This window comes from Podarcis raffonei, chromosome 2 (genome assembly GCF_027172205.1).
Source record: "Podarcis raffonei isolate rPodRaf1 chromosome 2, rPodRaf1.pri, whole genome shotgun sequence".
Classification (NCBI taxonomy): Eukaryota; Metazoa; Chordata; class Lepidosauria; order Squamata; family Lacertidae; genus Podarcis; species Podarcis raffonei.
In genome coordinates, this window is record NC_070603.1 from 14,887,993 (window position 1) to 15,174,636 (window position 286,644).

A 286,644-nucleotide genomic window follows, 5' to 3' on the forward strand; every position below is an offset into this window, starting at 1 on the left:
GTTTTCCGACTCCGGTTCCCCTTCCCACGCGACCAAATACTCCACCTGATTACCCTTCCACCTGGAGTCGATGATTTCCGCCACATGGTTGCTGCTTTCCCTTTCTTCTATGGCTGGCCCCCGTGTGGATACCCCTTCACCTTCCCCCCTATATGGTGACAGTAATGACCTGTGGAATACTGGGTGCAGTTTCATGTGGTTCGGTAACCGGAGTCTGAAAGCCACCGGGTTGACCTGTTGGATGACCTCAAATGGTCCCAATCTTTTGGGTCTCAATTTCTTGCAACCCCCCTTGAACGGCAACCCTTGGGTTGATAGCCAGACCTGACTCCCCACCCTAATGGTTTCACCTTCCCTTCTGCTCTTGTCTGCCTGCCTCTTATATTCTTCTTTGGCCCTTTCTAAGTTGAGTTGGAGTTGACGATGGATCGCTTCCATTTCTTCTACAAAATGTTCAGCGGCCGGGACACTCCATCTCTCCCCTCCTTCCCCTGGAAACGCCCTGGGGTGGCACCCATAATTAGCCAAAAAGGGGCTCATCCCGGTGGACACATTCTCTGCATTATTGTAAGCAAATTCCGCTAGCGCCAACTTTTCGACCCAATCGTTCTCTCTGTCATTGACATAACACCTCAGGTATTGTTGGAGGATACCGTTTGCCCTCTCCGCCTGCCCATTGGTCTCAGGGTGCCTGGCAGTCGAAAAGTTGACCTCTACGTGCAACAAGCTCATAAGTTTCCTCCAGAATCGGGACGTGAACTGTTTCCCTCTGTCGGAGACCACCCTCAAGGGGGCGCCATGCAGCCTAAAAATATGTTCTACAAACAATTTCGCTGTCTCTTCTGCCGTGACTGCATGTGAGCAAGCTACAAAGTGACCCATCTTAGTTAACAGGTCTACTACGACTAGTATGGCGGTTTCCCCCTGGGATTTAGGCAGATCAGTCATAAAATCTATCGATACCGCCTCTCACGGTCGTTCTGGTGTGGGTAACGGTTCTAATAACCCCGCTGGTGCCCGCCTTTCTCCTTTGGCTCTCTGGCATTGGTCACACCTTCTCACATACTCCCGTACATCCTCCCTCACCTTGGGCCACCAAAACTCCCTGGTCACCAACCACATGGTCTTGTGTTGCCCAAAATGCCCCGCTGTGGGATTGTCGTGCAGCTGTTTGAGTACTCTCCCCCTCAATTCCCCTTCGGGTATATATAGTGCCCCTTTGTAATACAATGCCCCGTTTCTTTCTTCAAAACCTCCGGGGTCTTCTCCCTCTCTCCTTAAACCTCTGAGCTTATCCTGGGCGTATTCATCATTTACCGTTCCCTCTACCAGTTCTCTTTGCCCCACCCAGGCCGCCCCACACACCCAGTGGTCCTCTGGGATAATATGTCTCTCTTCAGGCGCTCCCTCCCCCTCCAAATATTCAGGTTTGCGAGAGAGAGCGTCTGCTCTGATGTTTTCTGGACCTGGCACATAGCAGATTTCAAAATGGAATTTGGAGAACTCCTGGGCCCATCTCACTTGTCGTTGGTTGAGCACTCGTGCCGTTCTCCAATACTCCAAATTCTTGTGGTCCGTACACACTTGCACCTTATGCTGTGCGCCGATTAGTAAGTGTCTCCATCTCCGGAACGCTTCGTGAATGGCGAGTAGTTCTCGGTCATATACGGTGTAGTTCCTCTCGGATTTGTTCAGCTTACGCGAAAAGAAGGCACACGGTCTCCATTCCGACTTATTGCTCCCTGGCTGAAGCAGCACCGCCCCCACCGCCCGGTCTGAGGCATCAGTTTCCACTCTCATGGGTTTTTGTAAATCCACATGCAGGAGCTGTTCTTCCGAAGCGAATGCCCTTTTCAATTCCTCAAATGCTTGCTCCGCCTCCGCCGTCCAAACGAATTTCTTCTTGCTGCTTAGACAGTCCGTGATGGGAGCCGTTAAGTGGGCAAAGTTCTTGATGAATTTACGGTAAAAGTTCCCAAACCCTAAGAACCTTTGCACATCCTTTTTCGTTTTCGGTGTCTTCCATTCCAGCACCGCCTGGACCTTGCCTGGATCCATGGCTAATCCCTTGTCTGATAAGCGGTACCCCAGGAATTCCACCTCCTTGGTGTGAAACTGACACTTCTCCAATTTCACCCACAGCTGGTTTGCTTGCAGCTGGCTCAGCACTTCCCTGACATCCTTTACATGCTGCTCCTCATTCTCTGAATATATCAGCACGTCATCGAGGAAGGCCACGCAATTCTTGTAGAGCAAAGGTCCCAGGACATGGTTCATGAGCGATTGAAAACAGGCGGAGCCTGATTGCAATCCGAATGGCATAACGAGATATTCAAAAGCCCCCAAAGGGGTGAACATGGTGGTTTTCCATTCATCCCCTTTCTTTATTCGTATCAGGTTGTATGCCCCTCTCAGGTCCAGTTTCGTGAATATCTTTCCCTTCCTCACCCTGGTCAAAATGTCATCAATCCTGGGCATGGGGAAAGTCACTGGTTCTGACACGGCATTTAGCCGCCGGTAGTCCACTACAAGCCTGGGTTTATCCGTGTTTTTTTTGTCCACAAAAAACACTGGGCTCCCCCCCCCACCACTCTGGACTCTCTGATGAAGCCCCTCTTCAGGTTTTTATCAATAAACTCAGTCCAGTACTCACGAACCGATCGGCTCCCCTGTTTGCAAGCCATCAATTGTCTGCGCACCAGTCCCTGTTCAATCTCGCTGGAAAACATCAAATCCATGGCGCGAAAAAACTTCCTCGTGTCCTTCAGCATTTCACTATTCCCTGCCATCAGGGGTCTAACCCAGTCTCTCGCCCCCCCTTCGAGATGGCCAATCACAAACGCCACTCGCGATGCCTCGTCGGGAAAGTCGTTAAACTGCAGTTCGAGAGCATACTGCATCTCTGTCCTAAAGGCTTGGTAGTTCCTGGGGTCCCCCCCAAACTTCTGCACCAATCCTGGCATCTTTCTTGCTAGTGTAGCGCCTTTTGCCTTTTCTGCATCCTGCGCCCTCCTTTCTTCTAGCCTCGCCGTTTGCAGTGCTAGCTGGACTTCCAACACCCTGTACCTTTCTTCCAGGCTTGGACCCTCTCCAGCTCCTCCTGCTCCCCCGGCTCCGGCTGGGTTGCTCATGATGCCTCTCTGCACAAGCTGCTTTCAGGGACTGTCCGATTGCTGTGATGGGATGGTGAGCTGCTTGTGCGTAAAATCCTAGTCCCTCAGAGTTTGGCTAAGTCCACAAACCTCTGTCTGTGACGGAGCTCCTTAAGCATGGCTCCATCAGTCGCTCGTTGAATCGGACAGTGGGCGTTTACGGAACTTCTTCCAGCATAAAAGCTCCTTAACGGAAACGCGTCTTCTGGACTCTCGGCGTGACAGTTTCCGGCGAGGAGTGGGTGTCCCTACAGGAGGTCCTGAAACCTCCCCACTGTTCTCGCTTGAAGTGTCTCTGAGCCCTCCCTCCGACTCACTTTCCCTTGGAACTCCACTTCTCCCCCTGCTGGTCCCCTCCTCAGCTGAATGGTCTCTCTCACCCTCCGTGAGCCCTTTCACCTCCTGCGTCTCAGATGGCAGTTCCCTGACAGGATGGTTTTATTGTATATTTTAATTATAGATGTTTATATTTTAAAATTTTTGTTGACTGGTTTTTATATTTTGTAAACTGCTTAGAAGCCTATTTTGACATTAAGCGGTATATAAATACCAAGAGGTTCATGTAGCAGTGGCATCACCACCATCCATATCTCACATACCTGTTTTTCAAGGTGGTGATGCTTATGTTTTCAAAAAGGCCTCAGGTTGTACAGCGAAGGAGACACATCTGCAAATGACCACTGAGACAACCACTATATATAAAGCAACATGCAAATCTGATGTCCAGCATGACTGACTTCCTGTACAAATTATAATTACTGTAGTGCAATGCATCCCACAATCCTTTGCAATGACACAGAGGATTCTAGGTGGCAACAACAACAAAACACCATCCCTTGAGCCATCCTTGCTTTGGGGATAAGAAATACACTAGGCAAATTGGGACTGGAAAGGCTGTAGAAGGGATTTGCAATCAGAGCCCACTGACGTGGGCTTAATTGTTCTTAAACATGCAATAAATGATTGGATGTTAAACTAGCTCAGGGAGCTGATATGTGCCCAAACTCAACACATTTTAATGGAGATGCACAATTTTAATGGAAGTTGATGCAACAGAAAACTATGTGCAATTCCATATCCCCTTGCCCGGAATAATGATGTATGGACAACACTGCTATTGTAAAGGATTTTCTACTCAAATTATTTCTGCCCATGATAGCAGGACTAAATTGTTCTCCATTCCTGCTCTATGCACTTCATTTTCCCATACAACCCAGGGAAACGGCAATAAACTGCTGAATCTTTTAGCAATACGGTAACTTAATACCAGTGGTGAACTACTCACTGCTAGAACCACCACCATAAGCCCATCAAAAACTCTCAGTGCTATTGTACATTTGTCACTGAAATCCAAGGAGGAAGAAAAAAACCTGTGGGTTTTTTGGTTTTTTTTGGTATCATTTTATTATGTCCTATGCGGCTGAATTTCCACTGGTGCCAAACGACTGTCTTAATTCACCTGCAAACATAGTGATTCTGTCAGGTTAAACATAAGCAGTTTGCAAAAGTGACATGGAATTTGTAGTGTGTTTTTTCAAACCTTTTAAAACTTTTGCAGTTAACTGAACCAACCTACACACACTATTAAGTTTATAAAAGGGATGCGGGTGGTGCTGTGGTCTAAACCACTGAGCCTCTTGGGCTTGCCGATCAGAAGGTCAGTGGTTCGAAACCTCCAATGGGGTGAGCTCCCGTTGTTCAGTCCCAGCTCCTGCCAACCTAGCAGTTCGAAAGCACACCAGTGCAAGTAGATAAATAGGTACCGCTGCGGTGGGAAGGTAAATGGTGTTTCCATGCGTTCTGGCTTCCGTCACGGTGTCCCGTTGCGCCAAAAGCGGTTTAGCCATGCTAAAGCTCTGGCTCAAAACATTAAACATAAAACAAACCAGGCTTCTTTACACAACTACAAGTAGTTTTAATCGGTTCATATTCCTTTTTAGATGTGTTGCCACAGGCCTGAAATAGTCATGCAGAATTCTCCGCCCAGATTTACAAATTCATGTGACAAATTTGTGTGACAAATTCCAGAGGGACCACCCTGTTAGGCTGCAATAGATTGTAATGGATTGCTTTGGAGTCACTTCAGCACCAGAGAGGATGGGAATTGTATTTTGCCAGAACAAAAGCTGCAACTATACTCCTATAGCGAAGTTTAAGAGCAAAAAGAAATCACAATACATAAAGTTCTTCCCAGATGCACTTGTTAGCAAAGGTTAACTAGGCTTCCCAAACGTCAAGAAAAATCCTGACACGTCCTGAGTTTTGGGTGTAAAAATGGCGTCAGGGGAAATTTTGCCAAACCGTCAAAATGTCAGGGAAAACCCAGATGTGTGGCAGCAGTAACAGCTCCAAAAGCTTAAAATCTGATGGAATATGTGCAGCTTGTGGACTTAACATATAGAATAAGAGAACAAGAATATATGTTGAGAGAAGATTGGAAAATGTTTATCAAACATATGAGGGGAAATTGTGTACGCTTGAAAAAGTTGGCAGCATTAAGATAAATTTAACAGTGTAAATCAGTTTTGATGGATGTAGCAATGGAATACTGAATGCTTTATTTTATGTAAAATATGCAGGAATTTATGATATGTAAAATGAACCATGGAAAGAGAACAAGGGAGGTCATGGATATTTTAACGACGTTTAAAATGAGTACTGTATTCTAAATTGTGAAACAGAAAATTTAATAAAAATTGTATATATATAAAAACAAAAGCTTAAAACCACTATTTTCTGGGGCGGGGGGGGAGATTTCTCCCCCCCCCCAAAAAAACAACCCTCAGCAATTTGGGTTCCTTCCCAAAAGAATCTCAACAATTTATTTTCTCTAGCCCACAACCACGCACTACCCCTCTAATAGGAACAAAATGACGGCCTCGCCGGCCTTCCCTCCGCTTCAAGATGGCGCCGGCGGCGTCAGAAAGCGCCGCGCCCTATGAGAAGATGGCGACCCTGAAGCTCGGCTCTCCCGGACCAATAGCGACAGCCTGGCTTTAAGATGGCGGGAGAGATCCGCAGGCGGGGGCGACTGTTGCCCTCCTCCAAGATGGCGGCCGCAGCCGCCTTAAGGAGCAGTCGCGCAGGCGCCGTCCACGCGTGGTTGAGCAGTGCCCTTTCAAAAATGGCGGCGCCCATGCTGAGGGGTGTGAAGCAGCGAGGCTGGAGCCTGTGTGTTGCGGGGCGCCGTTTAGGGGGAGAAGCGCCCCGGAGAGGTACTTGCAGTTATACCCAATGGCGGCTCTGCGCTGCTTACGAATGTTTCTTTCCTCGGGCACCATGAAACCGTGTTTAGGGTTGCTCGTCTTCCTTCCCTTGGGCTATGAGGTCGAAATATAGCAGTACCATTATTTGCTAATGAGTAGCAAAGCCCTTCATAAAGAGGCGGGATACTTCGAGAGCCTCAGAACATCTGATTTTTCGGCCAGCAAAATGAGTTTAACATGGCGTATGTGTGCTGTTGCGACTTTTATAGAATATTGTATGTAACCTGCATAGAAATTATTATTATTATTATTATTAGTAGTAGTAGTAGTAGTAGTAGTATAAGTGCTATAAATAAATCAGCTTAGCTTAGACACGAAGCTGAATATAATATGTACTATAGCAGTCATGGAGGTGCAGGAGGGTAGCTGCCCCCCTAAATCAAGTAAATAAATAAAAATACTTTGTAATTTTCAGTTATATACATTTCAGTAGTTCTACAGTCATTTAAACATTTCAGATTCAGCTTCCTCCTCCTGCAGTTCCTTAATTTTTTTTATCTTTTCCTGCATATTCTAAATTAACTTATTCTTTTATTCATCTACTTTAATTATATACTCTTACAAAACTGCTGATTATTACAATAATCCTGCCAATGTCCTTATCTATTTACAATTTATAATAATATAATAATAATTTATTATTTACACCCCGCCCATCTGGCTGGGTTTCCCCAGCCACTCTGGGCGGCTTCCAACAAAGTATTAAAATACAGTAGTCTGTTAAACATTAAAAGCTCCCCTAAAGAGGGCTGCCTTCAGATGTCTTCTAAAAGTCTGGTAGTTATTTGCAAATATTTGATAAACCATTCCCATTCTTTTGTTAAAAGTTAGCTATCTTGATTTCTTATTCCTGCCCCCGCCCCCCAGTACATTTTGCCATTTCTGTATAGTCCATAAGTTTTTGTGTCCATTCTTCTTTCATCAGATTGTCTTCTTTCCATTTTTGGGCAAATTACATTCTTGCTGCTGTAGTTGCATACATGAATAAATTTCTCCACCCATTTCCCCTATAGTAAAAGTGTGTTGTTATTTCTAGTAACATCTATCTGTGCAAAAGGAAACATAATAGCTCCCTTAGTTCAACAAATGTAACTGTAAGGCAGGGTCAGAGGTTGGGAATTTGTGGCCCTCCAGATGTTTCTGGATTACAACTCTGGCTGAGGATGGTGTGAGTTGGAGTCCAGCAACATCTCTTCGCCTCTTGTAAGGGCAAAATCCTTGGCGATCACAGAGTAAAATGGTTCTGCTAACCTTGCTTCCTTTCTGAGAGAAGCAGCAAAACGTATGCACTCTCATGCAATTTTCTTTCTTACTGCAGAGATCAATTTCAAGCTGGATGAGAGAACGGCCCACAGCAGCTTGGATCTGTTCAAAAAGAACACTGGTGTCATTTACCGTATGCTGGGGATCGACCCCACCAGCGTTCCCCGGAATCCCGAACGCTTCAGAGACTGGGCTGTGGTACTGGGTGACACGGCTGTCTCCAGTGGGCGTCACTACTGGGAAGTGACTGTCAAAGAATCGCAGCAATTCCGCATAGGGGTAGCAGACGTGGACATCTCCCGGGACGGTTGCGTTGGAGTAGATGACCGCTCCTGGGTCTTTTCCTATGCGAACCGGCACTGGAATGCCATGTTCTCTAATGAGACCACTCCACTCAAGAACATCGGCCATCCAGAGAGAGTGGGTCTCTTCTTGGACTACGACAGCAAGAAACTCAGCCTGGTGGATGTCAGCAAACATGTGTCCGTCCACAGCATCTTTGCTGAGTTCCAAGGCCCCGTAGTGCCTGCCTTTGCCCTCTGGGATGGTGAACTGATCACGCATTCAGGCCTCGATGTACCTGAAAATCTCGACAGGAACTGAAAACCTCTCAAGCTTAGCGAAGATTGGAGAGACGGACAATCTGCTTGGAATATGAGGCTTCAGAGTGGTACATAAAAGAAGGAATCCCTCTCCTGCAATACCCTTTTCATAGGAGCCAAAGTTTCATATCCATGTATACCATTCAGCCCGTTGACTGTTTTCTCTTAGGAAAAGATGAGGTCTTTGGATTCCGGGTTGAAACGCATATCATTTGGAATGTAGTAAGATGTTATTCAGAGCACTGAAGGCCACATATTCTGATTTTCTGTCTTTGCTCCTTTATTCTCGTAAAAGGAGGTTGGTTGGCTGTCTACAAACATGGGATACACTTGGCTTAAATTAGGGTTTGTCCATATGGAAATATGTATGTGGTTGCTCCACGGTCAAATTTGTTTCTTTGCAGCTATTGTGTGTGATCAGCCACACCTTTTGGTGCTCTTATCCCATGTCCTTAATAATGTATAGAGTCCCCTTGCTCAGCCTAAGTATCTGCCTAGGCTTTCAGATGTCTGGAGGCAGGGAAACTCCACTTGGATGTCTCTGTGTACAATGCATAGCCACTATTGCCCTCTGCTGGGCCAGTGGGAGGACAAACTAAGCCTGCATCTAAGATGCTGACATACCCATTGGAGCTCTAATCCTCCTGTACTGATAAACTTTGTGGCACATAATCAGTTATACAGGAATTACTTTCTTTTAATACACAGCCCAATAATCCCACCTCATTCCATTATACCCTGGCTTAGCAGGAGTTTCCTTGTACAGGGTTTTGTCTGTGTTTAATGGAGCAGCAATATATGGGTGTCAAATCAAGCCGGAAATGTTCTGATAACAGCTATCTGTGGTCACTCTTTTCACAGTACTCTCAGATCTAGCACACTGACACATTCTCCAGAGGTGTGTTTTATTTTATGGAACACAACTTGAAGACAACAAGGAGCTATTTTTTTGAATCAAGGAAGAGCAGCATTCTGTTAACTGTACGTGTGTTGGCAGTTGTGTAGTTATCACAATCAATAAAAATAAATTTATCTGAAACACTGTATTTTCTGTTGGTGCTCTCCTAAGCTGCTTTGGACTGACCAGTGCTTTTTCCTGAAAATATCCCATGGTTTAAGAAAAGCTTTAAAACAAACAAACAAAACACCCTTCAGTCTAGAATTGCTGCTGAAAGGAGATAGGCTCTGTGAAGAAAACACTACCATTTGCTCTGAACTTCTCTCTTTATTCCAGAATGCAATTCTGAATGCACTTGTTCGACTCATGCAAATTCAGTTGGGACTTAACACTTAAATATTGAACAAATATGCTTAGCGTTGTAACTCTGTCTACCCGTATTACCACATCACTCCATGCTCTTGATCTTACCACTTTTATCCTGGGACTTGTCTAGAAAGTTAGGGCAATGTTTAGTTTGTCTAGAAAACTAAGGCCCAGAGAGATTGTCTTATCTCCAGCATTGCAGGCACTGCTTGAGGTGGGTGTGTGCTTTGCCCCTTTCTGGTCTTCAAAGCTGGTGTTTTAAAGTACTTTTGTTTTGCAAACCACCCTAACAAATTGTATATCAAACGGCAATGTTAAAAAAGATAAAACTCTGCAGTCATAGCCTGAAAGCTTCCCCCATCCCAGTTATACAAATACTAGGACTGCATGCTGAGGTTCATAATTATTTGAAAGAAGGGAGCAAGAGAAAGTCATAGTACTTAGTGGGATAACAGTGTAGGGCAAAGGGGCAGGCCTACTTTAGCCTTTAAATGCCTTTTGCCTATGTAAGCAGTGTCTGCTTTGATCTACAGGCAGTGTGAAGTGTTAGCGCTTAAGAGACAAGGTCCCACTTTGGTGTCTCTCGCCAATAGCTGCTAGCTCAGTTTTTGTGGACTCTTATCAAGTCTACTGCTGTGTCACCAAGTATCTTGTGCACGGAACTAACTGGTGTAGGTGTTTCCTATAACCCAAGAATTGGGAGACTGACCGCATGAAACTTCAGGAAGAGCCTTGAGGATGGACCCACCCAACCAACCATATCTCAGCTCAAATCCTAAGCAGAAGTACGTCCGCTGGTGTGTCTGCCTCCTTTCAGAAATGAGAGCAAGTGACCTAGTTAAATTTGTGTTGAAATGCAGCTATCAGAATAGTTCACAATTTTCACACCATGCTTTCTAAGTTCTCCTTGGAAAGGTCCTCGGCTGCTTCCCGAGCCTGGCTGGCTCCCAATACGTAGGTGTCCTGGTAATCTTTGAGTAGCTTCACCACTTCCAAGTGATTAAACTGCGTAGCATCGTCCAAGGCAATGTTCCCCCACCTGCAGAGAAGGAAAGAGATGAAGGCATGTGCAGCTACTATTTAGAAACTGGATCCAATCAGTAGGCCAGATCTAGAACTCTACACAGATCACTTTGATGGGTGGCTGGGACTGCCTATCTGTCAGTCACCAGAAGAGGTATGGTGCTAGGTGATTCAAAGGAAGAAGGAGGAGTGCATCTTTGTTGATGCAGTTTGAATTCAAACCATGGTTGCAGCTGGAAAGGATGAATTGGGAGCATACCCTTAAGCACCGTATTTTTCGCTCTATAAGACGCACCAGACCGCAAGACGCACCTAGTTTTTGGAGGAGGAAAACAAGAAAAAAAATACTTTGAATCTCAGAAGCCAGAACAGCAAGAGGGATTGCTGCGCAGTGAAAGCAGCAACCCCTCTTGCGGTTCTGGCTTCTGGGATAGCTGCGCAGCCTGCATTTTCTCCATAAGGCGCACACACATTTCCCCTTACTTTTTTTTAGGAGGGAAAAAGTGAGTCTTATAGAGCAAAAAATACAGTATGTTGTTGATTCTTCATATCAAGCTAGAATTTGGTGCTTTAAAAAATAAAAATGGGTGCTTTTCTCGGCCACCATAGATGGGTACCTCGTTCAAAAAGGGCCTTATGTTACTGGAAAGGAAGAAGCAAGGTTAAAGTTTGTGCCCAATTAATCCTGCTCAGTTTGGCTCCATGCGTTTACTTGTCATGCACCCAATTTTGTATGTCATCAGGTGATGGACAGACTTACAGGTAGGGGTGGTTTGGGCCAAAATACACCAGTGGGCCAAATGGGCTCTCTGACATCTTGTCTTTGGCTGTGGCAATCCCTGATGTCCCAGCTAAGAATGGACCCTCCCCTCTCCCCCAGTCCTTCATAACCCTACTATTCCTCACCTGTCTTTGACAAAAGGATTTACTCTGCAGGCTTCCACCAGAAACTTCACAACCTCCAGGTGACCTGGGCAGCGGGGAGGAATCACAGAATTTTAAGTTTCAACCTCTTGGCCCACCCCAACAAGTCACAAAGTTATTTAAGCAGAGAGTTGGTGGATTGCAGGAAGGTTATTACGGAGCAAGTAGTTCACTCATAACAATAGATGGACACAGCGAAACTGTAAACCTAAGCTGCCTTGAAAGAGGTTTAATTCTTCCTAAATGCCCCCTGGTCTGCCCCCAAACTCCTATAGCTTGCAGAGAGCACAGTGATAGTTTAATCGGAGGTCCCTTTCTTGCTAACAAAACCAGAGTTCCTTGTGTGACAGTCTGCTAACCTCTCATTAAGACAAGAGCCTTAAAAATACCCGTTAACCTACATTAAAGTCTGGGACTTTTTCCAGTCCCAGTGTAAAAGAAGCATTACTTTGTACAGCCCTGCTTAGTCAAAATACAGTATTTGAAATTAACTTTTGTCTTAAAACACAGAAAATTGATTAGCTGGGAAAGTAAGGGGGGGCGCGCGAGAGAGATGCCTGCATCTTTTATCCCTAAGGATGCATAGATTTTGTTGAAACGTGTAAAAGTTTAGAGCAGGGGAGAGAAACCTACATATGCTGCTGGACTCGAACTCCCACCATCCTGGGGCTGATGCGAGTTGGAGTCTAATAAGATATTGGAATGGTGGGTACAGGTTATCCACCTCTGGTTTGGGACCTTATATTTCCATCTCTAATGGAAACCTCTTCAGCATCAATACATAGCTTTATTTTGTTCTCATGTCAGGTGCCTCCAGTTCCCAGCCGATGCCTTCTATCTTTCACCTGCCATTTTCGCTATCCTTACACCTAAATCCTCTTCCCCGGTTATGTCCCTGGTTCAGTATCTTTGATAGCCTTTGATTCTTATTATGTTCCTCTATGGTTTTCCCAGTACTGATGTATGGAAGTGAGAGCTGGACCATAAAGAAGGCTGATCGCCGAAGAATCGATGCTTTTGAATTATGGTGCTGGAGGAGACTCTTGAGAGTCCCATGGACTGCAAGAAGATCAAACCTCTCCATTCTGAAGGAAATCAGCCCTGAGTGCTCACTGGAAGGACAGATCCTGAAGCTGAGACTCCAATAGTTTGGCCACCTCATGAGAAGAAAAGACTCCCTGGAAAAGACCCTGATCTTGGGAAAGATGGAGGGCACAAGGAGAAGGGGACGACAGAGGACGAGATGGTTGGATAGTGTTCTTGAAGCTACCAGCATAAGTTTGACCAAGCTGTGGGAGGCAGTGAAAGACAGGAGTGCCTGGCGTGCTCTGGTCCATAGGGTCACGAAGAGTCGGACACGACTAAAGGACTAAACAACAACAAATCTCAAAGAACATGGTGAGTGCACTTAACAGAAATGGTGTGTTGCATTGTATTGAAGCAATGCACCATTGACCCCATAGCGCTACCACCACACTAGGCTCCACTTTTAGGGCAGAAGCAGCGTTAGAAACTCAGATATATAAGCTGGGTGCAAAATGGCTCCTTAAACCAAGGTTGCAGTCGCCAAAATGGAATGATTAGTTGCTATTTTTGCGTAATATAGCTCTAAAGTCTTGTTTTTCAAATGATGGACTGACTGTGATTACCAGTTAAACATCTGGCTATTTCAGATGACAACCTTGAGCTAGGTTAAGAGCTTTGAGAACTTAAAAGAAGAAGAGTCACTTGATCCAGGGATATATATTGGCCTATTCCGACCTCTTTTTCTTAATTGTGACTGCTCCTGCTCAGGCTGCACGGAAAAAAGCATTTTGGTTCCAGAAATTAATTCTGCTTGTGCAGATTAAATATAACTGATAGAATTCGACAGGGTTGGGTACTGATGTATGGCAGGTATGGCCAAACTTGGCCCTCCAGATGTTTTGGGACTACAATTCCCATCATCCCTGACCACTGGTCCTGTTAGCTAGGGATGATGGGAATTGTAGTCCCAAAACATCTGGAGGGCCAAGTTTGGCCATGTCTGGTTTATGGGAACAGTCCATATCCAATGATCCTCAGATGGTGGTCAGGTACCATCCTGGCACCCAGGCATCTTCACTTGATCATTAAGTGGTCCATAAAAGGTAAGGGGACCCCTGACCATTAGGTCCAGTCGTGACCGACTCTGGGGTTGTGGCGCTTTGTTGTTGTTGTTTAGTCGTTTAGTCGTGTCCGACTCTTCGTGACCCCATGGACCAGAGCACGCCAGGCACCTCTGTCCTCCACTACCTCCCGCAGTTTGGTCAGACTCATGCTGGTAACCTCAAAAACACTATCCAACCATCTCGTCCTCTGTCGCCCCCTTCTCCTTGTGCCCTCCATCTTTCCCAGCATCAGTGACTTCTCCAGGGAGTCTTCTCTTCTCATGAGGTGGCCAAAGTACTGGAGCCTCAGCTTCATGATCTGTCCTTCCAGTGAGCACTCAGGGCTGATTTCCTTAAGAATGGATGCGTTTGATCTTCTTGCAGTCCATGGGACTCTCAAGAGTCTCCTCCAGCACCAAAATTCAAAAGCATCAATTCTTCGGCGATCAGCCTTCTTTATGGTCCAGCTCTCACTTCCATACATCACTACTGGGAAAACCATGGCTTTAACTATACGGACCTTTATTGGCAAGGTGACGTCTCTACTTCTCAAGATGCTGTCTAGGCCTGTCATTGCCCTTCTCCCAAGAAGCAGGCGTCTTTTAATTTCGTGACTGCTGTCACCATCTGCAGTGATCATGGAGCCCAAGAAAGTAAAATCTCTCACTGCCTCCATTTCTTCCCATTCTATTTGCCAGGAGGTGGTGGGACCAGTGGCCATGATCTTCGGTTTTTTGATGTTGAGCTTCAGACCATATTTTGCGCTCTCCTCTTTCACCCTCACTAAAAGGTTCTTTAATTCCTCCTCACTTTCTGCCATCCAGGTTGTGTCATCTGCATATCTGAGGTTGTTGATATTTCTTATGCCTGTTGTCTGGTTGCGGCGCTCATCTCGCTTTATTGGCCGAAGGAGCCGGCGTACACCTTCCGGGTCATGTGGCCAGCATGACTAAGCCGCTTCTGGCGAACCAGAGCAGTGCACGGAAACACCGTTTACCTTCCCGCTAGAGCAGTACCTATTTATCTACTTGCACTTTGTCGTGCTTCCGAACTGCTAGGTTGGCAGGAGCAGGGACCGAGCAATGGGAGCTCACCCCGTTGCGGGGATTCGAACCGCCGACCTTCTGAACGGCAAGTCCTAGGCTCTGTGGTTTAACCCACAGCGCCACCTGTGTCCCTAAGTGGTCCATAGCCAGGTGCAAAAACACTGGGCAGAAGGACACCAGAGAAGTGCATGACCGAATCCCCTGAGGTGCATTGGGGCTGTGCAAGCCTGCAAGGTACAAACATGGCCCTAGACTCATGAAACAATTGTGGCCCCAGCATGCTACCTTCAGCTGCAGCTACGTGAAGGGCTGTGCGGGAGTCGTAGTCTTTCTGTTCCATGTCCATGGCTGACAGGGCAAATCTAGAGGGAAGCCAAGAAGGGAGTCAGTGTTCTTTCCAATGCTAGTTCTGCTCACAGACCCATTGAAATTAACAGGCTGTTAGTCATGTATCTTAATTTCAATGGGCCTACTCTGAGGAGGACTGCCACACAGAGCAACTTAAACTATAGTCAGATAAACTAGATCCGTGTTTCCCAAACTTGAGTCTCCAGCTGTTTTTTGGACTACAACTCCCATCATCTCTAGCTATCAAGACCAGTGGTCAGGGATGATGGGAATTGTAGTCCAAAAATAGCTGGAGACCCAAGTTTGGGAAACCCTGAACTTGGTCAAGGATGGGGCACCTATGGCCCTCCACATGTTGTTGGACTACAATTCCCATCATCCTCGAGGCCACTGGCCATTCTGGCTGGAGCTGATGGGTATTGTAGTCCAGCTACATCTGGAGGGCTACAAGTTCCCCATCCCCGAGTTCCAGGGTTGTAAAGACTACAGAGAGAATAATTGGGTGCACTCTTCCCACCTTTGATCAAATCTATGCTGCCAGGTGCCATAAGAAAGCTGCAGATATAGCGCAGGATAGTGCGCACCCCAGAAATTATCTCTTTCAGCTTCTGCCTTCTGGAAGAAGGTACAGGGTCATAAAGACTAGGACTAGCCACCTGAGAAACAGTTTCTACCCAAATGCAATTCTGACTTTAAACGCAGTACAGTGGTACCTCGCAAGACGAATGCCTCGCAAGACGGAAAACTCACAAGAAGAGTTTTCCATTTTTTGAGGTGCTTCGCCAGACGAATTTCCCTATGGGCTTGCTTCGCAAGACGAAGCTTGCCCCGCAAGCTCCGGGGATAGCGGGGAGGCGCAGCGCGCCTTCCCCTCTGTCCCCGGACCTGTTCTGAAGGCTGGCAGCGGGGAGAAGAGCCCTTCTCCGCGCCGCCAGCCCCGCAAGCTCCGGGGACAGCGGGGAAGTGCAGCGCACCTTCCCCTCTGTCCCTGGACCTGTTCTGAAGGCTAGCGGCGGGGATAAGATCGCTTCTCCCCGTTGCCAGCCCCGCAAGCTCCGGGGACAGCGGGGAAGCGCAGCGCACTTTCCCCTCTGTCCCTGGACCTGTTCTGAAGGCTAGCGGCGGGGAGAAGAGCCCTTCTCCGCGCCGCCAGCCCCGCAAGCTCCGGGGACAGCGGGGAAGCACAGCGCCTTCCCCTCTGTCCCCGGACCTGGTCTGAAGGCGGTCTCCATAGGAACGCATTAATTGATTTTCAATGCATTCCTATGAGAAACCGTGCTTCGCAAGACGAAAAACTCGCAAGAAGAAAAAACTTGCCGAACGAATTAATTTCATCTTGCGAGGTACCACTGTATAAGGAGTCTCTATAGGTGGTGCTGTGGGTAAAAGCCTCAGCGCCTAGGGCTTGCCGATCGAAAGGTCAGCGGTTCGAATCCCCGCGGCGGGGTGCGCTCCCGTTGTTCGGTCCCAGCGCCTGCCAACCTAGCAGTTCGAAAGCACCCCCGGGTGCAAGTAGATAAATAGGGACCACTTACTAGCGGGAAGGTAAACGGCGTTTCCGTGTGCGGCTCTGGCTCGCCAGAGCAGCGATGTCACGCTGGCCACGTGACCCGGAAGTGTCTCCGGACAGCGCTGGCCCTCGGCCTCTTAAGTGAGATGGGCGCACAACCCCAGAGTCTGTCAAGACTGGCCCGTACAGGCAGGGGTACCTTTACCTTTTTATAGGAGTATAATGGTAGAGGTAAAGGGACCCCTGACCATTAGGTCCTGTCGTGGCAGACTCTGGGGTTGCGGCACTCATCTCGCTTTATTGGCCGAGGGAGCCAGCGTACACCTTCCGTGTCATGTGACCAGCATGACTAAGCTGCTTCTGACGAACCAGAGCAGTGCACAGAAACACCGTTTACCTTCCCGCCGGAGTGGTACCTATTTAACTACTTGCACTTTGACGTGCTTTCAAACTGCTAGGTGGGCAGGAGCTGGGACCAAACAATGGGAGCTTACCCCGTCGCGGGGATTTGAACTGCCGACCTTCTGATCGGCAAGTCCTAGGCTCTGTGGTTTAACCCAAAGCGCCACCTGCGTCCCTCTATAGGAGTATACTGTATTTTTAAATTGGGTTTCAGAGTTTTTAGGGGTTTTTGAATGTCTTATGTAGATTTCTCAATTTCATTGTTCTGTATGGGACAATGACAATAAAGACATCATATCATATATCGAAAGGCAGTTCAAGAAATCTCTCCCCAGCGCTGTCTTTCCCCTAGTCTGGCTGGCCCATACCTCCGAAGAGCAGAGATGTCGCCACTGTATGCAGCAAACAGCAGGTTCACCACTGTCTTGTTCTGAAAGAGATGGAGCGAGGTGTTAAGAATGTAAGAAAAGTCTTACTGGATCAAGCCAAAGGCTCGTTCTCACTTTGGTCATTGAGATGCCTATGGGAACTCTGCAACCCAGGAACAACAGCACTCTCCTCAACTGCGATTCCCAGTAACTGAAGGCGATGCATAGCCCGTGTGGCTAGCAGCCACCAATAGACTTATCCTCCATGAATTTGCCTAATCCTAGTTTAAAGCGTTCTGAACGTTATGGAATGTGCTACAGCTGGGAATATTCGTATTCTGTGACTTCACCCACACAGCTGGGACTATTCGTATTCTGTGACTTCACCCACACAGCTTTCGTGTGCATGCTCATACCAATAACAAACTTAGTTGGTCTCTAACGTGCTACTGGAAGGAATTTTTTTATTTTGTTTCGACTACGGCAGACCAACACGGCTACCTACCTATAACTATAGCAAAAAATGTTAGTATTTGTAATGTAATTTAATTGGGAATATATTTCAAATAATTGAGAATATATTTCAAATAATTGATGGTATTGGGGAAAGGAGTTGGTGGTTGGGAGCTGCTTGGATATTTCTGCGAGTTATTTCTTGACTGAGAAGGTGAGAGGTGTGGGGACTTATCACAGAAGCTATCTGGAGGAGTTTGTAAATAATACTTGTCCAGTCATTGCCAGCCTGACAAGTTTTTATCCACAAAGCACCCAAAAGCGTAGAATCCAGAGCTTATTATAATAATATGCTGACGGGTCACTGGTGCTAGATGATAGATAGATAGATAGATAGATAGATAGATAGATGATAGATAGATAGATAGTTATATAGATATATAATCCCATCCCAAGCTTCACTTCTGCCCTCTTCCACTAAAATCTGTCATTATCTTTCAGACAACCGTTTCCGTCATTACTCTAACTTCGATTCCTTCACGGCGTGGGTCCATCTTGCGGGTGCAGTGCAGCAAGTTGTCGTAATTGTGGAAGTTGAAGAGTGAGACCAGTTCCTGCAGAAAGAAGAGACAAAAGGTAGCAAGAAGCATGCAAAGCACAAGGGAAAGTGGTCAGAAGTGGGAACAGAAGTGTGAAGTCACAAGCAGAACATTTCACCACGAAACCTTCAAAGGGTTAAACCAGTGTTTACCAAACTTGGGTCTCCTGCTGTTTTTGGACTACAATTCCCATCATCCCTAGCTAGCAGGACCAGTGGTCAGGGATAATGGGAACTGTAGTCCAAAAACAGTGGGAGATCCAAGTTTGGGAAACCCAAACTTGGAAGGTTTTACATAAAACTGAAGACTGCAATGCCCTTCAACTGGTATTCAGAAGCATACCGACTTCAACATTCAGTGCGGATGGAGTTTTTCTGTTATTTTCATTTTACTCCTAAAACAGCTTTTCATCCATCTGGTGCCCCAACATGTAACTGCTACTCCCATCAGCCTGAGCCAGCTTAGGTTGAAGGGAATCGTAGCCCAAAACATCTGGAAGGCACTAAGTCAGCAAATGCTGTCCTTCAGAATGGAGCAGTGGTGTGTGGTCATTGGACTAGGCAGGGGTCAGCAAACTTTTTCAGCAGGGGGCCGGTCCACTGCCCCTCAGACCTTGTGGGGGGCCGGACTATATTTTGGAAAAAAATAATGAACGAATTCCTATGCCCCACAAATAACCCAGAGATGTATTTTAAATAAAAGGACACATTCTACTCATGTAAAAACACCAGGCAGGCCCCACAAATAACCCAGAGATGCATTTTAAATAAAAGCACACATTCTGCTCATGTAAAAACACTAGGCAGGCCCCACAAATAACCCAGAGATGCATTTTAAATAAAAGCACACATTCTGCTCATGTAAAAACACCAGGCAGGCCCCACAAATAACCCAGAGATGCATTTTAAATAAAAGCACACATTCTGCTCATGTAAAAACACCAGGCAGGCCCCACAAATAACCCAGAGATGCATTTTAAATAAAAGCACACATTCTGCTCATGTAAAAACACCAGGCAGGCCCCACAAACAACCCAGAGATGCATTTTAAATAAAAGCACACATTCTGCTCATGTAAAAACACCAGGCAGGCCCCACAAATAACCCAGAGATGCATTTTAAATAAAAGCATACATTCCAAACCCAGCTTTGGAAAGGAGGCAGGAGGGCTCCAGCATTCTGTCATAGTCAAGAGATCTGGCGCCTCCTTCCCAAAGTCTGGGAAGCTTCTGCCTGGCTTAGGGAGGGAGGTGTGGTGCTCTCACGCACAACATCCCCACCCCAATCACCCTTGCAAGCTGGTGCCTCTGGCCCTAACTGTTCCCCTGCAAAAAAATTCACCACACGCCACTGGAATGGAAGTTGGAAGACGGACTGCATCGAGCCATCCCTCCCAATTCAACCAGGTGGTTCTCACTGACTGCTTTAGCAGAGCTCATTCTACCGGTTATGTACGTGGGGAAACTCACCTGGCAAAACCCAATCCCCCTCGTGCTGTTGCCACCTTTATCCAGAGGGGGCGACAGACACATCACACCCATGACGTTGGGCACCACCAGCAAGATGGCCCCAGAGACGGCGGATTTGGCGGGTAGACCAACCTGAAGATGAGGAAGCAAAAGCGGGACGGAAATTAGATGAATGGCGAGGAACGAGCTTGCTTTTGAGTGGCACAGAATTCTTCCTCATGTTTTGTAAGAGCATATTCTTATGGATCAGGTCAGTGGCCCTTCTAGGCCAACATCCTTTTCCCACAGTGGCCAATCAGATGCCTATTAGAAGTGAACACAAGGAAGACCTGAACACAATAATAATAATAATAATTTATTATTTATACCCCGCCCATCTGGCTGAGTTTCCCAGCCACTCTGGGCGGCTCCCAATCAAGTGTTAAAAACAGTACAGCGTTAAATATTAAAAACTTCCCTGAACAGGGCTGCTTTCAGATGTCTTTTAAAGATAGGATAGCTGCTTATTTCCTTCACATCTGATGGGAAGGTGTTCCACAGGCCGGGTGCCACTACCGACAAGGCCCTCTGCCTGGTTCCCTGTAGCTTTGCTTCTCGCAATGAGGGAACCGCCAGAAGGCCCTCGGCGCTGGATCTCAGTGTCCGGGCTGAACGATGGGGGTGGAGACGCTCCTTCATGTATACAGGACTGAGGCCGTTTAAGGTTTTAAAGGTCAGCACCTTTGAATTGTGCTCGGAAACATACTGGGAGCCAATGCAGATCTCTCAGAACCAGTGTTATGTGGTCCTGGCAGCCACTCTCAGTCACCAGTCTGGCTGCCGCATTCTGGATTAATTGCAGTTTCTGGTTCACCTTCAAAGGTAGCCCCACGTAGAGCGCATTGCAGTAGTCCAAGCAGGAGATAACTAGAGCATGCACCACTCTGGTGAGACAGTCTGCGGGCAGGTAGGGTCTTAGCCTGCGTACCAGGTGTAGCTGGTAGACAGCTGCCCTGGACACAGAATTCACCTGCGCCTCCATGGACAGCTGTGAGTCCAAAATGACTCCCAGGCTGCACACCTGGTCCTTCAGGGGCACAGCTACCCCATTCAGGACCAGGGAATCCCCCACCCCCTGTCCCCCCAAAACAGTACTTCTGTCTTGTCAGGATTCAACCTTGATCTGTTAGCTGCCATCCATCCTCCAACCGCCTCCAGGCACTCACACAGGACCTTCACCGCCTTCACTGGTTCTGATTTAAAGGAGGGGTAGAGCTGGGTGACACAACCCTCTTGCAGTTTCCAGCAACTGGAATTCAGAATCCTGCCCCCTCCACCCCCCCTTTGTACGCCCCTGCCTGAGACCCCCGGGTATTGAGCGGTCTATAAATTCAATAAATCATCATTATCATCATCACATCCACACACACCCTCCAATACTGAAGCACACATAGTTGTCTCCCATTTGCAGCCCACCAAGAGATGCTGCAGACACTTACATGGAAGGCGAACTCTCCAGAGAAGTCATACATGCCACATGAGTGCATGAGGCTGAGGGTGTTGCGGACAGCTTCATCGCTCAACACACATTCGCCCGTGATGGGGCAGATGCCACCGTTGGCCAGTGTGGCCGCCATGACACTGCCGGACTCACACGTTACTTCCACAGAGCACAGCTTTGCAGGGTGGAGGGGGTTAAAGGGTTAAAGGGTTGGGGAGGGGGAAATGGGAGGAAAAGTCGTTATTGTATCATTAAGAAGAAGAAGAAGAAGAAGAAGAAGAAGAAGAAGAAGAAGAGAAGAAGAGTTTGGATTTGATATCCCGCTTTATCACTACCCGAAGGAGTCTCAAAGCGGCTAACATTCTCCTTTCCCTTCCTCCCCCACAACAAACACTCTGTGAGGTGAGTGGGGCTGAGAGACTTCAGAGAAGTGTGACTGGCCCAAGGTCACCCAGCAGCTGCACGTGGAGGAGCAGGGATGCGAACCTGGTTCACCAGATTACGAGTCTACTGCTCTTAACCACTACACCACACTGGCTCTATTCAGAAGCAATATTCATAGTTATGAGAATCATAATAGGTTCCAGTCTTGAGAGCAGGGGCCAGTAAACTTTTTCAGCAGGGGGCCGGTCCACTGTCCCTCAGACCTTGTGGGGGGCCGGACTATATTAAAAGAAAAAAATAACTACAGTCATACCTCGGATTAAATGTGCTTCAGGTTGAGCGCTTTCGGGTTGCACTCCGCGGTCAAAATGACATCATGCACATGCGTGGAAGCGGCGAATCGCGACCCGCAGGTTGCGTTTGCTTCTGGATGCGAACGGGGCTCCGGAACGGATCCCGTTCGTATCCAGAGGTACCACTGTAATTCCTATGCCCCACAAATAACCCAGAGATGCATTTTAAATAAAAGGACACATTCTACGCATGTAAAAACACGCTGATTCCCAGACTGTCTGCGGGATGGATTTAGAAGGCGACTGGGCCAGATCCAGTCCCTGGGCCTTAGTTTGCCTACTCATGGTTTAGAGCAGGCAAGTCCAAAGTCCGTTTCGGGGGCCTAATCTGGCCCGTTTGTTGGTTTAATCCAGCCCCTGTGGCAGTTTATTTCCTGGGGTAAAATCCTTTAAAAAAACTTTGGTCAGCCATTTGGTTGGCCCTCACGGCCCTTCACTTCATCAAATCTGGCCCTCTTTGAAAAAAGTTTTGACACCACTGGTCTGGAGCTATAAATAAGTCCCAGAAATGGACCCTGGACTCTGCTGAGACATGACATTGAAGGGCACAACTCTCTGTTTAACACACAGAGAAAAATATGCCGTCTTTCCAGTTAAAAGACTACAGGTGGGAGATTTTACATTTGAATACTCCTCACGTCAAAATCTCCCTTCATGTGGGAAAGTAGCATATGTGAGAGAAATCCCTTTTCACTGACATTCTAGGTACAACAGGTTTTTTTACATGGATTGCAATTCAAAATGGAAAGTCTCTCTCCTCAGCTGCACTTTGAAGCAGTCTAGTCCAAGATGGGCTTGGCTATCTATTCCCTCACCCCACCCTTATGTTTGCATAAGTTCTAAAATAACCTTAGCACTGATCCCCAAATCAACTAGAATCTGCCTGATTTTGAGCAGTGTACAGATTGCTTCTAGGAAAAGAAGCAAAACTGGACTGAACTTTTGGTTCCGTCCTGAATCACCAGCCTAGAAGAAAACCTAGAATTGAATTTCTAAGAATGCCCTCTTTGGAACAGAGTTGGACACTAAGGATTCAAATCAATATAATTCTATGGAAATTTCAAACCAGGTTCCTCAGCCCGCTTGAGGAGCAGACTAACCGTGGCGTGGGAATCTGTGTGCGTGTGTTGCAGAATCTGCACCTGAATTTGTCCGTGCTTTTCTAGAACCAGTTGTTCAGGTGTTTGGGGAAAATCTGTATTATTGAGGTTGGCTTTTCATGACTGAAGTTATTGGGGGGGTAGGCAGGTTATTGTGATTTTTGAAAAACATGTTTTATCTGTAAAGACTGGAGTGCCCTTTCAGATTTCAGCTGGAGAGACAAAATTCACATTGATGTTCAAGGCCTACTCCTGGAAATGTGTGTGTGTGTGTGTGTGTGTGTTGTGGTACCTTGGGTTACATACGCTTCAGGTTACATACGCTTAAGGTTACAGACTCCGCAAACCCAGAAATAGTGCTTCAGGTTAAGAACTTTGCCTCAGGATGAGAACAGAAATTGTGCTCTGGCGGTGCGGCAGCAGCAGGAGGAGGCCCCATTAGCTAAAGTGGTGTTTCAGGTTAAGAACAGTTTCAGGTTAAGTACGGACCTCCGGAACGAGTTAAGTACTTAAGCCGAGGTACCACTGTGTGTGTGTGTATAAATGTGTTTCTTGAACTTTCATTAAAATGCAGTAGGCAATCGTTAGTTATAACAAGCAAACAACAACTAACATAGGGCAGGGGAACTAGATACAGTACAGGGATACAAGATAATTTCGCACATAAGAAAATGAGCAGACTACGAGATAAATGAATAGCAGATTGTGACTGTCAGTGGTAAGAGTTTTGTTCCAGAAAGAATGAGCATGTATAACCCAGATGTGGCCTTATTAATGTGTGCAATAAATGGATACTGTGCTACAATGAATAAATCTTGCTTTGTTAGATCAGTTTCTCTGCCAAAGCTATGTGCCAGACACACTGGAAAGAACTTTAGCCTGTATAACCTGTGGAAGTCTTCAAGTGTCTCACTATTTCCACTCTAGTGAAGGCCTAATCCTGGATATATTCAAGATTAAATGGCAAAAAAACCGTGCATTTTAACCTGTGTTATAAAGCACTGCATTGGGAACAGCCCCCACCCCGCCCTCTCAAAACGGTGACCCTGCTATCTCTGTTAGCTATTAAGAATTGCTAAATAATCTATTCTTAGTATGTTTTTAAACAGATGGTTATTTTCCATTGAGATGCAGGTTACATACTGAATTTAACAGATCCAGGCATCTACAAAAAAACTGCAGTACTGGGTTCAGCTGCAGTACTGCCACACCCAGCGGAAAGATCCCGCTTACTCTCTTAACTTGGAAAATAACTCAGGAGAAACCCAAATTTCCAGCTGAGATGGGGGTCCAGAAAGCCAACTCACCTGGAAGTACAAGTCGAGAGCTTCCGTCATGTCCGCTCCCTGTGGAAAGCACTGCGGCACAGGGAAGAAAATATGACAACATCAGACCCTGGCAAGGAAGGACCAAGGCACGCTCTCTCAACATCATCCAGCAACCCAAGATGGGTCCCTCGTCTGCTGGAACAATGTTTCCCTGCCTTTACCCCATTTTCTAGGAGACGTGGGTGGCGCTGTGGGTTAAACCACAGAGCCCAGGACTTGCCGATCAGAAGGTCGGCAGTTCGAATCCCCGCGACGGGGTGAGCTCCCGTTGCTCGGTCCCTGCTCCTGCCAACCTAGCAGTTCGAAAGCACATCAAAGTGCAAGTAGATAAATAGATACCGCTCCGGCGGGAAGGTAAACAGCGTTTCCGTGTGCTGCTCTGGTTCTCCAGAAGCGGCTTAGTCATGCTGGCCACATGACCCGGAAGCTGTACGCCGGCTCCCTCAGCCAATAAAGTGAGATGAGTGCCGCAACCCCAGAGTTGGCCACAACTGGACCTTTACCTTTTACCCCATTTTCTGGTTCTAAGTCTTGTATGAAATTTTAACGAAATACAAGCAACCACTCAAAAAATAAACAGAACTCCTTCCTCCTCTTCCTCTCCTTCTTACCTTTTTGTCTTTAAGATAATACCCAATGGCATAGTTCCGGTCTCCCGTTTCTTTCTCTGATTGAAACCTATTAAGAGACACGCACACACACACTCCTTGATTTCTCTCTCCAGATTCTGGGTTGCCCACCCTTCAAGAATTATCATTTACATTAAAAATGAGAGTTCCCTGCCCTATGTGCCGATTTTAATCACATCCACACTTTCTAAATTAAAAAAACCCAAAAACCTGGTACAGTGGTACCTCGGGTTACATACGCTTCAGGTTACAGACTGAGGGCCAGACAGAGAAAACTGGAGGGCCACATATGGTCCCAGATCCCAAGGTTCCCCATCCCTGCCTTACCCTACGGGCGTCCACAGGCACATTTGACGACAGAAGACACCATCTTTCTCTGCCTCCTTAATACAGTGGTACCTCGGGTTACAGACGCTTCGGGTTACAGACTCTGCTAACCCAGAAATAGTGCTTCAGGTTAAGAACTTTGATTCAGGATGAGAACAGAAATTGTGCTCCGGCGGCGCGGTGGCAGCGGGAGGCCCCATTAGCTAAAGTGGTGTTTCAGGTTAAGAACAGTTTCAGGTTAAGAATGGACCTCCGGAACGAATTAAGTATGTAACCAGAGGTATCACTGTACTAGCAAAACAAGTGTTATTAGCCTCTCTTGCGAAAGCAATGCAGGATGCCATTGCCCCTCCTGCTGGCCTTACGTGGTATTGCTGAATCCCACATACTCGTTTCCGGCCATCTTCTTCAAATAATCCAACACCTACAATCAAAGCAAGAAGGTCTTTCAGATATGTTTCTGATCCAGACCACCGCCCCCATCTCTCTTTGGCTTCCTTCCTTTTCCTGCTTATTGAAATTGTCAGTCAGTGAACAGTTCTTTTCCTTCAGTGTCCATTTTATGTTACACAATATACAAGTACAGTGGTACCTCGGGTTACATACGCTTCAGGTTACATACGCTTCAGGTTACAGACTCTGTTAACCCAGAAATAGTGCTTCAGGTTAAGAACTTTGCTTCAGGATGAGAACAGAAATCGTGCTCTGGCGGCACGGCAGCAGCAGGAGGCCCCATTAGCTAAAGTGGTGCTTCAGGTTAAGAACAGTTTCAGGTTAAGTACGGACCTCCGGGATGAATTAAGTACTTAACCCGAGGTACCACTGTATTACATAATATTCTAATAGGCACCCATTAGTAGTAGTATTATTTATTCAATTTATTTATTAATCGAATAGAAGTATTCAATTAATTGAGTAGCAGCAGCAGTAATAATAGGCGACGGTGATGATAGTCTACATGTATTAGCTTGTAGATAGGGAACTTTCCTATGGCAGAAGATGGACAGAGGGTTGCCATTGATAATAATAATAATAAGAAGAAATTATTTATACCCCGCCCATCCGGCTGGGTTTCCCTAGCCACTCTGGGCAGCTCCCAATAGAATACAGTCATACATCGAGATGAATACGCTTCAGGTTAAGCATTTTCGGGTTGTGCTCTGCGGCTACCCGGAAGTAACGGGATGTGTTACTTTCGGGTTTCGCCGCTTGCGCATGCGCAGACACTCAAAATGACATCACGCGCATACACGGAAGCGATGAAATGCGACCCGCGCAGTCGCATGTTACGTTCGCTTCAGGATGCGAATGGGGCTCCGGAACGGATCCCGTTCGCATCCAGAGGTACCACTGTATAAAAAACATGATAAATACATCAAATATTAAAAACTTCCCTAAACAGGGCTGCCTTCAGATGTTTTCTAAAAGTCAGATAGTTGTTTATTTCCTTGACATCTGATGGGAGGGCATGCCACAGGAAGAGCGCCACTACCGAGAAGGCCCTCTGCCTGGTTCCCTGTAACCTCACTTCTCGCAGTGAGGGAACTGGCAGAAGGCCTTCAGAGCTGGACCGATGGGGGTGGAGACGCTCCTTCAGGTATACTGGGCCGAGGTCGTTTAGAGTTGCCTCAAATCAAACTCCAACTGGACCTTTCAGAAATATTGCTGTCGTTCTGCAATTTAGCTGAGGACAAACAACATTTGAAAGTACATCTCTGTGGGCCCTGCAAGTTCCTCCCACTCCAGCACTAGCTTCCAAGGGATTCTGGAATCCCAGACTGAATTAGAACTCAGGATTGTTTTGCAAAAGAAATGACTTTGACTGTCCAATGAATAGGTTTCCACCATCCTGGGAAACCTGGGCCTTGAGAAACTGTAAAATGGAGATTTGAAATAAGTGGCACTCACGTAGTCAAACTTCTCAGCTTTCTTGCAGCCCATCTAAAAGAAAACAAGAAAAGGAGTCAGTTGAGCTCTGAAAAACTTTTGAGTTGCATCCAGCGAAGTCCTGCCCAGAGTAAGGTAAAGGGACCCCTGACCATTAGGTCCAGTTGTGACCGACTCTGGGGTTGCGGCGCTCATCTCACTTTATTGGCCGAGGGAGCCGGCGTACAGCTTCTGGGTCATGTGGCCAGCATGACTAAGCCACTTCTGGTGAACCAGAGTAGCACATGGAAACGCCGTTTACCTTCCCGCCGGAGCGGTACCTATTTATCTACTTGCACTTTGACGTGCTTTCGAACTGCTAGGTTGGCAGGAGCAGGGACCAAGCAATGGGAGCTCACCCCATCGCAGGGATTCGAACCACGACCTTCTGATCGGCAAGCCCTAGGCTCAGTGGTTTAGACCACAGCGCCACCCGCATCCCTTCCTGCCCAGAGTAGACTCAGTGAAATTAATAGACCTAAGTTAGTCATGTCCATTAATTTCAAAGGATGTACTCTGAGTAGTACTAAAATTCAGCAGCGGAGAGTACAGTGGTGCCCCGCAAGACAAAATTAATTCGTTCTACGAGTTTCTTCATCTTGCAGGTTTTTTCGTCTTGCGAAGCACCGCTCTTAGCGGATTAGCGGATAAGCGGCAATTAGCAGATAAGCGGCTTAGCGGCTATTAACGGCTTAGCGGATAAGCGGCAATTAGCAGATAAGCGGCTTAGCAGCTTTAAGAAAAAGGAAAAAACTTGCAAGAACTCAAAAAAATTTTGTCTTGCGAAACAAGCCCATAGGAAAATTCGTCTTGCGAAGCGGCTAAAAAATCGGAAAACCCTTTCGTCTTGCGCGTTTTTCGTTTAGCGAGGCATTCGTCTTGCGGGGTACCACTGTATGTCACAGCACCCCCCACGCTACACCTCTGCTAACATTGGCTATGATTTTGTGTATCTTAGACATCCAGGTCAACCACAGAGACCCCAGATCATGCATTCAAATTAGGGGCAAGAATCTGGATTCAGATCTTGATGCCATGGGCCAGTCACCTAACCTGGGAGTCCTTCCACAACTGCTGTAGTCCAGACCCCAGGTGAGGTTTACACTTTACTTTACTGAGGAAGAAAGGCCACACTTGGTTCTCAGCGCCATTCTAAGTTATAGCGCATTGTTAACAACAACCGCTAACTTGACTGAGGTACACCAGCATAATCTATAGTTTGAAAAAATGCTTGTCAGTTCACTCTGCATTTGAACACCTCTTAAAATATTGTAATTTTGCACAATCGTTCCTGAGACCAAGCAGCAGGTTTTGGTCTTATGTTTGGATATAATCTGGGTGCCATTTTGAAACAAGATGTCCGACTGAACCTTTCAATAACTGCACTGATTTAAACCATCGATTTCAAAACTGCACCGAATTTTTGGCTTCTTAGAAGATCCAAGCGACACCAGGTACAAAGCTGCTAGTTCGCTAGAATCCTGAGCTGTGAACTTCATTATTCTATGGCTCTGCGATTCTGCTTGCTGTTGGGTGGCAACAAAGGTGATCCTCATGCTGTTATTCCTGTTAGGTTTTGTCCATGACTTGAGAACTTCCAAGGAAAAAAGTGGTTCTCAAGGTATGGACCACTTTCCTTTCCAGTTCATATTCTTCTTCAGGACAGGGTTCGGTTGTTCCACAGGTGTGCTCACTCTACGCCCTTAATGTGATGTGCCCTCTTCTTTTTGTATGCCCCACAGAGGAACTTACGGTCTTCAAATAAAAACATCTTGAAGGTCCCAGGCCACAGAGAAGTTAGGCTGGCCTCAACTAGAGCCAGGGCTTTTTCGGCTGTGGCTCCGATCCAGTGGAACACTCTGTCACAAGAGATTAGGGCCCTGCGGGACTTGACATCTTTCTGCAGGGCCTGCAAGACAGAGCTGTTCCGCCAGGCCTTTGGCCAGGGCACAGCCTGACTCCCTCCCTCGGCAATCTTTGCGGAGCTCTGGCCCAATGGTTGCCAGTGGCTTGATTTGAATTAATTTTATAATGAACAATTTTAGAGTGTTGTTTGTGCTGTACTTTTGTACTGTTTTATTGTTGTTAGCCGCCCTGAGCATAGCTTTGGCTGGGGAGGGCGGGATATAAATAAAATTTATTATTATTATTATTATTACTATCGAGTGCAGGGCAACCCAAGCCCACCTCTGGAACTGTGGCTACAGATGCCTTACCCGGATGAGAGAGCTGATGACAATGGCCCCTGCATTCACCATAGGGTTGTGGGGGATTCCTGGACGCAAAAAGAAAAATGCAGGGTTATTCAAACTTCACCTTGCTTAAGTCCATCAAGACAAAACCTACAGCCGGCCCAAGAACATAATATTGTTTGCCTATCCAGTTATGTACCAAGGGTGTAGCATGAAGATGGTACAACATCTTACTGAAGCTAAGCCGCCCAGAGTGTAGTGATCAGATGGTCTCATGGTATTCCCATCTGATCACTACACAGAGTAGCTGGGGAAACCCAGCCAGCTGGGCGGGGTATAAATAATAATTTATTATTATTATTCAGCAGATCTGAGACTGGTCAGTGCCTGGATGGAGAACCACCAGGGAGTTACATGTACAGGCTGGATGTCAGTGCAAGAAAATTAAATACAATCAAACCACAGTTGTCAAACGTAATCCACTCCGAAAGCCTGTTCAGCTTCCAAAATATTCGACAACTGAGCTGCAGCTTCTGATTGGCTGCAGGAGCTTCCTGCACTCAAGCAGAAGCTGTGTCAGATGTTCAGCTTCTGGAAAACATTCAAAAACTGGAACACTTACTTCTGGGTTTTCGATGTTCGGGAGCCGAAATGTTCCAAAATGGAGGCATTTGGAAACCAAGGTCTTACTGTATATACCGTATTTTTTGCTCTATAAGAGTCACTTTTTCCCTCCTAAAAAGTAAGGGGAAATGTGTGTGCGTCTTATGGAGCGAATGCAGGCTGCGCAGCTATCCCAGAAGCCAGAACAGCAAGAGGGATTGCTGCTTTCACTGTGCAGCGATCCCTCTTCCTGTTCTGGCTTCTGAGATTCAGAATATTTTTTTTCTTGTTTTCCTGCTCCAAAAACTAGGTGCGTCTTGTGGTCTGGTGCGTCTTATAGAGCGAAAAATACGGTAAATATATACAGCCGGCATCAATGATCATGGTGGAACATGACCATGGAACATTGCCCCTTTTTATGCCTCAGCTTGTCCCCAAATTATGGGGGGTTTGTCTGACACAGGGACACACACACAGAGTGTTCTGGAATGACTGATGGTAACAATCTTGCATGTTCATGTTCCCATGCTATAGTGCTGGGAGCGAGCTAGCAGCAGATCACACGAAGCAAGTGGTGTTAACTCTTTATTAGAAAACAACAACAACAGTTAACTTTTTATTAGCAAAAACAAAATCTGCACAGACCTGGCTCTTTCCTGGTGGTCTCGCTCCATGAAAACCATTGCAGAGACTCAAAGTCTCCGCAGGGAAAACAGTCCCTGTTTTCATCAGAGAAATGTTGAAGAATATGGGAAGAGGGAAGAAAACACGCAACTCCAAAGCTTTGCTTGGGTTCACTTCAGCTCATTTGTATATAGCCAAACCATGGTTTAGTGTTACGCGTGAGCATGGCTAGTGACTTGCCCAAGAGGACTTTGTAAGCTTTGTGGCTGGATCAGTGAGGATCCAAACCTTGGTATTTCACACAGAGACACACTGGCTGCTCTCCATCACTCCTCCATTCTTCGTCATTTGGAATCCTGCCCACCTTACCTTCCTCGTTGAGAGAAAGCTTGTCGTAACGCAGCCCGCTGGGCTCTTTGCCGACATACTGGTGCACTCGGTCAGTGCCCAGTTCACTGACGGCGACGGCGTATTTAAGGGGCTTGACACATGATTGCAGGCAGAATTGGGTCTTGGTGTGGCCCATGGAATACCTGGGAGGGACAGAGAGGGCGACTGAGGACAGAAGAGGCCACCTTACCCCTGCCACCTTCAGCTAGCCAATGATAAAATGGCAAGGGGACCAAATTATTATTTTTAATAATTAAGGGTGCTAGAAGCCAGAGTTACATAGGAATCTTCCTTCTACCAACTACTGGGTTCACCTAGTTCAGCGTTCTAGAAGAATTGATCAAAGAATTGATGCTTTTGAATTCTGGTGCTGGAGGAGACTCTTGAGAGTCCCATGGACTGCAAGAAGATCAAAATTCTGAAGGAAATCAGCCCTGAGTGCTCACTGGAAGGACAGATCGTGAAGCTGAGGCTCCAATACTTTGGCCACCTCATGAGAAGAGAAGACTCCCTGGAAAAGACCCTGATGTTGGGAAAGATGGAGGGCACAAGGAGAAGGGGATGACAGAGGACGAGATGGTTGGGCAGTGTTCTCGAAGCTACAAACATGAGTCTGACCAAACTGCAGGAGGCAGTGGAAGACAGGAGTGCCTGGCGGGCTCTGGTCCATGGGGTCACGAAGAGTCGGACACGACTAAATGACTAAACAACAACAAGTTCAGCGTTATCTGTACTGACCGGAAGTGGCTTTCCAGGGATCCGGATGGGATTACTGTAACCCCTTACTCCAGCGGTGGGGGTCCTTTCTCAAACCAAGGGCCACATTCCCTTCTCAGCAAACTTCTGGGGCCCGCACACCAGTGATGTATGGGGCCAGAGGAAAAAGTTGGAGGAGTAATGAACGCAAATGTTACCTTTGTGCAGTAGGCCAACTTCTACCCTGTTCTCTACCCAGGTAAGCAGGACTTGTTATCAGAGTTCAAGGACAAATTTTAGCCAAGCAAAAACACTTAGGGAGGGTGCGGAGCAGGGTTGGTAGAAATGTGATTTTGGGAGGGGTTCAGGTGCCGAGTTCAGAGGCTGGGGCTCTTAAAAACCAGAACACAAACTTCAACTGTGTTAGGTGAAGAGATTTATTTTAGAGCACTTTGCTTGCTCATAGTTACGTATAGACTGGTAGCTCTTCCTTCCAGAATTCCCTGCCAGTCCTGGGGCAGACGAGTCTATGCTTAGCCCAGAACATTCCGGCATCCTAGTCTGCATCCAGGAATAGATCTGCCATGGGAATTACAGTGAGGACCAGACACAGAAAACTGGAGGGCCACAAATGGTCCCAGATCCCAAGGTTCCCCATCTCTGCCTTACCCTACGGGGGTCCACAGGCAAATCTGACGACAGAAGGCACCACCTTTCCCTGCCTCCTTAATACAGTGGTACCTTGGGTTACAGATGCTTCAGGTTACAGACTCCGCTAACCCAGAAATAGTACCTCGGGTTAAGAACTTTGCTTCAGGATGAGAACAGAAATCGTGCTCCGGCGGTGCGGCAGCAGCAGGAGGCCCATTAGCTAAAGTGGTGCTTCAGGTTAAGAACAGTTTCAGGTTAAGAACGGACCTCCAGAATGAATTAAGTACTTAACCAGAGGTACCACTGTATGCACCTGTGCTGAGGAGGAATGGTGGGAGCCTCCCCACCCCTTCTCAGGTTCCTGAATCTTCCCCGGAGCAGTGGGACAGTAGATTTGGAACAGTGGTTTGCAGATGGACATAGTTCAGGAGGCAGAAGTTGGGAAGAACTGGGTGGTGAACAGCTAGGAGAAGAAGAACTGGGGGAGAGAGAGTTAGAGTTAACAGACTCGCTTTTGCTGGAAAGTGTCCATCCACTCAGCCCAAGGTCAAGGAGAGCAGATAAGGTGGCTGCTCAGAAAGTACAATGGTTGCGAGATCAGATTGCAAGATGCAGAAATGACGGTAGTGAAGTGGGTGACTAGGGGGGAAGTGGGTGGAACCCTTAATTGGGAGCACCTTCATTCCTAGAAATGGATTATTTGTTCTCTCGATGTGATCACTAAAATCTCTAACTGGTAAGAGACTCCTTTCTCTTTGTTCTGCTTATCTACTGTCAAAAGGGGGGGGGGGAGGAAGACAAGTCCCTGAAACCTGACAGCACCAAGCAATGTTCAGCAGGAGAGCTGTTTCCTATCTCTTTGTGTTCAATCCCACATTTAAGGTTCGGGTCCCTTTCACTCACCGTTGACCATCCACGGTGCAAAGAGACACGCCCCAGAGCTCTGGATTGCACTTTGCTAGCTGTGGGATGTAGTTGGCCACCTAGAAAAGGGAATGAGAAATCAGCCCCAAATTAAGCAATAGGGATGGGTGTGTGTGAAGGATAGTTATCCTCATCTCAGCTATCTGCCCACCTAATGGAGGACAGCACAGGCAGGTTCCAGTGCTGTCACTCCACTGATGGAAATCAGTAGACTGAAGAGGAAGGCTAGGTAAAGGGACTCCTGGCCATTAGGTCCAGTCGTGACCGACTCTGGGGTTGCGGCATTCATCTCACTTTATTGGCCGAGGGAGCCGGCGTACAGCTTCCGGGTCATGTGGTCAGCATGACTAAGCCGCTTCTGGCGAACCAGAGCAGCGCACAGAAACGTTGTTTACCTTCCCGCTGGAGCGGTACCTATTTATCTACTTGCACTTTTTGGTGTGCTTTTGAACTGCTAGGTTGGCAGGAGAAGGACCAAGCAACAGGAGCTCACTCCATCGCGGGGATCCGAACCGCCGATCTTCCGATCGGCAAGCCACCTGCAGCCCCCCGTGCTACTTCCCACACTGTAGGGGGTGATGGGTGCACCAGACAGGAAGGTGAATATGCCAAAATTGCCTTCTTTCCCCCTGTTTCACTAGGTGGAAGACTTTGCTGAGTCAAAAGAGCCTTTGGTCAACAGAGGGAAACACTGTCTGATAAAAACCCTGCATATGCCCAGAAGCGGTCGTGTTATTCTTCGGTCCCCATTTCCCTGAGCACTAGGAAATTCCAAGGAGAAGCTTTAAAGGGTGAATTTTCTTGTGAAGATGGCAAATGGGAAACTTATGACGTATTCAGTAACATACATTGTCAACCTTGGGTTCTGGTCTTTTTAAAGCAGTCACAGTGCCCATTAAACACACACACACACACACACACACACACAAAAACCAGCTTCCAACAGTTCCTTCTCTGACAGCTGCACACTTTTAATCCTCTCATTTGGTGGCTACGTTCAAAACTTACAGAACTGTTTCTTGCAGCCACTGAAAAATTTCTGGTAGCTATTAACTTAAAGGTAAAGGGACCCCTGACCATTAGGTCCAGTCATGACCGACTCTGGGGTTGCGGCGCTCATCTCGCTTTATTGGCAGAGGGAGCCGGCGTACAGCTTCCGGGTCATGTGGCCAGCATGACTAAGCCGCTTCGGGCGAACCAGAGCAGTGCACAAAAACGCCATTTACCTTCCCACCGGATCGATACCTATTTATCTACTTGCACTTTGACGTGCTTTCGAACTGCTAGGTTGGCAGGAGCAGGGACCAAGCAACGGGAGCTCACCCCGTTGCAGGGATTCGAACCGCCGACCTTCTGATCGGCAAGTCCTAGGCTCTGTGGTTTAACCCACAGCGCCACCTGCGTCCAGCTATTAACTTACCAGTCAGCAAAACCCATTATCTTCAGAACCCGAACTATCTATTGGTGGAAAGGGATGCTTTCTGATGGATGTCAATATAAACTTCAGGGAGGTGATTATTGTTGGGGAGGGGTAAACTCTCCCTGTTCAGCATAGATAATTTATTGCATCCTAGCATTCCAGAGTTGGAAGGGACCTCAAAAGTCAGCCCTGATTGACGCCCAACAGAATGACAGGTGGAAGATGATAGAGAAATTGAGGTTGCAATCTTATATTCCAGAGAGGGGGAATCTGTGGCACTCCAGATATTGTCGGACTGCGGATCCCTTCAGCCCCAGACAGAATAGCCAACAATTGGGGACAGTGGCTCCCCATGCCGGCTATGCATGCTTACCAGGGAACTCAAAGTGACTCACTTCTAAGGAGGTACAGTCATACCTCGGGTTACAGACACTTCAGGTTGCATTTTTTTGGGGTTATGGACCAGCCGAAACCCAGAAGAAGAGGAGTTTGGATTTTATATCCCACTTTATCACTCCCCCAAGGAGTCTCAAAGCGGCTCACAATCTCCTTTCCCTTCCTCCCCCACAACGAACACTCCGTGAGGTGAGTGAGGCTGAGAGACTTCAGAGAAGTGGGACTAGCCCAAGGTCACCCAGCAGCTGCATGTGGAGGAGCGAGGAAGCGAACCCGGTTCACCAGATTACGAGTCCACTGCTCTTAACCACTACACCACCGGAATGGGTTACTTCCAGGTTTCAGCGGACACGCATGCACAGAAGCGCTAAATCACACTTTGCGCATGCGCAGAAGCAACAAATCGCAACCTGGGCGTGCACAGACATGCCGCTGCGGGTTGCGAACACTGCGGGTTGTGGACGTGCATCCCACACAGATCACGTTTGCAACCCGAGTGTCCACTATATATATAGGTTTGCACTGTGATTTGCTTGTATTTAGCCTCTGCCCTCATGCACTACTTGATTTTTCTACCTTGCCCTCCTGGAGTCCTTTGGCGCTTTCAAAAATTTGCTCCACATGAGACGTGAACTCCTGGAAGTCGGGGATGACAAACTTCTTCCGGAAGGCCTGGGTCAGGAGTACAATGTTGCTGCTCACACACCTGAGGACACGAAAGACAGGTGGGGAGTTGAATTGGGAGCAGCTGAGTAATGTGCCATAAGACCTAAGAGGACTAGGGAATTGGGATGTTTGCTTGTAATTGAATCAACACTGCCCACCTTAACTGTCTTCTTGCCTGGATGGCAGCGGAACTAACTAGGTCAGCCTAGCAAAGGTATTCCTAGCTTCCCTGTCTGCACCTAAGGATTTCCTACCTTCGGAAAAGCTCCCGGTTCAGCAACCCGCCAGCGCTGGGTTCCTGCGCTGCCTTTTGCAGACGATTCATGCAGTCTCGAAGGCGTGGATCCGAGGTCCAAAGGCCAGTGCCTTGCAAGGCCTGAATTGAGAAGAGCACATGAAGGCGCCATCTTGACTGGCAGGTGAAGATGACAGAACACTTGGAACTTGAGAAAATGACTGGGAGAATAAGAGGAAACTCAAACCAGAAAGTGTGTAAGGAATGGATAACATGTAAAGAATATCTAAAACAATATTGTGAAAATGCAAATCTCCTGACAGGTCTAGATTGAATCTTGAATATTAAGGAAAACTATAAATGTATAAAAATTTTCTGGATATGTAACAGATATAACAGGGAATGCGTAAAAGGTTAAAAATACGTAGAAAGCACAATGAGGTGAATCGGAAGTCAAAAGTGTGTGTGATGTTAAAACGATGTGTTGTTAGTTAACGCTTAGTTGTAATTGAGGTATTGTCTTTGTGTTGTTATAAGTACCATATTTTTTGCTCTATAAGACTCACTTTTCCCCTCTTAAACAGTAAGGGGAAATGTGTGTGCGCCTTATGGAGCGAATGCAGGCTGCGCAGCTATCCCAGAAGCTTTCACTGTGCAGCGATCCCTCTTGCTGTTCTGGCTTCTGGGATTCAGAATATTTTTTTTCTTGTTTTCCTCCTCCAAAAACAAGGTGCGTCTTATGGTCTGGTGCGTCTTATAGAGCGAAAAATACGGTAAATTGTTTTGCAATAAAGGTGTTTTTTTTTAAAAAAAATGAAGGCGCCCTCTTCCATTGCCGCCTGAGACCAAGACGGATGCCACCAACACAGATGAACACATGGCAAGAAGAGGGGATGAGAACGGGATAGAGTATTTTTATTCATTTGTTTATTTGATTCCATTTTCGAATTGCTTCCTATAAAGTATCTTGAAGTGATTGCACAGTAAAAAAACAATAATAATTCAGCAATGGAAACAACGGAAAACAATACCATATATAAAAACAACAGTATATATACAAACAATTAAAAACCATTTCATGCGCAAACAAAATTTCAAATGCAATAGGGACCGGAATAAACATCTCACATCTCCTGCTGTGCATACCACCAATATCTATAATATCTGCTCTTGCAGAGGGATAAAACCCCTCTTCTTATCCATTCCCATTTATTTTATTTTCTCAGTTGAGCTATTGGAAAAATGTACAAAGAAACCATTGTCACGATCCACCATAACTAGCCTTTTAAAATCATGTGCTTTGTATTATATCCACCTGCGATTATATCCTTCGTTAAGTTTGGTTTAGGTATAAAAATGACAAAATGTTTTAAAACTTTGTTACAGAAAACTAATAAAAATCCGGTGAAAATTAAAGGAGGGGGGGAAGGTATCTGCTCTTGCAGTAAAGAAAATGAGACCAGCCTCCTGCTTCTATGGATTTTTTAACGGGTGCAGATGTGTAAAGCTCTGCTCACTATTTTGACAGAGGTTCTAGATGCCAGATTCCTCATGTGGTTGTAGAAAGTGGTAGAGCATCTGTTTGCAGTGTACAAGGTCCCAGATTCATTCCTCAGCATTTCCAGGCAGGCCTGGGAATATGCCCCCCCAAGTCCCACCTTTCCCACCCACCCTTTAGGACAGCTGGAAGCATCTTACACTGGTGAATTTATGAACGGAGATACATTCCTGGCCTTCAGCTACTGTGTAGAACAGGAGGTCACTAAGCCGAGGCAGCATTCCATTCTCTGACACATCCCTGCGGAAAGACAAGAGACCACAACAGAGAACAGGTCGTGTTTCACCCCTATATAACATTCATTCATTTATTTAAAGCAGTGTTTCCTAAACTTGGGTCTCCAGCTGTTTTGGGACTACAACTCCCATCATCCCTAGCTAGCAGGACCATTGGTCAGGGATGGTGGGAATTGTAGTCCAAAAACAGCTGGAGACCAAAGTTTGGGAAACACCGATGTAAAGCATTCATGCTGCACATTTCAGGTACTGTATAGGCAACCTCTCAGGTAAGGTAAAGGTAAAGGGACCCCTGACCATTAGGTCCAGTCGTGACCGACTCTGGGGTTGCGGCGCTCATCTCGCTTTATTGGCCGAGGGAGCCGGCGTACAGCTTCCGGGTAATGTGGCCAGCATGACTAAGCCGCTTCTGGCGAACCAGAGCAGTGCACGGAAACGCCGTTTACCTTCCCGCCAGAGTGGTACCTATTTATCTACTTGCACTTGGACATGCTTTCGAACTGCTAGGTTGGCAAGAGCAGGGACCGAGCAACAGGAGCTCACCCCGTCGCGGGGATTCGAACCGCTGACCTTCTGATCGGCAAGTCCTAGGCTCTGTGATTTAACCCACAGCGCCACCTGTGTCCCTGTACAGTTAAAAAACAAGAAGCAGCAGCCTAAGAATGGAACTCACAGAGCGGCAAAGGAATAGAGCAAAGGAACATATTTCTCTTGGCAAGGGTTGGTTATAGATTTCAAAAAATAAATAGCAGTGTTTTGAGAGCAAGCCAGGACTTTTTAAAGCAGTGGTGAGCAACCTCCAGTTGTCATTGAACTCTAAATCTCATCACCAACACTGACAATCCAGAATGCAGCAGCTAGACTGGTGACTGGGAGCGGCCGCCGGGACCATATAACAGCGGTCCTAAAAGATCTACATCAGCTCTCAGTACTTTTCCAAGCACAATTCAAAGTGCTGGTGCTGACCTTTAAAGCCCTAAATGGTCTTGACCCTGTATACCTGAAGGAGATTCTCCACCCCCATTGTCCAGCCCTGACTTCGGGGTCCAGTTCCAAGGGCCTTCTGGCGGTTCCCTCTCTGTTGAGGAGTGAAATTATAGGGAACCAGACAGAAGGCCTTATTGGTAGTTGTACCCACCCTGTGGAATGCCCTCCCGGCAGATGTCAAAGAAATAAACAACTATACGACTTTCTGAAAACATCTGAAGGCAGCCCAGTATTGGAAAATTTTCAATGTTACGTTTTGTTGGAAGCTGCACATTTCCTCCACCTGAACTAAAAATGTGGCTGGGGACAGGTTAACCCAGTTTTTGCTATTCTGGTGCTCTCCAGATATTTTGAACTACAATCCCATCTTAGCTCTAGTGGGCTCCTTTAAAAGACTGTAGGAGTTCCTCCACTAGAGTGATACAGGGAAAAGTGCTCAGATTCTGGACAAATAATTTAAACCCCCCAAAACAAATCACTTGTAGAGGTTTTCATAATCACATAGACACTGGCAGTGGGGACTATGCCACTACCACAACCCCCCTGCCTCCTATTTCCTGTGTTTTCTTCCATGTTGAATGCAATTCTACTCTTTTATGAGTATGCTTCAAACGGCAGCCAGCATTTCTGCAGGGAGCAAATACTTTTAGCACTTTAGGTGTTTCATGCTGGGCGGAAATAATTGGCATCAAAAATAAGAGAGCACGGAAATGACAAAAGCCGTATGTCTGGAAGTCTGACAACCTGGCTTCTTTTCTCTGCCTCTGGACGGGCAGACGTGTCCCTTCAGTGTGCAAGGCTTGGCAGCGCATGAAGCCCTAAGTGCGTCACAATTCCAGAATCGCATCGATCGTGACACCCCGGGTTTTCTATTTTCCCCACACCACCTTAAGTTTAACAGCTCTCCTAAGAATGGCAGCATTTGTCAGCTGGTCATTCTGCAAAGAAACATACAAGCAAAGTGGGGCTGGATAATTTCTGCTAGGATATCAGCTGGGCTAGGTACCAGAGTGCGGAAAGTTCGCTGGCGCCAAACAAAAGGTTGCATTGTAGAGGAGTCAATTCATTAATGAGGGGTGGTGAACTTGCACGACCTCCAGATGTTGTTGAACTACAACTCCCAACATCTCTGGCCATGCCGGTTGGGGCTGATGAGACGTGGAAGTCATAGAATCATAGAGCTGAAGAGTTGGAAGGGACCCTGGCGGTCATCTAGTCCAACCTGCTACAATGCAGGAATCTCAACACATGGTTTCCCCATCCAATTTGGAACCATACCAGACCCTTCTTAGCTTTGCAAATGTGCTAGCCGTTTTATTGCTGCACCATTACTCTCCATGCCCAGTCCATCAACATCTGGAGGACACCAGAGTCCCCTAATTCAATCCTGCACCCAGTTCCTGCTTAACAAAATCTACACAGTTCCTGGATGGGCAAAACAAAATACCCCCCACACACAGACTTTGACATCACCTATGCACACACCCCTCCACCACAGCGATACGACACATGGCGCATGCATCCCTTACTGGTCGGTCAGCTGCTGGTGTTGCTGGTGACGCCCGTTCACCATCGCTGCCTCTCTGCCTTGAGCCGAGGCCGAGGAGCCGGCTCTGCCAATGCCCAAGGGAGGGCAGCGTCCCGTCCCTCTCTTCCATCGGATCACAGGCGGCTGCAGCACTCCTGGAAAGATCCTGATGGAGCGCATGGCGGCAGCAAGAAGTCGCAGGGGCTTGATAGCGTCTGAAGCTACGAGGAAGCGGTAGCAAGAGGATCCAGGATTGGTGCTGGGGGCGGGGGCAAGGGGGAGTGACAAGGAGCTCGCCTTCTGGCCCTTTAAAAGGGAAAGCATCAAGCAGGGGGCGGGGGAAGGAGAGGGATGGGCAGCGGCTCCAGCCTATCAGCGACAAATAAATAAACGCAACGCGCCAATGAGGGAGGGAAGATCTTTGTGCGCTTTCCCAGACTCCAGGTGAGTCGTAGCGCGATGCTCACAGGTTGTTAGAGATACAGCTCCGACCCCGCAGCCTTTAGGCACCTAGTGAATAGGAAGCAAGCAGCACCGCCGACCCTGGACTGTGAAAGTGACTGACATCGGCTGGCATCATCACCAACTCAGAAGCATCATGGGTTTTCGTTTTAGTTTAATAATCGAGGCTTGGATCACGGTTTGCTCACGCCGCTTGGGTGTGCAAGGCGCATATAATCATAATATCATGTACCATATCAGGCACGTCCATCTCCCAAGAGACTGCGATCTGCCTGCAGTGTAAAAATACTGGCTGTGTGGAAGAAATTTAAAGACTATCTGAATAAATACTGTAATATTAAAGATATGTAATCACTTGGAAGAATTAATTAGGCCTAGGATTACATTGGGATTAAACATATAAATAAGAAAATGTACGATAAGGAAAGTTAGGAAATATGATTATGACTGTGATATGGTTTTATGAAATAATGATATTGGAAACTGCTATATATAATTATGTATGGAAAATAATAAATATTATTGTGAAAAAAAATAATACTGGTCTACCCACTGTCATTGTCAGGAGTCGCTGAGCTTTTTTTAGAGGAGGGTTGGCAAAATTTGACAAGTTTTTTTTTGGGGGGGGCAGGGTTGGCAAAAGGAACACTAAGGCGATCCCGATCGACCTGGGACACATTCACGATCGACCAGTAGATCGTGATCAACCTGTTGGACATGCCTGATATGTATCATAAATATAATATATCCTATATCATATAATATAGAACAACTTTCTTTGTGGGATGTTATGTACTGAGTTGAATAGGATCCAAACTGCGGCAGTCTGATTGGTCCTAGAACAATAGGATTCAGAATGCAGCAGTCTGATTGGTCCTAGAACAATGCAGCAGTATGATTGGTTGTCAGGAACCACCCAATCATGCTCCAGATAGAAGTGAATCCACAACCTGATTGGCTTACAGTAGAATTCCGGAATTAGCCAACCATGTGCAGCCCATTGTGTAAATAATGTATATAAAGCAGATACTTTGAGGGGACATTCATTCATTCCTCCTCATCACTATGAGCTGAATAAACAGCATGAAATCACTTTGTGACTCTGAGTATATTCCATGGGATTTCTGGCTTCCACAGTCACAATTTAGCATGTGCTAAATTCTTCTAAGGAGAGATAATTTCATCCAGGTATGGAATTTAGGTTCTCCGGTTTAGGGAACGTTGGAGAAGCATGCGCTCTCAGTTGTTGTACTGGGCTAAGGCCCGGTATTTCTCTGCCACTTTCCAGCAAAGTATGTGTTAACGATTTCCTAGAAACTAAAACCATTTCTCTCTTTATTTTGGAAGAGAAAGGAGGCCAGCACAAAGGGGAAGGAAATAATTGTTTCCAATTTCCTATCATTTAGCAGAGGAGCCAGACTGGGCTTGCACCGTGGCTGGCTTTCTTTCTTAGGTCTGTGTTATAAGCACACTGGATTTTTAGCACGTACACTCGAAAACCATGGTCTGCAAGCCAGACAAACCTGCATTTTTGAAAAATGCATATATGGGTAGAAAAGTCATGTATATCCACAAGTATGTGTTTGTGTGCAGGCAAGAAACATTGGGGTGCAGTTCCTCCTTTAAAAACACATCTTTTAAAAAAGCACATGACTGTTGGTTCTAGTGGAAATCTCTTTACTGTGCTTGAACTGAAAAGGATTTGTGGATTTAAGATTGTGGATCCCAACTTAAATTGGTTTAGAGGGCCTGTTTAGAGAACGTGCTTCAGCTGATTTACCTGGCCGACAATGAAGCCCAAAGAGAATTGGTGTTTGGGGAGGCTCTCTAAAGACTACTGTGTAAGGAAACAATCACGCTTTGTAACTGCCATTCAGAAATTCAGGCTACTTACCTGAGTGTAATCCCTGCTGAACTCAATGGGGCTTGTTTTAGGTTAGCCCTGTCACCATGTTCCTGTTGGCATTCAGAAGGAACCAATGCATTTCAATAGTAAAAAGGTACGGTAAAAAGGACCCCTGGACGGTTAAGTCCAGTCAAAGGCGGCTATGGGGTTGCGGCGTTCATCTCGCTTTCAGGCTGAGGGAGCCGGCGTTTGTCCACAGACAGCTTTCTGGGTCACGTGGCCAGCAGGACTAAACCACTTCTGGCGCAACGGAATACTGTGATGGAAACCAGAATGCACTGAAACACCATTTACTTTCCTGCCACAGCAGTACCTATTGATCTACTTGCACTGGTGTGCTTTCAAACTGCTAGGTTGGTAGGAGCTGGGACAGAGCAACGGGAGCTCACCCCGTCACGGGGATTCGAACCACCAACCTTCCGATCGGCAAGCCCAAGAGGCTCGGTGGCTTAGACCACAGTGCCACCCGTGTCCCTATATTTCAATAGTAGTAATCTTTCAGTATATACAGATATGCTCCCAAAGGTTGAAGAGGCCTATATATATAAATAAAGTTGCTAACAAGCACAATATGAGAGGATTACCCACATAGATTTGCCACCCCTAATTTGGGTAACAATTTCCAACTCAGTGTTGTGCAATTTAGTTGACATGAAAGAGACGAGGCATCTAGGACCAAACTCCCTTAGCATACAGCAAAGAAAAGGAAAATTCAAAAACACCATCCTGAATGCTGTTCCCACTTTACAGATTAGGAAGTGGGGGGCAGCAGGGACAGAATATTTACTTACTGTCATTGCCATTGGGGTTATTATGCAGGGGTTTATATGTGCTGGAACTGGAGTCCAGTCTCCAAGCTTATGCTTATCTACTCAAATGGGAGATTTCTCGAAGACTGGCTTTATCCTAACTTTTCCTAACTTCCTTCCATCCCACGAAGACTGCAGTTCTATCTACACACACAGTCCAGTCCTGTGCAGGGTTTAATGCCATTTAAATCAATGGGTTTAGGAGCAGCTAACTTTGCATAGGATTGGGCTGTTCATTCAAATTCAGCCCTGTTTAGCTTATTAGGGGTTGCTTCTGAATAAACATCCATAGGCTGCAAGAGAGAGTTCTGATCTAGGTGCTGGAAACACCTCTTTCATCCCTTCTTCTTGACTAGTTCAAAGCTGTTGTATTATATATATTTTGCGCAGCACAAAAGTACAGGTAATTTGGTCCTTGAGCTATGCTTAGACAACCCTCTAGGTGGCAGTAGTTTTCCTGCTTACCGATAGTGTCAACATTTTTGCAGGCCTTTGATAAAGAGAATTCTCTGGTGAATAATCATTTTGGACAATAGTCCATGCAGGAGTTCATAATTCTAAAGACAGAATGGAATTTAATAATGTTTTGTAGACACTTGCAATATTTTGCAGACATTCCCTTATGTCTTAAGAGTCTCATGAGAACTAGAAACTGAATCAATCAATCAATGGTCCTTGGTTTCAATAAATTTTGAACTTGATTTGATTGTTGTATTTATATCTCACCTTTTCCTCAGAGGATCTCATAGCTGTCCCCGCTCCTCATTTAATCCTCACAACAACCCAACCCTGTGAGGTAAGTTAGGCCAAGAGACAGTGATTGTCCCAAGGTCTCCCAGCCAGTGAGCTTCATTCAAACTCTGAAATAATGTGCTTCCAAAATACTGGATCTGTGGTGACAGTTCTGTGCATGGTTACCCCTAAGGAAGACCTATTGAATACAGTGGTACTCAGGATCAGGCCTGGCTATGTTTCAGAGCCACTCTGGGATCAGTTACCTGACCTTTGCCCATGGATCCCTCCCAGATAGGTGCTTTAAAAAAATTTAAGAGTTGGAAACTCTGCTTCTAGGATCTAAGTCATGCAAAAGCACTCAAGCATTTGGGCTGGCATTAATTAAAATTTTTTGAACACGTCTTACATTTAATTTTAAAAATAATTTAAATGTTTAAACGCATTAGGCTACCAGAACATCTGAGGCCATTGCACGCAGAAAGTCCCATGCTTAGTCTCCTGTTGTTGTTTAGTCGTTTAGTGGTGTCCGACTCTTTGTGACCCCATGGACCAGAGCACGCCGGGCACTCCTGTCTTCCACTGCCTCCCGCAGTTTGGTCAGACTCATGTTTGTAGCTTCGAGAACACTGTCCAAACATCTCGTCCTCTGTCGTCCCCTTCTCCTTGTGCCCTCCATCTTTCCCAACATCAGGGTCTTTTCCAGGGAGTCTTCTCTTCTCATGAAGTGGCCAAAGTATTGGAGCCTCAGCTTCACGATCTGTCCTTCCAGTGAGCACTCAGGGCTGATTTCCTTCGGAATGGATAGGTTTGATCTGCTTGCAGTCCATGGGACTCTCAAGAGTCTCCTCCAGCTCCATAATTTAAAAGCATCAATTTTTCGGCGATCAGCCTTCTTTCTGGTCCAGCTCTCACTTCCATACATCACTACTGGGAAAACCATAGCTTTTACTATACGGACCTTTGTTGGCAAGGTGATGTCTCTGCTTTTTAAGATGCTGTCTAGGTTTGTCATTGCTTTTCTCCCAAGAAGCAGGCGTCTTTTAATTTCGTGGCTGCTGTCACCATCTGCAGTGATCTTGGAGTCCAAGAAAGTAAAATCTCTCACTGCCTCCATTTCTTCCCCTTCTACTTGCCAGGAGGTGATGGGACCAGTGGTCTCCTGAACCTCCTGTTAAAAAGGTGATCAGGTAAGACATGATGTGAAACACCTGTGCCTGACTCGCTGAAGAGTTTCTGCCAGTCCGAGCATGCACTATTGGGCTGGATGGATGGACTTTTAGACTTGGCATCCTGTGAGTTATGACGCCATGTGTCCTTAAATCCCTGCACCAGGAAATAACCTAGCTAAAAGGCCTCCACCCTTGAGGCCCTGAGAAAAGTTCCCTCTCCAGATCGCAGGCCACCAAGGGTCTTTGTGTTATATATATAGAGAGAGAGAGAGAGAGAGAGAGCAAGGAATTTTCTCAGTGCCTCTCACAATGGAAGCATCCTTGCCCAGGGTCCTGTTGCGTTCGCTCTAAGCCAGGCTCCGTCCCTGGAGGAAATGAGAAACTGCTCTTCTTCCATCTGGCTTGACTGCCTCTCCCATTTGCAGAGCTACAGAAGGGAGAGGCCAAGGCTCTCCCCGAGGCACTTTAATGTGAATACTCAGCACAGCGTGTTTCCTAACCTCAGCAAGTCAGTTTCGCCGGCGCACACCCTAGTGGTTCCTTTGCCTGACATGGTGCATGTGGAAGGCACGTTGTGCACAGCCTTCAACATTTCTCCAGTGCAAATAGGGACACCCTATAACACCCCCTCCAACATTTATCCGATGAAAATAGGGACGTCCCAGTGCTATTTTTCTAGAAAAAGAGGTGCCGGAGATCACCAGGAACACCTCCCTCGTTCTCTTAGAATGGCAATGGCGCCCACCGGAGAGTTCCGGAGAGTTCCGGCTGAAAAAAGCCCTGGGGAACGTCTTATTCCATACCCTCCAACATTTCTCCGATGAAAATAGGGGCATCCTGTCATACCCTTCAACATTTTTCTGAGGGAAATAGGGGCACCCTTCCATACCCTCCAACATTTCTCCAATACAAATAGGGGCACCCCTCCATACCCTCCAACATTTTTCTGAGGGAAATAGGGATGTTCTAAGGAAAAGCGGGACATTCTGGGATCAGATCAGGAACCGGGATGGCTTCTTTAAATCTGGGACTGTCCCTGGAGAATAGGGAGACTTGGGAAGGTTTGCATATGTGGGAAAGAATAGTCCTGAAAGGATTTTATTATTACGGTATTATTATTAATTGTTTAAGCACTAGTGGTTGTTGGGGGCGGCGGCAGAGGGTGGGATGGGTGGAAAGACCATTGCCAAAGACTGGAGCAATGGCCAGGTGCTGTTTATTGAAATCTGTCCCTCTCCCTAAACCAAACATGGCCTCCAGGCCCTAGGAAAACAAGGGAGGAATCCCTCTCTGGCAATAGATTGCAAACCCTGATGTGTGTGTTTGTGTGTGTGTTATGCAAAAATCACAATGTGGGGGAAACCGTGAAGCCGGCTAGTGCCTCTGCATAGCTCCATCCACATTTCATACTGTCAGGGGCTCAGGAGCAGAAGCACAGGGGAGAGAGGAAATGGAGAGCGAAGGGGAGGAATCCGAGGGGAGCGTAGAAGAGTATGACAGTGACCCGAGAGATTCCATGAGCTTCTCCAGCGAATCAGAAGATTCCCAGAAGGGGGCGCCGATGGTGAGGGCAAGGGGGGTCCCAGGGGGGGACGCACCAGAAGCAAGGGGCCAGCGGGGACTCCCAAGGCAGCAGCGGGGGATCAGGACCAGCTCCCCCACCAGAGCGCAGTGGGGGGGAAGAGTCACATGTGTCAGGACCAGCCTCTCCTCCAGCGGGGAGAGAAGATGAGTCAGGGCTGACCACGCCCCCATCGGAAAGTGGGGAAACGGAGGGGAGGTCAGTTCCAGCTAGCCTCCCCAAAGGAGGGAGCAGTGACAGTAGTGTAACGGTCAGAAGGAAGGTGGCAGGCTGGGCGCGCGCGCCAAGTTCAAATGTACAGGCGCGCGGGACAGCAGGAAACCCGGATTGGGAGCCAGGTCCTAAAGCCCGACGGAGGGAGGGGGAAGAGTCAGGGGACTCAGCGTCAGAAGAGTCTAGGAAGGGCGAGACCCCGACGGGCAGGCGGACCCATAGGAGGAAAGAACAAAGGAAGAGGTGGAGCAGGGCTAGAGTCTTAAACTGGTGTCAGGGGGGAGGAGATTCAGATGGAGCTTCGGCGGTCTAGAGTTTGAGACGTAGTGCTGCACGCTGCGGCTGTGGAAGTGAAACTGAACTTCAATAAAGACTTTTATACTAAACAACGAAGCAGCGTTGGTCCTTTGTGAGCTGGGACCTCGGGCAGCTCTGACACATACATTATAATATATCAGTATATTGCAGTGTTTAGCTGGTGATATATCACAATGTTGAAAACCAGATATCGGTCAGCCCTCTCCAGGCCTAATTATGTGCATTGAAAAGACTCATATATTTAAAGCACACCGGTTCCCCCTCTCCCATAATCTTGGGAACTGTAGTTCTGTGAGGGGGTTGTATTTCTGAGAATTATTATTTTAAAACACATTTTATTGATTTTTAAGCAAATACAAATGAGATAACCATTAAACACAAATGGCATTTGTTTTATCCGTTGTCTCTAGACATACGCATTCAACATATTTCTGAGAATTATAGCTCTACAACCTACAGCTCCCAGGATTCTTTGGGGTAAACAACGTGCTTTAAATGTACAGTTTTGTAAAGATTAGTTTTTTGTTATACCTTATAAATTTCTGATAATATTTTACTTTTATATTTTGAAGAATTGTATTATTTTTGAAGAAATTAATATATTAGAAATGTTTTTTTTTAAATGAATATATGAAACAGATAGACAAGTTTTGATAGATGCTACTGAGATGGCAAAGGAGTTAGAAATACTACCAAACTTTGAGACGGAACAAGTTAGAAAAAAAGAAAAAGTAATGGCAGTTTGAGGCCTAAGAAAAGGCAATGCATGTCCAAAGTACCTGTAGGTTTCTACTGTGCTGTTTAGACATGGCCATATAATCTGTTGAAGAGAGATTCCAACAGCTACAATAATATAATTCCCCATTTGGCTTTCTGTATGATATATATCAATAAAAAAACTACTGAAGATGTCCTTAAGGTCTGCAAGAATTTGGAAAAATCATGGATGCACAATGGAAACAAAGATACTGTACTGATGCTGAACATCTGGGCTGTGAACTTATAGCAGTAACTCCAAGACTTCCAAAGTTTATGCTGCTGTAAGGAGTACAACTCTTCATACTACCACAAAAATTTCTGGATAATGTGCCTAATGTTTCTGCTGCTCTAAGGATCCTTCTCACACTTCCAGTGTCAGCGACAAGTGGTGAAAGCTCAGATTTAAATATGCTCAACAATACCGCAAAAGAGACTAGCTGGCTTGCCAACTATATTAGTTGAATCTGCCGAAGCGTCGACATCTGAGCTGAAGGAATGGGTTGCAAAATTTGCAAAGGAAAAGGCAAGCAAAGTGAGATCTTTATGTCCCTGAAACTGAAACTTTTAAGAAACTTAAATTTTAGCACCACAGTTTGACTCGTGTGCTAAAACATTTCCTTTTGCATTAGAGAAAGATAATCCAAGACGGTTACATTACTTATCCTTGCAGTTTAAAATAACTCTAGAAGTTTAGAGTTTTGTGCATTTCTTTTTTTTCCCCTGCGAGATACCCGTTTTTGAAGATTGAAGTTAGCATTTGCAAATAGTTAGCCTTGCCAAGGATGCAAAATAGCCTGGCACCAGCACTGTGTCCACCCCCAAAAACCTCATTCTGTGTGCAGAAGACAACCAAACTAGCAGCAGGCGTTTACTTCAACACTGGTGATGGAACAGGCTCTTCTCCGAGGCCTGAAGGCAGCAGACTAGTTAAGAGGATGCTGTGCAACTCTATCCTCTAGCACCTTGCTGTTATAGCATCTGCTACCCGTGGTGGCTCCCTCTCTCTGCCTTAAGGTAGGGCTGGACCTACTCCCTCCCATGGAGGATGGATAGTCAAGCAGGTTTTGCTCCACTGCAATGCTATCTCCTAGTGCTGTGTTGTCATAGAACAGGCATGGGCAAACTCGGCCCTCCAAATGTTTTGGGACTACAACTCCCATCATCCCTGTCCACTGGTCCTGTTTAGCTAGGGATGATGGGAGTTGTAGTCCCAAAACATCTGGAGGGCCAAGTTTGCCTATGCCTGTCATAGAATGAATGTGTAAAGTGCATCCCTATCCTTTCATACTAATCGGTGAATGACAGCCAGTGATTTATATGAGAAATACGTACAGAGATGCACTCAGGAATACCACGGAGGTAGGGGCTAAACTTGCTCCCTTCTTCTTGTGACCCCAGCTGCTGGCAATCATAGAACCATAGAATTGCAGAGTTGGAAGGGACCCTAAGGGACCTATAGTCCAATCCCCTGCAATCCAGGAATCCTTTGTCCAATGTGGAATTTGAATCCACAACCCTGAGATTGGGAGTCCCATGCTCCACCAACATCAAGCTTGCTTCTAGCTGTCAAGTCCCATTCTAGGATCTGTGTCTTGGCCCCCTTGCATGTAATTTTATCTGGCATGAGTTGTTTTGTTTTAACTCCATATTATTTATACCTTTTACCTTTTTAAAAACCTATTTATACCATTGTCATGTCACTTTTAGGGACATGGGTGGCACTGTGGGTTAAACCACTGAGCCTAGGGCTTGCCGATCAGAAGGTCGGCGGTTCGAATCCCCGCGACGGGGTGAGCTCCCGTTGCTCGGTCCCTGCTCCTGCCAACCTAGCAGTTCAAAAGCACATCAAAGTGCAGGTAGCTAAATAGGTACCACTCCGGCGTGAAGGTAAACAGCGTTTCCGTGTGCTGCTCTGGTTCGCCAGAAGCGGCTTAGTCCTGCTGGCTACGTGACCCGGAAGCTGTACGCCGGCTCCCTTGGCCAATAAAACGAGATGAGCGCCGCAACCCCAGAGTCATTCGTGAGTGGACCTAACGGTCAGGGGTCCCTTTACCTTTACCTTTACCATGTCACTTTTAACATTATTGTTTTAACCCACCTTGTGTTATATTTTATTTATTTTAAGCCACCTAGTTTTATAATAAGAGTTACGGGTCAGGCTAGGATATGACAAAAGATAATTGGTATTTCCATTTTTTTGTTTTTGTTTCAGAAGATGTATTCTGCAACACGTCAATCATAATGGTGGATTTACGTATACTGGATTGTCCACACACCATTCTGCTTTTTGTTGTTCTGTGGTGCTTCCCTAGTGTTACTGCATAGTTGACATCTGGGGCAGGGGCCACCATTTTAGTGCAACAAAAGCGGGGGGCGGGGGATAAACAGAATCACTTGTGGTATAAAAAGTAGGGACTTACAGGGCACGCACTGATTGGAAACTCAGCTATGTGTCTGCCCAAAAAAATTCTGCAGGTGCAATGAGGATTGGAAGCAGGATCACATAAAACTGTGCTGATATCGTCATGAACACAAATCATAATGAATGCACAATAAAAAGGACATCTGGAGGGGGGCCCTAACGATCGTCTTCTTTGTTTCTGGGCACAGTTCAAAGTGCTGTTTTTGACCGAAATGGTTTGGGATCAAGGTATTTGGGGTTGGGGTAGGAAACCACCTTCTCCCATATAAACCTGCACGCTCTCGTAAGAACTGCTGCTTTTAACCCCCTGCATCAGATGCCCACCCCCCTATTCAAAGACGAGGCTTGCTGATTCTCTGCTATTTTTAATTATAAAAGTTTTTTTTATTGGGCTTGGAGGTCGTATAACTCCATACCCTCTAACATTTCTCTGAAGAAAATAGGGACGTGCTAAGAAAAAGCGGAACATTCGGCTCAAATCTAGGGTTGCCATACGTCCGGATTTCCCCAGGATTCGGCCGTTGGGAACTGTGTCCGGGCAGGAATCCCTTTAAGGCTCAGGAAAATCTGGGCGTATGGCAACCATATCGGAAGTGGCGATTTTGGCGATTTCTGTGCAAAAAAAGTTCACTTTCTGTAATTTGGCATCTTTAATCAAATCAGAAACCAGGCGGCTTCTGTAAATCCAGGACTGTCCCTGGAAAATAGGGACTGTTTGAGACAGTTTGCATCACATCAGTCTTTCCTGTCTGGCTCTAAGTGTAAGTACATTTAGACAAGCAATGGCACACTTTAAGAGAGCAACAGGTAACTCCTGGACTGGATTCTATAATCAGAGTAAACTCAGGTTTGGAGCTGTGCAGAATGATTAAAGAACACCATATAGTGATGGTGTTGTTTTGCACGCTTCCTTTAAACATGCACTAGAAGGCAGGCTCTGCTTCTCAAATGCCCCAAAGACTACAATCCCTGAAATTAGCCATTTGGGGTCGCTGCAAAGCAAGGCCCTCTCCTACCCTTCCCCCAGCCTGGGACAGAAACTGTCATTCAGCCAAAACAAGCTGGCCACATATTTCCCAACCATTTTGCCCCCTCCCTCGCGGATAGTTGGGCTGGCATCCAGCACATCTGCAGTTACGGTCGGGTCTTGCCAGCTGGAAAACCCAGAGGCTGTGACGCCAGCAAAGGCCTCTCCAGCCTGGCTGTTTCCCCAGTGCTGGATCCCACCCTTTTCCACTCGGATGAGGCAGTTTTTTTTACTTCCATGGAGAAGGGAGGGGGGGCTCCTTATGACCTCCTCCGGTTAGCAAAGACGACACTGCCTCAAAGCAAGGGCTTGCCAGGATTGCAGTCAACCCTGGGACTTTGTTGTCTGTGCCGGAGCTCAGCTCTGGGTCATGTGAAATAATCAGTTAACACTAGAGAAAAGAAACTATATCAGCTTGCCCAGAGAGCGCTTCCATCAACGCCCAGCAGTTGCAAGCAGACCTTAAAATACAGGGGTGAGAGAGCACAGACTCCTCAGGATGGAGCGCATGGCTCTATTTAGGCTTCCACCCTAACATTCTCTTTAAAAATAATAAGATTCCTTCCTTTTGCTCTGTTTGTCTTTTCTGAAAGTAAAGAGCAATAGCTCAGTGATCGAGCATCCATACCCTCCAACATTTCTCTGATGAAAGTAGGGACCTCCTCAATAAAAATAATCAGTGCTTTTTTTCTTTAAAAATGTTTATGGGTATGCGTACCCCTGCGTACCCCCAGAAAAAGCACTAATAATAATAATAATTTAATTTAATTTAACTATTTATACTCTGCCCATCTGACTGGGTTGTCCCAGCCACTCTGGGCAGCTTCCAAAATCTATAAAAACATAATAAAACATTAGACATTTAAAAAGTACCCTACACAGTACAAGGCTGCGTTGAGTTAAGCCTGTCCCTCTTTGAATGAGTGCTATTAGGCACATATTTTTTTTGTCTTGTCTAACCCAAAGCTGATCAAAGAAATGGGCTGGATAAGAAATGGGAAGGATCCAATCATTTTTACTCACGATGCCGTATTTGTGGCGCCCTGTTTATGGATTGACCTCCCGAGGGAGGCCTGCCTGGCGCCAACATTGTAATTTTTTGTGTGCTAGGCAAATAGTCTGTTCAAAACATTCTCCTGGGCTTTCAAATATATTTTTACCTTTTAACATGCTCGTTTCCAATTTTGTGCAGTATTTTATCTTGTATTTTTGTAAAGCTCTGCAGAAAGGCAGACCCTCCAAGTGTCCCTATTTTCCAGGGACGTCCCTGATTTAGAGAAGCCGTCCCGGTTTCTGATTTGATTCTGGCAAGTCCTGCTTTTTCCTTCAGATGTCCCTATTTTCATTGGAGAAATGTTGGAGGTTATGGAGTTATCCAACCCCCGAGCCGTTTGAAGGCAATCCTGTATAGGGAAGTTTAATGTTTTATTATGTTTTTATATATATTGGAAGCTGCCCAGAGTGGCTGGGGCAACCAGATAAGATGTGTGGGGTATAAATAGTAAAATTATCATTATGGAATGGGACATCTGTATTTTCATCAGCGAAATGTTGGAGGGTATGGAAAGGTGGTACATAAAACTTTGGGATTACTATATACATTGAAAGAAATATCGTTTGAGCTTCTACTGAATTCACCAAGATGGCTGCCTTTCCAAATTCAAGCCAGGTTTTCCATCTCACTCAGAAGGGGGATCCTCTTGTGGAGAGAACTAGGCCTTCCTGCAATTTATGGGATCTGGTAGTTGTAAAGTTAAGAGCAGTTACAGTCACTAGTAGGTGCTAGTGAAAATAGAGTTAGGTAAGGTGTACTAAATGGAGCAAATTGTTACTCAGCAATCACAGAATCTGCATCTGCACCTTCCTGCAGGGCACCCGCAAAATATTGTCACAGGTTCTGTTTGCTGTAAATGTATGGGCTTTGGGATGAGATTTGAGGATATAACTTCATGCACAGCAAAGCATCTTTATCTGGCCTACTGGTGAGTTGATAGGTGAGTATCCTATAATAGTTTCTTCTGCAACCCTATGATTTATGCTCTCTGCTCACGAGTTCTCTGCATTGTGGCTTGTGCCTCTCTTTCTGGATTAGGATACCTCTGTTTTCACTTACCCCATAAAAACCGGGCCGCTGCCACCATTATTATTATTATTATTATTAGTAGTAGTAGTAGTAGTAGTAGTAGTAGTATACTGCCCTTTACCCACAACATAATATCACAATATAAAAACACAGCATACATAATAAAAACAAAAACACCCCAATAATGCCCCATTTAAGATTTACCTGGCTTGAAATAAAAAAATTAGCATATCTGAAGAGACCCAGAGCCATTGCAATCTATTTATCAAGGTGCAACACTTGGGGGGGGGCAGAAATATAAGAGGCTGTTTGTGAGAGGACAGGTGTTCCTCGTGCTTCCATGGCAACTGGCCCTCAAAGAAAGATGTGTTTTTTTAAGCCATTCCCTCTAACCAGCCAGGGACCCAAACCAGAGAACATGTGGTCCTCTGGATGTTATTGGGCTTCCAGCCTCCGTCGGTTTCAGCCGGCATGGCCAGTGGGCAGCGATGATGACCGATGCAGAGCCACAGGTTCCCCAACTTTGAACTAAGCCAAAAACAGCAGGCTGCTGTTGTTTTTAAAATTATTTTTTTACTTGACAGTGCTACCATCACAAAGAGAGGTGAAAGGACGAGCTCTCTCGCAAGGGTGGATGAGGCGAGGAACCATTTCTGGCCTGAGGCCTAGTGTCAATACTGGGCAGGGCCAGGGGAAACCGGATAGAGCAACTAATGTCAATTTTACTTTTTTGTTAAATTCCCTCCCCGCAGACTACATCATTCAGGCCCGCTAGTCAACCAGAGGGAGCTACCTGGAGCAACAACAACAACAACAACAACAACAACAACAACAACAACAATAATAATATTTATACCCCGCCCATCTGGCTGGGTTTCCCCAGCCACTCGGGGCGGCTCCCAACAGAAGACTAAAGCAGAACAAAACATCAAACATTAAAAACATCCCTAAACAGGGCTGCCTTCAGATGTCTTCTAAAAATCAGACAGTTGTTTATTTCCTTGACATCTGATGGGAGGGCGTTCCACAGGACAGGTGCCACCACCAAGAAGGCCCTCTGCCTGGTTCCCTGTAACCTCACTTCTCGCAGGGAGGGAACTGCCAGAAGGCCCTCGGAGCTGGATCTCAGTGTCTGGGCTGAACGATGGGGGTGGAGACGCTCCCTCAGGTATACTGGGCCGAGGCCATTTAGGGCTTTCAAGGTCAACACCAACACTTTGAATTGTGCTCAGAAACGTACCTTCCCCAACCTTCAGATCTTTTGGCCTGCAATGCTCAAGCCAGCATGGCCATATGATGCAGGGGCTGATGGGATTTGTAGTCCAAAACACCTGCAGATTGCGGGGAGGCTAACCTAGGGCAATGACTAGGTTGCATTGTCAAACTCCTGAGGGATCCGGTATCTGTAAGAGTTGTGCAGAAGGCAGCGTCTTGCCTGGTGTGACTTCTCTGCCTCTGGAAATTCTCCCGCTACTATTGCATGTGAATGAGAAAAGCAGTGTATGCTGAAAATTTCCCATTTGTGTGCAGCTCTTTAAAAAACGACTGGAGCCTTTTCAAGGTCTGGGCCTGACAGCTGTAAGGGGAGCATTTTGCTGCTGCAGCGATAGACAGGAGTGCTTCTATTCTGCTTGGGAACAGCAAAGGGCAAAGAAAGCGTAGAGGGCGTGATATTGTTGGAAGGCAAGGCAGGGCAAAGCAACGAGCAGGGGATCCTTCTGGTGGGATGCTTTCTGGAGGAGGCTAAGGTTCTCCCTATGTGACTTCACAATAGGAAAAACTGCATCTGTTGAATTTCTGCCTGGCACCTGGCTTCTGTTAAGGGGGAATGATCAAAACCTTCATGCAGGTAGGTGAGGAGTCCAGTAGGCCTGAAGTGGGTAAGGATCCTCTGATATCCTTTCAATGCAGACTAATTGCCAATTACAGTGGTTACCTCAGGTTAAGTACAGTGGTACCTCTGGTTACGTACTTAATTTGTTCCAGAGGTCTGTTCTTACCCTGAAACGGTTCTTAACCTGAAGCACCACTTTAGTTAATGGGGCCTCCCGCTGCTGCCGCGCCACCAGAGCACGATTTCTGTTCTCATCCTGAAGCAAAGTTCTTAACCCGAGGTACTATTTCTGGGTTAGCAGAGTCTGTAACCTGAAGCGTATGTAACCTGAAGCATATGTAACCCGAGGTACCACTGTACTTAATTCGTTCCGGAGGTCCGTCCTTAAGCTGAAACTGTTCTTAACCTGAAGCACCACTTTTGCTAATGGGTCCTCCTGCTGCTGCCACGCCGCCGGAGCACGATTTCTGTTCTCATCCTGAAGCAAAGTTCTTAACCCGAGGTACTATTTCTGGGTTAGCAGAGTCCTTAACCTGAAGCGTATGTAACCCGAGGTACCACTGTACTTGCAATTCTAGCAATTAAATAATGATGGAAGGGTGCCTTTCCCCTATATTTTTAGGATATAATTTTAGTGAGGGAGCTAGTGTTGTTGACTGTTGAGAAGCAGAAGAAAAATAGCCTGGCCTGCTCCTGTGTTTTAAAAGAGCACGAATCAGTAGATGAAGCTTTTTACTAACATGATCACCTGCGAATGTGTGTACTGTCAAGCCGCTCTGAAAAAAACGTGGCTGGTTCCAAAGTTGGCAACCCTATTTCTGACACTGGCAATGATGTTGTGGGTCTATGCCTGTGCATTATTTTAGGGGAGCTTTGGTTGTGTCCCTCTTACCTTTCACTTGTACGAACAGTGTAAGACACTGTCCCAGATCTTGATCAGATGACAGTCTAATATGAGATAGTTAATTCTTAATCCCCTTGCTTAGCTCTGTAAAGCTAAGCGGGGCATGGGTGGACGGCCATTGGGAGCCCCATGCAGACTAATCTCTAAAATCAGTGTTTCCCAAACTTGGGTCTCCAGCTGTTGTTGGACTACAACACCCATCATCCCTAGCTAGCAAGACCAGTGGTCAAGGATGATGGGAATTGTAGTCCAAAAGCAGCCGGAGACCCAAGTTTGGGAATCACTGCTCCAAAGGAAGTGCTGGATGTGCTTCAAACCGGGTGCTTAATATGGAACTGGCGCTCTGTGTGCATAAAAGTTTTTCACAGCATCCACACAATGCCGTCGGCATCCAAATTTAATCCTGTCACATCCTCCCATTTAATCCAGATTCACCCATTTCTGTGGAAAATCTGATAATTATTTTTCTTAAATTAAAAAAAAACTTGTTTCTATCGACCTGCTTGTAATATCTGAACAACCTGTTTGTGATAGGAAGCCCCCAATCTGGAAGTACCCTAGTAAATAAACAAACTCAGAATTCCTTTAGAAGAAGTTGTGCTCATAAAAACCAAGGAAAGCTTTCAAGGGGTCGCTCAGAGTCACGCACAAGCAAGGGTGCATGGACTTTGCGACATAATGAAAGAAGGATAAATCTTTTTTAGAGTGTCCTGCTCACGTAATGGAAATGGGAGTAAATTGAACTGACCTCCTTCTTAACCAAACCTTTTGCCTGCATTCCAGCCGTACAAACGTCAGAGAGTTACGGATGCACACTCCCCATGCCTCTCCATTGAGCCAATCAAAAGGCATTTACAGTGATACCTCGGGTTACATACGCTTCAGGTTACACACTCCGCTAACCCAGAAATAGTGCTTCAGATTAAGAACTTTGCTTCAGGATAAGAACAGAAATCGGGCTCCGGCAGCGTGGCGGCAGCAGGAGGTCTCATTAGCTAAAGTGGTGCTTCAGGGTAAGAACAGTTTCAGGTTAAGAACAGACCTCCGGAACGAATTAAGTACTTAACCTGAGGTACCACTGTACCAGCCAGGTTAAGACACTCAAGGAAGGTGCTGATAGCTGGGGCTGGTTAGGGCCTGGTCTGGAAAGGAACACACAGTCCCAAGATTTGGATAGCGAAGCCTAAGGAGTAGGCCATTGTCATTCCTATTTCGCAGAGGGAGACCGAGGCAGAGCTCTTCCGGTTCCAGATTCCACCGGGCCACACTTCTGTTGATATGCGCCTCTCCATCAGGATGGTACCAAAACTAGAAATCCCCTCTTCTGTGCAGCTCCTTGAGAAGCACGTGATGCCAGCTGTCTCCAGTAATACAGTATGACACAAAGGAGAGTTGTGCTGCAGGGGATAAGTTATGGGGTGATATTCTACCCCATCTCTGCTTTTTCTCATCGCTTTCCACATTTTCCACGTGGCCCACACCATCTCTCCTTTAGGGTGGTGCTAAGCTGAGGAATGCTCTGTTGTTGCTTTGTAGATAGCAGTGGTTCTCATTGATATTATATTACCTTCCTGCCCGGCTTATATGGGCTTTCCAGAGGAAACTGATTGGCCATTATGAGAAGCAGAATGCGGGAATAGATGGACTTTTGGTTTGAACCAGCCAGGCAGCTCCTACTTTCTTCAGAAGTTGGAAACATTAAGGCCCTTTGGGGAGAAGGGAGCTTCACCCCGCTTATTCTTTCATTGAGATTCCCTCTACCACCACCAGCACTCCCTGCAGTTTTGTATCCTGAACTGCAGAGCCTTCAAGTGTCCCTATTTTCCAGGGACGGTCCTGGATTTACAGAAGCCGTCTTGGTTTCTGATTTGATCCCAGAATGTTCCACTTTTCCTTAGGTAAAGGTAAAGGGACCCCTGACCATTAGGTCCAGTTGTGACCGACTCTGGGTTGCGGCGCTCATCTCGCTTTATTGGCCGAGGGAGCCGGTGTACAGCTTCTGGGTCATGTGGCCAGCATGACTAAGCCACTTCTGGCGAACCAGAACAGCGCACGGAAACACCGTTTACCTTCCCGCTGGAGCGGTACCTATTTATCTACTTGCATTTTGATGTGCTTCAAACTGCTAGGTTGGCAGGAGCAGGGACCGAGCAACAGGAGCTCACCCCGTTGCGGGGATTCGAACCGCCAACCTTCTGATCGGCAAGTCCTAGGCTCTGTGGTTTAACCCACAGCGCCACCCGCACCCCCCACTTTTCCTTAGGATGTCCCTATTTTCATAAGAGAAATGCTGGAGGGTATGGAGTTATGCGACTCCTGAGCCAAGGAGATAAGCAACTATACAACCTTTAGACGACATCTGAAGGCAGCTCTGTATAGGGAAGTTTTTAATTTTTAATGTTTTATTGTGTTTTTGTATATGCTGGAAGCTCAGAGTGGCTGGGGCAACCCAGTCAGATGGGTGGGGTATAAAAAATAATAAAGTAAAGTAAAAAAATTAAAGAATAAAAATAATAATTCAATCGGACGTCCCTATTTTCATCAGAGGAATGTTGGAGGGTATGGAATTGCCTGTCCTATTGGCATCATTACATGACATTCTATGTATTACTGAGAAGCTCCTGTTATGTACTGAAGTTCTCACCCTGGGCCAGCAGGGGGATATTGTAGATAGTTTTCACTCAGGTCTAAATATGCAAATAAGGGATTGAAAATGACGTTCTGTGATTGGATAGTTACAGAAAGTGGTTACTGTTGCATTGTAGTGGAGCTCTATATAAGCAGGCTGGCTGAACCCTTCAGTTCAGTTGTGTTCTGGCCTGTGAATAAACAAGAGCTGTTTGAAGAAGCGCTGTGTCGTCTGATATGTTCACCCACAACTTAACAGCTCCTAGATCCATCACTTTGCCTTTTGACAACTGTTTCTGATTCTCCAACTATGACTGTTTCTGCATCGGGACAGAAACCTAGGAAGAGGCCATATGCTATTCAGACCATTAGTCCATCCACCACAGTATCATCTATACTGATTAGCAGTAGCTTGCTAGGGTTTCAGACTAGGGACATGCCAAACCTTACCTGGAGATGCTGAGGAATGAACCTAGGACCTTCTGCATCTAAGCCAGGTGCTCTAGCACTGAGCTATGGCCCTTCCTCAAAGCCTGGCTGCAGGAGCATGCCAGTCAGCAATCACACTGTTCAAAGTTCGAGTTAACTCTTTATTAGCAAAAACACGATCTGCAGAGAGCTGGCTGAGTGTCAGGCCTAAGGAGCACAGCAGCTCATTCCCGGTGGTCTCACTCCTTGAAAATTCATTGCAGAGACTGAGAGTCCCCATCTCCTCACAGCCATCTACGTTCCCTCTTTTTTCCAGGGCTTTCCCCAAGCAATCTGAGACTGCGCCTGCATGCAGCCAACCTCTGCTCCGCCCTTTTTACATCTCTTCTGGTTCTGAGAGACAAGCGGTGCAGGGGAGCTTGTCGCAGTGAGGGGTGGGGAGATAATTGTGACTCTTCAGCAGCTTGACTCATCTCTGCCTCTTGGCCTCCCTCCTCTCCTGCTTCAGCTTCTACCTTTGATTCTGGACTTCTCTCTGCCACTGACTCTCCCCGCTCCCTAAGCCCTGTTATCTCTTCAGCTTCCAACACCTCCTCTTCCTGGTCTTCTCCCTTTGACCACTCATAATTGTCCCACCACCACTTCCTGGGCTTTGAGCCTTCTTCCAGTGGTTGTTCTCCAGTTGGTTCCTCCTGCCAGCCCATGACACTGCAGTACTGAATAATAATAATAATAATAATAATAATAATAATAATAATAATAATATTTATCAATTATACCCCACCCATCTGGCTGGGTTTCCCCAGTCACTCTGGGCAGCTTCCAACAAGACATTAAAAATACATTAAAACACCAGTCATTAAAAACTTCCCTAAATAGGGCTGCCTTCAAATATCTTCTAAAGGTCAGATAGTTGTTTATTTCCTTGACATCTGATGGGAGGACGTCCCACAGGGTGGGCACCACAGCTGAGAAGGCCCTCTACCTGGTTTCCTGTAACTTTGCTTCTCACAGTGAGGGAACCGTCAGAAGACCCTCAGAGCTGGACCTCAGTGTCCGGGCAGATCAATGTGGATGGAGACACTCCTTCAGGTATAGAATCCTCACATCTTGATTACTGGTAATATGCTCTATATGGTTTTTTTTTTGGATGGTCCAGAAACTGCAGCTAGTGCAGAATGCTGCCGCTAGATCACACTATGCAAAGATGACAGGACAAGGCCTTCTTTGTAGTAGCACCCCAGCTGAGGAAGTCTCTGCCCTTGGATGTCTACCAAGTTATTAAAATTTTTGTCTTAAAACATACCTGTTCTCTCAAGCCTTTGGAGAGATTTATGGTTTAACTGGTGCCTGGTGCCTTTGTTTGTCTGATATACTGCTAGTAATTATTTTTATATTGAATTTTAGTTTATTAGCATTTTGTGGTTTGATTTTATTTGTATTGTATATTTAAATATTATACTGGAAACTAACTTGTGGTTTACTTTGTACCGAAAGGCGGCTTATATATCGATAATAATAATAATAAATTAATCAAAGCCCCTTTTTGTTACAGTTGAAGGTTCAAGGTCTGGATCCAGCAAAGGATTCCTGCTTTTGAAAGGGGCCACATGCATAACAAGGAATTCAAAGATGGCAAGGGCCCATTCATCTCAATTTGTCAAGAAAACAAGGGGAAGTTGGAGGAATGAAGCGAATGAAAGATGATCCTTCTGTTGCCCTACTTTTCACACAGTTCTACCTGAATGGTGAGTTGGTGGACTCCTCCACATGACTGCAAGAGCTTTGAAGATGGATCACCTGGCTAAAGGGAGTGGGACTTGGGGACAGCGTATGCCATAAGGAAAAGAGGTGTGAATGAATGGATGGATAAGGTTTCTATATATAATCCCATTAGCATGTCCTAGACTGCATGTTTCAGGACTACTGATTGTATACAGATGCTCTTCATAGATGGGAAGAGGATGCTGATGTTTGTGTCTGTAAGGTACGGCAGTGGAAACTCCTTATGCTGGACTGATAAGGAGACAAACTCTGCGGAAAGAAAACTCACTTTCTAAGTTCAAAAAATACTTGAAATACTGAAAATAAATATTTTGGCCATAGGATATTTGCGTTATAGTGGGATTGGGATTTAACCATGGATGCTATCAGACTGTCACTGTTTTCAGGTTGTGCAGTTACAACGAACCCGTTTCCTCAGGAGATCTGACACACTCTCTCTCTCTCTATATATAATTTTATTTATAATTTTTCAACAGATAAACAATTCAACAACATTTCATCTATGACTTTCCCTCTCTTCCTCCCTCCCTCCCTCTATGGTTCCCTCAAAATTTCAGTTTATTATAGTTATTCTATGCCTTCGCCTTATCTTACAATAAAAACAAAAAGTTCACCCCCACTGCTGTTCTTCCTCAAATCCTATTTGCTTTCTAACATTTTTACACTTGAGTTTTAAAGTATTCTGCAAACATTTCCCAATCTTCTTTAAAATCAGACTCTTTCTGATCTCTAATTTTACACGCCAAACTTGCCAATTCTACATATTTTATTAATTTCAGCTGCCATTTTTCTTTGGTAGGTACCACCTCATCATGCCATTTTTGTGCATATAATATTCGTGCTGTCATAGTTGCGTAAAAAAATAGATTTATCTGTTTTTTGGGGGTATCTGCTCCAGTTATCTCTAGTAAAAAAAGCTTCCGGTCTTTTGGGGAAAGTTACATTAAATACATTTTCCAACTCATTATAAATCATCTCCCCAAAGTCCTCAGCTACTTTGCACGTCCACCACATGTGGTAAAACGAACCTTCTACTTCTTTACATCTGACTTTTTGTCAGATGTGAACCAATAGCAAAAGGGTCTGGGAAGTGTGAGATAACGCAGTGTTGTCTAACTTCCCAGCAAACAAATCAGGATGAATGCTCAATAAAGAGACTGTCTGGAAGCGTCCTTTGTGCTGGGACACACTAGAGCATCATGAGAAGTAGATCAAATACCTAAAGATTCCTGTGAGCCTGGAGGAGGCTGCCTGCTGTGTCTCTGCATGATTTCCTGCTCTGGGCTTTGGCTCCTTCCAGTCTGCCTTGTGAGCAAGGGTGGCTCCTTCTCCGTTCTCTCTGCATCTGGTGAAGTTGAAGCAATTAATCATTCCCTATGCAGAGGCAGCAGAATTACCTGCCCTCAGAGGAGTCTTTTCATTGCTTCTCTGCATGATTGACTGCTCTTGGTTTGCCTTCGAAACAGGAGTTGTGCCCAGATCAGTGACCCAGGCAGAATCACACGGAATAGGCTCCTCTGCGACTGGGTAACTCTAGACCTAGTGCGATATAAAAAGGGTACCTCTAGTTTTAAGTCAGGAAAAAAGGAAAGCTTGCTTCTGCTTGCGGATGCTAGCAAGCCAAGTGCTCCAGAGAATCTAAAAACCAGATGAGGACTTAGCGATTAAACAACTGTGAGATTCTATTTGTTCTCCGCTATAAAAATGTGCAGGAATCAGTTTGTATCCAGGGAAACACCAAACCACAAGGGGGCTCTCAGCTAACTGCCCAGGCATTCAGTTTTGCAAAAAGAAAAAGGAACAGAAAATGCCTCCTGACATTTTAACACTGACTGCCCTGGGTGGTTTGGGAATCGCAACAGATCCTCCCTTCAGGTGTCAGAAGAACATGGTGTGGGGTTTCTTTGGCATGCATGCCAACCCTGCAGTGTATTGCAGGCAGTTCTCATGGTGGGGTTTTTTTGCATCACGTGTGGCAAAATTGCCCGCATGAAAAGGGGATGATGCCACGCCAGGGACGCTGGGTGCCCTGTCAACTTCACGTCTCAGCATAAAAAGGTAAAGGGACCCCTGACCGTTAGGTCCAGTCGTGGCCGACTCTGGAGTTGCGGCGCTCATCTCGCTTTATTGGCCGAGGGAGCCGGCATACAGCTTCCGGGTCATATGGCCAGCATGACTAAGCCGCTTCTGGCGAACCAGAGCAGCGCATGGAAATGCCGTTTACTTTCCCGCCGGAGCGGTACCTATTTATCTACTTGCGCTTTGACTGCTAGGTTGGCAGGAGCAGGGACCGAGCAATGGGAGCTCACCCTGTCGCAGGGATTCGAACCGCCGACCTTCTGATCAGCAAGTCCTAGGCTCTGTGGTTTAACCAACAGCGCCACCCGCGTCCCCTACGGCTCAGCATAGCTGTCAACTTTTCCCTTTCCTTGCAAGGAATCCTATTCGGAATAAGGGAATTTCCCTTAAAAAACGGGAAAAGTTGACAGCTATGCGGCTCAGTCCCTCCTGAGTGTTCTTCTCTCGAGGGCGGACTTTTGTGTCAGGAGATTTGTGTGTTGTCAGTCGTGTGGCTTTGATTTCTCCCATTTATTTATTTTGTTTTCCAGCTGCATGGGGAAGGGAGCCTTGCCCATTTTCTCCAGCGGCAGGCGTTAGGACCTTGCGGAAAGCAGACACTCTGGCCCTGGATTCCAAGCTGGCTTGCCTTGGTGACGTAAGCCAGAAGCCCTGTCTCTCTCTCTCTCTCTCTCTCTTTTCTGTGTGTGAGTGTGTGTGTGAGTGTGTGTGTGTGTGTCTCTCTCTCTCTCTTCCCCCTCTTCCCCCTCCCTTCCCAAGCTCTCTAACATTAAAGCGAAAATGCTCCTTTCTGTGCCTCCTCGTGCAGGGATCGCCACTTTTGGCTACAGCAAGAGCAACAAGAAGGTAAGGAAGAAGCCAGTCCTGGCTCCCCACCGCCTCACCTCCCCTTTTTGCTTCCTATTTCCAAGATCTTGGAAACGTCCTTGGCTTAGAGAAGGGAGGAGAAGTTAAAAAAAGGGGGGGGGTTTGAGGAAAACCAGGGTTGCCTTCCCCACCACCCCGCTGTTGTGGTGGTGTCGGTGTCTGAAGGGGAGACAGATCTTGCCAATTATTTGGGGAGGTTAGGAAGCTAGGAGGTTGGCCTCCCAACAGGGAAGCCCACCTCCTGGGTTGGCTGATCTTGGCCTCTGTTCCGGGGTGACCCCCATCCGCCCCTCGCACCGCCAGACCCCGCTTGCCAAGGCCGGAGTCTTCCCAAGGGCGACTTTGAGTCCGGAGCGATGGGGACGAAAAAATAGAATAAAAAAAAAATAAGCTGGGTAGACCAGAACAACAGGCAGCAAAATCACAGCACTTAGTGAATCTCCCTGGGACATTAATATTCTGTGGGTTCCTCCCTGCACCCCTGATTATGGGGTGTTTCGTTTCTCGCCTGGGTTTTTTTTTTTTTTTGGCTACGGGGAACAGAGGACCTGCATCCAGGAGGGGCTGGGTACTGGAAGCAGGCAGTTCAAATTCTAGGCATGGGGTGTTCACACCAGGATCAGACTGAGGCCTTGTTTTTTAACCCTCTCCTGGCTCTTTCCAGGGGGATGGAGACTTCTGAAGCCACCCCCAGTGGGGTCTTCTTGAGGGTGGGGTTCCAGGATGTGGTTTCTATGGCATCCACGTGTTCTGAGGAAGAGTGTGCCATAAAGGAGGCTTCCCCCCTCCTCTCCCTCCGCCCTTTCTGCTCCCCACATCTGGGGTGAGGCGAGAATACTCTGCATGCCAGGGAAGATGGGACATGTAGCTTGCAGGAGGATGCGAGGGAGCTGTAAGAAATGGGGCTTGAACCCAGCACCACCCCCTCCTCGTCAGGACTGTCATTCGGAACCTGAATAGCCTTGTCAGGTTTGGGAAATGCATCTTGACTAGCCTGCGTATTTATTTGAACGCTCGGGTGTGGATTATTTTCCCCTCTGGCAAGAAGTGCTGTCTAGTGGTGCTTTAGGGTTTCAGGGAACCCCAGGTTATATCTCTAGCCGGGGCAGGGAAGAAGGATAGAAGGGGGAGACCCCCGGGAAGTTGGAAATAGGAGCCCAGACTTCTGGCATTTTAAATATCCACCTTATCTCTATTGTTGATTCACTGTGTGACCTTGTATGCATATGGTGTTGGGTTAAAGGAGTGGTGGTGGCAGGGGAAAATAAGCTTGTTACCTATTCTGTGCCTCAGTTTCCTCTCTGTCTGTCCCTGGGGACTGTGGAAGATCTACAGCAAATGTGCAAATTGCAGGCACTATAGTAATGCGTTTGGACAGAAACCTGGGGTAGAGGGAAGGCCCAATTTGGGGCATTAATTGTGTTTATCCATATTAGGGATGAATATGGCACTCGAAGGAACTGTGGCTGTCTTAGCCATCTCGTTGCGCCTCCCTGCCAACCTCTTTTTGAAACTGGGTGACATTTTCCTCTTCTGACCATTGACTGATGTGGAATTTGTAGAAATAGGCAGATATGGGGCGGGAAGACCTCTGCAGTGATGGAGGGGCTGTCTATGCCAATAAGGAGCAGGGCAGCATTTTGTGATGGGTGAGCTGTGGACACATATTAGTGGCTTGTCCTGTTAAAACGACAACAACAAGGACAAATAGCCAACAGCGCTGGCACGGTTATTATAATTGGTGATTCAAGGTAAGACTGAAACCATATCACCAGTCGTGTGCGCACACACACTCATGTGCACATATTCCACCTATGCCGCCGTATGCATAACTTGACATGTGTGTGTTTTATTTCTTTTGACACTTTATATACTGCTTTATTACAGTCCTCTAAGCAGTGCATTTTATGGGTGGGTTATCTGTGCGTGTTTCAAAATGTTCTTGTTATGAGTGCGTCTTGGAGTACTTTCAAGTGACTTTCCCGGGGCTAGCGTGTTGTTTCATGGATTTGGTGCTGCTGGTGCCACTCCAGTGCTCAGGAACTTGCCCTCGTGTCTGTGTGCACATTTATTTGTGTGCGTGCATAGGTGAGCAGGTGCAACTGTGGTCGCGTGTATACAGTCTCATCCTTGATTTGATTGACAGCTAACATGGGTGCTTAAGGCTGAATTTGGATAATCGTGATTGGGGGTCAGGTCGTTTGCAGTGTGTAGTATTTGCGTAGCCATGTGTGAGACTTTTCTAAGTTAGACAGATGATCAGTGATCTCAAAACTGTGTGTATGTAGGACTACAATACATGCAGATCACCTGAGTTGGAATACTTCACCCTCTGCTTCGGCTAGCAGCACCCTTGACCTAAATGCAGGAAATGGAAATGAAACTCATTTATTTTAATGAATATTAATTCTAGGCACTGTATTTAAGAGTGGGGTGTCAGCCGGTGGGTCTAAGGCAGCCTAGGCACATGGAGTTTGTGCATCAAGTTCTGTGTATCTCTGAGCTGGGAATCATATTATATTGGTGGTCTTTATTCAGGTGCCCATATCCTTGCCCATATTTGCTTGGGTAATATACCACAGAAGCTGATCGCTCACAAAATGAATAGTATAGATTATGACAAGACAGTGTAGGTACTGACCTTTAAAGCCCTAATGGCTTTGGCCCAGTATATATATCTGAAGGAGCGACTCCACCCCCATTGTTTAGCCCGGACACTGAGGTCCAGCTCTGAGGGCCTTCTGGTGGTTCCCCCATTGCAAGAAGTGAGACTACAGGGAACTAGGCAGAGGGCCTTCTCGATAGTCGCGGCCGCCCTATGGAACGCCCTCCCGTCAGATGTCAGGGAATTAAACGACTCTCTGACTTTTAGAAGACATCTGAAGGCAGCCCTGTTTAGGGAATTTTTAATGTTTGATGTCTTACTGTGTTTTAATTGGTTGGAAGCTGCCCAGAGTGACTGGGGCAATCCAGTCAGATGGGTGGCATATAAACAATAAATTATTACTATTATTATTGGCTCACATGTTGCATTGTTCACATGAAGGCAGGTAACTCAGAAAAATACCATGATCAAAATAACGAGACAATAACAATGACAACGAGAAGGCACTTAAGCTACTGGTCCGCATGTTTATTTGTTTATTTATAGAAGTATTTCTATACCATCCTCTCTCACCAAATATTGAGGCGGTGCACAGAGCTATAAAACTGTTAAAAAGCCATTAAAAGCAGTACGGAACCATCGTTGAAATGACTGGCTGCTCCAGAAAATGTTAAACAGTTGCATAGACCTGTTGGTGTAAAAACGTCTTGCAAGAGTCAAAAGCGAGAGTGCCTGCTGAATCTCTACTGCAAGAGTATTTCATGGTATGAGACTGGCGACATTAAACGGTCGACTTCTGGTTAAGGTGAGTTGGGCCTCTGTAACACGGAAAACAACTAACAGTGCTCCTTGGGGTGATTTCAGTGATGAGGATACAAGGGCTCAGGCAGTCCTTAAGCACTCCTGGACACGAGTTGTTCAGGGATTTGTATATCAGCACATGAGCCTTGAACCTGGGCCAGTAACGTAGGGGCAGCCAGTGTAGATGTTTGAGCAGAGGGGTCAAATAATTGTAGAGTTGGAAGGGACCCTGAGGATCATGTACTCCAGAGGTCAGCAAACTTTTTCAGCAGGGGGCCGGTCCACATTCCCTCAGACCTTGTGGGGGGCCGGACTATATTTTGAAGAGAGAAAAAAGAACAAATTCCTATGCCCCACAAATAACCCAGAGATGCATTTTAAATAAAAGGACACATTCTACTCATGTAAAAACACCAGGCAGGCCCCACAAATAACCCAGAGGTGCATTTTAAATAAAAGGACACATTCTACTCATGTAAAAACACGCTGATTCCTGGACCGTCCGCGGGCCGGATTTGGAAGACATTTGGGCTGGATCCGGCCCCTGGTCCATAGTTTGCCTACCCATGATCTAGTCCAACCCCCTGCAAGGCAAGAATATGCAGCTGTCCCATTCAAGGATCAAACCTGCAACCTCGAGGTGTTATCAGCAACACACTCTAACCAACTGGTTGTCACGTGCTGTTGGCCATCTGCCCCCATCAGCAATCTAGCCGCTGCGTTCTGTACAGTGTTAGAAACTCGGATATATAAGCTAGATGCCAAATGGCTCCTTAAACCAGGGTCACAGTCTCGAAACAAAATGCCTAGTTGCCCTTTGGGGGCCAGACGACTCGAACGTCGTATTTTTCAATACGACTTTTTGGTTCCTGAAATTCCTTCTGATTGCGCAGATAAAATATAGCAGGTAGAATTCTACCGGAAGCGTTGCTATTGTGTGAAAACAGTCAAGATCCAAGGGTCCCCAGGCATGAACCTCCAGATGGTGGAGATGCCAGACACCATCCTTGCGCCCGGGCATCTTAACTTGTTTGCAAGTGGCCGATAGCCAGGTGCAAAGTGCACCTGGCAAATTTCAAACGCTGGTCCTGTACTAGCTACGGTTTCCAGACCAGTCCCACAATAGAATGTATTGCAGTAATCTAGTCTTGCTGTTACCCATGCAGGGACTACAGTGGCTAGGTTATCCACATCCAGACATGGCTGTAGCTGGTGGATAAGACAAAGCTGGTAAAAGCTGTTGCATTGCTCATGGGAATGCAGCTAACCAGAATGATGCCTGCATGTGTGAAGGAGTGTCTGTTTGTGGGATGGGATAAATGTGCACATTATAAACATATTTCCTGGGTCTTTTGACACACGGGTTTGTGTCTCTGGTTGTGCAAGTTGCATTTCCCAACTTCTATCTCTGTATGGACTGTTTTGCTGATCCCAGCATTGACCTGTGTTCTCTTAAGACTGTATAAAATTAATATCTTACTGAAATGGATTGGATAGGCAAGATAAGACTGTCTTCTGGAAGCAAAGAGAATTCTGTGCATTACAGTTTGCTGAGACTCTGCAGTTTTTCTGTTTTTGTTTTTTTGCTAATAAGTGGAAATACTCTCAGTTGGAAACGTAGCTATTTATACCTCCTTGCATTTCTTGGTCACTTTGGGCTTCAAAAAAAAACTTTTAAAAACTTTATTAAGTTATGGGGTCATGGTTGAAGTTTTAAAAACGAAATAAAATTGGGAGATCTTAATTGGATCCAAATGAGCCTTTAAAAAAAAATTATCTGAATTTTCCCCTGTCCTCTCTCCAAGGAGTTCTGGACAGTTTGTAGGTTTTTTCTTCCCTGTTGCATCTGCCACTATTTATTTATTTTTTAAATTTGTAGCTTGCCTTTCCTGCGAGGAGCTTAAGGAGGCATATATGGGTCTTCCTCTCTCACATTTCAGCCTTGCAGCAACCTCACGACAACCGTAGGATTGTAGAGTTGTAAGGGGCACGGAAGGACATCTAAGCCAAACCTCCAAATTTGCAGGAGACACAACTGAGTATCTCTACCAAGAGGCCATCCAGACTCTGCTTAAATTTATCTCCACCTAAGGAGAGTGCAAAAGGGATGCAGGTGCCACTGTGGGTTAAACCACAGAGCCTAGGACTTGCTGATCAGAAGGTCGCCGGTTCGAATCCCTGCGACAGGGTGAGCTCCCATTGCTCGGTCCCTGCTCCTGCCAACCTGGCAGTTCTAAAGCACGTCAAAGTGCAAGTAAATAAATAGGTACCACTCCCACGGGAAGGTAAACGGCGTTTCCGTGCGCTGCTTTGGTTCGCCAGAAGCGGCTTAGTCATGCTGGCCACATGACCCGGCCATTTATCTTCCCGCTGGAGCAGTACCTATTTATCTACTTGCACTTTGTACATCGGCTCCCTCGGCCAATAAAGCGAGATGACCCAGAGTCGGTCACGACTGGACCTAATGGTCAGGGGTCCCCTTTACCTTTACCTTTAAGGAGAGCTTACCTCCTTCCAAAGCGAACTATCCTTCCAAAGCGAACTATCCGAAAGAGCTCCTAATGTTTACCCCACAATCTGTTCCCTTGCAATGACCATCCGCTGGTTCTGGTCCTGCCTTCTGCCGCAATGGCAAACAGGTCTGCTCCATTTTCCGGGTAGCATCATTTCAGATACTTGAAGACAACTATCATGTCAGTCTTCTGTTCCCCAGGCTGAGCACACCCAGCTCTTTCTGTTGTTTCTCCCAGGACTCGTTTTCCAAAACTGTTCACCATCCTCTTGGTGAATATTCTGCTTAAAAAAGAATTGGGCAGAGTAGTCTTGAAGTGGTCCAGCCAGTGCATTTCATTTCATTTTTTATTTCACTTTTAATTTTCATATCGCCTTTCTATATTACTATACGCAGGGCGGTTTACAAGCCGAAGAAGCAACAAAGACCGCGCACACCTTATAGCAATCTGATCCAATACCAAAATGTCAAAATAAAAACTTTAAACAGCTTATATCAAATAATGTAATATTCACTACTCCATTATAATATAACAGAACACGATAAAATTAAATACCAACAAATAATAATTAAACAGAAATTCACTCTTAACAATTACAATAATTTCTAAACTATAACCAATAAAAATAACAGCAAGTCACAATGTCTAAAATAATACAAATGGAGAAACAAAGACACACAACTTATAAAATTATTTTTGTACTCCTCCTCTCTTCCCAGCTGCTTCTGCGGTTCCTAAAGGCATGGTCTGGGAAAGGTTCCTAGGGCTGCAAGGTGGGGCAAGGCAGGTGGAAAAAGCCATTATGCAGAATAGATTGGAACTGTTAGTCCAGTGATCTGGACTTGGAGCTCCTGTAAATGCAGCCTGAGATTGCTTAACTTTTTTAAATAGGTACCTCTCCAGCGGGAAGGTAAACGGCATTTCTGTGCACTGCTCTGGTTCGCCAGAAGCGGCTTAGTCCTGCTGGCCACATGACCCGGAAGCTGTACGCCGGCTCCCTCGGCCAGTAAAGCGAGATGAGCGCTGCAACCCCAGAGTTGGCCACGACCGGACCTAATGGTCAGGGGTCCCTTTACCTAAGGAATCTTCAGGTGGAACAGGGGCTCCTGGTCGCTGCTGCTTGCCCAGCGGGAGATCTTTGCGAGCTGCGATTGGTGGTTCCGGAGAAGCCAGCGGCTCTGTGGTGCCGTGCCATGTGGTTCCCCAGCTGATATGCTCCTCCTGGAACAGCAGCACCTGCCCAGCCTCTACAGGAAGAGGCAGAAGCTGTGCATGGTGACGCTAATCGTCTGGGTGGCTGGCAACTGCCTTCTTCCTCCCCACCTCCTTTCTGACATTGTAATATGCCGCCATATTGCAAAGCTTAGCTGACGGTGTCTTACAATGTTGGAAAGCAGATATTGGCCAGCCTTAGCCTCCACCCCCTGAATGATAGTATCCAGCAACAACAGAAAGCATGTGAGTGGCCAAATCACAAAGAAGTGGCTTCATTTCAGCGCCTTTGCACTTGGGCACATTAAAAGTGGGAGTAAAAGGAAGAAAGAGCCAGGACATATGTAGAATAAAACGTTACAAGATTTTAGCAGGAAATGCTGTTTGCAGCCGAAGCAGTATAACCCGAATCTTTTACAGGTGCAAATCATATTGAAAGCAGGACAGCTCCAGTAGCATCATGCATCTAAATCATGATGAACACTCAATTGGAAGGATCTCTTCTGTGGTGTTCAGCTGCCCCTCCCAGCTTGATAAGCAAATAAATTCATTTATAAAAATATTGAACAGCACAGGGCCTAGATCAAAGCCACGTGGCTCTCTACTTAAGGCCTCTCTCCAGGTTGATACAGAGACATTAATAAGCACTTGTTGAATATGGTAGCTCACTCAGCTACCTAACATCAACTAACAACTGTATTATCCAGCCCACATTTTACCATTTTGTCAGCAAGGATATTATGGGACACCTTATCAGATGCTTTGCTGAAATCAAGATGTATTATGTCTATGGTGTTCCTATGATCTACAGGTCTAGTAGCTCCATCAAAAGTGGCAAAACTTATTCTTCATACACCATGTTGGCTCCTAGCAGTCAATGCACTATTTCTTTTATTCTACCCTGCGAGGTTCAACTGAGCTTCATCTCTGAGTGGGAATTAAAACTCAGTTCTCCCCAGTCTTAGTCCAGTACTCTAAATGCTACATCATGCTGGCTCTCATTGAGGAATCAGCTGTTGGTGGGTGGCACTGTGTACAACAACATTTATATAGTGACTTCAACTGTCATTAGCCTCTGCCAGCATGACTAGTGGTCCGGGTTGATGGGATCTGTAATCCAGTAATATCTGGAGGGCTACAGATTTCCCCAACTCTGCTTTCGGTTGTTCAAAATGCTCCACATACATTATCTTAGCAATTCTGACAACAACTTGTAAGGTAGGCCAGTAAAATAATCAACCTTGCAGGTGAGTTCACAGAGGTTACTAGCCGAAAAATCTACCTGGCCAGCCTGTAGTCTTCTGTACTTATCTAGTGGTACCTCAGGTTACATACGCTTCAGGTTACAGACTCCGCTAACCCAGAAATAGTACCTCAGGTTAAGAACTTTGCTTTAGGATGAGAACAGAAATTGTGTTCTGGCGGTGCGGCGGCAGCAGGAGGCCCCATTAGCTAAAGTGGTACTTCAGGTTAAGAACAGTTTCAGGTTAAGAATGGACCTCCGGAACGAATTAAGTACTTAACTCGAGGTCCCACTGTATAGGCCTAAGTAATTTGCGGCGCACTATTTCATTCCAACCCCCCTCTCTAAAAAACACTTACCTGGAGACCACTGTTAGGAGGCGAGTGGCTGTTTACAAGCCTGTTATCTAGGGCAGCAGCACTTGGTTAATCAGATAAATCACTTGATCTGAAATGCTGTCATTGATTAATCGGGCAGAGATTTCTTTAAAAAATATATATTTATAATGCAAACCCTTATAAGCACTGGAGATGGGCAAGCACTTTATTAGAGGAGGCCTACCTTTCTGTTAGGGACGCGGATGGCGCTGTGGGTTAAACCACAGAGCCTAGGACTTGCCAATCAGAAGGTCGGCAGTTCGAATCCCTACGACAGGGTGAGCTCCCGTTGCTCGGTCCCTGCTCCTACCAACCTAGCAGTTCGAAAACACGTCAAAGTGCAAGTAGATAAACAGGTACCTCTCAGGCGGGAAGGTAAACGGCGTTTCCGTGCTTCTCTGGTTCGCCCGAAGCGGCTTAGTCATGCTGGCCACATGACCTGGAAGCTGAACGCCTGCTCCCTCGGCCAATAAAGCGAGATGAGTGCCGCAACCCCAGAGTCGGCCACGACTGGACCTAATGGTCAGGGGTCCCTTTACCTTTACCTTTCTGTGTGTGAGAGAAAAGGGGCAATGATACCTCTTCTGGGATGAATCCTGCAGTGTGATACATGCATTCATCATAATATAAGAACGAATAATGCATTCCCCCCCTTTATAACTATTTCCCCCCTTCACACACAGATTTACTTGACCCCAAACTGCTGCGATTTCAACTAGATGGTTATATATATCAGGGAGCTAGCGCAGTGCAGTCGTCCGGTCAGGGACAGCCTGTTTGGACCACCCTCCAGATGCTGCTGCACTACAACTCCCATCATCCCTTGCCTTTGTCCATGCTGCTTGGGGCTGCTGGGAGTTGGAGTCCAACAATGTTTCGGGTGGTGCTACACTGACCACCCCTGGGTTAGAGTGCTGGGCTCGGGCCAGGAAGATCTGGGTCCAAGTCCTTACTCAGCCACAAAGGCCACTGTGTGACCTTGGACCAGTTTCTCTCTCTCTCTTAGTCTCACCTGCCTCACAGGGTTGTTGTGAAGATAAATTGGAAGGGCGGGGGGTACACACCACGTATTTTGCTTTGAGCTCCTTAGAGGAAGGCAGGATATGAAGTGTAGTGAAGCGACATTTTCAAAAAGAGATGATGTCTACGTGAAAGTCAGCCCCTTTGAATCCAGCGGGGCTTAGTGGTCATCCACACTTTATTTGTCCTGCTGTTTTCTCCCAGGAAAACGTGTTTCTGCTTGGTTTCCCCCCCTAATTTAGTGCTAAAGAGCTGGTTTTCCAGGGGGAAGCAGTGGAGGAAAGGCAAAGCTGCTCAGCTCTGTGGCTAGAAAGCACGGGGTGAGCAGCAAACCGCTCAGGCCCACGGGACCAAGAGGAAGTGTGGGCGAGCCCTCACTCCCAAGTCAGTGGATCTAGTGGAGAGCAGCAGAAGATCTCTTGAATCGGGCAGCAATCCCGCTGCTGTTCTTCTCACAAGGCAGAGGCGAGCAAGGGGCAGCCGGGGGAAGCTAAGCCAGAGGGAACAGAAGTTTGCCTATGAGCGCGGAGTGAGTTCATGGCAGAAGGAAGTTTGGAACCAGGGACTTCATTCAGTCACTCCCAAAAGCAAGAATCAGCTGAATTAATTGGAGAAGGAGGAGGAGGAGGAGGAGGAAGGCTCCAAATGGTGACTCATCCGGCGTGGACTCCTCAGAGGGTGGTTAGTTCTTACTCTTGCACACTCTAAAATTATAACCTCTTTGTGTGTGTGTGTGTGTGTGTGTGTGTGTGTACCTAGTTTATTTCAGAGGTCAAAAGTCCCCACCCCTCCCCTCAATCATCAAAGGAAACAGAAGCCTTTGAGATACACACACACACACACATATACAGTGGTACCTCGGGATGTGAACAGGATCCATTCTGGAGCCCCGTTCGCATCCTGAAGCAAACGCAACCTGCGTCCGCACGTCTGCGGGTCGCGTTTTGCCGTTTCCTGGTATGTCCCACAGAGGAACTTACGGTCTTCAAACAAAAACATCCTGAAGGTCCCAGGCCACAGAGAGGTTAGGCTGGCCTCAACTAGAGCCAGGGCTTTTTCGGCTGTGGCTCCAATCTGGTGGAACGCTCTGTCACAAGAGACTAGGGCCCTGCGGGACTTGACATCTTTCCGCAGGCCCTGTAAGACGGAGCTGTTCTGCCAGGCCTTTGGTCGGGGTTCAGTCTGACTCCCTCTCCCCTTTCATAAGAACTTGCATGAAAGTGGCCTCCCAATTTTTCTCACAGGCCCATATAAGTTCAGCACAAACAGTTGGGCCTGGTGAGTATTTAAGGTCCCCAACCCTAATCTGCGGGTTGCCATCTGATTGGATTTTATTCTGACCCTGATCTGATTTGAGGATGTATTTTAATTGATTGTCTGATTTTATGTTAATTTGTTACACATTTGATGTTAGCCGCTCTGAGCCCGGCTTAGGCTGGGGAGGGTGGGATATAAATAAATTATTATTATTATTATTATTATTATTATTATTATTATTATTATTATTATTATTCCATGCATGCGCGTGACATCATTTTGACCATCTGCACACGCACATGCGGCGAAACCCGGAAGTATCGCGCTCCGTTACTTCTGGGTCGCCGCAGAGCGCAACCCGAAAATACTTCACTCGAAGCACATTTATCCCGAGATATGACTATATTTGTAAAGCAGAATTGGACCCATGCAGCCTATGAAGTGCAACTTGGACTCTATAATCATAAAATTGGAAGGGGCCACAAGGGGGTCTAACTCCCTGCAATCCAGGAATCCTTTTGCCCAACGTGGGGCTCGAACTCACAACCCTGAGATTAAGAGTCTCATTTTCTACTGACTGAGGAACAAGTTGGGGCTTCTTCTTCCTCCTGTCAAAGGATTTGGCATTCGGGATGGGTGGGACGGCTGTATCCCCCACTCAGGGTCCAGTTTGCTGCCTGGCGCTCTGATGGTGCCTCTCCCTGCCCCCCTCCCATGTCTCCAAGCCTTGCTGTACCATTCAGACATAAATTCCTACCTTTATCTCTCTCTCTCTCCCACTCCTCTTGGTGCCACCCAGACAACGTGGTTATTGGAAGGTGTATAAATACTGTTAATAAAATAAATCATGGGTAGGAGGCGCCCTCCACGGTCGACCTTTCTTCCGCTCAAGCTGACGGTGCTGGGAGGCAGCAGAACTATTTTTGTTATCTTCTAATCTAAGTCCGGGACAGAAGAATGCCTTTGTGTTTTCAGGGCGGCAAAGGTGTTTACAGACCACCTGCCGCACTTGCAATGTTAGGTCTTCTTTTCACCCTCCCTGTTGGCAGGACTAGCGTTCAGACACCTTGCGGTCTGTTCTTCAGCTCAGAAAGCATCTTCAAATCGGTGGGGGGTAACGCTGTTCATTGATTCTCCATATGTAGAATCTGGCACGTGTGTTACTGAGATTCTCTCCTCTCCTCTCTCTCTCTCTTTCTTCCTTTGTAAAGTAAATTTCAAACCTCTCCAAAGTTTGAAAATAAGCAGTCACTGGCCACGTTTCCACATAAGGCTAAGCCATGGTTTGTTTTAGCCATGGTTTGTTGAACAAACCAGTCTCAGTCTCACATAACAAGCATAGCTGTTTAGCCTGCTAATTGGTTTTGTTTTGCATGTACAGTGGTACCTCAGGTTAAGTACTTAATTCGTTCCGGAGGTCCGTTCTTAACCTGAAACTGTTCTTAACCTGAAGCACCACTTTAGCTAATGGGGCCTCCTGCTGCTGCTGCGCCGCCGCTGCACGATTTCTGTTCTCAACCTGAAGCAAAGTTCTTAACCCGAGGTAATATTTCTGGGTTAGTGGAGTCTGTAACCTGAAACGTATGTAACCTGAAGCATATGTAACCTGAGGTACCACTGTACCCTTGCCTTGCGCCTCTGTAGATGAATGAGCATATGGGGCATGGCACTGATATAAACCAGAATTATGCCAGGATGGTGGGTTTCAGATGTAACAAGAAAACATGGGAAGCTGATATCAAACCCGTTGTTCCATATCCTGGCTTGTTGTTCATATTTTAGTTCGTTGGCTGCAGCGAGTTTGGATGTGCAAACTGCTGTTCAGCCGAACAAACCATGGCTGAATTTTATGTGCAAGACAGAAGTGATTTCAGAATTCAAGAGGCAGCACTCCAAACGTATTATTGGTTGCCTCCAGACTGTCAGTGTTTTACAGGAGGGATTCAGTCTGGAAATCGAGGTTTGTGCCATTAAAAACGGGTTAAAGTGCTTTGTTGTCCTAGGGCAACAAATCCACTTTAAAGCAAAACATGCTTTTTGCAGTTAAGAAAGTGATGGGGAGATGCACTGAAAAGCACGGGTTGAATGAATTACTAACTTGTAGATGTATAACCATACTGCTGTCAGCAAATTGGAATGAATGTTCATTGTTGTATAACCCCCCTGCAAACAAATCAGAACAAATGTTCAGTAAAGTGTGGACATAGCCTAACTTCCATGTAAGCTTTGTATAAGCAGATTAAGATGAATGCTCAATAAGATGGGTTGCATGGAGGAGCCCCGCTTTCTTTGTACTTCTCTTCTGCCCATCTTTCGTGGAAACTCTTCATTTTAGAATCAAATAATGGTACTTGGAAGGGACCCGAAGTCCTGCAATATAGGAATCTCAACATGTGGTCCCCCATCCAATTTGAAACCATAGCAGACCCTGCTTAGCTTTGCAAAAGTGATAGCTGTTATATCGCTGTGCCACTGTATTCTGAGACAACTTGGTATTTTGGATTCAGAAGAAGGCTGGAAAATAAAGTTTGCTGATACAAACCATAGTGATCTGCAGACTTTTCAGTGTTTTTAAATCCTCCTGCATGGTCCACGGCCTAGGACCCTCGTACCTATGGGACCGCCTCTCCCGGTATGCCCCACGGAGGACCTTAAGGTCCATAAATAGCAACACCCTAGAGGTCCCGGGCCCTAAGGAAGTTAGATTAGCCTCAACCAGAGCCAGGGCCTTTTCAACACTGGCTCCGGCCTGGTGGAACGCTCTGCCTCATGAGACCAGGGCCCTGCAGGATCTGATTTCTTTCCGCAGGGCCTGTAAGACAGAGTTGTTCCGCCTGGCCTTTGGCTTGGAGCCAGTCTGATTCCCTCCCCCTCTTTCTTTTCCTTTCTCCTCCTGTGGTGAGGCTGCATTTTAATATTTTAATGTTTCAATATTTTAATGTTGTATTTTAATCTTGTTTTTTAAGTTGTATTAATTCAATTTGTTTTTATTATTGCTTGTTAGCCACCCTGAGCCCAGCCTTGGCTGGGGAGGGTGGGGTATAAATAAAAATTCTTATTCTTTTCTTATTCTTATTCTTATTATTAAGTAGAGGGTTACCCTCTGAAGGATGCGTTTCAGAGGAAGTGTTAACATGGTCACTGGAGTCCAAACACAATCAGGCAGGCTAGCAGCCAGATTTCGGATTTGAAGTTAGGCTGGGGATGACCATTGAGAGTTGAAGGCAGTGCAAAAGAGGGATTGGTGTTCCTGTATACAGACATGACGCTTTCATCTCGGGTGGATAACATTTTGGAAGGTTTTGTTTCTAAAAGGTGTTTGAGGCGGCTGCCAGAGGAGGCACGCAAAACAATATCACTATGTCCCTTTCTCTCTCTTTTGATTGGGCTTCCAAACGGCTAATACCTTCTATCACCTGTCAAAGGTAACACTCCCATAGGCGGCGGTGAAGCAAAATGGGCGTGTGTTTGTGTGTGTGTGTGTGTGTGTGTGTGTGTGTAGATAAATAGTTGTTGTGCACATCCTGAGAACTGATGCCTTTCTCAGACCAGTCTCATAAACGTTAGACTGCCTCCCACTTTATTTGCTCATACTTTTGCAAGTGGCTATTCTTGATGATGTCTCTGTTCAGGGATGATGAAAATATATAGCATATGGTGACTCTTACAGCTCGAGTAATAGAGCTTGGAATATTTGGCATATTGTGATTGTTTCACATTTGTATCCTGTTCTTCCAGCCATGTAAATAAGCCCATAAAAACTACTAGCCTGCAATAAAGATAAAAATAAATAAATAAAAATAAATTAGGTTGCTGGAGGCTGACAGATAGAAAGCTCTGTCCCTCCTGTGGCAGCCTATGCATTTCCATGCCGGAAGTCGAGGAAGGGACTTCCCTCTTTTGGTAGAAGCCTTCTAGGTTGGATGGTCATCTGTCATGGATGCTTTAGCTGAGATTGCTGCACTGCAGAGGGTTGGACTAGAAGACCCTCGGGGTCCCTTCCAACTCTATAATTCTGTGATTTGCCCTTCCTCTGCCAGCCCAGTCACTTAGCTGCATGCAATTGCTTGTCGCCTATTGTTACCGGTAAAGGTAAAGGGACCCCTGACCGTTAGGTCCAGTCGTGACTGACTCTGGGGTTGCGGCGCTCATCTCGCTTTATTGGCCGAGGGAGCCGGCGTACAGCTTCCAGGTCATGTGGCCAGCATGACTAAGCCGCTTCTGGCGAACCAGAGCAGTGCATGGAAACACCGTTTACCTTCCTCCTGGAGTGGTACCTATTTATCTACTTGTGCTTTGATATGCTTTTGAACTGCTAGGTTGGCAGGAGCAGGGACTGAGCAACGGGAGCTCACCCCGTTGCGGGGATTTGAACCGCTGACCTTCTATCGGCAAGTCCTAGGCTCTGTGGTTTAACCCACAGCGCCACCCGCGTCCCTATGGTTACCAGGCGCATGTTTAAGTGCCAGGCCGAATGCTTCCTCCTACAAGCTCAGGGGTGAAAAAGGGGGGGTTGGCCGTTATTATTACAACAGCATATGCAGAGTCCTGCTGGATCATACCAATACCCCATCTAGTCCTGTTCTCACAGTGACCAATCAGATACCCCTGGGAAGCTTGCAAGCAGGTAATGAGCGCAACAGGATTCATCCCACTTGTGCCACACCCTCCAACGTTTCTCCGATGAAAATAGGGACCTCCTGTTCAGTAACAACAACAACAATTTTACTATTTGTACCCCACCCATTTCACTGGGTTGGCCCAGCCACACTGGGCAGCTTCTAACATGGAAGAAAACCCATAATAAAACATTAAAACAACAACTTCCCTATACAGGGCTGTCTTCAGATGTCTGCTACGGGTTGTATAGTTACTTATCTCTTTGGCTCGGGAGTCACATAATTCCATAGCCTCCAAAATTTCTTCGATGAAAATAGGGACATCCTAAGGAAAAGTAGCGGGACGCGGGTGGCGCTGTGGGTTAAACCACAGAGCCTAGGAATTGCCGATCAGAAGGTTGGCGGTTCGAATCCCCACGACAGGGTGAGCTCCCATTGCTCGGTCCCCGCTCCTGCCAACCTAGCAGTTCGAAAGCACCTCAAAGTGCAAGTAGATAAATAGGTACCGCTCCGGCGGGAAGGTAAATGGCGTCTCCGTGCGCTGCTCTGGTTCACCAGAAGCGGCTTGGTCATGCTGGCCACATGACCCGGAAGCTGTACACCGGCTCCCTCAGCCAATAAACGAGATGAGCGCCGCAACCCCAGAGTCGGTCATGACTGGACCTAATGGTCAGGTGTCCCTTTACCTTTTAAGGAAAAGCAGGACCTTCCGGGATGAAATATACTCAGAGTCGCAAAGTGATTTCATGCTCTTTATTCAGCTCATAGTGGCGAGGAGGAATGAATGAAAGTTCCCTCAAGGTATCTGCTTTATATACATTATTTACACAATGGGCTGCACATGATTGGCTAATTCCGGAATTCTACTGTAAGCTAATCAGGCTGTGGATTCACTTCTATCTGAAGCATGATTGGGTGGTTCCTGCCAACCAATCATACTGCTGCATTGTTCTAGGACCAATCAGACTGCTGCATTCTGAATCCTATTGTTCTAGGACCAATCAGACTGCTGCAGTTTGGATCCTATTCAACTCAGTACATAACACGGGATCAAATCAGAAACTGGGACGGCTTCTGTAAATCTGTGCCTGGAAAATAGTGCTTCTCAGCAACTGGTATTCTGAAACATTCTGGTTCCCAAGAGTGGGAGTAAGCTGAGAGACTTGTGTCTTGAGTGAGGCCATCGAGTGAGTTTCAGAAGCCACTCTCCTCTCCCTCTAAAGGGCAGCTTTCATTAAATGTAAAAAGGAAAGCCCCCAGCCTACAGGAGTGTCGAGAAAACTTTGGCAATGTCATCACCGTCTCTGTTGCTGGAACCTCAAGCATCTCCATTTTCCCATCAGTTTTGATGGTTATGCCCATGTCTCCTCCAAAGGTGACTATCAGTTTCATTCATATGTATTCTGCTCCTTTCCTCAAAGGGCTCAGGTAGATTGTGTTATCTTGTTGGGTTTTCACAACACAAGGGTGTAGGTTAAACTTGTCCAAATAGAAACTAGGCACAACCTAGGGCATTTTAACGCCTAGGGCAGAAAATCTAAATATTCAAATCGGCCACGATAAGAACAGTAGATGGGTTTGATGAGTATTGAGTCACCTTTGGGGTTTTCTGTCTGGTGACCTTTTGGTTTTTTTGGTGCTTTTGCAGGCTCAGAGCCTGAAGGTTTCAAAATATTGTCATTTGTATATCTGTAGGGTTTTGGGGTATGGCTTTCATTGTGGGATATGGCAGGAGAGAAATTAAAACAGTTTTCGCAGAATAAGCATCTGATAATTTGCCGCCCTCTAATGATGCTGTGGATTTGGTTTCTGAAGTTGGTGCCATCTGGTCCTCTAATTGCTAACCCCAGAGGCGAAAGATGGGGGTGGATCAGGTGCACCTGTGGCAATTGGGCTTGTGGGGGTGGGGGAAGCCATTTGGGGGGTCAAGGGGTCTTGGCCTCTGACTTTCCACGCCCTCATTAAAAGTGCCCTTCAGGCAGAATCAGTAACCAACTAGAAGACTAGCACATCTCAAGCAAGCATACCTTCTAACCTTGGTGTGTAGAAATCTGCTTGTACAATTCAGCCCACTTTATAGTCTCAAACGTCTGCTATTGTTTCCGATTCTAATAGCACCAGTTGAAATTGAAATCCCCTTTTGGTGGGCCAGTGACAAGACACAGAAGTTACCAAACTAGCTAAATCCCTAACCTATGCTAGAATTGGACAGATCCTTACGGTTTCTGGTCACTTTTGTGCATTTTTTACTCAGAATTCTGTCCCATTTCTGCATTACTCTGTGCTTTGAAAATAATTAGCCTCAAAGTGCATACTTAGATGTGCATTTTCTCAAATTCCTATCTGCGCACTTGTCCAAGGTGTGTATGTATTGAATACAATTTTGGAAAGATCCATTTTTAACCCCAGCACCCCTCTGGTGCAACATTTGATCATACATCCATGTGAAGTTACTTTGACCATCAGATGGTAGGAAAACCAGAGCCAAAGCCATCCTCTTATGCAAGAGACCCCCTGCTCATGGACTTAAGAGCAATGATGTACTTGCATCTGGAAATACGATCAACATCTTTCTATGTAGCCATTTCTAATGCCACATTTTTCTTCTTCTTCTTGAAGATAAGGCTATAACTAAAGCTGCTCTTAAAACCAGACGGCAGATTCTTTGCATTAGGGACATATTTAACGCAATGCACCCGGTGGAGCAGAGTTGTGCATGACTTTCATAAAACCCAAAGGCTAGACAGGGACCAAAAAGACTCTTAACTGATTCCCTTGCTTGATCTCCTTTCCCTTGATCTAGCCGCCCTGCTCCCCTTGTGCAGTTATGGCCGAAGTTTCCCATAGCAGGGAGCAGGTGCCTTGCGCAATAGGTACCCAAAGAATACAAAGCAATAGCTCCTGATGACGCAAGAAAGATGGCCAAGTCATCTTGGAGCAAAACAGACAACTCAAGTTGCTGTTCATTAGGTTAAATCAGGGTTTCCACAAGTTGGGTATCTAGCTATTTTTGGACTACAGTTTCCACCATCCCTGACCACTGGTCCTGCTAGCTTGGGATGATGGGAGTTGTAGTCCAAAAACAGTTGGACACCCAAGTTGGGGAAACCCTGGGTTAAACGTTGTCAGTGTAATTTCCTTCTCTCTCTCTCTCTCTCTCTCTCTCTCTCTTTTTGGCAGAGCTTCATTTTCGAGGATAGACAGCCATTAACTATGATTATGACTATTTAGCTACAGATAACAGACATGTCTATGCAAGAAAGGCTTGCAATCTAATAGAAATGACTCAAAAGGAGGAGGAATGATAGAGGGAAGGAGGCGGCTCAATGGAACATCCAGGTTGAGAGGAAGCATACCTGTAGATCAGGGTTTCCCAAACTTGGGTCTCCATCTGTTGTTGGACCACAACTCCCATCATCCCTAGCTAGCCGGACCAGTGGTCAGGAATGATGGGAATTGTAGTCCAACAACAGCTGAAGACCCAAGTTTGGGAGACCCTGCTCTAGGTGCTGGTGATAGTCAGCCGTATTTATCATCTTCCCCACAAGCACCCAAGCAGTCCATGTAGACAACCAAATGCTCTCAGCAGATGGACCTTGATTTCATCCAGTGCGTTAAGGCTAGCTGCTCCCACACAACTCGCAGGCCGCAATTACCGCATTCCTGATTTCCAAAAGCGGATTGGGGATCCTGAGAATAAAGGAAAACCACGAAACTGACACCGTTCGTGTGCCCATGGAGGTTTCCTTTCAAACTCTCTGGCTTCTGTTTAAAGTGGGGGGATTTGAAGAGCAGACTTGGGGTTCTGAAAACACAGCTCCTGGAAAGGACAATCTGTGAAATGTGTGTGTGTGTGTGTATTGCGTCCCTCTGGATCATGGCTGGCCCAAACAATTCAACATTGGTTGCCCCTCATCTCAGGACTTGTGCACACTTCTGCTTGTCCCAGGGGCGTAGCACGGGGGGAGGGGGGTACCAGGGGTTCCATGGCCCTGGGCGTACAATTTTTGTGGGGATGTGAACCAGGTGCTCCCACGCAGGTAACTCCAGGTGTCCCTCTCCGCCCGCCAAGAGCCGTGTTGGTGGCTGGGCTCCTACCTGCTTGGGTGGGCAGGCAGCTCAGTGCGGCCCCGCTTTGCTCCGGTGGGCGTGGGGTTGCTCCAGTGGCGAGGGCTGGGCTGGTGCCCCCTGCCCAGGGCATGCACACCTGCCCTAGACACCAACAACTGACTCTATGCCGCTTACTTTTCCTACTGCTTTCTCCTAGGGAAAGCCCACTGTTTACCATTGAATCCGAGCAAATGTCAATTGGGCTTTCCATGGATTGACGTTTGCTTCATCTCAGCAGTAAAAAGTGAGTTTTCCTGGGGGGAACAGCAGGACAAACCAAAAGCAACTCAGAGCCATGCCTAAAAAGAACGGGGAAAGCGGAAAACCTATTGGATCCGTGCTTTCTAAGCACAGGACAAGCGGACGTGTGGATGAGCCCTTTGAGAATGACATTATGAAGTACCTTTTTGATTCCAAATACAGTGGTACCTTGGTTCTCAAACGCCTTGGTACTCAAACAACTTGGAACCCAAACACTCCAAACCCAGAAGTAAGTGTTCCGCTTTGCGAACTATTTTTGGAAGCCGAACGTGCTCTGTTTTGAGTGTTACACTTCTGATTTGAGTGCCACACTTCCGTTTTGAGTGTTACGCTGAGCTCTGTCTGTTGTTGCTATTTATTTTGCGTTTTTGTTTTTGTGGCTCTTTCTTGTTTTGTTCTTGCGACTGTGTGGAACCCAGATCAGCTACTGATTGATTGACTGTGTGACTGCGGTACACTGTTTATTGCTTTCATTTTATGGATCAAAATTAGATGGTAAAACTAATGTTAAATTTCTGTTTTAGGGGTTGTTTTTAAAATTCTGGAACGGATCAATCCATTTTGCATTACTTTCCATGGGAAAGCGTGCCTTGGTTTTGGAACGCTTTGGTTTTGGAACAGACTTCCGGAATGGATTAAGTTTGAGAACCAAGGTACCACTGTACTAGAATACTAACACAGTGCACAAGTTGCTGGGAAGGTCTCCTATGAAGGTCCCTGTGAGATGAATGGATGTGCAAACGTACAGGGGAGTTGCAGAGCTTAGACAAGGAGACTGTGCTTTGTATCTTCCCTCGTTTGGAACCTCCATTATTGGCAGGTATGATATGCATTTTGTCCGTAAAACAGACGTGTCTAAAACAGAGAGGGTTATAAAATCTAGACAGTAATACTAGGCAAGCAGTATAATAAACCATGTACAGAGACAGTCAGATTGGAGAGGTCTTGACATGTGAGATCTTTCCTCTAACCTGCCCTTGGAAGCCATCCTTTTACATATCATTGTTGTTTCTTATTAAGAGAACTGCAGAAAATATTTTCCTGCTCAGATTCTTTGAGATCCAGTTCCTGTTGCGTCTGGTGAAATGGACCATAGTTCGCAAAAGCTTGTGCCGTAATAAATGTGCAAATCTTTAAGGTGGCACAAGTCTCTCCTGTTGTTTCTGCTGCAGTGGAATTCGAAATATACGTAAATACTGAGAAGGGCACAGAACAGCAGTGTTTGTGGGGTACAAGTTGGAAGATTTGGGGTGAACAAAAGAAAGTACGGTACTTTTTCCACATTCCTAAGACCAAGATGAAAAACTTAGCCAAAGCATTTACGGCTCGCAAAGGGAGAGGAACAACAGTGTTATATAAAACTGTTTTTTTCTTCATACACTTGTATGCTTACACAGATGATGATGAAATGATGGTATTATTTATATGCTGTCCATCTGACCGGGTTGCCCCAGCCACTCTGGGCGGATCCCAACAAAATATTAAAAACACGATAAAGCACACAGCCCTAAGCCTTTCCTGTCCGTCTGAACCCCCAGCGAAAGCTTGGCATGGCTGCCTGTGTAGAAAGAAACCCTAATGAGGAAGTTGTGGAAGGGAGGGCAGCACCTCTTACTTCCTATTCTGTTCTCTCCACCCTGGGAAAACCCTCTTGAGTGAGGCTCTGCCCATGTTCTTAACACCCTGTTCCTGCAACCTCAGGGTGACCCAGGTGAATTTTCTCGGCTGCAGCAGAAGCTCACTGCTGTGGCTGGGAAAGAGATTGTGGGTTCTTCCCCACTTCGCAAGAAAACCTCTGCTGTCAGTTCCTTCAGCTTCAATCAGAACCCCAAGGCAGCTTTTTGCTAGCCTTGGGGGGATATTTGATCACGTAGCTACACAGGAAGCTGCCTTATATACCCAGTCAGACCAGGGATTGATCCAGCTCCATGTCTTCAATCCCAGGGATGGAGAACCTGCGTGGCTCTCTGGATGCTGCTGGACTCCAACTCCCATCAGGCCCAGGAATGAAGCTGGGAATTTGAAATATACTCGGAGTCGAGAGTGGATTTCATGCTACTTATTCAGCTCATAGTGGTGAGGAGGAATGGCAGTTCGCCCAGAATGTCTGCTTTATATACATTATTTACACAATGGGCCACACGTGATTGGCTAATTCCGGGATTCTCCTGTAGGCCAATCAGGTTGCGGATTCACTTCCACCTGGAGCTGGATTGGGTGGCTCCTGTGGACCAATCAGACTGCAGCATTCTGAATCCTATTGTTCTAGGACCAATCAGACTGCTGCATTCTGAATCCTATTGTTCTAGGACCAATCATACTGCTGCATTTTGGATCCTATTCCACTCAGTACATGACAGAATTGAACCTGTGACCTATTGTTCTAGGACCAATCAGACTGCTGCATTCTGAATCCTATTGTTCTAGGACCAATCATACTGCTGCATTTTGGATCCTATTCCACTCAGTACATGACAGAATTGAACCTGTGACCTTCAGTGTACTGAACATGTGCTTCCCCAATAAGCAATGGACCTTTCTCCAGAGGGCATGCATGCAGTTTTACATTCCCTGGTTCAGTGGGAGAAGAGGAAACTGTGGCCTCTTTTGTCTGTTTCTCCCCTCAACCTACCACCTTCTCTACCAGCTCAACCTCTACAGCCTACCTGAGACCCTGCTTGTTACTGTATGTGGGCCATGAAGGGTAGGCAGGCAGGCAGGTTTGGAGGAAGAATTGATGGGGAGAAGCTATGGCTGCCTCTTTTTCTCCTGTTACATCAAGGGATTTAAAAGGCTCTCCTGCTGCACCAAGGTTGTGGCCTGGAAACTGCAGCTGGCTTTCGGGGCCATTCGAGTTCCCCAGTAGCCCTTGCATAGCTACATACCCTCTAACATCTCTCTGATGAAAATAGGGTTGTCCTATGTGGGTTAAACCACAGAGCCTAGGGCTTGCCGATCACAAGGTCGGCGGTTCGAATCCCCGCGACAGGATGAGCTCCCGTTGCTCGGTCCCAGCTCCTGCCAACCTAGCAGTTCGAAAGCACGTCAGAGTGCAAGTAGATAAATAGGTACTGCTCCGGCGGGAAGGTAAACTGCATTTCCGTCCGCTGCTCTGGTTCGCCAGAAGCAGCTTAGTCATGCCAGCCTCACGACCCGGAAACTGTACGCCAGCTCCCTCGACCAATAAAGCGAGATAAGCACCGCAACCCCAGAGTCGGCCACAACTGGACCTAATGGCCAGGGGTCCCTTTACCTTTATTCTGTTGTTGTTGTTGTTATATTTATACCCCACCCATCTGACTAGTTGCCCCAGCAACTCTGGGCACGTTCCAACATATACGAAAACGTAATAAAATATTAAACATGGAAAAACTTCCCTATGCAGGACTGCCTTCAGATGTCTTCTAAAGGTTTCATAGTTACTTATCTCCTTGGCTCAGAGCTTGCATAACTCCATCCCCTCCAACTTTTCTGTGATGAAAATAGGAGTGTCCTAAGGAAAAACCGGGACATTCCAGGATCAAAGCAGAAACCGGGATGCCTTCAGTAAATCCAGGACTGTCCTTGGAAAACAGGGACACTTGGAAGGTCTTTAACTATTGATGGGGAAGCCCCTTCAGCCATATTTCTTTTCCCACCCCTGCAAATAGTTAATTAACTGGTGGAATTATTATTTATCCAAACTGTGTATGAGCTGCCGTTCCTGCACTCGGAGTGGCGTGCAGCGAGATATAAGCTCATCAGCCAACAAAAGCAGAGAAAGGGCACTGGTCAAGACAAACAAAGCCAGCCAGCTGAGCAAAAGGCCAAAGGGAAGTGACGTTTTTATGCAGATGCACACCACCCCTCCAGAAGGCCAGTACTGAGGAAGAAGGACGAACTGCAGGGGGAGTGCATTTCACAGCCTTCATTCTGCTACGGCTATGAATTTCCCCAAACTTTTCTCATTTCCTTTTACTCTTTCACAACAGATGAGCAGAATGTAGGCCAGGGCCTGTCACTTAGAGAAGGTGTGAGGGACCTTTTCTTCAAACCAAGGGCCACATTTCTTCCCAAGCAACCTTCTGAGGGCCATGTTCCAGTGGCAGACAGGGCCCCCGGTGAAAGCAGCCTGAGCAGTAAATGTGAATGTTAGCTTTATGCAGTAGCTTAGTTTTTACATACACTCGGTGCTTGAAATTAGCTAGGCACCAGGTGCATTATCTACCTGGCTATTGTGACCAAGTGAAGATGTCTGGCCACCAGGATAGAGCCTGACACCTCCACCATCTGGAGGTGCCTGCCTGGGGATCATTAGATCTGGACTGTTTTCAGACACTAATACAGTGGTACCTTAGTTCTCAAATGCCTTGGTATTCAAACAACTTGGAACACAAACACTGCAAACCCGGAAGTGTTCTGGTTTGCAAACTTTATGCCAGACATGCTCTGTTTTGAGTGTTACGCTTCCGATTTGAATGGCACACTCCGTTTAGAGTGCCACACTTCCGTTTAGAGTGTTACGTTGAGGTCTGTCTCTTTCTGCTATTTATTTTGTGTTTTTGTGGCTTTTTTTGTTTGTTTTTGTGACTGTGTGGAACCCAGTTTAGCTACGGATTGATTGATTGTGTGACTGCAGTACATTGTTTACTGCTTTCATTTTATGGATCAGTGGTCTCGTTCGTTAGTAAAATTCATGTTAAATTACTGTTTTAGTGTTGTTGTTTTTAAAAGTCTGGAACAGATTAATCCATTTTGCATTGCTTTCTATGGGAAAGCGTGCCTTGGTTTTGGAACGGACTTCCAGGACGGATTAAGTTTGAGAACCAAGATACCACTGTACCCCATTCTGTAGAATTCAGTCAGTTATATTTTACCTGCACAATTGGAATGAATTTCTGGAACCAAAATGATTTTTCTGTGTAACCTGAGCAAGAACAACCACCCTAAAGAAAAAGCGGTCGGAATAGGCCAATATGTATGTGGACTGCCCCTGGATCAAGCGACTTTTCTTCTTTAAGTTCTTCACATTCTTAACCAAGCTCAAGGTTGTCATCTGGACTGGCCTGAGGCTTAACTGAGAATCACAGTCGGTCCATCATTTGAAAAAGACTTGCCTCAAAAGTGGCAACTAGGCATTCCATTCTGGCGACCTCAACCTTGGTTTAAGGAGCCATTTGGTGCCTTGCTTATATAATCTGTGTTTCTAACACTGTTTGTGAGTCCTTTCCTATCCTCCAGCCAGGCAAGCAAGCAAGCAGTATTATCAGAGCTTTCAGGTGGGTGTGCTCAGTAAAGGTAAAGGGATCCCTGACCGTTAGGTCCAGTCGTGACCGACTCTGGGGTTGCGGCGCTCATCTCGCTTTATTGGCCAAGGGAGCCGGCGTACAGCTTCCGGGTCATGTGGCCAGCATGACTAAGCTGCTTCTGGCGAAGCAGAGCAGCGCACGGAAACGCACTGCACTTTGACATGCTTTGGAACTGCTAGGTTGGCAGGAGCTGGGACCGAGCAACGGGAGCTCACCCCGTTGCGGGGATTTGAACTGCCGACCTTCTGATCGGCAAGCCCTAGGCTCTGTGGTTTAGACCACAGTGCCACCCGCGTCCCTGGGTGCACTCAAGGTGGGTGCAAAACAGGGCTGACGAGGCGGGTGGCTGGGGATGAGGTGTTGTCTGGGGAAATTCCCAAGGGCCAGGTAGAGAGCCCGCCCCCCCAACCTTAGGTTCCCCATTCCTGATGTAGAGCCAGCTGGTTGCTGGAATTCTTGCACAGAATGTTGGACAAGGTGAGCAAGAAGACACACTCAGGATCACTTAACACAGATGAGTTAAGATGCAAACTGTTAAGGGACCCCAAGTATGGATGTTTGCTTTGTGAATCATCTCATCTTATAGGACTTCCCATTAAAACAAAAACAAAAAAGTAGGCCACGTAAGAATGAGTCAGCCAACCCTCCTGTCTTACAATATATATGCATGCATTTTTGCAATTCCAGTCCACCCACTGATTGTTCACATATGCTATAGAAGGAGCCCAAGGTAGCCCCTCTTTTGCAGGGCTTTCGTTGCAAAACACCCTCCTGCGGCAAGGCGTGTGATGTCAAGCAACTGGTTGCTTGAATTGCTCTACAGTCCAATTATGCCCTCATGTCCTTCCTGGTTATTTGCCGAGTTAGGATATAAACTGTTTGAACTATGCAGAGCTTGCTCGGGAGTCCCAGAGGTGCCGCAGCTCAAAATCTGCTTCGAGTGCCTAGCAACTGCGTTGGAAAGCTCTGCCCCAATGTGTGCACAAGTTCAAGGGACACAGCGTGGTGGCTGAAGGTTTTGCTTGGCGTCAGAAGCCGAGCCCTGGGAGGATATATGTCAAGGAATGAGTTGAGCCTCGTAGTCAAGGCGTGGTGTGGACAGGTCAAAGGTCAAAGCCAGGGAACTTGGTGTATGACTTGTGCTCATCAGGAGGTTTGGACAGGGCTCTGGGTCTTACGGCATGCCAAGATCTGACGCCGGAGGGAAAGCAGTCAAATTATAGTGAGTGTGTTTGTGTGTATGTATGAGTACCAAGGGGAAACAGGAGAGAGGCTTACCAAATTATGTCATGGAGAGAAATTGATTGGCTGTCAGTTCAGGAAAAAGAGAAGTGCTTCTTCACATAATTGAATTTATTCCTGTGAGAGATGGTACCTTTGCTGATAGAGCATGGGTCTCTTTATCTCAGAGTTGTGGGTTTGAGCCCCATGTTGGACAACAAGAATCCTGTACAGTGGTGCCTCTGGTTAAGAACTTAATTCGTTCTGGAGGTCTGTTCTTAACCTGAAACTGTTCTTAACCTGAAGCACCACTTTAGCTAATGGGGCGTCCCACTGCCGCTGTGCCTCCGCTGAGCAATATCTGTTCTCATCCTGAAGCAAAGTTCTTAACCCGAGGTACTATTTCTGGGATGCGGAGTCTGTAACCTGAACATAGCTGTCAAGCATCCCTTATTTGGCGGGACAGTCCCTTAACCCAGCGCCATGTCCCGCTGCTGTCCCTTATTGATGAGGCTTCATTTGGCTGCTGGCTGGGCTTTCTGCCTTTGGCTCGGAGGGGCTCAGAAGTCGAACATACCTGTGTCAGGAAAATCCCTTATTTTGGCTGCTGATCCCTTATTTTCAAGGCTGCTAGTCCCTTATTTTCAAATCTGTAAGTTGACAGCTATGAACCTGAAGCGCCTGGAACCTGAAGCATCTGTAACCCGAGGTACCACTGTATTGCAGGATGTTGGACCAGATGGCCCTTGTCGTCTCTTTCAACTCTACAATTCTATGGTTTATGTTGTGGTGCACAGAAGTATCTGTACAGGTTGCGGGAAAGTGAGACGAGACTGATTAATTCACATAGCTAAGACACCATAGCTAAGAATGGAACCCCCATGCACAATGGCAGTATACCTTTGACTGCCAGATGTTGGGGGCAAACGAGTAGGCTGTCTCTTGTCACAACCTGTGTGTGAGCACCTGGAAACATCTGGTTGGCTGGCCACTGTTGGAAATGTTGCTGAACTTCGTGGACAAAGTAAGGGTGTCCTTCAGTTCACATCATGTTGGTAGAGGAAGGTTTGTCGTCTGGAGTGCATGGCCTGTGTTATGTACTGAGTGAATAGGATCCAAAATGCAGCAGTCTGATTGGTCCTAGAACAATAGGATCCAAAATGCAGCAGTCTGATTGGTCCTAGAACAATAGGATTCAGAATGCAGCAGTCTGATTGGTCCTAGAACAATGCAGCAGTATGATTGGTCTGCAGGAGCCACCCAATCCAGCTCCAGATGGAAGTGAATCCACAACCTGATTGGCTTACAGTAGAATTCCAGAATTAGCCAATCATGTGCAGCCCATTGTGTAAATAATGTATATAAAGCAGATACTTTGAGGGGACATTCATTCCTCCTCACCACTATGAGCTGAATAAAGAGCATGAAATCCACTCTCAACTCAGAGTATATTTCAGCCTGGAATGTGGACTGACTGAAGTGTAGATTAGTTGACCAGGTATTCAGAGGTGGCTTGGGTGAACAAGGACAGCAGCATTTGTTAGATCAAGATGCTATCGCAGGGTCACCGTCGTAGTCCACTGCAGAAAATTCTGAACTCCTCTAACTCAGAGGCACTTCGTTCAGGGTCTTTGTCCTCGGACAAGATTGCTGTTCAGAAAGCCAGGTACAAATGCACTCGGTTTGCAGGAAGCTTTTGAGAGGGGCAGAGCTGAGTGCTTCAAATCAATCTATTATTTGGGGACTATTCGTACCCATTCTTGGTTCGATGAATGAACATCCTCACAATTTACACTGTACTCAGTTGCCTGACTTACTGCTCTGTTTGCAGCCTTCGGGCTTGGCTTTTGAATGAGAGCTGTTTTCTCCAGAAATGAGACGCCAGAACCCAGGAATGTCATGGTATCAACCACACCGCACCCTCATGGCGTCACCGCTGAGGCATCTTGTGAGAGCCTATGATGTCATTTGCCGTTTCCGCCGCAGGCCAAAAACGCTAAAGAGGACAGCCTGCTCCAGTCTTTCCTCTCTCTCTCTCTCTCTCTCTCTCTCTCTCTCTCTCTCTCTCTCTCTCTCTCTCTGAAACAGTCAGAGGCTGTTGTGTGAGATTGTAGGTCGCTGTCCGTCTGGGTGTGACTCATCAGAGTGTCATTACAGGGAGTGGTTTAGCAGAGCAACTTTCATCCCGGCGTGGGAGCTGTGATTCATGTTTCCTTTTCCTTTTCTCCCCCCCCCCCAAGTTGGCGTAAGCTTGCATAACCAAAAGTTTGGCTGCTGGATTCTTAAAGTCAGACAGGACCATGGAGATCATAGAGCGGGGTGGTGGTTAGAGAGTCAAGCTCAGAAATGCCCATTCAGCCATGGAGCTCAGTGGATGACCTTCGACTAGTCGCTCTCTTTCAGGGCAACCTGCTTTGCAGGGTTGTGGCAAAGATAAACTGGTGGTGATCAGGTAAATGTCCTTAAGCTTCTTGAAGGAAATTTGGAATGTATGCATCATAGCTAAATAGTTCGGGGAGGGCCGTCTTTTCTATTCTCTTTGTTTAAAAAAATATTTTTATTCATTTTTAAACATATTAATTATCACAAAATTTCACAGCCTATACAATCTTTTTGGACTTCCATCAACACCTCTGATGATCCCCCATTTTTATCATTTCTTCTACATTTCTTAAATTCATATTAACTAATTATCTTAACTAATGTCTCCCTTTTTATCCAATTATGCAATAATTCAAATTATTCACCTCACAAAACTTCTTGCAAACCTACAAATGTAATCTGGTCATCACAATTACTTTTCAAATAGTCCGTAAATTTACACCAATCTTCTGTGAATCTCTGGTCCCGCCGGTTTCGAATTCTTCCTGTTAGCTTGTCTAATTCACCATAGTCCATCAATTTCATTCCTCCAGTCTTCTTTCGTCGGTAATTCTTCTTATTTCCATTTTTGTGCCAATAATATTCTTGCTGCCGTCATTGCATATAAAAACAGCTTACAATCCATTCTGTTCATATCATCTCCTACAATGCCCAGTAAAAATGCTTCTGATCGTCTTCTCTATTCTCATGAGCTCCTTTATTTTCTAATCATGGCCTAGGAGCCAGAGATATGTTTTGCCACCCGTAAATAAAGTTGCTGTCATTTTGCAGTGCGTGAGGGATGGCTTTCCAGACATTGTTGGACTACAACTCCCATCATCCTTAGCCATTTGCCATGCTGACTTCAGCCAATTGGAATTGTGAAGGGCTGCAGCTTCCTCATTCCTGCTGTGTGAGCAGCATATGTTCTCCAGCAAATGTTCACAGCAGATACGCGCAATTTGATCTACAGTGGTACCTCGGTTTACAAACTTAATCCGTTCTGGAAGTCCATTCTTAAACCAAAACCGTTCTTAAACAGAGGCGTGCTTTCCCTTATGAGGCCTCCTGCTGCCAGTGCCCTTCCACCATTCAGATTCCATTCTTAGACCGAGGTAAAGTTTGCAAACCTGGACACTATTTCCGGTTTTGCAGAGTTCGTAAACCGAATCGTTCAAAAACAGGACTGTTCTTAAACCGAGGTACCACTGTATTTTGTACTTTCTAAACAGAACATTTTTGTCTTTAATATTCTATTTCTTTATTTTTTAAAAAAACACTTTTATGCCACCACATTGTAAAATAGATGAAGGCAGTGTACACTTAACACATCATTTAATGTTACCCAGATGGGCTGGGTAAAATACATACATACATACATACATACATAAGCATTTAAGAGGGTCTGTGAGTCTTCCGCTGCTTCAGTTGCCACCATTTACATCTGATGCTTTTCCTGGTTTCAGTGTCACTCCTGTAGAGAAAAACCTCCCAGTTGCTCATAGTCACCTGCAGATAGCCTCAGGTGAAATTCTGTAATGTGACGTGCAACCCAATCTTTCCATATTATCTACCCCTCAACCCTTGGAAGTAAAGAGAAATAGATTTTAAGATCGTGGTTAATTATGTGTATAGAAAGACAGGTAGGTAAATAAGGATATGTATATCTGTATGTATCTATATAGTACAGTGGTACCTCGGGTTACATGCGCTTCAGGTTACATACGCTTCAGGTTACAGACTCCGCTAACCCAGAAATAGTACCTTGGGTTAAGAACTTTGCTTCAGGATGAGAACAGAAATTGCACGGCAGCAGTGGGAGGCCCCATTAACTAAAGTGGTGCTTCAGGTTAAGAACAGTTTCAGGTTAAGAACGGACCTCTGGAACGAATTAAGTACTTGGCTGGGGGGTGGCTGGGGAAGCCCAGCCAGATGGGCGGGTTATAAATAATAAATTATTATTATTATTAAATTATTATTACTTAACCCGAAGTACCACTGTATGTAGATATGTATAAATATTTATGTGGAAAAACAAAACCCCCAACAAGAGCATGGCATCTGCTGCTGCTGGCATATTTTGCTGAACTTCTTTCTCTTTTAATTTCCCTTTTCTCTCCTGTAAGAGTTCTGCAAAACAGAACTGTTGTACTGGAATCCATTCCTAAGGAAATAACTATCTGTGACTTGCAGATGATGGCATCTGTTAATAGCAACCAAAGAGATCCTTCCATATAGAGAGGAGTGCGGTTGTCTGTTTGATTGTTTTGGTTTTAAAAGAAAGGATTCCCAAAGGCGTACAACCCTGTAGGAAGAAAGTGGGCAAATGCAGTTGTGCTGGTCCCAGGGGGAGGTTACCGTGGGGCGAGGTCCAGGACCTGAGTCGAGGGTCAGCAGACGGTCCTCCCCGGCCAAGCGGGGTCCAGGGCGAGGAGCAGGGCAAGGACAGGAACTCTCGAGGAACAGGACAGGGTGCTGGCCGAAACAGCTCTTCAACGACGTTGCTTCCGCAACCTGGGACCGGGCTGACTCGCCTTTATCTTCTCTGAGGCTAGGGGCGGTCCCGGCCCCCAGGAGATCCGCCTCTCCTGGCCTTAAGGCAAGCACTCCTCCTGGGAGAAACCAGTTCCCTCCGCCTCTCTGCCCTGAGCCTCTGCAGCTCAGGAGAGGCTGGAGGGTTAATGGACCCAGGGGAAGACTCACCTTCCCCTGACAGGGCTGGGAGAGGTGCACCTGTAGGCACTGTGTCTTCAATCACCTCCGGAGCCAGAGAGGATTCACCTGGTGCCTGCTCCTGAGGATCCGGCACAGGTGCAGGTGCTTCAGATCCAAGGCCCTGCCCCAGTTCAGCCGGCCCTGGAGGCGGGGACTCCTGTGCAGGCTAGGGTTCCTCCGGTTCAGCTTCTGAATCGGATTCCCAGGCCATCACAGCAGTTCTGAGAGATCACTTCTGTTCACAGGCCGCATAAAAACTGCAAGGAGGTTGAACTGTGCTTGCAGATCCACCTTCTTGCAAGGCTGTTGGTCAGTTAAGAAAACTGATGCACAAGGCCACTTAAAAACCACATTTCTGTCTTTTGCACATGCAGGGCAATAGCGAGGAAGCCCCTAACAGTGGCACGTGTGAAATTGTTCCTCACTTTATAAAGGAAAAAAGGATTGTTGTTGTTGTTTAGTTGTTTATGTTATGTACTGAAGTTCTCACCCTGGGCCAGCAGGGGGTACTGTAGATAGTTATGCAAATGAAGGATCGAAAGTGACGTTCAGTGATTGGATAGTTTTAGAAAGTTGCAACAGTTACGATTGTTCTGGAGCTCTATATAAGCAGGCTGACTGAGCTCCTCAGTTCAGTTCTGTTCCAGCTTACAAATAAAGAGCTGCTTTGGAAGAATCGCTGTGTCGTCTGGTATGTTCGCCCAAAACTTAACAGTTTAGTCGTGTCTGACTCTTCGTGACCCCGTGGACCAGAGCACACCAGGCACTCCTGCCTTCCACTGCCTCCCGCAGTTTGGTCAAACTCATGCTGGTAGCTTCAAGAACCCTATCCAACCATCTTGTCCTCTGTCATCCCCTTCTCCTTGTGCCCTCCATCTTTCCCCACATCAGGGTCTTTTCCAGGGAGTCTTCTCTTCTCATGAGGTGGCCAAAGTATTGGAGCCTCAGCTTCAGGATCTGTCCTTCCAGTGAGCACTCAGGGCTGATTTCCTTCAGAATGGATCGGTTTGATCTTCTTGCAGTCCATGGGACTCTCAAGAGTCTCCCCTTAACCAGATACCTTGAGGTGACTTAAACCTCGTGTTCAGGTTGTCTCCAATTTTTGACAGCGCGAAGATGAGTGAATGACGGCAACGAAAAAAGGTTTTGCTAAAATTGACCTGAGGTTTCCACTTTTCTTCCTTTCTTTGGAAGCTTCCGGTCCCGGGCACTGAGAATGGGATCGGACGATTTGTCTAATGCAGTCTGGCATTATATTCCCCACGTGAAAATAAAAATAGCCCTACTAGGTCAGAAAGTCCTTTTCGGGAAAGACCTCTACCTGAGACCTTGGAGAGGTGCTGCTGGATAGAAAAGATAATTCTGGGCTAGATAGACCCCCACAGTATGGGGCAGCTTCATTATAATGCTCATTTCCAACATTTCTGCAACGTGCTGACATGCACAGGGGAGCTTTTTTTGCCATTTCCCCCTCCCCGCTGGCAAGGGAACATGCTTTGGACCCGACCATGGTTAAACCTAAAACTTCTCAAGAGAGGGGTGAACAGCTAGCTCCCAATAGCCAGTGTACAGAGAGAGGAAGACATCAGAAACATAAGAGCACCACTTCTGGAACAGGCCAAAGGCCCAGGAGAACATCCTGTGGAAATCCTACAAGCACTCTCTCCTCTTATGATTTCTGGCAGCTGGTATTCAGAGTTATATCGACAGTGGGGGTAGAACATAGCCATTGCAGCTAGTAGTACCATTGGCAGACATCAGATTGCAACCTCCAAACACGCATACCTGGAAAATGATGTGAAAGAGGTGGCGGCTGTTGCGTTTCCATGCTGCTGTCCTGCTGTCCTTTTGCTAAATCACCTGTTCCCTGTGTTTGCAACCACATTGTACAGTGGTACCTCGGGTTAAGTTCTTAATTTGTTCTGGAGGTCCGTTCTTAACCTGAAACTGTTCTTAACGTGAAGCACCACTTTAGCTAATGGGGCCGCCGCACCGCCGCTACACAATTTCTGTTCTCATTCTGAAGCAAGTTCGTAACCCAAGGTACTATTTCTGGGTTAGCGGAGTCTGTAACCTGAAGTGTATGTAACCTGAAGTGTATGTAACCCGAGTTACCACTGTACACCGCTTAGCGGCTATGGTGTTAAGGGGTATTTAAGCTTCTGAGATACATACATACATACGAACAACAAAGTGTATTTGTTAGTCTTTAAGGCAGTGTTCGAATTTAGCCAGGCACCAGGAGTGTTTTGCTACTGACACGGGTCCAACTGCGACCACGTGGAGATCTCTGGATGCCAGGTTGACAACTGATATCTCTGGCTGGCTGGCCCCTCCAGCTTTCTTAAGCAGGTAGGCTTCAGAAGAACTTATTTAATGCATTTATATGCCAGCTTTTCCCCCAAGGAATACATGGTTCACCTCCCAACTCAGTGAATCCCTACAATGATCCTGTAAAGTAGGTTAAGATGCTGTGACTGGCCCAAGATTACCCAGTGAGCTTCTCGACTGAGTGGAAATTTGAACCCTGATCTCCTAGGTCCTAGTCCGACGCTCTAACCAGTATACCACATTGGCTTTCTAGAGTACAGTGGTACCTCTGGTTGCAAACGGATCCATTTCGGAGGCCCGTTTGCAACATGAAAAGAGCGCAACCCGCAGCGGCGCGTCTGTGCATGCACGGGTTGCGATCCGCCACTTCTGCGCATACGCGTGATGTCATTTTGCGCTTCTGCGAATGCGCGAGTGGCGAAACCCGGAAGTAACCCTTTCCGGTACTTCCGGAATGCCGCGGGAAGTAACCTGAAAGAATGTAACATGAAGCAAACGTAATATGAGGTAGGACTGTATTTCTGCTATGGGGCAGCTCTATAGATGAAGTAGGTAAATAAATATGGGGAAAGCAAAATGTCACTTATAGAAGGATCTGAAATATTTTCCTTGAAGCTTGAATTTGTTTTATTCTGGATTGTTTTATTTGATGTTATAATGTGTTGAGATTTTTTTCTGTAAAATATAAAGTGGTAAACTGTAGAAGTGAAATTAATAATAATAATAATAATAATAATAATAATAATAATAAATCCCATAGCAAAAAAGGCGCCTAGACATTCCGTTCTGACTGTAACCTAGGTTTAAGGTGCCATTTGGTGATTAGCTTACATATCTGAGTTTCTAACACTTCTTTAAGGTGCCACAGGACTCTATTGTTTTTGCTGCAAGAGACTTAATTTCTATAGACATTGTTATATTTATGTAGTGGCTACATAAAGCGTCTAATTCTGGTGTCACGCTAGCGACACGGATCAGTTTAAAGAGAGTTCACAGTTTAAGCGCTGATCCTTACTATATTCAGTTGAAGATATCAGTGCAAATCTTCCAGGTCCATGCTGTTTGCCTCCTAACTGCAAAAAGATGTTCATTGTGCAGTAATGTATCCCACAAATAAGTAACATTTCTTTGCAGCTCAAGGCTGATACTGGTTCTGGGTTGTGACCTTCCTTGCCATGTTGGAACAGCGTATACTAAAGAACACAGAGCCTGGAAAAGCCTTAAGTGCGGAAACCCTTGAGACTCTTTTGAGACTGCCAGTAAGGAGTGACAGTGGGCTGAGCCGTGTGTTGGTTTGAGTCAGTAACATAAGGCAAGGCATCTCGTTCTAACTTTCCCTTACATTCCACTAAACCTCCTCTTGGCTAAAACGCTCTCTCCCAAAGGGGCTAGCTCCCAACCCATTCATTCTCGTCTCAGCATTTTGCAGATTTTTATAGTCACAGAAAATGTCTTGGAATCTTGCTGGTTTGCAGAATCTTGCCATTTTGGCAGAAGGCGCCCGTGGCTGCTGAACATTATGTGCATCAGAAGCCAACAGCTGCTACCAGCTGGTGGAGGGGGGGGGGCGGAGAGAAATAAATGAGGCAGGCGTTAGGACCTGGAGGGTGCCTCCAACTCGAGGCTCAGGCAGTCTTTGTGGCAAAGACTGAGCTGAAAGCAGCAGCTTGTGAATCACTTCCTCCTTCTATAGCCAACACCCCCTGCCCTCTTTTTACCTCCTGTGCCTCTTAAAGGCCCCCTCCCTGCCCCATGCTTCCTCAAGCAGCCCATCCTCCTTCACTATTTAGCCCTGCCAATCCCCCATCCCCAGTTGCACTATACTGTATAATGAAACCTCCGCAACGAAAAACATGCTAGCTGTTGATCAAATAGTTACCGTATTTTTTGCACCATAACACTCACTTTTTTCCTCCTAGAAAGTAAGGGGAAATGTCTGTGCGTGTTATGGAGGGAATGCCTACGGGTGGCATGCCTACAGATTTTCCTCCTCTAAAAACTACGTGCGTGTTATGGTCGGGTGCGTGTTATAGAGCGAAAAAAACGGTATATGCTTCTCAAGGCTTTTCTTTTCTTTTAAACCATTAATGTACAATTACTGAATGTTCAGAGAATCCTGGCATCTACCATCATGGAAAACCCTCCGGTTGGAAAGAATATTAATGTCTCCCCGCTGCTCCCAAGCATAATAATAATAATAATAATAATAATAATAATAATAATAATAATAATAATAATTTATTATTTATACCCCGCCCATCTGGCTGGGCTTCCCCAGCCACTCTGGGCGGCTTCCAAAAAAATACTAAAATACTATAATACATCAAACATTAAAAGCTTCCCTAAACAGGGCTGCCTTCAGATGTCTTCTAAAAGTCTGGTAGTTGTTGTTCTCTTTGACATCTGGTGGGAGGGCGTTCCACAGGGAGGGCACCACTACCGAGAAGGCCCTCTGCCTGGTTCCCTGTAACTTGGCTTCTCGCAGTGAGGGAACCGCCAGAAGGCCCTCGGTGCTGGACCTCAATGTCCGGGCAGAACGATGGGGGTGGAGACGCTCCTTCAGCTATACTGGACCGAGGCCGTTTTGTAATAGGGACTCCCCACCCCCAACACACTTCCACCGTGCTCCTCCTAAGTAAGCATTTTATTTTTTCAGCCATTCGGTATAACAATGCAAAGCAATAAAACTTTTGATAACATTTTGACAGCGGCGCATTATGATAACAAATGCATTGCCGGCACACAGTGCACAGCGTTGCTTTCTGCACTTTGCTGCTGCAACTGGAAAAGCAACCACATTCCTTCAAGCAAACTTCTCATCCTTACGTAGGAAGCAGACGTCTTCTGTGAAATGGATGAGTCCTTAATTCCAGACAAGCTCCAGTCATAGTAACTCCTCTCTGACTACACTAATGAGTGAATGTTGAGAGCACCCTATTGGACAGTTCCCATAACATCACTCCCATAACATCACTGCTGAGGAATCACATGTTTCTCCCTACCTCTCTCCCCAGCCACACAGGACATTTTGCAATTTTAACAAATGTAGTAAGATTTAAGTGTGTGGGGGCTCATGTAGCCATTCAGAGTTAAAAACTCCACCAAGGCTATCATTTCCTGCTTTTGGACAGCCAAAAGCCCTTTTCTGTCCTTATCTTGTCTTGCATTTTCATCATCATCATCATTATCATCATATTTGTATGCTGCTTTTCCATAGATAAAACCGTGATCAAAGGCGGCTTACGACATGAAAAGATTTACGTATAAACATAGGCATAAACATTAAACAAAGCACATCAAATAAAACACTTCCCTTTGTTCACTTCCCTTCTGCATTGAAACAAGAGCACATTCTGCAGAATACCATCTCCTGCACAATGCAACCCAATAGGGCATATATGTTTGCCCAAATGATGGAAACATTATGCATTAATGCACCAGTATGTCTTTTTCATATAAATTTATTTATTATTGTAATTATTGGTTGCTTTTGTGAACCCCAAGCAATCTACAGTATAATAGAAAAATGAAAACAAATATAAAATGAAAAGAAAAGAAAATCATATACATAAAAATCTGTTTAACACATGCCACCCACTAAAGGAGGACACAGTATTTAAAACTCTCCAGGTTAAGGGCCAAAAACCTGGCTGAAAATAAATATTTTTGCCTGGTGCTTAAAAGCAGCCAGTGTTGGCCATGAGTCCCTGGGGAGAGCGTTCCACAAACAGGGAGCCACCACTGAAAAGGCCTGTTCTTGTGTTGCCACTCTTCGCACCTCCCTTATTCCATGTGGTTCTGGAATCCTGAGCCACATAAGACTTTGTAGGTCAAAACCAGCACTTTGAATTGAACCTGGAAATTAATTGATAGGCAATGCAGTCATGCCAGAATTGGTTTTATATGCTGGTTCCAAATTTTTGCCCTGCAATCTCCCATTCCACAGCTTACCCAGGAGAGGAGGCACCCTTGCTTGAGCTCATGATGCCTTGTGGTCAAGATCATTAAGGCAATTCACTAAGAGCTCCACTTTTCACAGAGATGCAGAGATGCTTGCCTGGCCTGTTATGCATTTGGAAATCCAGCTTCAACCAGTTTTTTTAAAAACCCTAATGTGTTTAAAGCCACATTAAAGCCATTCACACATGCAGAAGAGTGTTTCAAGAGAGGCCCGAAGATGCTTTTAGCATCACTTTTGGGAATGGCCCAACTCCAAATTTCATTAGTAAGTCAATCCCACTCTATGCATTTCTTCAGACACCCTTCACCCATCTATCGTGTTAGACTACTTTCCTCACTGCTGGCTCAATCCACTGGGAACAGCTCAGTTTTCACCGTTAGCTTTGAAAACAGGTGAGCTCACTGTTTGGAAAGCATAGTGGCTGCAAAACTGCACATTTCGTAGGCTTTCTAGGCAGGCCTCTGGCCCAAATAAGCAAGCAGAACTGGAGGACAAGGCAGGGAGCTTTATAGAAAAAGGCTGGTAATCATGTCACAAAGCCAATAGACTAGTGAGAATCATGGCAACTGTAGCCTGTTCTTGGGCCTGCTGGCTCCCTTAGGTAAAGGTAAAGGGACCCCTGACCATTAGGTCCAGTCGTGGCCGACTCTGGGGTTGCGGCGCTCATCTCGCTTTATTGGCCGAGGGAGCCGGTGTCCAGCTTCCGGGCCATGTGGCCAGCATGACTAAGCCACTACTGGCAGACCAGAGCAGCACACGGAGACGCGGTTTACCTTCCCGCCGGAGCGGTACCTATTTGTCTACAGTGGTACCTCGGGTTACATACGCTTCAGGTTACATACGCTTCAGGTTACAGACTCCGCTAACCCAGAAGTAGTACCTTGGGTTAAGAACTTTGCTTCAGGATTAGAACAGAAATCGTGCTCTGGCGGCGCGGCGACAGCAGGAGGCCCCATTAGCTAAAGTGTGGTGCTTCAAGTTAAGAACAGTTTCAGGCTAAGAAGGGACCTCTGGAACGAATTAAGTACTTAACCCGAGGTACCACTGTACTCGCACTTTGACGTGCTTTCGAACTGCTAGGTTGGCAGGAGCTGGGACCGAGCAACGGGAGCTCACCCCGTTGCAGGGATTCGAACCGCTGACCTTCTGATCGGCAAGTCCTAGACTCTGTGGTTTAACCCACAGCGCCACCCGCGTCCCCTGTTGGCTCCCTTACCTTGGTCCTTATGCAGAATTCGGTTCAGCAGTTCATTATACCAGTGGCAGAATTCTGAAAGGGTTGAACTTGGAATCAGCTGTTTTCAGGAGCCTTGGCCCTTGGGGAGCTCCACAAACGGCCTCAGCATAGCAACATTATGCTCCTCAAACATGCTCCTGGTAATCAACAGTATAAAACTGTGATATAAATGTGCCAGCTTTTCCCAATCACAGGTAGGTAGGTTAAGGCTTCTCCTGCCACCTAAAAGATCCCTCCCCATCATGCTCATCCCTCATACTGTAGCCTGTAAATGTATGTCAAGTATTTCATGCATTCATTCATTCCTAAATGTGCCTTAAAAGCAAAAAACTTTGCCAATGTTTTAATTACCGGTAAATTGGATAAGAGAGATTCTTCCTGGTGTTCTATTCTGTTTGTTAGTACTAATCTAACTGAAGCCGACCTCTTGCAAAACTTTATTTAACTTTGCAGGAGTCGTGCAAAGAGTTTTTGCCTGACCTTGCTTGACCCTGCAGATCCTCTCTCGCAGTGCTTCTCTTGTATATTTTTCCTGATTATTCTTGTGCTGTGTTGCACAGAAGCTTTTGATAGCCACACTTTGGGCTTCTCCAGATTGGTGTGTTTTATTGCTGGTGTCTTCTGCAACATGTTCTTCACACAATAATAGCGCATTAGCAGTGGAGTTATCCTAATCCCCGATGCTACCATGACACACACAAAAACCCCAGACCATTTGTGGCATGAAAAGTTAGGGGGTTTCAGCGGAAGAAGGTATGTGGGGTATGCACTGATTTGAAATGAAGCAGTGTGACCGCCCCAAAACTTTGGCAGACACAAACAGTATTGAAAGCAATACTATCCCAATACCGTTATGAACACAAATAATAACAAATGCACAATAAAAAGGATGTCTGGAGAGCCCCAAGATGTCACAACTCAGAGGTGTCCACCTGTTTGTCAGTTCCGTCGCGAAGCTGGAAGGAAACTGTTAGGAGTTATTGTAGGTCTGTCTTCACTCTAAAATAGAGCTGCCTTCGCAGGCTTCCGTGGGGTAGAGAATTCCATAGTGGGAAGTAGGGCACATCACTGAGAAAATCCTGCAGCTTCTCACCCTCATTTTGAGGTGGCAATGGAAGTTGAGTAGGCTTCATTTGTATACCTGAGCAAACAGAGCAGGTTCCCTATGGAACTGCCTTTCTTCAAATTACCTCACATTTAGCCTGGGCCTTCACTTGTTCAATCAGTACAATTTTCCCAGTATCTCAATAGGTTTTATTTTTATTTTTGATGTGTGTGTGTGTGTGTGTGTTGTTGTTTAGTCGTTTAGCCGTGTCCGACTCTTCATGACCCCATGGACCAGATTACGCCAGGCACTCCTGTCTTCCACTGCCTCCCACAGTTTGGTCAACTCCCACAGTTCGGTCAAACTCATGTTGGTAGCTTCGAGAACACTGTCCAACCATCTTGTCCTCTGTCGTCCCCTTCTCCTTGTGCCCTCCATCTTTCCCAGCATCAGGGTCTTTTCCAGGGAGCCTTCTCTTCTCTCTCACACACACATACATACACCATATTTTTCAGTCTATAAGATGCCCCCATGTATAAGACGCCCCCTATTTTTGGGGACTCAGATTTAAGAAAATGGGGGGAGATATATCAGTGTATAAGATGCCCCCTAATTTTTGACATTATTTTTTAGGGAAAAAACCTAGTCTTATACATGAAAAAATATGGTGTGTGTAGGTGGGTGGGTGGGTGGGTGGGTGGGTGTATATATAAACACAAAAAAACAACAACCATATATATATATATATATATATATATATATATATATATATATGTATATGTATATATATATATGTATATATATATATATATATATATATATATATATATGGTTTTTTGTAAATTTGCAAAAACAAAATTCAAGTGTTAAATATTTAGTTCAAATAATAGGAGAAAATATATATAATAGGAGAGAATATTATATAATGCTGTTGCATATAGAATTCCTTGGTTGCCCTACAAGTCTTTTTACTGGCTATGTTTAGATTCCAAGTCCTTTAGGTGCAGACACGTCCCTTGAATGTCAATTGTTCCAAGTCACCCTGGAGCCTGGATATAGGACAGGCCATAGGTCTAAATAAATATCTAAAATAAGCATGCCTAGGAGCTGCCCTAGAATTGTGGGTACCCTAAAACATGCCCAGAGAGACTTTCCCTGGTGCCCCCCCAGGGTTGAAACGAAGCTTGAAAAAAGCATTGTATTGTAGCCAGTAATTGTGGGGTGCCTGTGACCATTTCTCCAGTTTGCAAATGTGCCCACAGGCCCCCCCAAAGGCCATAAACCCCTGGCGTAAAAATAGGGGACCAGGTCTGTGGCCTCCTGCCCTTCTCACGTTTGCCCTCCCAGCGGGTCTGTCTGGTTAGAAGCATACAATGGTGTCTCCTAGCAACCACTCATTTTTTCCTGCCTTGGAAAATGGCTGACTGGCTCAGCCTAGGAGGCTGAAGAGGTAGCATGGTGGTGAGTTTGCCCGGGCTCTGTCGGGCTGTTGCCCAAGCTGGCTCTCCTGTTCCCCCTGGGAGCAAGACATTGATGTGCATATGACAGATGGCTTAGGGCAGAGATTTTAGACGTGGAAGCTTCCTGTACCACAGCTGCCCACCTGAGGAGTCCTGTCTACCTCCCAAATTACCAGCCCAGAGGTGAGACGGGTTTGCGACCTTCATGCCTCAGAGTGGCCCTCCAGTTGGGCTAACTCATGGGTAGGCAAACTAAGGCCTGGGGGCCGGATCCGGCCCAATCGCCTTCTCAATCCGGCCCGCGGACGGTCCAGGAATCAGCGTGTTTTTACATGAGTAGAATGTGTGCTTTTCTTTAAAATGCTTCTCTGGGTTATTTGTGGGGCCTAACTGATGTTTTTACATGAGTAGAATGTGTGCTTTTATTTAAAATGGGTTATTTGTGGGGCATAGGAATTCGTTCTTTCTCCCCCCCCCAAAAAAAAAATATAGTCTGGCCCCCCACAAGGTCTGAGGGACAGTGGACCGGCCCCCTGCTGAAAACGTTTGCTGACCCCTGGACCAGCTGCGGGTCAGGGGCCTGGGCTGGGCTGGCTTTACAAACAACCACAGTGAACTACAGTTTATAGCTTCCACTTCTGAGGGACCTCGAGTCTCAACATGTATTAAAAAAGCTACCAAGTTTCAATTTCGACATAACTGCTTAAAAAATAAAGGAAAGCAGACTCTAAAACAGCTATGATTGTTCTGATACATTTCTTATGAAAACAGGCTTGTTGCAAAATATATGCCATACCCTCCAACATTTCTCTGATGACAATAGGGATGTCCTATTCCGTAATAATAGTTATTATAATCAAAATATTATTTATACCCTATCCATCTAACTGGGTTGCCCCAGCAACTCTGGGTGGCTTCCAACATACAGTATATAAAAACATTTTAAAAAATATTTCCCCATACAGGACTGCCTTCAGATGTCTTCTAAAGGTAGTATAGTCACTTATATCCTTCGTCCGGGGGGTCGCATAATTCCATACTGTAAAGGGAATTGGGGGTTGCTTGTGCGTAAAGGGTGCTGCAGCTCTAGGCAACGTTGCCTGGCTAAACCTTTCCCTGGCGGGACAGCCCTTTCTCCATGGCTGTGTCAGTCACTGGCAGAATCCGTCAGTGGGCGTTTTCTGAACTTCTTCCAGTATAAAAATTCCTTCACCCCAAGTCTCCGCCTAGCCTCTCTGCGCGGAAGTCTCCTGCGCAGAGTGGGCGTGCCCGACGGAGGTCCTGGGCTCTCCCTGCTGCTCTCTGTGGAAGAGTCTCGGAGCCCTCTCTCCGCAGTCTCCCCTTGCTTCCTGGTGTCCCTCCTATTTCCTTCCTCAAAGGAAGCTTGCTCTCTCTCCCTGCTGGTCCCCTCTCCTGCATCGTTAGGGAGCCTTACCTCCACTCTAGGCTCCGATGGCAGTTCCCTGACACATACCCTCCAGCATTTCTCTGATGAAAATAGGGACGTCCTAAGGAGAAGTGGGACATTCTGGGATCAAATCAGAAACCGGACAGCTTCTCTTAATCTGCCCCTGGAAAACAGGGACACTAGGAGGGTCTGCAGTAAACTACAGTTTATGGCCTCCATACATGGGGGCCTCAAGTCTCGACGCATACTAAAAAACTACTAAATTTCAAATTTGACACAACTGCTTAAAAAAAAAAGTAAACAGACGTTGTTCTGAGACAATATTTCGTCTGCAAACAGGCTTGTTGCAAAATATATGATTTATTTAGATAGTTTGTTTTTAGTTGTTTTTTTGTGCCAGTATATTTGCAGAAGGAAAAGTTTATTTTACATTTCCATTGTTGTCCTTGATGTTAGAATAATTTTTTGGTAATGCTATGAGGCCTCGGTATGTCTCAATCTGGCCCTGGGCCTTGGTTTAGAGGCCTGCGGCTGAAGAATGAGTTCTGTGGGCCTGGTGTTTCTTAGAACCCTTTTGGATGTTGATCTGTATCAACATATCTTCACAGTTGAATGAATGAAACGTTATTGTTTAAAGCCATCCACCACCGCAATATAAATACAGCAAACAATCATTCTTGACATATTCCACAGATGACAGATATTCAAAAGAAAACAGAAAAGTAATACTCTGCCCTCCCATATGAATCACACATTATCCCTCCACAATAAACTATAGAAGTGTTAAAAATACAACAAGCAAGTTGTATTCTCAGATGTTCCTTGTGCACGAAGTGAAAATGGGAACTGGAGTGAGTGCGACCATGTCAAAATAAAAAATCAAGTGAAGACACAGGAAACTTCCGGTTGTGTTGCACTTGACAATTGTTAGGTCTCAACCAAATCGACCTCATACCAGCAAGCCTGCAGGGCTGTCCACAGAAGAATATCATTCCATTTTAATTCCTGGAAAAATGAAAATGAAATGTCAGCCCACTGCTTCTCGGGAGTGGTTTGCAAATTGCTGTTAAAATGTGAAAAGGTGGGAGTTATCCTCCCCTCTGCTCAGAGCAGCCCTATGCGCTGTGCTGTGCTCTGTGACTCTTCTGGGCATGCTTTCTTATTGAAAAGAGACGAGCAAGCCTGTAGCATTAATTTGCGCAAGGAAGCAACAGGCAGCTCTTTCTATAGAGGGCTAATTCTGAGTCTCTGTATGGGGAGTTGGTGAACACTCCTATCACACCTGCTAGGGCACAATTACCCATTGCAACAGAGACTGATTGGAAGGAGTTGATGGCAGAGAAATAAACCATGCACGATTGCAGCAGGCAGCCCTCCTCTGTGGGTGGGCGCTCACAGGAGTCTTTTTAAGTATTTTATTTCTGTTTATTTTTTTGTGGCACACTTACGTGCCCGGCACTCAGTTTGGGACTTACTAAAGTAAACACATATCCACCCACTACGACGAAGTGACGTCTTTATGTTGCATTTGCTCAATGGTTGCTGAAATCAGTTGGATACGGAAAGGGCCTTGTGGTGGAACAGTTGCTGGTTGACAGGAACCAACATATTCCCTATCAATAAAACTAGAGGAAGTGGGGATGTAACGCCGCGTTTTGATTTGCAGAAGGGTATTGCCCAATAGCACAGACCCTGTGGGAGCCAGCAACTGTGTCAGATTTCTTTATTGCTGCCTCCCAGACCTATTTAGATTATTTTCCTAGGCCTAGGAGAGGAGTACATAACTAAACTGAAGTTGCCTGCTTTGTTGTAGCAGAAGTAGAAATGGAGGGACTGGTTGGAAGGCCAGAAGGTGAAATGGGGGTTGCCAACAAAGCACAGACAATAAGTATCCAGAGTTCTGAATTTGCAAAATTGTAGGCCCCAGAACTATCTTTGTGATTGCATAGGGCATTTCTCTTTTGAAACCAGGTATTATTTCATTGGGGTGGGGGGTGGGAATTAAATGCTGAAAAACTAAACAAAGCGTTTCAATAACAGCCCTGCCAAATGACATTCACGTGCAGTGTTATTCCCTATATTTCACATTAGCGACTACGGCAAGGAGAGCGATTTGTGACAGCTCTGCAGTGTAGTCCACTGAAGATTGCAGGTTGGGGCAAAAGGGCTGTGTGGATTAGCCTAAGGGGGAGAGAATGGCTTACAACAAACCTACAATTATTATTACCGTATTTTTCGCCTCATAGGACGCACTTTTCCCCCTCCAAAAATGAAGGGGAAATGTGTGTGCGTCCTATGGGACGAATGCAGGCTTTCGCTGAAGCCTGGAGAGCGAGAGGCATCGGTGCGCACCGACCCCTCTCGCTCTCGAGGCTTCAGGAAGCTATCCGCAAGCCTTGGGAGCCCGGTGGGAGTTCCCGCGGACTCACAAGGCTTGCGGGCAGCAGCCTGCAGCCCGAAGCACGGGGCGCCCTCCGGAGGGCTCTCCGTGCTTCGGGCGAGTGTCCTCAAGCCTCGCACGCCTGGCGGGAGGTCCTGCCGGGCGCGCGAGGCTTGGGGCGGCAGGCTGCAGCCTGAAGCACGGGGCGCCCTCCGGAGGGCTCCCCGTGCTTCGGGTGGGTGTGCGCAAGGCTTGGGGCGCCAGCCGCGGCTGGGGAGGGAAATAAATTTTTTTTATTCATCCCCCCCCCCCAAATGAGGTGCGTCCTATGGGCTGGTGCGACCTATAGGACGAGAAATACGGTATACCTCGGCAGCAGTTTGAGGGTTGGGCTGAGGGGCTCAGAGAATAGCTTGCAAACAACCTTGCAGCGTAGCCCACTGTTATTGTTACACTATTGCTGGTTGTGGGGCTGTGCTGAGAGACAGTACAGTGGTACCTCGGGTTAAGTACTTAATTCGTTCCGGAGGTCCGTTCTAAACCTGAAACTGTTCTTAACCTGAAGCACCACTTTAGCTAATGGGGCCTCCTGCTGCCGCCACGCCGCTGGAGCACGATTTCTGTTCTTATCCTGAAACAAAGTTCTTAACCTGAAGCACTATTTCTGGGTTAGCAGAGTCTGTAACCTGAAGCGTATGTAAGCTGAAGCGTATGTAACCTGAGGTATCACTGTAGTTTATAACAGCTCTGCAGTGTAGTCCACAGTTAATGTTACAGGTCAGAGCTGGAACTGAGGCTGGTTTCGATTTTTAAGTCAAACATCCTCCATATTTATCTATTTTAGATATTTATATTCGACTGAATATTCATAATGTCTAAAATGTCCTGTAGTTTGCAGCAATTGTCCCCTCAGTTTTCCTTCCCAGTCTAAGGGCTCGTTCACACTTCTGCTTGTTCCATGCCTAGAAACCAGGAGTCCTAGAGGTTTTCTGCTTGCCCCATGCTTTCTCAGCATGGATCCGAGCAGTTTTGCATTTGCCCCACAGCTTTCCCCTGGAAAACACACGCTTTACCACTGAATCAGAACAAATGGCAATTCAAGGAAAACTCAGTTGCCATTTGGTCTGATTCAGCAGTAAACTTCAGGTTTTCCTGAGGAAAGTGGCAAGGCAGTTGGAGGTGTGGCGAAGCCCTCAGTTTCATGCAGAAGCACTGTGCTCAGTTGACCTTTTTGCAGACAGGTTAAAGGTAAAGGGACCCCTGATTACACTTCTAAAAATAAAATAAAACCCTTTCCTCCACACAAACTAAGATCCCAGTATGAAAGAGTAGTGACTCCCATTTTTGCTGCTGCCTGTTCTTTTTTGGGGAGGGTACCCATTGTCCATCTGCAGGCACACTAAAATGTTGACTTCCTCAATTGTTTTCTCTGGGCAGCTCTCAATTCCACATTGGTGAAGGTGTTGTTTTTTAAAAAAAGTTGTATTGCAAACCAGAAATTCGAGGCATGCATCTCTCTTCTGTTTTCACATCTCTGTGAGCTAGGCACAGCCTTCTGGGACAGCGAGCACAGCACCAATCAGATCCTGTGGAGGAACCAGAAAGCGAAGCCACCTTGGCCATTTTTGGCTGGGGAGGGGGAGGGGAAGCCCAGCAGCAAAGCAAACTGTTCACCTAATTCGCAAAGCTATAAATAAGTAAGCAAGCAAGTTGGCTGGGCCAGGAAAAAATGACCTTGCCCTCTGCTTTTGATTTTGGCTAAGCAGCCCGCAAACCTTGACGCAAGACTGGCCCTGCAGCCAGATCAGTTGAATTGCCCCCTGCAACTACCTAGGCTGGTGCAATAGAGAATAGCTAAAACTTACACGTCTATCACAGGTGCTTCCAGGAAGCCCGCAAATACAACATGAAGTTACTGCCAGCACTCTTGCTTGCCAGTCTACATGATAACAGGTATTCGGAACAAGCTCTCGCTGAACCTGAACATTGCATCAAACCTTCACTGCAGAAGAGGGAGTTTCAGGAAGTTTTGCTTGCCAATTCAGAGTGCTTCTGGGGCAAGAAAAGTTGTACCGGCTGAAATTCTCTCTTCTGCTCAGCCATTAAAGGCACAAGGACCCAATCTTCTCTTGCTTTTGATGACGTTAGTTACTTAACTTGGTGTGCTCCTTAACTCCCATATCTATGGATGTATTCACAATAACAGATTGCTGCTGGAACTGCTGTGCAGTCCTGCTGCTCTAAGGCTTTTGCTTGGCCAGTGGTAGTTTGGTGTACAATGGATGCATGACCCAGCAGCAGTTGCATGCTGTTTTCCTTGGACTGCTTGAATAGTTCAGGAGTAGTATATAACTCCTGTTCTGCTGGGAAGAAATAGCTGTGCGATTCCCTGCTGTCATGCCATCACCCGGTACCTATTGCCAGGGGCAATGGAAGATCGTGCCTGGGATCAAAACAGGGAGAAAGAACAATAATGTGCTCCTCAGTGAAGCAAGGTGGATAAAAATCTGTTAAAAATTACAGTGATCAGATTTTTAAAAACTAAACCTGAGAGGTTTAAACCCCACCCCACCCCAGTTTAAAGTTGGCATTTCACTCAGTTGTGTTAACAGTGCAATCATATTCATTGCACTGGGAGAGGCCGCCGATACCATATAACACCGGCAATACAGGACGGTAAACTAATTTAATAATTTAATAATCTGGTACGCAGGCTGAGATCCTACCTGCCCGCGGACTGTCTCGCCAGAGTGATACATGCTCTGGTTATCTCTCGCTTGGACTGCTGCAATGTGCTCTATGTGGGGCTACCTTTGAAGGTGACCCGGAAACTACAACTAATCCAAAATGCGGCAGCTAGACTGGTGACTGGGGGCGGCCGCCGAGACTATTTAACACTGGTCTTGAAAAACCTACACTGGCTCCCAGTACGTTTCCGAGCACAATTCAAAGTGTTGGTGCTGACCTTTAAAGCCCTAAACGGCCTTGGTCCTGTATACCTGAAGGAGCGTCTCCACCCCCATCGTTCTGCCCGGACACTGAGGTCCAGCTCCGAGGGCCATCTGGCAGTTCCCTCACTGCGAGAAGTGAGGTTACAGGGAACCAGGCAGAGGGCCTTCTCGGTAGTGGTGCCCGCCCTGTGGAACACCCTCCCATCAGATGTCAAGGAAATAAACAACTATCTGACTTTTCGAAGACATCTGAAGGCAGCTCTGTTTAGGGAAGTTTTCAATGTTTGATATTTTATCATGTTTTTAATATTCTGTTGGGAGCTGCCCAGAGTGGCTGGGGAATAAATAATTTTGTTGTTGCTGCTGTTTGTGTGTTTGTTTGTTTGTTGTTATTCATGTCTACTCAGACATATGTACCACTGAATTGAGCTGGGCTTTCTCCCAGGTCGGTGGCCATAGGATTGCAGCCTGAAAATCTCTTTGTGATCGCAACCTCATTTAAAATCAAATCTGACTTTAACATAAACCAGCGTGTTAAACAGAGCAATCCATACTGGGGCAGAGAACAGAGGGATAGGCTTGAGTGGAACAGTGAATCCACTGTCTGCTGCCCTACTGGCTTGTGCTGGTCAGGATAGTCTTTGCCAGCTCCAGGCTGGTGGTAGCGGTCCTGAAGATCAGGCCCCTCAGGGGGATTCCCATGGCTTTAGATTCCATGGATTCCCCACCCTGAAAGGCACATTGGGGCCTTCTGCTGGCTACTGCTTTCTATCCATCTGGGTGGTACTGACATCACCACCACAGGGGAGGTCAGCAGAGAGGCAACTATGCGCCGTCCAGCCCCAGCCACATCAACATGGAGGGCGTGCATGCGTGTGTGCTAGAATTGCACCGCAAGTCTGCCTTTAAAAACCAAACCCATGTGTATGATGGCCAGATTCATTGTTCAGAAGAGGGGAGCTTCCACAGTTGCAGCGTACATGACAGCTATTAAAGGTGAAGGAAGCCTATCAGCTTTTGCATCTGGCTGCCCTAGAGACAGGTAAACAAAAATCCATTCATTTTCACCCTTGCTCATATTGTCTCTAAGCAATCAATCAATCAATCAATCAATCAATATGTCCAAAGGTGTTAGTTTATGCACCTAGATTATATAAAGGTTTTATTCTGTGTTAAACCAATTCATTTTAATTATCATGGTAGTCGTATAGTAATTATTATGGTAATATACATAGCCTTGTTCAGGTAGTATAACTTGCACAATAGGAAAAAAACACGTTTTAAATCAGTTGTTCAAATTGATATGTTTTTCTTGGTAATTACAGCATGGACCAAAATCGCATTTGTTTAACTCATCCATCCTGCGCTGATATGGTGGGGCAAACAGCGCGGGAGTAAAGTGTTTTGCTGTGGGACTTATTTCTTGAGGACTATCGCTTGAAAAGTTAGTCGCAAACGTGCCTCAATAATAAGGGTGTTTAAAAGTGATAAAAGCACATTTTTCTATCCTTTTCGTGGATGGTTAACAAACAGTGGGGGTTGGTTCTGGTCCTTGCTAGTGAATTCAATGTAATCAGGGTGTAGCAGTGAATTAAAAAGAGCCTACAATGTTCTTTTGCATTGCCCCTGCTGTCCTTGCATGTGGGTTTTCCCTCCACTCTGACTTTGCTGATGCTCCTCTGTCTGTTCCTTTCCGATCCCAGCTTAGGCCTCTCTCGAGCGTTCAGCAGGCCTGCTGGATAGCATAGCAGTTTTGCAATATGAATACCCCACCCAGAATTGTCCCAGTGGGCAGGGCAGACTCGGTGACTTCAGCAGCACTTAGCAAATGAATGATGGGAACGGAGCGTCTCCATGCGCAGCCAAACACATGTGCATCTTGTCTAGCCCCACACATGCCCCGGAGCAGAGAAATGACTTTGAATGCTCAACAACCCAGTATTTTAGACTCCTTCCCCTCCTCCTGCAGTCACAAGACCTTGACAGCAGCCTGAGGAACGGGTAATGTTCTGAGACGCCACAAGGATCTCTGCGAAGAGAGTTGAGCTGCTGTAGCAAGCTCGGAAAGATAGAAAAAATAATACTTAGTTGCTCCTCACGCATGGAAAAAGGAAATGAAATATGGAAGGATATGGATAAGGTTGCCAAGGTATATACCAGACCCTGCTTTTGTATCATTAACAGCAGCTTGATCTGCAGACATTGGCAGGTTATAATGTTTATCACCGTCCTGTAAAAAGAAGCAGCTGCTTATTTCTGAAGAACAAGCTTCTGCTAAAGGTGCAGGGAACAGGCCAAGCCAGTTTTTCCCCCCTGGCCATTTGGCAACTTTAGTCTTCAAGGGACTTTCCGAATTATTTTTTGAAAAGATTTTATTCAAAAGGCATAAGGGCATATCTTCATTCCAAACATACCTCGGTTTCCATGCAACTTTAACTATCTTAGCTTTCCCTAAAGGATCCTGGAAATTGTTGTTTGGTGGTGTTCTGAGAATACTGTTGTCCGAAACCCTATTTCATAGAAGTACAGTTCCTAGGATTGACTGGCAAGAGGAAATGAGTGTTGAATTCACTTGTGTGAACCCCAGTTTACTGCCAAAAGCATCATAACACATTCTTTTTTTTTTTTTTAAGGGGCTGGAACAGTGTAGCAGAAGAGCTTTTTTTTTTAAGAAAAGATCAAAATGGTATGGGCAGGAGGGGATGTGTGGCTTATGCTGAATTTTGTAAATGGGACATTCAGATACAGTGAGCAATTTAAAAAATAAACTTTATCAGTGTTTTCCTCAAAGGGGTAAATCTGGATTAAATGGGGGAAATATAGGCTGGCATTTTGATGTCAATGATGTGTGGATGCTGTGAAAAATTTGCTTCCCTGAGGAGTACCCATCTCACAATAAAAACCCATCTGGAAGCACCTTTGGTATCAGGGAACAATCCTGTACATAGCAATCACCATTAAGAATGGACGTGCTAACTAAAAGAAGTATAAGATTTTTGTAGCAATAGTAATAAAAATATATTGTTTTTCAGGGCACTGAGAAAGTCTTTTGTTAGTTAAAGAAAAGGATTGTCTACAAACCCCCCGAGATGAGAATGTTCCAACTAAATTTGCTTGTTGACTGGCGTGATTGTGACATCAAAGATGGCTTGGCCAATAGTAGAGGGGCATCTTCCCCTTCCTTTTTGTGCTCTCTTCTCTGATGGTGGCAGTGTTGGGGGGCTTTTGTTGCATCCAGGGGTTAAGATCCATTGGGAGGGTGGAACTTCTGATCATCCTGGATGAGGAAACCTCCTTACTTCTCCCCATCAGGGGACTGAAGGCAATTGATCAGGGACCTCTTTTGGCCAGGAAGGGTGGTATGAGGGAGAAGGACTCAAAGCTCCCTGAAGCAAACTTGGCATAGGCCGCCCTGATCTCACAAATGCATGTCGGTTGGTTGATTTTAAAGCAGGGGTGGAAGAAGAGAGGAAATGCTGGTTAGCCCTGTCATCTTTGTCCCAAAAGCCTCTTTATCTGATGTTGTCCAAGACTGGCTGCACCTCAGAGAGCTTATGCAAAAAGGAGACAATTGAGCCTTCTGTCTTCTACCAGCTCCCTCTCTCTGCAAGGCATTCTGCACATGGATCTCACAGTTGCAGCTCGCTTTTTTAATATATCCTAGAAAGTTTAGGAGGAAGTGAAAGAAAGAGCTGAGTGGGGGCGATTTGGGTTCCACGTTGCTCCTTCCATGCCCTTGGAAGTCTAGTCCTATTAGCAAGTTTTCTATATGCTGCCCTAAATCTTTTTGACCTTTCCCCGCAATTCGTCTGCACCTTCCTGCAGTCCCAGACCCTCATTTTGTTCTCTTCCTTTGCCCTCCAGCCTTATGTCTCAGTGGCCCAGCAGATGGCACCCCCAAGTCCCAGTGGCAGCAGCAACAACAACAGCAGCAGCAGCAGCAGCGGGCCAGGCGGCGGAGGCGGCGGAGGGGACCAGCTGAGCAAAACAAATCTCTACATCCGGGGCCTGCACCCGGGTACCACAGACCAGGACCTTGTCAAGCTGTGCCAACCGTAAGTTACTGGGACGAAGAGACCCGGGAGGGCGGTGTCATGCTGTAAACGGAAGCTGAAAAGAACCGGGTCAATAATTTATTGCCCTCCCAACCGTCTCCATGGCAACCCCTCCTCCCCACCCCGAGTGAAAACCCCAGTCTTAGAGAAGATGCTTTCATCAGCCCCTCTAAGGTCAGGGTTCTCAAATGGAGGCATTAGCATTTAAGCCGCCCAAAATGTATTCCCTGCAAGACAGTAAAGAGCTTTCAGAGATTCCTCCTATGCTTAAAAGGGGTGGGGGCTACTAAGTTAGATCCAGCGGGACCTCATGGGCCAACAGGAGGGATTTTAGGGGAAGCAACAACGACAAGAGATCCAGTAATATCACTGCAACTGACAGCATGCTGGATAGCTCAGCTGGTTAGAGCGTGGTGCTGATAACGCCAAGATTGCATGGGGCAGCTGCATTTTCCTGCATTACAGGAGATCGGACTAGATCATCCTCAGGGTCCCTTCCAGTTCTTCAATTCTATGATTCTGTGTGGATTAGGAGGAGAAAGGATCAAAAGGATCGAGACTTAGGGGTTGGGGGTTGGTTGTGGCCAAAGGAGGTTGCTATAGGGAAATCCGCTAAATCAGTAAGGAAGCCTTAGTTACAGTAGGTCAGGGCAGGCCAGATCCAGGTCATGCTTGCTTATTAGAGCAAACAGAGAATTAGAGCAATTCTGCTGCTGCCTACAGATCTCCCGTTGCCTTTTTGTGTGCGTTTTCTCTTCTGGTTTATTTTCCCTCCTGACTCTCTACACCTTTGCCTCGCCCCTCCCTTCAACTAAACTGGAGCCTCCTGGCCCATTGAAGGCGCTCCATGTGGAGAGGTCATGGGGCTAGAAGAAGCACAAACTGCTTTCGGCCGTGCCGTTTGCACCTTTCCAATGAGGCCCAGTCCTTAAATGTGAGGAAGGCAAACGGGCAGAATGGAATCTGTATCCTGACCTCCAGTCCAGGCTTTACAGTCCCCACCAACCCATCGTGAAGGGGAGCACCTCCATGCACAACAAGCTGTTTTAACTACAGTATGGTTATATATTTATTTAGGATGCGGGTGGCGCTGTGGTCTAAACCACAGGGCCTAGGGCTTGCCAATCAGAAGGTTGGTGGTTCGAATCCCCGCAACAGGGTGAGCGCCCATTGTTCGGTTCCAGCTCCTGCCCACCTAGCAGTTCAAAAGCACGTCAAGTGCAAGTAGATAAATAGGTACCGCTCCGGTGGGAAGGTAAACTGTTCTGGTTCGCCAGAAACAGCTTAGTCATGCTGGCCACATGACCTGGAAGCTGCCTGCGGACAAACGCCGGCTTCCTCGGCCTATAGAGTGAGATGAGCGTCGCAACCCCAGAGTCGTCCGTGACAGGGCCTAACGGTCAGGTGTCCCTTTACCTTTATAACAAAGCCACTCCCTTGCCCCCACCACCCCAAAATCAGATTTACTGTGGAAAGGAAAATGCCAGGATAACCCACTGGAAAGTGCACTATAGCAATTACTTGATGCAGTGTCACATAGCCTCCCAGCAAACTCTATGCAAGCAAATCAGGATGAATGCTCCATAAGCAGGTTGTCTGGAAGCAACCCATATTTGAGACCCTGCAACCCTTGTGGCATAACATGCCTCCTGGTGAGCGCACCTCCTTGCCCCAGCGATTGAGGGAGCCGGGGCTGTGCGACGTCAGCAGGCTGCGTGCAGACGCTGCGGGGAGGGGGTTGCACTCAAGACGTCAGCACACCCCGCTGATGTGTTGTGCACATGCCCCGTGGTTTGCGGTGTGACACAAGCACACCTCTTGGAGTGCGCACATGGCTGCCAGGGAATTTTGAGGGGGGCCGGCCCCTTCCTTGAAATCTTTTTTGGGGCCCTGCCAGATGGGACGCCTGCCTGCCAGTGGTGACCTTCGGGCAATCTTGTTACCCATCACCAATGCTCCAAGGACATGTTGTTGTTTAGTCCGACTCTTCGTGACCCCCTGGACCAGACCACGCCAGGCACTCCTGTCTTCCACTGCCTCCCGCAGTTTGGTCAAACTCATGCTGGTAGCTTCCAGAACACTGCCCAACCATCTCGTCCTCTGTCGTCCCCTTCTCCTTGTGCCCTCCATCTTTCCCAACATCAGGGTCTTTTCCAGGGAGTCTTCTCTTCTCATGAGGTGGCCAAAGTATTGGAGCCTCAGCTTCAGGATCTGTCCTTCCAGTGAGCACTCAGGGCTGATTTCCTTCAGAATGGAGAGGTTTGATCTTCTTGCAGTCCATGGAACTCTCAAGAGTCTCCTCCAGCACCATAATTCAAAAGCATCAATTCTTCGGCGATCAGCCTTCTTTATGGTCCAGCTCTCACTTCCATACATCACTACTGGGAAAACCATAGCTTTAACTATACGGACCTTTGTTGGCAAGGTGATGTCTCTGCTTTTTAAGATGCTGTCTAGGCCTGTCATTGCTTTTCTCCCAAGAAGCAGGCATCTTTTAATTTCGTGGCTGCTGTCACCATCTGCAGTGATCATGGAGCCCAAGAAAGTAAAATCTCTCACTGCCTCCATTTCTTCCCCTTCTATTTGCCAGGAGGTGATGGGACCAGTGGCCATGATGTTTGCTTTTTTGACTTGGAGCTTCAGACCATATTTTGCGCTCTCCTCTTTCACCCTCATTAAAAGGTTCTTTAATTCCTCCTCACTTTCATAAATAAGCCCAATAACAGCTACAGCAGTTCCAGTTGTTCCAGCTTTGCCATCCTGTTTTGGGGGCTCAGCAGTAGTCTGTCTAATACCCTAACTCTGAATGACAAGAAATGTCATTTCTTTGGCTTACCCCTGATCTCATGAGTGGCCATGTGAAGATAGCTGTACCCCAAGTAAAGATTATTGCAAGGGGTTTTGGGAGGCGGTGGCAATTAGGGGGCCTACTAGTGTGCGCATTCACCCAGAGAGCACTACAGTTATGTATTGACATAGAGACGCCTGTGTATTTATGTTCTCTGCCATAGCTTGCCCGATCCCACTTCTCCTTGCCTGGAGAAGACTGAAATAGGCTAGAGTGCTTAAAGCTAAGTGGCTAGGAGGGGCGGGCAGGGGGCTGTTCCTCTCTTACCTCAGCTCACCCCAGCCTGGAATGCTGGATCTGGCCCCAAAGCCACACTTGACAAACACGCCTCCTTCAAAACCAGGAATCTGCCCGGGCTGAGTGTGAGGGAAGGGATCTCTGCAAGCTGCTTGGGAGCAGGGGGCGGGGAGGAGATGGGGAAGGGAATGGGGCCTAGAAGTCGAATGCTGGTAGTGGCTTGGAGCTGAGGATTGTCGGTTGCATTCCTGGTTTTGCCACTGCCTTGCATCACTTGCGTGCCGTTCCCCTGCCGCCTCTCGGTTCCCACATCTGCAGAGCAGCAGCCTCCACCGCCACCGCCCTCCCCGAGCCTGAGATCTCATCGCTGCAACCACAGCATTCAGTATGATCCGTCCTGCTCTTGAAATCCTGCAGCTGGATTCCCCTGTGTGCTGGCTGGGAGGCGCCAGAACTTGGCTGTTCTTGGCGCCGGTCGGATTTCCTGGGCTTGTCCTTTCCTGGGCAGGAAATCCTGCTCAGGGTGAGCAGGAAGCATTGGTGGGGGGGCGGTTTGGGGTTGGAGGGGGCAGCTGGGATGGACTCTGAAGGGTTCATTGTTGGGGGGAGGGGAAGGAGTATCAGACTCAGTCGCCTGCTTTGAGAAAGGCTGACTGGTTATTGGTGGCTGCGTTCACACCGGGTTTTTGCAATAGGTTGGAGATGTTTAAGCGCTGCAATCCTGTATACATTAAGCTGGGAGTAGCACTTTCTAAATAAGCGCTTTGTGTCTGTAAGGCAGCGACCCAGGGAGAATCTCCTGCTGAAGTCAGTGGGAATTACTTCTCAATAACCATGCCTGAGACTGGACTGCACCCTCACTACATATAACAGTAGTTGGAAGGAATGCTTCTCTTTGGGAGGTTCAAAACTTTTCTGGCCAGAGAGGAGTCAACCCCAGCATTGTTAAGGACAATTTTCAATAGCTCCGGGGCTTTCTTATTCTTGCCTTGGGGCATGCTGGGAGGATGGGCAGCCCATTTAAGGCACTTTTAATGTTCTGATTATTTTAAAGCAGATTGCTATAAAGGCAATTTGCATGTTTGCACTGGATATACATAAGAGCTACAATCTGAACTCTGTGTGTTCTAAATGTCTGCGATCATATCATGTAACAGTGGGTTTTTTAATATCTGGTGAGGGATTTTAAAAAGCAACAGCAGCACCCCCATACTTCTACACCAAGGAAAGTCCAATTTTAAAACCTTGAGTTTTGTTAATTTGCACACATTGATTGCTTCGCATAATTTATTCTGCTTTGGCTGGCAACTGTCTTAGGTGTTCCACATCACTCCTTGCTCCTCCCTCGTAGCAGGCAGAAAAGCAGAATAAATTATGCAAGGTTATCATAATTAAGACGCTTGAATTTGGCATTTCCTGGTCTAGAAGTCTCCTTCTCCCTGTTGCCACCTATTTGCTGGGCACGACTTGTGTTGTGTTGTCACTGGTAACCTGCCCCAAAGTCATCCATCACCACATCCATCACTTGGTCCATCTTTGGGGAGTGGGGGGCAAGTGGGCAAGGTAGCTCGCCCACCCCCTATGCTAGCAAAGGCAGAGGGATCTTGGCCAAGGAGCCCCAAGGTCCTTGCTGCTCCAGCGTGAGCAGCGAGGGCCTCGGCTCACTCAGCTGGGGGCAGGAGCAGGAGCCTTTCTGCCCCCCAGCTGAGCAGCAGGCTGGGGCCAGCTGTATCGGACACAGCCCACAAAGCACTGGGGTTAAAGCGCCTCAGCTCCCACGATGAGAGCTGCGGCAGTTTCACCCGGTATCTCGCCAGCTGGAGCCAATGCAGCTTTTTTCAGCATTGGGGTATATCACGTTTGGCTGGTGATACACTGCAATGTTGAAAACCCAACATCGTCCAGCCCTGCTTGTTGTCGTTTAGTCGTGTCCGACTCTTCGTGACCCCGTGGACCAGAGCACGCCAGGCACTCCTGTCTTCCACTGCCTCCCACAGTTTGGTCAAACTCATGCTGGTAGCTTTCAGAACACTATCCAACCATCTCGTCCTCGGTCGTCCCCTTCTCCTTGTGCCCTCCACCTTTCCCAACATCAGGGTCTTTTCCAGGGAGTCTTCTCTTCTCATGAGGTGGCCAAAGTATTGGAGCCTCAGCTTCAGGATCTGTCTTTCCAGTGAGCACTCAGGGCTGATTTCCTTAAGAATGGATAGGTTTGATCTTCTTCCAGTCCTTGGGAGTCTCAAGAGTCTCCTCCAGCAACATAATTCAAAAGCATCAATTCTTCGGCAATCAGCTTTCTTTATGGTCCAGCTCTCACTTCCATACATCACTACTGGGAAAACCATGGCTTTTACTATACGGACCTTTGTTGGCAAGGTGATGTCTCTGCTTTTTAAGATGCTGTCTAGGTTTGTCATTGCTTTTCTCCCAAGAAGCAGGCGTCTTTTAATTTCGTTACTGCTGTCACCATTTGCAGCGATCATGGAGCTAGCCAGCCCCGCTAGCCAGCACCAAACCTGTCTGCCATGTAAAGTGACATTTGGCCCATAGTCTGTCCAGGAGCTGTTGCTTGCCTGCCACTTTTCCTCTCCTAAACCGCACCTTCAGCAGTTGCACAATAGGAATTCTAATGTTGGGGGAAAGCATCGCCTACAGAATGTATTAATGTTCTTTGGATTTCTAGAAGAGGGCAAGGCCTTACCCGGTAGAGACATGATTTCTAGGCCGGCTTTTGAGGCCTGTTCAGAAATGTAGCACTATCTCGGATTTCTCCCCAGGGGATCAATCAGGCCTGCACAAACCACTAGACTCTTGGAGCTTATTGGGCTGCTCAGCAGGGAAGGAAGGAAGGATGTGGCATATTTTTGGATGTTGGTTATTAACAGCACCAGCATTAATTCCACCATGTTCCTTTGTGCCCCACAGATATGGCAAAATTGTCTCCACCAAGGCCATCCTGGACAAAACGACCAACAAATGCAAAGGCAAGTGTGTGTGCTGCCAACTGGGTGAGGGGGGCACAGTGCTGCAGCGTTGAGAAGGAAAGGGCGTATGGGGCTGGAATCGCAGCAGATGGGGTTTTGCTTGTGGGTTCAGAGAGGGAGAGCTAAGAGGCCGGAGTGCTTCACTGCATCCTTTACCCGATTGCATTGAGCGGTTCTGGGACTGAGCCTTCTCCCCAAGAAGATACCTTTCCCTGCACAAGTTCTCTCAATCTCAAGGGGTGTGGGTTTGGCAGGGAGGGGACTCATAAGGAAAGAGGGGCAAGGGAGAGGAAAGGATGAGAATTCGATTCCGGAGCCAAGTTTCTGGGGGAAGATTGGTTCTGTCTGGGAGGTGGGGCTGGGTTATCTGCGTGAGAGGGAGGTGCCAGTGGGGGTGGGGTGGGGTGGGGAGTGGAATTCCTGACATGCCAGACATTGCTGAGGGATGGGATGGGATGGGGGGGAGGGAGGGAGGGAGGGAGCAGCATCCACACAGAACAGAGGCTTGGAGAGGGGAAGGGGAATCGCTCTTCTGACAGTGAGAGGCGGGCTTTCCCTCCCTTGCTTCCCTGCCAATGTTTGCTAACTAGCCAGGTAACACAAGCTCAGCATTGCCCGCTCAGAATTCATCTGTGGCATGCTGGAGGGTGTGGCACTGCAAGGTAATGAAAAGTGTGCGCATGTGCGCATGGTGGGGGGAAGGTCAGGGAAAGGGGTCTACCACGCCAAAAGTGCACGCATTTGCGCATGGTGGGGGAAGGTCAGGGAAAGGGGTCTACCACGCCAAAAGTGTGCGCATTTGCGCATGGTGGGGGGAAGGTCAGGGAAAGGGGTCTACCACGCCAAAAGTGCGCGCATTTGCGCATGGTGGGGGGAAGGTCAGGGAAAGGGGTCTACCACGCCAAAAGTGCGCGCATTTGCGCATGGTGGGGGGAAGGTCAGGGAAAGGGGTCTACCACGCCAAAAGTGCGCGCATTTGCGCATGGTGGGGGGAAGGTCAGGGAAAGGGGTCTACCACGCCAAAAGTGAGCGCATTTGCGCATGGTGGGGGGAAGGTCAGGGAAAGGGGTCTACCACGCCAAAAGTGAGCGCATTTGCGCATGGTGGGGGGAAGGTCAGGGAAAGGGGTCTACCACGCCAAAAGTGAGCGCATTTGCGCATGGTGGGGGGAAGGTCAGGGAAAGGGGTCTACCACGCCAAAAGTGAGCGCATTTGCGCATGGTGGGGGGAAGGTCAGGGAAAGGGGTCTACCACGCCAAAAGTGAGCACATTTGCGCATGGTGGGGGGAAGGTCAGGGAAAGGGGTCTACCACGCCAAAAGTGAGCACATTTGCGCATGGTGGGGGGAAGGTCAGGGAAAGGGGTCTACCACGCCAAAAGTGAGCGCATTTGCGCATGGTGGGGGGAAGGTCAGGGAAAGGGGTCTACCACGCCAAAAGTGAGCGCATTTGCGCATGGTGGGGGGAAGGTCAGGGAAAGGGGTCTACCACGCCAAAAGTGAGCACATTTGCGCATGGTGGGGGGAAGGTCAGGGAAAGGGGTCTACCACGCCATAGACATTGGGGGTGGGGGAGTGCCTATGGCCATGCTAACTAGTAGAAAGCTGAGTGGTTCTCTGCACAGGCTGTTTCTCCACCTTCAAAACAAGGTACGCAAGGCCTGCCCTCTTATTTCCATCTCCTTGATTTCTGCAGGCTACGGCTTTGTGGATTTTGACAGCCCCACAGCGGCCCAGAAGGCAGTGACTGCACTCAAAGCCAGTGGGGTTCAGGCCCAGATGGCCAAGGTAAGACTTGTGCCCCAGCAGCTATGGGGGAACGTGCCAGTCCTTCCTTCTCCAGGAGAGAGAGGGAAGACAGGAGGGCAGCCTCTAGGCTGCAGTTCAAATCCCAGGCCAGCTCCCTACATAATGCAGAAAACATGCACAATACAAGAATGTATTTTAAAACATCTGTGTACATGTGATCGGCAACTGTGATTGGGACAGGCTTCCCAGCTTGCAGAAATATATATATATATATATATATATGGGGTTTTCAAATGAATCGTCCACACTGTGTAGCGTCGTAATACTTGCATGCATGCATGCAACAGACATAGTTGTCTTGTCTGCTGCCTTAGCCACACTTCTGTTTGTCCTGGGCCTAGTGGTTTTCCATTTCTCCCACATTTTCTAGGCACAGGTCCAGGCTGTTTTGCAACTTTCCCCTGGAAAACATGCTCTTTGCAGCTGAATTGGAACAAACCTACATTATTCCTGCATTGCAGGGGGTTGGACTAGATGGCCTTTGGGTTACCTTCCAACTCTACAATTCTATGATTCTATGAAATAGCAACCTGATTGCCGTTTATAGTGGTAAAGAGTGGGTTTTCCTGGAGAAAGTAGCAGGCCGAATGGAGCTCGGACGAGCGCTAACTCTCTGTATGAAATCATGGGTCCCCTCTGATAAGCATAAATCCTAAACCTTAAGCTGCTCTATAATATCCCAATACAGTGGTACCTTGGGTTACAAATGCTTCAGGTTACAAACTCCGCTAACCCAGAAGTAGTACCTTGGGTTAAGAACTTTGCTTCAGTATGAGAACAGAAATTGTGCGGCGGCGGCGTGGCAGCAGTGGGTGGCCCCATTAGCTAAAGTGGTGTCTCTGGTTAAGAACAGTTTCAGGTTAAGAACGGACCTTCGGAACGAATTAAGTTCGTAACCAGAGGTACCACTGTAGTGTGTTTCTCTCCAGGGCTCTCCAGGGTGCAGACTGTGATCACGGTCCAAATTCTGTGCCTTGCCTCCTTCTTAGGCATTGAGTGTCTTTGTGATATGACTGAGGTTGGGAAACGGCCAGTCTCGTGAGCTGAGGCAGGCTGCGAATTTGGGAAGGGAAGGGGCGGCCTGAAAGGAACGTGTCCCCGGGGACGGGATGGACGATTGCTAGGCAACAGCCTGACTTTCTTGTTTCCATAGCAACAGGAGCAGGATCCCACCAACCTCTACCTGTCAAACCTGCCACTGGGCATGGACGAGGCGGAATTGGAGTCGATGCTGAAGCCCTTTGGACAAGTCATCTCCACGCGCATCCTTCGCGACGCCAGCGGTACCAGCCGGGGGGTCGGCTTTGCCAGGTCAGGAGGGCGGGCTTTCTCTGTCTACAGGCAGACTCCCTTGTGCTCCAGCCCTTGCCAGGGTCTGGCTTCTTAACTCCTGTGATCTCGCCTCACACAATGGTGGCAGCTTGCGCCGGTATGCTCCCTGAGGCAGGCGTGTCTGTGCACCTTCCCGTGCAGACATGTGCTCACTTGTCTCTGTCGCTGTGCCGCTCTGCTTTCACGGAGACCCAGAAATCACTGGCCACACAGAGGCTAGCAAGCCCACACCTGGCCGAGTCTTGACCTAGACGCCTTTGTCCAAGCGTTTGTTTCCACAAGGGCTTTTGCCCAGGGACTTGCTAGGACAAACCCTCCCTTATGTATGGAAGGTTTGCAGATATGCTGAACAAACACACGCTCCCTCACCTGGGGGAATGTTTGCATTTCCACTTATACGATGGAGGCCCTATTCCTAGGGCCTAGTGTGGATGGTTATTATTATTATTAAATTAAATTAGTTTGCCGTCCTGTACCCACAGGTCTCAGGGCAGTTCACAACATGAAGACACAATATAAAAACACAAAATACATAATAAAAATAAAAAGAGCAAGCCAATAACGCCCCCCTCCCCAACACATTTTAAAAGGGCATCTGATCTTAATCAGCCCAAAGCCGACTGGTTAAAGGGGGACGTTTTTGCCTCACACCTAAAGGTGTATAATGAAGGCTCCAGCAGAACCTCCCTGGGGAGAGCATCCCACAAACAGGGAGCCACTGCAGAGAAGGCCCTGTTCTCGTGTTGCCACCCTTTGGACATCTTGAGGAGGAGGCACACGAAGAAGGGCCTCAGAAGATGATCTCAGGGTCTGGGTAGGTTCATATGGAAAGAGGTGGTCCTTGAGGTATTGCAGTCCTGAGCCGTTTAAGGGTGTATAGGTCAAAACCAGTACTTTGAATTGGGCTCAGAAACTAATTGGTAGCCAGTGCAGTCGGACCAGGATCGGTGTAATATGGTCAAACCGTCTTGCCCCGGTGAGCAACCTGGCTGCTGAATTCTGCACTAGCTGAATTTCCAAACCGTCTTAAGAGACAGCCCTACATATAACGCATTGCAGTAATCTAACCTTGAGGTTACATAGATTTGTCTGTTTCTTGCTCTTTTGGACCACAAGGTTGTCCAAGGCTGCAGTTTTCCTTCTGAGCTGATCTAGGCATTATGTTTAACAAGAGGATCCACATCCCTATGTCTGTTTTCCCACATACCTGCAGCGGCCATATTGTTTAGCGCAGGAGTGGGAAAACTAGAGGTTGCTGGATTCCAGTTTCCATTATCTCTCCAACCATTGGGCATGCCATGGGCTGAGGTTGATGGGAGTTGGGGCCTAGCAACATCTAAGGGGCAACAGGTCCCCATCCCTGGTTTATTGCAACACGCTGTGTGACTCACAATACAGTGGTACCTCGGTTTTAGAACTGCCCTGTTTACGAACTACAGTAGTACCTCAGGTTACATATGCTTCAGGTTACATACGCTTCAGGTTACAGATGCTTCAGGTTACAGACGTTTCAGGTTACAGACTCCGCTAACCCAGAAATAGTGCTTCAGGTTAAGAACTTTGCTTCAGAATGAGAACAGAAATTGTGCGGCCGCGGTGCAGCAGCAGCAGGAGGCCCCATTAGCTAAAGTGGTGCTTCAGGTTAAGAACAATTTCAGGTTAAGAATGGACCTCCGGAACGAACTTAACCCGAGGTACCACTGTATTCAGTTTACGAACTCCGCAAAACCGGAAGTAGTGTCCTGGTTTGCGAACTTTACCTTGGTCTAAGAACGGAATCCGAACGGTGGAAGGGCACCGTTGGCGGGAGGGCTCATTAGGGAAAGCACGCCTCAGTTTAAGAATGGTTTCGGTTTAAGAACAGACTTCCGGAACGTAAACCCAAGGTACCACTGTATTGAGTTTTTCAATCAATCCCCTTTCTGCAAATGCCAAACTCACTGCAAGGTATTTGCCAGGCTGCAGAAGTACTTTTAGGCAGACAAACCCTGGTGGTCTTCATCCGCTCAGACACATCTGGCTGGACACAGCCATCTCAGTTCCCACATTCCCTGCTTCCTCTACCAGCTGGGACAGCTTCTCCTGTTCTGTCCTACAATGCCCCCTGCTGCCAGGTTTCCATTTTACACCAGATGGGGCCTGGCTCCTCCTCCTTCAACCAGCACCACCTTGCAGCTTTCTCTCACCAACATACCCAAGGGGGGCATTTTGGATTGCACCATTCCCTAAATTAGAATTAGGAATTGTACCTTGGCTACTTCATTTTCTAGCCGGCTGGTAGCACCAGACGTCATTGTTCCTGATGGGATAGGAGAGAAATTCAGATAGTTTTACACCTAATTCCAAGTTGACATCCTCCTCCAGTTTGTCCAAGCCAAATATTCTCCTGCACCCCCTTGTGGCAGGGAATGAGGAACTGCAAGTCCAGTAGCTCTTAAAAGCTAGAAGGGAATAATAATGTGTGCAGTTGTTATAGCACAGCAGTGTATAGACACATGCCAACTTTACAGCAGCTCCTTGCAGCCCTGGATTTGATGCATGTGATTGCCCGGAGATGACAGTGATTCTAGACAGGTGCTCAGTCACAAAATGGAATGAATCGCAGTAATTTGGGCTTTCCGGGCCTGTTTCAATCTTATGTCTTGAGCTCTTGGATTCAGTTTTAAAGAAATGTTCATTGGGAATGTACCACCTAAACAACTTTCCCAAGTGGAATCTGCAAGCAGAATCCTGTCTGTGGGTTAGATTCTGGTAAAGTCACATAGAGAGCCGATTCCTGTCTTAACTTTTATTTACATATGTGCTCCCTGAATCACTTTTAACAGGAGTTAGAAACTGGTTATAAGATAGAAGTGTTCTACTTAGGATTGCTAGCTCACCCCGGGCAGTTTTCCTGACAAGCAGAAATCCAACAACTAGAGATTTTCCATGTCTACACATTTCTCTTGGGGAAAGCATTACTGTTGAATTCCTCTCTCACACACAACCATTACAGGCACAGAAGCCCTGATGGGAGAAGGTGGGTGACAGCTCTTAACATCGGAATGTTCTTCCTGAAGTTTATTCGGAATCTCTTTTCTAGTAACCTGAAGCCATTGGTTCCAGTCCTACCCACTGGAACAGGAGAAGAAAACAAGCTTGCTCCACCTTCCATGTGACAGCCCTTGAGATATTTAAAAATGACTATCATATCTCCTCTCAGTCTCCTCTTTACCAGGCTTAACATACCCCAGTCCATCAAATATTTCTCCAGACCCTTGGTCATCCTGGCCACCCTGCTTTGCAAACATTCCAGCTTGTCAATATCCTTCTTAATTTGTGACACCCAAAACTGGACACAGTACTCCAGGTGTGGTCCGACCAAGGCAGAATAGAACAGTACTCTCGGACGTGAGGTTACCAGGCTGACAGCAGATAGACTGATGGACATTTGTTGGGGTTCGAAACCGGGAAGGGGGGGTGGGGCTTTGGGAATCCAAAGGGTGTACAATTATACTCTGTTTCTTTTTATTCTGTTTTGCTACTAATATAAAAATGGGGAATTCGTGGAAGGGAATTGGGGTCGACCTTAGAAAAAGATTTTAAGAATAAGTACTGATGTATAAAGACTGAGGTTTATAAGTTAAAATTGGTTAACTAAAATGAATTAAATATAATAAGGTAAAATTTGGGGACAAGAACTTGCTGAGCTAAAAATTGGAACTGGAATACAAGAAGGGGAGGTGTGGGGAAGTCAGGGAAACATGTTAATGAAAGTAAGGAATGTAAATTTTATGTGTTTTTAATTGTTTTTTCCCCCTCTATTTTTCGAAAACTTCAATAAATATCTTTTTTTTAAAAAGAATAGAACAGTACTATTACTTCTCTAGATCTGGACACTAGACTTCTGTTGATGCAACTAGAACAGCATTAGCTCCCCCTGCCTTTGTGTCACTGTTGCTTCACATCTGTAGGAATCTCAGCATGACCAGGAGCAGGCGGTCTATAACTTTGCAATAAGTGTGGCTCCTCCACTTACATTGACACCCTCCCCAGCCCAGCGTCACCAATGGTTTCTTTTCGCTTCTTCCCCCAGGATGGAGTCTACAGAAAAGTGTGAAGCTATCATCACGCACTTCAATGGCAAATATATCAAAACGCCTCCAGGGGTCCCAGGTGAGAAGCACAGTTGGCTGTGAGGGTTGAGTGCTGGGGGGAGCCTGTGTGGACTGCTCTTGTGAGGAACAGCAAGGGAGAACTCTGAGCCATTTTCTGCATGCCGCGGAGTCAAGCAATAAAGCTTTTCCAATGCTGTATTGTTTTGAATAGCATAGCATAGCATAAAGGTAAAGGGACCCCTGACCATTAGGTCCAGTCGTGACCGACTCTGGGGTTGCGGTGCTCATCTCGCTTTATTGGCCGAGGGAGCCGGCGTACAGCTTCCGGGTCATGTGGCCAGCATGACTAAGCCGCTTCTGGCGAACCAGAGCAGCGCACGGAAACGCCGTTTACCTTCCCGCAGGAGCGGTCCCTATTTACCTACTTGCACTTTGACGTGCTTTCGAACTGCTAGGTTGGCAGGAGCAGGGACCGAGCAACGGGAGCTCCCCCTGTTACGGGGATACGAACCACCAACCTTCTGATCGGCAAATCCTAGGCTCTGTGGTTTAACCCACAGCGCCACCCGCGTCCCAATAGCATAGCATAGCATTTACAGTGGTGCCCTGCAAGACGAAATTAATTCGTTCTGCGAATGTCTTCGTCTTGCAGGGTTTTTCGTCTTGCGGAGCACCGCTATTAAAGGCTTAGCGGATAAGCGGTAATTGACAGATAAGCGCCTTAGCGGCTATTAACGGCTTAGCGGATTAGCGGATAAGCGGCAATTTGCAGATAAGCGGCTTAGCGGCTTTCAGAAAAAGCAAAAAAATCGCAAGAACCCGAAAAAATTTTCGTCTTGCGAGACAACCCCATAGAAAAATTCGTCTTGCGAAGCGGCAAACAAATCGGAAAGCCCTTTCGTCTTGCGCGTTTTTCGTTTAGCGAGGCATTCGTCTAGCGGGGTACCACTGTATTATTTATACCCCGCCCATCTGGCTGGGTTTCCCCAGCCACTCTGGGCGGCTTCCAACAGAGTATTAAAATACAGTGGTCTGTTAAATATTAAAAGCTTCCTTAAAGAGGGCTGCCTTCAGATGTCTTCTAAAAGTCTGGTAGTTGTTCTTCTCTTTGACAACTGGTGAGAGGGCATTCCACAGGGCGGGTGCCACTACCAAGAAGGCCCTCTGCCTGGTTCTCTGTAACTTGGCTTCTCTCAGTGAGGGAACCGCCAGAAGGCCCTCGGCACTGGACCTCAGTGTCCGGGCAGAACGATAGGGATGGAGACGCTCCTTTAAAGCTGTTTAGGGCTTTAAAGGTCAGCACCAACACTTTGAATTCTGCTCGGCAACGTTCTGGGAGCCAAAGTAGGTCTTTCAAGAGACCTACATTGCAGTTCAGTTGGGAAACTGCGTGTCGTGATTTCCCCCTCACAAATTCTCCTTTCCTTTTGCAGCACCTCCAGATCCGTTGCTTTGCAAATTTGCTGATGGCGGTCAGAAGAAGCGCCAGAATCAGGGCAAATACGTGCAGAACGGGCGAGCCTGGCCACGGGAGAATGACACGGTAAGGGAGGGGGCAGCAGGGAATGTGGGGAGGCTGCAACAGTCAGAGACCAGTCCATTAGCCACATGTGGCAGTCAGCCCAGAGCTCAACAACCCTCTCGTATGAACATTTTGCTGCATGTGTGAAACTGCAAAAACAGAGTGATTGTCACACTCCTGGCTGGCTATTTTGTGTGGCTGGTGGACGGCCTTTGGTTTAGTGGGCTGGCCATAGGTTTTGCAGGCTTGGGGATTAGACATTCTCTTTAGGGCAGGGGTGAGGAACCTCCAGTCCACAGGCCGAACAGGGCCTGCCAGGGCTCCCCATATTTTGGAAGCTACGACCACCTGCCCTACACCTGAGATAATACACGATGTTAGCTGTGGGGCAGGTAAGAGTGGAACTTCAATTCAGAGCTTAAAGTGAGCTCATTTTGTTCCCTTGATGGAGGAAAGTGCGCTCCCACCCCCATCAGTTGATGATGAGAGTGTGCATTGATCAAGGAAGGTAAAGCTGTTTCCATTCAGTGGAAACCGCTCCTCCTTCCCAGTACTGCTCTTTGAACGTCCAGAAACCAAACAGGCAGTGCTGGGCTGTATGAAAGCCCTGCATGAGCTCTTTAAGCCTTCAATTTTTGGAGTTTTAAGGAGTATCACTACATTGGCTTTCAAAGGGCTTTCAAACAGCCCTGTGCTGTGCTTTGAAGTCCCGACAATTGGGGCTTCAAAGTGCAGGATTGGTGAACATTACTATGATGCCAGGTAATTGGCAGGGGGACACCCACCTGCCCAATTTGGCCTGCCATGGGTTGGGGAGATTAGGATCTGGCACACTGGACAGAAAAGTGTTCCTGCCCCTGCTTTTAGGGTCCTGGCTGGCTGCAGGAGTTTGAGGTGGCATCATCAGGGGTTCCACTAAGCAGAGTGAGGCTTGCAACCTGCCCCTAGGAAGGCACAGAAGCAGTTACTGATTGGTTGAGCTGGGATCATGGTGGGTCAGGAGAATGGGAGGAGCCACGTATGAACTGTCTACTATTTCCATGCAGGGTGGGATGACCTTGACCTACGACCCCACAACAGCGCTACAAAATGGGTATGTCTTCTGCTTTGCCTGTTTCTTCACATTGTAACCAAGAAATAGTTTGGTAGGCGATCTGGCCATAGCCTTCAAGGAGACCTGGCAAAATAAGATCTGCATATCTGTGAGCTTATGGGAAGGGCTGTACATTCAGCTTCCTCTGAAGCTGTTTGAAGCACTTTAACAATTTCTCCTCTGCAGGTTCTACACAACACCCTACAGCCTGGCTCCCAACAGGATGATTGCCCAGACTGCGCTCTCTCCTTATCTCCCGTCACCTGTTTCTTCCTACCAGGTACATCTCTCTTACTCTTATCCCCAGCTTTGTATGTGATCAGCACAGGCCTTGATTCAAACATCTGCTGTCATAGATCTGTTTTGGGCCTACGAGTGTGAGCCGCAAATCTGGAAGCCTTTGCTTCAAATCTCACCTCAGCCACTTATCTCACAGCCCTTTCCCCTATCAGTGATATGGGGATAATAAGACTGGCCGACTATTAAGAGCTTTTTCAAGAATTACTAAGTGAAATGTGTTACTGATAACTATCGACTTCTATTACTCTCTGTAGGTTCACAGCCCGTCATGGATGCACCATCAGTCATACCTCATGCCGCCCACGGTGAGACCCCCCTTCCTCCCATAATATCCACCTGGCGTTCTTGTCTAAGGGCATTTTATTTGCAAGTAACACCCTTTCTGTTTGGAACATAAACTTACTTGGATGATAATAATAATAATAATAATAATAATAATAATAATAATAATAATTATTTTTATTTATACCCCGCCCTCCCCAGCCAAGGCCGGGCTCAGGGCGGCTAACAAGCAATAATAAAAACAAGTTGAATGAATACAATTTAAAAACAAGATTAAAATACAACATTAAAATATTGAAACATTAAAAAATTAAATGCAGCCTCATCACAGGAGAAAGGAAAAAGAAAAAAGAAAGAGGGGGAGGGAATCAAACTGGCTCCAAGCCAAAGGCCAGGCAGAACAACTCTGTCTTACAGGCCCTGCGGAAAGAAATCAGATCCTGCAGGGCCCTGGTCTCATGAGGCAGAGCGTTCCACCAGGGGCCAGTGTTGAAAAGGCCCTGGCTCTGGTTGAAGCTAATCTAACTTCCTTAGGGCCCGGGACCACTAGGGTGTTGCTATTTATGGACCTTGAGGCTCTCCGTGGGGCATACCGGGAGAGGCAGTCCCGTAGGTACAAGGGTCCTAGGCCGTGAATGCAGAGCAGAAGAGCCAGTTTAAAATTAAACGTTTGTGAAGTTTGTCCAGTTCTGGTCCAGGATATTAGATGACACCCCCCTTCCCCAAGGCTGGCTAGGTATCCTCTGCACCCAGAAAACTGAGGGCACCATGATGAATGTAGAGAAAACTTCACCCCTGGCTTGCAGCCAGCATACGCCACCTAATTATTTTACATCACAGAGGCTTCTTCTGACTTCACTTCCTTTGTAATAATAATAATAATAATAATAATAATAATAATAATAATAATAATACCCCACCCATCTAACTGGGTTTCCCCAGCCACTCTGGGCAGCTCCCAACAGAATATTAAAAACACGATAAAACATCAAACATTCAAAACTTCCCTAAACAGGGCTGCCTTCAGATGTCTTTTAAAAGTCAGACAATTGTTTATTTCCTTGACATCTGATGGGAGGGCGTTCCACAGGGCGGGCGCCACTACCAAGAAGGCCCTCTGCCTGGTTCCCTGTAACCTCTCTTCTCACAGTGAGGGAACTGCCAGAAGGCCCTTGGAGCTGAACTTCAGTGTCCGGGCTGAACGATGGGGGTAGAGACATTCCTTCAGGTATACTGGGCCGAGGCCGTTTAGGGCTTTAAAGGTCAGCACCAACACTTTGAATTGTGCTCAGAAACATACTGGGAGCCAATGTAGGTCTTTCAAGACCGGTGTTATGTGGTCTCGGCGGCTGCTCCCAGTCACCAGTCTAGCTGCCGCATTCTGGGTTAATTGCAGTTTCCGGGCCACCTTCAAAGGTAGCGCCACCTTTAACTACTGCCAGTGTCTCCTCTGCCATGAGTTATTCCAGGCCCTTTATGGACACTTCCCTCCCTCCATTACCTTATTCCCACAATTTTTTTCTTTAACCCCTCTCTCTCTCTCTCTCTCTCTCTCTCTCTCTCTCTCTCTCTCTCTCATTGTTGCTAAGCAGGGCACAGTGCTGACACCTACCATGGACCATGCGATCTCCATCCAGCCCACTTCCATGATGGGGCCCCTAACTCAGCAGCTGGGCCACCTGTCCCTCAGCAGTGCTGGCACGGTAAGTGTCTGCTTCCTCCTCTACCCTTCCGCCTTCTCAGAGGGGCTTTTGCCCTCGTCTCCTGCGCCTTTTTGACGCCTCCTCTCCCTCCGTCCCACTAGTACATGCCAGCAGCAGCAGCTATGCAAGGAGCCTACATCCCCCAGTACACACCTGTGCCTTCCTCTAGTGTCGCAGTTGAGGTAAGAGGCCCTTTTGTTATTTCTGCCTAAGTTGGGGGTGCATGCCAGGCACCAATATACAGTGGTACCTCGGGTTACATATGCTTCAGGTTACATACACTTCAGGTTACAGACTCCGCTAACTCAGAAAAAGCACCTCGGGTTAAGAACTTTGCTTCAGGATGAGAACAGAAATCGTGCTCTGGCAGCGCGGCAGCAGCAGGAGGCCCCATGAGCTAAAGTGGTGCTTCAGATTAAGAACAGTTTCAGGTTAAGAACGGACCTCCGGAACGAATTAAGTACTTAACCCGAGGTACCACTGTATCACACACACACACACACACACACACACAAACACACACACACACCACAGCTGGGGACTTTTTTATTATTACTGATCATTATTATAAACGTTATTTCTAGACCATTCTTCATCTGACAATTGCAGGGCAGAATCCTACACAAAATACTATACAGTGGTACCTCGGGTTACATACGCTTCAGGTTACATACACTTCAGGTTACACACTCCGCTAACCCAGAAATAGTGCTTCAGGTTAAGAACTTTGCTTCAGGATAAGAACAGAAATCGGGCTCCGGCGGTGCAGCGGCAGCAGGAGGCCCCATTAGCTAAAGTGGTGCTTCAGGTTAAGAACAGTTTCAGGTTAAGAACGGACCTCCGGAACGAATTAAGTACTTAACCCGAGGTACCACTGTACTGCAAAATACATAGTACAGTCACACCTTGGATCTTGAACACCTTGGCTCCCAAACAAATTGGCTCCCGAATCATCAGAACCTGGAAGTGATTGTTCCAGTTTGTGAACGTTCTTTGGAACCTGGACGTCTGACGGGGCTTCCGCGGCTTCCGATTGGCTGCAGGAGCTTCCTGCAGCCAATCAGAAGCCGTGCTTTGGAACCTGGACGTCTGACGGGGCTTCCGCGGCTTCCGATTGGCTGCAGGAGCTTCCTGCAGCCAATCAGAAGCCGTGCTTTGATTTACGAACGTTTTGGAAGTTGAACGGGCTTCTGGAACGGATTCCATTCAACTTCCAAGTATTCCACAGCAGGCACCATCACAGTCAATTCTGAATATTCTGGAAGAAGCTGAATGCGGTGCACTAGGTCACTTTCTTCCAGAAACCAGGATGGGGGAGAAAAAAGTGCTTTCAAAAGATGACTAAAGGCAATACTGGCCAGTCAACTCTCTAATAGGAAGTAGTTCTGTAATTGCTGTGATGGCTTTGTTCTGGGTGCCTATAACAGGCATGGCCAACAGGGCCTCCCCACTCATTTTAAAGCCCAGGTCGGATGTACTGGGAGAGGCTGTCTGCCATGTACAGTCATACCTCGGGTTAAAGACGCTTCGGGTTAAATCTTTTCAGGTTGCGTCCCACAGCGACCCAGAAGTAATGGAACGAGTTACTTCCGGGTTTTGCCGCTCGCGCATGCGCAGATGCTCAAAATGGTGTCACGCGCATGCGCAGAAGTGGCAAATTGCGACCCGCGCACACACAGACACAGGTTGTGTTCTGCTCAGGTTGCGAACGGGGCTCTGGAACGGATCCCGTTCGCAACCAGAGATACCACTCTAGGCTGTTTGCATCTTTAGACAACTGAAGTCAAAACTTTAAATCAGTCCCAGGAACCAGGGCCACTCCTGAAAGATTCCACTTTGGGACATCGTATAGCAGGTATGGCAAACCTCTGGCCCTGCCAGGACTCTTAATTTGCCCCACAAAGTTACTATCCCCCATCCAGGAACACACCTGTCACTCACCTGACAGATGAAAGTGTGGCTGGCATAAGCCACCATTATACATGGGGCAAGCTTTGCTCCTGGGGTTGGATCCACGCAGGAACCCACTAGCATTCATTGCCAAATTTAAAGGCTGCTAAGCGCAAGACATGCTCGCAAAGGAACAGTTGGGAGCGCAGGCTCCTGGTTGCCCCTTTACCAGTGCTGCTTGCGTTTAGCCCTAAACGGCCTAGGTCCAGTATACCTGAAGGAGCGTCTCCACCCCCATCGTTCTGCCCGGACACTGAGGTCCTGTGCTGAGGGCCTTCTGGTGGTTCCCCCACTGCAAGAAGCCAAGTTACAGGGAACCAGGCAGAGGGCCTTCTTGGTAGTGGCACCCACCCTGTGGAACGCCCTCCCACCAGATGTCAAAGAGAAGAACAACTACCAGACTTTTAGAAGACATCTGATGGCAGCCCTGTTTAGGGAAGCTGTTAATGTTTAATAGGTTATTGTATTTTAATGTTCTGTTGGAAGCTGCCCAGAGTGGCTGGGGAAACCCTGCTGGATGGGCGGGGTATAAATAATAAGTGTTGCTGCTTTGACAAGTGTTGCTGCTTTGTCAAGGCATGCTGCTTTGACAAGGGGTTGGGTCCACCTGCTGTTGTGTGAGGTCATGTGATTGGCAGCCCTGCTGTCAAATGTGATTCATGAAGGGTAGACCACAGTTGCATCCAGCCCACCAACCAAAAAGGGGTTCCCCGCCCCTGCCGTAAAGTAACCGAGCTGCAGCATTCGACGCTAGTTTCTGCTCCTGGTTTGCTTAGAACACAGTGCAGTAATCCAATCCTGAGATTATCAGAGAGTGGATTATAGTGGCCCGGCTATCTTAGCCTAAGAACAGCTGTAGGGATGAGGCACCTGTTTGTGTTTAAAACAGGCAAGTGGGTGGATGGGAGGGAGGAATCCAGTGTGTATACACACCCAGGGCTTTTTCCCCCAGCCAGAACTTGCAGGAACTCAGTTCTGGCCCCTGTCAGGTGGATGCCATTGACATTCTATGAGAACAAGGGAGAAGTTCACTGCAAACTCCGGTACCTCTTTTCTAGAAAAATAACACTATATACACCATATGTTTAAGGCACATTTAAGCACCCTCTTCTGAAACAATCTTAGGATCTGCACAAAGCTACCATTTCAGCACCCTTAACAAACTGCAGTTCCCTGGGGAGAGAGCGAGAGAGAGAGAGAGAGTGCGCACACACGCATGCTTTAAATGATGGTATGTACACAGCCCAGGCCTAGACCCCAACCACCGTGTTCGAAGGCATGATAAATAAATATTGCACGCATGAGAAATAAATCTAGTTCCTGATCCCACTGCCAAAATGGTCTGGCCTGTTTGGAGCTTTGTGAAACCATCTTCCTCCCCACTACTGCCCTCTGGCTTTAGGAGATATAAAGTACAGTGGTGCCTCGAGATGCGAACGGGATCCGTTCTGGAGCCCCGTTCGCATCCTGAACAGAACGTAAGACGCGACTGCGCGTGCCATGTTTCGATGCTTCTGCACATGCGCGTGATGTCATTCTGACCGTCTGCGCATGCGCGAGCGGCGAAACCCGAAAATGCTTATCCTGAAGCGTATTTATCCCGAGGTGTGGCTGTATTGTTCTACTGAACCATTTTAAGTTGGGGTAGGACTTTGGTTTCCAACTACTGTTTAACAAGGATCATCTTTGTAGAGGGGGCAGCAAGATCACCTGGCCCGCTGACTGCTCATTTCCATGCGAGTAGAGGCCTGGCCAAAGGGCCCTTTAACCCTCTCTTGCCAAGCAACAAAGGCGGTGTCAACATTTCTCTGCTTACAGGCCTTAGCAGCAAACTCCTGTGTGTGTGTGCAAGAGGAGGAAGATTAGAGAGAGCCGCCGAAAAACACAATAAGGGAAGTGAGGGGATGGGGTGGAGAGCAAGGCTACACTAGGAGATTGTCACAAGCTGTTTGGACACAATTGTGAGAGGCACCAGCTGGGGAACCCCCAAGGGAAGAAGGCTCAGAGCCCTGGGATTGGTGGTGGGACAACAATGAGTTGTCAGAAGGACAAGACTAGGAGAAGGAGGAGCTGGCAACCGAAGACGCAACAGGGCTCAATGAACAGGGAGAGTCTGTAGCCGAGAGAAGTCCAGAATTAGAGGCAGAAGGTGAAGCAGGAGGGAAGCCAAGAGGCAAAGATGAGACAGGCTAGTGAAGAGTCCTGGGGTCTCCAGCTTTTGCTGCAATGAGCTCCTCTCCCCGCTGGTCTCCCAGAACCAGGAGAGGCGTGAAAAGGGCAGAGGCGAAGTTCACTTCGTGCAGGCACAGTCTCAGATTGCTTGGGGGAAACTCTGGAGAGGAGGGGACTTAGGCAGCTGGGGGGGAGGTGGGGACCTCCAGTCTCCCCAGCTGCTTCATGGGGGCAAGACCTATCAGAGATGAGTCGCTGCGCACATTAGGCCTGACACACCCGTGCAGATCCAACTCCGCCTTGCTTAAGTTGGTGGACCTGATAGGTTCCGGAGGAAACGTGTTGTTGTTGTTTAGTCGTTTAGTCGTGTCCGACTCTTCGTGACCCCCTGGACCAGAGCACGCCAGGCACTTCTGTCTTCCACTGCCTCCCGCAGTTTGGCCAAACTCATGCTAGTAGCTTCGAGAACACTATCCAACCATCTCGTCCTCTGCCGTCGCCTTCTCCTTGTGCCCTCCATCTTTCCCAACATCAGGGTCTTTTCCAGGGAGTCTTCTCTTCTCATGAGGTGGCCAAAGTCTTGGAGCCTCAGCTTCAGGATCTGTCCTTCCAGTGAGCACTCAGGGCTGATTTCCTTCAGAATGGAGAGGTTTGATCTTCTTGCAGTCCACGGGACTCTCAAGAGTCTCCTCCAGCACCATAATTCAAAAGCATCAATTCTTTGGCGATCAGCCTTCTTGATGGTCCAGCTCTCACTTCCATACATCACTACTGGGAAAACCATAGCTTTTACTATACGGACCTTTGTTGGCAAGGTGATGTCTCTGCTTTTTAAGATGCTGTCTAAGACGCTGTGTTTTGTCACAGGAGAACAGTGGCCAGCAGAGCCATGTGACAGTGGAGTCCCCATCGGATCACGCTGCCTATTCGTACCAGTACAACAAGTAACAACAGGTAAGGTGGAAGTGGGGAGGCATTGTGTGGGGCGTGGAAGGACAGCTCCATCTCTCCCAGAGGGCCAAAGCAACATTCCTCTAAGGCTTGGTTATCAGCCAGTTCCAGGAGGGCTGGGGATGGTGCCAGAGGCTGGACCACTTCGACTTGACCCCGGGGCCACAAGCACAGCAGGGGCCAACTCAGGCTAGCACCCGCCCTCGTAATCACCTCCATTTTCCATCCTTCTAGCACCATCGAGCAGCTCAGCTCTGAGCAATCACTTCGAGGGAGACAACTTTTATTTTTGTTTAATTTGTGCTGCGTTTAGAAGATGGAACCATATTTTTTTTCCTGCAAAGAAAAAAGGTTGTTTTTGTTTTTGTTGTTTTGTTTTTTAAAAAAGGAAATAACCGCAATAGACTTTTGACACCGAGGAACCAAAGGAGGTTAGTGTGGGGGTGGAAAGGCTATGGCCCCCCGACCCTTAGATGTACAGATGGACTAAGGACTATTTTAATACAAGGAAAACATTTTTGTGTGTGCGTGTGCGTGTGTTTGCGCGTTAATTTTCTTGTTAACAGCAAAGTCAAACGCTTTGGATGCCACAAAATTCCCCAGAGAAGAACAATTGTTATTGTTTATTTTTTTCCTCGCTCTCTTTTTTTGGAAAGATGGCTCTCCAACTCTGGGAGGAATTTTTTTGCTCCTTTGAATTTGTTTTGTTTTATTTTCTTTGGTCATTTAAAAGATTTTTTAAAGGACAAATATGCAAAAGTGTTTGAATATTTTTTGTTGTTTTATAAGAAAAAAAAATGCTCTGAGAAAGCCCCACCTCGCAGCTGTTAGGAAAAAAAAATCAATGCAGACTTCTTCTTTTCTTCTTCCTTGGGGTGGGAGTGGGGAGGGAGTGGGGATTTTGCTTTGAAAGGATTATTTTATTATTTCAAGAGGGTAATTTTTTTTTTCTAAAAAAGACAAATTTACAAAAAAACAAAAAAGGAAACCTACAAAAAAAATCTACAAAAAAGGAAAACTACAAAAAAAAAAAATGAACTTTTGACGGCAGCAAGAGGGGCTTGCGTAAAAACTTGTCAAGTTGGAGGGAGATGAAGTGGCTGGTGGCTTTTCATGAACGGACTATTTTGCGGGGGGCAAAAGTTCTGCCCCAGCTGAGAAAGAGAGAGAGAGAGAGAGAAAAAGAAAGAAAGAAAGTTTGCTCCAGACCTCGATTTCTGCCCTCTGCCCTGTCCAATGGGACCGGTTCTTGCTGGATTGCTTTGGACTCTGTTTTGAGCTTCTGCGCAGACCCTTCTTTGCTTCCACACGGACTTCCCCCCTCGCCCGCCCTGCTCTGGATCAGGGGAACAATAAACTGATTGAGGAACCCGCTGCCCCGTGATGTGTCGTCGCTTCCGGACTCTTGGACACTGAATGGACGTGTTGCCAGCAACAGTGCTTCGCCCTCCTGCCCTCTCCTGCCCCACCTCCCAACCCCCCCTTGGGACACACACACACAGTGCCTTCTGCTGCCTGCGGTCCGGACTGTGCTGCCGTATGCCCCCCTCCGACTCCTGCATGCCTGTCAAACCCAGGTGCACACAGCCTCTCTCTTTTCTTGGTAAACCAGTTGGGGGCGCAGAGGTCGATGCTTCCAGCTGGCAGGGGGGGATTTGGGGGGGGCGGGGAGGTCTGTTCCGGTTGCTTTAAAAAAAACCACACACAAAACAGGGAGCATCTTGCACCTTGCAGGGGATGGCTGCGTTCCCCTCCCCCACCTCGAAACGGATATCCTAGTTACTATGCACGTTTCCCTTCCTCACCCCCCCCCCAAAAAAAACCAAGCCCTTGGTTGCTGGCTCCCCAGATTCGCAATAGCAGGAGACTATGTGCAATAATCCAGCCCTTCCTACAGCGCGTTTCCCTGGAGAGCCTTTCAAAGGTACCAAGTGCTTTAGACCACCTCTGCATGTTTTCTCTCCGTTTTCTCCCCCCCCCAAAAAACCCCCCGCTTTCTCCCAACCAGATGGTGCTAAAAGACTTATCCTCTCTTCCACCATAAAATCAGCCCAGCTGGCATGAAGCTGACCCTCTCCACCTTGTTTTTAGACGTTGCTTCCCGCCTCCCACCCCACCCTCCAGATGTGATCATGAGAAACCTTTTCCCCCTCCTCCTTTCTTGATGCCCAACTCATACCTTTGACGAAATAGCTCTTATGCAGCTGACAATCAGGGAGGACTTAATTGCAGAGGCCATACGGGTGTCATGTGAGCCAGGGATTGAGAGCGTGGAAGTGTGTGTGTGTGTGTGTGTGTGTGTGTGTGTGTGTGTGTGTTTGTATGTATGCACAGCACATGTAGGATGGCATTGGGAGAAGGTATCCCTGCAGAACTGCGCTTTTCCCCCTTTGTTTTTAATTTTGCATTTCTCAGGACATTGGTATTTTCTTTTCTTTTTAAAGGATTAGTACTTTGTCCTGACTGTTGTGGGATCAGGTTTTCCTCCCTAACAGGAGTGTTTGAGGTTTTTGGAAAGATAAGGGTTCAGTACACCCAGCCGCCTTGCATAGCTCCTAAGTCATACGCTTCTTTGTTGTCTGTCCTCCTCAGCCACGCCCCCCCCCAAATTTGCACCCATAATTGGTGGCAACGCAGGACTGAGGCACCCCCATTTAATACCTCAGATATCGGCAAGGGAGAGGTCTCTGTATAAGCAAGCAGAATCGCTGCTTGTAACATCAGTCGATTCCCAGAAAGCTGTTTTTGTGCCCCTTCTCCGGCCTGGAGCTTAGACTGAATCAAATTCAGCTGACAATTTACCCCAAGGTGCTGAGCTAAACTGAAGTGCCTTCATTTGGGCAGAGGGCCCCCACTCACCTTCATCGCTGAAAGCTTTTCGGCAGGGGCTAAACTGACTTCTGCAAGGTGAGGCCTAACAGCCGGCTGAGTAGGGGAAGAGATTTAGGCCAAAATTAATCAGCAAAAGGTGTCTTGTGTTTCTGTTGAACTTTGCCTGTCACAATATTCCACTCAAATGGCCAAAAGGGCACCGCACCATAGAGATATGGGTGCAGAACAACTCCCCCCCTACGCACATCATCATCCTGTTACCCAAGTGGCAGTTTCCAGGAAATGAGAGCTGGTTGTCTTATTTTTTCGCAACTCGGTCTTTACTTCATTTGGGTGCCAGCAGACCACAGCATTCAAAAAAGTAGTTTCGGTGTAGCACATGACACACCCAACTTGTGCCAGCCACAGCAGTTCCTTAGATCAGGCTGTAAAAAGATTCGGGCTCAATTAATTGGTTTTCTAGTGTGCTTTAAATCTGGACAGCAACCCAAATAATACTTTTGGTCTGCACCAACATTTCCATTCTTGCACCAGATTTCCTGATATCCCACTCCCACCGCCAAAAATGAAATACATTGCACAGCATCAGAAGACACTTTCCAAGTTTTTGGCTGAGTCCTCTATGCAATCCCTCTGGATCACACTGATCCATTAGGAAGTTTTGTTTGGATTGACACGGCTAGAAGCTTCACAGGAGCACTTCTGCCACTGCCGTTAATTTTAATACAGCTTACGCAGGATAATTTCCTTGCGGGTTCTGCTTGTCCAACATGATCAGATGTGTTGGGATTTCAGGCAAATGGTAGTACGTAACTGCTTAGAGAATCCCAGGTTTTGAAAAAAGGAGCATGGAGATTTGTGAAAACAGTATATTGAGCCTTCCCTTAGATTTACGTCTGATTTATTGCATACCAAGAACCAATTAAGTATGTGAGCGTGAAATTATGTTCCCCTCCTATATTGGTTATTTTAATCACCGTTTTATATAAGGCTTCTGATAACAAAGTTTTAATGGATCAACTCGGATAAATTAGCAAAGCTTGAAATACACTAGATATAGACATTCGATGCTGGTGGCCAAGGATGTGATTTATTCAGCCCATGTAGGTAAGATGCACGTGGACATGTAAAAGTCTTGATCATCTTCCAAAGCATGTCCTTAGAACTAAATTGTAACAATGGTTCAATGCAAACATAATGTTTAAACATGGTTCGCATTAACCATGGCTTGCTGCCACCTCTGATTAGTATTTCAGAATATACTGAAACCATGATTAGCTTCTGTTAACCTGCCCCTGGAGGGCATGTATATAATAAGACACCAGCAAGATCTGCTTGCCATCTTGCAGGCCGAAGGATGGAGAAACTGTCTTAACCATGGTTTGCTCAGTGCAGAAAGAACATTTAACCATGGTTTAAGAAGTCAGATTTAACCATGGTTTAAGAAGTCAGATTTAACCATGGTTTAGGAAGTCAGTAACACTTAAACCATGGTTAAGGAAAACAAACCCCACTCAAAACATGATGTCTGTATGGGACTCCCACTATCCCTTTTTTCAGCTTAATTCCGTTTCGATTATGACCCTGCTCTGGTTCCACCTCTGCAGTGCTAGCAAAATATAAAACAAAGAAATAAACTCAGTCCAGCAAAAGTTAGTTGTAGCCAAAGGTTCAATCCTCTAGGTCCCATGAATTCAGTAAGTCAAGATGCATAAGATTCTGTTTAGGGAAATAAGGAATACAGCGAAGTCTGACAGCTCCATCAAGGGAGCTCCATGCATGGAAACAGCATTGTGAAGTGCGTAGGGATGCAGTTGCAGATATTAATCTAGATGTACACCTGGATGCAATATTTATCTGGGTCTTACTGAACTGGCTGGATGTGTTCATTGTGCATAGGAATGCATATGCGCCTGAAGCTGCCCAATTGCCATTTGTGACTAGTTCTCTATAACAAGAGCTGGTTTGGAAGCAAGGAATTCCCGGTATATCATGGATACAAATACTTCAGTGCTGGTTTCAGAGTGACTGTGCATCACCCTCCATGAAATAATTTCTGCTTTCAAACCGGGAACTGCAGTCTTAAGCCTTCCTGGTGGGGTTGCTGTGCCCACCACAGATTTCGTGGATTGCGAATCTTTTCGGGATTAAATTCCAGTTCAGAAAGGAGTGCATTTTGGAATGTTGTGGGAATGGTCTTTTCAAGGTGTGTGCCTGTGTTTCATGGCTGGCATACAGCTATATTATTAAATAAGTTTCATTTCCCAAAACTGAGGTTGACCTCCATCTCGGCAGTAGCTAACGTTGCAATGTTTTCCTAGGCTAGTTGCATTTTACTTCTGCGTTCCTTCATCTCTCTCACTGCCCTGAAAGACTCGGCTTTACTATAGGGTCAGCATTTCACAGGCCGTATCCGTCTTATGCTAGGGACTCCAATCTATTTGCGGAAAGTCTCTCTGCATTTGTTCAAGAGGAGCTGCCGTGGGAAGCCAGCAGCACAAAACTTAACAGACGCCATACAGCAACACACCTGGCAACCCTCTACAAATCTCTTCCATCCAGGTTTGAGTGCAGGATTCTGCACGTACGAGCCGTCCTAAGCCACTGCCCCAGTTTTCTGGATCGGGGAAAATTGCTTAGCTGTTGCCCATGCTTCCTTCTCATCCTTAAAAAATAGTTGTTTGGCAGACTTGTTTCATTTGCTTTCTCCTCTGGTGTGTTTAAGAGCTCCCTCTATTCTAGCCTCCCCACTCCCCCCCGGTCAGCCGCTCTCTCATTTGGACTAGGAGGTAGCTCTTGGTGGAAGTGGGGTGAGAGGAGGGAACGCAAAGGAAGGGAAGCGTTTGAGTCCCATTTTGCATCAAGGCAGCCTTTGGGACTGGAGACGTTATTTGTGTTTGTCAAAACCCAGCAGAGGAGGACAGGAGCAGCCTCGACCTAAGCGTTCATGCCGATGTCCCTACCTCTTCTTTGCCACATTTTTCTTTTGTTTGCCAAAGATATAAACAAAGTCTCCCAGGGCTAACCTGGTGCCACTCTGTGTTTTTTAAAAGAACAAAAATGGAGTGCGGTTTCTACCCAAGCTGAGTCTTAAGCCAGATGCAGCTGTCTATTAAGGCCCGGTCCCATGCAGAAAGGAAGCAAGGACTGGTTTAAGAACAGCAAGTAACACAAGACGCGAGAGGGAGGCCGAGGGTAGAGGTAGCAAAGGCAAGGGAGAGATTGTGGCCAGGGCTGGGTGGGTAAGGAGAAAGGAAAGGGTGTAAAGGGAAGAATTAGGGTATGCGTAAGGCTGGATGCTAATGCAGTGTGAGAGAAAGTAAGATTGCAGTGGAGGAAAGGTGGACGTGCACAGACCTGAGAGATTGTGTGCTGATGGCCCAGATAGAGACCCTTCACTTCGCCACTGCAAAGCTTACCCATGCTCTTAAGCCCTGTTCTCACTCCCCACACCTTCACTAAAGCACTTCCTAGCTTTTCTTTTCTTGAGGGGGACACCTACGACAGACAAACGAGTCATGGCATTTGGGGCCCTTTGACCCCATCGTCCCAGGTCTGGAAGGAGGGTTAGCAGTTAGGAGAAACATCCGAGAATATCCTCCACGGGCTGCAGAGACCAGCCGTCGAATGGCACAGCTCATCCCCCCCCCCTCTGACCACGCCAGCTCCTAACTGCTAGGAAGGCTCCTGGCTGCTTTCGTGGAGCACCTTTGCTTTAAGCAAATCTGTGGCTTTCTCATGAGCAAAGTCGCGGTCTGAGCTTTCTGCTCACATCCTCATCGCTCCTTCCTACACTCTGGGAATCGACCGCTGCACAAAAGCATGATTTGCAAGCGTGCATGTGTAGCATAGGGACCGAAGGCAAAAAAAAGAGCAAAAACCCTGGGCCCTAGGAGCATGGACCTCTGAGCTGCTAGATTTTTTTCTTTTAATCTTGTGCCTTGATTTCCCCTATCCCATTCTGCCAGTGGGGGGAACCAGTCCCTGCACTTTAAACTTCCAGTCTAGGAAAGGCCTCTCCCGACCTGCTCCTTCCCCACTTTGTGAATGAACGACCTTGCAGCCTTGTCCCACTCTATGCCCAACAAGGCCTCTGTGCTCTTCTCTGGCCCAGCTTCCCTCTGCACAAACCAGCCCACCCCCCTTGTTGTCATCTCCTGCATCACGCTTGCCCCCCCCCCCAGCCGTCCCACCATGCTGGAAGAGGAAGAGGAAGCAGCTGGCTGCCTCAAGAGACCTAGTAGAGTAGACTGTAGATGATCCTCAAAACCTTTGTCTCTCCTAAATGCTGGTATCTTTTTTTATTAAAACAAAAACAAGCTCCACCATCCAAAACTCTTTGCCTGCCGATTCCATGCTTGCATCAAAACCCCGTCCTCCTTGGAAGTCGTTGGTGCTATTTGGGGGAAGAAAATAAAATAAACCCGGTTCAGAACGTCCCTCCATTTTTATGCACACCAGTTCCAGTTTTCTTTTTTTGTCATTCTTAGCTACACATCTACCTCACATGTACTTGCAGTTCATTTGTACATCCTGAACCGGCAAACTGCACCTTCTCCAGGGGGGGGGGGCGAGTTCCCCCACCTCACCCTTAGAAAACCCTCTGGGCTCCTCTGCTTTCTGGGTGGGTGGAAGAGAAATGTTTGTCTTTAAAAAAAAAATTAATAACCCCCGTGTTGCTGCTAATTACTGGAGAGTTTTGTTAAGATGTACCACATTTTGCTTTTTAAAAAAATTCCTTTGTAAAGTGTGTTGACGCTGCGTTCGTTCGTTTCTTTGAACTTGAGCAGAAATCTTTGATCCACAGGTAGGGCACAGTTTTGTGACCTCAGTGTGAGACCCCCAAGCATGGCAAGAATTCGTAAGTGATGAATGCTGCAAAGTTTCCACCTAGAAGTCCAGGAATGGCATAAGCCATTGTTGGTTTTCAAAACAGCCTTTTTTATTTTCAAAAGGGCTCGCTGAAGCAAAACCGTGGGTTTTTTTGGACCCCCTGGGAGCAGTTGAACGGTCAAAAGACACAGCACAAGGGATCTTGCCTTTAAACCAGCCTGCCATGAACAGGCTTTCAGACTCCATACTCTGGGGCTCTAGCTAAATACTGAGTTTGCAGGAATTTGGTTTCCGTAAGAGAAAGGAAAACCACTGGCCCCAGGTTATGCAGGTGGTGACTGCAAAACAACAAACTGAACTAGCAACGATCCCGTTAGCAAAAGATACTTGAGGGAATGAACTTTTTGCCTTGGGCCATGGCTTGCAGAATCAAAATGAGCAGAGGTCAAGGAAATTTGGTGGGGGTAGAGTACTTTTGGTATTGCCGTGCTGTTAGAATTTCTAGTACTGGCTCACTGGATAGGGAGCTGGATGTGTTTGTCTATGATACAGGATGGCTGCTCTAAGCTGCCCCAAAGTGATTGCACAGCCAAGTAAGACACTTTTGAGCTAATGGCTGTCAAACAGCAGCTGTTGCTCTTTGGGGAGTCTCTTCTATGCAGAAGGAAGCAATGCTCTTGACAAATACCAATACCTCAGCTCAAAACACACACGTACCCAGCACCATCAAAGCAGGCAGTGGCGTGGAGGCAATACCAAACATGCTAGCAAACAAAGCAGATAGTATTCCAAGCCAATTCTATTCCAGCAGGGCCCAAGGTTGCGCTGTGGCCTCCTGCTTCCGTTTTTGCCATGTATTTCCTCTGTCAGAGGCAGTACCCCTAGAGCTGTTGGCGATTGTGAGTTGGGCAAAAGGAGAAAAGTCAACGTTTCGTCTTCCAGAAATCTCACTTTTTGTCTGTCCAGGAGCTAAAACAGTTTACGCTACTAACATTCTGAGTGGCAAAAAAAGAAGTGAGGGTCAGTAACAAGTGTTTCCTCGAAATAATTTACTCGCTAGGATCGCACCAGAATAACATTTTGTTTTTTAAAGAAAGGGTTTTCTTGATTGCAGAGCACTTGGTGTTCTTCGGCTTTGCCTTCCCGTCTCTAGGAGGAAGCTCTGGTGGGGATTCCAGCTCTGCTTTGAGCTAACGCAAGGCCCAATCCACCCCATACCTTAGGACAAAGTTCATAGCTTGTCGGCACTTTCCTCTGGAGCAATATGCCCTTGGTGGTTCAGATGGTTGCACTGATGCCTTGCCCTGTAGCAAATGGCCTTTAAAGCAGATAGCAATAGGCACCCACTCTAAAGAAATACCCATCTCATGCTGGTTCATGTCTACAGCAGGCTACAGGCTAGTGTGTTTTTTAACACCCCAAGTTCGTCATCATAACATTGGAACATAACAGCTAAATTGTTGCTTTAAAAACACCACCACCACATGCTTGCCATGGATGTAAATGAGTCTCCTGTAAACATGCGTTTGGCACTCTTGAGCGATGCCTCTGCCCCGTTTTCTGACTCAAGTCATTCAAAGCTCCCGGGAACTCTCCAAAGGCAACTCTTCTGTGCTTCCATTTGCCACAGACACAGCGAGAGTTCTTGGCCCGCCCGCAACCCACAGTCTCAGTTCATTTTACCGGCTAGTTTTATTTATATACTTAGGACTATTTGTACAAGTTTTTTTTAATTGAGAAGTTTCTATAGTTTTGTATCTTCCATGCTACAGCCAGGCCTGTTTCTCTCTCTCAACCCCTGTACACCTTTCCCTCTGTGGAGCTCTGACTGGTCTCATTTTGAACAAATTTTTGTTTTTAAATAAAAGGTGAAAAAAACCATGTGGCTTGACTGCTTCTTGGAAAGATAGTTACTTTTAGCTCGTTGTCATCATTAAGCAGTTTCAAGGAGATGCTGGTCATTTTCTCCCTATTAAAGCGATTTAAGACAAAATATGTCATTATGATGATTTTCAAACTATGTTCCAGGAAACTCTTGAGGTTCTGTGGAAATTTCTTGGGGACAAGGTTAAGGATGGTTGACCAGTGTTGCTGGCAGACAACTTCACCAGCTCTACTGATCCTTTCACTAGTAGCGGGATTGTTACCAATGAGGAGTACCCAATAAATTCAATCAGTCTTGTCCCTGGGACAATATTTGCAATCATCAGGTGTATTCTAGATATACTCTGAAATGTGTGGGGCATATTGGAGGGCCAGGTCTCCTGTGAACTGGCTATCTGCTCTAGAACACCTTGACAATGTAGATAGCAAGATTCCCTGAAGTGGTGGAGCACTGGAAAGTCAACAGTTTCAACACAATTGAACTATCCTATTATGCACAAGAGGTTCATGTTAAACAGTAGTAAAAAGTCTGCCCCCCTTGAAATGTATGCTTGCTTCGAAGGCTGTTTCCCCCCAATTTGGAACTGAGGACTAATCCACAATCTAAGAAATGGTTGTGTGTGAAGTTTTGGTTTACCTAGAAGCTGATGTCTGCATCCAGCACAGCATTCTGTAGCCCAGCCAACTTTTAAAGGTCTTCATCTCAGCTTCTTAAGATTGCAAAAAAAAGGGGGGGAAGCTACTTGAGAACTCAGGTGTTATTTTAAAGTGGGAGGTGCATACCAGGTCTTGCATTTGCAATATGTCCCTTGCAGTTGGTCTCTTACACAACTTCCACTTAGCTCTAATGAATAACTGATCTTTCTGCAAGCTACAAACAAAATTGCAATTGACTTTCCATACTATGGTGGTTACTGAACTTTTTCTGTATGTTCATTTTACCATTTTCTAGACACACAAATGGGAGTAGCAACTGCCTTACCATGGAGCTTACCAAGGAGGCTCAGGCTATGGGACTTTGGGTGCCATTCAAACCCACAGAATTTAAGATTTCTGAAAACTACAATATCTCTGCAAGATGTTGCTGGGATAGTTCACTGAATCCAAGCCTCATCAAAATGTCACTGCCCTAAAGCACCAAATTTCAAAAGCCTCCATGAAATGTTGCCTGCTATCATGATGGAAACATTTCTCTCCATCACAGCTGGAGAAGCCTGGCTGATCTTTTGGGTTTTTCCACCTCAGATGACAAATTAGAAGTAGATAAGGCTGGGCTGGATTCCCGTTGTAGAGACTGGGCCTTCCTCCATGTAGGATCCACACAGCTCTAATTTAAGCTATACGTACAGGGTCCCTTTACCTTTTACACCCAAGGTGGAGATGGCGTCCTCTTTAGAAATCACAGATAACAGAATTCTAGAGTTGGAAGGGACCCTGATAATCAGCCAGTCCAACCCCCTGCAATGCATGCAGGAATATGCAGCTGTCCTATATGGGGATCGAACCTGCAACCTTGGCATTGTCAGCATCATGCTCTAACCAACTGAGCAACCCAGACGCACAAAACACAGCTGGCCTGTATAAACAACACCCAACTTGTAGACCAGGGATACCAATGCCGTGAAACATTCAGTGACCTCACCTGTACGGATCATGCAATTTGGAAGGAACTGGTCCACCAGGAACCCCCACTCGCCATCCTGCCTAAATTCTGCTGTATCACAATGAAATCATAGACTACAGATGCACCTGCCCAGTCTCTACTTCGACATTAAGAGTGTGTGGTGTTGTTGGTTGTTTTTTTTTTTTAAAATGACGCATCTTCAAGCTTTCTGGCACCCATTGCATAGGTCCACATCTTAACAGGGTACTGAGGCACATTGCCAAAGAGCAGGAGGGGGAACAAGTCCATGTCTAGAGTGGTTAATGTTCAGCTTGTAGCAGAGCAATGCCCCTCCCCTCCCGCCCTGAGAAAAAGACAACATTCTCAAGCACATTCTTCTCTATCAAACGTGGGTTGTTTTTTTGTTTATTCTTTGAAACTTGACAAGCACTCTAACATCTGTACTTGTGGAAACATCACAAGGAAACAAACAGGAATTCTAGATTTTTTTTTTTCTTCCTTTTAAACCTTATTAAAAATGAGGTTGGTCCTAAAAATATAGAAAGAAATCAATTTAAATTCACAAAAAACTGTACATTATCAAAAATTCACTAAAACAAACACATTTGGTTATTCATATAAAAAGTGTGATGTCCCTCTTCCTGCTGTTCAGAGCATCTCACAGGATGTTGGGTTGGTTGGTTCCTTTCTGATATCAAATCAAGATGAAGGGGGAAGAAAAAGCCAGTAGTTGGATGATAAGGCCAATTATTCTAGTTGCAATTCTCAAAATCCAGTTGGGGGGGGAAATGCATGTAACTTTCAAAAAACAACAAGGTATTTTATACACTGACTCCCCTAATGAAGATCAAGATTAGGACAAACCTGGATTCATTCTTTTAAGGTGTGAGGGTTTGAATCTAAAAATTTTAACATTTCCATAACAAAACAAAACAAAAGCCCAACAATTAACACTTCCAAACTCTCTAGAGCTTTCTCATAGCTGAGAAAAAAAATCCCAACAGATCGGGGGGGGGAAAACATTACTTTAAAAAAAAAAAACCCACCAAAAAGAAGCTGTTACAGCACAAGTTTAGATAAAATATAAATATTTATGCATAATATAAAGTCAGTTTCAAATAGACTTCAAATCTACCTCTTTATTTTAAAAGCAAAAACAAAACAAAACAAAAATCCCAAAATTTAAAATAAAATAAAGTTTGAGGTTATTTGATAGAAAAAGGCTACGTTTTGTTGAAAACAACGGGGTGGGGAGTGAGGTTGGGGTAGAGGAAGCACAGTAAGGGAGGTTTCAGTCTCCAGGCTACATCACCTGTGGCTGCATTTTACTTACATCAGTGCTCTTGCAACTGGATTGGTCGACGCGGGTAGGGGGAAAACACAAACACACACACCCCCCTCATTCAATTGTAGCACAGGTGGAAATGCGGGAGGAAAGCCATCTCCTGATGGAACCCTGCCAGCCGTTTATCTGCCCCTAAGTGATACCCGTAATTTACAATGGTTTGAGGAGCTAGGCTGGGTATGAAAAGCAGCTAGGGAGTTAAGGTTACAGGAGATGGCCTTCCTACCACTCCGATCCACCTGGGTGGTGGAAGAAAAGTGAAAGAAACAAGTTGTTTCCTCTTTTATCTCTCCTATATGCCTCCTATGCATCTGCACCACGGCCAAGAATACTGGACCAGCATCCTGAAACAGACTGGAGAAAAACCAACGGCAGCAACACCCCTGTTCCAGGACAGAGGCAGCTGGGGTGGACTAGGATGTAAGCCTATGACTCCTGAATACAACAAGGGTCGGGTGAATCTGTTTCCCAGACAGCAGTCTCCTTAGAAACCATTGCTCAGCAACAGTGTGAGGCTGGTGCTTTGGAACCAGGTTATTACTTCGAATACAGATTGCTAGTAGGCATCCGTGCACCGTGAGGGGGGTGACTGATGGAGAGGTGCTGAATTGCAAGAAACGAGATGACCAATTATGCTTGTTTAACAACTGCCTTGTGGACTGTTTGGGGTATTTTTCTTTTAAAAAAGGCTAGAGACCTAAACATGTATTTTTAAAGACTTTGTTAAAACCGCATTCCCTCTTGCACCAAGTGGGAGCGGGAAGGATTGAACATCACCTGGTTTCAGCCACAAATATTTGAATCTGCCAAGCGCTTAGCACCAGAAACCCAAAGACAGAAAGTATCACAACTGCTTATTCGCATCAGGCTCCTTCTCACGCTTTAATATGGCAACAATCCACCAGAATGTCTCCTGCACAGGTTGGATAGCAAAGCATCCCATACCTGCACATTCATCTCCATGGAAGCTTGTGCAAGAGCTGTTCTTGGTGGACTGTGCGGGTTGTTAAGTCATTCGCCAAAGCTGGAGCAATCCATTGCTTCAATGGAACAGGGCCTGGGGGTGGGACCCTCCACAGACCGCTCTATACCTGCTCAGGCAGCTTCAAAACAAATTCTGGTTTTGGTGGTTCTGGCACTGGAGTTAATGGTAGTTCATTGAAAGAGGCTACTCTTGCCCACGTGGCAAAAATAACGATGAATGGAACCGCGATTATTTCTCCTCTGAAAACCATCAGAATCCAGTTGGAAAAGGGTTTAGAAAAAAGGCTAAAATGTTAAGAATGTTCACATGGGGTATGTATGAGTGGCGATCTAAGGTAAAATACTATGTAGCAAATGTAGACAAAAGCTGAAAGGAAATACCTATGAATTCCAGATCTTTAGACTGAGGGCAGCTGTGGACATTCTGCAAAGGCCATAGTTGGTGGAAGCAGCTTTGTCCTTTCACTTGCATGTAATGTCCAAAGCTGCCCTTCTGGATTGAATCTCAGTCAAGGTAACCAAAGGAGGCAGCACGATTTAGACCCCACAGGTTAAAAATATGGTCAGGAGACAGGAACCTAACATGGAGGAAGATGAAATGGTGGCAGTTTTCCCTCCCTTCTAATGGGCTTAATCCCACATCTTGTCTCAAGGAGGAAATACCTACGATAGATTGGGAATGGTGTTCCAAGGCAGGAAACAACAATCCTACCAAACGTACAGATAGATTGCAGATCGAACTTTGTAGACAGTAGCCATCCCTGAGGAATAACGCTGGGGCAGAGCTGGGGGACAGGGGACAGGGTGGGGACAACACTCAATAAGGCCAGAATCCCATGACATGATCTTCTGAAGAGCTGGAAGGGGGCATCAGAAAATCCTTCCTCCCAAAACGCAGGTTACATCAACCCCACTCCTGCAAGCTCCTTTACTTTGGTCCCTTGAAGCCTAGTGATACAATCCAGCAATGTTACCCACGACTAAGAGGGGGAAATGAGCTGTATTCTTGCAGCTGAGACTTGGGCACTGCAATGGACTCATGAGCTGCCCCTGCTGAAGTGTTCCCTGTGGAATCAGGGGTGGGGAAGAGGCTAGCAGGAAGGTTCATCCAGCTAAACTGTGGTTTGCATGAGGGGGGATTATCTGGTTGATACTGTCTTCTTGGTACACACTCGTTCTGGATTATTCCCATTTTGTTCAACTCCCTTAGAAACTAAATCTGGAATAAACCAATATTGAGCAAGGGGGGTGATGAAGATTAACCAAATATATGAGTGCAAGACCCCAATTTCATACAAAGAGCTCAAGCTATGACTACCCCTCTGGAAGCAGCCCATCTTAGTTGAACCAAGAGAATGTGGCTCACAGGGGTGATACCCTTGAGAAGGGAGTACATCTTGCATTCACATGGGCAGAAGTACCTCGACATCCCAACTACTCCAGATGAACACCAGCTCTAAGCCATATACCCTTGGTTTCAGAAAGATCATTGGAAACTGGGGGAAGGAACCGTCCACGGCTACAGTGGTTGTTCAGCAGTGGTGGGGAGAAGAGGCCGGTTGAGACAGAGTTGGAAAGGGCGAAGGGGTGGGGTGGGGGGTAGAAGCAGCATGTTTCAGTGTCATCAAGGTTGTCATTCCCAGAGGCAGGAGTGATCTGCTTTATACATTTTCAACGCGACTCTAAAAAGGAGAAAAACTTAACGTTCACGTTACTGGCCATTAATGCATGGTACTGACACTGCACAGAAAAAAGTGTTCTTACACATTCACTAAGAACTATTGCTATTATTAAATAGCCCCAGCTAAGCTGGGGTTGTGGGTGGTTGTTTCTCCATTTGAAAAAAAGGAAACTTTTTTTTTTTTTGGCTTACACAGTTCAGAGAGTTTGTGTTGTTTAGAGCGAAGAAGTGAGGGGGGCGGGGGGGCTTCTGAGGATCCAGGCGGTGAGTGAAGCCGCCCCATCGTTAAATGCCAATCCAAGTCCAATCATTGTGAGAGGGGGAAACATTAATCAGCAGGTAGCAAGATGGAGCTCCAGAAGAGACAGTGTGCAGCACAGGGTTTTGAAATGGGAGGGCTTCGCCTTTGGCTCCTCTCATCTCTCCCCATTCTGCCAGCTTCATGGGTTTGTCTCCTGTTTTCCCTGATAAAACTCCTCCCACCGGCTCTCAAAAAACTGGCGCATGGTCAGCCCTGCCTTGCCCACCTCGGACTCATCCTCATTAAAGGTCTGGCAGTTGTCGAACACCAGGGCAGCATCAGCAGCAAACTCCTCACAACTTGTGTACCTGCGGAGGACAAAGAGAACAGCAGTCAGCTTCCTGGAAGCAGCTAAGAAAATCCAGCACTCAGGCAGAAACTGCAGGCGCCCTGCAACACCACAATCCTACCCCTTGGTGGTGAGAGCAGTCTCAATGCACACTGCTTTAGCCAGCTCTTAGTTACTGTGAATCAACCCTCCTCTCAAGCTCTCCCCTCCCCTTCCTTCATTTCTTCCCAATGGCTAGAATGCAGGGGCAGATTATTATCATGTTATTACATTTATACCACACCTTTCCTCCAAGTAGTGCACCTTTTCCCTGTTCTACCTCCACAACAACCCTGTGAGGTAGGGTCTAGTCTTAAGTCGCCTGGTGAGCTTCATAACTTAGTGGGGATCAGCACTCAACAAGTTCAGTTGATTAGAGCATAGTGCCGATAATGCCAAGGTTGCAGGTTCAATCCTTATATGGGACAGCTGCATATTCCTGCATGCATTGCAGGGGGTTGGACTAGATGATCCTCAAGGGTCCTTTCCAACTGTACAATTCTATGATTTGACACCTGGTCTCCCAGGCTCCAGTCCAATGCTACATTGCACCAGCTTCTTTTTCAACAGCAGTAAGCTAAGGCGTAATTTGGATTTGGGACCTGTCAACTGTAGGAATGACTCAGGACAGCAGTATGGCATGTATACACTTGGCACAATTCCACCAGTCTTTCCCTTGCTTAGGCTACCACCATTTGCAGGTGTCATTGGGAAAGGGAGGAGGCTGCTGAGCTTGAGGCTAATTTGCAGGAAGGTTTCTCAAGTCTGAGACCTTAATTTACACTGTAAGAAATAGAAAGGAAAGATCTTGTGGCATCTTAAGAACTAACACAAATTTATTTGTGGTGTAAGCTTCCATGAGCAAGAGTCCAGCTCATCAGATGTAAGAAGTCCTCTCCAAGTTGGCAAGTACTGTATATACACATGGGTGTGGAAGGGGGGAAAATAAAGCTGTGAAATCAGAGGGAAATAAATTTCTAAATGCACAGACTGTGACAATTCTGATGAAACTTAAATGTAGTCTGATCTTGCATATATGTTCCTGCCAACATGGGGCAATGCTCCATACATCCGGACTCTGGTCCACAAAATCTCATGCATTAATAAAGGGGTTAGTTTTCAAGATACTACAACACTCTTGGATGGTTTTTCTGAAGCAGACAGATACAGCTACCACCCCCCCCCCTCTCTCTCTATATATATATATACAGTGGTGCCCCGCAAGATGAATGCCTCGCTAAACGAAAAACCCGCAAGACGAAAGGGTTTTCCGATTTTTAGCGGCTTCGCAAGACGAATTTCCCTATGGGCTTGCTTCGCAAGACGAAAGCCCATAGGGAAATCTCCGGGGACAGCGGGGAAGCGGAGCGCGACTTCTCCTCTGTTCCCGGACCTGTCCTGAAGGCTTGCGGTGGGAGGTCCGGGAACAGAGGAGAAGGCGCGCAGCGCTTCTCCTCTGTTCCCGGACCTGTCTTGAAGACTTGCGGTGGGAGGAGGGCTTTCCTCCCCACCGCCAACATTCAGAATGCTGTTCTGAATGTTGGCGGTGGGGAGGAAAAACCCTCCTCCCACTGCAAGCCCCGGGAACAGAGGAGAAGCGCTGCGCGCCTTCCCCTCTGTTCCCGGACCTGTCCTGAAGGCTTGCGGTGGGGAGAAAAGCCCTTCTCCGCACAGCCAGCCCAGCAAGCGGTTTCCATAGGAACGCATTAATTGATTTTCAATGCATTCCTATGGGAAACCGTGCTTCGCAAGACAAAAAACTCGCAAGAAGAAAAATCTCGCGGAACGAATTAATTTCGTCTTGTGAGGTACCACTGTATATATATATATATATATTAACCCATCTCTTCCAATATCGTGCCCAGGTGGTGGATAAAACATTGTGCCTTTTTTCTAAAAAGTCTTAACTCAAATTTTGCATGACTGCAAAGGACACCAGCTTTGTGATCACTACCTCTGCCATTCCTACATCACAACGCTTGGCCTCCCCAAGGCAGGCCTCGTCACACACTCCTTTCCCTGCACAGCATCACCTTTCTCTCAGTAAGCCCTCTGGAGACCTCAAGTTTAGTAACTCTGCAAAAGAAGCCAGGCCCAAGGGCTGTGGCATACTGCATGGGACCACCATGAGGCGTGTGCTAGCTCCACCTGCACAAAACTACCCCATTTGTAGCACACAAAACCCTCCAACCAGGACCAACCCCCACAATTAGAAAGGGGTTGTGTGAGCGCCATTTGGATTTGCAAATGCCTTGAGCTGGCCCTGCCACCAGCAAGCTCCCTCCCTGGACTCACCCGCCGCGCAGCAGCCGTGCCCTCATGGTGGCAAAGTCCATAGGGTTTTTGATGATTTTCCGATAGCCAGGCACTAGCCGGGGGTTAACTGGTTCCAAGAAAGGCCAGGCAGCTTCATGCGATTCCATCTCCATCAGGATGATCCTGACAAAAAGGGGCCAATGTAAGAGTCAGGGCTAAAGAAACTGGAGCGCTTATTGGTCAAGCTGAGAAGGCCTCCCAAGGAGCAGGCGGAGCCCTAGAGGGGATTTACTGACACTCTAACCAAATTATTTGGATCATTCATGCACCGCCTACTAACCAAAGAGGTTCTTGTGGCAGCTTACTAATGCAACTAAATAGGCAAGGGTTGCTCTGGTGAGCAAAGGTATACGCTGCCTCTCTGCTTCTGAATCTCTGGGCCACAGCACATCTGAGAGGAAACCGCTGCTGCAGAAGCCAAATGTAAGTCCCTCACAGAGTGGGGCTGCTTCACCCCATGTCCACTGTGGATGTCTCTCTGCATGGCAGATGCAAAAAGCCCAGGGAAAGCAAATGGGATTTACAAGCCTTCTACAGCCATCAGGTGCTCCAGGTGCCACTCTGCTTCTGAATCTCTGGGCCACAGCAAGTCTTAGAGCACATGGTCTTATCCCTATGGCGTATTCTGCTCCACACCCTTCTCCCCTGGACACCAACTCCGAGGTGACACCTACTCGCAGAAGGTGAGGTCGGCACTCTGGCCTCGTGTAGACACTCTTCTTCGCTTGGAAGGAGATAGGCCTTCACCCGAGTATCGGGGCGGTACGCTGGCCAGGTTACTGCGCTGCTGGTTTGCCGCTGACCGAGATCGGGGCCTGAGCTCCTCCTTTCCAAAAAAAGCCCCAGAACTTCCACCTTTTCTTTTCTTGCCGCGTCGTGGAGAGCCATAGTCATCCTGGTATTCTCTTTGCATCTGTACCATAGAGAAATTGGAGGGGCGACAGGGATGTGTGTGTGAGAGAGAGAGGGAAGTAAAGAGCCATAAACTGGTGAATTTAGGAATCCCACTTCAGGGAAGGTTTTCCCAAAGGCAGCACAAAAAGCCTAGAGCTATCTGCTAGGGATACTGCACGGTCCCACACTGTTGCGCCCCCACACACTCCAACATTCAACACTCCCTCCCTTGGACTGCATCTCAGTACAAATCGTGGAGCAAAGGAAGCCCTGCCAGTCAAGGAGGAAGTATCAAAGAGTTTGGGATGGGACAGATTCTAGCCCACATGGAGCCAGCACCTGAGCGATGCAGAGGAAGCAGAACCAGTCACCGGCCGGCACCTCGGTCATCTTGGGCCGGTGGCAGTAGAGGTGGCAGCCACGATCGCAGCTATCGCATAGCAGCAGGTTCTCATCATCATCCCCTTTCCGGCACACTAGGCAAGTCTGAAGGGCAGGGAGAACAAGGAGGGGTGAGGACCAGCACCACATTCAGAGGTCCAAGGCCAAAGTTGAGCTCCGAGAGCTCTCCCTTTTCCCTTGTCCCCAAATTGAGCTCCTTCCCAGCTAGATTCATCCAAGCCACGGCTCTGCTCTAGCCAACCCCTTTGGAACAGAGAGATCTTTCTGCAGATCCCACAGCTGCTTCATCTCCTCCTAGTACAGGCTTCAGCATACATGTGCCTCTAAAGGCCACACAAGGAGGATCAACTCTCTTCTCTGCACCAGGGATTTCACAAGTTACCTATGTTCACTTTGATTTCTTCATTTATGCTTCCTTATGTTTCCTACCCCCAACCCAGTGCTCCTTCCTCACCGCTCTGACAACGGACTTCTCCCAGGCAACAGAACGCTCCAGCTGGTAGATGCACAGAGAAACTTGGGCTGCACTATGGCATCTCTCCAAGGTCTGGCGCCACGTTCGCATCCGCGGTGTGATCTCGTATGAACTGCAGATGAAAAAAATAGCAATCCATTAAGATGGGGGGAAGTCAATCCTGCCCAGCAAAGGAAATTCTTCACTTGGAGTCTTTTGGAGCCATTCCAAATGGAAACATACTGTGAGAGATGGCAGGCCTTTGGCGCATCATCTGAAGCTCCAGGATGGAATTGTCAGGGGAATCTATAACTTCTGGCTCAGAGTCTAACTGCTCTAAACCACCTACATCCCTGTTATATTTAGTTCTCATTAACGTCCATCGTCGCCTAGCTCATAAACATACTAGGTAAACATTAGAAATCTGGTGAACTTTGACATTTATTGTTAAGCCTCAAAGACTTAAGAAGGCCCAAAAGGAAATCTAACAGTAGCCTTAAGTTCAATTCATTCTCATTTCCAGCATATGCAGCAAAAAGAATATTTATCATACCTCAGGCCTGAGAGAAACAGATTCTTGCCAATAAGATTTCTGACATTTCCTGCTGGGCCTTGTAAAACCGTAAGACTTACTAGTAAATGTCAACATTCACCAGATTTCTCACTTTTGCTGCAATGCATACATTTACCACTTTCTATTGCCTAAAAAGCCTCATGTCAAAACAACCAACAGCAGCAGCTTTTTTCCTTTCATCTTAATATCTTCTCAATGCAATCAGACCTGGAATTTATCAAGACTCCTGCCCCAACAAAGTCCATATTCTCCCATTTCCACAAGAGGTTTTTTAAATGTTAGTTCCTGTGGGTTTTTACTATTTTACTTTAATGTAAACTGATTTAGGAGTCCCTGGGTTAAAGGGAAAGGTGTATAAAAAAGCTTTTTATAAATAATGAGACGACCTATGATTCTATGATTCTATGATTCTATGACCCTGATTCTCAAGAGTTAGGAGTAAGGCCCTGGCAATTCAGTCAACAGTAAAAGAATACACCTACATTTCTGTGGTACCCAGCTCAAGGTTACTGGGGTTACTCAGCAAAGCTTTTTCTACCACCACCTCGTGAGGAGGCCAGAGGGGCTCTCTGAGGTATCTCCGCTCCAAGTTTTGCTCTAGCTCTGTCAGGCGAAGCACAGCTAGGTCTAAAGGGTTGGTGGTTTCACGCTTCATAGCTGGTCCTTCACGCCGGTTTTTTATGGTGATGTCTTCCAGAAGCTCCAGCTGATGCTCACAGTACTGCAAGTCGTTCCGAACAGAATCAGGTTCTGGACTTGTCCAGCCCTGGGGGGGAGGTGGAAACACAACAAAGGAAAAAACGTGAGATCAGGGCATGGCAGGAAGAAGAGGGGGTTGTGACACACTCTGGGAACCCCAGATGCATTTGTGAATCTTCTTTCCATGTACCAACCGAAACCAGTTTGTGCAGGTACACAGTTTTCAAGGTTGTGCTACTCCCGTTGCCAATGAAAAGTATTTGCACCTAATACTGATGGTGCCTCTGGCACAGATGTGCAAAGGAGCCCCCATGTACCAGAACACTCACAGTCTTAAGATAGCCCATCAAAACGAAGAAGCTTGAATCATCATATGGTGCCACCAATGTACATGGACCTCTAAAGGTGCCACAACAAAAAAAGAGAAGTCTTTGCTCTCAAATTGATTAGCTTTCTGCAGGGCAGTGTAGCTGCAAAGGTGCCAGCTGGGGAGTAATGCCCACATGCAAGAACGGAAATGCCAAGGTAGGATTTTAAGATTACCTGGGTCATTTCTCTCCTCAGTTTTCCAACTCCAGAAACAAGGAAAGATCTGAATGTATGTTTTAAATTGTTACGGCAGATCTAGAGATGAGCAGGCACCCCCCAGGGTGATCTGTACAATGTGAGGTCATCCCCCACCCACAATAATAAGAAGAGTTATCAGGAGGGACTCAGCCGACCCTGGATCATGGTACCTACTCGGATCTGTAGATCAGCCATGAGTACCCGCTGCTCCAGCTCCTCCACCCACTGCAGAACAGACAGGTCTGCCTCAAAGGCCCGCTCAGCCATCGACCACTGGGCCAAGGTTTCCTGAGAGACAGGGTGGGCGGAATCCTCAGGATGGGTCTGGAAGATGGGATCTAGGTGGGAAGACCAGAAGAGTCCATTAGAGAAGTTAGGGGTGTGGTAACGTGGCTCCCTGCCTCACTCCAGCCATACGATGAGAAGCTCTTACCATTGGCAGCTCGGGCACACACCTCCCGTAGGTACTCCTTGTGCTTGATAAGGTGCTTGTGCAGGGCTTTCTCGCGGATGCCTCGTGGGTGCAGTACCTGCACCACGGCTTCCAGCTCTTCTGGATCCTGCAGCCACCACCAGCCACTCTGCATCTCTGCAAGGAAGAGAAGAATGGGGAGGGGGAGGTGAACCAGCTCAGAGTCTGGGGCCACTAAATAAGCCACCGTTTCCGCACAGCATGCCTGTTAGCTCCCAAATGCTGCACTCTGGGTCTTGTGTCAGGTCGGCATGCACGAGAGGAACTGCACACCAGCAACTTTCAAGGTTCAGGAAGCCTTAAGTAATGTGGAAGACAACCATATCTAGTGCAGTACTTGAGGGGGCTGTCCTTGAGAACAGATTTTTTAGTCCTCATGGGGAAAACGCGAAACTGCATTGGCAGTTTCTACAAGGTCCTACAAACTGAAGACACTGTGGGGTGACGCTTCCAGGGGTTAGGAGATGCCTATGGTCACTCAGTCGCGTCTTCTTACAAATGGCAAACCATTTCATCTTCCCTCTCAATCCTTTTCCAACCCATGGTATCAATAACTTCAGAGTACGCACATAGTACAAATTATACAGAAGAAAAGGAGATGTGGGTTTTCCTCACCTGGAGGTATAGGCTGTGCTGTCAACTGTGTCAAATATTTCTGCTCAATTTGCTTGAAGAGTTTTGTAGGGGGGCGCCCCCGCCGTCTCGGCTGCCCTAGAGGTTCCTGGGCTTTAACGGGGACGTCCTTGGCTCTTGAGGAGCAAGTACTGTGAATCCTGGAGCTGGAATGGAGAGGGGTGGAGGCCAGTTGTGGCAATGCTGGGCTGGCGGTGGAAAGGCCATTCAGCTGTGGAGAGGGAAAGATCAGGATGCGTCAGACAAGGCATGAGCTCTAACAGGGCTTTAAAGTCACACTTCTAGTGGAGTTGCCATCTGCTCAAGGAGCTGCCTGGCTGTTTTTTCACTCATGCCAACACTTACAGGTTACTATGTGGGCTTGCAAAAAATCAGCTACTACCTTATCTGAAGTCATTTGTTGTCTTATTGCTAGCTATTATATACGAGTGGAAGGCACCAGGGAATGGTGTATATTAGCAGGGTAAGAGGATAACTAGATAGAGGACAATGAGATCAACAAAGGATGTTATAGTTTATCTATACCAAGTTGTGTCCCGAGGCGGGAAAATCCTATAACCTAAAGCATCTCTGAGAGATGCCACTTCCACTTTTGCCTTGAAAGCTTCGCAGGAAGAGATCTACCCACTCAACGAGAAAGCTCATTCTAAATGACTTTTCACGGTTAGGAAATCCTTCCTGATGACAACTCTAAATCTACCTCTTGAATTCTAATCTATTACTTTTTGTCCGATTCTCTATGAACAGTAGTTTCCTGATATTACAGCTTCCTGTCTGACAGTTCCTACCTTGGACAGATAAGAAATGCAGAGCAATTCAGAAATAGCATTACCACCATCAACCCCATCCTCTAATTGTTACATGGAAACAGACCACTCACAGGGAACTGTCCCCAGGATGCAGGTAAAGGCCCTGCATTCAATTCCTTGTATTAATGCAGGCACCATGTCCTTTGCTCCTCCACTGACCCAGGCAAGATCAGAATTGGAGCTTGCATTTCCTGGTAATGAAAGGTCTCTAGATGACACTCACCTGCCGGGTCGAGGCCTTTGACTGGTCCCTGGTCGGGGGCTTGCAGGTATGTGGGGCAGCTTTTATAGAGGGTTGTTCAACGGAGGTAGTAATTGGAGAGTCATTACAGGGTGCCCGGGGCAGCAGATTGAACCAGGCAACCTGTGTTTCTGTGGCACTTTCATCCTCTGCAGCAGAGTCTGGCAGCTCATCTGGGGGTAAGGGGTCCCCTTTGCCAGGGCTGCTGTCTGGGGTAAGCACAGAACTGTTGAGCAGAGAGGATGCCTGCTGTGTCTGGCTGAGCCAGGACAGGAAGGCCGACTGGCTGAGGTCATGCTGGGATTGGCCCATGGGCACACAATCCTCCAAAAATCCATTGACAGACATGGGGGCGGGCTCTGGCAACTTGGGCTCCGACGACTCAGGCAGCAGCATATTGTCCCTCCACGGCCGGCTCCATGACCAAGAAGTTGTGCCGTTTACGTAATCAGTAACCGGTGGAGTCTCAGTGGTCTCTTGTTTGATGGGCAATGCCTCGGGTTCTTCCTCCTTCAGGGCCTCTTCCTTCTCTGGCACGTTCTTGGGTGTCTCAGGGGAAGCTGCTTGGGAGGCAACAAAAATGATATCTCCCTAGGTTTTGCCACAAGATGGTGCTAAAAACTTATCTCAAACATACGAAGTCAGGGGTGGGTGCGGGGAGAACCTGTGGCCCTCCAGGTGCTCTTCCATCAGCTCCAAGCAGCATGGCTGATGGGAGTTGGGAGGGTGCAATGTCACCTAAAGGGCCACCGCTTCCTCATCTCTGTATGGAGTGAAGGAGGCAAGCACAGGTACGGCAGATCTTTTTTCTTTTGGAAATTATCTTCCCTGCCTCCACCCCCTGACGGCAAGATAAACACTGATTCAAATCATTTGTGGATGTGGGTGCAGCTTTCTTGAGCGGGTAGAACAATGAGAGAAAAAGCAGCTAGCGCCCGAAACATCAAGCATCAGCTTTTCAACAAGGGAGTCATTGGCCAAATGTTATATACAGCTGAAGTCTAAAGTGCGATTTAGTTCGCAGATATAATGCCCTATTAAATTACTCCACCCATCCAAATATATTCCATGCTGCCTCTGCTCCCTCAGCAAACTTCAGTCAAATTGGCATTTCAATTTAAAAAGTGATATGTGGCCCACAGATTTAAAAACAGACATACAACCCTCCTGGCTCCACTTCCCACTTCTACTCTGCTCTTCTTGCCCCAAATTCTGAGCTGTCCCACGGCTCTTTCTAATTAGCCCATTAATTCTGATCTATTTTGCCAGCTGCAACAATCCTCGTGGCCCCAAGTTCTGAGGAGGGAGCCACCCCACAAAAAACACGGAACACCACAAGAAACATGTGTTCTTCCTCGTCAGACCAGGATCCACAGTGCCATCTCTTGCTTTATAATAAAAAAGCAAACCGATAAATAAAAATAAAACAAAATAACTATTAGGGCAAGGCACATATTAACAAAAACCACAATTTGTACGATAAAACAGGAACTATAAAATCGCAAATCAATAAACTAATAGGCAGACCTCAACTTAGCAATGCCACCAGTACCGTATTTTCCGCTCTATAAGACGCACCAGACCACAAGACGCACCTAGTTTTTGGAGGAGGTAAACAAGGAAAAAAATATTCTGAATCTCAGAAGCCAGAACAGTAAGAGGGATCGCTGCGCAGTGAAAGCAGCAATCCCTCTTGCTGTTCTGGTTTCTGGGATAGCTGCGCAGCCTGCATTCGCTCCATTAAACGCACACACATTTCCCCTTACTTTTTAGGAGGGAAAAAGTGAGTCTTATAGAGCAAAAAATACGGTACATTCCAAATGCCTGCATGAAGAGTCGGGTTGTTATTGAGCGCTGAAAAGAAGCCGCCATTGGTGCCTCCTGGGCCTCTGGGGGAAGGGAGAGAATTCCAAGGCTCTCTCCAACGTCCCCACATAATGTATAGTTCCCAAGGAGCCCCTCCACACAGGATAACTTAAATATTCAGTCAGGACAATATAGGAACAGGAGTTCCTCAAATATCACGGTCCCAAGTGGTTTAGCCTTTGTACATCCTAGGTTCCACATACCTGCTGAAGCCTCACAGCCTTCTACGAAGACCCCACCTAGGTGAGGCAGCACCCAATACCGACGTCGATATCGATCTTGCCCCAGGGATGAAGCCCGTAGCAGCTGTGAAGCATGGAGCAACTTCTTGCGGAAGAACATCTGGCGCTGCAGCAAGGAGGAGACCAGTAAGAGCACCATGTGTTATAAAGTGCCTGTGCAAAGCTCTGGTTACCACAGCAAAGAGTAACACACCTCCCTGATTATTCTACTGACAATCCCCAATATACACTTTTAAGTCTAGCTGCTACTACAGCTCCTTCCATTCTGTACTTATCTTTTCAAATACAAGCATTTACCTTGGAAAGCTTTTCAATTTGTCTCTCCAGCTCAGGCACACTGGAAACTGGAGTGTCATGCTGGGAAAGAAAGAAGATAACTTAGAGCCAAACCCTCGTGTTTCCCAGAAAATCTAGGCTGAATTGCTTTGGATACATTAAAAAAGATGCTAGAAAGAAGAAAGTGGGAAGCGATGAGCAGAGGGGAGGGCCCAGCTGCTGCAACTTATGAAGTTGCAAAATCCACTAAGAGACGGGGGGAGCCCTCTTATTCTACAAAAGGCAACACCGAGAATATAGACTCACTTCTTAAGACTCTTAAATCTTGCTAAAAGAACTGGTCGTTTTGACAAGCTTAGATCTTCCTCAACGTCCATGGCCAAACATGATTTTTACCAAGAGTCACACTACTTTGAAGTTATTAGAAAGCAGAGGTAATTTAAATCTGTTCTAAAATATTAACTTTTATATGTTTTCAAGGATGGTTGTGAATTTCTCTTGATTTTATTGTTTTACCTTTTTGCAAACCACTTTGAGGTTTTTTTTACAATCAAGTGGTGTATAAATTTTATGAAATAAAATAAAATTAGTTGGTCCAATAGAGGTTATTGCTCAAACTGTCCTGCATCTCATGCCATATGACCAACACTGCTCCCTCCAGACCTGAACTTTGCTATTAGAACAGATATTCAGGGACACTACATACGCCCTTCTCAGTTTACTCGGTCAGACCTTCACCTACCTCACTGTCTTTCCGTGTCCTGCATGTTCTGCTTCTCTCCTCCTCCATTTCCATGTCCTCGTTCTCTTCATTGATGCGTGAGCTCCGCCGCCACCGCCCTTCCTCCAAGCCTGTGATTTCTGACTCGGGGCGTCCTGTCTTCTTGGCTAGAGCAATCTTTAACCTACAGTGCAACAACAAGGCACCAGTAAGGGAGAGAAAAGGGACACAATACATTACAGCGAAGGACTCTGGGATTGAGACTCGGGACAAGTGTTATCCAGCTACTGTGCTTGCATGAGCTGATGCACAACTACTAGCCATCTGGAATTATTTCCTTAGGTGACCCACATACCAAAGGGAGGAGAACCAGAGAGGAAATCCTCTGGTAAATCCAAGAAGGTGGAAAATAAAGCAATCAATAATCACTTTGGCTCCTATAGTCACAGTAAGATTCCACACCACCAGAGATTACTTGATTTAAATAAATATAAGAGTGAAATGATCTCAGCCCTCTTCATCTAAGTGCCTCTCCCACACCCACTGCGTTTTCTGGTTACACAGGGTCAAAAACTAAATCCATGGATATGTACCTGCGCAGCTTTCCTTCAATGATCCATTTATTTCTCCTGTGGTTAGACATGTTCTCTAGGGTCTTGTCAATTTCACTGCAAGAGTTAAACAAAAAATTAGAAAGAGAAGTGGGGTGGGGTTCAACTGCAGAGAATTGGAAAATATTCCCTTTTTATCAATATATGCACAATGCTCATTCAAGATCCATTACCCACCCCACTACACATACACAGTCCAGTCTACAAGAGAATCTGTCAGCGGAAGAGTAAGGTAGCCACTCATTTCTTTAAGGCAGACATGCAAAGCTTATGTAGGGACATTTGGACGTCCAATACTATTGTAATCTGTTGTTCCCAGTGGTATCTTCCCAGAACACAATTTGTTCTCTGTTCAGCACGTTTTCTACACAAAGCCCGAGTGCAATCTGGGTGGCCACATGCTAGAGTGCACAAAACCATTTATCTATTTATTTATTTATTTAACAGCATTTTTACCCCAATGTTCAGTCAAAAAATGCTCCCAGTGCAGCTTGCATAAAATCAACAATGAACAATATAGTCCCTGCCTACAGCCTTGCAACCTTACTGTGGTCACTAAACATCTAAGATATGCTGAACCATCTTAGCTCCTCTGCTTGCTTTCCTTTCTCAGCTCAATACAGTAAGATAGCATCATGGGGGAGGATGCCTCCCCATCCATATCTACGTATTATGAGCTCAGACTGTCATGTACGTATGGCCATGAGAGACACAACTCAGCAACTTGCCTGAGCTATCACCACTTACTTGATGATAAGGGCACTGCTGTTAAGTTCATTGACGAGGAAGGCCAGCACAGCAGCCTTTTTGTCAGGGGCTAGTGCCTGGAAGGGTTTAGTGCGCAAGCAGTCACATAGGTTCTCATCTGCCCCATAGGCTATGAGGAAGCAGCGAAGGATCTCAGACACAGTGTCACGGTTCAGGCTTATCTCAGAGAGTTTCTCGCCGAGGATCTTCAGTGACTGGCAAGAGAAAGAAGAGGACAATAATCAAGATGTGTCTGCCATGCCAGCAGGAACATCCTGCACAGCATTCAAGACTCTTTCAGAAAACTACCACCACCTGTAGGAGAAAACTACTACCACTAAGCCAAACCTCACTAGGGAGTGATCTGTTCATGACAACTGGGTAATAATTAGCCACCTCCACCACCTTAATGTCAACTCTAAACTGTTCATTTTTAAAAAAAATAATAGAACAAGAGTATGGCTGGCAATATGTGTTGGGTCCATAATGTATTGAGACTGCCCCATGGTTAGAACAATGGTTCTAAGCGAAACAGGCCAATGTGCTAATACCAATTTGCAGGTTTCAGATTTCACACAATTTCTCTTTTCTTGGCACAGAATTTTGATTAAGCTGCCTCCCTCGACCCTTTAAAGTACAAGTTTACATAGGGCTAGATAGAATTGATGGCAATATGTAGAACAGATGCAAATAGATCACTGGGGAGGAAAAAAGCCATGAAGATCTCACACCATGGTCAATGAAGCCTCCCTCCAAGCTCCCTCTCATAAAAATATTTAGCAGATAATTCCATGCAACTTTTAAGTTCTCCCTGAAACCTTGAATGCTAGAAGCATTCTTTTTTAAAAATAAAATGAAAAATTCTATTCTCAGGAACCTGCACTGCAAGCCATAGTCTGCCACTCGCAGCAGGCCTGCAGCTATAGCAAGCCAGCATCCCTGACAATGATGCTTCTTCCTGTCCTCCACAGACAGCAATCTAGTCTACATCCTACTCACAAAGTAGATACAGGAAAAAACCACAATAGTCAGGCCTGCATGTATACCACAATTCCACGGGAGAACAGGAAACTTGCATAATGTGGTATTGGGTGCAGCTTCCTGAAACGCTCAGCTTTCATTTCAATTAAAAATATACAACATTTTTCTAGCTTTCTGAGCTTTTCGTTTGCATAAAAGTGTGTAGGCAATGCCTACTAACATCTCAGAAGAAAGAGGGCTTGGTGAAACAGATTCTCAGTGTTTGGGGCAGAGTTTCAGTGCTTTGCATAGTTTGCTGCCCTTCCTCATAGTGAACTCAGAGTATGCAAAAATAAGAGAAATTGTGCAAATGTATTCAATTTTCCTTGGTGTAAAATTGGGGGGTTGTCTAAACTATGTCTCTCTCTCTCTCTCTCTCTCATACACACACACACACACACACACACACACACACACAGCTCTGATTATACCATTAGAATATTCGGCATGCACCAGACTACAAACCCATTCCCTTTTCGCACCAGTACTTCAGTCCATATGATTTCTTATATTCAAACATGCAGATTGATGTGACCCAGAACATACATACATGGGCCTACCTGGCAGAAGGGAGGGAGGCCAGGATCATACAGTGCAGCCTTCACCAGCTTCACCAGGAGGTCTAACACTTCACCCAAACTATCGCCTACATTGAAGAGGCCCTCTTGCAGCGTACTCAGACTGGGGACCTCCCTGGCTACATCAAAGCCCAGCACCTTGCCATAGTTGTGTAGGAATTCCACAATGGCTAAGCAGTCTGAGAAAGCATGGCTGGGCAAAACCAATCCAGGGATGCGAGAAAATTCTGGAAGAGGCTGGGAAAGACAAAATATCAGTACAGAGAGCATCAGTACAGACTTGTGATCTAGCAGAATAGCTAGCCCTGCTCATACTGCAACTCAGCCACACGAAAGGCCGATAATATACAATGTCTAACAAGGTAGAAAATCAGAGAACATTTTCCCAGTGTGGAAAGCCTGCCAGCCCTCCAAAGCCAGGTGCCCAGATTTCCCTGTCTCAAACTATATTAAATTCCACCAGGACAGATCAAGTCCATTCAGCAACATGAATAGATACAGAGGAGAACTAAAATGCCACAGAAAAATACTTTACTGTCTTAGTGAGATACAACTAAATAGCTCAGACAATCTTAGCCTTTTGGTGGAAGAACTAAATGAGCAACCCAGTAAATATATGGCAGGACACTAAATCAGACGCTAAAGTCTTATAATTGGTCATAGGTGACAGAACAATGTTGTGAGACAATCAAGTGTCTCAGCTGAGCAAATATAGGAAAGTACTGAAAGGTTCACATATTTAGACAAAAATGCATTGTTTGTTTAGTATTGGTACAATTAAGGAATCTGGTGCAGAAAACTGGCATCCTGAGATGTTAATGTCTGAGCCGGAGTCGCCACCTCAGTTTCAGTGCCAGATATCATTTTGTGGTAAACCCAGAAGACCCGCTAAGCTGATGCTACACAACAAAATAGTGTTGCTTGGGCGGGAGTGTCTTGGTAAGGGATGAGGACTTTCATGTTACAATAAACACACAGCTGCTACAGGTTTGAAAATTTCCCCTTCATAATATTTGGAACAGCATGGTATAGGCATGGTGCGCTGTTCTATGCTGCATTATTTGCTACTGTTAGCATGTGGCAGAGAAACATACCAAACTGTGACTTCATAACATTGGAAAGCTCGTCTAGATATTAAGAGGTGAAGGTAGGAATTAAACATTCAGCTGCTATTTTTAATAGTGGCTCTGCTTTTACATATCATGTAATTCTAGCCAAAGCTGTACAGGATAGTTAATAGTCTGGCAGACGTTTAGAAGATAAGGAGATGCTTAGGGCTTCCTTCATCAGCTGGCAGGGCTTCAACTACCTACACAGCTTTCTCTACCCACCTTTGCCCATGACTCTTCTTCCCCATCTCTACCCTTAATGCCAATCCATCCCAACTTTCGTAAGATTGTCCAAACCATACTGCAACCAACCAACCTCCCTCCGGACCCCCCAATCCCTCGCAATGCCAACAAAAATAAATAATTCTATAAAGGACGTACCCACGTGAGGCTGACACAAAAATCCCTGCACAAACATTATGCAATAGATCATTATCCAATAAGATCATTATTCAATCAGATCATTATGTCCCCATCTCTCTCCCCTCTTTCCCCCCAACGCCTATGACAATAGTTTCTCATATTGAAAATAAAACTGTGAAAAAGACACTGCGAATTGAAAGTGGAGACGCTATATGTTCTTTTCCATGCTTATTTGTTCGTTTTACAACACAATTTTTTAAAAATAAAAACTGATTTAAATAAATAAATAAATAAATGGAATAGGGGGCTGTCTCCCAACCTCTAAATAGCCAAGCAATTCTATGCACCTGGTGGTCCCCTAGACACATATCTTCGGTGGGCTTCTTCATTTCCTCCAGAATCATTTGCTGCCGCTGTCGTTCTTCCTGACGCCGAGCTAGAAGATTCTTATCCACCTTTCGGGGAACCTTGGCTGGTACTGGCAGCTTTTTTTCCTTGGGCTTCACTTTTTCTTTCAGCTTTGCCTTCTCCTTCAGCTTCTCTGGCTTATTCTTTTCTGGCTTGATCTTCTCCTTCTTTACCTGGAGAGGAGGAGAGACATGGCAAGGTTTACATGCAATCATTCAGGACCTGCCAACCTTCCAACTTTTCAAAGGGCCATTCCTGACCCACCTTCGGCTTCTTCTTTACTTCCTTGGCCTTGACCTCTTTGGGCTTGAGTGCCTTGGCCTCTTGCCTCTGCTTATTTTGCACCTATGGAAAAAAGCAAGCATGAGGAATTCTGTCAAGGAGAGAATCCACTCAAAAAGAAGAAACCTAAGGGGAAGGGGAAAGCCACTGCTCTGTCTTTACAGTAGTAGCTCCCAAAACATTTACTGGAAACATTTATCAATTAAAGTTTGACTGCTTTTCGGCTTAACTGGGAGATTCTTTTCCTATATTTCATTAATTTATTTTCAATATGTATAGACTGCTTTTCAATGTAAATGTAGTTTCCAAGTGCTTTACAAAGCAATAAAGAAATGCATCACTGCACTGACAACACATCAGTCAAATAATAAAACAGGTGTTTTAAACAGTAAAATCCACAGGTAAAAACCTAAAAGAAGTCTCACACAACTTACTTAAAATATCTAATTGAATAGAAAGCTCTTTGTCAATAACCTGTAAGTTCAACAGAGAGGGGGCTTGTCTGATCTCAGTTAGGAGGGAACTCCACAGAATTGGGCCCACAATAAACATGGCTCCTAGTGGATACCAGCTGAGCGAGGAGGGATCAATAACAGAGACTCCCCTGCTTATCTTGTGATCAGGCAGGGATATAAGGAATCAGGCTGTCCTTCAAGTATCCAGGACTCAAGTTGTTAAGGGCCTTGGAAATTAATAAAAGAACCTTAAACTTGCCCAGAAATATACAAGCAGTCAGTGCAAACTTTTAAGGACTGCAATTATGAACTGGTAGTGTGTCCCCACCAAGAGTTCAGCCACAACATTTTGCACCAGCTGAAGCTTCCAGCCAAGCCCAAGGGACAGACCCTTAATGCCCCGCTCCACAGCTAACTAGGGTAGCATACATTCATACACTGCTTAGATTCACCACACAATCAATGGTGGGATTTGGCATTCTGAGCATCTCAGCTGCTTCTATCCCTCATGGCTGTAGAGAAATGCCTAGAATCACACCGAATTAGCGGACAAGCACTGGGAAACTTATTCCTTGCTTTCCTGTCCCTAAAATACAAACCCGTGTATTTTTTTTTCTACATTCCACTATGCAATTCAAATCCTTTGCCAAAAAATAAATAAATCCATCCTTTTAAAATGTGAAAGCAGTGTTATGCCAACTGACTTGGACATATTCCAGACTTGGGTGCACGATTTGGAATGTTTGTCTTGAGGTACACACATATCCTTACTGGCAACCAAAGGAGGAAGCTCTCATCACCCCCCCACCTCACCCCTTCAGCTTGGGAAATGCTCCTTTAATCCCAAAAGCATCCTCCTCTTCCATAGGGAGAGAATACTGTGACCCCTTCCCACCAAGAATACACTGTCCTGTTCTACTGTATGTACCTTTTGCCTCATTTTCTTTTTGATCTTGCTCATCTTCAGCTTATCTTCATCACTGAGTACCTCTGCAAATACAAATGGAGAATGAGGAAATTTTAAAAAATTGTGAGACTAGTCCAGCCCGCCATTCCATACCTAATAGTATCCTTATGCTTTATAGCAGGCTTCCCAAAGTTGGTGCCCTCCAGATTATGGGAGCAAAACTCCATCCATGATGGATGAATGATCAGGAATTAGAGGAGCTGTTGTCAAACAACATCTAAAGGGCACTAGGTGGGGTAAGGCTGCTTTACATAAGGTACCACTTCTCCAAAAGATGTAGACTTAGGGTGATGTTCCTAAGAAACACAAAAGGGGAGTGTGTCTCTATATCAATTGTTAAAGTTTTATATCCTTCTCCAAAAATGCCTGTTGTTAATGACTGCAACCCTGAATGAGCATGCATAACCACAAAATCTCTCATTACTACCTGCTCTGCTATCAGTCTACATAAGATCCCAAGATAAGACATAAACCAACATGTTCTCTTTAGAGTTTTGTCAACTGTACAGATACAGTCGACGGGAATCACCAAATCATTTCTAACCCCTGAAAGTCACCACTTCTCTCTCAGGCACACCGCTATAGATGGGAGGTCTGTGTTCAGGAAAGCAGCAGTGCTCCTTCCCGTTTCATCCTAGCCATAACCCATGTCTTTGAAAGGTAAGTAGAGAGAGCGTTTTCCTCTCCCTGCCACCCCCCGCAGCCGTACTGCCACTCAGAGGACCTGTCTGTTTATCTATCTGTCTGCCTGAATGTGTGTTGGGGCGAGGAGTAGGTCTGAATGTGTATGCATGCTGAGTGTGTGTACGTTTGTGTGAACGCACATGTGTAACTTGGCCATGCACACTTCTGACCACATCCACTGCTGGCATGCAGCCCTCAAAGGGTTAGGAAAAGGTTAGCCAATGCTGACTGGAAGCTACTCATGATGCACCAGGATTGACCACAATCTGTTTAAAGATTGCTTGCGTGCAACCCACATAGAATTCTAGTCATATTTCTACTCCTGAATCTCTGAGCTAGTCTTTAAAAATATATATGAAGCACAAGTTTTTATCCCTCATTGCTGTGGAGACACAAAAGAAAGCTAGGAAGACAATGTCTGCAAGTACTTCCAATCCTCCAGGGCAGAGCTTTTATGCCATGTTTAGCTACCTGCCCCTCCCCTCAGTCTCCGGTCATGTTCTCTTACCTATATACTTTTACTGCCCCTTGCTTATCCGTTTCTCTCTTCCTGCTGCCACACCGCTCCTTGACAAGAAATTCCAAATTTTGCAAAAACTCAAACATTAGTTTCCAGAAAAGGCATGCAAATGGAGATTGATGTAAAATAAGCAGATTTGCATGCATCTTGTTGATATATGCTTTAGTTTTGAGAGCAAAAATTGAATTTTCTTGGCACACAGAATGAACAGCCCTGCCTCCAGAGACTGACAAACAACTCCTGCCACAAACTAAAGCTCTTTCTTGTGAAAGCTACCGGCATGCAGAAAGGGCTTGTCCAGCTGGTACCTTGGGCTTCCAGTCTTTTCAGAACCCTGGCATCCATCTTGCTCAGCAGGTCAGGCACTTTCACTTTGGGAGGACGGCCACGGCCTCGTTTCACCTTGGGCATTTCCTTGGCCTTGGCTTTCTCAGTATTGCGGGGTCGGCCACGTTTGCCTGTGATGGCCTGGATCCGGGAAGGAATTTCCTCAGGCATCAGCTGCACCCACTGCAGGCCCTGTGAAAGAAAGAAAGCGATACAGAAATAGATCCCTCTCAATCTCTACCAACTTCAACTGGTGCAGAGGTTTTCAGATTTTCCTCCTGCAAGGAAAAGTGATGCTTCCCAGTGGTGCTTCCTGTACACCCCAGTAAGTTCAGTCATTCCTGAACACAGATTCTAACGGATGTCAAGAAAGGGATTATGAGGTAGGGAACAGGTTGGCAAACTCTTTCTTCACAGTTTACCAACCCATAGTGCCAAGGCCCTATGATGGCACAGGACCTGGTTTTGAAATGATGTCACAGGAATTGGAGAATGGAGCTATGCTGTCCTTGTGTCACAGTTATGAAACTGATAATAGACACATACAAGATTGGTGCCAGTGATCCCTAGCAAACTCCTGGACTAACATCATTACTAACCTGGGGTGTATCTCGCTCTTCAAAGAAGTCTCCTACTGGCATTCGAGGACTGAAGCTGAAGTGTTCACGACAGACATTCTGCACAATGTTTCTGCTCAGATACTGGAAGGGAAGTAAATGACCAAAATATGAGCTGATCAGATACTGTGTAGCATCTAGTCTCTTACTGGGGGAGGGGCTCTCTATGAGGTGGACACCATGCCCTTTGGTGGTAATGAGACTTGGTGAATCCATCTTGAGAACGAAAACGCACCCAAGAAATTCATGCTGGATGTTGCCTACTGAAAGGGCTAATGCATTAACAAGTAAGGCCACTTGCAGTCTGGTAGAAAGAATCTGAAGAGGGTGAAGGTGATTTCTGGACTGATGCTCTAAAGCAGAAATCACATTCAGCACAGTTAATAGTTCCCAAGCTCCAAGTGAAGGAAATGGGAGTGACTACCGTGAGTCATGTCTGAGAGGAAGTAACAAGGCTTGAAGCAGGGGGCAGGGGAAGAGATTGAAGAGTCATGGGCTATCTGAGATGCAGGACCACTGAACAATAAAAAAGAGAGATAGTCAAGTAGTGCTGATCCCCATACTACTTTGCTTTCCAAATAGTTCTCTATACCAGTGGTTTTCAACTAGTATGCCGTGGCCCCCTGGTGTGCCTTGAATGATGGTCAGGGATCCCGCGGGCAACACTGGCCTCTGTCCCTCTTTCCTTCCCTCCCACCTCTGATGCTTTCTCACACCTCTGCCTCCCAAAGGCTTGTGTGGCTGTTTGCTGCATCAGCCTGGCTACAAGTTCAGAAGGCGAATGGTGCCTCTGGGTCTGGCCAGGGGGTGCTGGTTGCCTGGAGCTGAGGCGGCCTCGGATTAAGCAAGCAAGTTGGCAGGGGAGCCCAGCCACCCCTTGCTGTTGGGAATGGACAGACAAGTCCCAGGCCCCTGTGAGGCAATGTGAGGAGGCACCTCTCTTTGGGGTGGGGCAGCTCAGAGACCAGGGGCAGGGGCTGCCTGGAGGACTCCCAAGGAGAGGGGTGAGGAGAGGAGGCTGAGGGAACACCCCACAAGGGAATGTGTACAAAAAAAGGCTGCCAGCTCTGCAGGCAAGGAGTGACATAACTGGGTTCCTGAGCCTCACGGGAGTGCCACAAAAAGAATATAGTTGGTCAAGGGAGCCATGGCCTCAAAAAGGTTGGAAACCTCTGCTCCATACGGTATAAATGACAAAAGTTTATCAACTGTCACTACAAATATCATCTCAATGTCAAACAGATCCAAGACAAGGAAGATTCCTATAGCAACCTGTATTCCTCTACCACTGTGGCACGGTGAAAACCAGAGTCCTGGTTGTTACATCAAATGATCATTTTGCTTTATTTATGACTCACTTCCCATGAAACGTACCAGAGAGATTAACTATAAAAACAATTATAGGATTTCAAAGGCAAGTGAATCCACTCCTGTAGAAGGTCTCTTTGCCCTTGAGTGAAGAAACAGGAACTGTGTCTAGAGAAAAGTGGCTCCCAGAAGAGCTCAAATCACCACCAATTCCCCTCTGAGAACTACGTTTTACCTTTATCACCTCCGGAAACTGCTTCATCCTCTTGCCACAGGGCCCATAGTACCAGGTTTCTCCCTGCCAACGGCTGCTTCCCTTCTTGATATACACCTCCCTTCGCCACCTAAACATAAAGATGGCCTGTTAAAGACTAGATACACGCACTGTCCAATTCAAGACATCATGCCTTGATCAGCACCTTTTACAAGACAGAAACCCACCCCACCAAGCAGATGATGCTACCTACCCATGCTTTAAAGGGTACCGCACCTCTTCTGCTGTGGCTATCCGCCTTCTTGGAACATCACCTGAGCAGAAAGAACTACTGTTACCAACACTAACAAGCACCGGCTAATGTTTTAAAATGCAGTCTAGGCAGCTGACAGGTCTTCAGGAAATGGGTCTACTTACTTTTTGCTGACACACTGAACGTTGAGGCCTCTTTACTGTCCCCCTCTATCATGGATGTGGAGTCTTCTGGGCTACTGCTCTTGGTTACCTCTTCCAAGGGGGTATCTAGAGCTTCTGGTTCAAGTGGTACTTGTGAATCCAGAAATTCTGTGCCCTCTTGTCCTACTTCACTCACAGCTGTTAACTCCAGGCTGCTGTCTGCAGCAAAGAAGGCAAAAACAGGTAAATGGGGATGCAGAGAGGAAAATAATTATAATCTAGAAAAGCGAACACAGATGAAGAAGAGTAGGGGTTAACAGTACTTAGTTATACATCTACCTACACACTTAAAGAGCACTCACATAAATTACTCACTTTGCGCTAAGTCAGAGTTTGGAACCCCTGGCCTGTGGGTCAATCTTGGCCCATTAGGGGGTCCAATTTGACTTGTGAGGCTGTTTCCCCTTAACTACACTAACCCATCCGTCAACTGATGACACTGGTGACATCAGCTGATGGGCAGGAGGTCAGGGTTTAATCCTGCCTTGGCTATGTGTTCTTTTCCCAGCATAGTTTTCCCCACTGTGCATTGTTTAAGACACTTCCAAACAGATTTCAATGAAGGGAGAGGAGAAAACTGAAGGCCTCACAGTATATAAAAGAGACAAGTCATCTATGCATTCCAAATTTAACCAATTCTTTATCTTCTGTACTGAAGTTACTCAAGGGTTAGCACACATTTCCCATTCTATACTGTGGTTGCTATGAGATGCAAAATCTACATGCACCTCAAAAAGTAGATATACAGCCTCTTCAATAATGGCTAATATAATTCAGTACAGTTTAATAACAATCTACTGGGCATTATCACAGCACCCCTTCCAGGACATTATGAAGTTAAAATTATGATTATCCTCAGACAATGGAAGAAATTTAATCCCCATCTATACCAAAACAAAAACATAATGGCTGTATAAACTTTCATTTATACATCTTCAAGTGAACATATGCTACAATGTTGCCATTGCAACATTACAAAATAATTTATTACTAGAACACCAGGACTCTAGATTTCTTTCGCTAGAACCCAGAAGAGTCAAATCATAAAATTTATAGTTCAATATTCCTCTAAACAAAGGGGCAGCTATGTCTCTTAGAACCTGTAGTCCTTTCTTACCTTGCAAAACAGACTCTTCAAGAACAGGCGCCAAACCGGCATTTCCAAAAAGTGAGGTGTCAGGCTGGCTGTCATCCGCCAATAGACTGAATGAGTCAGAAGGGTTGAGAGAGGGGCTGCCAGGACAATCCAGGGCAGAGATGTCAGGAGGGTCCTCCAGAGGAGATTTGCCACTCACCAACTCGGATGTATCCATTTCATAAAGATCTCCTGTCCCTGGGTCTGCAATTCATGAATTGGGAGACACATCTGTTGCTTACCATCCAACTCAGCAGCCTCACCCCCACAATAATCTCAACTAGGATCACATGATCGCTTACATGCTCTAGAGCACTTTTAATTTGCCAAGTGAGACTGGTCTTTAACACTACCCTTCTAAAGAGAGGGAGAAAACAGATTGCAACTTGGACAAGGCCAACCATGATTTACTAAGGATTTGAAATCCAGTCCAAGTTCAACTTTCTAATCACTTGGTCACACTGGCTTTTACCTCTATGCAATTCTTTTTAGAAAAGCACCGTTTTAAAAAAGTAAAGTTAAGACAAGATAGAAAACCATGAGTGTCTGCTTGTTAAAAATAGCATTTTTATAGTTTACTTTATATCCTGCTCTGTAATCTCTACTACCGATGGAGCAGTATTATGTCCATATCACAGAGAGAAAACTGAAGCAGAGGGAATACAGGCACACCTAAGGCCAACCACACCTTAATGGCAGAAGGGGATTTTAACCAGGGACTTCCCAGTTCACATGATTTTTCTCACACGGAGAAGGGAATTGCCTGCGGTTTCATGAAAGTGAAAACCAACACAGTAAATAGTAAACAGTAAACAGTTCCTGGGAGAATTCTCAGAAATGTGGAAAAACAAGATTATAAATTGGATCATCTATATATGAAAAGGTATTAGAAAAACTGATGAGAAACAACTTCCTCATCAACTTTCATAAAATCTGGTGTTTTTGTTTAGGAAAACAATGATGTTTTCATACCTCTTCCAATGTTACAAACCTATTACTCAGGAAGGTGGATAAAGGAATAATATATCATTTTGAATTCAATTATCCTCAAGTGAGGTTGTAAATTGGGAAAGATGCTCAAGATGAAGGAATATATATGCCTTCATCAGTGTCAGCCACTTTCCTCATCTTAAGGGAGTTAAAATAATTAATTTGAGTGTTAATTGACTTTACAGTGGATAAAAAGTTTAATAGCAAATACTGGAAAAGACGTGGTCAGGATAGCGGCTTATAAACACGAGGCAATGCATGATAATTGAAGCATATGGGTATTAAAGCATGTTGGGGGATGGTGTTAGAGCATGGTCAATTAACCTATATATTGATTAATTATTGAGATATTGTAAATAATATATTTCCAGTAAATATATCTGATCCAAAATCTATTAGGAGCAACAAGAATTGTAATTTCATGGTAAAACAATAAATAATAAAGTTGTAACGACTGATAAACACCTATTACCTATGGATAAATAATGGTAAGGATAGAGCTATTTAGGCCAATGAAGACAGAAGCTATTTTGAAGTTATTGGAATATGCATTGTGGACCTCAACTTATACATATAGCAGTGTGCATGCTCTTCTTGCTTTTGTGAAACTTGCAATATTTATTTTTCTTGGGTTATTCTGGATAAAGTTTAATAAAACTGATAGTATTAAAAATCTAATGGAGTTATATATAGACAGCTACATGCGTTCAGTTTGAATCTCTGGCTTAAAGTACTGCTGGAAAATAAGGATCCTGCAAGGAGGTGTTTATCTACCCTTAAGGCAACTTGCTTCCAAACACTAGTACAGTGGTACCTCGGGTTACATACGCTTCAGGTTACAGACTCCGCTAACCCAGAAATATTACCTCGGGTTAAGAACTTTGCTTCAGGATGAGAACAGAAATTGTGCTCCGGCGGCGCGGCAGCAGCAGGAGGCCCCATTAGCTAGAGTGGTGCTTCAGGTTAAGAACAGTTTCAGGTTAATAACGGGCCTCCGGAACGAATTAAGTACGTAACCAGAGGTACCACTGTATTGGGATCAAAGGTCAGGTATGAAGTTTAAGTAGTGGGCCAAAATTGGAGTCAATAACTCTTCCTGTGCCAAACTTACGAGCCAGCTGTTCTCTTCAGGATAGCCTATTTGCCACCTGTCTATTGTTTTATACAGCACAAACTGATCCCAAATCGCTATTTTGGGACTCTCAAAGTGTCCATTTGGCATTATGTAGAAATATAGCTCAAGAGGAAATTCAAAAGTGAGCATGTGCCTTTAGTACCATTAATGCTAGACCGGGGTCCCTACACTGACAAGTCTCCTATTTAATCCTATCTGAATGTTTTTGCTTTAAAAGCTAGCCACAATCATCAGTAAGATGGAGAAAGGGCAAACAGGCTTAGAACTTTTGCCCATAGCTGCCTAGGCTTAGAGGGCAAGTATCAAAAGGCACAAGGACAATGTTACTGCAGAGCCTGCACATCTGTAACAGCAGCAGCACATGCTCACACATGGGAGCCAGTTGCAGAGAGCGCACAGAACACTTAGTGATCAGCAGAGAAGTTGCTACTGACTGCATTTATACAGGCCTCAGGACAAACTATCCAGAGAAGCCCTTTATCCAGCAAACTCCATATAGCTGTCGCCATAACTGATGACTACATGGAAATGATGCAAAAGAAGAATAAGAAGAGGAGGAGTTTGGATTTGATCTCCCGCTTTATCACTACCCGAAGGAGTCTCAAAGCGGCTAACATTCTCCTTTCCCTTCCTGCCCCACAACAAACACTCTGTGAGGTGAGTGGGGCTGAGAGACTTCAGAGAAGTATGACTGGCCCAAGGTCATCCAGCAGCTGCACGTGGAGGAGCGGGGACGCGAACCCGGTTCCCCAGATTACGAGTCTATTGCTCTTAACCATTACACCACAAGCAAAACCCGACCCCTTTACCTCTGTCCAGTGATTCGAATGGTTCCAAGGGGTCCTCCAGTGGAGGAGGAATCCGAGAAGCATCTTCCAGACAACCACCTCCAGCATCAGGTTCCAAGACAGAAGCTTCCTGGCTAAGAGGCTCACCAACAGGAGAAGGACCACTGTAGCCACATATTTTCAACTCTGCAAGAGATTTTTGTTTTTAAAAGCTAATATTATACTTTCCACATCATTAAAAAGTCAGCCATCAATTAGAACCAGAGGAGTTACGGAAATGAACAGAACATCACAAAACAACTAATCAGCATAGATGGCAAAGTAAAGTCAGGAACTTTTGCCTTTTGTGGAACAAAGTGTCTGATGATGTCGCCAAAGCAAATCAATAACGTATCACTCCATTGTACCCTGAAAGCTGCATCAGATAATGCCTTGTTGCTTGACAAAAGCACCCACTCTAAGAATAGCCTTTGACATGACACAGCAAGCTCCAAGTCCATGAGGTACTTCTGGGATTGCAAAGCTTTTTGAATTAAGGTCCACATGTACAGCTTATCTGTAGTCAGGGTCTTCTGACACTGAACCAAAGTAAGTTTTTCCGCTGCTCAAACACACCTCAACCTCATTCCTCTTCAAAGCTGATATGTGACTTGCATTTGCCTGAGTTCACACCCTCATTTTGCTTCTACAGGATTTTCCAAAAATCAATGAACAACACCAGTGTGGACTTGTCACTCTCGTCCCCCTTAACTGCAGGTGCCTTCTGGTAAAGGGCAATTCATGATCAGCACAGGGCCTATATGACTGAAACTCGCAGGTATAAACTTAGGTGGTGGTAGTGGCAAAGAAAAGATTGCTTCTCTGCCACCTCTGCATTTTCAAGTAGCTGTCCAGCAGATTTTTTTCAGGTGGCAAACTGGCCTTTGAAATCTGGCCAGATAAGGAAGGCAGCAAGACAGCTAGAGGCCTCCTAAAGCCAAGTCTGATAGAAACTTTAAGTAGAAGGTTGTCTGGAATCACACTGAAGTAGACTCCATGGATAGAAATAGCCCAGGAGAAGCATCACCTCATATTAGCCTGCCCATGGACCAAGATCAGCAGGGGAGGCTCTACGTGTGATTTCCCTGCTAGGCCAAGTTCAGGGGCAGTGATACAACAGTGTCTTCTCTTTGGTGGGACCGCATGTCTGGAATGTCCTCCCTTACAAGTTGTTTCATGCACACTGTCAGGTGCAGGTGTGGTTGCTCGAGAGCAAACAGGCAAGACTCCAACCTGTCTTTTCCAGTCTTTATTATCTGTACAAAACTATTTACAGTGCAAAGCGTCACAAGTCCATGTCTGCTCAGTCGCTAGCAGAATCTGGGAGTGGGCGGTCCTTATACCTTCCACAGCGTAACAGTCGTGTGACCCCCATCCTTCTCCTCCCCTCTCTGCATGCAAACCTACTGCGCAGAGTGGGCGTTGGCAAAGGGGGACTTGCCTCCGCTCCGCTTTGCTCAGGCTCGGTGTTGAGGCTCTCCCTAGCATCTTCTGATCCCTGCGCCCCTTCCCCACTGGAGGCGGGGCTTCCCTCCTTGCCAGAGGAAGAACTGCTTCGCAAGATCTTTGGAGGCTCCCTGTAACACAACTACCCTTCCACCTCTCGCCTCTGAGCTGATGGCAGTTCCCTGACACACCATTATTTGCTTTTTGCCAGCAGGTGAAGACAGACCTGTCTGCCTAGACTTTGGGAGGGTTGGGGAGGATTAATATTACGAGTCACCATTTTGAAATTTATTTGCTAGCTTTAATGAAACAGGGATGTTGAATATTCTAATTATTAGTTTTAAATATTCTAGGTGCATTTGATTTTCGAGTAGTTATCTAGTATTTTAATGATGTATATATTTCCACCCTCGGGCAACCAGTGAAGGACAGGTTATAAACATTGTAAATATATTTTTAAAAATCCAAGTGAAGCAGGCGTAATGATTCATTCTCTCCATCACTGCTCCCTTAGCTAGAACATGCAATAGGGGAACAGCCATAAAATTCTGAACTGTGAAGAATTTTAACAGCACTTGGCACAATGAGCAGGATCAGCAAATCTCCATCCTAAGATGCTCTTAGATACAGTGGTACCTCGCAAGACGAATGCCTCGCAAGACGGAAAACTCGCAAGAAGAAAGAGTTTTCCGTTTTTCGAGGTGCTTCGCCAGACGAATTTCCCTATGGGCTTGCTTCGCAAGAAGAAAGCCCATAGGGAAATCTCCGGGGACCTCTTTTAAAATGCTGGCGGTCGGGAGCAAAGACTTTCGCCCACCGCCGGCCTTCAGAAGAGGTCCTGGACCTCTTCTGAAGGCCGGCGGGGGGCGAAAGTCTTTGCTCCCCCCCCCCCGTCTGCCTTCCCGGGACAGCGGAGACTTCTCCGCTGTCCCGGGGCGATCTTAAAATGCTGGCGGGCGGCAGCGAACCCTTCGCTGCCGACCCCCAGCATTTTAAAAGCCCCCGGGACAGTGGAGACTTCTCCGCTGTCCCGGGCGATCTTAAAATGCTGGCGGGCGGCAGCTAAGCCTTCGCTGCCGACCCCCAGCATTTTAAAAGCCCCCGAGACAGCGGAGACTTCTCCGCTGTCCCGGGGCGATTTTAAAATGCTGACGGGCGGCAGCGAAGCCTTCGCTGCCGCCCGCCAGCATTTTAAAATCGCCCCGGGACAGCGGAGGCTTCGCTGCCGCCCACCAGCATTTTAAAATCGCCCCGGGACAGCGGAGAAGTCTCCGCTGTCCCGGGGGCTTTTAAAATGCTGGCGGTCGGCAGCAAAGCCCTCCTGTCCCCGGAGCTTGCAGGGCAGGAGGTGGGGAGAAGGGCTTTTCTTCCCACCGCCAGCCTTCAGAACAGCCTTCTGAAGGCTGGCGGTGGGAAGAAAAGCCCTTGTCCCCCCCCCCAGCCTTCAGAAGAGGTCGGGGGACAGACTGTCCCCGGACCTGGTCTGAAGGTGGTTTCCATAGGAACGCATTGATTGATTTTCAGTGCATTCCTATGGGAAACCGTGCTTCGCAAGACAAAAAACTCGCAAGAAAAAACTCGCGGAACGAATTAATTTCGTCTTGCGAGGTGCCACTGTAATTACATTGTAATAAGACTCTCAGTCTAGCAAAAGCCCTGCCTTTTACCATAGCCTAATGATTAATCCAGGCATGAGTGTGTTCTGGGGCAGACAGGCAGCGGTATCATATTGCAAAGGTAAGCTTCCTGAATAAAAAGTTTGGGTACCATTGGCAGTCATACCTGGCTGTGTGTTCTCCAGTTCCATGCTGCCCATCAATCTGCTGCCATTTTCTGAGACTGCTGAGGAGGTTTCCTTCACTGGCTCCTCATTGCCTGGTTCATCCTGCTGTGGTGAGAAGTCCTGGCTGCCAGAGCCAAGCATAGGGGAAGGCTGAGATGATGTGTAGAAGCTGGATGGGCCATTTTGCAGGATTTCAAAATTCTGATCATCAGGGAAAGAGTCATAGAGCTCTGTTGAATCAAAGTTAAGTCCCATGGTCCCTGGAGTGCCGTTTGCCCAGAACTCTTGCCCACTGCCACTTCCCCTCAGATTGGTGGTGTGCCCAGGTGAGCCTTGCCGATTGCCTCCAGCAATACCGTTCAGTGGATACTGGGAGAACAGTGGGCTGTCCTTGAGGTTGTTGCCATTGCCAGATGGGTACTGAGAATAGTTCCAGAGATAGTCATAGGGGTGTTGGAGGTGTGAGTTGGTTGAGGAGCGGGTCCCTGAAGTACTAGCATGAGATACAGTAGATAAGCCATTAACATTCATATCTCCATTCAAACCTGTAAACAAAAGGAAGGAAAGCAGCTATTAAAAATTCACAACAAATGCAAGGAACACTGACTGGGGAGAACGTTCTATCCACCTTTGGGCCTGTCTCTTTTTACAAAATAAGGGTGGGGTGGGGAGATAAAACAAGACACAATGAAGTTGAGTAAACTGGATAAGAAATGTGTATTAACATGTACTTTGAAAAAGAATTTTACAGTCTCTGTCCTCTTAACAGGCCTATGAGGTAGGTCACTATTCTGATTTTACAGAGGGGGCTGTGAGATTAATTCATCACTCGATCTGGGTTTAAGATCAGCCCAAGCCAACACTCTAGCATACCTCAAGATGGTTGAAGCGACTGAATGAAATAACTTCATGAACTTTGCCCTGAGCTCCTTGGAGGGTGGGCAAGGCAACACACACACACACACACACACACACACACACACACCTCAGTGCATCTACTTCTCTCATATGCAGTATTTGAACCCATTCCCTTTTTTGCCAAACTTTCCCCCCAAATTATTTCCTCCCCTTGCCTACTGATTTCTATTTTTTTGCCACATTCTCAAGTCATGTTTCTAAGTTTTTCTTGGTAACTACAAATGATAAAAGATGCATTAGCCTTTAACAAAGGTTGACATGCCCACCTTTCTCCCCTCACCTCCCAATGTATGTAGTCTTTTCCACCTAGTATGTCTTCAGTATGGGAAGAGCTGTAATCAGGATGTGTTTTCTTTCTTGTCTTCTGGAAAAAGATGATGCTAATTTTGATCCATTTCCATCCTTAATCAATGAGGATTGCAATGGCTGGGCTGACCTTTATAGCACTACTATTTCTGGGGTGGCTGTACCTGTACTTATTCTAAAGGTTTTTGGAAGAAACTTTATCGGAATCTGAGTGGAAAAGGCAAAACAGGTGGTAGCAGCTAGGGACTGCAAACTAGACAGGGTCCTAACAGCCAAAACGGGCAGAGGCCCACTGAACAACAGAAGCAGCAACAGAAGTGGAGTGTTGGTCTGTTTTGAAGACCTTTACCCTATATGACCAGATAGACATAATTCTAGAAAGGCTACTGGCTCCTTGCAAGCCAGTGGGGAGAACATTTCTGGATAAAGAAAATGGGGTAACCCTGCTTTATTTTTTGAGCCTAGGTGGAAAAGAGGGGATATGGGGGATGATGTCTTGGTCATTGATGTAAAGATTAGAACTACTATCAATCAAAGACAAAGCAGCATTTCCATGCTCTAGAAGGAAACTGAAAAGTGTTTCATCCTCCCATACTTGTATTCAGTAGGCATCTTAAGGAGAAAAAGGCAGCCAGGTTAGGCTCCTCTTTTGAGCTAAGTGGTGTCATAACCCAAGCAGACTCTCTCCTTCCAATGTAGCTAGAAAGATCTTCAACATCTATAAAGGGGGAGAGGAAAGGACAACACCATTTCCAACCCTCTCCTCCAAACAAGGAAAGTGAACCTAAAAAGGTGTTTTCCCCTGAAAACGCTTCAATTTACAGTTACCTTCTTTATTTCTTAAAGTGCCTTCTTAAAGAGTGGTCATATTCCAACATCTGTAAATTGGGAATGTTTTCAGGAATGCACATTTTTACTTCAGCAGCTTTTGAGATTTGCCTTAGGTTGTTGCTGTTTTTAAAATATGTTCTCCAATTCCCAGCTCCTCTGTGCACTCTTTGTTAGTTTACAAGCAAGAGCCTCACTTTAATATTCTGCCAAATTAATTAATTAAAATTAATAAACCTTTGGGAAGCAACACCACTACTGAAGAAATTATGCAAGGTCAGATAAAAACTGCACACTGGGAAATGTCTTACATGGATTATCCTAAATCTTCACAAGCCCTTCCAAGCTTGCTTTAACTGAATTATAACATATTTGAAACAGCAACAACTCTTGAGCCCAGATACATGCAACTCAGCATGCCAGCAGAAACCAGTGCAAGGGCTTCCACAAGCGCAACAGGGCTTCCCTCCGCTTCCCCCCATATGCTCAAGAGCAGGGGTCAGCAACCTTTTTCAGTAGGGGGCTGGTCCACTGTCCCTCAGACCTTGTGGGGGGCTGGACTATATTTTTTTGGGGGGGAATGAACAAATTCCTATGCCCCACAAATAACTCAGAGATGCATTTTAAATAAAAGCACACATTCTACTAATGTAAAAACATGCTGATTCCCAGAAGGCGATTGGGCCAGATCCGGCCCCTGGGCCTTAGTTTGCCTACCCATACTCAAGAGGGTCAGGAGAATCCCCAGAACAGAACGGGGGGGGGGGAGGGGAGAGTATTCCACCCAGCAAGAATAAATGCTTGAACTGACAGAATGTTCAGAAGAGTGCAAAGTTGAATTCCTCCCATAAGTTCCATTCCCAGCAGGCAAACAGCACTCATCTGAGTTTTTACTCCATGACTAGCCTTAATTCTTTCTCCCACCTTTAACAGGAAGAAAGAAAATATCGGATTTTCACATCATATCCAGTTGTGCTTTCACAGTGGCCTGTGAGAATACACACAACTTTGCCTATTGCTGTGGTATTCAAGTTCCTTACACTCCTCCTGAGGCACAACCATCATCCACACAGTTCTCCTTACCATTCTGCAAAGAGATACTCAGAAAAGAAGTGGAACCTCAATCTATAAAGGCAAGGGCTAGCAGTGTTTGCTATAAGACCATGTATGATCAATGCTGATGCCTGTCACTAAGGTCAAAAGACCCAGGTCCATTGCCCCACACTTACTTTTCCCTTGCTGAGGGAAGTTCATGGGAGATCCATTTGTGTAGACATTGTCCCCTGAGGAAGGCGCAGGTTTCTGTCCTGAGGCAGCAGGTGAAGAGGGAAGGCCAGTGAAATTAAAATGGTTGTTCGCCTCCATTTCTAAGGAGAAAAGAAAATGCAAAAGATGCAACAGAAAGTTAAAGTCATTACATAGATGCTGCTTTTCACAGGCAGCAGTGAAAAAATCCTCCAACATAACATGTTAGCCAGTGACTGAACAAAAGATACCAAGACATTTAGTGTTTTATCACATCTTATCCCAATAATCCTTAGAACAAGATACAGTGGTACTTTGGTTTACAACCATAATCCATTCCAGAGGTCCATTTGTAAACCAAAACAGGTCGTAACCCAAGGCCTGCGTTCGCCAATGGGGCCTCCAAATTTTTTTTGTTCGTAATCCCCCCCCAAAAAAGGGGGTTGTAATCCAAAAAAAGTTTGCAAACTGGGACATGCACTTCCAGGCTTGATGTGTTTGTAATCTAAAACGTATGCAAACCAGACTGTTTGCAAACCGAGGTACCACTGTATTGTAAGGTAAAACAATACTATTATCCCCATATTGCAAATGGGGGGCAGGCTGAGAGAGAATGGCTTACCTATGGCCAGCCAGGTGGTGCACTAGTGATTTCCTGGCTAACACCTCAGTCTTGCAGCTACTATGCTACACTAGCTCTCAAAATTAGCAAGCAGGGCAGATGCTATACCAACAGGGCAGTTAGTTTAACATCCATATATTTAAAGCCATTGTGTCCCTTTTGATAAAACCCAGGCTTTCATCAGAAACTGTGCAACTAAGTTCGACATTGACTGATTGATCTCTGCCTCTTAGGAGAACGGGAAATTTCCCCAAACACACAATGTAAATCCTCACACTGAAATCCTTATAAGAAAAATATACCGTATTTTCTGTCTATAAGACACCCCCATGTATAAGCCCCCTATTTTGGGGGACTCAGATTTAAGAAAATGGGGGGAGATGGCCCAGAGTATAAGATGCTCCCTAAGTTTTGACATTATTTTTAGGGGGAAAACCTAGTCTTATACATAGAAAAATACGGTATGTCATGAGGTGATCAGCAGCACCAATTTCACCTTATCTTGAATGGGGAAAGTTCAGCCAAGGGTTCTGAAATCCACTCAGGCACTCCATTCTAATACCAGAATCTATTTAAATACATCTCTTTTGCAAGCTTCAGGGTTACTCTCACTTAACTATCAAATAGCAATATGTCCACAGGATGGTTCTTAATATGTAGTTATAAAGTCCACTTGCCACACAAATAGGCCCCTAAAATGCTTTCCTTGGAGAGGAAACCTAAGGACCAAACAGTTCTGGAAAAGTGATTAAAACGCTCCATTACTACTGAGAAAGAGGGATTCAATGTATTAATGCAGGGCCGTTCCTGTTTTAAAAACATTTTACTGAGCCTGCTCCTTCCGTGGCTTTCTAGGCCTCATGCACTGCAAAGTAGTATGTGAAAATTCCTCATCAGATGATGCAAGCTTTACCAAAGCATCACCGCCCCCGCCTAGCTAGTCATTTTCTCATTCCACAGGGATGCAGATGAACTTTCGCCTCTCTGCAGCTCTGGGAAAAAGCCACCATTTCCTGTTACTGAAATTAGTGCACTAAATAGATGCACTGTTCAAAGAAGCTGGATGAAAATAAAGCAGAGGGCATAATCTCTTGGCATGGAGGCTAGTCCACTCCCTGCGTGTCCAGTGGGACATCTGTGGCTCCCAAACATGGCATTCCTACCAGCTTCAAGCAGGACCTTTCCCTCCCCACCCCTTTGAAATAGAAGACTAAAGAGAAAATGCTCAAGGCAGGTCTGGACAGCTGCCAAGGAAGGCAACACATGGATGAATGAATGAGGATGGAGTTCAAGCTACAGATTCAGACCAGTCTGACAATATACATCTTCTGCATAAGTAAGCACGTACATCACAATAAGTCACCAAGGAAACTTCCTTACTAAAATAATTACGGCAGCCACAGTTTATATTACATCTTGAATCCAGAAGCTTTGCCATGAAGCTTTGCTATTAAATAATACTTCTTCCACTCAAAGCTCAGAACAAACTTCAACAAACCTTTAATATAGTGTGGCATCCTGTATATATAAGAGTATGAACAGTAGAAAGATATGACACTTGCACCTGGGCGACTCCTATGGAATGACCTAATATTAGGATACCCCTCAAAAATAATGAGGGCAGATGACACCAATCCTCTCAAACAGTTTACAGTCTGAGAACAAACATATTAAAATGAAAGTCATGGGTATATTTCCTCCCCCTCCTGTATTTGCTATTTGTTTCAAAAGTTTTACTGAACCTAGTACCTACTTCATAAATTTTGGCACTAAGAACAGGTGCCCTTCCTGTGTGCCTCCTCAAAACAGAACCAATACAGTGGTATCTTGGTTTACGAACTTAATCCATTCCGGAAGTCCATTCTTAAACTGAAACCACTCTTAAACAGAGGCGTGCTTTTCCTAATGAGGCATCCCGTCGCCAGTGCCCTTCCACTGTTCAGATTCCATTCTTAGACCGAGGTAAAGTTCGCAAGCCAGGACACTACTTCCGGTTTTGTGGAGTTCGTAAACCTATTGTTTGTAAACAGGACTGTTCTTAAACCGAGGTACCACTGTACCAGGAATGTCATGGTCAATGAACTGTCAAACCCCTCAAACTGCTTAAATGAAGGCTGCTGTGCCATAAGCATGCAGTGAACATTAAGAATGACAGATAAAAGCTTTTTAGGTGTGGGACAAAAGGGAAAATAATGGAAAAGCTTTTAAGAAGAAAGCTACAGAGAAAAGGACAAAAACCACCTAGCACATTCCACAGAGAAATTTCCCCCTGCTACTGTAGTAGTGGTTGAAAGAGGCTAAGCAGTAGGGTGTGGGCTCCTCCTCTCTAGGCATGTCCATTCCTTCCGAGGGGTGGGCTCCATAAGCCAAAAAAGTTGCAGCCTTAACTCTAGAAGCGTCTCAATATTGCTTAAAACATACACCGTACCCCCCCATCTGTATGCCTGGACAGAAAACATGAAGAACAGCACCTTTCCAAATGCCCTTGCACAGGGACAGAGCTTAGAAATGCTTCACTGCCAGGAAGGAAAGTGCTAGTGACCAAAATGTAAAGTCAAAAAGTCATTTAGAGAGATAAAACCAGAATGCAGAGCTGCTTCTTTTTCAGAATCTTTATTTCTGCCAAGCTGACATACTTAGATAATTGACCAGGTCAAAATCAATCACCCTGCCCTTTTCTCCCCAGGAAGTAATCATTGTCAAAATCAAATTTATGTACCCAAACCAGGTGTAAAAATAAACTAAATGTTAATGAAATACGCATTTCATCCATAGCTTCTGCTTCACTGCTTCAATCTCCCTCACATCATGAAGCTTCTCTCTCCCACACACACCTCTATTACTGCAATGTCATGCCAAGCTCCACCACCTAAACTGCAAGGCTTCTGTAGCTGCAGAGATGGGGGTGGGGAAAGGCTTCTACTAATAGCAGCAGGGAAACTGCCTTTCCCTCAACTCAATATGCACTGTCAGGAATCATCTCTGCAATGCACTAAGGCCACCTATTCCACTTGCTGCTCGCCTTTCAAAAAGCAATGGGTCCTACCCTGACAGTGCACAGCAGCTGAGCTGAACCATAAAATTACTGTGAATATCCCTTTAAGGGCCAGGGTAGTAGCAGAAAAGGCAGCTGCTGCTCCAGCACAGGGACAAGCGGAGCTGGAGCTGAGGTGAAGTGCTGGGAAGGCCTTGTAATTAAAGGGGAAGGCGGAATGGTTTGTTAGGAAAGAAGCCAAGCAAAATGGATGAATTAATTGCAGCCAACAAGAACGACAGAAACAGTTTAAAGGGAAGGGGTGTGGTTTGACAGGAGCTGCACATGCCAGAATAACACAGAACAGCTGATATAGACAGAGGTCCTATTTGTAAATATCTCAGACCTATGTCTCTCATGTGATCCCAGCAGAAGCAGATGTTTCAAATGTATGAAAAGGATGGGAGCAGGGAATCCTATAGCCTGAGAAAGTGGCAAAGGATGAAACCATAGTCGTTCATTTCTCCCCGTGGGCAGGGCAAGTAGTTAATAGTATGTACAGATGGGTTACAGCCTTGTCGAGTCAGGGCCTCTTCTGTTTTTAACTATTCTTAGTGAATGGGTGTGGAGTTTGATGCATGCTCATGTTCTCCAGCCACAGAAATGAAACACTCTGCCTACAAGTTTAAGACCTCCCGTCCTAAGTTGTCAAAATGTGCTTCAGCCAATGTAGTCAGTCCTGCTTTGAAAGTCCTACCTCCATACTTCACCATAAAATGCTCTTTTTGCCCTAGCAGAAATTAACAACAAAAACCTTGATTATTTTTTTTACTCACATAAGTACTTCTCATGTAGAATTTCTTTTTCTTTTTACAGTAACGTATTTGTAAGACTACAAATTGGGAACAGGAGTTAAATTAGATGCACCATCTTATTAAAGTTTTCTTTTTATGAAAGAGGGAGGTCCTGGGTATGTTATGACATTTGTGGAAGATTACCATTGGCTGAGGCCAAGAAGAATCTAGAACCTTTTAACCAGTAACTGTTTTTCAGTTGTTGAGGACTGCCAAGTTCTATATCTGTGCAATGCAACCAAGCCCCTGTAAACACAAAAATGTCTTAAAAGGTATGGGGAGCCTGTGGCTCTCTTGATGTTGTTCAACTCTGGCTCCTATCAACCCCGGGCAGCATGGACAACATTTAAGGATGAAGAGAGTTGTAGATCAACAACTTTAGGAAGGTCACAAACCATGCCCCACCATCTGTGCTTTAAAATATGGGCCACGTGATTTAATTTGAAGGAAATCAAAGATGAAAAGGGATCATGGATAGACTTCTTTTAGGAAGGCTGCCATAATTTACCTCAATGACAAGAGATCTGTTAGTAACCTTACACTGTTTGGTTTTCCATGGTTATGTTGCTTCACTTGAAATCCAACAAAAAGGAAAGGGAGAATGCTCTGTGAATGCAACCAAGAATGACCCACTAACAAATACCTCAGGATAAATGGTGTACACTAGGCAGTACTCTAGGCAAATCATAAAATAAGTATATACTTGAGAACTATATGTAAGTGTGACATGTATGAAGATTATTTGTGGGGCATAAGAATTTGTTCATTTCTCCCCCCCCCCCCAAAAAAAATATAGTCCTGCCCCTCACAAGGTCTGAGGGACAGTGGACTGGCCCCCTGCTGAAAAAGTTTGCTGACCCCTGCTTTGTAGCTTCCCGTTTTGCTAAGTTAGAATATATATGACTGCCTCTTTAAATTCCATGTAACTTTAAAAAGAAGGTGGTGATAACCCTAAACTACAGGATCTTGTGCCAACTGGCTGCTGGGGAATAGGGCTAATCTAGCCAAGGAGTTTAGGGAAAGCCAGAAACAGAAACCAAATCTGATTAAAAAGGACATTTCAGAAAGCAACAAACACAGCTGCCATTTCCCGGCCAGTTCCTGCAAGGTTGGGGGAGGGAGCAGAGGAAAGAGGGCTGTTTGCATCAAGATGCTGTAAGCAGGGGAAGAGACAGCTTTGGTCTCCCACTCACCTCACTGCCAGTCACCGGGGATTCCCTATGCCCACACCCCACCTCCACACATACACAAAGGGCTCTCTCAGCCCTAACCATCATCCAGCCAAACCACAGCCTCCCTCATGGTACTAAGATCTTGGCCTCTCAACTTCCGAAATACATGGAAGACTGCCATCAGAAATTGCCCCATACCACCTACATACAAATAACACTTCCTGTACACATGCTAAACCACCAGTATCAGAAACTATCTTTGAAGGGGACCCACAGTAACTAGAAAATCCTTCCGGTGCCCAGTATGAAAACTAGGGCAGACCCAAATTTCGGAGCCATAATCCCCGATTATAATCTCCATCCACAAAGCAGAATTCCTGGGTTTTCTTCCACAGACTTGTCATAAAGGCATTTCTGTCTCCAAACACCAGCCCTGTTCAGGATATTAATGACTTGTTTATATGCTAATAAGATTCCCAGGTATCTGCATCCTTGTTTACAAACCATTCTCTCCACAAGCGGCATCACCAAATTTAGAGATCCCTAAAGGGAAGCCAGGATTCCCGGGTCACGTCCCTACTCCCAGGAAGGGAGCGACCTTTTCTCGACGATCTAGTGGGATCCTTAGCGAAGCCCACAGATCCCATCTTCCCACAGCCTTATCTCCCCAGACTCAAGGACCTGCAGCCCTCCTCGCCGCCATGGAAGAAGAGCTGGAGCGCAGGGAGCGGCCGCGCAAAACTGGCCGCCCCTCTTTCGAGGCCAACTAAGGGCACCCGACAAAACGTTCAGGGCGCCTTTCCCCCAACTTCCAAGTGGAGTTAAAACACATCCAATTCCCACCTCCTACACACTAAGCCACAACGCCAGCGCCGCCGCCATTCTTCTCCGGGAGCAAAAACCCCAACGCTTCCAGCCCAAAGGCCAGGCCTTGCCCTTCTTCAGTTCGCCTGCGGAGGTGAGGGAAGCGGCGGCCACGCTCCCCTCGCTCGACGCTGCCGCTACCGGGACTCGCCAGCCTTCTCCTCCTCCCCCTCGACTACCGCGCCATGCCGGGCTGGGGAAGACGGGAGCCCCGCCGCATCGCCGTGAGGGCGAGAGCCGGTGCCCCGCGGGGCCTGCTCCCAACTCCAGCCCGTCGTCGTCGTCCCCACACGACTCCTGAGAGAAGTTGGCGCTTCGAACACGCGCAGCCCCCGGGAGGCGTTATGTCTCCGGCAACGGGCTTCTCCTCCCCCACCGAAGGAGCCTCTTTTCTCCTCAGGGCTTTTGGGGTGGGGGGGAAGGGGAGGAGGAGGAGGAGGCCCCCTGTCTCACCCCAAAGCGGGAGGGCTTCGTGTCCTCCCTCACACTCCCTCTCCTGACTAGGCCTTCGCCCCTCACTTCGGGAGAGCGGAATGAGGGAAACCAACCGCCGCCGCCGGCCGCCCTCCCCCACCTAAGATGAAACTTGCTTCGCTCCCCCCCCCCCCACCTCACAACGACTCGGGCCAAACTTCTCTCGGCTCCCCCTCAGGGGCCACGTCTTTCTCACACGCACCTTCCCTCCCCCCCCCGTCCGCATTTTGGTTCAGCCCCGCGCAATACTCTCTTTCCTCACCCCACCCCCACCCCTCACACTCCGGACGCCTCACCTGAGGGAGGTGTCAGCCGGCTCTTCACATGGCCCCGCCGCGCTGAGGGAAAGGTCGGACCCCGCGCCGCAGCATGGCCTGCGGGAAAGGGTGGGCGGCGGCGACGGCGGCGGCCACCGGCTGAGGCTGGTGCGAGGGGAGGAGGGTGGCGCAGGCCGAAGCCGCACCAGGCGAGGCCGTCGTCGTCGTCGTCGTCTCTGGCCAGGAAGCCGAGCTCAGCCAACGAACGAGCGAAGGAGCGAGCGCCGGGGCGAGCGTCGTCGGCTGAGGCGCCTCGCCGCCGGGTCCTAGCGCCCCGCCGCCGCCGCCGCCGCCGCCACCGCGCCAAGGCTTGACCCGGCAAACACCGCCGCTGAGAGGAAGGGGAGGGGGAGCGAGCGGGGTTCCTCGGCGAGAGACCCTCCAAATAAACGAACCCGTAACCAGATGCACAAAGGCGTAGCGGGTAAAGTTGGCTGCGGAAGCGGAGGGAAAGCCCTGCGAAAGGGGTGGGTGGAATTGGAGAAAAAGACCTCTTCCTCTGCTGACACCGTGCAACTCAGCTCCGGGCGAAAGGGATGCCCACTTTTCGTATGGAAGAGCAGGATCCGGGTTCGATTCCCGGCCTCTCCAGTAGGGTTGGGAAAGAAGAGGAGCCTCCTGCCTTCGACTGTCTCAAGGGCTGGCCGCGTGGGGAAAGGTAACAACAACAAGAAGAAGAATAGTTTGGATTTGATATCCCGCCTTTCACTCCCCTTCAGGAGTCTCAAAGCGGCTAACATTCTCCTTTCCCTTCCTCCCCCACAACAAACACTCTGTGAGGTGAGTGGGGCTGAGAGACTTCAAAGAAGTGTGACTGGCCCAAGGTCACCCAGCAGCTGCATGTGGAGGAGCGGAGACGCGAACCCGGTTCCCCAGATTACGAGGCTACCGCTCTTAACCACTACACCACACTGGCTCCCAACAAGTTTGTTGTCTCCTGCTCTTCTGGAGGGTAGGACTCGAACCCACGGCTTCAAGTTGCAAGGAAGGAGAGAGGATACCAGGAAGAACTTTCTGGCAGGAAGATCTGTTCGACAGCGGAACGGTCTGCCACAGGGAGGTTGTGGGCTCTCCTTCCTTCGGAGGTTATGAAGCAAGAGGTTGGGTGGCCAACGGTCATGGATGCTTTAGCTGAGATTCCTGCTTTGCAGTGGGTTGGACTAGATGACCCTCCAGGGTCTTCCAAATCTACAATCCTATGAAACCCTGAGGAGAGCCTTTGCCACTCAGAGGAGCAGGCCTGGCTCAGTAGAAGGTTGCTTCCTACTGCCCTTTGAAAATGCCTTAGCTTACGTCAGGGGTGGCTAACCTGTGTTGCTGAGCTGCAATACTAGACTACCCAGGGCAAGGGAGTACAGTGGTACCTTGGGTTACATACGCTTCAGGTTACAGACTCTGCTAACCCAGAAATAGTACCTCGGATTTAAGAACTTTGCTTCAGGATGAGAACAGAAATTGTGCTCCAGCGGCGCAGCAGCAGCAGGAGGCCCCATTAGCTAAAGTGGTGCTTCAGGTTAAGAACAGTTTCAGGTTAAGAATGGATCTCTGGAATGAATTAAGTACTTAACCCGAGGTACCGCTGTAAATGGGATGGGGTGATGGGAGTTGTAGTCCAGCAACATCTGGAGGGCAACAAGTGAGTCGCCCTTGAGCTGAATGCACACCATATGTTTAAAGAATCCTAGGTACTGTTGCTCACCCCTCATAGAAATACAATTCTCAGCACCCTTAACAAACTACAGTTCCCAAGATTCTTGGGGTGAGTGTGCTTTAAAGGTATGATATGTACACAATCTTGATTTAAGTATTTGTATGCCACCTTTCTGGGCTAGTGTCCTCTCATTCCATGCTAGGGTGGGACGGGAGCGGTTAAGGATAGGCACACTGTACCTGCTCTGAGTGTCTACCTACACAGGTTTGCCATCTGCATTCACATTACTTGGTGAACAACACAGCAGCCATTGCAATGATTTGCATGTGTGAGTGAACCATCACTGGTTCAACGCTACTCATATATATACTTTAAACACAGCAATCTTGGTGCAGAGGCTAGACTAGAGGGTTGGCTTTTTCAGAACCCAAACCTGGCCTTGAACTCTAGCTTGGGATTAACCTAATGCAAATGTGCTTTATGGGGATAAAAACAGGGAGAAGCCATGTAAACACTAAAGATACGGTTGCAAATCAAACTGTCAAATGATGGGAAAGCAAATGATGTGATCCAGCTCTCAGTTTCTCTCTGTTGTTAACTTCACCTGTTCAATGGCCGCATCCTGGCATTCTGTAAACAAGTTTCAGGGCAAAACCCTAGTTTGATGTGGAGTGTCTACAGCAGGCGTGGGGAACACATAGTTCACATTGGTGGACTCCGCTCCTAGCACGCATGCGCAATGGTCAGGTTTAGTGAGAATTGTAGCCCACATGTTCCTCATTTCTGGTCTAGTTGAGAGGGAGGAGCACTGATTTTTAATTTTCTTTTTTTTTTTGAGTGAGGCATGGTTGATGGAGGGGGACAATGCTAAAGCAATATGGGGGAGAGAGCCCGATTACATGACAATAGTAGTTTCTCATTTTTTAGATGTATGCCTGTGGGATTTATGTCAGCATGGACAGTGGCTAGGAAGATGGGAGTAAGGATGCTGTAGCGTAGAAGGCTCATATTGCTGCTGTGTTGTTGCTGCTGGAATGGCATTTACTAGGATTGTGGTCACCTAGTGGCAAGTGGCAAGACTCTTGAGAGTCCCATGGACTGCAAGAAATCAAACCTATCCATTCTTAAGGAAATCAGCCCTGAGTGCTCACTGGAAGGACAGATCCTGAAGCTGAGGCTCCAGTACTTTGGCCACCTCATGAGAAGAGAAGACTCCCTGGAAAAGACCCTGATCTTGGGAAAGATGGAGGGCACAAGGAGAAGGGGACGACAGAGGACGAGATGGTTGGATAGGGTTCTTGAAGCTACCAGCATGAGTTTGACCAAACTGCGGGAGGCAGTGGAAGACAGAAGTGCCTGGCGTGCTCTGGTCCATGGGGTCATGAAGAGTCGGACACGACTAAACAACAACGAATGCCGACCAACAGTAAAGAAAGATTCTTTCATTTGAAGGAGCAACAAGACTAAAAGGAAGATGGTTGATACTTATCAAATTAGAGGAATGACCCAGCTCCTTGTTTCGCCCACAGACGGCAACAAAGCGAGATTAATTAATTACCGTATTTTTCGCTCTATAAGACGCACCAGACCACAAGACGCACCTAGTTTTTGGAGGAGGAAAACAAGAAAAAAAATATTCTGAATCTCAGAAGTCAGAACAGCAAGAGGGATCGCTGCGCAGTGAAAGCAGCAATCCCTCTTGCTGTTCTGGCTTCTGGGATAGCTGCGCAGCCTGCATTCGCTCCATAAGACGCACAAACATTTCCCCTTACTTTTTAGGAGGGAAAAAGTGAGTCTTATAGAGCAAAAAATACGGTAATTAAATTTACAGCCCACCTTTCATTGATACCAATACCAGGGCAGGTCACAATCCAAAATAAATTACAACAACCAAGTGAATTAAAAAGCAAATTCATCAAAATACAAAACAGGTGCAGCTTAAAAACCAACAACCCAGCGAAGGCTAAAATGATCACCCACTAAAGAGTTAAGATAATTAAGATACCTGAGCAAACAAATGCTGTGAATTGACACAATAGCAATGTCAGCACCTGTTGTACTTGTGAGGAGGGCATTCCACAGACCATGGAGAAGGCTCCACCTCTTAAGGCACATGGGAAAGAGCCTCCTTAAAGCAAAGGGGGGGGTGTCCCAAGGGAAGGCATGCTTTTCAATGTCATTGCACTGAAATAAATGGGAGGCTCTTGTGTGGGAGGGTAGAAGGAAAGCCAGAGAGAGCCCAGGATGAGAACCTTTGACTGCTAAGAGACCTATTTCTGGGTTCATTGTGGAAATATAGAAATGGGTGTTAAACAAATTGCCAGACAATCTGCAAGATGGAAGTATAGTGACAGGTCGTTCAGCAGAGGAACATGAGGGATGTTCCTATAAAAAAACTGATGGAGGAAAGAAATTTCACAAGATAGGCCTTTTGATGCCAGGAGCATGAAGGTGTAGTTACCAAGTTACAGGGGTCAGCACCCTGAGTCCAAAAAACAATACAATGAGGAAGAATTTCTGTAGGCTGGTGATGGAGCATGCTACATATTATTAGTTCTTTGGGCTGACTCTTCAGCTCAGGAGTTATAACATTATCTTCTGCTGACCTATAAGTGCCATTTCTGGATGTGACCAAGAAAAATAAAGTTTATGTGCCTATCTCCCCTAAAATGTACACTCACCATGGGCTTGGGAGTTCCATCAGCATATATTTGTCTCAGCACACTTTTATAAAAGTGAATGAGAGATTTGTTCCATTCCTCTCACATATGATGTTCCTCATGCTTTTTTTTTTTAAACGCGCCTTTGCTGCTTTGTGTGCCCACTGTGACATTTTAGTTAGTCCTAATAAAGGCAAGTGACTTTATTTTAGATGAACATTTTATACTGGTGAAAAATGACATGTATCAAACTGTAGCTGTGGGAAAGACATATGAGGGAAAGTGTCTAAATTTCATGTTACAAAAGGTCAAGTCTCTCAACCATGTGCAATTTCCTCCAATATGTTTTTGGTTTTCCTTTCTTTTCTTTTTTGGCTGCTTATATCCCCTTAGTGCTTCAACCTTTTGAAGAGTGTGTGTGTGTGCGCGCGCGCTGCTTTAAAGCAAATGATGGAGCTAAACTTCCCCTACTGAGTTCCAAGTTACTGAAGACTTGATAGCCCCAATTGCAATTTTGTGGGCGGTTGCTTGACTTCGTGGCACCCTGATCTGTATAGTTCTAGGATTAACACAATTCACAGGCTGAAGTGCTAGCAAATCTTTCAGGGCTGGTATACTCTGAACAGCTTCTGACAAGCCCGCACAACGGAAGACACGTATGTTGGGCCTTCAAAGCTGCGGTGCTCTCCCCTGTGCAGATACGCTCCACTCCCTGCCAGCTCTGGCGCTGCAGCACTTGTGGTTATTAGGAGACTGGAGCTGCCAGAGCCCTGCCAGCTCCTCCTGCCCTGAGATGCAGAGGCCAGCATCAACAGAGCCCAAAAATTACATCTCTTGTGGCTGCAGGACAAGCTGAGCCAGAGGACAAGGGGAAAGACACCAGAGGGCAGATGGAGGACACAGGAAGAACACACACACACACACACACACACACAATCCCACAAACAACAGAAGAGATTGGTAGAAAAATATATACATCCCTGTGCTCTCGCCATGCCCAGAAAGGGCAATAGGGAAATCCAGAATTTACAGGGAGCACAGATATTTGGGGAGGGGGGGGGGGGGGAGGAATGAGACAGAACAAACCTTCCTCAGTTCCCAATTAGCTCCATTCTGTGCTGAATCCAGGCAGCTGAGTCAGCCAGACGCAGCAAAACAACTCATCATTGTTATCTAGCCTCAGCTCAGCCTCCCACCTCAAAGCGTTGGAAGCCAGTCATTAATTAATCATTGTTTAGGGGTTTGGCTGTGCTCTGCCGAAGGAGAAACTGAGGCACAGATTGCCGCGGTGCGGCCCGGGCGCTCTCATCAAGGTCTCACGCAGTCAGCAGAAGGAGGGAGACTCCAGGGTCACAGCGCTGCCTGCTCCCTCTTATCACATGCTCACAGTAGCTCTGCAGGCTTTGCTGAAAGTGTCGTATTTGCAGTCCACTCAAGGCTAGGTGCAAGCCTTTATGGAGAGATCCTTTACCTGCAAATGTGCCACCCCCTCCTCCACCCCCCCCAAGCAACTTCTACCCCCACAGAGGCTTTTAAGACAGCCTTTGCCAACTTGTGCCTTCCAGGTGTTTTGGAAGACAACTCACATCAACTGCTGCCATCACAGCTTAATAGAATCCTACCACATAGGTCCTGGTGCCTGGACTGTATCCATAGACTGATGTCAATGGTTAGTCAAATGAAACATTTGCTGAAGAACACAAAACATCACATTTCTTGGGGCTGGAGAACTGAAAGAAGAGCCCCCTCATCATTTTATTTTTTTTAAAGAACACACCATCATTCTGTTCCCCACTTCCACAAAACATGAAGGTGTTAAAAGTGTATTTGCCGCTCCAATATTCCAATAAGAAATCCATGCTCTTGAAATCATAATCCTCTAGCAGTAAATTAAAGCTGCCAATAAGGCCCACAGCTTCACCACTGTGAATCAGGCTACTGCAAAGAAAAATAAGCTTGTGGTTTAGGATGTAACCCTAAATACAGTTTACCTGGGAGTGAGTCCCATTTTTAACTCAGTGGGGCTTGCATAGGATTGCACCATTAAGGGAGAACAGTCAATGTCCCATTGCAATCAACACTGACTTCTTTTTATTAATCTGGATTATACCTGCATCTGTGCCATTATGTACTATACTGCCCTATGTATTCTGAACTGAGAGCTAAATACATTTGTGAACTATTGTGTAAGATGCCTGATGTGGATGATCGAGTGAAGATCACATATTTGCTGTCTCGATCCAGTAAGTTCATGAGTTGCAAGATTCGCGGTTGCAGCCCCACAACTGAGAACGTTCAACAATATGGTGGACTGTAAAGACTGATCGGTAATGTAATATAGAAACTTATATACATTAAAATTCAAACCTACACAAATATGTATAACTCGGTTATCACTGTATTTTAACAGGGTATCTATGCATATTCTATGCACAGCATGCATATCATACTCCCCCCCCCTTTTTTTGGTTGCAATGACCAGGATGGTCGCAACAACAAATAAACTTTGACTTGATACCCAACATTCCCGCCCCCAAACACGCAATGCAATGCAATGCAATGCAATGCAATGCAATGCAATGCAATGCAATCTCATTCATCTATTAAAGGTAAACCCCACTGAGTTCAGTGCTTCTTCCTCCCAGGTAAATAAGTATAGGATTGCAGTTGCAATTTCGTTAAAAGAGAATATGGGGGGGGGGGCCCTAACTTGCCAGGAAGCCAGGTCATCTGCCTCACAAAGAGGAAGCAATGCTTCTGAATACCAGTTGTTGGAAAACATAAGAGCAGACGAGTGTTCTTGTGCTTAGATCCTGCTTCCAGGTTTCTGCAAAGGGATAGGTAAGACCAGGACTAGACAAGCCATTGGTTTGATCCATCAGGCTCTTCTAACGTTCTTATAAGCCCCCACCCTTAATGCTGACTAAGTGGTGGCAGACTGTGGCTTCAGTTATGAGGAAAAAACACTATGCACACACAAACGTGCCTCTCTTTATTTCATCTCATATTTCGGGACAACCGTGCTGTTGAAGATAAAGGTCAACAGCACAAAAATCTCAGCTTTGAGGCTTAAAATACGATAATTTACAGCCCAAGTCTTTCGGACAGACATGCAATTATTTTGTTTTAACAGCAATGTTCTCTGGAGATGCAGCACATTCTGGAGTCTTGGTGCTAACAGCAAACAACACAACGTACCCTCAGTCATTCAGACATCACACAGATACAAGGGCACTGTCCTTCTAGGAGGAACACCGAGCCAGCGCCGAGTTCCTAGCCGCACAGGGTTCCAGTGACCTTGTGGGTGGGAAAACAAGGGATATCCAGCCATTTTAGGAATGCACGCCTACATGATGTCACCATCCAAATACTTCCTCTCCCATGCAGATAATGTCGTTCTAGCCGTGAAAACACAGTGGCTCATCTTCCAGCCTGGGGCCATTCACCACTTGCTGCTAATAATCCCAGTCTGCCCAGCACCTCCAGAACCAGACTCCCTGCAGGGGGTGCTGGGATGAACCAGACAGGCCCATTAAAGCAAAAGCAGCCAGCACTCAGATCCCTTTTAACCCAATGACTGAAGCAAGAGAAATTTGCCTGTCTCCTTTGCTGGAGGCAAAAGTAGGTTATGGAGTGAGTTGCAGAAATCTTCCTGTGTTCTCTAGCGTAGGGTGGGGGATGGAACAGATCTGAGAGGCTGGCTGGCTGGCTGGCTGGCAGAGGGAAACACAAAACAGATGCAGGAGAAAACCCCATTGCTTCTCTTTCTCCCCCCCCTCCCCATACACAAATATATGCCTGTCCATGCTGTGACTCAAAAGTGTGACATGTTTGGATGGAGACGTGATGCCTGTTTGCCAACACTTGTCTGTGACAACCTATTTAGATCTGTACAAGAATGGTGTTTATCTTACCTTTTCCGGCTAGATTCAAGAGATTGCCCTGCAGGTTGCCAGTTCCAGAAAGAATTAAGCAAGTGAATCATTGCTTCAGAACTCGCAAGCCATTCTTCCCCAGTGCCCCCATAGGGATAATAATACTGGCCTACCATGCAGGACTGTTTTAAGGATTGCTGAGAACCAGGCAATATATGCAGTAGGTAAGAACACTGAAAGGGATGCGGGTGGCGCTGTGGGTTAAACCACAGAGCCTAGGACTTGCCGATCAGAACGTCGGCGGTTCGAATCCCCGTGACGGGGTGAGCTCCCGTTGCTCGGTCCTTGCTCCTGCCAACTAGGATTTCGAAAGCACATCAAAGCGCAAGTAGATAAATAGGTACCAGTCCGGCGGGAAGGTAAACGGTGTTTCCGTGCGCTGTTCTGGTTCGCCAGAAGCGGCTTAGTCATGCTGGGCACATGACCCGGAAGCTGTAAGCCGCTATCTCGGCCTATAGAGCGAGATGAGCGCCGCAACCCCAGAGTCGGTCACGACTGGACCTAATGGTCAGGGGTCCCTTTACCTTTACCTTTAAAAATACTGAACCCTGGGTTCAAGTCCTTAGCCATCAAGTTCGTTGGCTAAACTTGGGCTAAGTTTCTATTAAACTGACCTTTCATAGTTGTTGTGATGATAAAATTGGTTACCAGCACGCACAATACCACCGCATTTTAGAGAGAAGGCAGGAGGCAAATGAGATAAATTTAAGCTGATATAGAACACAGAGGACGCATCATTTCTTCTCCAGAAAGGATATTTGGAGTTGTAAAGCAGACAAGTCTTAATATCCTTGCTTTGCTTTATTTAGTTGCCACTCTAGATTCTATCAGATCTGTATCCAGGAATCCTAAACTTATTTGCAATCTCTCTCTGGAATACCTGATCACAAGAAAAACACCTGGTTCACCACATACCTTTCCATGTGGTACAGAATATGGCAAAGGCATGGTCCTTGCACAGAGATGGTCAAAGGCTAAAAGCTGCGTGTCTACTTTGCTCAAGAGCAGGACGTGGAAGGAAGGGCTCTGGGGTTTTTTTCTACCTGGAAATGCAGAGACAGTGTAGGATAGCCAAATATTGCAAGTGCAGACCCCCAAGAAGCCACTGTACCAGTGATTATGATGGGCTGCAGTGTGGAACCTCCTAAGGGTCAACTTATACATTATACACAGACAAGAGTAAACCAACCCATCCTTCTATGAACACTGGTGTGGACACAACCTACAGAGGAACAAAGGTGATGGGAAGAAGCAATGAAGAGGAATAAGGAAAAACACAGGGTTTTGAGACAATGGATCAAAATCCAAGCAGGGAATTAATGCCAGAAGAAAGGATTAAACTTGTGCAAACCAGGCCCCTAACTGCCGAGTCCTTCCTGGAAGCTCCAGATTTTGGACATCAAGAGGCTCAGCGTTTCTAACACAAGTAACATAACAGGTTGCCCTCATCTTTTTGTGCCTCCATCTTTTCTATCACCCACAGAGCTGCACACCTATTTCTAAGCATTGAGAGACAAGAGCCCTTTTCACCAGAGCCAGCCATTTCTTTTCCTGCCCGCAGCGTACGTTGTAAACCGGGTCCCTGAATAATTCATAATCACCATTATGCCATGACGTGGTACTCAAAAGGCAAAGGAAGCAGCAACTTCACTGAAGCTAAGCAAGCCTCAGCTCTGGTCTGCGTCCTTGTGGAGGCAGATTTTGCATGCCACTTCATAAAAACTGGGAAGGCTTCTTCCATAGGACAAATTGTGGTTTGTCCTCATGTGGTTGGTCCTATGTGTTCAGTGCCATCCTGGCTGAAAAAGACACTCGGATCGCATGGATCAAGGATGGCTAGCCTACGGCTGCTGTGGGACAACTTCTGACTTCTCAAACCATTGGCCATTCCAACTGGGACTGATAGAAGCTGGAATCCAAGATCATCTGGAGATCAACCACCTTCCGGACATAAACAATCCCTACCGGTACACATGTTCCTCAAGGAGTGAGTTGAGAGGGTGAAACTGAATGAGTCATCGCAGAACTCGCTGCGCCTCTAACAAAATACTTCTGAAGGGAGCTCCGTTCAGCTTTGAGACATCAAAGCCCTCTGTTGGGCATACATCAGAGGATGGGGCATCACATGGCTCAGTCGGTAGAGCATGGGACTCTTAATCTCAAGAGTCGTGGGTTCAAGCCCCACGTTGGGCAAAAGATTCCTGCATTGCAGGGGGTTGGAGTAGTAGATGATCCTCAGGGTCCCTTCGAAATCTACAGTTCTATGATTCTATGTAGGACTGAGCTGCGGGGCTGCACTACAGGCCCTGCCCCCAATGTTGTATGGTGTTGTTACTCCTGACCCTAATGTCCACACTTTTAAGTGCGGACACCTGCAAAGGAAAGTCCACTTGCATAAACCTGTAAAACATACAGACTTACCATGCATTCTGGAACTCAGCATGAAATCCAGAACACATGAAAACCTAAGTGTCTATGTGTGTAGGCTTTGCTTTCTGTGCTTTTCCGTGGCCTCTGTAGCTGATAGGTGGGTGCTCCAGGTCCTTGCAGGGCAGGATAGCTCTATGCTTGAAGGAGGTCAGGATGTTAAGTCATCAAGCGATGAGAAATCAAGCAACGTTACATGCATGTGTGAACCAGCCTCCCTCCCCACAATAATATGCTGGGGCAGACTGCAATCTCTTGTAACAGTGGAGAAAGGGGGCCACTCTTCAGAGTAAAGTGCTACAAAATGCACCCAGAACACTGGATCTGACAGCTGCTCAGATCTCCTCCCGCCCTCTCTGCAACACAAAACAAATCGGGAAATGGGGAAAATCCAGGTGTATGGCAGCCCAAGTCGGCAGTGCCGTTTCCCCATAAAAATAGCTCAAAATTGCATTTTTTAAAAAAAGCGATTTTGCCCAAAAAGCTCAACAACTTTTCTGTCTGAATTTTCACTGCTTGAAATATGGCAACCCTGGACAAGACACAGCATGCTTCCTCTGGCTGCTGAGAGAGCAGAGGAACCGCTGCATTTTTATACTCTTTGCAAGGCCCGCCCTTCTCTGTCCCCTTCTGACCTGTGACCTTGTTGACTGCAGGTTGCCCAGTGAGAAGGAGGCATCTTCTACAGAAGGGGAATCTGTTTTTCGCCCCAGCCTGTGGGCAGTACTCCCTTCTGGGCAACCTTCCCCACATGCTAGTGGTGGGTGAGATCAGTGGGGTGAAGAAACAAATGTAAATTTTAAACTTTGGATAGTTGGCTTGCTTCTACAAGCAGAAGGCATTGTCACAGTTCAAGGACACAATACCGCCACACAAAAACACTGGTTTTGTGGTTTTGTGTGTGTGTTTTGCAAACTGGGGCCAGTGAGGGTTGTGTCCTTGGGAAGATTTCCAAAGGTCAGATATAGAGAGGCCTGATTTTGGCTCCCAAGCCTGAGGTTCCCGACCCTTCTAGGGTCAGGCTGATCTAAAGCAGAAACCTGGATTCAGTTCTGAGACCCTCTTGCTGAGCCTTTCTCCACGAGGTGCCCACCAGTCCTTTTAGACTACAACTCCCATCACTCCCAACCAGCACTGATGGGAGTTGTAGTCCAAAATGTACGCAAGGGCACCAAGTGGAAGAAAACTGCTAGAGCTCAGTCTTGGTCCTTCTAGAGACCAAAGGCATCCTTTGTCCTTGGTTCAAACTCAGCTATGACCTTGCCAGATGGCTTTATGGGAGTCACTGTACTCCAAAGCCTCAGCTTTCCTCCATTTGAAATCATAGAATCATAGAGTTTGAAGAGACCACAAGGGCCATCGAGTCCAACCCCCTGCCAAGCAGGAAACACCATCAGAGCACTCCTGACATATGGTTGTCAAGCCTCTGCTTAAAGACCTCCAAAGAAGGAGACTCCACCACACTCCTTGGCAGCAAATTCCACTGTTCCTGACAGCTCTTACTGTCAGGAAGTTCTTCCTAATGTTTAGGTGGAATCTTCTTTCTTGTAGTTTGGATCCATTGCTCCGTGTCCGCTTCTCTGGAGCAGCAGAAAACAACCTTTCTCCCTCCTCTATGTGACAATGCAGGGGTGATAATAATGACCTACCCTCCTGGGCTGTTGCTAAGGATTACTGGGATCGTGTGTGTGTGTGTGTGTGTGTGTGTATCACCTCCATGTACTCCAAAAGTTAAAGCTTTCGAGAAAGGCTTATAACCAGGCTAACTCCAAAAGTTTATGGCTGGGGGCAGAGGGAGGTTTCTTGTGTCACTAATTCTAGAAACCTAGGGCAGAGTATTATGCCCATTTAGCAGATGGGGAAGTCAGCCCGAGTGTGACATCATACCCTCCAACATTTCTCCAATGAAAATAGGGGCTTTCCCCAAGGAAAAGCGGGACATTCCGGGATCCAATCAGAAACCAGGGCGGCTTCTGAAAATCCAGGACTGTCCCTGGAAAATAGGGGCACTTGGAGGGCCTGTGTGGAAGACCCGGCAAGTAGTGCAGAACAGAACCCAAGTTGAGAAGTGAACCTCTGGATTAAAGGAATGAGGCAATCTGAGGCACAGGCGAGCAGTTTCGAGGTGCACTCCTCCTGCGAGAGGGGGGGTCCTTCATAGAGGCTCTTTCCTGGCGAGATCCCTTGGGGTTCCCCCCTTCCTCTCCCAGAGAGAGAGAGAGAGAGAGAGATTTCTTCGCCAGCCGCCCACGCCGCATCATTCAGCCACCCGCTCCGCAGCCTCTGCAGACAACAAGCCGACCGCCCTCCTCCTCGGGGCACGCCGCTGCCTTGCCATCTATTTGCTCGCTCCCTAGGAGGATCGAGAGAGAGAGAGTGATACAGGCGGGGCAGAGGAGAGAAAGCAAAGCATAAAGGGGGGGTGTAGGCTTGGGAAGATGGCTGGGGATCAGCGGGAATCAAGAGCTTCGCCGGCCTGCGCTTCCCATGTCCTGCGAAATGCGCGCAGCGCTGCTCCTGGGTGGGTGGTCGGTGGTGGTGGCTAAGGACGAAGGTGGGCTGGACAGATCTAGATTGGTTCTTTCCCTGGCGGCTTGGAAACTCCTCCATCCCTCCCTCTCCCTCTCTCCCTCTCCGCTTTTGTGTGTCACAGGATCTGGTGAAAAAGCAGCCGCCCACACCCGCGCATACAAACAAACACCCCCCGGAGGCCATTGGAGGCTGCGCGCCCTGCACGGTGCGGCACTGCTGCAAGGTGCCGGCGAGGAGAGACAGATGGTTGGGGCTTTTGTAAAGGGAGCCCCTCCTCTTCCCCAGCTGCTGGAGCCAAACACTTCCTTTTCCATGCAGCCAAGAAGTAGCAGCAGCAGCAAGCAAGCAAGCAAGCAAGCAGGAGGGCGGGCGGGCGAGCGCGCACACACTTTTCTCCTCCAGGCCTTCAGCCAGAGCAGTCGTCTCTCCTCTTGCCTGCTTGTGAGTCACACGCAAGGAGAGAGAGAGAGAGAGAGAAGCGTGACAAGCATCCCCGCCCCGAGCGACACCATCTGATTGAGAAAGAGGTTGCCCTACGCACAAGGGCGCTTAAAAAAAAGAGCGAAACCAGCAATGCATCCGAAATAAGTGGATCGGGTTAGCACCGCTGTTGTTGTTGTTGTTTAGTCGTGTCAGACTCTTGGTGAACCCCTGGACCAGAGCACGCCAGGCACTCCTGTCTTCCACTGCCTCCAGCAGTTTGGTCAAACTCATGCTGGTAGCTTCAAGAACACTGTCCAACCATCTCGTCCTCTGCCGTCCCCTTCTCCTTGTGCCCTCCATCTTTCCCAGCATCAGGGTCTTTTCCAGGGAGTCTTCTCTTTTCATGAGGTGGCCAAAGTATTGGAGCCTCAGCTTCAGGATCTGTCCTTCCAGTGAGCACTCAGGGCTGATTTCCTTAAGAATGGATCGGTTTGATCTTCTTCTGGTCCATGGGACTCTCAAGAGTCTCCTCCAGCTCCATAATTCAAAAGCATCAATTCTTCGGCGATCAGTTATGGTCCAGCTCTCACTTCCATACATCACTACTGGGAAAACCATAGCTTTAACTATATGGACCTTTGTTGGCAAGGTGATGTCTCTGCTTTTTAAGATGCTGTCTAGGTTTGTCATTGCTTTTCCCCCAAGAAGCAGGCGTCTTTTAATTTCGTGACTGCTGTCACCATCTGCAGTGATCATGGAGCCCAAGAAAGTAAAATCTCTCACTGCCTCCATTTCTTCCCCTTCTATTTGCCAGGAGGTGATAGGCCCAGTGGCCATGATCTTGGTTTTTTTAATGTTGAGCTTCAGACCATATTTTGCACTCTCCTCTTTCACCCTCATTAAAAGGTTCTTTAATTCCTCCTCACTTTCTGCCATCAAAGTTGTGTCATCTAGCACCCCTAGTAAAGGTAAAGGGACCCCTGACCATTAGGTCCAGTCATGACCGACTCTGGGGTTGTGGTGCTCATCTCGCTTTATTGGCTGAGATAGCGGCGTACAGCTTCCGGGTCATGTGGCCAGCATGACTAAGCCGCTTCTGGCAAACCAGAGCAGCGCACACAAACACCGTTTACCTTCCCGCCGGAGCGGTACCTATTTATCTACTTGCACTTTGACGTGCTTTCAAACAGCTATTTTGGCAGGAGCAGGGGCCTAGCACCCCTACTGACATACAATTGTAAAGTTGGATGAGGATCATCTAGTCCAACCCTCTGCAATGCAGGAATATGCAACTGTCCCATACAGGGATCGAACCTCCAACCTTGGCATAATCAGCACCACACTCTAACCAACTGAGCTATCAAGGCACAAGGATGCTTGCACAAGGGTGGTGGTTGCCCTGGCCCTGACTTGGTGTCAGCAGCACCGTGTGCTGGTTTGAGAGGCTGCGATTCTAGAAAAGCTTCCCTGGGAGTAAGCCCTGCTGCCAGCGGAGGATTTGCTTCTGCATAAAAATGCACAGGGTCGCAGTGGAAAGCAGGCTAAGGAGCATTCCCAGTGTGTGATCTCAAGTGTGCGGGGAGAGGGTTTTGTGGGACATTCTCCTCCCAATGCTATCAGAGGCACAGAAAGGCATATCTCCCACGTGGGCACAGGCTGCTGCCCACACACAGATGCTTTGCTGTACTGAGCTACTTTTCGGTGGGAAAGTGGCCTTGGAGCAGGGATCTGTTTGGAGGCAACGTCACCCAAACAAAATACATGAAAGCATTATCTCTCCTCGCCCTCTCTGTCCTCCGAAACAAGATTGCCCAAGTTTATTATCTGCCTCCCGACAGAGAAAAACGCAATCGAGTATTTCTGCACTTCACTCATGCAACTATCAACACGTCGCCTCCCAAACCTGCCAGAGATGGGGAACCGGTGTCCTTCAAGATACTGATGGATAACAGCTGCCATCATCCTTGGCCAATGGCCATGCAGGCTGGGGCTGATGGGAGTTGGACTACCAGCAATATACAGATGGCCACAGCCTCTCCATCCCAGATAAACATACACCTATCCCCCCCCCCCCGACTATAGTCCAGAATCTTGCACACCTTTTCTCTCCTTATCACTTTGCCTCCAGGCTGTGGTTAAGTGGTCCTTGAGGAGTCTTTCAGCGAATCGCCCTACATTTTGGAAAACACTGAATGTTTATGGACCCGGCATGACTGGAACATGTGTACATAGATGCGCCTTTGATGGGCCCGGAAATATAAGCCTCAGAGGTCTCACCCTTGATTACAATTTAAAACATTTATCTCCCACCTTTCCACCTTTAAGGCAGCTTAAAACAACCATTATAACCAATGTCAACTTCGGATAACACTTCATCAGTGTCCGCAAAATACTATGCCATCATAAATTTGTTCTTTAAGGAGCTACAAGCCTCTTTTCATTGTTTTTACCTGGAGATTGGGGGAGATGAAGCTATCATAATATGGATGCATTTCCTTCTATTAAATTTATGTGTGTGTTTATCCTTGTTATGTTTTCTTGAATTATTTTAAATACATTGGGGGGGTGCAGAATAGGGCAAATACTCGAACTCTGAATATGTGACTAGGAGGGGCTCAGGCAGCTACAAAACAAATTGACAAAAGTTAACCCTGGCCCACAAAAAACCGAACTAGCTCACCACTCCACATGTAGCATATTTTTCCATGTACGACTAGGTTTTTCCCCTAAAAAATGATGTCCAAAATTTGGGTGTGTATTATACACGGATAGATCTCCCCCCCCCCATTTTCTTAAATCAGAGTCCCCAAAAATATACGTGGGGGCGTCTTATAGACGGAAAAATACAGTACTTATATTGGTTGTAGCATTAGTGGCTTGAAAGAATGAAGCAACTTTTCCAATTAGCAAATGCTTCTCTGCCCAGTTCCCTGAATTCCCAAAGGCATTTTTTTTAATAGCCACAGGCAACCAGGCCAGTGATTACTTGCAAGCCTGGGTTAAGGCAACACTAGTACAATGCTAGCAGGCTGGTATTTACTCAAAGAGAGAACAACATTAGAGCATGAGATTCTTAATCTAAGGCTATGGGTTTGAGCCCCACATTGGGCAAAAGATTCCTGCACTGCAGGGGGTTGGACTAGATGACCCTCATGGACCCTTCCAGCTCTACAATTCTATGTTTCTGTAACACTCACTCCCCTGACTCAGGCATACAGACTCAGTTCACCAAAATCAAACACAGTTCTGTACAATTAACCCCACTGCAAAACTTTGCATGCTTACTTCAGAGTATTTTCCATTGACCAGGACTTACTTCTAATATCCATGCATAGGATCAGGTCATTAGCCTGGAGAAGAGGAGGCTAAGGGGTGATATGATAGCCATGTTCAAATATATAAAAGGATGTCACATAGAGGAGGGAGAAAGGTTGTTTTCTGCTGCTCCAGAGAAGCGGACACGGAGCAATGGATCCAAACTACAAGAAAGAAGATTCCACCTAAACATTAGGAAGAACTTCCTGACAGTAAGAGCTGTTCGACAGTGGAATTTGCTGCCAAGGAGTGTGGTGGAGTCTCCTTCTTTGGAGGTCTTTAAGCAGAGGCTTGACAACCATATGTCAGGAGTGCTCTGATGGTGTTTCCTGCTTGGCAGGGGGTTGGACTCGATGGCCCTTGTGGTCTCTTCCAACTCTATGATTCTATGATTCTATAAGACTCTTAGACCAAAAAATATTTCAGACTATGGCTGCTCTGTAGGTATGTGAAACATCCCATCATTCAAGGTCATTTTGAAGACCTGATGCCATCTAACATTCAGATATCATTCAAAATTATGTTTTTTGCTGGTTTGGACTTCATCTTAACTGAGGTTTGGCTGTCAAGTCCAAGCTGCAGGGTTGTATATGCCCATGTCTTCCAAACCCAAGAATTGGCAAATTAAAATGTTATGCTATAGCTCAGGGGTTGGCAACCTAAGACCCAGGGGCCGGATGCGGTCCAATCGCCTTCTCAGTCCGGCCCGCGGACAGTCTGGGAATCAGTGTGTTTTTACATGAGTAGAATGTGTCCTTTTCTTTAAAATGCACCTCTGGTTTATTTGTGGTGCCTGTCTGGTTTTTTTACATGAGTAGAATGTGTGCTTTTATTTAAAATGCATCTCTGGGTTATTTGTGGGGCCTAGGAATTTGTTCATTTCCCCCCAAAAAATATAGTCCGGCCCACCACATGGTCTGAGGGACAGTGGACCGGCCCATGGCTGAAAAAGGTTGCTGACCCCTGCTACTGCTGAACCACTCCACTGTTCAGAACTCAAATTATTGTTTGAGCACCCCAATGTACAGGCAAATCATGGTACAGTAGTACCTCAAGTTAAGAACTTAATTCATTCCGGAGGTCTGTTCTTAACCTGAAACTGTTCTTAACCTGAAGCACCACTTTAGCTAATGGGGCCTCCTGCTGCCACTGCACCGCCACTGCATGATTTCTGTTCTCATCCTGAAGCAAAGTTCTTAACCTGAGGTACTATTTCTGGGTTAGCGGAGTCTGTAACCTGAAGCGTCTGTAACCTGAAGCGTATGTAACCCGAGGTACTACTGTATAGGCCTGCTTGTCTATTTTTATTTCCCATCTGCTCAGCATTCTCATATCTAAGTGCAGTAATCCGGAGGTGAAGACAGGCCGTTGCAAACCAATCATGCCAAACCCACTTAAAATCATGGCTTCCAGTTCTGATTTGCCGGCTGATGGCAAACCATGATTTGTCAATTCAGACTTCATGCTAAGCCACACTTTACTTCCTTAACTATTGTTTAGCAGGATGTCTAAACTGAACCAAAGGATGTGGCGAGGAATATGCTGAGGTGCTCAAAGACTGAACGTTCAGTTGCACAAGGCAGTGGTACATATCCTCTGGTCCTCCAGATATTTGCTGGATTTCAATTCCCATCACCCCAACCACTGGCCACGCTAGCTGAGGCCAACAGGTGTTGTAGTCCAACAGCATCACAGGGCACCAGGTTTCCAAACCATTTCCACAGTGCATAGGTAAAGGTAAAAAGACCCCTGACCATTAGGTCCAGTCGTGGCTGACTCTGGGGTTGTGGCGCTCATCTCGCTTTATTGGCCGAGGGAGCCGGCATACAGCTTCCGGGTCATGTGGCCAGCATGACTAAGCAGCTTCTGGCAAACCAGAGCAACGCACGGAAACGCCGTTTACCTTCCCACCTATTTATCTGCTTGCACTTTGACGTGCTTTCAAACTGCAAGGTTGGCAGGAGCTGGGACCGAACAACGGGCGTTCACCCCATCACAAGGATTCGAACCGCGACCTTCTGATCAGCAAGTCCTAGGCTCTGTGGTTTAACCCACAGTGCCACCCACGTCCGCAGTGCATAGCTGAAAGGAAAACAACAGCTACTACTTATCAATTTGCCAATAATCAATTTGTCTCCACCCCCATCACTCAGCCCAGACACTGAGGTCCAGCACCGAGGGCCTTCTGGCGGTTTCCTCCCTGCGAGAAGTGAGGTTACAGGGAACCAGGTAGAGGGCCTTCTAGGTAGTGGCGCCCACCCTGTGGAACGCCCTCCCATCAGACGTCATGGAAATAAGCAACTACCTGACCTTAAGAAGACATTGGAAGGCAGCCCTGTTTAGGGAAGTTCTTAATGTTTGATGTTTTATCGTGTTTTTAATATTCTGTTGGGAGCCGCCCAGAATGGCTGGGGAAACCCAGCCAAATGGGCGGGGTATAAAAAAATAAATTATTGTTATCATCATCATCATTCGGGTAAATGTTGTTCCATACCTTGGGATCTCCCTAGTTCCTTAAACCTCCATGAATAGTTATCAGCTATTGTGAAATCCACGCTCTTGCAAAAGACAGCCCTGTTTTGCACACAGACTAACAATATGCCATACAAATAATACTTCCTTTACCATTTTAATAGAGAGGTCTCATTCAAATGGGGGTCTGACCCTCATTTATAAGAAGGACTGTGATTCTGCCAGAACACAAGACTGTGGTATTCGGAAGAGAATACAGCCTCCTGCTAATTTCATCCCCCCCTTTCTCTCTGCATGACGCAAAGATGTGTTGGAAAATGTGTAGGCAATGCTTGCCAAAAGAGGTGGCTAAATAAGATTTCCAGTGGGTTAGAGGAGAGGCTTTTAATGCCCAGCTGGTTCATTACCCCTACTCATGATTAGCAAAACCAAAAGAAATCAAGCAAAATACTAAAATGCAGAATTGTTGGTTTTTTAAAATGAAAAATATGCACATTTCTCTTATTATGTGTGTTGGGTTTTTTTAATACAGAACCTGGCTTCTCCTGCTGCAGTTCTCTTTGCGGGGAGGGGTAAGCTCAAATCATATACAGCCTTGTTTACAGTTGAAATAATTTCACTCTTCCTAACACCAAGGATGAGTAGAATATATATACAAGTCCAGAAGCACGCAAACAAATCCAAGATTCAAAGGAACTGGCTTCATGAAGTTCCCAAGGTCAGGGCTGGCCCTACCATTAGACAGAGTGAGTCAGCTGCTTCAGGCAGCAGTTGCTACTGGGTGACAATGAGGTGTTGGGAAGCAGAGCTGTGTGTGCCACCTGCCCTGCCCTACACCCCCTAAGAACACACTGTCCCTCCTTTTCCTAGTATTGAAGTGAGAGACAGCTGTCAATCAGGTCAGCTTCAGAACAAGACTTTGCCTTCTTGCCTTTCCGCCTCAGGCAGCAAAATGACTTGGGCTACCCCTGCCCGGGGTTCCTTTATTAACCAATCATTTGATGGCTGAGCCAACAGCCTTGGGCAGATAGGAAATTCAGGAACCCCATCACTGCCAACCTGTCTCTCTTAGTCACGCCAAGAAGTGGCGCTCCGGTGGGTGGGTGCACACCCATAATCCAGTTTAATTCAGAGAATGCTATGGTCAAGATTGCAGAGTTATTATATGCCCGTGATGTCAGGTATTGATTTGGTGTGTCCTGAAAGGGCACAGATGGTTTCGTTATTTAATTTATTAGCATGATTTTTATTTTTTATTTTACTGCCAGGGCAGAGGAAGAGTTGTTTATGGGATTTCCTGCCTCAGTCAAGCCACACTGAATGAATAGCCCCCTGGTCGTGAACTACAAGCCAACTGCACAAATTCAGGAAAGCCAGGAGTGGTGCCAGAGCCAGGAAGCCATTCAAAGAAGAGAAGGCTCTGCAGCACTGCCAGCGTCAGAGGACGGCAAAGTCAGGCGTTTACCGGTGCCCAAATGCAAACCGCTTGCTGCCCAACAACACTCCCCCTATTTTCACTATAAACAGAGCACCCACAAGGGGATGTGAGATAATTCTCAGTTGGAATTTCCCACCTCTTCCAAGCCAGAAATGCCACCTGAACTTATCTTGCAGCTAAGGCCACCCAAGCCAGAATGTTCATTCATTCAAAAGCTCTGCAAGCTCATTCATTTCCTGCATGGGGTGCAGAAATGGCACCCCAGTTTTTCGGGGGGGGGTGGGGGGTGGGAGAGAATAGCGACAATGCTCAGCATGCAAAATAAATACACATACATTTCCCCCCCCCCCAGAGCTGAAGGAGAATAGGCATCCAGTCACACACAGCTTGTGACGGAAGAATTACAGAATTCTAGAGTTGGAAGGGACCCCGATGGTCATCTAGTCCAACCCCCTGCAATGCAGGAATCTCAATACAAGGTTGCCCATCCAATTTGAAACCATACCGGACCCTGCTTAGCTTTGCAAACGTGCCCGCGGTTTTATTGCTGCGCCCATTCTTACCCATGATGCCCTCTTGAAATTCAGGGTTCTGCTCCAGCTCTGCAGAGCTGTCCCCTTCTCACCCCACTGCTGCTTCCTGAACAATGGACGATGAGGTGCCCTTGCTCTAACCACAAGGCCACATGTCCTCTGCAGAGGTATCCCCCCCAACTCTTGGGAAACCCCAGAACCCCGAATTCCCAGACAACTTCCTCCAACCTACTACGACGTACTACTCTGTTTCCAAAGCCCTTTTCGGGATCCAAGATTAATTTTACTTATTTCCAGCAGACCAGCAGGCTTGCAGCTGGGGTTTCAGAGTGCAAGTTCCGCTCCCAGCAAACCAAGCCTTTACGCAGCAGCGCCAGCCAACTTTTATTTCCCTTCTGCAACTTGCAGGGGGGTGCGCAGGGCTTACCCCACCGCCCGATCTCCCGGCTTACTCTCTCCTGACTTTTTTTAAAGAGTCATGGAAGACAGAAACCGCCCAGAACGCATCTGCCTTTGGGACCCGGGAGGCTCCAATCGGCAGCTGCTGCAGGCAGAAGAGGAGGAGGCAAAAAATAAAAAAAAAGAGTCTTCTGATGGTGAAGAGAGATCTCCCAGGCTCCGCCTGGCTCGGATCGAGCTCGGTGGGATCATCTGGGGTTCCCCGCACGCAGAAAGCCAGCCCTCCCAAGCCCATGCAATCGGCGCCCCTTACCTGGAGGGCGAGGGGTCTCCAAGGGATGGGATGGGTGGAGGGGCGATCTGGGAGATCAGCAGCAGCAGGAGGATCCACCTCGGGGGTTCCCAGCAGTTTCCTCTCTCTTCCTCTCTCTGGCTGGGAGCAGGTGGCTGCTGAAGCCCTGGCGCTGATGTCACCAGGCTTGGGCTGTTGCTGCTGCTGCTGCCGCCTCCTCTGCTGTCTCCTCCCCAGCCAGCCCCATGCAAGGAAGCAGAGGCAAAAGACAGGGCGATGAATTATTTAAAGGTGCAGAAGCCATTTGCAGGCGAAAGGGAAAGCGGCGAGGGGGATTGCAAAATAAAAATAAAGAAATAGGCGCGCGCGCGCGCGCAAACCGCGCCGCCGCCTCTTACTTCCGAAATGCGGGACGCGCACATCGAGGAGAATCCTTGCAAGTGAACGGAGGGGGGAGATACCCACCAAGAAGGGACACCCCCCCCCGCCCCAGCACTCCTTTCAGGGCTGCCAACTTGAATATAATATAAGGGGGGGGGGCGTTCCAAATAAGCTCTACCCTGCAGAATCTACAGATAGATAGATAGATAGATAGATAGATAGATAGATAGATAGATAGATAGATAGATAGATTCTGCAGGATAGAGCTTATTTGGACACCCCCCCCCTTATATTCAAGTTGGCACCGCAATTTGAAAACCAAATAAACAAATTAATATTTTATATATATATATATTTGTTTATTTGGTTTTCAAACCAGAGTTTTACAATCTCATATCCAATATATAACATAAAAACAAGATTCCAAAGAATCTTCTGGACTTCCCTCCTTGCCAGTGCTGGATTTACGTACAGTGGTACCTCGGGTTGCATACGCTTCAGGTTACAGACTCCGCTAACCCAGAAATAGTACCTCGGGTTAAAAACTTTGCTTCAGGATGAGAACGGAAATCGTGCTCCGGCAGCGCAGCAGCAGCAGGAGGCCCCATTAGCTAAAGTGGTGCTTCAGGTTAAGAACAGTTTCAGGTTAAGAACGGACCTCCGGAACGAATTAAGTACTTAACCCAAGGTACCACTGTATAAGCTAAATAAGCTATAGCTTAGAGCCCCATTCTCTCGGGTAACCCCCAAAAATTCACTATTAATATACTTCTTCTTAATTGTCTTTCAGTTCAACAATTACTTTGATAAAATACATATTTTGTTAGGTGCAAATGGCTTTAGATACCTATTGGGTCCATAAATTACCATATGGCATATATTCAACACAAAAAACCCCGACCATTTGTTGCTGACAAAGGACAGCTGGACATATAAAGGGCCCCATTACTTTCAGCAGCTTAGGGCCTCATCAAACCTAAATCCAGCCCCGCTGTAAGTCCTATTGTTAATCATTTCCTCCTGTATCTTTTATAATAATCTGAATCTTTTACATCTCTGTTATGTCCAAAATTCACCATCAAACTACAAGTGTTGGTCCAGTCCTCCTGCTAACAGTTTTACCTCATACGCTGCAGAAATCAATCACATGACATGGTGCACTGCCGTTTTATTGATTGGAAATGCCCATCAACTTGGGGGGCGCCCCCCTTTTATGGGGGCGGGGGAGGAAGGGACCTCGGTCCCTAAGAATAGCTTCCTATGCCTCATCTAATGGTCTGTTGCAAGCAGGCATGCAGCAGCCATGGCCCCTCAAGGCAAGGCATGAAGGGCGAGGGTCCAACCAGGTCCTGTTATTAGGCCCCTAGCCAAAATAAGGGTTTCCCACACACACTCTTGAGAGACTCTTGAGAGTCCCATGGACTGCAAGAAGATCAAACGTATCCATTCTGAAGGAAATCAGCCCTGAGTGCTCACTGGAAGGACAGATCCTGAAGCTGAGGCTCCAATACTTTGGCCACCTCATGAGAAGAGAAGACTCCCTGGAAAAGACCCTGATGCTGGGAAAGATGGAGGGCACAAGGAGAAGGGGACGGCAGAGGACGAGATGGTTGGACAGTGATCTCGAAGCTACCAGCATGAGTTTGACCAAACTGCGGGAGGCAGTGGAAGACAGGAGTGCCTGGCGTGCTCTGGTCCAGGGGGTCACAAAGAGTCAGGCACAACTAAACAACAACAACACACACACTCTCTCTCTCTCTCACACACACACACAAAACCATCTGGGAAATGAAGGCAAGAATCCTCACTGCACACATTCTTGGCTGGAAGTAAATCCTGCCAAACGCAGCCGGGCCTGCTCACAAGTCAACAGGCCTCAGGGGTGGCATAGTTTTTGTACCAACCTGGAGTGTGAGGCGAAAACCTAGCCTTGAAACCTCTCAGACGTTGTAACCCAGGCAGGCCACCCCATCATACCCTCCAACACCTCTCTGATGAAAACAGGGGTGTCCTATTCTATTATTATTATTATTATTATTATTATTATTATTATTATTATTATAGTGGTACCTCAGGTTACAGATGCTTCAGGTTACATACGCTTCAGGTTACAGACTCCGCTACCCAGAAATATTACCTCGGGTTAAGAACTTTGCTTCAGGATGAGAACAGAAATCATGCGGCAGTGGGAGACCCTATTAGCTAAAGTGGTACCTCAGGTTAAGAACAGTTTCAGGTTAAGAACAGACCTCCAGAACGAATTAAGTTCTTAACCCGAGGTACCACTGTATTATTATTTTACCATTTATACCCCACCTATCTGACTGGGTGGCCCCAGCCACTCGGGGCGGCTTCCAACATAAATAAAACATAATTAAGCATTAGGAAAGTTCCCTACAGGGCTGCTCTCAGATGCCTTCTAAAAGTTGTATAGTTACTCAGCTCCCTGGCTTAGGGGTCGCTGCCCTTCCAACATTTATCCGATGAAAATAGGGACATCCTAAGGAAAAGCGGAACTTTCTGGGATCAAGTCAGAAACCGGGATGGCTTCTGTAAATGCTGTTCCTGGAAAATAGGGACAGTTGGAGGGTCTGCAATGTGGGGCCGTAAATCTGCACGGGCAGTGCGCCCCCCAACCTCCAGAGGAGTAACGGGAAGAGCCCTCAAATACTTGCCCTGTACACACATAACTGGGAGAAAGCCCCACTGAATTCAATGAATCCAGACTGAATCCAGACTCTCTCTCTCTCTCTGTCTATATATACAGATATATAGATACATTCTGTCTGCAATATGTCATTGACTCACAATGCATTTGTGCTGGATTTATACCAGGCTGTCCGCACATCAATCTGCTTCATTAGTTCTTCTGTGATACTTCCCCAGTGTTTCTGCGCTTTTGCTGAATGGAGGGGCACTCTTGTTCTATAGCACAATGAAAGCGGGACAAAAAAACAACAACCCTAAAACCCAACAATCCCAGAACGTTTGTGGTATAAAAAGTTTCAGACTGGGTCTCTGCAGGAAGTTGTGGAGTATGCACTGGTTGGAAACGAACCAATCGTGTTTTTAATATTCTGTTGGGAGCTGCCCAGAATGGCTGGGAAAACCAAGCAAGATAGGCAGGGTATGTATGTATGTATGATGTATGTATGTATGTATAAAAAATAAAATAAAATAAATAAAATAATAATAAATTTTTATTTAAGCCCGTCCTTCCTGGTTTAAAAACCGATCTCGGGCTGCTAACAGCAAATATAAAACATTGATTAAAATGCGACTTAAAAACAGCATAAAATGCAACATAAAAATGCAGCATCAATATCAATAAAATTCAAAAATTAAGGAGTCATGGGGGGGGGAAGGGGGGACTCATTCAGTAGACATCAAATGATCACCAGTGTTAACTGGCCAAGTTGGTCCTACTAGGGCCAGCAAGGAGACCAGGGAAGAATTTAAATGTGGGGTCCCATAGAAGAGAAAAGGGAAAAGGGAATAGAGGATCAGGCTGGTGCTGCACCCTCCAGCACACATAAAGGATTGTTCTGTAACTGATCACAGGACAGCAAGCTCAAGAATCACCCTGCTTGTTACATTGACGGGGGGGAGGGGGAATACTGTATAATTTGTGGAAATTCTCATTCGGACCATGTTCTCTGGTAGATGTTTTATTTGCATTTAAGAAAAAGGAAAAGTAGCCCGTTCTCAGCTATCACCCCTCAGCTATGAGTTAATTTTAAGCACCTACCTGAGCAACTATTTCAGACCTTCTTAGTTCCATGCCATCAGGACAGTCCTATCTGGGTATCAAACCCAGGGTGGATCGTGAGCAGCCTTCGCAGGATCAGAGCCCAGGAGATCAATCTGAGCCCGATCAATACCATGAGCAAGTCAGGCTGCCAAGCAAAGAGTCGAGAGAGCTGATCGATACAGCTGCATCAAGGCCAAAGATGGGAGCCAAAGGCAGAATGAGGTTAAAGCCAGCTGGGCCGGACAGTCTCAAAGCAGGAGAATCAAGATGTCAAAGATGGAGGTCAGGCACTCAAGACGAAGGCTGACAAACAGCAGATTTAAAAAACAACAACAGAAGATACTAATGACAGACAAGATAGGTAGGATCCTGAGCAGGGCCGGATTTAGGTTTGATGAGGCCCTAAGCTACTGAAGGTAATGGGGCCCTTTATATGTCCAGCTGTCCTTTGTCAACAACAAATTGTCACCGTTTTTTGTGTTGAATATATGCTATATGGTAATTTATGGACCTAACAGGTATCTAAAGCCATTTGCACATGTTGCCATGCAGAATGTAGGCACCCTATATATAGAAAGGAGCAAACCAGTGATATTTTAGGGAGCAGGCTAGCAGGCGGGGCCCATTACTTACATCATAGAAGCCTACACAACACAAAACACTGTTGCTGTATGCAGGTTTAATTGTTTTTTATCTTAAACAGTGGTACCTCAGGTTAAGTGTTAAGTTGTGGGTGAACATATCAGACGACACAGCGATTCTTCAGACAGTTCTTTTTCATTCACAGGCCAGAACAGAACTGAACTGAAGGGTTTAGCCAACCTGCTTACAGTGGTACCTCGGGTTAAGTACTTAATTCGTTCCGGAGGTCCGTTCTTAACCTGAAACTGTTCTTAACCTGAAGCACCACTTTAGCTAATGGGGCCTCCTGCTGCCGCTGCGCTGCCGGAGCACGATTTCTGTTCTTATCCTGAAGCAAAGTTCTTAACCCGAGGTACTATTTCTGGGTTAGTGGAGTCTGTAACCTGAAGCGTCTGTAACCCAAGGTACCACTGTACTTTTGTAAACCAAGAAAATATTTAATAAAAATACATTTAAAAAAGAGAGAGAGAGAGTGGTTGAGATTCATGGTCGATAAGGTGGCACTTAAGGTTGTGCCTGGGACGCGGGTGGCGCTGTGGGTTAAACAACAGAGCCTAGGGCTTGCCGATCAGAAGGTCGGCGGTTCGAATCCCCGTGACGGGGTGAGCTCCCGTTGCTCGGTCCCTGCTCCTGCCAACCTAGCAGTTTGAAAACAAGACAAAGCGCAAGTAGATAAATAGGTACCGCTCTGGCAGGAAGGTAAACAGCATTTCCATGCGCTGCTCTGGTTCGCCAGAAGTGGCTTAGTCATGATGGCCACATGACCCGGAAGCTGTACGCCGGCTTCCTCGGCCAATAAAGCGAGATGAGCGCCGCAACCCCAGAGTCGGCCACGACTGGACCTAATGGTCAGGGGTCCCTTTACCTAAGGTTGTGCCTTACTCCCTGTTTCAGGTGATATGCTTCTCAATAACAGTTAGGAACATAGGAAGCTGCTGTCAGACAATTGGTTCATCTGAGTATAACAACAACAACAACAATTTATTGTTTATACCCCACCCATCTGACTGGGTTTCCCAGTTGCTCTGGGCAGCTCCAAACAGAATATTAATAATAATAAAGTGACAAAACATCAAACACTAAAAACTTCCCTACACAGGGCTATCTACACTGACTGGCCGGGTTTCAGGCAGGAGTCTCTCACAGTCCTGGGTTTGAGCATCTTCCTTTCAAGCAAGATGCTCTACCACTGAGCTACAGCCTTCCCCCAGTTGCTGCAGAGCACAAACAGAGAGGGTGCCATTGTATTCAGGTCCTGATGGTGAGCTTCCCATAGGCATCCGGTTGGCCACTGGTGAAACAGGTGGATACAGACCTAGATGATGAACTTTTGGCCTGATCCGTGCAGGATTATTCTAACGTTCTTCAGGGAGGGATCTGTTATTTTTGCAGTTTGGCACACCCTATGCAGCTTCCCCTGACTATACGATATACGGTATTTTTCGTTCCATAAGACGCACCAGACCACAAGACGCACCTAGTTTTTGGAGGAGGAAAACAAGAAAAAATATTTCTGAATCTCGGAAGCCAGAACAGCAAGAGGGATCGCTGTGCAGTGAAAGCAGCAATCCCTCTTGCTGTTCTGGCTTCTGGGATAGCTGCGCAGCCTGCATTCGCTCCGTAAGACGCACACACATTTCCCCTTACTTTTTAGGAAGGAAAAAGTGAGTCTTATAGAGCAAAAAATACGGTAATTGCCGTGGATTGCGAAATGGCTTTGAAAGCTAGCACACCCAAGAGCCTGCAGTTTAGAGCCTGCCCTATAGAAATCTGCCTGGCATTTTAACAATTGCCCCCGCTGTCCTCTTTTGCTTCCTCTGGGACTCGCCATTCCTGCTGAAAAACCGGCAGTTTCAATCATTCTTAGCATATGATTTTACATGCTCACCAAGCGACTAATTGCCCTGCCCTGGAGAGCCATATATCACCCCAGGAGCAGCCTTTGGCACAGTGTCTGGATTCCCTTGGAAATAGGAGGGAAATGTAGGGAATGGGATGTTTTTAACCCCCAAGCACTTTAGACAGCCTGGTTTAGACTTAATGTAAACCTAACTCTAGTCCCTGTAAGGGACGCAGGTGGCGCTGTGGGTTAAACCACAGAGCCTAGGACTTGCCGATCAGAAGGTCGGTGGTTCGAATCCCCGCGACGGGGTAAGCTCCCGTTGCTCGGTCCCTGCTCCTGCCAACCTAGCAGTTCGAAAGCACCTAAAAGTGCAAGTAGATAAATAGGTACCGCTCCGGCGGGAAGGTAAACGGTGTTTCCGTGCGCTGCTCTGGTTCGCCAGAAGCGGCTTAGTCATGCTGGCCACATGACCCGGAAGCTGTACGCCGGCTCCCTCGGCCAATAAAGGGAGATGAGCGCCACAACCCCAGAGTGGGTCACGACTGGACCTAATGGTCAGGGGTCCCTTTACCTTTACCTAACTCTAGTCCCACAATTGTTTGCTGTGCCAGAGCTCAGCACCAGAATTTATGAAATAATAATTCAGGGAAATGGTTCAGGTGTCACTGAACCTTTTCTTTCATAATGAGCCTTCGGAGCCTGCCTCCACACAGCAGGAACTGGGACTTGATAGTACAGGCTTGAGGTTCAGCACCTCTCTTTATAGGGATTAAGTCACTGGCCTGAACTGACTCAGCCTTTATAAGGAAGACAGACACAGTTGCTAACAGCAGCTGTCCAGCATAAAATGCAGCCTCCTTTCCAGTGAGACGCAGGAGATGAAAGCGCACTATTAAGCACCAAATTCAATTGCTTTTGATTTCGGTATAATTCAAAAGGAAAACGTGAGCTTCAAATTTGTTTGAATCCATTTATTTGGAGAGTTATCCAAATTCTGCCTTTCAGCTGAAGCTGTGACGTAAGCTTCAGCAGAGAATTAATAAGCATAACTTCAGCCACTTCTTGCTCATCGGCATCTGACCCATTCTACAGCATAGCTGTCAAGTGTCCCTTATTTGAAGGGACAGTCCCTTATTCCAGCGCCATGTCCCACTGCTGTCCCTTAATGATGGATGTCCCTTAAATGTCCCTTAAATGATGTCCCTTAAATTTCAAAGGAAGCAGCTCCTCTCCCTCCCTCCCTGCCGGCCAAGGAGGAGGGAGGCTCCAACTGTGTTGCTTGGCTGTGTTGCTCACCCAATAAGAAGTCTAAGAACGACTGGGGGGTGGAGCTTGCATGCCCTGTGTGTGGCTAGTTAATGCAAGCTGAGGGGGTTTTTGAATGCTGGACGCCATTTTGTTGCACGTGCTGCTGCAAACTTTGCAGTGTAAAGCCAGGCCGGGGAGCCATCTTAAGTTGAGGCTGCATAGGCCTTGTGGTGCATGTGATTCAGATTCTATTCAGTTGAACCTCTGGTAACAAAGTTGGTTGGACAGTGTTCTCGAAGCTACCAGCATGAGTTTGACCAGACTGCAGGAGGACAGGAAGACTGGAGTGCCTGGAACAGGTGAGGCTGCTGGTCCCTTATTTTCAAATCTGTAAGTTGACAGCTATGTTCTACAGATGTGGAGTGCTGAGGCTGAGAGAAAGTGACTCTCTCTCTCTCTCTCTCTCTCTCTCTCTCTCTTCTCCAGCCTGGTACCCACCACATGTTTCGGACTATGCCTCCCACAAGCCCCAGCCAGCATGGTTGGGATGTGAGTTGTAGTTCACAACAACTGGAGGGCACAAAATTACAGAAGGCCGCTTTAGTTTCTCCCCTACATTCAAATGGTAGGAGGGGACGGTGAGTGGCGGACCTCGGAGTCTCAAATTTCAGCAACACCCCGTGCGATGCCAAAGTTTGGTGCAAACACACACACACACACACCAGCTCTCTCACTCCATTCTAAGTAATGGTTGTGGTATCACCTGCAGCACCCTTAAGGCTCTGTGCCCAGTGCAACCGAACTGGTCACACTCCCCTAAATCTGCCTCTAGGACTGTAAACACCAAGACCACAATCCAGTGCTGAGTTCCGTCATGGTGTGCCAAATCCGTTGATTTAAATTCGCTTAAATGCGAAAATATTAGTTTTCTGGCATGTACCCAATTCATTTTGAATTGGTTTCATATAGATTACTTAGCAATACAATTGCCACCAAGGATCATAGAGTTGGAAGGGACTTTTCTGAAGAAACCAGAGGCCTTCCTCCTGGGCATGGTCGGCCAATTGGTGCCAAAGAAGGATAGAACTTTCTTTATGTACGCCACAACAGCAGCAAGAATACTTATTGCAAAGTACTGGAAGACACAAGATCTACCCACCCGGGAAGAGTGGCAGATGAAGCTGATGGACCTTATGGAACTGGCGGAAATGACTGGCAGAATCCGAGTCGGTGGAAGAAGATTGGAAGAAATTTAAAGACTACTTACAGAAACATTGTAAAATTAAGGAATGTTAGAAGGAGGATGGAATGAAGTTATGTGGCTTTAGCAGAAATATTATAAAGGAATAGGTAAAAAAAGATTGTTAATGGAGGAAAAGAGGAAAGGTAAAGTTATACTATATTAAGATTAATTATAGGATAAAAATTGGGAAAGATGGAAAGGATTTGCTGAGATAGTTAACCGAACTAGAATACAAAAAGGGGAGGTGCGAGGAGGTCAAGGAAACAAGTAAATGAAAGATAAGTTATGGGAAGGTTCGTTGTGTTTTTTAAAATGTTTTTATTTTTCTGTTCTTCTGTTCTTTTTATAATTTTTTTCCTCTTTTTTTTCTTTCTTTTTTTCTTTCTTTTTTCTCAATGTGATGTGTATTGTTGGGTTTTTGTTTAATCTGGAAGTATCGTTCTTTTTCTTTGTAACATCTAAAACTTAATAAATATTATTCTAAAAAAAAAAAAAGGAAGGGACCTTGAGAACCATCTAGTCCAGCTCCCTGCAATGCAGGAATATGCAGCTGTCCCATCTTGGGGATCAAACCTGCAACCTTGGTGTCACCATCCTGAGCTATCCAGTGCTCTTTAGAGCCCCTTTAAGCTGCATACTTCCTCCCTCAAAGAGAGTGTAACCCCTGTCTAGAGACAGTGCAAATACCCTTGTTCTCAAACCTGGGATTCACTTAGCCACAGAGTCTCTGCCGGATTCAGCTTCAAGTCTATTGACCCTCATCCACTCCATGGCCACATCCAGGCACTGGTTCGACTCATGCACAGCCTCTCCTACTAAGCTGCAAGGAAAGCCGCCCACTGATGGATATCAACTCTGCATAAGTTATGCTTTTGTTATAAGTAGTGAGGCAGTATCAAAGAGCGGAGGTCTCCAACCAGGGTTTTCTTACATAAAGTTTTGCAACTCTCTAATTCTGTAATTCTGAATTAGAGATCTCAATTTATACCACACAGTCGGAAACTGTTTTAACTGCTATATCAAGGGTGTCCCTGGATCTTAAATCGAGGCTCATACAACCAAAAATAATATTCAGAATATAAGGGACCCTATTACGTTTGTTTAAAAAAGGGCTATCTATACGATATTTAACTGTTGGAGATGCAATAGGCATAATGCTTCTCTAAAACATATGTTTCTTCATTGTCCTATATTGAGAATTTTTTTGAAACCATCAACAGAACCAGGCCCATCTTTTTTAAAAAAAAATAAATTTTATTAACCGGCCAATCACATCAAATCAAACCACATCACATAAATTCCAAATTACAGAACCGAATTTTTATATTTTTGTTGGGGGGGTCCCATACTTCCAGATCCGAGGAAGGATTCTGATCTAAATCCTTACTTCTGCATTAATGTCCAAATCAGTCCAAATAAGTCCGGATAGATGTTCAAACAGTCCAAACACATATTCACAGTTCTTTCCAATCTTCTCTTGCTGTTTCCACATCACTTCTTATTCATATATTTTCTCTTTGTCCTTTATGGTCTCTTCTGATGGTCTCCTTAAGCCGATAAACGCCAATAATACTCCTGTGTGGATTTCCCGTCATCATTCCTCAATTCCAGATGGTTCCCATAAATCGTCACCTTCGGAGATAAGATCACTTTTTCCATCGTAAATTTATAGCTCTGTCGCTCTTAAGACCTCTTTGAGGAGTTTCTCCCACGATATAGAAAAGCTGTCTTTCACTCTTTCTCCTCCCGGACTTAGTCCTCCGACAGAGCTTCCCAAAATGGCGTCGGCATTTTTGACTGCGTCATAACAAAGCTCTTATACATTCCACAGTCTTCTATAAACATGCTTTGGTTCTAAAGTTTATCTCCACACAGCCTTAAATTCACAGCTTAAGTCCTTACTCATTTCTGGCTTTTGACTCTTGAAGGGAGGGGATTCTTGGGTTTAATCACATAAGTAAAAAAAATAAAACATTTCCCCCCCTCCCCCATCAGTCATTTGCCATACCGTATCTTGACGTATCTTCTCATAATTTAAATCTTGTTTTTCCAGAGACCTCTTCTGTTGCAGCCTTCACTCCTCCTCATTTCCTGAAGTATGTGCATTTCCTTCGTGCCAATTTGTTTCTTTTGAAGTTCTTGCAGCTAGTGGCGCAGGTCAGAGACAGCGTCCAGGAGTGCCGAGATCCCACAGGAGGGTTTTTGTGCCTAGTGCCCCCATCCCCCTCAAAAAATCGGGGGTGGTATCGGGCACAGCAGGCAAACGGCCCCACTCACCGTCTTGAGTGGGTAGGGAGGCTAATTACTCCCAACATAGCCTCCAAATTACCTCCTGTGGGTCGGAGAGATGTTATTGTTGGCCATCTTCCTATGCACCCCCTAGTGGCCCCCAGAACCAGGGCCATCTTAAGCATATCCGGTGCCGTGGTACAAAGATCCCTCCAGCTCCACCCCCCTTTCCCAGAATTGTCGACCTTTTTTTAGGGCTGGACTTCTCCGTCAAGGAAGAAGCGGAGGCTGGACGCAGCACCTCCCAGCTCAGCTGGCCACTTCGTGCCGTGGTGGCCATGGCAGGCAGCACATTGAGTGAGCGGGCCTGCGCTGACCGAGCGAGGGCATGTACGCTGCTCCCGCTGAGCTTCGGCTCAGTTTTTTCCCTTTTAGCCTTCTGGCGCCCCGCAGAATTCGGCCTCTGCAGGCTAAAAGAGAAAAAACCAAGCCAACGCTCAGCAGGAGCGGCGCACTCAGTGCGCTCGTTCGGTGTTCCCTGGACTCTCGCCTGGCGCCCTCCAGAGCCTGGCGCCCTGGCGCCCCGCACCACTAGCCTCTATGGGTAAGACGGGCCTGGACAGAACTGTCCGGAACAACCTTACAGTTACAGAGCAAAATATCCTCTTGAATTATATACCCAGCACATGGAACCTTACGAAAGGACAATATGAGTGGACTCTCCATGCCCTTACCACAGCAAAAAGACTGATACTGATGAACTGGAAAAATAAAAACGCGGTTCCCTTCTATGATTGGATTGAAGACTTATATAAACTCACAACGTATGAACAGCTTGCATATAAACGCAGACTTGCCACGGACAAATTCAATGAAATTTGGAATCCATTCTTGCAAATAGGTTAAGATCTTGTAATAGGTTAAGATCTGGTGAAGTACAATAAGAACCTTGTAAAATAAGCAGTTTTGGGGTCCCCCCTTTATTTTCCCTGCTACACAGGTTCTGTTTCTGTTTCTCTTTTTTATTTACGTCTCACCATGTTTAGTGCACATATAATTATGTACTTTTTGAACTTTAATTAAGATGGGTTTAAAAAAAGAGAAAAAGATTTGCAACGCAAACTATGGATAACCAGGACCTTCTATCATTCTGCGAGCAGCACACCTACCAACATCCTCCGACACGATTGGCCTACAGTATAACAATCCCAACCAGGACTGGCAGCTCAGGTCATAAGATGCCACTGACCTGGAATGGCTGTTCGACTGGATTATAAACCAGTTTGGATCGTCAACTGGCAGGAGCCCTATTTAATGTTTAATGGGTCGCTGCCAGGGAAGCGACTCCCTTAGGACAAGCAGGGGCGCTGCCCCACCAGCCTCTGCCCTCAAGCCAGTCTGCACCTGCCTGCTTTTTTCCTTGTAACCAATCACGGGGTGGTGTAACTCTGCCTGCCATTGGCTCTGGCTACACCACCTGTGCGTCTGCCTGCCTCCTGCCCTACCAGTCTTGAAGGGCACCAACCAGTGCCAGATTTACATATAATTTAAACAAGCTATAGCTTAGGGCTCCACTCTCTTGGGGGGCCTCCAAAACAATTAAAGGGAAGAAAAACTACTGGATGCACATTTTCAAAATAATGTATGTGCAATGCCTCTCTCTCTCTCTCTCTCTCTCTCTCTCTCTCTCTCTCTCTTCCCCCTTCAAGTAGCGTTTTTTCAAATCAGTTTCATTTGTTGAGACACTGGGAAGAAAAGTGGGGAAAGAGGGGGAAAGATGGGTGGGGTTGGGGTTGGATGGCGATGTTTAGATTTGGGTTAAAGAGTAGGAGGTAGGTTGTAGAGTGTTTCCTATATGTAGTCATATAGGTGTTTGTTTGAAAGGGACGCGGGTGGCGCTGTGGGTTAAACCACACAGCCTAGGACTTGCTGATCAGAAGGTTGGTGGTTCGAATCCCCACAACGGGGTGAGCTCCCATTGCTCGGTCCCTGCTCCTGCCAACCTAGCAGTTCGAAAGCACGTCAAAGTGCAAGTAGATAAATAGGTACCACTCCGGCGGGAAGGTAAACGGTGTTTCCGTGTGCTGCTCTGGTTCACCAGAAGCGGCTTCGTCATGCTGGCCACATGACCCGGAAGCTGTACACTGGCTCCCTCGGCCAATAAAGCGAGATGAGCGCCGCAACCCCAGAGTGGGTCACGACTGGACCTAATGGTCAGGGGTCCCTTTACCTTTTAGGTGTTTGTCTGGGGTATTTTGCGCCATCTGGCATTTAGCCGGTTGGTCCTAGGTGTCAGCTGGCGTGGAGGTCCATGTTCAGGGACAGGCCATCCCGTCTGTCGTTTGCGATAGGGGGTGGTCAGTGAGACGGTGTAATGCATCTTTGTGACGCCAATGTCGGCTATAGGGTTCATAAGCAATGTTGACAATGTTATTAGCAACATTGTTGGTGTGTTGGAGTGGGGATGTGGGTGTTGGTACGCTCTGGTGCCACCATCGTGCTACTTGGGTGTCAAATTCTCTTGATCTCTGAACGCATAACCCAGAGGTTTTCAACCTTTTGGGGTCCACGGCTCCCTTGACCAACTACATTCTTTCTGCAGCACCCCTGCGGGGCTCAGGAGCCTAGTTGTGTCACCCCTTGCCTGCAGAGCCGGCAGCCCCTCACCCCTTTTTCAAACACCCTCCCTTGTGGAGTGTTCCTTCAGCCTCCTCTATTCTCCCCCCTCTTTGGGAGTCCTCTGGGCAGCTGCAGCTGCTGCCCCTGGTCTCTGACCTGTCCTCCCTGCCCCAAAGAGGGATGCCTCCTCACACTGCCCCACAGGGGCCTAGGAAGCACCCCCTGGCCAGCCCCAGAGGCACCATTCGCCTGGGAAGATTGTAGCCAGGGCTGCCGCAACACACAGCTGTGCAAGAGGCAGAGATGTGTGAGGGCATCAGAGGAGGGAGGGAAGGGAAGAGGGACAGAGGCCAGTGTTGCCCGCAGCACCCCTGACCATCATCCAGGGCACTCCAGGGTGCCACGGCACACTGCTTGAAAACCACTGGCGTAACCCATCCAGGTTATAGTCCGATTGCTACCCAAACTGGCTTCCGTTGCTTAATTTTCCAATAGGGCTGAAGTCTGCCCCTTCCCCTTCTGCCCTAACTGATCACCAAACAACAATCATAAAGAAGAAGAAGAGTTTGGATTTGATATCCCACTTTATCACTACCCGAAGGAGTCTCAAAGTGGCTAACATTCTCCTTTCCCTTCCTCCACCACAACAAACACTCTGTGAGGTGAGTGGGGCTGTGAGACTTCAGAGAGGTGTGAGTAGCCCAAGGTCACCCAGCAGTTGCATGTGGAAGGGCAGGGAAACGAACCCGGTTCCCCAGATTACGAGTCTACCGCTCTTAACCACTACACCACACTGGCTCTCCTCAGTTACACTTCTGAAAGTGTGCTTCGTGAAATGTTTTGGGGTGGAAGGAGTGTCTTTCTAGTATGGGGAAGATGGCAGAGAGATTTAACTGGGCGGGGTGGGGTGGGGGGAGGGAAAAGACATGAAAAGATGGTCAAGAAAGGGTTAACAATCCATTTATTTATTTTAATTCTTGGGCAGATATAAGACTGCAAATCAGCAGTGCCTTATTTTCAGAGGGCTTGTTGTGGAAGAGTACAGTATGTTTGGACACCTTTGGACTTTGTGTTGGATCATGAGATCCTGGTAGTTACGCAATGCATTTTCCTTTGTTATATTAATTAGTCTCACCTTTTATTCTTCCAGAGACCCACCCACTTTTATATCTTGCCCGCAGAGGCGTACCTAGGGTTCCTTGTGCAAGGAGCGGCATCGGCGCCTGCTCCCCTCTAGACAAAAAGCACTTTACTGCACACTTTTGGGAGGTTGAGTGAGGAGGCAAGGAAGCGTCTCCTGAGTTTGATCTCGCTGCAACAGTGGCTTCTGTACAGTCATACACTCCATAGTCTGATAGGTGATTTTTCCACCAGGACCTTAGGCCTACTCCCTGGGGAGGGGCTGGTTTCACCAACCTCTGGGTTTTGTTGTTGTTGTTTAGTCGTTTAGTCGTGTCCGACTCTTCATGACCCTATGGACCAGAGCACACCAGGCACTCCTGTCTTCCACTGCCTCCCGCAGTTTGGTCAAACTCATGCTGGTAGCTTCGAGAACGCTGTCCAACCATCTCGTCCTCTGTCGTCCCCTTCTCCTTGTGCCCTCCATCTTTCCCAACATCAGGGTCTTTTCCAGGGAGTCTTCTCTTCTCATGAGGTGGCCAAAGTATTGGAGCCTCAGCTTCATGATCTGTCCTTCCAGTGAACACTCAGGGCTGATTTCCTTCAGAATGGAGAGGTTTGATCTTCTTGCAGTCCATGGGACTCTCAAGAGTCTCCTCCAGCACCATAATTCAAAAGCATCAATTCTTTGGTGATCAGCCTTCTTTATGGTCCAGCTCTCACTTCCATACATCACTACTGGGAGCTATAGCTTTTACTATACGGACCTTTGTTGGCAAGGTGATGTCTCTGCTTTTTAAGATGCTGTCTAGGTTTGTCATTGCTTTTCTCCCAAGAAGCAGGCATCTTTTAATTTCGTGACTGCTGTCACCATCTGCAGTGATCATGGAGTCCAAGAAAGTAAAATCTCTCACTGCCTCCATTTCTTCCCCTACTATTTGCCAGAAGGTGATGGGCCCAGTGGCCATGATCTTGGTTTTTTTGATGTTGAGCTTCAGACCATATTTTGCGCTCTCCTCTTTCACCCTCATTAAAAGGTTCTTTAATTCCTCCTCACTTTCTGCCATCAAGGTTGTGTCATCTGAATGGGGACACCTCCGCTTTTCCCTCTCTCCATCCATCTGCCTCCCCCCACATTGTCCTCTCTTCCAGCTGCAGTAGCTTTGGCTGTGGCCTTGAATACTGGCCTTCTTCACAAAAGACTTTGGGAGTTAAAAAGAAAACAGGAAAGAACTGTGTGTGTCGGCAAGTACCTCTGCCGCTGTTCCACTGTCCTTTTGCATTGTTTTGACGGGGACTGGATCCCACACTTAGCATGGGGAAATTACTGCACAAGCAACCCGAAAGCAACCAGCAGGAAGCCAGCCATCCCAGGTCCTAGAATCAAAATCAGTCTTCAGATTTTGAAGCTGCAATTTATTCATTCATTCATTCATTCATTCATTCTTACAGTGGTACCTCGGGTTACATATGCTTCAGGTTACATATGCTTCAGGTTTCAGACTCCGCTAACCCATAAATAGTACCTCGGGTTAAGAACTTTGCTTCAGGATGAGAACAGAAATCGTGCTCCAGCGGCACGGCAGCAGCAGGACGCCCCATTAGCTAAAGTGGTGCTTCGGGTTAAGAACAGTTTCAGGTTAAGAACGGACCTCTGCAACAAATTAAGTACTTAACCCGAGGTACCACTGTATTATTATTACTATTATATGCAAAACTCTGGCCAGTTCGCAACTGATGAAAGCTGGCCATCTTTGGGGTGAAAGGAATAAGGGCTTCCCCCTCTTAAACTAAGGTGGTAAAAGCTTTTGCTTGCGATAGCAGCATGCCATAGCCTCTGGCTTAATCAGGAAACCCCCCAAAAGGAACATAGGAAGAGGCCTTATATAAAGTCGGACTACCAAACTTGGTATTGTTGACACTAACTTGCAGCAGAGGAACCTGCATTATGCTGAGTTAGACCAATGTCCCATTCAGTTCCGTATTGTCCACAACTACCAAGGGCAGGGGTCTATAACCTCCCCAGACCCTGATATTCTGAGGCCCTTCTTTGTGTGCCTCCTCAAGAGGTCGGGAGGGTGGCAACATGAGAACAGGGCCTTCTCTGTAGCAGCTCCCCATTTTGGAATGCTCTTCCCAGGGAAGTTTGCCTGGCGCCTTCATTATACACCTTTACGCACCAAGCAAAAATGTTCCTTTTTAACCAGGCCTTTGGTTGACCTGATTGACATCCTATACCCTTTTAAAATGTGGTTCTTTTTTGGCGGGGGTGTTATTGGTCTTACTTTGATTTTATATATTGTGATCTTTTTTGTGAACCACCCTGAGACCTCCAAGTATAGTTGAAGTCAGGTGTCGGCAAATCTTTTCAGCAGGGGGCTGGCCCACTGTCCCTCAGACCTTGTGGGAGGCCAGTCTATTTTTTTTGGGGGGGGGAGAGAACGAATTCCTATGACCCACAAGTAACCCAGATATGCATTTTAAATAAAAGCACACATTCTACTCATGTCAAAACACCAGGCAGGCCCCACAAATAACCCAGAGATGTACCGTCTTTTTCGCTCCATAAGGCGCACCTGACCATAAGGCGCAACTAGTTTTTAGAGGGGGAAATCAAGAAAAAAAATTTATGTAGCCCACTCGCTGTCATGGCTTCCTCTTTAGCCGCGTGCAACCTCTCCACCTGAGAGAAGCTGCGTGCGGCTAAAGAAGCCATAGCTGCGTGCAGCCTCTCCCGGCCGGAGGGGCTGCACTATGGCAATTCCCCCACCTCCCGCAAAAGCCCACAGGAGTTGTGCACCCTTTAAGAAGCGCGCGGCTCCTGCGGGCTTTTCTACGAGGAGGGAGAAGGGACTGACTGGCCACGTCAGTCCCTTCTCCCTCCTGGGGAAAAGCCCGCAAGAGCTACGCGGAGCTTGTGTGCAGCTCTTGGGGGCTTTTCCTGCCTGCCTCCCCCCTGCATTTGCTCCATAAGACGCACACACATTTCCCCTTACTTTTTAGGAGGAAAAAAGTGTGTCTTATGGAGCAAAAAATACGGTACTTTAAATGAAAGGTCACATTCTACTCATGTAAAAACACACTGATTCCTGGACCGCAGGCTGGATTTAGAAGGCGATTGGGCCGGATTCGGCCCCCGGGCCTTAGTTTGCCTACCCATGGTTAAAGTCATCCATATTGGTGGCCAAATTCTGCCATTTAACTATGTGCTTGGTTTGGGAAGAAACACCTCCTTTTCCTGCCTGTCCTGAATCTCCCAACATTCACCTTCAGAACATGTCCCCAAGTTTCTCCGTATCCACTGCTCTGTACACCCAGCGCATAGTCTTAGACCAGCCTTTCTCAACCTTGGGTTCCTAGATTGTTGCTGGACTACAACTCCCATCATCCATAGGCGGCAGGTTCAACAGTCGTGGATGATGGGATTGGTAGTCCAGCAACATCTGGGACCCCAAGGTTGAGAAAGGCTGTCTTAGACACTTCTTTTGTATTCCCTTTCCCTACACAACTAAAAAGCCCCCAACGAGAAAGAGTAAAGACCCTGCTGAACAAATGTCCCCTGTTCTCCCCACAAGGGTGTGCACTGTGCATATATGTGTCAAGGGGTGGGGGGTGTGATAGGAATTTTATGGTCTTAGATATATGGTAATGTTCATAAGTGTACCAACTACAGTGGTGCCCCGCAAGACGAACGCCTCGCAAGACGAAAAACCCACTAGACGAAACGGTTTTCCGTTTTGGAGGCGCTTCGCAAAACGAATTTCCCTATGGGCTTCCTTCGCAAGACGAAAGCCCATAGGGAAATCTCCGGGACAGCGGGGAAGCGCAGCGCGTCTTCCCCACTGTCCTCGGACCTCCTCCGAAGGCTGGCGGCGGGGCTGAGAGACCTCCTCCCGCCACCAGCCTTCGGAAGGCTGCTCCGAAGGCTGCCGGTGGGGCGGAGAGACCTCCTGCTGCCGCCAGCCTTCGGAAGGCTGCTCCGAAGGCTGGCGGCGGGAGGAGGTCTCTCCGCCCCACCGGCAGCCTTCGGATGGCTGCTCCGAAGGCTGGCGGCGGGGCGGAGAGACCTCCTCCGCACCGGCAGCCTTCGGATGGCTGCTCCGAAGGCTGGCGGCGGGGCGGAGAGACCTCCTCCCTCCGCCAGCCTTTGGAAGGCTGTCCTGAAGACTTGCGGTGGGAGGAGGGTTTTCCTTCCCACCGCCAACATTCAGAATGCTGTTCTGAATGTTGGCGGTGGGGAGGAAAAACCCTCCTCCCACCGCAAGCCCCGGGAACAGAGGAGAAGCGCTGCGCGCCTTCTCCTCTGTTCCGGTACCTGTCCTGAAGGCTTGCGGTGGGGAGAAAAGCCCTTCTCCGCACCGCCAGCCTGGCAAGCGGTCTCCATAGGAACGCATTAATTGATTTTCAATGCATTCCTATGGGAAACCGTGCTTCGCAAGACGAAAAACTCGCAAGAAGAAAAAACTTGCGGAACGAATTAATTTCGTCTTGCGAGGCACCACTGTAAGCACATACATAGATCAGCACAGGAAGGCCAACCTGGAACCATTTTGATTCCTAAACTGAGCAAATGTTTTCTCTGCAAGGTCAAAGTGGGAAACCTCCCCATTGTCCCTTTCCTCACAAATCCTGTCTTAAGGACACATTTAAGATATGAACAGGGTGTGAGCTTTTGACCTGGCCCAGGAACTAAGTACTTATCATTACAAAAGACTGGCCAGGCTACCCAGGCAATCCAATCAAGTAACCTGCCAGACAGGAGATAAACAAGGACAGGAGAAAAACAACATTCAAATTTCTGTTTTAGACCGCCTTTTTTGTGATGTAGGTATGATGTATCTGAGGGGTGGTCTTTGGTTAGACCCCTTCTGTGATGTATGTATGATGTTTTTGGGGGTGGTCCTGATCTACAGGGTGGCAATTTCAAAAGTCTTTATAAGGCCTTGCACGCCATTTTTCTTGGTCCTCCTCCTTTTCTGCGTGTGAGGGGAGACCCTGTTGCAACAGATCAATAAAGATCAGGCTTACTAGCTGCTTTGCTTCTCAGTATTCTCTGGTTGGCCTCTGTTATTCTCTGCTACCAATAGGGAACCTATGTAAGGACTCTAGATGGGCTCTTGGATACCCCATAAGGGAAAAGGGCAATTTTTGTTTACAACAGGGGAAAAGACAATATCTCTTTTCACCTAGCGCAAACAATTAAGTAGCTTGTGCCAGCCCCAGCAGCCAGAAACATGTTGCTCGCAGCCAGATGCAATTTTCCATGCCATCTCCTGCATGACAAGAAAGGGAGTAATTAGCAGAGGACAGCTTTCTGCTCCACCTCCCCCCACCCACTCTAGATGAGGACTTCGGAAGCTGGCGCTGGAAAGGAAAAGCCCAGACGTTGCTTTTCCTCTTTTCTGTTCAGCTGCACTGGAGACAGAGCACTTTGACCTCTTCCCATTGATCGGCCTCACACAGGCCTCATCATCTGGCTAATTAAAGGGGAGTGGAGGCAGGATAGCACCACGTGGCAAGGCTCTCCTGCAGTAATAGACCAGGCATTTCCCAGTGACAAAGCAGGCAAGGCTGGAGGTTGCTTTTCTTCTTCTTTCTGCTGCCTGCCCTGGTGGTTAGCAGCTTCCCAAGCGAGCGGCTTCCCACGCAGGAAGAGGTAGTTTTTTCTTTTTCTTTCTTAAGATCTGCGCAAAGCTTCCAATCCTTTTAGCAGGGAGAAGAAAAAAGACACCTCCTTCAACCAATGCAAGCTTCTGTAGCTCCATGGCTGGCTCTTGGGCGGCAGGGGGGTGCATATACACCAATGACGCCAGAGGCAAAGAACAGCAGCAGCAGGGCGTTTTGGTTGCATGCAGGTTCTACGTAGGGGGAAGGAAAAAGCGAATTCAACGTTCTGCACCAACACGAACCAAATCTGCACCAACCAGACAATAGCGGCAGTGGTACAGGGGGGAGCAACTAAATTAAAGGATGAGGCAGCTGGAACTGCTACCATGACTTTAGGAACTTGTGCCTGAGCTTGCTTTTCCCTCCCTCCTATTCCTCTTTTCCTCCTGTGTCATGCCTTTTAAGATTATAAAGCCTGAGGACAGGGTCGGTCTCAGCACTGATTTTTGTAAGCTTTTTTGGCTAAAGGGTGGTGTCAGTCCTGTAAATAACACGCTAGAAAGTCTCATTGCATGCATAGGAAGCTGCTCCTGCCACGGCATACTACAGTGGTCAAGGTAAAGGTAAAGGTACCCCTGACCATTAGGTCCAGTCATGGCCAACTCTGGGGTTGCGGCACTCATCTCACTTTATTGGCCGAGGGAGCCGGCATACAGCTTCCACGTCATGTGGTCAGCATGACTAAGCCGCTTCTGGCGAACCAGAGCAGCGCACGGAAACGCCGTTTACCTTCCCGCCGGAGCGGTACCTATTTATCTACTTGCACTTTGATGTGCTTTCAAACTGCTAGGTTGGCAGGAGCTAGGACTGAGCAACGAGAGCTCACCCCGTCGCGGGGATTCAAACCGCCAACTTTCTGATCAGCAAGTCCTAGGCTGTGTGGTTTAACACGCAGTGCCACCTGCGTCCCGGGTTAAGTACTTAATTCGTTCCGGAGGTCTTTCTTAACCTGAAACTCTTCTTAGCCTGAAGCACCACTTTAGCTAATGGGGCCTCCTGTGCCGCTGCGCCACCGGACCACGATTTCTGTTCTCATCCTGAAGCAAAGTTCTTACCCTGAGGTACTATTTCTGGGTTAGCAGAGTTTGTAACCTGAAGTGTATGTAACCCGAGGTACCACTGTATTTGTTTTTCAGGCTGGTGGATCTCAGGCTTTTACACCAATCGCAACCCAATCATTTTAACTGAGAATACCAGGGGTTGAACTTTCCACCTTCGGCAATCCAAGCGAGTGCAGGTGTTACAAGCTATGGTAAAATGGTTTTATTTTTAGTTTACAGAAAGGATAAAAGATGTATGTGTGTAAAGGAGGCCGATGAAACTGCGAACGGGGAGATTCAAGAACTTTCTTGCACTCCCACTGTGATTATACAAGAGCCCAGGATTATGCCAATCAAGTTGATTCGCAACAGGTTCAAGAAGAGAGAAACAGAAACAGCACAGGCCACATAATAAACTTGTGGAACTGGTTATTGTTAAGAAGTGCTGGTGACCATTAATGTAGGGATGGTTCCAAAAAAGCAGTAGGGAGATTCATGAAAGGTAAGGCTATGCACACTAATGGGCCATTGTATTTGTTGTTGTTTAGTCGTTTAGTCGTGTCCGACTCTTCGTGACCTCCTGGACCAGAGCACGCCAGGCACTCCTGTCTTCCACTGCCTCCCGCAGTTTGGTCAAGCTCATGTTTGTAGCTTCGAGAACACTGTCCAACCATCTCGTCCTCTGTCATCCCCTTCTCCTTGTGCCCTCCATCTTCCCCAACACCAGGGTCTTTTCCAGGGAGTCTTCTCTTCTCATGAGGTGGCCAAAGTATTGGAGCCTCAGCTTCAGGATCTGTGCTTCCAGTGAGCACTCAGGGCTGATTTCTTTCAGAATGCATAGGTTTGATCTTCTTGCAGTCCATGGGACTCTCAAGAGTCTCCTCCAGCACAATTCAAAAGCATCAATCCTTTGGCGATCAGCCTTCTTTATGGTCCAGCTCTCACTTTCATACTGGAACCAAATCCTGAGAACAATCCAATGGGAGAGGACTGTTGCCCCCACCTCTGGTCTTCTGCTTTCCAGAGGCTTCTGGTCTGATCCAGGAAGTAAATCCTTAAGTTCTGCACAAGCCTATTATTACGGGTGTGTGTGTGTGTGTGTTTGTTTGTGCTTCCTTCTTTTAGAGTGGTGCTTTTAGTGTTTGACTGGGTAGTTGCAATATTGCCTTTGCATATTCCCTGTTAGTAGCATTGAACTTCAGAGGAAACACGAGATACAGATGTTTTAAATCAGGCTTCCCCAACCTGGTGCTTTCCATCTGTTTTAAACCATTACTCCTGTCTGCCTCAGCCAGTGCTGTGCAGCTTGGAAAGTTTAGATATACAGAAACGAAACATCTGGAGGACACCACACTGGGGAAGGCTGCTTTAAATGAACAAAACCACTTTGCATAAACGGTCCCAACGTGCTTACGTTAGCTAGTTTTGCTTAATGTATTCTGCTTCTACTGCTCATGGGGAAGAATAAAGAGGAAAAGCATGGCCCTGAAGCTCAGAGTACTGGAAATACTCTTAAACCTCTCCTTTGAGATTTCCACAAATATTAGCCACATGGGTTCAGGTCTGTCTTTTCAGGCTTAAGGGCTTTAGAGTCGCCGTGTAAAATATACTTAGAAGGCAGCTCCAATCCTACGCATATTTACTTTGAAGCAAGAGTACTTTTGTTTCAGTACTGATGCTTTAAAGCAGACTGTAAATTGCAAATGAGAAAACCTGCCCAGGGGCATTCATAATTCCGTCTAGAAATAGCCCCGATAGAATCCAGCTATGCATGCCCCTATGCCGGCCTAAGCAAAGACCCAAAGAATTGTAGTGATGTCTCATTGCAGCCACAAGGGGGCACTCTGAAACAGGCCCATTGGAAATGTACCGTAAGCCCTACCTGCTCAGGAGCAAGTTAAAGGGTAAAGGGACCCCTGACCATTAGGTCCAGTCGTGGCCGACTCTGGGGTTGCGGCGCTCATCTTGCTTTATTGGCCAAGGGAGCCGGCATACAGCTTCCGGGTCATGTGGCCAGCATGACTAAGCCGCTTCTGGCGAACCAGAGCAGTGCACGGAAACGCCGTTTACCTTCCCGCTGGGGCGGTACCTATTGATCTACTTGCACTTTGAGGTGCTTTCGAACTGCTAGGTTGGCAGGAGCAGGGACCGAGCAACGGGAGCTCACACCGTCGTGGGGATTCGAACCGCCGACCTTCTGACTGGCAGGTTCTAGGCTCTGTGGTTTAACCCACAGCGCCACCTGCATCCCATGAGCAAGTTATGATAAAGATAACCCCAACTACACAAGCAATGGTTTTTTGTTTTTAAAATGGTGACCAGAGGTAATCTGCAACCTGCACTCTCACTCCTGCCAGCAGATTGAAATGGAGCAGTAAGATGGTGAAATTGCCAATAGAGTGATTACATATCCCAAGGGCTTCATCTGAATTAATAACACATTACTTGCACACCACAGCAATCATTCTATTCTTTCCAGTGCAACCAAGCTTATTAATACATTTCAACATCTTTACAGTGAGCTCCTGGTAACAGCTGTACTGCCAAGATGTAGGGTTACCAGCCTTCAAGACAAGTTGAATACCATTCACTTTTGTAATTGGCATCTGTCTTGTCTCAGTAGACAATAGAGTGCACCTTTGGGTGTGAAGCCAAGCTGCAGGAAGGCTGCAGCACCTGCTGTAACTGTAGGGGCTGATACAGGAGAGACATGTTTTGTTGCAGTTGGGGCAAGATGAAGGCATCAATAAGAGGTTAAAAAGCTGCTTTGAAACAAGCACTAACACCAGTTAGATCCTTTAGAATAAATAAATAAATAAATAAATAAATAAATAAATAAATAAATAAATAAATATCTTCTCTTTAGCCTCCTTCCTTCTCTTTTCCTTCCTCTTTTAAAAAGCTGTGTAAACCATTTACTGGCTGGATCATTTAGGTTTTATTAAAAGAGGCAGCCAGGTAAAAGGGTGGAGCAAGGGCTGGAAGATACATGGAGATTGCTGGGCAATGTGGCTCTTCATTCTTGCTACTGAAGTGTTGCAAGAACCTTTTGATGCTTGAACATTTGATAGTATCCCACTTGATTTTTCTGGAACGCAGTGGGTACTAGCTGCTCTGCAAAGTACAGCTCCTTTCCGATACGGTATCATTAGCTGTGGTTTAAGAATGAAAAATGTTATAGTGGACAGGGAGGGCAAGACCAGATGGAAAAGTCTCAGTGCACACATACTACTGTAGCACAGAAACTGCAGCAAGCTTATGTACAGGGCTGTAGTGGCCATGTTTTTTAGAGGAACAGCCTTCCATTAACATTAAGGATAACATGAGATCCTACTAAAATTACGTCCAACTTACTCTAAGAATGTAGGCAGCTGGTTTCCTTCAGTTACCACTGATCTTAGGTCTGAAAGAAGTGTCTCAAAACCACCATGCGTCCTACAAGTTTGTAACTTGCGAGGGAAGTTAGGGAGCACTTAAACACACAACCAACCTACTCTCAGCCAGTTGAGATTTCTTATATATACTTGCTGGACTCGATGCTGCTTGCAACAGGCAAAATATGCTAGCTCTTCTATTTGGAGTGAGGCCAGTAGTTCTTTTTTGACCAACTAGGCTTACTATATATCTAATCAAGTTTTAAATTCAGCTATGTGAGGTGTTACGCTTTCTCTTTCACCTGGCCAGATCATCTACCACCTACTAGATGTCAAGGCAAGCAGAAGCGTACTAAGGATCTTTGGATTTTTCTGCTGCTACTGATCACAAGATAAGTGCACATCCAATAAAAGTTGTACCACTCAGGATAAATGGGATAGAATAAAGTCCGTCGCACATTCTGGTTTCATTTTGGAAGCTGCAATGAAATATCCATCATGTTTATCTAGTAATAAAGACATTCAGAAAACAGCTAAGATTGAAGAGGCATTTTAGGCCTAGTCTCCAGGGAATTTGAGCTTGCAGATGAGTAACTGGCTGCATGCCAGCACATTAATCTTAGGAATGAGCAGGTCTACTGTTGGGGAAATGGCAAGCAGCAGTTAAGGGGCAGAGAGAGTCAGCAAACTGCAGCAGAAGTGCTATTACCTCCCATGTCACCATTTGCAACATGACATGCCACTTCTACGATCTCACCAGAAGTTTTATTGAAAACTTTAAATACTTTGCAGACATGTTACACGACTTCCCAGTTGGGAACCTGGACAATATGAACCAATGGAGAGTTTGATGCAGAACAATTTCCCCCTCAGCCACAGACTCATTAGTGCTCTTCAGCCAGCTTCTCAGCCTTTGCCACAGCTTCCTCAATGGGCCCCACCAAGTAGAAAGCCTGCTCAGGGAGGTGGTCATACTCTCCTGCAAAGGAAAAGATATGCAGCAAGTCAGACAACAAACTGTTCAGGAAAAGCAGCAGATTGGCAAACTGGTTTAAAGTGCTGCCATGCAAATCTGCCCAGTTCCCTTTTTAGGATTTCCTTCCATGCTACGGAGGATGTAAGTGGTAAATCAATATGAACTGGCCGGAGCCACCTGCATGCCCATTGTAGAGGGCCATTTATGATTACCCCAATTACCATAAATTGGGTTGGAAGTGCAAACTGCTGACATTGTATAGCTGAAGGTGTGGAATGCTCTTCCCAGGGATTATACCTTCATTATACACCCTTAGGAACTAGGTAAAAATGTTCCTCTTCAAATAGGCTGATTGATCTCCTATACCCTTTTAAAAGTGTTTGTGGGAAAGGGAAGGATTGTTTTGTTCTTGCTTTTATTATGTACTTTTGTGTTTATTCTGTGAACTGCCCTGAGATCTTCAGACGAAGAGCGGTATAAAAACTAATAAATAAAATACCAAGACAACTTCTTACCTGCCAGGATCGCTTGGAAGCCCTTGATGGTTTCCTTTAGGGGTACCAGCTTGCCTGCATGGCCAGTGAAAACTTCAGCCACCTGGAAGGGCTGGGACAGAAACCTCTGAATTTTACGGGCACGAGCCACGGTAAGCTTATCCTCTTCAGACAACTCATCCATACCCAAAATAGCAATGATGTCCTGGAGGGACTTGTAGTCCTAGAAAGAACATATGCATGTGACCAAAAGCAGCAAAAGAACCCTGAAGGAGAACAGGCCATGCACCAAATCTACATTCCAGTGGTACTACCAGCGAGGATAAAGTTTACTGGCATAAACTTGCGCAGAGATAGTTTTTTGCACTAGATATTAAGTAATTGTGTGCCTAATCCACCCTCCTCACCTGCAAAATCTTTTGCACCCCACGGGCCACATCATAATGCTCCTGCCCCACGATATTGGGATCCATGATACGAGAGGTGGAATCAAGAGGGTCCACAGCTGGGTAAATGCCCAATTCAGCAATGGCGCGAGACAACACGGTGGTGGCATCCAAGTGGGCAAATGTAGTCGCAGGGGCTGGATCAGTTAAGTCATCAGCTGGTACGTAAATAGCCTGTGAAGAGAAAAGACTTACTATAGTGCCATATTGCACATGCAAGAACTGCTCTGCCTCCTTTCTTTTAGCAAATGTTTCGTGCCACTGGGGAAGTGGCAATTCTGTATTGATCTGTTTTGGATGTTGTATGTGATGCCAATAAAAGGTTTGATGATGATGACTTTAAATGTTAACCATCTGAAGGAAGAAAAACAGCTGTGTTGGATCAAGGGGGAGAGCAACTGGATGAAGTTTGTTATTAAACAAAGCACACAGTGAACTTCGTGGGCAGTTCTGCCATCCTTAGAGAGGGACTTGTTTTAACAGTTGTTACCTGCACAGATGTGATAGATCCCTTGCGAGTTGTTGTGATTCTCTCTTGCATGGTACCCATATCAGTTGCTAGAGTAGGCTGGTACCCCACAGCTGAAGGAATTCTGCCCAGCAAGGCAGACACCTGGAAGAGAAGAAATGTGCAGTAATTGAACACCAGTGTGGCTGACAAATATAAGATCTTCTAGGTAAAGGGACCCCTGACCATTAGGTCCAGTTGTGACCGACTCTGGGGTTGCGGCGCTCATCTCGCTTTATTGGCCGAGGGAGCCAGCGTACAGCTTCTGGGTCATGTGGCCAGCATGACTAAGCCGCTTCTGGCGAACCAGAGCAGCGCACAAAAACGCCGTTTACCTTCGCGCTGGAGCGGTACCTATTTATCTACTTGCACTTTTAGGTGCTTTCGAACTGCTAGGTTGGCAGGAGCAGGGACAGAGCAACAGGAGCTCACCCCTGTTGCGGGGGTTCGAACCGCTGACCTTCTGATCGGCAAGTCCTAGGCTCTGTGGACTATTTACACAGCTGATATTTACACATGACTGGCAAGAGCTGTAATTGTTTTTCAAGCAGGCAGGAAACGAGTATGGCAAAAAACAGAGGTCCTAACAGGAAGAAGGCACAAAGAACTAGAAATTTCTGCCTTCAAGGGATAGGGGATCCTAAACACACCTGGAGACATCCAACATTTAAGGCAGAAACTCACATTTTTTTAAGACTGAGGCCTTCTCACTAGCAAGCTTAATTGAAGGTTCTGATGGAGGGTAACCTAGGACATCCAGCCTTACCTCAGATCCAGCTTGTGTGAAACGGAAAATGTTGTCAATGAAGAGCAGTACATCTTGACCTTCCTGGTCCCTGAAATATTCAGCCACGGTCAACCCAGTTAGAGCAACCCTGGCACGAGCACCAGGTGGCTCATTCATCTGTCCGTAAACAAGTGCGACCTGAAGGATAAGAGGAAATTCATTATGGGTTAGAATGTTTCTATGCCCCTCATCAGCCCCTCCCAGGTCACACCAAGGTAGCTTCAAATGACATATGAGAGTATTTCCTCCAAAGGTAGGCTCTAGCTACTACAAATGTTAACAAGAAAGCCTCTTCAGCTGGTGTACTTCAGTAATTCTGTTAGCTTCCTATGAGCATTTGGCGCAAGGTCCAGACTAGATACTGAATTCTTGGGGCCTAGATTGGTCCCTTCCCACCTGCGTAGCCTGAATAGCTTGCTCACCTTGGATGTGGTATCCTTCAAGTTGATGACTCCAGATTCAATCATTTCATGGTACAAGTCATTGCCTTCACGAGTTCTTTCCCCAACACCAGCAAACACTGAGTAGCCACCATGGGCTTTGGCAACATTGTTGATAAGCTCCATGATCAGTACTGTCTTGCCGACACCAGCACCACCGAACAGCCCTGGGAAAGAAAGTCAGTTTAGTATTCAGCCTTTGATTATGCACCCTCTAGCATTCTCCTCCTTTTCCTTCTCAGAAATAAGAGTGGCTTCAGCAATCTCAGAAGAACGAAAGTCATAAATTTACTCATCAGTGAAGGAAACAAAGCCGTTGTCAGGATTTTAGGTTCTAACTGCCTAATGGTAGAGGAACACAAATTGTTGGGGCAGGAAACTTGGGCATTCAAGGCACTGACCACCCTACCCCAGATAGAATCTCTTCCCCATGGGTCCTCTGGTAGCTTACCAATTTTACCACCTTTGGCATATGGTGCAAGGAGATCTACAACTTTAATGCCAGTCACAAGGATTTCTTGCTCAACACTCATCTCAACAAACTCTGGTGCTTCAGCATGAATAGCAGCAAGTCTGCAAAAAAAGAAAGAAAAAAAGACAGTTGGCCACACATTACGAAAAATTGTGCTCTTATATTGGGTATTCACAAAGCGTTCACCAATAATTCTTAAACCCAAGCCCCAGTTTGGTATTCACACACTGTGCCTGCTTAAGGCCAAGAAGTCTGCAACACCATAATTTCATTTGTGTTTTAATCATAGAAAAACTGCACGTGTCTAGTTTTAGTTCAGTAAGAGTTGGAGCAGAAAAAGCAGGATTTGAAATCTATACACTAGGTTCCATAAGAAAAACGCAGTATCTAAAATATGTATTTTGAACAAAACTTTTTTTATTTTAGATTAAGTTCATTTTCATTTTCTAGCATGGGGTGCTAAAACTAATGTGTCATCAATCGTAATATGTTATACAGGAACTGCTCCACAGCTGTATAGTTAGCATGCTGCTATTAATATGGTTTATAATTTAGCAGTGCATTGCTTAGGCTAGCTCTTAATGGCCAGAAAATGCTTGTCCAGAACTTCTAAGAACTGCGAGATTAAAGAATGACCGTGAAAGAAATAACTGCTGGCATGGCTTCTGCCATAAAATTCTCCAGACCCTCATAAACTGTAGGGGTGCTCTGCTATCTAAGCTCAACAACAGTTGAACATGAAGACAGCAAGAGTTATATAAAATGGAAAGTACGCTAATTAACATGCTTTTGCTACCAGCCTATGAATGGTTGCCTATCATTTAACCCTCAGATTCACACTTACTGTTTGGTTGTTATTGGGCCTCTTTCATCAATTGGCTCTCCAATCACATTCATGATTCTGCCAAGGGTCTCAGGTCCTACAGGAATTCTGATGGGTGCACCAGAGTCCAAAACCTTCTGGCCTCTCACCAAGCCTTCAGTACCATCCATAGCAATGGTACGAACCGTATTCTCACCTACAATGGAGAACAAACTTTGTAAGTTGCATTTCTCACTAAGCACGATGAGTGCAAACACATTTCAATATTTAGAGGGGGGAAATACTCCATGTTAATCCCCTGTGGTAAATTACTAAAGGAAGCTTTACTTCTGTTTGAGAATGACATAAACATTGGGCATGGAAACAATGCATTTTCCATTTAACACACACAGAAAACAGAGCTACAATTCAGTACATTGTATTAACAGTTTTATGACTAAAAAAGCACTTCAGTAAAGATTTATTTCAAAATTAGAACATAAAGCTCATTATAATCAGATACCAAGGTCAAGATGGAAAGGCATCCATTACCTATTTGAGAATTTCAAATAGGTAATCTGCTCCTTATTGCGTTGGGCCATAAAATGCCACTGTCCTCAGAAACTCCTACGTTCTCCTGGGTTGGAGATTGAGAATTGAAATTGGGCCACAACACTGACCAACACAGCCCTGTGTCCAGCTACCTTCTGGTTAGCAGTGGATTTAAGAATCCTTCTCAGATCATAAATATGGCTTCAGCAAGCTCAGAAGAACGAAAGTCATTTTACTGATCATCAAGGAAGGAAGAGTTAAATCATGACTAGAGAAAAGCCAAGGAATAGAAATGGTGCTTACCTAAGTGCTGTGCTACCTCCAGCACCAGCCGTGTATCTCTGCCTTGCACCTCAAGGGCATTGAGGATCGGTGGCAGGGCATCATCAAACTGGACATCCACCACAGCACCAATGACTGCCACAATGCGCCCAGTGGCAACTCCAGCTTTAGCTGCAGGAGCCGCCTGTGCAGCATAGTTCCGGCCTAGAGGACAACCATGGCAGACATGATGATTAAGCGGTTATCACAGAGTATTTCCCCACCCCCAAGGCTGCAAAGGAAGCAAATGTGACAGGCGTTAGCTCAAGACTCCCACCCTTTTGGCCTGGAGAACCCGCTGAATCAAGGAGAACTTCAGGCTGTGACCTTGTAACCCTCATTCCCAACTCCTTGAGGTTACTAGTGTGAGAATAAGTAGAGAACAGACTGCTCCCAAGCACAAAACATGGATCTCTTTATACACCCATGAGCCAGTTTCCACTTACGGATGCCTTTTCTACTTGTCTCACTGTACACTGCAGACACTCTGCAAGGAAGCTCTCTATGCTGGCCTGGTTGAGTCCAGCACTGCCAACCCAGACCCATCTCCCTCACTACTCCAGGAGCAGCCCCCCCCCCCCCGTTTCTGGCATAACCTTCCCTTAAAGCAGTGGTTCTCAACCTGTGGGTCCCCAGATGTTGTTGGAATACAACTCCCATCATCCCTGAGCTCTGGCCTTGCTAGCTAGGGGTGATGGGAGTTGTAGTTCAACATCCTCGGGTGACCCACATATTGAGAAAGGCTGCCTTAAAGGCCAGGCCCCTTCATACCGGCCGCCTTGTCGAGGGTGAAAACAGAGGCACTAGTCTCGCGTGCTTTGGAAACGCTTGCACACCAAGGACCAGCCCTTTACCACCGCCACCGACACACTGCGGAAGCCTTTCCCCATCGCCATCTTCTTCGTCGGCTCCCCTGCAACAACCTCCGCTGTTAAAACAGGCCACCTTCGCTTCCCAGTTCCAAAAAAACCCCGATCCTTGCCTGGGGCCACGCGTCGCGTGAAAGGGCAGCTTTGCGCTCTCACGTCCACGGGGCTTTCGCGTGCACGCTTCCCCAACCGATGAGCTAGGATTCCTACGTTAGAAATGCCTCCGAACGACGATTGCTGGGAGGAGGGGCCCGTGTCCTGCATGGGGGGCACAGACGCGTGTCGTCCCTCCCGCCCCAAATGAGAACTGAACCCGTAATAGAGAAGTATAACATTTAAGGTAGCAGGTAAAAAGGATCTGAACAGAAACACCGTGGATGTTAAGACCGGGAAGTCAAAATGCTGAGGGAATATTGTGAATTGAATTTGTTGAATTGTATGAAAATCAATTAAAATTTACGACAAAAAAGGAAGGCGACCGTGGGCTAAGTGGGGCTCATCCAGAGGGGCCTCTTAGGTTTGCCCTCCCTAATAATAATAATAATACTAATAATACTAATAATACTAATAATACTAATAATAATAATAATATTTAGACCCCGACCATCTAGCTGGGTTTCCCAGCCACTTTGGATGGCTTACAGCATATATATGAACATAATAAAATCCCTGCCTGCAGAGATTTGACTTAAGACAGCAGGGAAGGCCCTGCAGCCTGAAAGGCAGCTCCTCCCGCCGCAGAGTAGCAGATTCGGCATAAGGATTTGCTGGGCCCACGCCGTCCTCGCCGCGCTTCACACCCGCCACTAGGCCCCAAGGTGACCCCGCCCTCGGGCGCCTTCCCTCGCCCTCCGCTCACTCACGGGCCTCGGTGGCAGCTGAGGCGACCCCGCCGCGGAGCTTCAGCAGGTCCTGGAGCGGGCTCGGCGCGCTCCGCGCGCCCCGCCGCAGCAGGGAGGCGGCCGAAGAGGCGCAGCAGCGACCCGCGAAGCCCAACATGGCGGCCACCGGCTGACTGAAAGAGCAACCGCCGACGACAGCCTCAGTCAGCTCCGGCTGAAGGGCGGGATGGCGCCGTCCGAGTCGGCTATTGGCCGGGGAGTGTTCGGCTCCCTGAAGCTTATTGGGTCAGCTGCCTTGTCACTCACCCGCTGGAGCAATCGCTGGGTGGGAAGGGCTAAGCGAGAGGGGAGGTGCCATGGGGAAATGCGCCCAGCTAGTAAGTAGCCTATTGGGCCAGGGATCTGCTCTTTATCGCTTTAGCTCTCCGCTACAGGCTAGAGCCGACGCCTTTCAAGGAAAATCCGGCTTGATCATTGTTCGGAATTGTGGAAGTTTCCGCCCTTACGGATATGATTAGTCAAAATAAGGGGAGGCGGGTTTAACTTTTAAGCGTATACCAAAGAGACTAGATTGAGCACGTGTCCCAGATTTGTCCTTGCTTTAAACTGGAAGTTTTCAACATTTTATTAGGTCAAAGGGACGTCTGGAGAGCCACCAGTAAAAGTGAACCAGTAATTTCAGATTCCAATTAAGTTTGATATAAATGTACGTGTATCTGCAAGAAAGGCTGTGATCCTATTTGAACAAACTGATTTGAATGCGTGTAAGGGACGCGGGTGGAGCTGTGGTCTAAACCACTGAGTCTCTTGGGCTTGCCGATCGGAAGGTCAGCGGTTCGAATCCCAGAGATGGGGTGAGCTCCCATTGTTCAGTCCCAGCTCCTGCCCACCTAACAGTTCGAAAGCACGTCAAAGTGCAAGTAGATAAATGGGTCTGGCGGGAATGTAAACGGTGTTTCCGTGCACTGCTTTGGTTTCGCCAGCAGTGGCTTAGTCATGCTGGCCACATGACCTGGAAGCTGTCTGTGGACAAACGCCGGCTCCCTCGGCCAGTAAAGCGAGATGAATGCTGCAACCGCAGAGTCGTCCACAACTGGACCTAACGGTCAGGGGTACCTTTACCTTTTTAAGGCTGCACATGTGTATTTACAGGTTGATTTGCCTAACATTGTCTGTTACATTTGTACTGCATCCTTCCTTCAACGGTGTTAGGCTGCCACAGATCAATTTCCTTTCTTTCATTTTATTTGCACAGCAAGCCCCTAAAGGCAAACTAGGCTGAGATGATGATTGGTTAAGACTCAATGGTGAACTTTCTAGCTGAATTTTGGACTTTGAGTCTAGGTTTCTCCTGCCCAAGTCCATACTGGTGGACGCTTTCCCAACCTTTTCAGTGTATGGCATCTGAAAACAATTATTGTATAGCATATACTATGACAGAGCAGAGATTTGGGTTTTCTAATTTTAATTCTCAGACTATTATACATTTACGTTACACTGGAAAAACAAATACAAGTAATTGAAGATCCTTATTTTTAGAAATGCAAATGCCTGACTTCCAAACTCTACTGAGAAATAGCAACTGTGGGGTTGTTGAGGACTAGATTGGCAAGTTAAAGACAGCCCTTTGAACAGGTCTTTCGGACTTAGCTCTTCTTTGCAACCAGGACTCACAAGGAAAAAAATGAGTCTGCGGCCCTCTACTGCCCTAACCGACATGTACAAGACAGGGAGACTTATAATCTTATTCAATTATCCAAGTCAAGGATCAAGGAGAAGGAGTCAGGATGAAAGGCACCCATTTTGCCAAAATAAGTAACCCCAGCTCTGGCAGATTTCCATTAACAAAAGACTCTACAGTTAATAAATAAAGGCATCTGGTCATGGAGAGAACCAAGCTTGGAGTTATCTGTCCTATATTAGGGAAATGCTCACGAAAAAATACACACTATTTTCTCCCATGAAGAGGCACACCTTCTAAGCTTGTAGAGCTAAGTCTAACAGAAAAGGGGGCTGAAGGAAGAATCCTGGTTTCCTTTTCTGCTGCGAGAGGCTGGGTTCCACGTAAACTGGTGTACTGAACCCAGGAGTCAGGGCTGGTTCTGTCTTTGCCCTGGAGATACTTGGAAATTAATAAATTAGAACAGGGCACCTGGATATCAAGACTCCCAGATTTCCTGGGAGAAAATATGTATTTGGTGCTTTTGGACAGAAAGCCAGTTGCTCATGTTGCCTCTCAATAATGTCAGGTCTACAGTCTCATGGAGATCAGAGTGCCAGGGTATCCTTGATGAGGCGCCGCATGGTTGTAGTGACAGAGGTTCCAAGTGAGTCAGTGATCTGGTAAGCAATCTTGTACAGGTAGGGCTGGACATCCCGCAGCCCCGTATCAAAGACATTGTCCACCTCAGACTGGGTGGGCATCTTGGGCAGGTACTCATGTCGGTTCATCACTTCTACAATGTTGATGATCTTCTCACAGAGCTTCTCACCAACCTTCTCGCGACAGATCTGCCGCTCCTGCTCATTAGCCAGGCTCACCACGTTCACTTTGACCGTCCACACTTCCCATGGGATACACTCGTCAGAGAATGGCCACCGTGATTTCTTCTTCTGGTAGAACTCCAGCGAGATCTGGCCCATCCCATCATTGCCCGAGTTCCGCAGTGCATCCTGGGAATACAGAACCACCAATGGACATTTTACAATGCTGATTCCCAAAGACCTTCTTCACAACATATAGAAATCACTGCTCCCTGTATTAAGAATCGTGCTGTGCATCCACATTCAAGGTGGATAGACTGTTGTATGGCCAAAATTTCATACGATCTGAAAGCTTTTCAGAACTCTGAAGATCAAGCACGTTTTCTTGACTCCCAAGACTGAGGATTGCTCAAGGCAATATTTGCTAAAAGGAGTTAACTCTGGTTCCAGTCATCAATTGGCTGGATGGCTTTACACTACACAAGACCGTGTCTTTCTACATTCATTCCAGTTTTTTCCCTTCAGCCCTACATGGGCATTGTCATTCACTGTGCCTGGCATCCATTTTTATTTCTCATATAATACCAAATTTCAAATTTAAACATCCTACTGCTAAGTTACCAGAATGCAGATTAAAAAACATGTCTTCCAAATTATGTACATTAATTGATAGTATGTGGGATTTGTTTAATAATAATAATAATAATAATAATAATAATAATAATTTTTATTCATACCCCGCCCTCCCCAGCCAAGGCCGGGCTCAGAGCGGCTTACAAGCAATAATAAAAACAAGTTGAATGATTACAACTTAATATGATATCAAACTTAGTATGATAGAAATCTAACCCAATTCCACTGAACAGTTGAGCAAAACAATGTGCTTATAAAACTGGAGACAGAACTCCCTGGTGTACTAAATCCCTTTAAAAAGGTCACAACTATCACCCAGCCATGCTGTACAAAACACTTGTTAAGATATGTGGAGAAGGATTCCATGCAGACCTGGAGACAACTGCAATAAAGACTTACTGGACACAGAAAAGGAATGGAGTTCTTGAGCAGGTTTATATGGGACGAGGTGATTCTGCAAACTATCCAGTAGCAGGCTATTATTTAGGGAAATGAGACTGGAAAGAACTTGGTCACCAGTGAAGGTGGCAAAGGACTAGCGTCACATGTTCCATTCTCTTGGTCACTGCCCAAACCTTGGTGGCTCAATTGCATTTTGGAAAAATTGAAGTTTTGAACCGTCTTCATGGGCAGTCTCATGTACTTAAAAAATAAACAGTGAGTAATAGCAAGCATTACCTTGAATTCCCCAACAGCTTTTCTCAAGGCCCGGTCAAGCTCATCAGAAGTAACTCTAACATAGGTAAAATCAATGAAGTCGCAGTCAACATCTTGTGTGCCGACTGTCCCAATGGAGTAGGTCCCTTCCTTCTTGTAGTGGAACTTTCCTGTGCTGCGATGGAGCAATATGGTGTGCAAAACGGCAAGCATCGCTTCTTCAATCTGGCGCCCCTCCACTGATATCTCCAGTACCTCTGAACGGCAGTTCATCCTGGCTTTTGCAAAGGAAAATAGATAAGCTGCCCTCCCATTAACAAAGCAGTGCAACCAAAACAGAGAATGGCAATATTTATGGAGGGTAGGAATACCCAACAGGAAAGTGTCAAGCTATTGTGAAAGTGAACTGAGATGGTTTTAAATGAAAATAACAAGCCAGGGATAAAATAATTGTGCAAAATGGGAGAAGAGGGGGATTTTTGTGATGAAGGAGAATAAAAACACTTGATTCATTTTCTTCCTCTGCAAGGAAATCAATTTATCCGTGTAACACAAAGAACAAAATGGCAACACAGATTTGTTTTGTCGTCTTTCTTCCACATCAACAGTGGAATTCCAACTCCAATTCTCTTTCCCTCAGAGAATTATGGACACTGTGGTTTACCCCTCACAATGTTACAATTCCCAGAAATCCTTGACCGAATTACAATGCCCAGAATTCTTTGAGGGGCGAAACGTGCTTTAAGTGTGACTTAAAGGTAGACCTTAATGTCAAATAGCAGCTGACTTCAAGCAAGTGTCCAGATTGCCCTCTAGTGGTTTCAGTTTGGAACTGCACCTGAATAAGCTGAATTTCATTGCGGAGATTCCTCGGTGATCATTTAGCAATACTTCTGCTAGTAAGCTTAGATTATTTTTGTTCACAATTCAGAGGTTTTATTATAATGAGAAACAGCATTGAAAAACAGCTTATTTTCCTTCATCCCTTTAATCCATGCTTCATATATTTTAATCTGATTTTTAAAATATCAGAAAAGACACAGATATAGCCAGACTGTAGGCTTGCTATCTGTTCCTGATTTAATATTAAAATTGAGTGTTGCTAAATAAGAAACCATTGCTTGAGTCCCAGAAGGGATGGGAGAAATACCCTGGACTTTTGCTCAACATTTCTAAGTTCATACAAAAACCTAAGTAGAATTAAAAGAAGCACAGATTAATCCTGTGAAACTAGCTTGTGCATACTATCCTCCCTGAACTAGCCTGAACACTCATGTGAACAGTTGCCCAGGGAAGGAGTCTTGTAGGAAGCTGTTCCCTAGGATAAACAGATAACAGAACTTTTGTATTTTTTAGAGATGTGCAGAAGAGGGAATTTTGGAAGGTTCAGCAGTTCTTACCTTCACAGCACTGCCTGTGCAATGTTGCATGCAACCCTATGTAACTAATTTATGTAACAATGCATTTTAGGAATGACCATTTTTCTATAGAAAATACAGGAGCAGCAAATGTTCCATTATGGAAAATGTTTCACGCCAGGTCGCTGCCTGAGCCCTTTAAAAGCAGTCAAGCATGCAGAGAAATCAAGCAGAAGCTCTGCCTATCATTTCATCTGCATGCCAGGAAAAAAATAATGTGCTTATCTTTCGCAGGTCAGCAGGTCAAGTAAAGTACACTCTCTAGGTTGTGATCTGACAACCTGAGAAGCTATACTGAGCTACTTGGCAAGACTGTTGTAAAAACAAATAACGTAGTGCATGATTAAAGCCAGGTTGCCAGAGTAAGTGGGAAACCAGGATTCAAATCTCTGCTCCGTCATTAAGCTCACTGGGTGACTTTAGGACAATCACTACCTCTCAGCCTAACTTACCTCACTAGTTGTTGTATAGATAAAATGGCAGAGGAGAACCACATACACCTTGAGAAACTCAGAGGAAAGGTGGGATATAAATGTAATTAATTATAATTGTGAGTTCTTAACAGGTGCCATTTAAGTACAGTGCTAAATTACTCAATAGGCATGTGCTTAGGGCAAAAGCAACACATCCCTCCACCCAAAAAACCCATGTAGGCATTTTTAAAAGAATATGATTTTTTTAACCCTTAAATCTGCCATCATGGGGGAAATTAGAGCTTTGTTAGACTTCCTTACTCTCCATTACACTCTTCCCCCATTTTTCTGTTCCCTTTTTATTACTTATCTAAACCAGGGGGTATCCTAACTAACATATGTTTAAATAAATACAAGGAAATTAGATCCTTTCATCTGCTGCACATGCCATACACACATGTATGTTGCAGCACACATAGAAGTTCTGCGTCATTTTGAAAAGCAACATTTCATTTTACAGCTTAGTAATTTTTGTTGTTGTTTCGAATCACATATGGAAAGAGCAGACCCTGGCCCCTGACATCATTCAGACCCACTTAGTTCCCCTATTTTCCAGCGACAGTCCCAGTTTCTGATTTGATTCTGGAATAGCTTGCTTTTCCTTAGGATGTCCCCATTTTCATAATAGGCATTTTGGAGGGTATGGAGTTACACAACCCCGATGCAAAGGAGATACAACCTTTAGAAGACATCTGAAGGCAGCCCTGTTTGGGAAGCTTTTATACATGTTAGAAGCATGTGGGCAGGGCATAAATATTATTATTATTATTATTATTATTATTATTATTATTATTATTATTAATAGGGCGTCCCTATTTTCATGGGAGAAAAGTTGGAGGATATGAAAAAGACCATAAACTTTTCAGTGCTCAAAGCCTCCAAAAGGTCTTAATCCAGTCCTATTTTAAGAAGCTATTATTTATAAGCAAGGGTTCACCGGGTCGGAACCCTGCCAACTTCTGGGAGGCAACACATGACAACCTTGTGAGGAAGTGGGGCTGCTCCATAATATGCAGTTAAACCCCATCCAAAAAAAAGGGCTCATTTTTTATTCAATTATATATTTTTTATTTATTAAATTTATATACCATTCTTCTTCAAAAGATCTCAGGGTGGTCCTCAGAATAAAATAAAAGACAAGACAATTAAACCAAAACAACAGAACAATAACCCACCTGTCCAAGGCCAAATTTAGGTTTGATGGGGCCCTAAGCTACTCAAGGTAATGGGGCCCTTTATATGGCCAGCTGTCCTTTGTCAACCACAAATTGTCGCTGTTTTTTGTGCTGAACATAAGCAATATGGTAATTTATGTACCTAACGGGTATCTAAAGCCATTTGCACATAAAAAAATATGTATTTTATCAAAGTAATTGTTCAGCTGAAATACAATTAAGAAGTACAGGGTGAGTCTTTTAAAAGAGGCCCCGTGTAACATGTGTACTCTATCCACGTGGCCTCTTTTAAAGGACTCACCATGTATATTAATACAGTGGTACCTCGGGTTAAGTACTTAATTCGTTCCGGAGGTCTGTACTTAACCTGAAACTGTTCTTAACCTGAAGCACCACTGTAGCTAATGGGGCCTCACACTGCCGCCGCACCACGATTTCTGTTCTCATCCTGAAGCAAAATTCTTAACCTGAAGCACTATTTCTGGGTTGGCAGAGTCTGTAACCTGAAGCGTATGTAACCTGAAGCGTATGTAACCCGAGGTACTACTGTAGTGAAATACATTTAAGAAGAAGTATATTAATAGTGAAATAATTATTAAGCTCTAACTTAAAATGAGTTTTTTTATTCATAACAAACTTAATAATGCAAACACATTGGCATTTGGCAATAACAAAAGTTCCTTTAGAAAAGCAATTTACAAAGACACATAATCTAGTCTCTTAGAAACTTGCTATAACATGAAATAATAATAGGTGTAAATATATGATGCATACTGTTAATAATTATAAATAGCAGAATGTAGGCATCCTATATATAGTAATGAGCAAACTGTATTCTGCTCTGGTCAGACCTCACCTGGAGTACTGTGTCCAGTTCTGGGCGCCACAGTTCAAGAAGGACACTGACAAACTGGAACGTGTCCAGAGGAGGGCAACCAAAATGGTCAAAGGCCTGGAAACGATGCCTTATGAGGAACGGCTAAGGGAGCTGGGCATGTTTAGCCTGGAGAAGAGGAGGTTAAGGGGTGATATGATAGCCATGTTCAAATATATAAAAGGATGTCACATAGAGGAGGGAGAAAGGTTGTTTTCTGCTGCTCCAGAGAAGCGGACACGGAGCAATGGATCCAAACTACAAGAAAGAAGATTCCACCTAAACATTAGGAAGAACTTCCTGACAGTAAGAGCTGTTTGACAGTGGAATTTGCTGCCAAGGAGTGTGGTGGAGTCTCCTTCTTTGGAGGTCTTTAAGCAGAGGCTTGACAACCATATGTCAGGATTGCTCTGGTGGTGTTTCCTGTTTGGCAGGGGGTTGGACTCGATGGCCCTTGTGGTCTCTTCCAACTCTATGATTCTATGATTCAAACCAGTGCTATTTTGGAAACGTACATCCAGGTTTTTCCCCCTCTTTAATTTTTTTTGGGCCCCCCAAGAGAGCGAGGCCCTAAGCTATAGCTTGTTCAGCTTATACGTAAATATGGCACTGCTCGCCCCTTACCAGTTTTGTGGCTTCAAAGGCCACGAAGCCACAGGCGGGAGCGGGTGGCGACGGTTGGTTACCAAGGCAACCAGCAGGCCGAGGGGCCGCGCGCCGCTCACAGCGCGGAAAGAGGGAGGCGAGCTGTCCCCCAACCCCCCTTTGAGAATATGAACTGGAGACTCACCTGCCTCAACCGCTGATGCTTCCCAGGCCGAACAACGTAACCCTCGGACCAGCCCAACCAAAGGTGACTGGGAAGGGGGGGGGAGAGACCTATAGCCTTTAACGCAAGCCGGTGCTATTATTCCTGCCGCATCCTCTGAGATGTATGTAACGATAGAAGGGTTGTTACGTAACCGATGCAGCTCGTTTTAGGCGTGGCTTCACTCCTTTCTCTCTTCTAGGGGTTTGGGAATGCAAGCTCCCCCCCCCGTCGCTCGTGGTACGTTCCAACAAAACAAAACGACGCGCAGCGAGAATGGAACGTCACAAGGGCGCCACTTCCTGGTCCTGCGGAACGGAGCGAACTCTGTGTTGCCACCTATAGTTCCGGCGATGGGATCGTGCTGTCAATTGAAAGCTTTGGGGCTTTAAAAAATACCCACTTATGTATACATTAAAAATACCTAAAGTTTCCCCCCCAAAAAAATCCGTATAAGGGCAATGCCTTTATTAGGCCAACTATTAAATAAAAATGCAAACAAAAGAGCACGCAAGCTTTCAAGTTTTCCAGAATCCATCAAGCTAGATGGTAACTATCCAAAGGAGAGCGGGCTTCTGTACAAAGTTCAGTACAAAGACATACCACCGTTGTTGCCCTCAGGCTTACATTCCAGTAGATTTATGCTTTTGAGGATCAGGACATTGGGGGAGGGAGGTTTCCAGTGATGACACACACCTTGGGGTGCAGTCCACACTGGAAACCGCTTTTGCTTATGAGGCATCACTATGCTGGTACTTTTCTCAAATGGCCATTGTCACGCGTGGGGTACGATGTATGATACCACGCCGCATCTCCCTTGTTTATAACGTCGTTCTGCGCCACGTGCAATTGTAAAGCGGAATAAAAAAATGGAAAGTTCTTAGTTTGCTGCACTGTCTTTATGACGCAGTGTGAGAAGTGAATCTTGCTTGCAAGGTCACTTAAAAAAACCCCAAAACCACTTGCGTGCCCATGTCCACACACAAGTCATGCAAGTTAATGGTCAGAATTCTCTCTCCACTAACATGCAAAGGAGAGGGGGGAAAGAGGCTGAATCCGAAGAAATGGCTATGGGGAGGGAAAGAGACTCTTACACACATCCTATCATCCTTGCTGGAGGGGGTGACACTCTGCCACAACACACACAACCCGCGTTGTTTCTGGCAATATAAACCTTTCTCCACCCCCAGTCGCCAGTTAGTGGCTACTAGACCTCTCATAATTCTAGACCTCTCATAATTCTTTTAAATGGACTGCAAGAAGATCAAACCTATCCATTATTAAGGAAATCAGCCCTGAGTGCTCACTGGAAGGACAGATCCTGAAGCTGAGGATCCAATACTTTGGCCACCTCATGAGAAGAGAAGACTCCCTGGAAAAGACCCTGATGTTGGGAAAGATGGAGGGCACAAGGAGAAGGGGACGACAGAGGACGAGATGGTTGGACAGTGTTCTCGAAGCTACAAACATGAGTCTGACCAAACTGCGGGAGGCAGTGGAAGACAGGAGTGCCTGGCCTGCTCTGGTCCATGGGGTCACGAAGAGTCGGACACGACTAAACGACTAAACAACAACAACAGACCTCTCTCTCCCAGTTCAAGTTTTCTGCAGGGTCCCCCAGAAACAGCTGGGAATCGGGCAGGGCGGAGGGAAGCCCACCACCCTGCGAAGAACCTGTGGGGAGGAGGCGTGAAAAAGGCAGGCCTAGCGCCACAAGAACACTACAAGTCCACCTTACATATTCAAACTTGACGGGGTCTTTGCTGCGGCGGAACGTTGCCACCTGTCGCTCGCCTGCTCAGCCGGACACTTCCGGTCACTGGAACTGAGGCGGAAGCTGAAAGCGCGCGCACGCGCTTCCGCCTCCGAAGAACGCGCAGGCTCAGCAAAGGGGCGCGCGGCGTCACCGGAAGAGGCGGGGCAGAGAGGAAAAGAAAGAGGAGAGAGAGCGAGAGCGAGAGAGAGAGAGAGAGAGAGAGAGAGAGAGAGAGAGGCGTTTGAGCGGGAGTTCTGAACTGCTTCCTCCGAGCTGTAGGTTCTGGGCGGGAGTGGAGTATTATTTCTGACTTCATTCTCTGACTTGGGAGGGTCTGAGGGCTTTCGAAGTGCAGCATGAAGTCTGAATGGGGGAAGGAATGGTCTTTAGGGTAAGGTTGCCAGATTTATTTCAATGAATCCCAGGACACAAGCAATCAATATTTATTTTTTTAAAAAAGGAAAAAAGTTATTACAAAATTATAATTAAGAAGTAGTGCCTGGCCTGCTCTGGTCCATGGGGTCACGAATTAAGAAGTATATTAATAGTGAAATAATTATTAAGCTCTAACTTAAAATGATTTTTATTCATAACAAACTTAATAATGCAAACAGTTTTTGCATTTGGCAATAACAAAAATTCCTTTAGAAACGCAATTTACAAAGACACATAATCTAGTCTCTTAGAAACTTGCTATAACATGAAGGAATAATAGGCGTAAATATATGATGCAAATCTTCTCTTTGCATCATATATTTACACTTATTATTATTTCTGGGTCCCGGCCTTTTTGGAGCGCTAGCCATGCTCCCCCCCTCCCTCCTTGCACTGCAATCCCCTACAGCACGGGTGTCAAACACAAGGCCCGCGGCCAAATCCGGCCCGCCAGACCTCGTCATGTGGCCCGTGTAGCCGCCCCCCACCGCCGCCTCCCTCCTCCTCCTCTTGCAATTTCGCGGCAAGCCAAGCGAGGAAGGCGATCTGGCGCCCGGCTCTCTATCTCAGCTCCACAAGTTGGACTCCGCGCCCGCGCAGCGGCGCTGGGCGGTTCTCCCCGCCTTCCGGCACATGTCAGTCCCGCTGGCACATTCCTGGGAGGAGATCTGACACGGCTCCTTGCTGCCCTTCCATCACTCGTTCACACAATTGGGCGGCTCGCTCTCCGCCCTGCCAGCAGCTCCACCTTGATCTCTCCCTCCCGCCTCGGGGAAGGAAAGGAAGAAGCCGGAGATCCAGTTGCAGGCAGCGCGCTCGCGCTCTTTCGCCTTTTGTGCTATGCAATGGCACCCCGAGATTTGGAGAGAGGGCCCCGGGCCAGCCTTATTGCTTACAAGCTTTCCTGCTCTCCATCGATCTCCCCCCCCCCCGCTTTACCTTCATCTCTCTACATTGCCCCCCCCCCCGTGATCAGTAAAATACAATTACTCAATTGCCTCCCATCATCTTAGCACTGATTGGTCAATTGCATTAGCACTTGATGTCAGGACAAAAGGCGCTCCTGCAATAGGGCACTGCTGTCACCCGGCGGAGAGCTGGGAAACAGCCTTGGGTCTGTTAACCTCAAGGAAACTTCCGAAAGTGGGGAAGGAGTAATCGAAAAACAAGGGCTCATCTTGAGGAAAGGAATATCAAAACTCATTTTCTTAAAAGCCTGCCTGCAGTGTTCACAGGTGCACGCCTAGCCTAGCCACGGAAGGGGGGGCGGGGGAATTAGCCAAGGAAAATGAGAGTGCACAAGGCATGTTGATGCTTTCCTGTCAGAGCTCTCTCTCTCTCTCTCTCTCTCTCTCTCTCTCTCTCTCACACACACACACACACACACACACTTTATTTACAGCCCCATGCCGTGTATGTTTACTCAGAAGCCAGCCTCACTTTCTTCGACAGGAGTTTCAAGTAAATGCACATAGGATTGCAGCGATCGTCTCATTAGGGCTCATTCTTTGTAACAACTTTGTTTCCTAGTTCTGCTGGATCTCTCAGCGGCCTTTGATACAATCGACCATAACATCCTTCTGGACCGTCTACATTATTACAAAAAACAGTAATAATTGAATGCAGTGACAATAATTTATGATAATAAAGATGGACACATAGTCCTACAGATACAACCGGCCCTTTGAGGGTGACCAAACTGCTGATGCGGCCCCCAATGAATTTGAGTTTGACACCCCTGCCCTACAGGCTTACTCGGGAGTAAGCATTAGCAGAACCCCCTCCTCCTCCTGCTGCCCTGCCTGTCTGTCAGGGCGTCTCCTGCGCAGGCATCGTCCAGCAGCCGCCCATCCATGCCATGGTATGCCCAGTCAGTGGGTCCGGGGCAGAGCTGGCAGTGAGGAGGAGGCACACTTGGGTCAGATCAGCTCGTCTGCTGCTCGCCTCTCGTCCACAATGGCCAGCAACGAGCTGGCCAACAAGCTGAGCCGCCACTTGCAAGTTGAGGAGCACAATGGCAGAGCCACAGCCGCCCAAGCACCACCCAAAGGCTGAGCTGGAGCCCAAGCCGATGGCCTTGGGCAGCGGTGCTGACAGCGAGCTGAGCGCCAATTTGCAGTGGTGCACCAAACCCAACGACCCTGCGCAGCTTTCGCCCAGCAGCAGCGCCCAGCACCATGTCTTCAGCCGCTACTCCGAGTCCCCATATGATGTGTCTTGTGCGCAACACATCATATAGGGACTTCCAGCGAGGCAAAATGGCGGGCACCATGGTAGCGGGCAGCTCCTGAAGCTGGCCAGAGCCAACTGTGCTACCAGGCGGGCTCCGGGCTGCTGAGACTGCTGCTGCTGCTGCTGCCACATTTCCCGGGGACATTAGATGAAATCTGGGGACATTCCGGGGATGGAATTTGTCTGGGGAGAAATTTGCAAATCTGGGGACTGTCCCCAGGAAACGGGGATGTCTAGTAACCCTACTTTAGGGTGGAGAGACGGTCACTGGTAAGGATATAAAAAAGCACCATTTTCTGTTCTGAGCTTTGTTAGTTGCATGCAGTCACTAGAACGCGCCGCAACATCATCCAAGTGACCTCAGGGAGCATTTCAATTTCAAATATTCTGATAATTTCTACTTTCAGTTAAGTATTTTGATTTTTGTTAAATTTACTTGATGGGAGGCAGTCCATCCATGGTTGGAAGAGACCAGTGCTATTTTTTCTAGTAAAGATGCCGGAACTCACCTTGAACACCCCTCCCTTGTTTTCTCATAATGGCAATGGCGCCCACCTGAGTGGTGGTGCCAGAACTGAGTTCTGGTGATTTCCGCCAGGAAAAAAAAGCCCTGGAAGGGACCCCAACAATTCAAAGTGTTGGTGCTGACCCTTAAAGCCCTAAACGGCCTTGGCCCAGTATACCTGAAGGAGCGTCTCCACCCCCATCGTTCAGCCCAGACACTACGCTCTAAACATTCCACTCCTCTGTGAGACACGATCGTCCCAAAAGTACAAAAGTATTGCAGTTTTCCAAGAGGATTTTGTGAGCATCGTTGATGGGTTGGATATATTATCGCTCAAAGGAAATAGCTACATTCTGCTGCCACCGAAGCTCAATTCATCATTGCTCTGATAGCGAAGTATTCTGCCTTGGAATCTGTGGCAAATGCTCTGCAGTTCTAAAATTCTGCACCTGCTCCATTTTTCAGAGCACATCAAACTGATCCTTAGACCAAAAACAACTCGCCGCAGTGATGCAGAGCAAGTTGCTACAGAGCTCATAGAGGATGTCTACAAGATTGCTGAGGAAGTTGGAGTGGAATTGGTGGTGTCAAGATCTGTTGGAAGACAGCAACATGGCTCCAACCCTCCAGCGTCCGGAAGAGATTTCTAGTACAGTGGTACCTCGGGTTACATACACTTCAGGTTACATACGCTTCAGGTTACAGACTCGGCTAACCCAGAAATAGTGCTTCAGGTTAAGAACCTGGCTTCAGGATGAGAACAGAAATCGTGCTCCGGCGGCACGGCAGCAGCAGGAGGCCCCATTAGCTAAAGTGGTGCTTCAGGTTAAGAACAGTTTCAGGTTAAGTATGGACCTCCGGAACAAATTAAGTACTTAACCCGAGGTACCACTGTAATTCCTTACTTGAACTCTTTAGTGTCTTTGTTAGAGCAACGTTTCTCAGAAGAGCTTTCACCTGCCTTTTCAATTTTGGCTCTACACTGCCTTATTTTCGAGATGAGCATTCAAGATGAAAGCCAAGCAGTTCTCAAGTTTTTATAAGTTGCAAGACTTTGACTCCAAAGCTGAACTATGGTACTCCGTGTGACAGGAGAAGAAACTCAGCAAAGAGCAATTAAAAGAGCTGAACATAGCAGACCTAGGAAAAGAGGCGGCAATCTTTTACTCTACAACAAAAAAAGGCGCTGCTCATCTGCTCAGCCATGCACCGCTTGTAGCATAGAGTTGCTATTCAGTACCTTGCAGAGAGTAAAGGCCTGGCTAAGGTCAATGATGACAGGGGAGCATCTCAATGAGAGAAAAGGTTTTCAGCAAATCTGATAAAAATTCTTTCAGTTTACACTTGTTTTAAATAAGATGAAAAAAGGCGTGCTCTTTGTAATTTTGCAAAATATGCTCATTAACCACACGAAAGGTTCTCCCTGATGTTAATTTTTTATTTAACTTCCTGGTTTTCAAACGACTGAAGATTTTGACAGATTTTTCTGAGCACTTGGGGTCAAAAGCAAGTAATTTAGAACAACTGTTGTTGAGACATTTCATTCCGAATCTGCTAGACAGAGCCAGACAGAGGTTGATGACAAGAGGGTGTGGAGTAGAGTATTATCTCTAACTTCATTCTCTGATTTGGAGGGTCTGAGGACTTTTGAATTGCAGCATGAAGATCAGAGAAGGAATGATTTTTAGTGTGAAAAGAAGTTCACTGGTAAGGATGTAAAAAGGCATCTGTTCTGACCAGTGTTAGTTGCATGCAGCGGCTGTTTACATTCTGCTGCAGTTCAGTTTCCAACCGAAAAACCCCAACGTTATTTGCTTAGCTGTCCACTTTATGTAATTAATTGTATAATGCCACACAGCATTCATTTAAAAGCAAAGGGAAACTCCAATGCAAGTGGCAGGTGGGGGAAGAGAAATCAGTTACATATCATTTGCAGACTATAAACAACAATGAATACAGATTTTGTTTGCTGGATTAATTTCTGTTCCAGACATGGGTTGAACTGGCAATTTCCTCTCCTGTTTCGTTTTGAATTCTCCTATGTCTCTAGTCACTGGCAGCCAAACTTGTGAACTGTTAACCATGACTGTAAAGCAGTGGTGTCCAAATTTTTTTCAAAGAGGGCCAGATTTGATGAAGTGAGGGGCCGTGGTGTTGTTTAGTCGTTTAGTCGTGTCCGACTCTTCGTGACCCCATGGACCAGAGCACGCCAGGCACTCCTGTCTTCCACTGCCTCCCACAGTTTGGTCAAACTCATGCTGGTAGCTTCGAGATCACTGTCCAACCATCTCGTCCTCTGTCGTCCCCTTCTCCTTGTGCCCTCCATCTTTCCCAATATCAGGGTCTTTTCCAGGAGTCTTCTCTTCTCATGAGGTGGCCAAAGTATTGGAGCCTCAGCTTCACGATCTGTCCTTCCAGAGGGGCCGTGAGGGCCGACCAAAGAGCCAACCAAAGTTGTTGACCTTTTAGGATTGAAGTTGTGGAGGTTTTTTTAGGATTTAACCCAGGAAATAAACTGCCACAGGGGCCGGATTAAACCAACCGGCAGGCCAGATTAGGCCCCCAAAACGGACTTTGGACATGCCTGCTGTAAAGTAGTAGAGACATTTTACTTATGCAGTCGGGGGGGAAATATCCTGGCTTGCATTTTGAGTGCAGCTACTTCTATGCTGTGCTCAGGGCCGAGGCATTACAAGACAGGTGACCTCTTTTGCATACAAACTCCTCAAAACAGGGCTATAGACAGAAGAACAAAAATTAATGGCGAGGGCTAGTTAGCCTACTCACCTTGAATTTGTAAGCCCACCATCACCTGGGTCCATAAAAAAGCAACGTAAATTAGCCCAAAATACTGGGACACGGGTGGCTCTGTGGGTTAAACCACAAAGCCTAGGACTTGCTGATCAGAACGTCGGTGGTTCGAATCCCCACGACGGGGTGAGCTCCCATTGCTCAGTCCCTGCTCCTGCCAACCTAGCAGTTCGAAAGCACGTCAAAGTGCAAGTAGATAAATAGGTAAGGTAAACGGCGTTTACGTGCGCTGCTCTGGTTCACCAGAAGTGGCTTAGTCATGCTGGCCACATGACCCGGAAGCTGTACGCTGGCTCCCTCGGCCAATAAAGCGAGATGAGTGCCGCAACCCCAGAGTCGGTCACGACTGGACCTAATGGTCAGGGGTCCCTTAATCTTTAAGGAAAAGTGGAACTTTCTGGGATCAAGTCAGAAACTGGGATGGCATCTGTAAATGCTGTTCCTGGAAAATAGGGACACTTGGAGGGTCTGCCCCATGTGGCAATGTGGGGCCGTAAATCTGCCTGGGCAGTGTGCCCCCCAACCTCCAGAGGAGTAACGGGAAGAGCCCTCAAATACTTGTCATCAAAATCCCAGAGTCAGTCACGACTGAACCTAATGGTCAGGGGTCCCTTTACCTTTACCAGGAGGCTTTGATACTAATCAAGGAATTTGATTTTACCTCTGGGGTCTCTGCTCTGGAGCGTATAGAACAAGAATGACTCTGAGCTTGTGCAGAGTGCCAGCCTTTCGCTCATTACGGATCAGCTTCAGCCAGTCTTGTGTCCCCTGTGCTTCAGGAGAAGTTTTTCTAGGCCACATGGTGTTACTCTTACTGCTTCTTCCATTAAAAAAAAAAGGGGGGGTATTGCCCCAACGTTTGAAATAAATTCTGAGGATTTTAACTCATTTCTGGTCTGGATCTGCACTTGTTGACATCCCCGAGTGCAGGGTGAACCAAATGCTATGTATTATTATTGTTTGGGTCTAGCAAAGCATCCTAGGAAAATGGGGAAATTATTAGTAATCTTGGAGATTAGAGGGTTTTAAATTACTATTACATACATTAATTCAACAATGCCGCACAAGTTGCATTTCCCTTCACCTCAGCCTGACCCAAGTTGATTTGTAATGGCCTCTGTGATAATAAGGCCATTTACAACTCGATGCTTTTATTCGTAGACATGCATGTGCATAAAGTGAAGAACCAATTTAGTGAATCCGGCCTGACAGATGGGCCTTACTGTCTCCTAGTTGCTTTCAGCAGCTGTCTGATTACCTTGCTGGATCGATGTTCCTGACATGGACCGTGCAAGCTTCTTGAAAGTGTGCTTGTGATAGGAACCCTTTAAAACAGAACTTCCCCATTGCACCTGCTCAAAAGCCAGGCCCAGCGACTAGGCTCCACGCCAGGCTTAGAGAATAGTCCCTTGCGTAATGGAGTGCTACATTCTCTGGTTAATCTGCCTCTGGTCCAAGAGTGAACAGAAAGATCAGCAATGGCTACAGAAAAACACTAGGTGCAAAATGTTCCCTCTTTATTAAACCACTGTGATCTGCTGCTGTAATAAGCAGAGCAAAATAAGCTGGGATTTCCAATTTAGAACTAGTTATGACCATAACTTGGGAGAAGGGCAATGACAGGCCTAGACAGCATCTTGAGAAGTAGAGACATCACCTTGCCAACAAAGGTTCGTATAGTTAAAGCTATGGTTTTCCCAGTAGTGATGTATGGAAGTGAGAGCTGGACCATAAAGAAGGCTGATCGCTGAAGAATTGATGCTTTTGAATTATGGTGCTGGAGGAGAGACTCTTGAGAGTCCCATGGACTGCAAGAAGATCAAACCTCTCCATTCTGAAGGAAATCAGCCCTGAGTGCTCACTGGAAGGACAGATTGTGAAGCTGAGGCTCCAGTACTTTGGCCACCTCATGAGAAGAGAAGACTCCCTGGAGAAGACCCTGATGTTGGGAAAGATGGAGGGCACAAGGAGAAGGGGGCGACAGAGGATGAGATGGTTGGATAGTGTTTTCGAGGTTACCAGCATGAGTTTGACCAAACTGCGGGAGGCAGTGGAGGACAGAGGTGCCTGGCGTTCTCTGGTCCATGGGGTCACGAAGAGTCGGACACGACTAAACGACTAAACAACAACAACATGACCATAAATTAGAGGTGGTGATGGTAAGGTAAAAAGCACACTCAGATAAAGGCACTTGTGTAGACAGGGGCACCCAGCAACTGAAGCCAGAAAAGTGTTTTCTGCTGTGAGCGGCCTAAACATGAAACACCCAGAGTGTTGTGTACTGAAGTTCTCACCCTGGGCCAGCAGGTGGATACTGTAGATAGTTTTCACTCAGGTCCACATATGCAAATAAGGGATTGAAAGTGACGTTCAGTGATTGGATAGTTACAGAAAGTGGTTACTGTTGCGTTGTAGCGGAGCTCTATATAAGCAGGCTGGCTGAACCCTTCAGTTCAGTTCTGTTCTGGCCTGTGAATAAACAAGAGCTGTTTGAAGAATCGCTGTGTCGTCTGATATATTCACCCACAACTTAACACAGAGGTTTGGATGCTCAGGCCTTTATGCATTCTTCAGCTGCATTATAACAAGCAGCAGAGCTGGTGCTGTTCTTTGAATTTAGCATTCCCAAGAACCCAAGGGACCCTTTTTATTATTTAGAAAGGAAACCCCAGCCCTTAAGTAGAGTTGCCTTGTTTTCGCATGAGAGCTGTGTAAGCTTGCATAAGAACAAAGCTCATTGAACTCGGGACTTGCTTCTGAGCAAATATACAAAGATTTTAATTGTTTGGCCATTTAGACATCTTGCAAGAGGTCCTCATGGATAGACGACTTGCTTCTTTTAGAAAACAGAGCAAAGTCTGTGTTACTCACTAATGACTTCACTTAACATGATCCTCCTGAGAAATATGTTCCCGCATATTAAGAGGTCATAAGGCATGCTTTCTGTCTGGTTTAATATTTGCCTCTATGTGTGGCGCTGTGGGTTAAACCACAGAGCCTAGGACTTGCCGATCAGAAGGTTGGCGGTTCGAATCCCCGCAACAGGGTGAGCTCCCATTGCTCGGTCCCTGCTCCTGCCAACAAAGCAGTTTGAAAGCACGTCAAAGTGCAAGTAGATCAATAGGTACCGCTCCGGCGGGAAGGTAAACGGCGTTTCCGTGCGCTGCTCTGGTTTGCCAGAAGCGGCTTAGTCATGCTGGCCACATGACCCGGAAGCTGTACGCTGGCTCCCTCAGCCAATAAAGCGAGATGAGTGCCGCAACCCCAGAGTCAGTCACGACTGAACCTAATGGTCAGGGGTCCCTTAGCTTTATGTGCACAAAACTGAACACACAAGTCTCTGCAAACTGTCTCTCTTGTACCCCCAGCAATCAGGGACAGTGGAGGCAGTAAACATCTTCTGACCCAAATCTGGCACAAGTGTCTGTCCCAAGTGTTCTGCTCTTTATAAAAAACAACTTTGCCCAAAGAATCCTAGGATATGTGGTGAGGCTGCAGAAAACCCTACGTTCAGATATTCCCATCCCCAGTCTAGGAACTGCAATTTCCAGGGTTCCTAAGGCTGAGGGAGTCTGTAGTGCAACCTTTTTTTTCTGTCCCTGCAGTTTTCTTCTTCCAGCCCATCAAGCATCTTTTCTGCCCTACCACCCTTTTAAAAGGTTTTTTTACGTGCTTGGCTGGCTTGTCTGGGAACAAAGAGATCCCCCTCCCTGCCTCCCCTCTCTTAAAAATAACCTATGAGGCTCTCTGCTTTTGTCCCATTACATAAGCTAGGCAAGAACACAATCCATCGGCCATGGAGATCTCCCCTACACACAGACAACGCATTTTCAGAGACAACTCATGTTGTCCCAGTGACATCAGCTGAGAAACTAGGAGGTGGGGGGGGGATTAATTAACTCACGATCCATTATGTCACCTTTGGAAGAAGAGTAGCTGCTTTTCAGCTGATGTCAAAGGTGGAATGATGGGTCACAAGTTAACAAGTGCCCTCCACCTCCTAGACACAGGTGTTTAGGCAAGCGCCCTGTTGATCACAGCCTGAACCTGACCAGGGTTCAGAGAGGGGTGCGTTTAAGTGTGAGCGAGCTAAGTGCATCTCATGTGTCTTGTCTGTGGTCCAAAATGACTTTGTGTCTGGACATTTATGGTATGGGTTACTCGCCTGTTCTTTTTACAGTCAAGGGCACTGCTAAATGCGGATCTTGTTACTATTTCATTGGCCTGGCCTGCCTGCCAAGTCCTTCCCCAAGAAACCCACAGCGTGGAGAAGTGTCTTCTCACCCTGAATGCCTTTCCCATTACGCCCGGCTCTTTCTAGATGGGGCTTTTCCATGGAGCTGTTTTTCCTCTCCTAAGCAGGTGACTTAGCACATGGGAGGCTTCTAAGGTTGGGGATTTAAAATAGAAAACCGATGCAGTTTTTGCACGGGATAGGCAGGGATCCAGATGAGCGCTTCACAGAACTACAATTCCCAGAGTGGTTTAACAATCAGTCCTTCCTGGGAATTGTAGCTCTGTGAGGGAATTCTCAGCACTCTTAACAAACCACCGTTCCCAATATTATTTGAGGGAAGCCATGGCTATTTAAAGTAGCACAATACTGCCTTCAGTGTATAGTGCATTTGGCTGCACACTCAACTTACATTTAAAGCACATTATTTCCCCCAAAGAATCTGGGAACCATTAGTTGTTGAGGGTGCTGGGAATTGTAGCTCTGTGAGGGGGTAAAGTACAGTTTCCAGATTCTTTGGTGGAAGTCACGTGCTTTAAACAGTTGGCGTGTAGGCAGCTTAGGAAGGTGCAAACTTTAGCAAAATAAAAGCGAGAGGTGCTGAGGCTGAATGCTCTGCTCAGGGTTTCCTTATACAGTGGTACCTCGGGTTAAGAACTTAATTCGTTCTGGAGGTCTGTTCTTAACCTGAAACTGTTCTTAACCTGAGGTACCACTTTAGCTAATAGGGCTTCCCGCTGCCGCTGTGCCGCTGGAACACGATTTCTGTTCTCATCCTGAAGCAAAGTTCTTAACCTGAGATACTATTTCTGGGTTAGCGGAGTCTGTAACCTGAAGCATCTGTAACCCGAGGTACCACTGTACTATATAACCCCAGATCTGTGTGACCATGACCTCAATCTTACACCTGCTTACTTGGGGCGTAAGCCCTAATGAAGACAGCAGGACAGAGTCCTGAAGAAACATACACCTGACGGCATTGTAACTTTGGGTTTATTCAGTAGTGGGGGAGATACACCACATGTTCAGGACAAATTAAGGGAACCGAAACAAAAGAAACCCCAGTACTGAACTATGGCCTCTCTTGCAGTCTGCAGCAACCAAGCTGTCTGCCTTTGTATTCCAAAGGTTCCAGCAGGAGCCCGTGGTCTTTCCTTAGAGGAGCCAGCATTCTTGCATGCCTCACCTCTGTCCCTGCGACAGCAGCCTGCACATGTGCACATACATTTAGCAGGCAAGTTCTTTTTCTGGTCTGGAGACATGCAACAGGAAAAGCGGAACATCTTTAGTTTGTCAGACTTATCTTGAAGGAGCAGTAGCGAAGGGCAGTTAAAAAAAGGTGGCAACTCCCTTTTCAAAACCCCTTTGGTTCAAACTGCTGCCCCGTCCTGATAGCAGGATGCCGTGCCAGTGAGCTGTGACAGCAGAGACGTGTCTGTTCTGATGTTTCCATGCCTCCGGGCTGTGTGCCAGAACAGTGCCGAAGGAACGTCCCCCTGTCTCACGTGCACCAAAGTTGCCTCGGGCTCCCCAGCTCAGGTAACATGTAATTACGGATAAATATCGGTGCGTTGCCAAGGAATAGGGTGTGTGAATGTCTCCTGAGCAGGATGTGAATGCCAGGCCTACATGTGGCAGCCAGGATGGGCTCCTGCTTGAGCTGAGATCGGCCTGTTTTGTGGGCAAATTGCAAAACAATCCCTTTCCTCTAAGGTCAGGCTGAGGTCAAGAGGGAAAGGCTGGTTGGGCAAGGATGAGGTGGGGGGGCACCCATGCGGTGGATTTTGGACCGGCTCCCGATTCCCGATTACAGGGATGGAGGAGCATTGTTGGCGCATGGCAGAAAGAAGCCCGGAAAGGAAAAGAATAAATAAACTAGCTGAAGCAGATGGCTGCTGAGCATGATTACAAGAACTCAGCAGGATCTGACCCTGGCAGATCATAAATAATGTGTGTTGGCTTAAAAGGTAAAGGTACCCCTGCCCGTACGGGCCAGTCTTGACAGACTCTGGGGTTGTGCGCCCATCTCACTCAAGAGGCCGGGGGCCAGCGCTGTCCGCAGACACTTCCGGGTCACGTGGCCAGCGTGACATCGCTGCTCTGGCGAGCCAGAGCCGCACACGGAAACACCGTTTACCTTCCCGCTAGTAAGCGGTACCTATTTATCTACTTGCACTTTGATGTGCTTTCGAACTGCTAGGTTGGCAGGCGCTGGGACCGAGCAACGGGAGCGCAACCCGCCGCGGGGATTCGAACCGCCGACCTTTCGATCGGCAAGCCCTAGGTGCTGAGGCTTTTACCCACAGCGCCACCCGCGTCCCTTTGTGTGTTGGCTTACTCAGTGGTAAAAGTAGGGGGTTGCAGGTTGTGGTGATCACACAGGGTCCCCGGACGTTTAAGGGTCTATGGATCCCTGTGCCACCACTGCGCTCGCTTCCCCGCTGCAACCAACCCGTTACTCTCGGGTAAAACACTGAGTCCAGACAGTTGTTAAAAGTGAACCAAATAAACAAGTTTATTTTATAAACATTAACAGGTTTATGGTTTCTCAGATAATATTCCTGTCAGTATCTTAACTTTAGTTCCTTTACCGGCCTATACCTTCCTAATATGACTGACTGATTATCTCAACTGATTGACTGACTCCTCTTAACAAATTCTCTCACTCTCTCACATCAGACTAGCCCAATCCACAGACTTATCCTCTCTGTCTCTTCTAACTCCAGACTGTCTTCTTAACCATTCTAACTCACTTCTCTTGGGTTCCCATTGGTTAGTCATTTTACAATTAGTTAACGCTTTCCTTATGAACCCAGTATGATGTCACACACCTAGGAGGGCAAACACAGATCATAAATAATGGGTGTTTGCTTACTCAGTGGTGCAAGTAGGGGGTTGCAGGTACTATTGGTCTTGCAGCACCCCCTGTTCTCCCAGGGGGAGAATTTTTTTTCTTGTTCTCCCCCTCTAAAACAAAGTGCGTCCTATGGTCCGGTGCGTCCTATACAGCGAAAAATACGGTAAGTATAATGTCAGGCAGAAGGGAGAGCACAACGCAGGGCGCCTGCACGAGCCGATCAGCATGATGGATACAGAGATGGGTGCCTGCGTGAGCGGAGCAGTAGCCGGACGGCAGCAACAGTCCACCGCTGACAGGGTCCTAGAGCCAGACAGTGGATGCCGGCACGCGGTTAGGCTATCTGCAGTGTGTGGACGGAACAACCATAAACAGACTTGCCCGTGGGGCCAGATGAAACTTCCTATCGGGCCAGATTAGGCCCCTAGACCAGACTTGGGACATGCCTGCTGTAGGTAGTAGAAAGCCATTACAACTACAGTGATACCTCGGGTTACATACGCTTCAGGTTACATACGCTTCAGGTTACAGACTCCGCTAACCCAGAAATATTACCTCAGGTTAAGAACTTTGCTTCAGGATGAGAACAGTAATCGTGCTCCTCTGGCGCGGTGGCAGCAGCAGGCCCCATTAGCTAAAGTGGTGCTTCAGGTTAAGAACAGTTTCAGGTTAAGAACTGACCTCCGGAACGAATTAAGTACTTAACCCGAGGTACCACTGTATTATAGAATTGTACGGTTGGAAGGGACCACGAGGGTCATCTAGTGCAACCCCCTGCAATTCAGGAATCATCTGCCCAATTTGGGGCTCGAACCCACAACCCTGTGATTAAGATCCTCATGCTCTACCAACTGAGCTACCCCAGCTGTCTAGAAGTCCTTGACAGCTTGCACCTCCCTGAATTTGCCTAATTTCCTTTTGAAACAGCCCAAGTTGACAGCCATCACTATCTCTTGTGGGAGCGAATTCCTAGAACGAAAGTTCCTCCTCCTGCCTGTCCTGAACCTTCCAACATTCAGCTTCTTGGATGACCTCTGTTTCTAATAATATGGAGAGGTAGGAAAATGTCTGCCCACTTTCTTCACAAAGTAGAGGTGGGGCTTTCTGTCACCCCAGAGTTGTGCAGTCGGAAAAGCCACATTAGCTAAGCGCCCTACCACGCAAGTGCTAGAGTCACAGAAGCATCCTTCAAGGCCAGGATCCAACAGCCATGTTCTTGCAAGACTGCTCTGCAGGCAGTCTAGTTACAGCTGTGAAATCCTCATTGCTTACTACTCATCCCTATGAAAAGCACTCTGCCACTGTTGTGACATAAATTAGCTCAATCACAGCCTCGTTTCTTTTCTCACCTAGGAGACGGCTGTGTTGCTTAGATACCTCCTGGGCTGCTTTGGGATGCATTCTGCTGTGCCCTAGAGGGCTTTTCTCCCCCCCCCTTTTACTTAAGGGAGCTGGATTCCATGACTGTGTAATGTGCAGGGGAAAACTATTTGTTTAAACCTACTATAGAAGTGGGTTTTAATTCCTGGGAGGCAGGTGCCTCCAAAACCAAGTCTGCTTACTGAATAGCTAAAGCTTTGTTATTATATTTAAGTGTACTGAAAGCCAAGCGAATTTTGACATCTAGATCAGGCATAGGCAAACTCGTCCCCCCAGCTGTTTTAGCACTACAACTCCCATCATCCCTGGCTAACAGGACCAGTGGTCAGGGATGATGGGAGTTGTAGTCCCAAAACAGCTGGATGGACGAGTTTTTCCTATGCCTGATCTAGATGCTGAGTGGCAAGAAGACACGGAGAGTAGCCAGATTGCCAAACTTTTTATTTTTCCTTTTCTTGTTCTGATAAATAATTAGCCAAACTTTCAGGATGAAAGTCCATCACTCTTTAAAGAGCACTGTGCTCTCCCAGGATCAGACAATGGGCTCAGCAGTTAAATTTGGGTACCATAATAATCCTTATGGGAAATTATTATTCCCTTTTGATCTGGGAGAAATGGAGGACACCATTATTCTGCCTGCCCCGACCCCCCTGTATAAGATATTGTGATAGGAATTTTGAGGTCTTAGATATATGTTAAATGTTCATAAGTGTACCAACCAAGCACATACATAGATCAGCACAGGAAGACTGACATGGAACCATTTTGATTCCTAAACTGACCAAATGATATCTCTGCAAGGTCAAGTGGGAAACCTCCCCATTGTCTCTTTCCTCAAATCCTGTCTTAAGGACACATTCAAGATATGAATAGGGTGTGAGCCTGTGACCTGGCCCAGGAACTAAGTATTTATCACTACAAAAGACTGGCCAGGCTACCCAGGAAATCCAACCAAGTAACCTGTCAGACAGGAGATAAACAACAACAGGAGAAAAACAATATTCAAATTTCTGTTTTAGACTGCCTTTTCTGTGATGTAGGTGTGATGTTTCTAGGGGTGGTCTTGATTTACAGGGTGGCAATTTCAAAAGTCTTTATAAGGCCTTGCATACCATTTTTCTTGGTCCTCCTCCTTTCCTGCATGTGAGGGGAGCACCCTGTTGCAACAGATCAATAAAGATCAACATTCTTCTCAACATTCTCTGGTTGGCCTCTGTTATCTTCTCCTACCAATAGGGAACCTATGTAAGGACTCTATATGGGCTCTTGGATACCCCATAAGGGAAAAGGGCAATTTTTGTTTACAACAGTACAAATAATGAGACCCCTATTCACACACCCCTGCCCTATTCAGTTCTAATGTGGCTAAAATGACAACTTTGTCTACAGAGTTTAAATTTATCTGTGTATGTAACAATACTGTTGAGTACATACTGTACGGTATCTGGTATTCAAGTAGTCTTTGTAATGAATTGATATACTGCATGGGTGCTGGATATAATTGAAACGATAGTCGTGTATATGATATTGAGATAATCCTTATGGATTTGTTTGGGCACCTATAATAAATTGCAAGGTTCATCTCCCTGCTGATTTGGGAGTAAACCCCATTGAATTCAAGGGGGCTTATCTCCAAGTAAACATGTTCGATTCTAAGCATGTTTCCCAGAAAGGAAGTCTAACTGAGTTCAATGGGACTTAAGCAGACATGCTTGTGATCAGGTGGTTAAATTGCTCAGTTGGGTAGATCATGGTGCTGATAACACCAAGGTTGCAGGTTTGATGCTCATAAGGGACAGGTGCGTATTTATTCCTGCACTGCGGGAGTTGGAATAGATGACCCTCAGGATCCCTTCCAACTCTGCAATTCTATGATCCCTATGTAAGGTAAAGGTAAAGGGACCCCTAACCATTAGGTCCAGTCGTGACCGACTCTGGGGTTGCAGTGCTCATCTCACTTTATTGGCCGAGGGAGCCGGGGTACAGCTTCCGGGTCATGTGGCCAGCATGACTAAGCCGCTTCTGGCGAACCAGAGCAGCGCACAGAAACGCCGTTTACCTTCCCGCTGGAGCGGTACCTATTTATCTACTTGCACTTTGATGTGCTTTCGAACTGCTAGGTTGGCAGGAGCAGGGACTGAGCAACGGGAGCTCGCCCCGTCGCGGGGATTCGAGCCGCCGACCTTCTGATCAGCAAGCCCTAGGCTCTGTGGTTTAACCCACAGCGCCACCCGCGTCCCATATGATCCCTATGAAATTCACTATTCAGCTGCAGACTGCTACAATACGCAGCTAAGCTTTAAGCACCATGTTCAGGTGAAATGCAATCTAAGGGCTTGTCCACAATCACATTTTATGCAGCGTAAGTTGAAACCAATGAGAGTGTTACAAAGGGGAGCATTTGTGTCCTCTAATGAGCATGCCAGCCCAATTTAGAGGGGAAGTTCCTTTGTTATCTTGACTGCTGTTGAACAATGTGGGGGTCAGCACCCTTGCAAATCATCCAAGAGACCTAGCGGCAAATCCAGACAGACCTCCTGCCACCCCATGCTCCTCTGCCTCGGCCTTCCTGTGCTTCCTTCCTGACAAGGAAGAGGGAGGGAATGTTTGTGGCCAGCATTCGTCCATCAGGGGGAGCCAGCACTTTTGAAAGGCAGCCTCTTCTCCGCAGTTGGCAAGCAAGGGGAGAAAAACACATCTGAGTTGGCCGATGGCATCTGATTAGCTTCTCCAGGCTCTCCTGTTTTGGCATGCCAGAAGGGGGTGTTCTGCTTTGCCTGCCAGGCCTCCCACCCACATGGCCTTTGCCCAGTCAGATTCAGATCATTTGTTACGCGCCTGCGTTCGGTAACCACAACTCCAGCTGGAATCCGACAGCGATACTTTTTCTCCTGAGAAATCAGAAGTTTATTTTTATACGAACTTGAAAAAGACTTCGGGGCTGGATTCAACTACACGGTTGCACTTGCGGGAACCAGCACCACAAATCCTGCTAGTGAAATTTGGGCTTTTCATCTTCTCTCCCTCCGTGCCCCCGCAATTGTCTCTGGGAGAACCTCCTAGAACAGCGAGAGGAGAGGGGAGATTGTTCCGCCTGGCAAGCAGAAATCCTTGTGCAGATAATAATAATAATTTATTATTTGTAACCCGCCCATCTGACTGGGTTGCCCCAGCCACTCTAGGCGGCTGCCAACATATGTAAAAACATAATCAAACAGTAAGGTAAAAGTAAAGGGAACCCTGACCGTTAAGTCCAGTCGCTGATGTCTCTGGGGTTGTGGCACTCATCTCGCTTTACTGGCCAAGGGAGCCAGCGTTTGTCCACAGACTAAGCTGCTTCTGGCGAACCAGAGCAGCGCATGGAAACGCTGTTTACCTTCCCGCCACAGTGGTACCTATTTATCTACTGCACTTTGACGTGCTTTTGAAGTGCTAGGTTGGCAGGAGCAGGGACTGAGCAATGGGAGCTCACCCCGTCATGGGGATTCAAACCTCCAACCTTCTGATCAGCAAGCCCAAGAGGCTCTGTGGTTTAGACCACAGCGCCACCTGCATCCCTAATCAAACAGTAAGCATTTGTATAATAATACAGTGGTACCTCGGGTTACAAACACTTCGGGTTACAGACTCCGCTAATCCGAAAGTAGTTCTTCGGGTTAAGAACTTTGCTCCAGGATGAGAACAGAAATCGCGCACCAGCAGCATGGCAGCAGCAGGAGGCCCCATTAGCTAAAGTGGTACCTCAGGTTAGGAACGGTTTCAGGTTAAGAATAGACCTCCGGAACGAATTAAGTTCATAACCAGAGGTAGCACTGAAGACAAATCCAGTCTTCACCACCGGGTGCTCCTTTGTGTTTTTATGAACAGAGAATTATTCCTCTTTGTCAATAGTGGAGGCACTTCCATTACAATGTTAGATTCACACCGTCTCCCCCTGGAAACCTGGAAAAATGCCTGCTTGTTTTTTGCAGTTCTGGCATATGTTCTCAGGTAGAAAATACAATGATTTCAGTGCAACACTGAATTCCACCCCGGTGTCGTAATGGACTTCCCCCAGTGTATGCATTTTAATAATTGCATGTATTAAATAGTCCCATGGTTGTGATATAATTACTGTTTACATATAGGATAGAGGTTTCTCACCTGTGCTCAATGGCAGGGGCTCCCAAACTGCTCCACAGACCCTTAGTGGTCCACAGTCTTCATTCAAGTGGTCCATGGTGTGTCTATGCAGCAGCATAGTGCATTAAATATTTGTATTGATGTTTAATTGTATTGCTTCTTTTATTTCTTATATTGTATGTTATTTTTTTTGTCTTTTGCACTGTAGTCTATGGAATCTAAACTATCACACTAAAATGCAATATAAGAAATAAAAGAAGCAATTAAAAAAATCATGCAGCGTCTAGCATGGCATATTACTGTTGCTACTACAGGCAGAAAAATCATCCTGTGGTCCACCAGGATCTTCAGCAATTTTCAAGGGGTCAGTGAGCGGGTGGCAGGGCAGCACTGCTCTAGGGCCAATGTATTTCAGATTCTTGTACACCTTAAGAAGGAAGGTGCATGTACAACCTCACTTGCCCAGTATCACTGCCCATTCCAAATACACGCCCTAAGCTGAAGCTGTTGTTTGTCTCAAAATTATATATACCTTCTTTGATATGTGGGCAGATAGTTCAGAAAGACAGCCAGGTTGAATGTGGAAGCGGCTAGTTTGATACACCCTGTGGGCATTCCGAATTATAAATAGCCATGGCGAGATTGGGAATCTAGATTTCAGACATGTGCCAGAGGATGGGTTTCACTTGCTCTCTGCCAGAGAATCAATGAGTGAGAAAAATGTGGCCAGGGCTGGCGCCTGGTCTCATCAGAGGGATGGGGCCAGCATTTTCAACCTCTTAAATGGAGCAATCACTAATAACATTTTAGCTTCATTCATTGGCCTCTCCATCCACCCAGAGGCTTTCCTAATACTGCCCTAGTTCTCTGAGAACAAGGTGCCAGCTCTGGTCACATGGTGGCTGACAAGAAAGAGGTGGCTGCTGGTTTTAGTTTTTTTTTTTTTTAATTGGCCACTAGATTGATTGAATATTTACAATCCAATTGCTCTACATTCCTTTGAGGAAACAGCCTCCTTCGGCCTATGGTGAAGCCCTGTGCTTGGGCATAGCGTTACGGCTGCATTGTCTAAATTCAAATATAGCTTTTAAAATTATTTGGCGAGGGGGAAAGAAAGGGCAATGATGTGCTGTGAAAAGGAAGGCCTGTTAATTGTTATGAGTTAGGGCTGGGCAATATAATATCATCCAAAACTGGTTTGAAGTCCATATCACGATAATTTTTGACCTGGCAAAATATTGCGAATCATGATGCATGCGTGCGTGTGCAATGCAAAAGTCACAGTGTGGGGGAAAATGTGAAGTCGGCTAATGCCTCTACCTAGCTCCATCCTTTGTGGACATCATATCAGTATGTCGCAATGTTTAGATGGTGATACTGTATATTGCGATGTTGGAAACCAGATATCACGCATCCCGGGGGGGGGGGGAGAATAGGCTGTATGCAGTGACCCTTCTAACCCCTGAATCTTGTTGTTTAGTCATTTAGTCGTGTCTGACTCTTTGTGACCCCATGGACCAGAGCATGCCAGGCACTCCTGTCTTCCACTGCCTCCCGCAGTTTGGTCAAACTCATGCTGGTAGCTTTGAGAACACTGTCCAGCCATCTTGCCCTCTGTCGTCCCCTTCTCCTTGTGCCCTCCATCTTTCCCAACATGAGGGTTTTTTCCAGGGAGTCTTCTCTTCTCTTGAGGTGGCCAAAGTATTGGAGCCTCAGCTTCAGGATCTGTCCTTCCAGTGAGCACTCAGGACTGATTTCCTTCAGAATGGGTAGGTTTGATCTTCTTGCAGTCCATGGGATCTGAATCTTCTTGCAGTCCATGGGAACCCCTGAATCTAGCAAGTGTTAAATGTAAGCTAGTTTTCTATGTTGGTAAAGGTAAAGGGACCCCTAACCGTTAGGTCCATTCGTGGTCAACTCTGGGGTTGTGGCGCTCATTTCGCTTTATTGGCCAAGGGAGCCGGCGTACAACTTCCGGGTCATGTGGCCAGCATGACTAAGCCACTTCTGGCGAATCAGAGCAGCGCACAGAAACGCCGTTTACCTTCCCACCAGAGTGGTACCTATTTATCTACTTACACTTTGAGGTGCTTTCGAACTGCTAGGTTGGCAGGAGCAGGGACAGAGCAACGGGAGCTTACCCCATCGCGGGGATTCGAACCGCCAACCTTCTGATTGGCTCGCCCTAGGCTCTGTGGTTTAACCCACAGCGCCACCCGCATCCCTTTTGCTATGTTGAGGTGAGGCCATTAAGTGAAATAAAGGAAAGGGGTTGTGTGCAAGATGGCAAATGAGTGGGGCCAATTGTCCAGCTCATGGTTGGTTGGTTGGTTGGTTGGTTGGTTGGTTGGTTAGAAGAACAAAGCCAGGAGTTGGGATTGCAGTGATGTGACCTGGAAGAAAAGCAGCAAGCTGGAGAGAGCGTCGGAGCAACGTTTCAGAGCAAGGTTTGCTTTCTGTTTGAACCCAGGGCTGCCGCTGTGGGAGAAACAAGGTCTTGTTGGGGGTGTTGATGCTGTGAACCCCCCCATCTTAGGTTGCATATCTGCGTAAATAAACCATCTATCATAAAGATACCGCGGTCTCCGCTGTGCCTCATTCCGAAAGGAAACACAAACCCTGGTGGAATCCCGCACTGCTTGGAGATTGGGGTGTCACACAGCAATATTGAGCCTCAAGGATTTGACCCCCACCTTCGCTATACATTTCAAGCAGGGTCATACCACACTCTTCCTCCTCTCAGGGGGCGCTATAAGCATTTGCAGAGGCAGAGGTGGGGCTTTTTTAAAAGCAGCTTCTGATTCTTTGGCCTAGAGCAAGTGAAACCCATCCCTTGTTGCATATCTGAAATGTAGGGTTTGCTCCAGGATAAAGAGTCGTGGCTATTTATAATGTGTCCAGAAGCCGGTGGCAGGAGATACAGGTCTGAGGCAAAGCCTGGTGGCTCAGCGTAGGCAGGTCTTCCGCTTCACAACACATCCATGTCTTCTTGCTCCTCTCCAATAATTTAAATAATTTTAAATAATTTTAAATAATTTTAAATAATTTTAAATAATTTTAAAAGCTGTTCTAGGAAATGCCAATGCATTTCAAAATGTGCATCAAACTTGGACTCCTGTAATAACCCAGTGCTTCCAATAACCATCATAGTGGGGGGGGGGGCATGTCCTAGAGCCACAGGTAAAGCACACTCTTCCAACCAGCTGAGGGCAGACTTTCTCTCCCTTTGGCACGATATGGGCAGTGCCCCTTGCTGCATGTACAGTACAGTCAGTGGGCAGTGGAGCAGGGGAAGGCGGAGGAAAGAGGGAACATTGCCACTTCCAGAGTTCTATGGCACTTGCCGTGTGCAGTTCACGTGTTGTTATGTACTGAGTTGAATAGGATCCAAACTGCAGCAGTCTGATTGGTCCTAGAACAATAGGATCCAAAAGGCAGCAGTCTGATTGGTCCTAGAACAATAGGATTCAGAATGCAGCAGTCTGATTGGTCCTAGAACAATGCAGCAGTATGATTGGTTGGCAGGAACTACCCAATCATGCTCCAGATAGAAGTGAATCCACAACCTGATTGGCTTACAGTAGAATTCCGGAATTAGCCAATCATGTGCAGCCCATTGTGTAAATAATGTATATAAAGCAGATACTTTGAGGGGACTTTCATTCATTCCTCCTCACCACTATGAGCTGAATAAAGAGCATGAAATCACTTCACGACTCTGAGTATATTTCACGTGTGCATGCTAGACATTTAGCCATTTTAGCCACGGGGCACAAAAGTGCTCTCTTCACAGGGCGCCGTCGACGGAATCCTGTTACGGCATCTTACCAGGGATGCTTCGCCCCAGGCTTCTGCTGACTCAGGTGGGATTGGCTTTGCATCTGACAGTATAGTTTGCATGGGATTACAGCTGTTACCACCTCTGCGCATAGCTCGGCACCCTGCCTGGCAGGGAAAGCTACACCATGATTGATTAGCGTGTCGGGCCCAAAATAATAACCTGCTGATTGCATCACTTCTGAACATGAGGTGTTTGTCATGCCACCTTTAGTAGGTCACCTTCAATCCCGGGCGGGGAGCAAGTGTGTCTTGGGATCTATAGAGAGATTTCACCCCATATCTCAGAAGCAGGAATGGAAGGCAGCAATAACCCTCCTCCTTTTTCTGAAGGACCAACATCTATTGTTTTAAAAACATGGGGGGAAATGGTGGTTCCTTAATCTCTTCAGGAAGAATGGTTGAAAGGCAATAATTCGATGAGGATCGAAACAAACCAATTGGAAAGTTGGTGGTTTTTCTACATTTCAGATAGGGATGTTGCGTCAGTCATTTCCCAGTACAGTGGTACCTCGGGTTACAGAGGCTTCAGGTTACAGACTCCGCTAACCCAGAAATAGTACCCCGGGTTAAGTACTTTGCTTCAGGATGAGAACAGAAATCACACGGCGGCAGCGGGAGGCCCCGTTAGCTAAAGTGGTACCTCAGGTTAAGAACAGTTTCAGGTTAAGAACAGACCTCCGGAACGAATCAAGTTCTTAACCCGAGGTACCACTGTAAAGTGGTACCTTGGTTTACAACCATAATCCATTCTGGAGGTCCGTTTGTAAATCAAAACAGGTTATAACCCAAGGCGCGCTTTCGCCAATAGGGCCTCCCCCAAAAATATGTTCATAATAATAAAAAAATGGGTTGTAATCCAAAAAAAAGGTTGCAAACTGGGACACGCACTTCTGGGTTTGTCGTGTTTGTAATCCAAAACGTATGCAAACCAAGACGTATGCAAGCCAAGGTACCACTGTATCATGTTTTGAACTGCAGGAGTTTTTCTTCTCATATCTATTCTAACTCTTGTGAGAACATGTGGGAACCCTCACCTTCTGACAGGATTGGTCTTCTTCAGGGTGTCATTCCTTCCCATCCTTTCCTTTTGATTTTTCTTTTCCAACATCCCGCAGAATGGAGGCGAGCAATTGGGTTAAACCACAGAGCCTAGGGCTTGCCGATCAGAAGGTTGGCAGTTCGAATCCCCGCGACGGGGTGAGCTCGGTCCCTGTTCGGTCCCTGCTCCTGCCAACCTAGCAGTTCTAGAACTTTCTGATGGTAAGAGCTGTTTGGCAGTGCAACAGGCTACCTCAGAAGGTGGTAGACTTTACTTCATTGGAGGTTTTTAAACAGAAGTTGGGTGGGCATTTGTCTGGGATGCTTTAGCTGTGATTCCTGCGTTACAGAGGGGTGGATTAGATGATCCTTGAGGTCTCTTCCAATTCTAAGATTCCATGGCAACTTAGCATGCTCAGGCATCATTGGGCAGTTTCTGGAAAGGTTGGTCCACTCACTTTAATTTTTTTTTATAACCTTGAGTTTACCCCCCAAGCATGCTGACACGTTCCTCTTAGTGACCCTATTTTGGTTCCATATCTCTTGAAAGTCATCACCTGACTGTTCGTCATTTACAGCTAGTGGGAGTGACAAGTAAGATGATGTTGAAGTGTGTTCCACATCCCTCTTCAATGGAATGTTCCTGCTCAGGGCGCCCATCAGCCAGCCATGCCCTATTCTCAAATACTCCATTTCCAACCCCCTTCAATTTCTATTTTCAGCTGACAGCCACCATATTTTTCACTCTATAAGACGCACCAGACCACAAGACGCACCTAGTTTTTGGAGGAGGAAAACAAGAAAAAAAATATTATGAATCTCAGAAGCCAGAACAGCAAGAGGGATCGCTGCGCAATGAAAGCAGCAATCTCTCTTGCTGTTCTGGCTTCTGGGATAGCTGCGCAGCCTGCATTCGCTCCATAAGACGCACACACATTTCCCCTTACTTTTTAGGAGGGAAAAAGTGAGTCTTATAGAGCAAAAAATACGGTAATATTCAATGGCTCAGTCGGCATTGGGCTGTTTTGGGCTCGGGCTTTTCTTTTTTTCTTTTCTTTTAATGCTTCTACAAATCCAGGGGCACCTTGGAACATGCTGAAAACTCCTTGGTTCTCAGTGTCTCCATTTTGGCTCCAGTGCTGTCAGCACTCAGCACCCAAGTTTTCTATCAGAGGGAAAGACAAGTGAGACACGTAGTGCAGTACTGCAGACATATTCTCCTTTATGTTTCTCGGTCCAGCTCTTCTTAAGAAAGATATGCGTTGCGCTTTTCACTTGTGAAAAATAGCAAACTCAGGTTTCCTCCTCGCCAATATACGTTCCCAATTAACTAGGCAGCAGATTTCCTTCTGAAAATGTATTTCACTTAAGACAAACACAGAATTTTAGGTGACATCTTAAAAAGGCATCTCCCCTCTCTTAGAGGATGCAATGCCTATTTTAAAAATGATGCCTGCTATGACATGCGTGCATCCTCTAATAAAAAAGGATGTGTATATTTTGCAGGTGGCGCTGTGTGTTAAACCACAGAGCCTAGGCCTTGCTGATCAGAAGGTCGGCGGTTCAAATCCCCACCATGGGGTGAGCTCCCGTTGCTCAATCCCTGCTCCTGCCAACCTAGCAGTTCAAAAGCACGTCAAAGTGCAAGTAGATAAATAGGTACCACTCCGGTGGGAAGGTAGACAGCATTTCCATGCGCTGCTCTGGTTCGCCAGAAGCGGCTTAGTCATGCTGGCCACATGACCCGGAAGCTGTACGCCGGCTCCCTCAGCCAATAAAGCGAGATGAGCGCCGCAACCCCAGAGTCGGTCACAACTGGACCTAATGGTCAGGGGTCCCTTTACCTTTACCTTATGTTTTGCTTCAGAACTATGGTTTTCGCCCACATGCAAATATGTGCAATTATAATCAATAGATTCTTATCAGCTAAAGCTCATACAATGAATTGACTAAGGTGTCCCCAACTGGGTGACTGCCATAGGAAATAGCCACCAACCCCCATCCTTCTTGCCTCTCATCGGCAAGGGTGTCCATCCTGAAATCAAGGTTACCTCTGACTTTGGAGATGTCTAACCCTGATATATGGCCCAACTGAGCCAAGCGTCTGGGGCTGTTGCAATTAAGGCATATTTTTAAACCTGAGTGTGAGGTCAGACAGGTCTCCGGGTCATTTGAGTACCGTAGCAGCGGTGACTGCCGCAGTAAACTCCTGCAAGTGATTTATGCAGTAGGAGGAGCAGGGGCTGGGCTCATTTTTGTCACCCTTTGGTGAGCACGGAAAGATTGCTAGGGGGGTTAGTTTCCACCATAGAGCCTCTATCCTCAGGTTCCTCCTGGCAAGCATAAATGAGAAAGGAGGGACCAGGTTCCTCCTCTCCCTTTTCTTGATAATTTGGCAATCCAAGTCACTGAACTACAGCTCCCAGGGTTCTCTGGGTAGAGGGCTTGGCTGTGTTAAGCCATTTC

General features: G+C 46.7%; 6 protein-coding genes, 1 long non-coding RNA gene and 2 other non-coding genes across 23 annotated transcripts; 3 read left to right on the plus strand and 6 right to left on the minus strand.

The window, feature by feature from the left end:
- The first annotated feature begins 6,138 nt into the window (after positions 1-6,138).
- On the plus strand, positions 6,139-9,322 carry SPRYD4 (SPRY domain containing 4). The gene is made up of 2 exons (XM_053375038.1): positions 6,139-6,367; positions 7,737-9,322. Exons 1-2 carry the CDS (start codon positions 6,154-6,156, stop codon positions 8,282-8,284), a joined length of 762 nt encoding a protein of 253 aa, XP_053231013.1. The 5' UTR covers positions 6,139-6,153; the 3' UTR covers positions 8,285-9,322.
- Positions 9,323-9,495: 173 nt separating this feature from the next.
- Positions 9,496-44,860, minus strand: GLS2 (glutaminase 2). Of its 6 annotated transcripts, none has more exons than XM_053375030.1 (18): positions 44,354-44,860; positions 37,840-37,939; positions 36,161-36,282; positions 35,817-35,946; positions 33,404-33,483; positions 31,133-31,296; positions 29,561-29,619; positions 27,327-27,359; positions 25,784-25,842; positions 25,074-25,140; positions 24,442-24,492; positions 21,296-21,472; positions 19,818-19,949; positions 18,272-18,364; positions 17,298-17,359; positions 14,955-15,031; positions 11,477-11,540; positions 9,496-10,586 (listed from the first exon to the last, which is right to left on the minus strand). In XM_053375030.1, exons 2-18 carry the CDS (start codon positions 37,918-37,920, stop codon positions 10,430-10,432), a joined length of 1,608 nt encoding a protein of 535 aa, XP_053231005.1. In that variant the 5' UTR covers positions 37,921-37,939; positions 44,354-44,860; the 3' UTR covers positions 9,496-10,429. The 6 variants fall into 6 exon arrangements, with proteins under 6 accessions (XP_053231005.1, XP_053230983.1, XP_053230976.1 ...); XM_053375008.1 differs by lacking the exon at positions 44,354-44,860 and adding an exon at positions 40,452-40,739 and having other exon boundaries at positions 18,278-18,364; XM_053375001.1 differs by lacking the exon at positions 44,354-44,860 and adding an exon at positions 40,452-40,739.
- A 19,377-nt stretch (positions 44,861-64,237) lies between these two features.
- Positions 64,238-141,981, plus strand: RBMS2 (RNA binding motif single stranded interacting protein 2). Its single transcript, XM_053375039.1, has 14 exons — positions 64,238-64,440; positions 116,702-116,892; positions 122,903-122,961; positions 124,656-124,747; positions 125,922-126,079; positions 130,176-130,255; positions 131,631-131,740; positions 132,766-132,812; positions 132,999-133,092; positions 133,367-133,417; positions 134,987-135,097; positions 135,199-135,279; positions 140,087-140,173; positions 140,405-141,981. The coding sequence occupies exons 1-13, from the start codon at positions 64,375-64,377 to the stop codon at positions 140,165-140,167; spliced, it is 1,221 nt and encodes a 406-aa protein (XP_053231014.1). The 5' UTR covers positions 64,238-64,374; the 3' UTR covers positions 140,168-140,173; positions 140,405-141,981.
- A 9,751-nt stretch (positions 141,982-151,732) lies between these two features.
- Positions 151,733-217,917, minus strand: BAZ2A (bromodomain adjacent to zinc finger domain 2A). Of its 7 annotated transcripts, none has more exons than XM_053375045.1 (29): positions 217,803-217,917; positions 188,412-188,549; positions 185,130-185,675; positions 181,884-182,048; positions 178,932-179,153; positions 177,776-177,973; positions 177,612-177,672; positions 177,380-177,488; positions 175,819-175,920; positions 175,201-175,411; positions 173,650-173,711; positions 172,249-172,329; positions 171,924-172,157; positions 170,087-170,341; positions 168,507-168,721; positions 167,742-167,816; positions 167,170-167,332; positions 166,449-166,508; positions 166,113-166,257; positions 164,026-164,603; positions 162,976-163,204; positions 162,322-162,477; positions 162,063-162,226; positions 161,105-161,388; positions 160,049-160,181; positions 159,532-159,678; positions 158,973-159,211; positions 158,278-158,421; positions 151,733-155,962 (listed from the first exon to the last, which is right to left on the minus strand). In XM_053375045.1, exons 2-29 carry the CDS (start codon positions 188,545-188,547, stop codon positions 155,794-155,796), a joined length of 5,283 nt encoding a protein of 1,760 aa, XP_053231020.1. In that variant the 5' UTR covers positions 188,548-188,549; positions 217,803-217,917; the 3' UTR covers positions 151,733-155,793. The 7 variants fall into 7 exon arrangements, with proteins under 7 accessions (XP_053231020.1, XP_053231017.1, XP_053231021.1 ...); XM_053375042.1 differs by having other exon boundaries at positions 164,026-164,606; XM_053375046.1 differs by lacking the exon at positions 217,803-217,917 and adding an exon at positions 195,684-195,901 and having other exon boundaries at positions 164,026-164,606.
- Positions 217,918-243,680: 25,763 nt separating this feature from the next.
- On the minus strand, positions 243,681-250,652 carry ATP5F1B (ATP synthase F1 subunit beta). Its single transcript, XM_053375050.1, has 10 exons — positions 250,468-250,652; positions 248,718-248,900; positions 247,905-248,079; positions 247,040-247,161; positions 246,571-246,755; positions 246,128-246,286; positions 245,344-245,466; positions 244,815-245,027; positions 244,429-244,630; positions 243,681-243,916 (listed from the first exon to the last, which is right to left on the minus strand). The coding sequence occupies exons 1-10, from the start codon at positions 250,601-250,603 to the stop codon at positions 243,822-243,824; spliced, it is 1,593 nt and encodes a 530-aa protein (XP_053231025.1). The 5' UTR covers positions 250,604-250,652; the 3' UTR covers positions 243,681-243,821.
- Positions 246,822-246,893, minus strand: LOC128409689 (small nucleolar RNA SNORD59). The gene has a single exon (XR_008329300.1). It is a non-coding gene; the product is annotated as a small nucleolar RNA SNORD59 (small nucleolar RNA).
- Positions 248,594-248,666, minus strand: LOC128409688 (small nucleolar RNA SNORD59). Its single transcript, XR_008329299.1, has one exon. It is a non-coding gene; the product is annotated as a small nucleolar RNA SNORD59 (small nucleolar RNA).
- Positions 250,653-252,603: 1,951 nt separating the features above from the next.
- ATG101 (autophagy related 101) lies at positions 252,604-259,211 on the minus strand. 4 transcript variants are annotated; one of them, XM_053375052.1, is made up of 3 exons: positions 259,119-259,211; positions 254,242-254,498; positions 252,604-253,119 (listed from the first exon to the last, which is right to left on the minus strand). In XM_053375052.1, exons 2-3 carry the CDS (start codon positions 254,491-254,493, stop codon positions 252,715-252,717), a joined length of 657 nt encoding a protein of 218 aa, XP_053231027.1. In that variant the 5' UTR covers positions 254,494-254,498; positions 259,119-259,211; the 3' UTR covers positions 252,604-252,714. The 4 variants fall into 4 exon arrangements, with proteins under 4 accessions (XP_053231027.1, XP_053231026.1, XP_053231028.1 ...); XM_053375051.1 differs by lacking the exon at positions 259,119-259,211 and adding an exon at positions 258,951-259,053; XM_053375053.1 differs by lacking the exon at positions 259,119-259,211 and adding an exon at positions 258,951-259,046 and having other exon boundaries at positions 254,242-254,494.
- Positions 258,883-259,401, plus strand: LOC128407087 (uncharacterized). Its single transcript, XR_008328715.1, has 2 exons — positions 258,883-259,013; positions 259,171-259,401. It is a non-coding gene; the product is annotated as an uncharacterized LOC128407087 (long non-coding RNA).
- Positions 259,402-286,644: the final 27,243 nt, after the last annotated feature.

Bases quoted from the DNA above. Each gene is read 5' to 3' on its own strand.
- ATP5F1B (XM_053375050.1), bottom strand. From the start codon at position 250,603: ATGTTGGGCTTCGCGGGTCGCTGCTGCGCCTCTTCGGCCGCCTCCCTG. The intron at 248,901-250,467 runs GTGAGTGAGCGG...GTTGTCCTCTAG, and splicing joins CTCAGCTGCCACCGAGGCCC to GCCGGAACTATGCTGCACAG. The intron at 248,080-248,717 runs GTAAGCACCATT...TCTCCATTGTAG, and splicing joins GGAGGTAGCACAGCACTTAG to GTGAGAATACGGTTCGTACC.
- BAZ2A (XM_053375042.1), bottom strand. From the start codon at position 188,547: ATGGAGGCGAACAACCATTTTAATTTCACTGGCCTTCCCTCTTCACCT. The intron at 161,389-162,062 runs GTAGGTACCATG...CCTCCCCCCCAG, and splicing joins TGGCTGATCTACAGATCCGA to GGCTGGACAAGTCCAGAACC. The intron at 159,679-160,048 runs GTGAGGAAGGAG...CCTGCCCTTCAG, and splicing joins AGAAGTCCGTTGTCAGAGCG to ACTTGCCTAGTGTGCCGGAA.
- GLS2 (XM_053375001.1), bottom strand. From the start codon at position 40,630: ATGCGCTCCATCAGGATCTTTCCAGGAGTGCTGCAGCCGCCTGTGATC. The intron at 31,297-33,403 runs GTGAGTGAAAGG...TGTCCCTCCCAG, and splicing joins TGCACCGTGGATGGTCAACG to GTATTCCATGGGCCACACCA. The intron at 29,620-31,132 runs GTAAGGTGGGCA...TTTTGCGTCCAG, and splicing joins GCTTTCTCTCAACGAGGAAG to GAATCCCCCACAACCCTATG.
- SPRYD4 (XM_053375038.1), top strand. From the start codon at position 6,154: ATGGCGGGAGAGATCCGCAGGCGGGGGCGACTGTTGCCCTCCTCCAAG. The intron at 6,368-7,736 runs GTACTTGCAGTT...TTCTTACTGCAG, and splicing joins GGGAGAAGCGCCCCGGAGAG to AGATCAATTTCAAGCTGGAT.
- RBMS2 (XM_053375039.1), top strand. From the start codon at position 64,375: ATGCTCCTTTCTGTGCCTCCTCGTGCAGGGATCGCCACTTTTGGCTAC. The intron at 116,893-122,902 runs GTAAGTTACTGG...TGTGCCCCACAG, and splicing joins CTTGTCAAGCTGTGCCAACC to ATATGGCAAAATTGTCTCCA. The intron at 124,748-125,921 runs GTAAGACTTGTG...TTGTTTCCATAG, and splicing joins TTCAGGCCCAGATGGCCAAG to CAACAGGAGCAGGATCCCAC.
- ATG101 (XM_053375052.1), bottom strand. From the start codon at position 254,493: ATGAACTGCCGTTCAGAGGTACTGGAGATATCAGTGGAGGGGCGCCAG. The intron at 253,120-254,241 runs GTAATGCTTGCT...CTGTATTCCCAG, and splicing joins AAGCTGTTGGGGAATTCAAG to GATGCACTGCGGAACTCGGG.